We start from the raw sequence: 279,239 nt of genomic DNA, 5'->3' as shown, positions 1-279,239 counted from the left end.
GGTAATACCTATGCTGATCAATGTGCCTCTTGATAGGTAAAGTGTTTAACTGTTCTTCACAGTTTCAAATTACGTAATAACCATTATGCTGATGCACGCAACTGAAAACAGAGCTGTGCAAAATATTGCATTTTTTTACATCTCAAAGCTTTGTTTTTAAATATTGCAAAATGTCTTAACGAATTGAAAATTACATCCCCGCATCATCATTTTCAGGCTAAGCCAAACATGACAGCACGTTGCTGGCCTCTTGTTCACCGTTGCTGACAAGGGGGCTGCACCAGATGAGAAAAAGCCATCCTGCACAGACCTCCCATGCCAGTCGATTGTTCCATCAGAAGATTTGCATCATTCTGCAATTTCTCTATCTTAAGGACGTTTGATTTTCTTGAGTTTCAAGCTGTAAAATGTAGCAGTAGACATAGTTGAATGTAAAGGCAGCTTTAAAGGACCAGTTTGCAACTGCTGCCTGCATAACTCAGTAGCCATTTTATTGAAAGTAGGTGGCGGAAATGGTTTTATTGTACACGCAAAATCTCAACTGGAATAGACCCAGTTGAATGTGAAAGCAGTTTTAAATGACCAGTTTGCTACTGCTGCCGGCATACCTTAGTAGCCTTTTTATTGAAAGTAGGTGGCGGAAGAATGGGATTGTTGCAGACGCAAAATCTCAACTGGATATGTGCAAAAATGCTTAAGAAACACTAATATAATCATTTTGTTTTCATTTCAGCGAGAAGGCCGGCAGCAATAGTGCCTCTACAGTAAATTTCATTTCAGAGGAATACAATAAACAAACCGCCTTTCTTGAGACAGCAGCGTGATTACGATCCCTGCAAAAATGTGCAATGTGACGACAACAGCACTGCACTGAGAGATAGGCTTGCTGCATCTTGTCCAACACTGCACGCCCTGTGCTGCATGGGCGACAGCAAAAGCAAGGTAGTAAAAAAAGAAGGCGATATCTTGCTGCAGCTGAACGACGAGGGGGACTTGTGGAGGAATCATGCCACAGAAGTTGTTGCGGCTCACTTGAAATCTCTGCAGGCACCATCAAGGGATGAACGACAGCGCATATGCATGCAGACAATGGGGCAAGTCAGCAATAAGCGGTGGTTTATGGAAAGGACTGGCCGCTTGACGGCTTCATTGTTCAAAAGGATCTGTCGCTGCACTAAAGTGGAGAGCTTGTTGAAAACCCTGCTGTATCCCAGAGAAAGAGCAGTGTCTGAGGCAATGGTATACGGCCGTACACGCGAGGGCTCTGCAAGTAAGTCACATGAGTTGCTGATGCAAGCCAGAGGATTCAGCGTAAACGTTAGAGAGATTGGACTGCGCATTCATGAGGAGTACGGATTCCTGGTAGCTTCACCACACCGTATCATCATGGTTGATGGGCAAGAGGGCTTTCTTGAAGTGAAGTGCCCTTACACCAAGAAGGGGATGACTACCGGAACGGCATGCAGTGACCCAACACTCTGCTGCAAGATTGTGAATAGGGAAGTTTTCCTAGAAAGATCATGCACATTATTTTCACGTTCAGGACCAGATGGCTATTACCAGACACTAGTGGTGTGATTTCGTCATTTGGACTGAAAGCAAGCAACCAGACATGCCAGCACACATTCAAGTGCAGCGCATTACATTTGACGAGTCATTTTGGAAATGTGATATGCCGCCTGCTCTACTGTAATTTGCCCAGCGTGCATTCATGGCAGAGATGCTGACAAAGAGTTTTGGAAAGTTCTACACATGAGGACAGTACGTCTCCTATAAAGAATTCCAGCAGGGTTTTTATGTTTGCCAACTTGGAGATGCTGGCCTAACTGCAAAAATCAGAAAGCTGACGTGAGCAAAAGCTGGATTGAAAAAGGCAATGAGACACCACACAGAACGCTGCCATAGTGTAGCAGCAAAATGGTGGGAACTTTGAATGAAAATAAAGGAACTTAAGTTTTGGCTGCAATTTATTTTCAAGCTACCCAACTCAACTCAAATATTTTCCGCAGTGGTTATGGTGCGCCTTCATCTTTGATTAGTGGGTTCAGGAAATTGCTCAGGTAACAACAAACCTGCAAAACACGGTCCTCGATGTCAGTCATATAGTAATCGCGATTGGCCGATCTAATATCCAAAAGCTTTTCCCAAGTGCAATATCCCGTTCAACATGTACTCTCGCAGAGGCAATGCGCCGTGTGTCATGAACTGTGCTGCTGGTGGCATCTGTTTTTCATGCCATTCCCTAAATGGGGGTCGATAAATGGTCACTCCTCCTGGTATGTAGGGAAAGGTGAAGCCCTTATCTACCATTATGGTATCTCCTTCAACTAACTGATAAGCAACCCAGTGCTTTCAAGGATAGACATCAGATACAGAACCACCCCAAAGGTGGGATGCAAATGCCAAGTACCCATCAGGTGTGCACCCTACAAGCACTTTGTACGTATTGTAGTGTTTGTAGGGTGAACAAAATTCAGTGATGATGGTCGTTGGATTCGGACTTTTGTTGCATCCAGAATCAGGCATGTGTCCTCAAACCCTTGAAAGGACTTGGGCAGGGGCGTTTTGAGGGCCTCTCGGGTTGGCAGTGTGGTATGTGTTTTCAGCTCTCGTTGAAGTAGGTTCACCCATGCAATGAAAATGCGGCTGCGCTGGCGCTCGCACATGAGAAAATTGCGGGCAAGCTCTTTGCCAGACATTCCTCTTCTTAGGCGCACTACCATCATGAATAACTCATTGACCAGCTCCTATTCTTTTAGCTGGCCACGAAGGTCACGTTTGCCTTTTTTGCCAGTGCCCCAGTAGGACATATCATTGGAGCGGTTGCATAAATAACCAAATACGCTCTTGAAAACTTCAAAGCTAGGAGGTCCTGTATAATGCATAGAGTTACTTGGATCATGAAGTATTCTTACGGTCAGAAGCCTTGACTCGACGTTATCAAGCTTTTTCTCTAGCTTGAGGTTCTTTTTGTCAGGTCGAAGGACTATTTTTGTAGTTCAGCTGGTTCGCGCTCCATTTGTCTCATTCTGCCACAGCTGCGCTGTTGACAACTCATCATCATCATCATCAGCCTGACTATACCCACTGCAAGGCGAAGACCTCTCCCATATTTCTCCAGTTACCCGGTTTTGTGCTAGCTGCATCCAATTGACCCCTGCGAACTTCTTAACCTCATCCGCCCACCTAACTTTCTGCCGCCCCCTGCTATGCTTTCCTTCCCTTGGAATCCAGTGTGTTACCCTAAGCGACCATCGGTTATCCTCTCTTCGCACTACATGTCCTGCCCATGCCCATATCTTCTTCTTAATTTCCACTATAATGTCGGCAACTTGAGTTATTTCTCTGACCCACTCTGCACGCTTCCTATCTCTTAATGTCACCCCTACCAATTTTCGCTCCATAGCCCTGTGGGTGTCCTCAGCTTAAGTAGAACTCTCTTGGTTAGCCTCCACGTTTCAGCCCCTAGGTGAGTACAGGTAAGATGCAACTGTTTTATACTTTCCTCTTGGGCGATACCGGTAAGCTGCTAGACATAATCTGCAAGTGCTTGCCAAATGTGCTCCATCCCAGTCTTATACTTCTTGTTATTTCCTTTTCATGGCCCGGATCTGCGGTTACTAACTGTCCTGAGTAGATATATTCGCCTACTGCTTCCAGTACTTCGCTACCTAATGTACACTGCTGTTCCTTCCCGAGGCTGTTGAACATTACCTTAGTCTTCTGCATATTGATTTTCAAGACTACCTTTCTACTTTTTCTGTCTAGGTCATCAATCATTATTTGCAGTTTATCCCCCGAGTTGCTTAGCAAGACATTGTCATCAGCAAATCGCAGATTACTGAGGTATTCATCTACCCTTATCCCGAATTGCTCTCATTCCAGGTCTCTGAATACTTCCTCTAAGCAAGCTGTGAATAGTACTGGGGAGATTGTGTCTCCTAGCCTAACACCTTTCTTTATGAGAATTTTGTTACTTTCTTTATGCAGAACTATGGTTGCTGCGCAGCCACTATATATATCTTCCAGCACGTTCACGTACTGCTCGTCTACCTTCTGATTTCGTACTGCCTGCATCACCGCCGAGGTTTCTGCCGAATCAAACGCTTTTTCGTAATCAATGAATACTATGTATAAGGGCTGGTTACATTCCGAGAATTTTTCTATCACCTTATTGATGGTATAGATATGATTGATTGTAGAGTATCGTTTCCGAAAACCTGTTTGATCCTTTGCTTGATTGCAGTCTAAGATTGTCCTGATTCTATAGCGATTACCTTAGTAAATAGCTTATACGTAACAGGCAGTAAGCTGATTGGTCTGTAATTTTTAAGGTCCTTGGAGTCCCCTTTCTCATGAATGAGAATAATGTGTATGAATGAGGATAACAGCAACTGCACTCCTGCAGTTGCTGTTCCTTAGTGCCTGCAAGTAATGCGAAACGAAAAGAAAACCATTTATATTAGACGTGATATTTTCTAATGAGGTATGCAAATGCAGCATCTCAGGAGACCCTTCTGTGCTCTACACCTCCTGAAATTAGTGTTAGGTTCGGGCGCCCCCTGACAGTGTTGTTATTTTTTGGCTGCCTAATACCTGCCATCTTGAAGCAGGAAGCTTTCGATCATGTTTATATCAACGAGACTAAAGCAGCCTTTATGACTACTATTGTTTTTGTGGGAGAAATGTACTATGAAGAAACAGTCAGAAAAATTTTTCGTGGGTTCACTGCTTCGAAAGATGATGCATTATCGCTTAGAAAATATTCTGTCATGCCTTCGGTAAGCTATGTAATAAATTCAATAACAAAGCGCGTTATGCAAAAACAGTCACTGTATATATATAGACCTAAGAGGTGCAACACAAAAAGACTGTGAAGGCAGGATCAGAACTTGTGTGCCCCGATGAACTCATAATTTGTAGAAATCTCTAGCAGTTTCGGCTCTTCAGGTAGCAATACACCATCTTCTGACAGCACAGAAGAGATGTTAGCATTACCTGTAAATATAAAAAGATAACTGCTATGACAGTACCGCTCTATCAGGACCTACTAAAGGAGTGATTCATGAACTCATGTGTTCAGCATTCGCAAATCCGCTAGCGCTTGTTGCTCTTCAGGAGGTACTAAACCATCTGCAAACATAAAAAAAAATGATTATCATTTCGAAATACACAAAACACTGGTTTCAGGAGGTGTATACAAAATGATATAAAGAGTTGCTCTATATACACTATTCACTAGAAAACTACATGCCATACGCCTGACGAATCGTGTAGTTCTTTATATTTCAGTGCAAGTACAAAGCTACATGTATTTTTAAAATCTTGCTCTCAGCTGCCAAGCACTGCCACTAAATCCCCTGTTGGCTTTGGCAAGTATCAAGCTGTACTAATATTCTGTAAATATATGAATATTACTTCGCGAAGAGAAGCGGCATGGTTTGTGTGCATCCATCAGCAGATCTTCATGAGCCATGGCATTTTCTCTTGAGGAGCTTGCAGTGATGTCAGCATCCTCTGCCAACCAAACAGGGATTTCAGATAGTTAGTGCACAGCATTTATCTTCCTGTTTGCTTGCAACTATTGACAGACCTTGTCATTTACAGTAAAACATAACGAAATTCTCATTCACAAAAGTCTCATTAGGTGCATTTGCCCACCCCAGTTCTGGCACTCTCTACAACTCTAACCATCTTCTCTTACAACTCTGGTCACAGTCCACCTTTTGCTGAAAGAACAAAAAACTCAAAATGGTGATACAGGCAATCTGCACGGTTAGAAAGCTGAGCGCTTTCCCCGTGTCTGCACACGCGATTCAGAGAATGTGGAACGTCTCCCACGTGTCAATTGGCCAAGTGGTTTTTGTGCACATGTTGCAGCAGTGAGAAAAAGCATGCCATGTAGCCATCTGCGAGTTGATATTTGGTTTGGTTTGGTTTGTGAGGTTTAACGCCCCAAAGCAACTCAGGCTATGAGAGACGCCGTAGCCTGAGTTGCTTTGGGACGTTAAACCCTACAAACCAAACCAAACCTCAACTTGCAGATGGCTACATGGCATGCTTTTTATGACTGCTGCAACAGGTGCACAAAACCCACTGGGCCAATTAACACATGGCAGACGTTGAGGGGTGAAGAATGTTTTTCATATATACATATGTCTGATATTGATGCACCATAACCAAAGCCCACTCTGCTCTTGTTTGAAGCCAGTTGCAAATTCAGCTTTCTTAAGTCAAGCACAGCAAAGAAATAAAAAGGAATGACTGCTAGAACAAAGGGTTGAAAGTGCACCTCTATTCTTCGAATAGTTTAGTCTGTCATTTGAAGAAAGCTGACACTTCGCTGCCGTATAAAAATATAGCAGAGTGTTAAGATGCTGAATGAGTTCCCAGAGAACATTGCAGTAAACTAACCAGCGGAAGCATAACATGCATTTTAGAGCATTAGGCTACATATCCCTCAGTGATAATGTTATAGGTTTGATGGCACATACCCTGAAATTTTCCCTTGTGTCAGCAAAGCGGTTGCAAGCAGCTGTGTGGCAGCAAGTTCACCTGAAATGTTGTCCTAATTATGCAGCGGTTTTGCACAAACAGCCTTTGGAATGAAATTCTGGGATTCAGAGAAACGCAGGTAGCAAATGGTGAAGCATACATGGCCAGTGAAATCAAGAGTATTGAAAAATTGGGATGCTAAGTACCACGAAACCTGAAATGACTACATCTTAAATATGGTACTAATGGATGGCGGTGCCATGCTGAAGTGCTAGTACAACTCTGCAAACATAGCAAAGGTACATTCGCGAACTTTGAGATTTCCGACTCGCTGCCGAGAGCTAACAGTTTCTCGTTCACTTTACTATTGAAATTAACTACGACAGCTTTCCTTTTCGTTTTTTTTTTCGTGCTGTTACAGAATTTGCAAAAGTGCTTGCGGTAGCGCTGCGACGTCTCGTTCTTTGCTACACACAACCGAGATTCACACGAACGACCACCTTAATTGCCACGGCCGCTCAAGCGAGTGCACCGTTGCCGCACTCACAACATGCTGGAGCACATCCCGCGTGCTGACTTTCAGAACCCACGGGGAGTATTGTCGCAAGGAAAACACGGGTTTACCTTTCTGTCTTTTCAAAGAACGATTGTACCGATCCACAGCAGCTTAACCAGGTGTTCTCTTGTAATAGAATACATTAGGCGCGTAGTCGTGATGGCCCATAAAAGTTGACGGCCTCCCTGTAATTTTCCATCGATATTAGACGGCTCATCAGCTTATCGTACTTCCATGGACAAGTGCATGAGAACGCAACAAACAACACAAAGATGCTACATGAACGTAAGCCAATCCGTCCATATAGCTCACATTCTCTTCATTGCATTCTTTTGCGCTGGTTCATTAAAGTATAGAAAGCAAACTGTTGCGCAACAGCAACTATACTGCTTGATTAGAGCTTACCTGTGATAAAATGTGTGCTGCAGATTCGTGATTGGTCTTCTTCTTCTTCTTCTTCCTTGATATTTGGCACATACCCACGAAGGGGGATTGGCCAGGGTTCAGTGTGGACTGCCAAATGTCCTACACAAACTGAATTAGTGTAATAAAGTAATTGACAACTAAACAAAAACAAAAGGTTTTAGATCACAAAAGTTATTGAATGAAAAAATATGATGCAAAAATTTGTAGTTTTGTAAATTTGGAATGCAATTAGCAGGGGAATCTGTCCGTAGCTGTTATGTAGTTATGTAAGTACTGACAAATTTGAGGCAACGCAAATCCTTTCGCACTCGCACCGAAGGAGAGTAGAAGCGGGACCGATAACGTAAATCCCAAGCGTGCAATTGGACTTTCTAAATACACCCTCCTCTGATATGAAAACCTTCGGCAAGCGAGAAGGAAGTGATCGATATTTTCAATTTCACCGCAAGCCTCACAAAGGTTTGTGGGGATGATCCCGCATCTACATAAATAAAGATTTAAGCGAGGAATCCTGCATCTCAGAAGAGTCATCGTAACCTCACACTGCCGTGATTTGCATGCTCGAACTTTCCATGAGTATGTGAGATGCTGGTATTCGGCTGTAGATAGCAAAGAATCATTGCATGTAGCGGCTAGGTATTGATATCGTTGGAAACGGGACATTCCAAAAATGGTGATATTAGGAATGGTACAAGAAACAGATGCATCAAGAGCTGATTTAGCCAGGAAATCTGCAGTTTCGTTATGAAAAATACCGCTGTGTCCGGGGACCCAGATGAAGCGTATTTCTTTCACCCACCCCGGTATGAAATACTTTAGTGAGCGGATCAACTGAGCATCCCGTGCTGACTCCAGTGACAACAAAACAGAAAGAGAGTCTGATAGAAAAATTATTTTTGATTGACTGCAGGGAACTTTTAGTAGCGCTAGCCCAATTGCCATAAACCCTGCTAGAAATATCGGTGTGTAATCCGGGACACGCACCGAAAAACTCCAGGAAAGAGACTCCGAAAAAATTCCAATCGCAGCTTTGTGCGCAATCACAGACGCATCAGTGGCAATTACAGCGTGATCAGGGAACTTTTCAAGGTGTTCACATAGGAGACTGGATATTAAATTTGAGGGCAAGTGCTTCACATTAGATGGAAATATAGAATCATAATTTATATCCACAAAGGACGTTGAGCAACCAATAGGACATATAGAAGCAAGGTCCACACCAATGTTTGTTAAAATGCTCTGCGTATAAACAACCTGGGGCTTGCAGACCCTTGGCCACTGGTGAGTGAGAAAGAGGGCGGGGTTTGACACAAAAATAGGTATAGCCACACCAGGAGTAGTCTCAAATGATCGCAAGAATGATCTGACAGTTAGAAGGTGGAAACGGGAGTTAAGGTCCGGAATGCGGGCCTCCAAGTACAGAACAGTGGTAGAGACTGACTGTGGAAGCCCTAGGCAGAGGCGCAGCGCCCGTCTTTCTAAAAGCAGCAAAGGATGCAGCTTATATTTTGGACACCCAGAAAAAAGAATGCAGCCAAATTCCAGAATCGGTCTCACATAGGCTTTGTACAAAAGTAGAAGAGTATCTCGACGCATACCAAATTTCCTGTTACTTATCCGTGTCAGTCTACCAAGGGCACGTTCACCTTTCCGAGCATTAGACTTGATGTGAAGCCTCCAATCCATACTAGCATCATACGTAATGCCTAAATACCGCACAGATTCCACTTGAGGCATGACATCTGAGCGGTAGTTTAACGAAACATATAAGGGGGTTACGGTTTTAAAAACTAGCACACTACTTTTGGACACATTTAAAACCAATTTAATTTTGTCAAACCAGACCTCAAGTGCATTTAGGTAAGCCTGTAGTGAACGATATAGGTCATGAATATCTTTTGCCGAGGCGAAGAATGCTATGTCATCTGCATATACATATACAGTGACATCAGGATGAACCGGAATATCGCACATTAATATATTAAAAAGGAGTGGGGAGAGCACAGAACCCTGAGGCACCCCTCTTGACTGTGCATAGGTGTCTGAGGTTAATGTGCCATCAGTGCAAAAAAATTCTCGTCCTTTCAAAAATTCCCTGATCCACGCATAAATGTAGAACTGAGGACGTAATAATGACAACTTGTTTAGTAGAATGGAATGTTCAATGCTGTCATAGGCCTTAGCAATATCGAGCGTCACTAACGCTGATACCTCCTTGTTGTACATTGCAAGGCGAATCCTACTTTCTAAATCTACATGTGCAGACCATATTGAGCATCCATTGCGGAAGCCTATTTGGGAAGAACTCAAAGCATTAACCTCTGAGATATGCTTTGAGAGGCGGCCATGCACAATTCTTTCTATTAATTTTACTAGATTCGAAGTCAAAGCTATCGGCCGAATGTTTTCAACATGAAATCCTTTACCAGGGTCTTTCAAGAGCAATATAATTTTCGCCACTTTCCAGACGTGAGGCAGCCATGCAGATTCTAATGATTCATTAACCAGATCCAGGAGATCCTGAGTGAAATCATTTGCTAAAATTTTGACCATACCTACCGTAACCCCGTCCCAACCTGGAGCCGAGTTTCTCATGGAAGAAATCACAGATAGTAGTTCTGACCTATCAACCTCAACATACTCTGAGCAGGAAATGGGAGCGTGCAAGGGAACTCTGCACTGCTCCTGGAAACGTAATGCTAGTCCTTGCGCAATTTGTTCTAACTCATCCTTTGCCTCCTGTGGGGACAACACTACTGAACTTAATGACTGTGAAAGGTGCGAGTTTCTATTTCGTTCCATGAAACGATACAAAGCCTTCCTGTGCTTAGGGTTTGACAAATAATTATTTAAATTTTCGTTGTACTCGTCCTTTCCCTGCGCTATGGCTCTTTTGAATGACGCCGAACAAAATTTGTAGTTTATCCAGTTTACTGGGCTCTGGTTATAAGAGAGGCTTTTCCATGCTGCTTTTCTACGGCGGAAGGCTTTCTCACACGCGTCATTCCACCATGGGGATGGCGACTTATTGTTTACTGTAGACCGCACAGTGAACTGGGAATCTACAGTAGCATTCGCGATTGAGGAAAATACCTTTTGTGCTTTGTCGGTCCTACATGAACAAAGGTTTGATTTGAGGGAGGAGCGTAGCGAAGCTGCATATTTGGCGTTGTTTACTAGTTTACGGTCCAAAGTTCTATCTCGTGTTGTGGTCATCATGATGGTAAATGTTATTGGAAAGTGGTCGCTAGACGTACCACTATCTACTGTGGACCATCCTCCAATACCTATCCCACCTGCTGCCAGGGATAAATCGACGACAGATTGTGAATTTCCGCGCATGAAGGTTATAGCCTGAGAATTGCAGCAGCGCACAGCATTTGACGACATCCACGTCCATAACAGCTGTCCACATGCGTCGGAGTAGTTATCCCAAAGAGTATGGTGCGAGTTAAAATCACCTGCAATAACTACCCTATTAGAATTTGTAAGTAATCTGTCAAAATAGTCTGTGCTACGTACACCTGTGGGGCAGTAGACGTTAGCGACTGTGACAGGGCCACAATGCGGCAATGTGATATCTACAGCCAAAATCTCACACTCAGGATTCATTACTGTTTTGCTTATTTTTGCCCGGTGACATAATTTTGACGATATCAAAGTTAATAAACCACCGCCCCTACCGTTTACACGATCGGCGCGGAAAACATGATATTTCTTTAAGGTAAATGACTTTGCGGGGGAGAGCCAAGTTTCTTGCAAAAGCACTATGTCTGGTTTATGTGTTGAAAGGAGAAGATATAAATCTGGAAGTGAAGATATAATAGAGCGACAATTCCACTGCAGAACTTGTACACCTGCCATGATTACTTATCTAAAATTGAGGCCGCAATAGCCTCTTTTAACACATCGGTTTGCTGTGAAACTTTGGAAGGTCCTTTTTTAGTTTTGGTCTGAGAAATGGAGGACTTAGAGGGTGAGCTAGAGGCACGGCGCTTTTGAGTAGGCCATGCCATTTCAACATCATTAGAGCAAAAACTTTTGCGAGAAATGCCTACAGGGACACTGTCGATTGGGTGCACTTGAGCCAGCACTAGAGGAGAATCTGCATTTGAACTTTCAGTACAGGTTTGAGATGAAATAGATGCTGGAGTCAGCACAGGTTGAGGTGGGCAAAGTGACTGGCTACCAACAATACTAGACAAAGCTTCAGTAAAGCTGGTAAGCATACGGTCAACCACGACAGAAAGGGCTTTTTCAACCGTTTTCACAATTGCGGTAGACAACGTGGTCTCAAAGTCTGGAGTAGAAGGGCGCACACAGTTGGCATAAGTGTGCCTTTTCCGATCAAGAAGGGCATAAGCATCTGCTCGAGAGCAACGATTCTCTTGAATTAATTCTAGTAACGCTTGCTCCTGAGATCGTTTCTCACAACTGGGGTCATCAGCCGAGTGCTCGTTACTGCACAGACAACAGCTAGGTCTTGCAGCGGTACAGCTATTAGAAGAGTGTCCTTCCCCACACACCCTGCATCTTGTCGCAGACTTACACGCTCGTCCACTGTGTCCAAATCGCCAACAGTTGGTACATTGAAGGGGGCGAGGACGTAGCGGGTCAATGCGATAAATAATTGGCCAAATTTTTAACTCAGATGGACACATGAGACCGGCAAAGGTTGTTATAACTGACTCTGTAGCAACACGCACCCCGGCCACTATGCGAGAGCAGCGATACACTGAAAGAACACCAGCTCCTGCGTCCTGAAATTCCTCCAAAATTTCTTGAGCAGTAGATGCAGGATCCACTCCACGCACAATACCCTTAGTGCAAGCCAGCTGTTCAGGAATAAAAGCTTTTACAGGAATCGATGTAAAAGAACTGCAGCGTAGCAGATCTGACACACAATTAATGTTTGCAGATTTGCAAACTATACCTCTTCTCCCGAAAGGTCGCACCTCAGAGATGTCAAGGTAGTGATCCGTCAGAGTTTTGAGTTGCTGCTGAATAGCTTTCGGATTTTTCATTTTCAGCATTCCATCGCCTATCGGTATGAGTGCGACAGGAATCACATCGACGCCATTTTTTGCAAATGATTCCAGAGGCAAGCTTTCATTCGGCAGGCTGGCGAACCAATCTGCCGAGCCCCCTCCCGGGGTGGTGAAAGACATGCCTGTGCGCAAGGTAATGACACCTTTACATTACCAAATCCTATAAAGCTAGCCTGAACCCTGATCAAAACCCCCCTGAACGTGGAAAGGCCTCACCACGAAGAAGCTCAGGCACCGAACACCTTGAGGACTCCCAAGACAGACAGATCAGTCCGGAGCCGATTCACTAGCAGCTAAATAGCACGATCATCAAATAAAATGAATTCGAAAACAACAATTTCACGCAGTCGCTCGAACGATGGAGACTTCTTCTTCCGCCTCGTCGAGGTTCGTGGCCTCTCGCCTCGCGCTTCGCTTTCAACCATGGAAAATGGTCGTTCGGCTGCCAGGGTGAACCATCCGACTTCTCCTTTTTCACCACAGCTATCCAAGCATCTCACTTCTTGGGACACCATTTACCCGACGGAAATCTAAAAACGTTTACTTGTTCTTTGCCATAAAAATAATTTCTGTACTCATTTGCGACGCAGTGCACCGGCATTGTATCGAGGTGCGCTGAAAAATGAGCGAGCCCTTCCTCAAGACCGGCCGTGTCATGGGACGTCGTCTGCTTGCTCTCCAAACAGAACGGTGGCGTTTGTGTCGCATTTAATCTGCACATGCGCAAAATGATTTCTGCAAGTTGTCATTTGTTAGTGCTGTGAATCTTTCCTTTTATGGGTATAGCGTACAGAAGTAATAATTTTTGAAGCAGTCTGTCATATGTTTCGCGTTTTCTAGCATGAACTTGAATAACACATTGCGGGCTAGTTGGCTGATCATCACAAGGTAAAACAGCACAAAAACCACACAGGGAGCAGAAAGGTTCGCCTCACCTTTCTGCGTCCTGTGTGTGGGTTTTGCGCTGTCTTACCTTGTGTTGTCTAGCGTGCCGAAGCACTATTGCTAATGGGCTACGCCGTTGTGGAGTGGTCCACAATAATTTAGATCGCCGTATATTATTTGACGTGCGTTTCTTATTCCGTCTCCATCGAGAGAGAGACGGACATGTTCGGTCTTGAAGTGCAGGCGCTGCAGACGCTATTCGAACATTCCGCATTTGGCTCCGTAAACGAATCATTTAGAAACCGTGACGGGTAACGTAGAGATTGACTGTGCCATTCCCTTTCTTAATAACAGGTTTTAGCGCAAAATGATTGCACGACGGATTTCGACTATTTCTATTTCCGTCCGCCTGATCGAGTGTTGCTAGGAGATAGATTGAATCAACTTTAATTTCCAACAGACATGATGATTTATCCACCCCCGAAACGCAGGTCAGTGGCTGGGTGCCGAGATGCGCAGAAAGGTTTTCAGTGTTCCTGTACTATTTATATTTGCGCATAATTAAGCTCTGGCTCTGCATCGCATGATTATCAAGCATCTTGATACTCACGGCGTTATGGTAGTGTGAGCGTACAATCAGGCCCAAGAATCTGATTTGCTCGACTATTGATATCTCCGTACCAGCCACTTTAATTTTGATCTCCGGCGGTGCCTTGCACCATAAGTGTCTCTAATTGCATGTGAACAATTTTAATTTCTGAAGCGAGCATGCAAGTTTCTCTTGGTGGCGTAAACTATAACGTCGGTGGTGGTCCGGAGGAGGCTTTCGATGGCCGATTCGTTTCCCCAGTTGGTACAGAGGGTGATATCCAATCTCATACTAAATTTTAATCCCTCTTGCCAATTGCTCGCAGAGTTCCCTGATAGCGGCCTTGAAGAGTAAGGCACTGATCCGAAGCACTGATTCGAAGAGAAGCACTGATCCGTGGGGAGTACCCAAACCCCCTAGCTCAATTGTTTTCCCAGCCTGTGGAAAATCATGCAAGCAGTTCTGCCCATCAGGAAGTCTCTGATGTACCTATATGTCCTGGTGCCTACATTAATCGTGTTCAATGCTTCCAAGACCGCCTCACGCTTTGCCTTGTCAAAAGCTTTCGTGAGGTCTATCTCCAGAATGTCTTGCATCTTTAGATCTTGAATCGATTGTATGTTCCATTTAGACCATGACGTTCTGAGTACAAAAGTGAAGTCAGAATCCGACCATCTCGTGGGACCCCCGATCGCATTGCTCCGTGTAGCCCATCAGTCTGCTCTGAGCAATGTGTTTCATCAATTACCCCACACATGAATTTAGGGAAATTGCTCGTAAGGTTGTCAATTTAGGAGGCTACCCGGGTTTCGTTATTAAAATAATGCTTGCTGTCTTCCACTGCTGTGGGCGCTCGCCTTTTTCCACCATTCATCGCCTAGGTTCTTGAACATTTTGCTCAATTATGCTTTTATGATGACGACGTCCAGCGCCTCGTTAGGCTCTCCACCATAGTCGGGAAGGGGATTGTAGTAACACAGAAATTTGAGCTAGTTGGTTCATCTTCGATATTTTACAGGCGCTGCGACAGGGGACGAGGAACAAGAAGAGACGACAAGACAAGCGCTTCGTCTTGTCTTGTCGGCCAAGCGTTTGTCTTGTCGTCTCTTCTCGTTCCTTGTCCCCTGTCGCAGCGCCGGTAAAATATCGAATATATCGGGAAAGGGAGTTCGCGAGGAGGGTCCCTTATACATCTGGATTATTAAGGTGAAAGCCTTCTTAATTGACTCATGAGTGGCGTGATGATTGTGTGCCCATAAAGTGTCTAGCGTAGTGAATAGGAGGCGTACGATAAGAGCGTGAGCTCGAATTTTACAGACTTTAAACCTAGGTCCTCAATTCCAGTACATCATGTACATCCCAAAGAACCATTCGTTTAGTACAACCTGCACCTCTTTAATTTACGACCACTGATTCGTCCGCCACGGCTCCTGAAGGTCGCACTCCATCACGGTATCGAAGTCGTCTGTGCGAATATCTGGAGCAGGTTCCGATTCACCTCGGAAAACAGCTCTGTGCGCTACATGATGGCAGTTTATATAAGGCCACTCTGAATAGTGCGTCTCAAATGCATCGACCACAAGTGCCATCAATGGTGATTAGAAGTGGCGAAATGGCAACACACACACCATTTCCAGGTACAGTAAAGGCCGGTCGATAGTATAGTAGGCAATGCAGCGGGAGGGGCGAGGGACTTGGTCATGTGGCTTTTCAGACTCATGACGCTACACATGGCGGAAGTAGGTGTCGTCACCAAGAAATTATGTTAGTGTCATAACTATGATCACGTGACTTAGCTGCCACCTTTATTCTGCGAGTGACGCAACAACAGGAGAAGCCGGCAAACATTGACGATGGATCTGGACCATGAAAGGGAAAAAAGATTAGGATGGACTGCGTTTGGCAAGCATTTGCAAATTTTGACTAGCAGCTTACCGTTATTGCCCAAGAAGAAACCATACCAAAGTTGCATCTTACCTCTACTCAACCTATGGGATGAAACGTGGAGGCTAACAAAGAGGGTTCTACTTATGATGAGGACAACGCAGAGGGATATGGAACGAAAATTGATATGGGTAAAGCTACTGACATTCTAGTGGAAATCAAGAAGTAGTGGGCATGAGCAGGCCATGTAGTGCGAAGGGAGGATAACCGATGCTTGCTTAGTGTAACGAACTGGATTCCAAGGGAAGGAAAACGTAGTAGGGGTGACGCAGAGAGTTAGGTAGGCGGATGAGGTTAAGATGTTCGCAGTGGTCAAGTGGATGCAGCTAGCACAGAACCGGGCTAATTAGAGGAATGAGGCCTTTGCGCTGCAGTGGGTGTAGTCAGGCTGATGCTGCTGCTGATGATGATTTAAGTAGTTAGAGTTACAAGTTAAAATATGCCCCCACGAGGAATCGAACCACTATCCTCCCGAACACCATCCGAAGGCGTAAACCACTACTTCATGTCGGAGTCATGAGAAACACATCGTTTTTCGTATTGTCTAGCGAGCCTACCGCCTCCATGACAACGTAGGGTGCGCCACTGTGTGTCGGCGTAGGATATAAGGAGAGATACGCGCAAAAAGGACGCTTTCAACCTTGTCTCCAGTGGGAACTGTGGCCGGCTGCAGCCACATATCGACTAGCATCAACCAAGGTCGCACGCTATCTGCCGACAGCTCCTCAATGACCGAGCGGCGCAGCGAGCACGTACCATCGCCGAAGGGTGGGCGTGCTGACCTCGAATCAGTGCAAGTTAGGCACCAAAGAAGCGGTCTCCTGCCCAGTGTTATATGCAGAGGCCCCTCGCACCCGGTGTAATCGACCGATCCCACCGGCCGGTTTCGCGACGCCACCGCTGGCGTGGTGCATGCTGGTATATGTAGTCAACCGGTCGCTCAAGCCGCCCGGAAAGCCTGCGCACCGTGTTTCCGAACGACTTTTAGCTCCTGTGTGTCATGTCTGAACATCAAAGAACTGGGCGGTGTTCATGAAACAACAAAGAGCGTGTATTCCTGAACTTGGCAGGCTGCCAGCTGATTACATTATTGGGGTGAAGCGTTCGTGCCAGCGTCTTTTACAGCGAGCACGAACTTTCAGACAACCAAGAGCCGCACACAGCGCATACTCATGCAGCACGCGACAGCGTCGCGTATGTCTCAGTTCGCGCGCACACAACAGTGTGTATGCCGGATTGCCTACGGAAAATTCATCTTTCTCGTTCCTGGACACTATAGCAGCACATGGAGCATGTTACTTTAGTTTTATGTATTTAGGCGATAGCTTATACAGCTCGTTCGGCCGAAAAGCCGTCGGCGTTGTTGCAGTAGTAGAAGTAACAGTTGTCGGCACCGCTTGTCGGAAATAAGGGGACAGCGTAAAAAACCATGTCATGGTAATTTGTTTTTCTACTGATTGATAATTGGTTGGTGTATGATAGGCAAGGACAAGATAATGGAATCAATATGATTAATAGAATAAATAAGGAAAATAAAAAATTGTAAAATGGGTGGTTCAATAGTCTCAAAATGCTCAGAAGTAAAATCCAGTTTGATGAAGCTAAATTACAAAATTTAGTATTGTGTGCCACTTAATTAGTTGAAATAACTGACAAATGAAAATTGTGCGTCCTGTTCTCTGAATGAAAAGCCACTGCTTGTTGGTACAGTTTATGAAAATTTAGAATGTGAAACAAAATTGAAAACAAAAATTAAAAAATGGGAGCCTCAAAGGTGTCAAAATTGTCACAATGAAAAGCCAATGCTTGATCATGCTGATTAAGAAAATTTAGTGTGTAATTGATCAAATAATTTTTAACAATTGAAAAACCGATATATTGAAAAAACCTGGCTTCAAATGTATTAAAATTCTGAGACCAAAAAGGCAATGCTTGATTATTCTAAGAAAGTTAGTGTAATTTGTCAATTAGGTAATTAAAGTATTTCAAAAAGGAAGAATTAGAAAGTGGGGTTGTATGGTGTCAGAATGCTGGGAATAAAAAGCGAACGCGTGATGATGCTAATTAAGAAAAAATAATGTGCAATTGGTTAATTAGCTGAAATAATTGAAGAAAGCAAAAATCCTAAAAAGGGGGTTCAAAGGGGCCAAAATGCCCAGCATGAAAACTATGTGCTCGTGTTATTGGAGAAGGTGGTTCAAACGTGTCAAGATCAGTTTTATATCGTTAAATTCGCTTTTTCATTTCATAAAATCATATCAATTTTTATTTGACCACTTATACACTAATTTTTTCATTGTCATCATCAAACACTGATCTTCCATCACGTGTGCTGTATCCCTGTTTATAATTTTGCAGTTTTACCATTATTTTGAATAAATAATTGGTCAGTTTCACCCTCTAAATTTTCTTGATTAATTATCAACCATTCGCTTTTTGTTCTAGGCAATTTAGTCCCTTTGAGACCCGTATTTTTGCTTTTTCATTTTTTGTTTTGAATTTTTCAGCAATTACACACTGAATTTTTTATTGCATCACCAAGCATATGACTTTTCATTGTGGGTATTTTGACACCTTTGAAACACCTTTTCCAATTTCTTTATTTTTTTCAATTATTTCACTTTGTTAATTGATCAGTTACATAATCTAAATTCTCTATTAGCATCATTTGCATGGGCTTTTCATTCTGAGCAGTTTGACACCTTTGAACCACATTTATGCAATTCATTCATTTTTCTTTTCTTTCATTGATATATTAGTTACAATAATCTCTTTAACTAGCCTTCGCCTATCTAAGACCAATCAAGCATCAATCACCAGAATTACAAATTACCATGATATGACTTTTTGTACGCAGCCCTCGATTAATTCTAACGAGAGCTTCACAACTGAAAGAGGCTTTGTTAAGAAACAGATATAAGGGCCCTTAGAATGCTTGCTTTGCATGTAACAATCACTGCAATTTGTAAAATAATGGAGGAGGAGGAGGAGGAAGATGAGGAGGAAAGGCAGGGAGGTTAACCGGTAAAGGAACTGGTTTGCTACCCTGCACTGGGGGAGAGGGGTAGGTGGGTATAAAAGTTGTGGGTGAGAGAGGGATGGGTGATGGCAGTACAGTCACATCACAGTCATATCACGTAACAAAAGAATCATAGCCTTTTGATCAGTCCTGCGCTTTTCATAAAGCGGAGCAGTGCCTGGGAGGCCTTCGCCGCAGACGATCGCCCTGGCAAGGGACCTAGGATCTTATTTTCAGTTAGTGGGCGTCCATCTAGAGTATCCAGCGCACGGCATAGACACTGTCTTTCTTCGCTGTATATGGGGCACTCACAAAGAATGTGGCCTATAGTCTCGTCGCCCCCGCAGTTTGTACACGCAGGGCTATTTGCCATTCTTATCACAAAAGAATAAGAGTTTGTAAATGCTACACCAACCCACAGGCGGCACAGCAAAGTTTCTTCACATCGGAGTATGCCAGGTGGAAGCCGGAGCTTCAGGTCAGGATCCATGGATTTTAGGCGGCAGTTCGCAAACTCGTCAAAATTCTACAAGAAGAGCGTGTGTTCCCGCGCAAGTGCGCGAAGCCTGCCCGCTGCGTCTGTCCTGGAAAATGGAATCAACACACAATCGCCGTCTTGGTGTGCGGTTCGTGCGACCTCGTCCGCCCGGAGATTGCCCGCTATGCCGCTGTGTCCTGGAAGCCATTGGAAGATGATGTCATGTCCTCCACTTATGGCATAGTGATGAAGTTGTCGTATTGTAAAATAATGAAAATGAATTTTTTCCCGGCCGTGAGGTATGAGAAATATGCGTTGGGTTCCTGTGGAGGGGAGATTGCAATAGCGCAGTCACATGTGCTCGCGCTGACCAGCGGACAGCCAACTAAAACAAACATGGCGGTGGTGCGACTTCCGGAAAACCAGCGCATGCGCAGATCGGTCGGTGGAATCGGTCTATTGCCGCCATGGTGGAAGGAAAAAACTTAGGAGAGGCCCTGACGTCATTTTTTCTAAGCCGGCGCGGCCGCGCCGCGACCGGACGCTGCAACGTCGCTCCTCCCCCTTTACCCTCAACATTTTTCTTCCTCCGCGACGCTCACGTACCTAGGGCTCTTGGCAACGCTGTTGCTAGTGGCCCGAGTTTTCATAGCAACACCGTCAGCGTTGCTAATGGCCCGACTTGGCTAACCCTAAATGTTGACGTCACTTCAGCCACACGTTCTCCAATGCATTGGGAATGGCAAGACCCTCTCCTAAGTTGTTTCCTTCCTCCATGATTGCCGCGAACTGAGCTCCTATAGTCCGAGGCGGGGGCAGCTGCAGCGCCGCGACCACTATCGTCTTCGTGGCGCGTTGCGGCCCTCGTGCTGGTAGGACCTTCGCCTCGAATAAAAAACTTTCCTTCCCCTATGGAGGAGGGGTGGCTTGACGTCGGGTGGAAGATGATTGGTTAGATGGGCTATGTGTAACCCCAGGGCGGGGCACTTTCGGGTGCCAAGTTCTCTTCCCGTCTGACAACGTCAAGAAGAGTAGATAAATACTCAAAATGCGCCTAAAACTGTTCGGTCAAAGAAAGGAACACTGCAGTAGAATTAGCCCTGAAAGCTTCCGCCTTATCTCTTTTAACTGGCGTTGAGTGCCTCCTATGGTTTCTGTTCATGAAATAAGCACTGTTCCCTTCGAAAGCGTGCCCAGACTTTGCCAGTGTTATACAAGATTAACTCTTCTATTTTTTGAAGTCCAAACAAGTACCGAAGGATGTTCCCTGGTCCATTTCGTCCCAATTTTAGCCTAATTTTGTTTGCCAGAATTAAAGATATAATCTTCTATTTCCTTAAAATGTCTTGCAATCCTCTTTATGAGGTAGCTGGGCTATTGCTGCTTTTTGAGACGGTGGTCGATGCCTTCTTTAAGTCCCCTTCCCCTTCGAGCTTTTCTGTCGCCTTCCTATACGTTTGATTTGAGCGCCGTCTCCCATTTTTTGATGTTTCTGATGGGCTCAAGTTCCTAGCCCTCCTGAGATATCTAAATCGTTCCCTCTCAAGCACTGCTAGTTCGTGCAGTTTGTTGGTTTTAAGGTTTTCTTTAATAATGAGAGAGAGAGAACAACTTTTATTTTAAATGCCTGCAGAATCGGTTAGGCTCCCTCCAAGCAGGGAGGACAAGCTTTTACCGTGACGCGGCCACTACGTCAGTCTCGTGCGTTGTGCTCCTTGAGGTCTTGTTACGTCCCTCGCTACTTCCGCGGGTTCGAGAGGGCCGCCGCCCCCTTCTTGGGGGTGCTGCCCCCCTCTCCTCGGTTTCGCTCGGTCGCTGCCTCTCTAGAACTGCCGAGACCTGCTGGACGGCCTTGAGTTGTGTCTCTTGATCACAGCTCCTCGTTGCAGCCTCTAGCTGCGGCGGGATCGTCGTCTTCTCGCTGGCTTCGCGCGGATTTATGCTACAGTCCCAAAGGATGTGAGCCGCGGTGGCTCTCTCCTTCGCGCACAGTCTACACATGTCGCTCGCTTGCACACTCGGGCACATGTGCTTACCTAGCACCGGGGTGAGCAGGGACCCCGTCTGTAACTGTCTGTATAACACTGCCTCCTTCCGGGTAAGCCCCGGGTGAGGTGGCGGCATAGTGTGTCTGTTCAGTCTGTACCATTTCACTATTTCGTTGAAGGTGGTCATCTTGTCCTTGGCACTGCGCCGCGACCAAGACTCCGAGTCGGCCGTGCTTGCAGCCGCGCGGTTGGTTAGTACTCGCGCGGCCGAGTTGGCCGTCTCGTTGTGGTTCACGTTTCCGCGTTCCGACACGTCACTGCCCATGTGGGCCGGAAACCACTTGATCACCACAGGACTTTTGCGTCCGATGTCTTCGGCCTTGCGCAGTATGCGCGCGGCCTCACTACATACCCTACCCTTGGCGTAGTTCTTCACTGCCGTTCTAGAGTCACACAACACTGTAGTGCATCCGGGGTCGGAAACGGCCAAGGCGATGGCCACCTCCTCCGCCCGGTACGCTTCTCGAGTCCGGACGCTCACCGCGGTCTTCGTTGCACCCGTCGATGCTCCGACAACCACCGCCGCGTATGCGTTGGTGTTCCCTCGATACTCCGCCGCGTCCACGTAGGCGGCGCCTTCTTCTCTGGCGTGGAGGTCTACGAGAGCCCTGGCCCTCGCCAACCTCCGCTCCCTGTTGTGCTCGGGGTTCACGTTCTTCGGGATCGGGAAGACCCTGAGCTTTCTGTTGATGCTATCTGGTATAGGTACGTCTTTCTGCTGCTTGCCTTCCCTTCGGTTCGAGGCCAAGGTCCCGCAGTATCTGTCTTCCGGTTCTCGTTTCAGAGAGACGCTCGAGTTGCGCCGTTCTCTGTGCTTCGGCTATTTTGTCCAGCGTGTTGTGGACTCCCAGCGCCATGAATTTTTCGGTGCTCGTGCCCCCGAGGAGACCGAGTGCCGCCTTATACGCCTTGCGTATGGTGGCGTCTATCTTGTTACGTTCACTCGGCCTCCAGTTGTGGAAGGCGGCCACGTACGTTATGTGGCTAACTGCGAACGATTGAACGAGCCTAGTCAGGCTCTCCTCCTTCATCCCCGCTTTTCTGTTGGACACCCTCTTGATGAGTCTCATTGCCGCAGCCGCTTTGCCCGCGAGCTTGTTGACCGTTTCACCGTTGGCTCGGTTTCGCTGGATGAGCAGCCCGAGTACTCGAATCTTCTCGACCTCCGGTATTACTTGTCCTCCCGCCGTCTTTAATAATGAGACAGTTTATTGTGGCCGCTGCCAAAGTTTGCTTCCTAATTATGGCATTCTAGACCTTTTAGGTTTTTTTTTTCTTCAGAAATGTCAGATCCGGGGATGTACTCTTACTAACGCTGTTGCCCACTCACGTTGGACTCTCGGAGCCCGTGTACGTCCTGGGTCGTGCGTATATATACTCCCCCAGCAGCTGGCCGACGTTTAGGGATTGGTGCTGGTACACCATTCCTGGTGATGAGCATTAAAGTTCGCCACTAGCAACAGTAGCTGACTGCTTAAACTGTTGAGGAACTTGCGAAGCAGAGCTCGGAACCTCAGCGCCATTTCCGTTTTCCATTAGAATTTCAACAAACACCTCGATTTCTTTCGACTTTAGATCGTGTTAAATGACCACGCTATTTCATTTCACGAGCGTCGTGAGAGAGGATTCTTTTTCTTGCCACTATAAAATGCCTTTGCGGGTCCCTACACACTTCACTATGGTGATCCCTAATAGAGTCTCATCAAATAATGAAAGATACTGCTACGGAATCGGTCGCTTGTGCGGGAAGCCGCTGCTGTTCCGCTGTCAGATTTGATTTTCATTTGTACTCCTGAAGGTTTTGCATTGGAGTGACACACCTGCTTCATATTCTATTGCCACCCGTTTACAGCGGCTATTTCCCCTTTAGCATTCTTCGGCCTCTTTCTGTACTGCCTGAGGACACCCTTAATTTGGATGTTGATATGGTTCAGAAAATATTTCATATTGACTTCTACCATTACCGGATTCTACATGCTTTCTTCTAGAGCTTGAAAAAAGTCGTGTTTTGAATTTTGAGCTTCACTGGGGTCACTTGTCCATTGGGCTGCGGTGCGGGCAAGGAGTTATTTTTATTTCTTTAAGACTCACTCTAGCGTCTTTCTAATTAGTTGTTGCGGAGGAGGAATTGCCTGGCTCTGCAAAATTTTGCATTTGGGGTTGATTCGACTACTCCCCTTTATTTATCTACCAAATTTATTTCTTATAATTCTCGTTTCGTTTATTTTTATTAGTGCTTTCCTGGGAGACCTTGCCACTAAAGCTCACACCACTACGTTCCTTGCTTCTACTTCGTCTCTGTAGTTTGGTCGGGTCCCTTGAGCTCGAGAGCACTGTGGGCTGGTCCCTGGCACGGAAACCTGAGCGGCTGGTCCCTGGCACGGATACCTGAGCGGCTTCTGGTAGTAGCGGAGGTCTGCTTTGATTCGTTTCTAGCTTCGAGAAGCAGTCGTCACGGATATCGAACTCCTATCCTTCCTTCTTGAAATCGCATTGTTTACTCTATGTCTGCCCGGGCCCACTCCCTCGGCTGTGGACCGCTGAGTAGCTGTCTCCCCTTTCATTTCATAATTTCTAATCAAAACCTTTTGTTCGAATGTACCCGTTCATTTATATCGCCAATTCCGAAATTTTCTCAAACCGAGATACATTAGTGGTGCGAGAGGAGTCTGACTTTGGCTCCATCTTACTCAATGTCGACTCTATGTCCCCACCAGTCGTATCTGCTTGTTCAATCTCCTACGGCTACGTATTACTTTGTAGGGAGGGCGGGAGAGTTCGAGAAAGTTGCCGCCTCCTAGGGAGTGGCCGTTTCCGCGCAGCAGGCATTAGCTCGCACTTGTCACGTTACGTGTTCTGGAGGCCGCTAGCGCTGCAAATACATTTTGTCTGGTCCAGGCACACGTCATCACGATACCCGAAGCGGCCGTAGATGGCTGCACTTCGTATTTTACTGTACAGCTGGAACAAATGCCGCTCTAGGTTAATATGAATCCATTATGGCATTTCTTTCTCCTTGATGAGAAAGAAAATCGACTTGAAAACTTTGCTTGTCTTCAAATGCCTCAAATCTCGGGGTTGTCCTCGCGATCCAGGCGGTAAACTTTATTCGATAGAGTATTCGAGTGGAACTGCCTTTCCGCAGTGGAAACATAGGCGAATGTCACCACTTGTTCACCACATGAGGTGCTTCATGCTCGCGTACTGTAGCTTCCTCTCAGCACTCGTACTGATGACTAGAATGAAGGGCTGCTTCATATTTCGTATTATTATATCCTCCCTCCCTTCGCGTCGGTTGATCTCTGTCGACATGTTTATGGCGTCGGGGAGATATGCTGTACCTTATTTGGTAACACGAAGTAGGCCACCACTTGGAGAAGAATATTTGTCAGCACCATCTGATATTTGTGCCTTTTGACGCTCGTTTGACTTTGCCACCATTTTCTTGCCGACTCGCCTCCCGTGGGATCGCTGTTTCGCTGATTTCTGCCTTCTCGTCTTCACCCGAACTGATCTTCTTCATTCGCGCGCATACCATTTTCTCGCTACCAAATTTCCTCGGGTCTGATCTTTCTTCATTCCGAAATTTACATGGTTCACACCTTTCGCGTCACTACGAGCGGTAAGCAATCCTTCGGAAGGGCTGCCGCTAGCTCGGCCCGAGCCGTAGGCTTAGCGCAAATTAGGGTTAATTAGCTGCTGCATCGGACACAAAAAATTCCAAACTAGCAAAAATTACCATTTGCCAAGAAACATCTATCATCATGGACCTCTTGCGTTCCACAGTAGATTGAGCACAAAAACAAGGAAATCAAATTAGAAAGAGAGCCGGAAAAGGCCGAACTTCGCAGAGCCCATGCAAAGCGCATCTCGGTCCGTACTCTGTGTTCGCGTCGTTGTCGAAAGTGTCGCTATCTCCCTGAAATCGACTCATCTAATTGGGGAAGGAGGGGGAGGAGAAAAGGAGTGCGGAAGGCAGGGATGTTGGTTGGTTGGGAACTTTGGGATATTCACGGGGGGTGGGGGGGAACCGGACACGGGTTATGCCGGCCTAATGTCGCGGCGGCACTCTTGGTGTCCGGGGGATGGGGAAGTGGGATGTTGGGAGGGGTGGGGGGGGAGATCGCCTTGTCGTTTGGCCCGCACCAAGCAAACAGCCCGGTGAGCATCGGCAGGTCGGTGGTCCGGTGCGCAGCCTCCGGTGCAGCAGCGCTTGCGGAGGGTCCAGGCGAAGCCTGGTACTGCGCCTCTGCGAGGCACAGGAAGGACTGCTGGTGACAGCAGGACGCCACGGCGATTGGGGCAACCGCCGCAGCAGGAGGGGACCGCGATAGACTGCTGCCAAGGCAGCAGCGCGGCGGGTGGCGCTGAGGAGACCGTCAGTAGACAGCGCGCCGAGGCCCGCGAGCAGGGATCCCACGGGGAGCCGTCCCGGAGTATCCAGGTAGCAGCAGGAGGGGGTGCCAGGATTCACGAGAACACGTGGTCCATGGCGGCGAGGTGGAGCCGCCTCGGTGCACACAAGTGGTGCTGCGAGGACGGCGGGTGGCTTGCACGTGGCAAGCATGCTGGCTTGGCTGGAAGCGCGAGCGCAGCGAGGACTGCGGCATCACAAAGATGTCAGCAGGGAGTCACCGCGACGACGAAGTCGGGCGGCAACTGGGGAGGCCGCCGGGAACTGCTGCAGCAGCAGCAGCGCGGCGGGTAGGTCGCCGGATCCACAGCAACACGTGGTCCGTGGCGATGGGGGAGGCAGGGTTCTCCCGCCACGAGGGTGCAGCGAGAGTTAGCCAGGGTGCGTCCCAGATCCAAGGAGCTGCAGGAAGTCGCGGGCGGTTCTGCAGGCTGCTGTCCATAAAGTAGGGGGGGGGGGGGGCGCCGCCGCCGCAGCAAACGACGGCGGCCCCGAGGAAATCCTTTTTCGAGGAGTAGGGTGCCGCGGCCGCCGAAGCGGCCCGCCGAGCTAGGCCTCTAGGAGAGGTAGCGGGTGGCCGCTGACGCGGCCGACTGCTGGGAAGAACTCCTAGTAGAAGGAACTTGCCGGCGCTGGGGAGCGCGCGACGAGCGAGGACGTACGCCTGCCGCTACGGACGGTAGCGGGCGCAGGCGAAGGTGCTCGGCGGCAGCGCAGCTGGCGCGACGGAGTGAGGCGCGACGATATCGCGGGAGGCGAGCAGGGACACATCAGAAAGAATGACTTCCGGTTGGCTACCTTGCACTGGGGAAGGGGAATGGCGGAATAAATGGGGAGGGTAGAAGAGGAGAGGAGGTGAGAAAGTCACAATCTCTCAATCAGGCTAGTCTCTCCTAAAAAGCGAAAAGGTGCCTTGTAGGCTTTGAGCGCAGATAATTTTTGTGGCCATGGTCCCATCTTCCCTTCCATTAAGGGGTGAGCGTCCAGACGATCCAATGCACTACGCAGCGCATATCGTTCAGTTGAAAAATAGGGCAATCACAAAATAAATGCTCAATCATTTCATCAACGCCACATCGTTCACAAGCAGGGCTGTCAGCCATCCCGATCAGGAAGGCGTATTTGCGAAAGCAACGCCAAGTCATAGGCGCACAGCAGCGTTGTTTCACAACGTGTTGTGTGGTGGGGAATACGCAGGCGCCGTCTGGGGCTCAATGCCTTGAGGCGACGGTTGGAGAACTCTCCGGTGTTCCACGCTGAATGTGTCAGCTCCACGCTCGCTGCTTCGGCTCACGTTAATGGAACTTGGACTGGAAGTCCGTAGTTGTAAGCAGAATGGGCAGCGTCGTCCGCCCGGTTATTTCCTGCAATGCCACAGTGTCCTGACAACCACTGGTGGATGATGTCATGGCCTTAGGATACTGTGGCGTGGGCAGCGTGCGGATCTCTGCAATTAGTTGTTCCATTGAGCCGTGGCGTTATGCCCTTAATTGGGGAAAACGCCGGAACCACGAATGGTGGTAACCAAACTGACATCCGGTTTCCATGTTTCCATCAGTCATATGACTCCAGCTCAGGGAGATATAAACATTTTCAATAACGACGCAAACACGAAATGTGGACTTTGCTCTCTCCGGCTGCTTCGAATGCTCCCCCGTGACAACTGAGCATATTTATTCTATAAATGGATATATTGTGAAGCCACCATGACTACCATGAGTCATCATTATCAGCCATACTATACCCTCTGCAGGGGGAAGGACTCTCCCATCTTCCTCCATTTAACCCTGTTCTGTGCCAGCTGCATCCACTTGACCCTTGCGAATTTCTTAAACCATCGGCATACTGTATTTACACTACATGGCCTGGTCATGCCCATATTTCTTCTTGATTTGCATTAGAATTTCATTATTAGTAGATATTTCTCGGTCACACGCTGTACGCTTCCTGTATCTCAAAGCTACGCCTATAGCATTTTTCGTTCCATAGCCTTTTGCGTTATCCTGAAATTACACACAACCCTATTCGTTAGCCTCCTCGTTTCAACCATATAGTTGAGTGCAGGTAAAATTTACCTGTTGTATACTTTCCTCTTGAGGAATACCAGTAAGCTTCTAGTAATAACCTGCGAGTGCTTGCCAAATGCTCTCCATCTCAATCTTATTCTTCTAGCTATTTCCCTTTCATGGTACGGATTGGCGGTTAGCATCTGTCTTAGGTACACATATTCGCCTTCCACTTCCAGTGCTTAGCTGCTATTATTGTGAACTGCTGTTCTTTCCTAACCCCCCATATCGAACTAGCGAAAGATACAAACATAAGAAGAGATGTACACGGGACAGCAGAATCACAAGAAGAGAAATACACGGGACCAGCGCTGCCCCGTGTACTTCTTGTTTTTGCATCTTTCGCTGATTCAGTAGGTCACATTCACATCAACTAGACCAAATGGCTGTTGAGCATTAACTTGGTCCTCTGAATATTTATTTTCAGGTCTACCTTTCAGTTTTTGCTGTTTAGGGCATAAATATTTCTTTAAGTTCATAATTAGTAGGACAAAGTCATCAGCGAATCGAAAATTAATGGGGTATTTTCCACCAACCCTTGTCCCTAGCTTTTCTCATTCCAAGTCTTTGAATACTTCCTCTATAAGCAAGCCGGAAATAGTACTATGCAGATTGTGTATGCTTGCGTAAAACCTTTCTTTATGGGATTTTATTGATTGCATTATGCGAACTATGGTTGTTGTGCAGCCACTATAGACACCTTCCAGCACTCTTTCACATGGCTTGTCTACACCCAATGCCTGCATGAATGCCGAGGTATATACTAAGTCAAATGTTTTCTCCTAATTAATGAATGCTGTGTATAAAGGCTGGTTATTTTCTGCGCATGTTTCCGTCACCTGGTTGACAGAACAGATATGATTGATAGTGGAGTACCGTTTCCGAAAACCTACTTGATCTTTTGCTTGAGTGAAGGTTAAGGTTGTCCTGATTTTGTTTGCGGTTACCTTGGTAAATACCATACACGTAACCGATAGTAAGCTAATTGGTCTGTAATTGTTGAAGTCCGTAGCGTCCCCATTCTTACGAGTTAGGATAATGTCAGCGGTCATCCATGATTCCGGTACCATCGATGACACCAGGCATAGCGCAAACAGTGTGGCCATTTTTCCTAAAACGATCTCTCCCCCCCACCCCCTGTCGTTCAACAAATCAGCAGTTACCTGATCCTTTCCAGCTGCTTTCCCCTTTTTCGTAGTTCTTTATGCTCCTGGATACTTTATCTACTTTGTCTTGTAGGACAGTATAGAACTCCTCAGGTTCTTTGACTACCTTTTCCATATTAGTGATGTCATTGCCTGCCGATTGCATTAGGCCTTTATTGTCATACAGGGACTCACAAGGCGCACGTGAAGCCACCCGTTCCCCATTTGCCTCTGCAGACAAGATCGCCATATTTTAAACCGTTAAATTTTCTTAGCTCTTTGGTTCATTAGAGGCTAATGTTTATTGTACGAGGCATTCAGCCGCACGTACGGATGCAGTGAAATGATGTTCGCCCAGTTATTTATACCGAATACACCATTACTTAGATTGGCCTTCACGATTCCCAATCTTGCACAGCTGCACACAATTTCTCCGCTGGTTCCGCAACTCGTTCAGTTTTCTGGGTAAATCGACTGTGAATAGTACTCGCTTTCTTGAATTCCCATTTGCCGTTGACGAAATGAAAATTTTCCGTAACGTAGGTCGCCTTCCTGCAGTTGTCGGTCCATATATCAACGGTCATATAGGAATGACTTTCTTTAATTACTGATTTAACATCAGGGGTTACCGTCTAAATTAATGCGGAAGCTGCTTCAGAAACTTTCACGTCCCGCAATCGTGCGGTGCGGAAACATTTCCTTGCCGCGCATCGTACATTTATTTCATCTATGTTACTGCGGTATAACGCCTCAAGTGTGCTTCACTTTACAATAATGAATCAAAAGACTGAAAGCTGTCCTCTATATTTAAGAGCCGGAGCCCGACTAGGCCCCGGCCCGGCCCCGAGAAGCAGCTAATTTTTCCGGGCCCATGCAGTGCTCTATTCAATACGTGGAACCAAACCTCGGAAAGAACTTGAGATTTGGCCACGCCTGGGCTAAGGTCAGCGACATACGCCTGAGCCTCTAAATTGCTTTCGGTGTGGTTCCGCGAACATGTCACGCGCTGTCGTGACGCTGGGACTAATTTGACCCGTCCTTCACTTGGTAGCGTGCAGAGACTCCGGGTTGATGAAGGATTGAATCTTCGAAGTTGGTAAAATATATACAAGAAGGTTTAATGTCACTTTGAGAAAACTTATTTACATGAAAAAAGGGTATATCAGCAAAATGGCAAGCGTTAAGAGTTCATTGCGAGAAGCGTCTGGATGAGCCGTTTACCCAGGGCTCAGAGCGTCATTTCGTGCTCTGCAACGTCCTCAAATCCCCCTATGTCCAGCCCCTCTTTCCAGGGCACACCCCTCAGATATCGGCAACTAATCGATCACATCACTGCACTGGTGGTCTGATGCACTGACTGGTCCAGTATTGTTTCGTCGGGCGTGGTCACTTGTTGGCGAGTAGAGCTTGGGAACGGCGAGGGGGTAAATTTCGATTCTTCTGCAAAGATTCGCAATGTTGGTTCCGGCAAGTGGATTTCCTTCTCAGAAACCCAAGTGTACGTGCGCGCCACGAATACTGCTCCCAGCATTGTCTCTTTCCGGCAATTGCAACTCTTTCCTGCATTCCCGGGAAATCCTCTAATGGCCGTAATCCTCATGCTCCTTTCTTCTCCTGTACGTCAGCGGACGTGTCACTCCGATCGTCTCCTTTGGACAATAGGCATTCCTCACTTGACAATAGCGCCTTTCGACGGGAAGGGTGAACAGTTGAACAAAAACACTTCCGGCTATTTCTCAAAGGGCGACGTTTCTTTGTGTTTTTCTTGACGTTCCCTTGACAGGGCCAACTTGGCAGTTGCAGGGTCACGACAAAGCAAAGCATGCTCACACAAAAAGATTCATGGGAACAGGCTCACTTAGAGCCCTTGCACCAACAGCACATATCAATACCATGCCCACAGGCGCACAATAGTGTGCGCAAGCGTGGACCATGCACGGTGACAACAGCCTCCTCCCCCGCCAGAAGAGTCACGGAGGGCGGCAGTCGCAGCTGCTGCATGAAGAGACGACTTAATGACCTGCACATGAACGCTTGAAGCTCGCTGTCGCTTGTCGCGTTGTCTTGATTGACGTAGGCCAAATTGCTTGAGCTGTCTCTGAAACTCAACCACATGTCTAAGCAAGCGTTCGGCTCCCGTCTGAAGAGACCAGGTCAAAAGAAAACTGCCATCGTTGTCCGAGAAAAGCCCACACTCATGACGCTCAGGACCCACGTATGCCTAGAAAACCAAACGTTCTGCTTTACATAGTCACATATATACAAGCGCACGAAAAAAAAAAAAGGAACCTGAGTATCAATTTGGATACATGGTGAGGAGCACCTCGGACCGCTTAGAAACAGCGGCTAAGCGCGTCCGCATTCCCATTTAACTTCCCCTTTTTGTATCTTATTTCAAAATTTTACTGCTGTAAAATCAAGCTCCACCTCAGAAGGCGACTGCTCTTCGATGTCGCAGTTTGCAGCCAAGCCAGGAGACAATGGTCCGTTTCTGCGGTGAATTTGGCCCCTTCAAGATAGCACTGCAATTTTTGTATGGCCCATACAATGCAAGCGCACTCTTCTTTACGCCTACCGGGGATTTTCACTGCGTAGTTAGTGTTAGAAAGCTTTGGAACGACTTCAGCAGGTCCTTCCCATTGTACTTCGGGCTTATTCTGCCTTGAACCTCTCAGCAACATCACCTGGTCCCCGATACGAAACGTTCTTTGACGGGCTGATATAGTACACTCTGGAACGAGCCTGGGCTGACTTCATGCTGGCCTCAACGAGTTCCTTAGTGTTATGTAAGCGATTCAGGAGATTCAGAATAAATTCTACTACTGTTGGGTCTTCTCCGCACCCCTCCCAGGCTTCGCGCACCATTCGCAAAGGTGAGCGCAGTGACCTTCCGTACACCAACTCGGTTGGGCTAAATCCAGTGGATTCGTGCGGCACTGACCGCAAAGCCAAAAGTGCTGCAGGCAGGCAGGTATCCCATTCGCGCTTTTTTCATAGCACAGTCCCCCCAGGATGCGTTTGAGAACAGAATGCCATCTTTCTACGCTGTTGCTCTGCGGATGGTGGATCGAGCTGTGCACTAACTTAAGGCCGCATCGCTCGAGAAATGAGGTGGTGAGGACACTTGTGAAAACGCTGCCCTGATCACTTTGGACCTCGGAAGGGAATCCACCTCGTGCAAACACTGACAGCAGCGAATCCACTACACTCTCGGACGTCACCTCGCGCAGCGGAACAGCCTCTGGAAACTTTGTGGCTGGGCATAACATAGTGAGGATATAACGGTACCCTGACTCTGTCACAGGAAGTGGCCCAACTACATCTATTACTAACCGGTGAAACTGCTCGGTAATGATTGGTACTAACACCATCGGAGCTTTCCACTTATATTGCGCCTTTCCAACTCGCTGGCACGTGTCGCATGACCGTACAAAAATTTCCGTGTCCTTAAAACATCCAGGCCAATAGTATTCTTGCAACAGCCTCTGATTTGTTTTCCTTATTCCAAGGTGACATGACCACAAGCTGCCATGGGTAAGTCGCAGTAAGTCTTCGCGGTACTTTTGGGGAACGACTAATTGGTCCCGCTCTACTCCACGCTTATCCTTGAATAAGCGATACAGCACTCCATTTCTCATCTCCAAAGAAATATTCTTTGCTGTCTTAGTGGCGCGGTGGCGCTCCCTTATCTCCTGTAACTTGGAATCATTGGCTTGCTCCATAGCTAAGTCCTCTCGGGTTCCACTTAGAAGTCTCGTGAGGTTACTAGACACTGGCGGCAATAGATTACTCTCAAGAACGTCCTCATTCCGCGTCTAATCAAGCTAACTTTCAAGTTGACTTATCTGAGATGCCTCGCTCTCAAAGCTTTCTTACCCGCTATTTTCCGCATCGACCACTGTTTTAACTGCCGTTTCCTCCGCTGTGGAATTTTCTGGAATGAGCAGTGTAGTTAGTTCTCGCGCCTTTGAACGTGTTAAGGCTTGCACAACTCTGTCTCCGAAAAGGATGCCCCTCTTTCGCAGTAGCATGTCCGATTTGTTGGAAAACAAATACGGATAGCGCTTAGGAAGCTTTCCTGAAACGGCAGCCTCGGTTGTTAACTCGCCGAAAGGGCCCTCGATGACCACGTTCGCGATTGGCAAGCACGCACTCTGTTCCTGCACTACCTGGCGGATCCGTGCACACTGTCCTGTATAGCCGGAAGGCGACACATACGCCGGATGGACAAAATCCATCGTTGCGGCCGAATCGCGCAGTACCTTGCAAGGCTTCCCGTTGACTACTAGGTGATGCATGTAGGGTTCCAAAAGCTTCATGTTTTCATCGCAGTCACTGACATACGAGAAAGTAATCTTTTCTTTCCGGCAGTTGACGGCAATGTGACCCTGCTCATTACACCTAAAGCATGTGAGCCGCTTCCTAGCCTCAAGCTTGTTCTTTGTGTTCTGCGCGTTGGTCACTTCCCCCTTTTTCTCACTGCCGTCCTTTCTAGGGAGTTTGCCTGAAGAAGCCTTCCCTTCTTCGTTTGCAACTCTAGCTAAGTGCCTCTTCTGACGGTTATTCACACTCAACTTGGGATTGCGGGGCCTATCCACTGCTGGGTTGCTGAATTCTCGGCGCGAAGCGAACTCCTCAATAAGTTCGGTAGCTTCAGTTGCCGACTTAATGTCGCCTCGGTCCTGTAACCAATTTCCTTCTTTTTCTGGGTGGGCAGTTATAAAACTGCTCCAAAAGAATTCGCTCGACTACAGCGTCCCTATCACTGTAGGAATCAGTGCTCTTTAGCCATTCGCCCAAATAGACTCTTAAATTGTACAGGAATTCAGGGTAACTCTCGTCCCTAGACTTAGTAGCGTTCTGAAAACGTTGTCTGAACGCCTCGGCGCTAAGCCTATACTTTCTCAGAAGGTAAGCCTTGACCTTCTCGTAGTTGTCCGCGTCCTCCTTGCTTAGCCGCGCGACAACCTCCGCTGCCTCGCAGGGCAGAACCGTCAATATTCTCTGAGACCACGTGTCTCGCTCGAAGGACAGTTTTTCGCAGGTTCGCTCAAAGTTAGCCAGATACAGACCGATATCCCCTTATATCACATATGGCTGCATGTACTTTGACATCCTGAAATCTGCCTCCTTGTTGAGAAGAGGTACCGCTAGCTGGGGACAATTGCCCGACCTCTTGCTCAACTCTACTTCTAATTTCCGGAGCTCAATTTCTTGCTCCAGCCTTTTTGCTTCTCTCTCAATTTCACGCTCACGCCTCTTTTCCTCTTTTTCCCGCTCTTTCTGCTGTCTGAGCTGCTGCTCCTTTTTTTGTCCGATGAGTTTCCATGCTTCGCTGAGCTCCTCATCATCGGTTCCCAAATCAGTGATTGCCTTTAAAATCAAGGGTTTTCGTGCCAAACCACTTGTATCAATTCCCAATTCCTCACACAATAGCAACCGTTCCAGTTTCTGCAGCTTTTGTAGGTCCATGATCGCTCCGAGTGTCGGCTACTTCCAAAACAACTGTGCAAACTACCAAACCTAAAGGCGTTTCAACACTCTTTATCAGTTCTAAAATCTAACCCTGTTCTAGAACCTGGTCCACATCAGAAGAAAATCCAAGCACTCATCCACACATGCGAGCGATGTTCCGAGCTGCTCTCTTGTTGGCCGATTGTTGCTCCTGCTTGTTGCTTGAGACGCCACCTCCGATCACCTGATGTTGTGGCTTGTAGCTTCAGATGCGACCTCCGATCACCAGATGTTGTGGCTTGTAGATTCTGATCCACCTCCAATCACCAGATGTTGTGGCTTGTAGATTCAGATCCCAACGCTGGTCACCAGTTTTCGTGACGCTGGGACTAAGTCGACCCGGCCTTCACTTGGTAGCGTGCAGAGACTCCGGGTTGATGAAGGATTGAATCTTCGAAGTTGGTAAATATATACAAGCAGGTTTAATGGCACTTTGAGAGAACTTATTTACATGAAAAAAGGGTATATCAGCAAAATGGCAAGCGTTAAGAGTTCATAGCGAGAAGCGTCTGGATGAGCCGTTTACCCAGGGCTCAGAGCGTCATTTCGTGCTCTGCAACGTCCTCAAATCCCCCTATGTCCAGCCCCTCTTTCCAGGGCACACCCCTCAGATATCGGCAACTAATCGATCACATCACTGCACTGATGGTCTGATGCACTGACTGGTCCAGTATTGTTTCGTCGGGCGTGGTCACTTGTTGGCGGGTAGAGCTTGGGAACGGCGAGGAGGTAAATTTCGATTCTTCTGCAAAAATTCGCTATGTTGGTTCCGGCAGTGGATTTCCTTCTCAGAAATCGAAGTGTACGTGCGCGCCACGAATACTGCTCACAGCATTGTCCCTTTCCGGCAATTGCAACGCTTTCCTGCATTCCCGGGAAATACTCTAATGGCTGTAATCGTCATGCTCCTTTCTTCTCCTGTACGTCAGCGGACGTGTCACTCCGATGGTCTCCTTTGGACAATAGGCATTCCTCACTTGACAATAGCGCCTTTCGACGGGAAAGGTGAACAGTTGAACAAAAACACTTCCGGCTATTTCTCAAAGGGCGACGTTTCTTTGTGTTTTTCTTGACGTTCCCTTGACAGGGCCAACTTGGCAGTTGCAGGGTCGCGACAAAGCAGAGCATGCTCACACAAAAAGATTCATGGGAACAGGCTCACTTAGAGCCCTTGCACCAACAGCACATATCAATACCATGCCCACAGGCGCACAATAGTGCGCGCAAGCGCGGACCATGCACGGTCACAAAAGCGCACGGAATGAACAGATCTTCCAAAGTCGACACAACAGTGGGCTATCTAAATCACCCTTCCGAAGAATAATCGATGCATGTTGCTGATAATTTGTGCAATGCTCAGCATGAAGTCGATAGCGCAGCACACGTTAGAAAAGGGGACACGGAATAAAACTACGGGCCTCATCGCGAGGTCGTGCTCTGGTGAGCTGATGGCAATCAGCACTAAACGAAAAACTCCGCATATGAAGGAGACCTGCGCTATTGGCCAGTTTGAGAACGAGAAGCCCTTATTTATTTTCACCTCAACTCCCTTGTTGGTAACGGCGATCCACATGTTTGTGCGAGAAAAGGAAAGGGGTACCATCATCATTTAAATCTGCCACTTGACCAAATCCAAGCCTAGAAATGGGATTAGGGACAAGCTGTGCACTTTGTGTCTTGCATAAAACCGTTTAGAGCAGAATATGGCGGCTTTTATCAGCCTAAACTCTGCAACAGCGACTCACTGCGCTGCGAGCTTTCGGTACTGAAATGGTGAAAGTCTGACAATGTTAGTTCCGTAAAGGGATTGTGCACTATCGCTCACATGAGATTGAGTGAACAAAATTCAGTTATTATGCTTTGTATGGTGGCAACGCCCGCAAGACAAGGAACAACGCTCGTGAAAGCTTTCTGGGGTTGCGAATGTATTTGGCTCCTCAGAGTAGACGTCACGTCAGCCGGCACGGACGAGCTTTCCCTCTACGCTGTTCTCTTCTCTAGCACACGCGCAACACGCGGTAAATTTAAGCGCTTGTATTTATTCAATGATTACTCTAAGTGTCGTGCGTAATTTGAAACCCAACATGGCAGATGTTTTTTATTTATTTATTGGTACCCCAAACGTCCTTTAGAGCTGTTACATGTGATGGATAATCAGTTTGAAAGTTTAAAGTATTTTAACACCGCTTCAGTGTCCTTTTAAGGGTATAACTCGATAGTATTATTAGAGACCTTTAGTATAGCGTACACAGACACACGCAGAGGGATAGCGCAGGCCAAAAATATCGTGACGTGCACTGCGCATGCGCTATACGGTACCCGAGACCGAGCTCTTTCGAACGATCGGTCAGCATACGCCGATACTTGAGTTTATCGTGCCCTCCCCTCACGTAGGATGAGAGATCAGCGTTGACAAGATGGCGGCGTCCAGGCCGCCCGATTCAGAGTGAATTTGTCTTCGTTACCGCGTTTTTGGGCGCGCTGCCGCCTATAAATGGCACACGGGGTCTTCGCTTTGCCTCGTGTAACATTCAGCTCAAATATTTAGTGAATAATTTGATTTGTTTCTTATTTTGAACGGCGGCAGCGCAGTCCCTAAGCCTGACAAGTAGCGTTGCTTTGTTGGCATCGCAACGCCATGAAGCGGATCGCCTTGGCTTGACTGCTTACAAGTGTGTATCCGTAAAAATATGCTTGGCAGTACGGGGCTGAAAGGAGGCCGGTACTCACCATGCAGTACTATTCACAGCTTGCTCAGAGGAAGTATTCAGAGACTTGGAATGGGAGCAGTTAGGGATAAGGGTAGACGGAGAATACCTCAGTAATCTGCTATTTGCTGATGACATCGCCTTGTTAAGCAACTCGGGGGATGAACTGTAAATAATGATTGATGACCTAGACAGGAAAAGTAGAAAGATAGGCTTGAAAATCAATATGCAGAAGACTAAGGTAATTTTCAAGAGCCTCGGGAAGGAACAGCAGTTTACATTAGGTAGCGAAGTACTGGAAGTAGTAGGCGATTATGTCTACTTAAGACAGGTAGTAACCGCAGATCCGGACCATGAAAAGGAAATAACAAGAAGAATAAGATTGGGATGGAGCGCATTTGGCAAGCACTCACAGATTATGACTAGCAGCTAATCGGTATCGCTCAATAGGTAAGTATACAACAGTTGCATCTTATCTGTACTCACCTATTGGGCTGAAACGTGGAAGCTAATCAAGAAAGTTCTACTTAAGTTGAGGACACCCCAGAGGGCTAAGGAACGCAAAATGGTAGGGGTAACATTAAGAGATAGGGAGCGTGCAGAGTGGGTCAGAGAAATAACTCAAGTTACCGACATTCTAGCGGAAATTATTAAGAAGAAATGGGCATGGGCGGGACATGTAGTGCGAAGAGAGGATAACCGATGGTCGCTTAGGGTAGCAAACTGGATTCCAAGAGAAGGAAAGCGTAGCAGGGGGCGGCAGAAAGTTAGGTGGGCGGATGAGGTTAAGAAGTTCGCGGGGGTCAAGTGGATGCAGCTAGCACAGAACCGGGTTAAGTGGAGAAATATGGGAGAGGCCTTCGCCCTGCAGTGGGTATAGTCAGGCTGATGATGATGATGAGTCACCATGACGACAATACAAGGTAAAAGTATTCAGCATGGAAATACCAACGTTGGGAAGTACAACGAAACTGCCGCAGCACCGAAACTGGCTAAAATGCCGATGCGACTCGGATAGTTTTGGCTTGGGAATAAAAGAAAAAAAGCCTGAATGTGTTTTTAATTTTAAATCTAGATGTCGCCACTCTAGTCTGCGTTCGCGCTTTCGTACGGCCAAGTAAAAGCGCCGATGCAACACACGGAGTAGCGTCCCATAATTTGCTCGCGTTTATCGTACGAAAGCGTCCGTACAATATACTGAATGTCACTATTTATCCCCGTCTATGGCTCCTATTGCTGAACCTCCTTAACACACGTGCACGTTGTTACTCACTGACTCCTAAGTGTGTGTGTCTGTTACATCGCACATACGAATAAAGTATATGGTTGTATGTGAAAGTAACACCTTTGATATAAACCCCTGCTTTAACCATGCAACATGCGCGTGCAAAGCCCGACTCGGATTCACTTTTTCGGAGGCCTCTAATCCCTTCTCATCTCAAATAATAGCCCAACATTTCAGCTGGCGCTAACCAGACCATGACAAATGATCCCGTGATGTCACACACAGCACCATGCCCGGACATGTAACCTGCTCGTCATTTTTCGCTCACACCGGCAATGACGACAACGCCGAAGCCTGAGTTTCTAGAGAACAAGGCCACTGACATTACAGCTTTGAATATTAGTGTGCGTGTGATGGGTAATTTTAGGCTGGCTCAGGCTGCCCTGAAAGTAGTCACGTGGACCACGTAGGGAACATTCGGTCCATTCCAGGTTAAGACTTGTGTCGGTTTTGGATAGTATTACTGATGTGGACAACGCTACTTAAGCTGACGATAACAAAGAGGCCTATGGAACGAAAAATGTAGGTGTAGCGTTAAGATACAGGAAGCGCATAGAGTTGGTCAGAAAAATAACTCGAGTTATTGACATTATATTTCAAATAAAAAAGTGCGCATCGGCATGGCATGTAGTGCGTATACAGAGAGGACAACCAAGGGTCGCATAGGGTAACAAACTGGATTCCAAGGGAAGGGAAGTGTAGCAGGGTTTGGCAGAAAAATAGGTGGGCGGATGAGGTTAAGAAGGTCGCACGGGTCAAGTGGATGTAGCTATCACGGGCCAATTTAATGGTGGAATATGGTTGAAGGCCTTCATCCTGTAGTAGGTATAGTCCAGCTGATGATGATGATCATTATCACTGAGAGGAAACCAAATTACTGCCTTCAGGCGCTCCACTAATTTGTGCCAATTTGTATCAAGAGTTTCGAGGTGGACGGCCACTGACATCCCAAAATGCAGGACGGATATGGGCTGTTATGCTGAAACAGCCTACATCTGCGATATTTTAAACTAATCGCGGCATTTGTGGGCAACCCACTGGAGACCGACAACTGCTCTGTTGCAGAGCTCACTTTGGTGCCATCGGGGCTTAAGTGTATCGCTCAATGTGGACCAAAAGGGGCCCTGCTTTATAGCCGAATTCGTGCTACGTCCCTAAGCCAAAGGGAGTTTCTCCCTTGCGTTGTATTTTCAGGAATCGCGCTCCCGCTTTAAAATTCAACTGTGCCCTGCTATCATTCAGACTCCGACGACACCAATATACAAAATTCAGTTGATATCATAACCCCCAAATAAATGAATGCGCATGGTCACATACGTCCCATTTGAGTCTGTCCAGAAAGAGACACCACGAAATACAAACATTCCTCCTTTATTTGTCTGTACGGCGCACTTCGGCTTACTCTGGTTCGTCCTTTCCGTCAGCGACACGTTTCCACTCTTCGAGCTGGGGCAACGTGGCTGCGCTTCCACCGCACACGACGGTAACCAGAGGTCGGCGGTGGGAGGCCTCAAGGCGTCCTTCACTGTATAGCCTGGACACCAGGCCACTGTAGATAGCGGATAGGGCGGCGCCACATGAGGGTTCCACCAGCATCCGGTGGTCGTCTGCGGAATACCGGTTATTCCGGATACAAAGAACATCAAGAAAGTTGCATCGGCTTCAAGTCCTTCAGCTAGAACACCCGACTATTCCCGGAGTGAGATCACTTTTCTGAATCAAACAAACACATACATACATACATACATACATACATACATACATACATACATACATACATACATACATACATACATACATACATACATACATACATACATACATACATACATACATACACACACACATACATACATACATACATACATACATACATACATACATACATACATACATACATACATACATACATACATACATACATACATACATACATACATACATACATACATACATACATACATACATACATACATACATACGCCGTGGCGGTGCTCTAGTAGGGCGCTAGATTACTGTGTCCACTACGGCATCTCTGATATCCTGACACACACACACACACATACACAGATATATAAATCACATAATATGAAGAAGGCAATATCAACTAAAGAACTATATATATATATTTGTGTGTGTGTGTGTGTGTGTGTGTGCGTGCGTGCGTGTGTGTGTGTGTGTGTGTGTGTGTGTGTGTGTGTGTGTGTGTGTGTGTGTGTGTGTGTGTGTGTGTGTGTGTGTGTGTGTGTGTGTGTGTGTGTGTGTGTGTGTGTGTGTGTGTGTGTGTGTGTGTGTGTGTGTGTGTGTGTGTGTTGATATATTGTGTCGTCATAATGTCGCGTGTTGGTGACAAAGCCGAGGGCAGTAGATGCGGTGGTAAAGGTTCTGGGAGTGAACTAAAGAAGCTCTTATTGGGCTGACTTGGGCCAGCAAAAGAAGTAAGTGATTCGGCGATAGCAGCAAATGTGCTGACTGGTTGTTGCCACGAGCCCGCGCTTTTACGATCAACAGAAGCGCGGGATCCCCTTTACGGTTACCCGTCGTCCCTCTATCAGGTTTGAGAACATTTAAAAGTTAGGCCAGTCAACCCGTGAAGCACGTGTGTCGGTGTGTGATTGAGGAATAAGTTCAAGAAGTCGCTTTTTTCAGCTTGTAGTCCGAATTGCACTGCATAATAATCGAACGCACAAAAAGAAATGCCACGACACGATAGAGATAAAAGACAGCTCGGTAAAGGACAAGAGGGAAATTGGATAATGAACAAACACTGCGATAAAAGAAGACTATAAAGGTAACAAGCAAGAATCCAGATGTAGTAGGGAGGGACAAGAGTTACAGAGAAAACACAGTGTGAAATACTAAGCTATACCAAGGTTTAAACCACGATGAAAACTATTGAATTAGCGGACAGTCTGTGGCAAAAAGGAATTCTCAGGGCTTTCTTGCTTGATGAGGCATCGTAGTCACAGAGTTGATCGGTAGCGGCGGCCGTATAGGTTGAGGAGAAACGATGCGTTGATCACAGGCTCTGTGGAAAAAAACAAGACACTTTCCCAGAGCGAGCGACCACGAGAGTTGCTCGATAGACTACATCTCCCTGAAGCGCACTGCTAAGGGCTAAATAAGACTTGAAATTTTTCCAACCAACACTTTTATTTTATAAAACCCGACGTTTCGGAGCCGGCTCGGCTCCTTCTTCAGGGGTGCATGACGCGGGGCTGCGTGCAGCTATAAGTAAAGGAATGGTCGAGGGGGAGAAGAAGGTGGGGGGGGGGGGAATGGGGAGGGGGTGGAATGTGTGTGAAAGGAATGAGAAGGAAGGAGGGGGGTTTAGACGATTGAGGGTGCCGCAGGTGCAGGTGTGCTCGCTGGCGACTTTTTTCTTTTCTTCTGTGAAGTGGCCAGGAGAGAGCGAAGACCTTGCAAGTATACAGCAGGGAGGTTGCCTGTTGTCCGGTTGATGTTATTTGCTGTAGACTGTATGTGCCATGACTCGAGGAGGCGTCTTTTGCGGTAATTGGTCTCGGTCTCCAAGATGAACGTTTCTTCGAAATTTATTCTGTGGTCGGAATCTTCTGAATGTTCAGCTATGGGGTTGCGTTCTCTTGAAAAATTTCGTACATCGTTCTTGTGTTGCCGAATTCTTTCTTTTAGGTTTTTTGTTTCGCCAATGTAGCTAGCATCACAGTCGGCGCAGGGAATTTTGTAGACAATGCCTTGGGCTCTTTCTCTTGGTGGTCGATCTTTGGGGAAGGGTAGCAGGCTCCCCAAAGTGTTTGAAGGCTTGTGCGCCACTCAGAGAAAGAGCCCAAGGCATTGTCTACAAAATTCCCTGCGCCGACTGTGATGCTAGCTACATTGGCGAAACAAAAAACCTAAAAGAAAGAATTCGGCAACACAAGAACGATGTACGAAATTTTTCAAGAGAACGCAACCCCATAGCTGAACATTCAGAAGATTCCGACCACAGAATAAATTTCGAAGAAACGTTCATCTTGGAGACCGAGACCAATTACCGCAAAAGACGCCTCCTCGAGTCATGGCACATACAGTCTACCGCAAATAACATCAACCGGACAACAGGCAACCTCCCTGCTGTATACTTGCAAGGTCTTCGCTCTCTCCTGGCCACTTCACAGAAGAAAAGAAAAAAGTCGCCAGCGAGCACACCTGCACCTGCGGCACCCTCAATCGTCTAAACCCCCCTCCTTCCTTCTCATTCCTTTCACACACATTCCACCCCTCCCCATTCTCCCCCCCCCCCCCCCCACCTTCTTCTCCCCCTCGACCATTCCTTTACTTATAGCTGCACGCAGCCCCGCGTCATGCACCCCTGAAGAAGGAGCCGAGCCGGCTCCGAAACGTCGGGTTTTATAAAATAAAAGTGTTGGTTGGAGAAATTTCAAGTCTTATTTAGTTATCAACCCAACCAGACAGGCAAATCTGTCAAACTGCTAAGGGCGTACTGCGGTCTGCCTTTTTATACTTTTTGCTACTTCTGCTGCGGCCCATCGTCAAGGACGCGCGCTGGTCAGTCGCTGCCCTAGAGCGTCATGCCGAAGTATGCCCGGAGGAGCAGGGAGATCCCGTAACTTCCGCTCTATGTGTGAGTCAGCTTGTGACAGTCATCTTACAAAGAATGCCCGTTTCACTCGTCAGCGTTCAATTTAAAGGTAGCGAAGAAACATCTAGATAAAACCGCGAATGGTGACTAGCCTAAACTGGGGCATGGTAGGAACACAAGCGCGTGACTAGAATCTTTCTAGGTACATCTAGAAGTATATTCCACAACAAAGTAAATCGTAAAGACATGTCTCGCGTCAATGAACATGAACAAACAATGATAGATAATAGATTCATGCGCTACAATCACAGTGCATGGTAAGGCCCCATGTCGGCAGTTCAAACGCAACAAAGGGTGATTTGTATGGTTCGCGGAAATAAATAAATAAATATATATATATATATATATATATATATATATATATATATATATATATATATATATATATATATTCGCGGAAATAAATAAATAAATAAATAAATATATTTATTTATTTATTTCCGCGAACCATACAAATCTCCCTTTGTTGCTTTTGAACTGCCGACATGGGGCCTTACCACTGTGATTGTAAGGCTCCGAACATATATATATATGTATATGCTCTGAGCGCGGTGCCAGAACTTTCATCTCTTTCACCTGTACATACGCAGCATCGTCATCATTCACTGGTGTTCGCATGATCACGCGCAGCGTTCCACACTGTGGCTGGAATAAAGACGTTTGTTCGAGCGGTGGCTCACAAGTGGCGGCGGTGCCCTTATTATCCCAAACCTCTCGCTTTCGGCCTCTCTACTGTTCCCCCTGAAGCTCCATTCCGGCCTTCGCTTGCCCTCACACCCCTTCAGTATGAACGAGGGCAACGTAACTCGCCCGCTCCCGGCATCTGCCCCTGCAGTTGTGGCTACCCATACCTGGACAATCACCAGCCGCCAGCGCGATCCCCAGCTCTTTGCCGGCCTTCGCGGTGACGATGTACGACTGGCTTGATTATTACACCAGAGTGAGTTCCTTCAACCGCTGGGATGACTCCCACAAGCTACTGAACGTTGTATTCTCCTTGAATGACGTCACACAAACGTGGTTTCTCAATCACGAGGACCACATCCCTGATTGGCCAACATTGACCCAGCAGCTGCGGAAGATTTTCGGCACGTCATCTGGTCATTCTCAGCTGGCTAAGAGGAAGCTCGAAGCCCGTCGAAGCTCGGAGCAGCCTGGTGAGTCCTACACATCGAGGACGTTTTAGCCCTTTGACTCCGAGTCTATGCTGCTATGATGGAAGCTGAACGCGTTCGCCATATTTTAAGGGCATCGGAATCGCTGCATTCAACGCCTTGCTGGTTCAGAACCCCTCCATTGTGTCGGACATAACCACCACCTGCCAACGCCTGGACAAACTTCAGTCGTGCCACCTGCAGCAGGACAACATCAATGATGGCGTCCTTGTTGATGGCAAACTCCGCACCATTATATATGCGTGCCATTATAGAAGAGCTCGCCAATTGAGCAAGCTTAGTTCCTGGAAGCTCGAACCTCCCGCCAGCCACTTCAGATTTGCGCAGCGTCGTCAAGGACGAACTGGCCGCCTTTACCTGCGCCCTGGCACCAGCCACGTCGACTACCGCCTGCCGCTTCCCCACGTACGCTGAAATGGCTTCGAATCCGCCTGCCCCAGTCCATTCTCCTTGTCATGTGGCTCCACTAGCCCCATGCTTTCAACCGGCCCATTATCAAAAATCCTGGCGTCCTCCCCGTCCAGTCTGCAATTACTGTTGAATCCGCGGTCACATCTCCTGCGTCTGTCGCCGGCGCCAGCAAGACAAACAGCGTGGTTATGCCCCATTCGAGAATACCCACCTGCGCCAGCCTGAAGCTTCTACGATCCCATACTCCGATTCCTTCCGCCGTTTTCTTTCGCCGCAGGATTCCCCAGGATAATTTCTGACCCCCTCGTTCTACCCGACGCCGCTCTCCATCGCCTTTTTGCCGCCCGTCCTCACTTCGACCGCTCTTACAATCGTTCCTTTCTAGCGCGGAACACTAACAGAAGCAGTTTTTGGAGAAAAAGCTGCTTCACAATTGAACTCTGGAATCGCTCCCGGACACCCGTCTACATGCTGGAATCGGAGGAATATACGTTTAAGCCCTCCTCGATACGTTGAAGCCCTCACCTATACCCCGACCCTCATCCTAATCATTCCGTTCGGGAGGCTCATATCCTTCGGCAAATACATTTGAATACACTCATAACTCTTGTACGGCTATATCTCTACAAATTTCGTCGTGATCCATAATTCCCCAACTGCCCTTCCCCTTATGCCAACCTTTCACACTGCCTATTTTCATGTCCGGTTGCATTGCAATCGGGATTCTTTCCCACCTCCTCCCCTACTATTTGGACCTGAGTGGACTGGATTGGTGCTGAGGGGGAAGAAGAAAAGTGCCTGCTCGTCCAGCAGGCCGTCGATGTATTAGGCGCCTAAGGGTTGTGCCTCAATAAAGTATTTTGCTATTACTGCTACCTCATCGATACGGGTGCAGCTTATTCCATCATTATTAGCAACTTGTGTTATCGTCTCCGTAAAGTAATAACTCCGTACATCGGTCCTACTTCCCTTGGAGCCAACGGGACTGCCATCCTACCCATAGGGCAATGCACAGCCCGCGTTTTCCTCTATGACCAGCGGCATCATATTGAGTTTGTGGTGATTTCGTCATGCGTTCATGAACTAATTTTAGGCTGGGACTTTTTATCGTCGGCGTCTGCCTTTATCTCCTGCCGTGACCGCCTCATTCACATTACGGACACTGAATTCGAACAAGAATCTGTCTCCTCCCCACTACGTGTGTTCGCTGCCCTTGACTATGTTTTGAGCCCTGGTCGTGAACATCTTCATTGTTAACCAGGATGATGCGCTTGACGGCGATGCTTTAGTGATGCCAGCACCACGGTGGACCTCCGACAGCATAGCGCTTGACTCCTGCCTCACCTTTTTCAACTGCGGTTGCGCGGTGGTCGCGGCGATGAACACTCGTACCCAGCCTTTATTTTTACCGAAAGGAGGGACTACTGGCTTTGTTTTTGAAGAAGATCTTGTTCCCCTCGCCACGCTTTCCTGTGCTTCTCCATCATCTGATGTTCTACCTCAGCAACCTTCCTCGGCACTGACGGCAACCATCAGCACTAATCTAACTTCTGAACAGTCGGCTGCATTGCTCGCGATCTTTTTGAAACAAAAATACTCATTTGATGTATGTACGTCAAATGTAGGCCAAACACGTGTCACCTCCCACCATAGAGAGACTGAAGGATCAACCAACCATCGTTCGGCGGCGCCCATATCGCGTTTCTTCATCAGAACGCATAATCATTAAGGACCAAGTTGCCGCGAGCATATGCTCGCGCGAAACATCATCCGCCCATCGAGCAGCGCCTGGTCCTCTCCTGTTGTTCTCGTAAGAAAAAAAAGATGGTTCTGTGCGGTTTTGCGTGGATTACCGGGCCCTTAATATGATAACCCGCAAAGATGTTTACTCGCTACAACGTATTGATGATGCACAGGACTGCCTTCAGGGGGGAGAGTATTTTTCATGTCTTGACTTGCGCTCGGGATATTGACAAATTCCCATGCATGAATCCGACAAGGACAAGACTGCATTTCCTACTCCCGATGGTCTTTATGAATTTAATGTGATGCCTTTCTGTTTATGTAATGCTCCTGCCACCTACGAGCGAATGATCGACACAGTGCTTCAAGGAATGAAATGGAAGACGTGTTTGTGTTATCTAGAAGATATTATCATCTTTTCGTCGGACTTTGCCAAGAACTTGCACTGTCTCACAGAAGTTCTCACACGTCTGGTACGGGCCGGTCTCCAGAACAGCACTACCAAATGCCACTTCGCCAGCGAAACCCTCAAAGTCCTCGGCCATGTCGTTAGCAAGGCGGGTACACAGCTCAATCCCGACAAAATTGCAGCTGTGAATAATTTTCTTCAGCCCAAACGTCAGAAAGAACTGCGCAGCTTCCTCGGGTTGGCGTCGTACTTCCGTTTCATCCGAAGCTTTGCTTCTACTGCGGCCCCTTTACACAACCTCCTGAAGTCTGACGCGCTTTGCTTATGGTCCAATGAATGTGAACAGGTCTTCCAATCCCTCAAGAAAGCACTCCCACTCCTGTGCTTCGACATTTTGATGCGATAGCTCCCACTATTCTTCATACTGATGCCAGTGGACAAGGCATCGGCGGCGTTCTTTTGCAACGCAACACTGCGTCCGAAGAGCAGGTTGTGGCATACGCTAGCCGTTCTCTCACAGCAGCTGAGCGTAACTACAGCATTACGGAACAAGAACGTCTTGCCGTTGTTTGGTCTGTCCAAACATTTCGACCGTATTTGTACGGCTGCCGCTTCACAATCGTCACCGACCATCATGCGCTGTGTTGGCTGTCGTCGTTAAAGAACTTATCAGGTTGGCTCGGCCACTGGGTGCTATGTTTACAAGAGTTAACCTTTACCATCAGGTACAAATCCGGCAGAAAACACCTCGATGCTGACGCGCTCTCCCGTTGCCCGCTGTCCTCTACTCGAACCAACTCCCAATGCGGCCACTACACTCTGCCCCTCCCGTCAACCTTCCGGTGATCGTCTAGATGTTGCACCCATAGAGGCCTCTCGGGTGAACCTAAGCAGTAACTTCCCGGCATTGCAGTAGGCTGATCCTTACTGCAGCACAATTAACGCCCGCCTCCGCGGTCAATCACCGGCACCCAACAGTCGCCTGCGTCGTCAGCTTCACCTTTTCCGGGTTCAACACGGAATGTGGTATACCGCTCTGTATACCACACGACTGGTCACCGGTTGGTTCCCGTTGTTCCTCGCTCTCTCCATCATCGAGTGTTGGAGGTTTACCATGACGATGCCACTGCCGGTCATTTAGGACACCCCAAGATGTACGACCATATAAAAAGCCGCTACTTTTGGCCCGGGCTTTCTACCAGCGTCGCCAAATACATATCATCATGTGCGCCTTGCCATCATCGTAAGCGGTCAACATCTCTTCCTGCCGGCCATCTGCAACCTCTTCCTTGCCCATCCGTGCCTTTCGATTCTGTCGCCATTGACTTATTCGGCCCCCTACCTCTCACGGCAGCCGGTCATCGAGGGTTGTAACCGCCATTGACCATCTGACGCGCTACGCTGAAATAGCCCCTCTTTGCACCGGTGCCGCATCTAAAGTTTAGTTTTTGCTGCGAGCGATCGTCTTACGTCATGGGGCTCCCCGTATCTTGATTAGCGACCGTGGAAGGCATTTCTTTCCCAAGTCCTGGCAGAAGAATTCCACGCTGCAAACACCGTCCACAAGACATCTTCTAGTTATCCTCAGACCAATGGCCTCATCAAACGCTTTTACCGCACCTTGTCCGACATGATATCCATAGACACCACACCACAAATAGACACCACAGCGCTTGTGGTGTCTATTTCTATTCTTTTGTCTGTGTGTTTCGCGCTGTTTTATTGTTAAACCATGATATCCATGTACATAAGTCCTGACCATAAGAACTGGGACACCACTTTGCCTTTTGTTACCTATGCCTATAAGTCGGCAGTTCAACGCACCACAGGCTACAGCTCATGTTTCTTAGTTTATGCCCGTTAACTAGCAACTCTATTCGACACTACCTTCTCTGCTTCTGCCTCCCCATCTGCAACGTTGGCCGGCCAGGTTTCTACACGTATGGCCCCATTACCGGCAAATTCACCTCAACACTGAAGCCACCAAGCAAGAACGGAAGCACCGCTATGACCAGCACCACCGCACTGTCTCCTTCTCAACCGGTGATGAAGTGCTACTCTGGACGCCGATCCGCACGCCTGGGCTATGTGAGAAGTTCCTCTGTCGCTATATCGGTCCTTACACCGTGCTCCAGCAAACATCTCCCGTGAACTACCGCGTGTCCCATCGCATACCGTCGCCGATCGGTGGCAGCGCTCGGAAGAAGTTGTTCATGTTTCGCGCATGAAGCCGTACACCCGCCGACCCCGCCGACCCGCTTCCATCTAAACAGCGACCAGGGTGGCCGCTTCCTTGCCGGGGGGATTTGTGTGAGCGCAGGGCCAGAACTTTCACCTCTTTCACCTGTACATACGCAGCATCGTCATCATTCACCGGTGTACAAGATCATGCGCAGCGTTTTAGACTGTGGCTGGAATAATAAAGGCGTTTGTTCGAGCGATGGCTCACATAAATATATATATATATATATATATATATATATATATTGTTACTTAGCTGTATTCGCTGTTTGTGATGAGGATGAAGAAGCGCAACAGACTCCGAGAAGACGACGACGCTGAGTGTTGTGAAATCGGTGCCCTCATCAACGTTAGTTGTGCGGACAGCTTTGGGACTGTAAATCTTCCACGTAACATCTCTTGGTGGAGGTTAATCTATTCGATCCCCTGTCACAAGCTGGATCTCCGCAGCGGCCGCCACATCAGAACCACCACGATGACTACCGACGCCTCTACCTCTACAGCCGCCGCCCCTGCTGTTGTAATGGCCCACCCCCGTGACCCCGGAACCTTCTGCGGGACCGACGACGTCGACGTGGACGACTGGCTAGCCCTATGCGAGCGCGTGAGCAAGCACAACAGATGGGATGCCACACTCATGCTCGCGAATGTAATATTTTACTTGGCTGGGACCGCGCGGGTGTGGTTTGAAACCCACGAAGACGAGCTAACATCTTGGGATATTTGCAAACAAAAGCTGCACGACCTATTCAGAAAGCCTATTGGCCGCCACATTGCCGCCAAAAAAGCGCTCGCCTCTCGGGCCCAAACGTCTACGGAGTCATATCTCACTTACATCCAAGACGTCCTGTCTCTATGCCGCAAAGTCGACCAAGGCATGCCTGAGGAGGATAAAGTCGGCCATATAGTAAAAGGCATTGCCGACGATGCCTTCAACCTCCTGTTGTGCAGGGATTGCTCCACCGTGGACTCTGTGCTGCAGGTGTGCCGACGTTTCGAGCAGGCGAAACAGAGGCGCATATATCACCGTTTCGACCGGCTGCCGAACACGGCTGCTAGCTCCTCCTGTATCGATATCCCGACTCCTCGACCGCCTGCGAACGACAGCACTTTGACACGCATTGTCCGCCAAGAGCTTGAGGCAATGACTCCCGCGGCCTCGCTGTCGCATACACCCGACAACACCCTGGCTACCATATCACTTATTAAGGCCGTTGTTCGCCAAGAGGTTGCGAATATGGGCCTCCCTTCTACCAGCACCACCGACACCACGGATTCAGGACCTGCCCCTCCAGTAATTGCTGCCACCTCAACCAATGCCGGTTTCTCGCCCCAATATCGTTACCGCTACCCAAATGAATGGCGTACCCATGACAATCGCCCCATCTGTTTTACTTGTTCTCGCGTTGGCCACATTTCCCGCCACTGCCGTAGTCGCTGGCACACGCCATCTCGTCAGTACACCTACGTTGACCGCCGCGGAGACTATGCCCCTCGCTATTCCCCACCTCGCCCCGACCAGACCCTTGCTGACCCCGGTTCCACTGTCCGTCCTGCCAACCGTTCACCATCCCCGCAAGCACGACGTTCGCGTTCTCCTCATCCTCGCCGCAGTTCGCCAACGTCCTACTCTGGCCACTTACCGGAAAACTAGCCAATGCAGCTCCCGGAGGTGACGCTGCATTTATGACCCGGACTGAAAAGCCTCTGTTGACCCCTGCCCTACAAAATAACCGTATCGACGTCCTTGTGGATGGAGTTCCCGTTTCTGCTCTAATTGATACAGGCGCCCAACTGTCCGTTCTAAGCTCCTCATTTCGTCGTCGCCTCAAGAAAGTCCTTACGCCAGCCGTCTCGTCCACAGTTCGCGTCGCCAATGGCAGCCCTGCTGCCGTGGTTGGCATGTGTACGGCGCGAGTTACAATTGCTGACCGTCATGCCCCAGTGTTGTTCACCGTCCTACATGAATGCCCCCACGACGTTATCCTTGGCATTGATTTCTTAACAGCCCACTCTGCCCTTATCGACTGCTCTAGTGGCCTACTTCGCTTGGACCTCCCGCTCTGCTCTGAAGACCCCTCCTGCTCACCCCGACTTCGATCAGCACAGTTTAGCCGCCTTCCTCCAGAAACTGCCGTTTACATCCCTATGTCGCCATTCCCACCCGTCCCAGATGGCGACTATCTCGCTTGTCCAATTACTGATGTCATGCTGCAGCGGCACGTCACCCTTCCTCATCTAATTGTGCACATCTCCCAGAACCGCACCACTCTCCCAGTCCTCAACTTCAGCTTTTCAACTCAAGTTCTGCCCGAGGGAATTTCATTAGCTTCGCTGTCCCCGATGACCGATTGTGCCATTTCAGCTCTGTCTACAGATCATACAACTGCCGTCCCTGCCAACACCCCCTCGTCGTCCACATCGCGCCCTGATCCGCTTTACAGCATGATATCAGCTGATCTGCAACCTGAATTCGCCGCTGATTTACACAAGCTTTTGTTTACCTACAGTGACCTTTTTGACTTCGGCACCCGCCCATTGGGTCAAACGACAGTTGTAACCCACCGCATTGACACCGGGGACGCCAGTCCTATCCACAGGCGGCCCTATCGTGTTTCGCTTGCCGAGCGACGCGTCATTCAAACGGAGGTCGAAAAGATGTTAACGAACGACATAATCGAGCCTTCCAGTAGCCCCTGGGCATCCCCTGTCGTGCTGGTCAAGAAGAAGGATAACAGTTGGAGATTCTGCGTTGACTACCGTCATTTGAATAAGATAACCAAAAAAAGATGTATATCCTCTTCCGCGCTTCGACGACGCGCTTGATAGTTTGCACGGAGCCAGCTACTTTTCATCCATCGACCTTCGTTACGGCTACTGGCAGATTTCTGTCGACGAGAGAGACCGTGAAAAGACAGCGTTCATCACCCCTGACGGCCTCTATCAATTTAAAGTCATGCCTTTTGGCCTATGTAACGCCCCTGCAACTTTCGAACGGATGATGGACTCATTGCTGCGCGGCTTCAAGTGGACGACTTGTCTTTGTTACTTAGACGACGTCATTGTTTTCTCGTCCACTTTTGACAGCCACCTCTCTCGCCTTTCTACCATTCTCGAGCTATTCCGCCGCGCCGGCCTTCAACTCAACTCAAAGAAATGCAGTTTCGGCCATCGGGAAATCAAAGTGCTTGGTCACTTGGTTAATGCTTCCGGTGTTCAGCCTGACCCTGACAAGATACGTGCCGTCACAGATTTTCCCACTCCGCGTTCATCCAGCGATGTCCGAAGCTTTATTGGCCTATGTTCCTATTCCGACGATTCGTCCCGAACTTCGCAGTCCTTGCTCGTCCGCTCACCCAACTCCTCAAGAAAGACGTTTCATTCTATTGGGGGCCTGAACAAGTTGCAGCTTTCTCAAAGCTTATTGCTGCTCTTACTACTCCACCAGTCTTGGCCCACTTCAACCCTTTCGCCAATACTGAACTCCGTACCGACGCAAGTGGCCATGGAATAGGAGCTATTCTCGCTCAGCAACAACACGGCCGTACAAGGGTGATTGCGTATGCCAGCCGCCTCCTGTCAACGCCCGAACAAAATTATTCTATTACAGAGCGAGAGTGCCTGGCGCTTGTCTGGGCTATTACGAAATTCCGCCCTTATTTGTTTGGCCGCCATTTTACTGTGATAACAGACCATCATGCCTTGTGCTGGCTTTCCTCTCTCAAAGATCCTACTGGCCGTTTGGGGCGCTGGGCGCTACGATTACAAGAATACACCTTTTCCGTCGTCTACAAGTCCGGCCGGCTTCACCAAGATGCCGACTGTTTGTCACGTCATCCCGTCGACTCCCCTAGTCCTACAGACTCTGACGATGATGCATATGTCTTATCTGTCTCCGCCTTTGCCAACATTGCCAAGGAACAGCACCTAGATCCTTCTCTGCATTCCATTATCCTCCGTCTTACCTCCGACCGCCCTGACCCATCTCTCGCCTTATTTGTGCTCCACGAGAACACCCTATACCGACGTAATATGCGACCAGATGGCACAGACCTTTTGCTCGTCGTTCCACAACACCTGCGTTCCACCCTCCTTGAACAGTTCCATGATGCTCCCACGGCTGGCCACTTGGGTGTCTCTCGCACATACGACAGCCTGCGCCGACGTTTCTACTGGCCGGGGCTCTACCGCTCTGTCCAGCAGTACATTGCCGCGTGTGAACTGTGTCAGCGTTGGAAGAAGCCCACAATTTTGCCTTCAGGTCATATGCAGCCAATACCCAAACCAACTGACCCATTTTCCCGTATAGGCGTTGACCTCCTTGGCCCCTTTCCAGTTTCCACCTCGGGGAACAAATGGATCGCCGTCGCCACCGATTACGCTACTCGGTACGCTATTACCCGAGCCATCCCGACCAGCTGCGCCACAGACGTCGCTGACTTCCTTCTAGAAAACGTAATTCTTCATCATGGTGCTCCTCGCGAACTACTAACTGACCGTGGCCGCTGTTTCCTGTCGCGAGTGGTTGACGAAATTCTCCGTTCGTGCTCCGTCCGCCACAAATTCACCACCGCATATCACCCCCAGACCAACGGCCTCACGGAACGTCTAAACCGTACCCTCACAGACATGCTGGCCATGTATTTGTCTGACGACCATCGAGATTGGGACGTTCATCTCCCCTTTGTCACATTCGCCTACAATTCATCTGTCCATTCTACCGCTGGATACTCCCCATTTTATTTATTATTTGGCCGACACCCGTTACTACCCTTCGACACCTCTCTACCCGCGGCAGACGCCACCAGTACTTACACCAGTGATGCCGTCACCCGTGCTCATGATGCCCGCCGGTTAGCTCATGCCAGGCTCTCTGCATCCCAAGACTCTCAAAAGATCCGGTACGACAGCCGCCACCGTGATGTCCACTACACTCCTGGATCTCTCGTTTTGCTGTGGCTCCCATGCCGTCGAGTGGGCTTGTGTGAAAAACTTTTGCCGCGTTACACTGGCCCTTACCGTGTTTTGCGCCCCGTGACCGACGTCGCCTACGAAGTTGAATCTGTGGTTCCGAAGTCCACTTCCACAGCTCCAACCTCCGAAATAGTGCATGTGTCCCGTCTGAAGCCCTATCATCAACGTTCTATTTCGCTAACATAGACCGCACCGGGACTGTGCTTTTCCCGCGGGGGGGGGGGGGGGGGGGGTAGTGTTACTTAGCTGTATTCGCTGTTTGTGATGAGGATGAAGAAGCGCAACAGACTCCGAGAAGACGACGACGCTGAGTGTTGTGAAATCGGTGCCCTCATCAACGTTAGTTGTGCGGACAGCTTTGGGACTGTAAATCTTCCACGTAACAATATATATATATAGGATGATGCACTACAACGAAACATTCTGCTGTCATCACTGCTGAAGCAACGTGAGCTCCCATTCAAAGATTTAAAAATAAGCATTGGTGCATGCCGAAGCATGGTCTTGCACTCCCTTAGCTCAGTTTTTCATTTTTTTTAGCTTTGCTTTACCTCACCTTGCCTGCGATGTTTAAGTATTTCCTCATTTATCATGATTTATTTTGACCTTAAACGCCTCTGGTGAGCCACGAGGGGAAAGACTACACAACAAAAATTGGTAGAATACAATGTTTGTACAATAACGATTAGCTGGTGGCTCAAATTTGGTTAACCCTGGAGGGAACCGAAAGCTTCTGTAGAGGGCTACACTCATTGCCAAGCTTGGATTAAACACATTGTGTTTCGCCAAACGGAAAGCCTATTCTTCATTGGTCTCTGCGGCATGCCGGCTTTTCATGGCCTCTTTATGACGTGCCTTCGCATTCCGACGCGCTACTGTACCAGAGTGTTCGTCCTCCCCCATCTAAGAGGCCAGGATTCCTATTTATGCACGCTTCGCTCTTCTAGCATCCTCTGGTTCCACATGACACTGACGTCACCTCACATGGCCCTGACAAGGGCCACGGGGGTCACAAATATCACGCTGCACTCACCCGCGAATTGGAAGCAAGCCTGCACCGCCACCCGGTCCGACACAAGCTCCGAGATGAGCGGGTGCTCCCGTATGTAGTCGACGACACGCTGGCACACCTTCTTCGCTCCCAGCGTGATCGCCACACTGCGCAGAGCAGAACAGTTAACATATGGCAAACGAAAGGCTGTGTCCTACACGCACACGCATAAAGTACGCACACATAAAACACACACAAACACACACACACACACACACACACACACACACACACACACATAGACGTGTGCGCGCAAACGTATGCACAGACATGCATGCACGTACTCACCCCTCGACGATCAGGCTTAAATAGGGCAATACGCTCACTGAATAAATAGATCCGACGCAAGAGTTTCATACGTAGCCCTAATATGGATGCGCATGTCTACTGCGAATCATCGATTCTTGTTCGCGAGTGAGAGCAGCGCCATACTCTAAAAAGCAATGTAAGCGCAAAGGAGACTACCAAATTTCATTCGCAGATCCTAATCTTACTAATATGAATAGGTTTCCTGTCACCTCCTCGGGCAGTAGGCTGTGTACATATTGTGCTGTGTGATAAGTCATGTAAACAAGCGAGAACCCGGGTTCGAACCCGTACACCACAGCCTCGTATCGATGGAGACGAAACGCAAAGGCGCCCGTATGCTGTTAGATGTCAGTGCATGTTGATGATCGCCAGGTGATCGAAATCACTCCGAAGCCCTCGACTACGGCATCGCTTTCTCTCTATCTCTTTGCACTCCCACCCGCCTCCCTTATCAGAAGGTGCAGTTGAAGTGTCCATCGGGAAGCGTGACAGATGCTGCACCTTCCCTTTCGTACACATCTATATAGCATTTACAGTCGTGCCCTGTGCGGATGCCACAACTCCCAACGAATTTTCTAGCACACGCTTTCATACAGGGTTCCCATCAATATAAGATATGTCATGCTCGTGCGTGATCTTAGTAGGAAAAATTGGGCTATATTACTAAAAGATGAAGGCGAAGTGTTTCCTACCCTGGCCTCTCGAAAGGAGCATAGGTAGATGAAGAAGTAGAACAATTTCTCGGTGCTGGTTGCTGATATTTTTGATTTGTAGAATAAAGCTACGCTACGCGGTTCAGAGCCGAGTTCCGCGTGATTGTGCGCCGCCCATTATGCGCAAGCGCTAGAGCCGCGAAATTCGAAGCGACCAACCAGAAGTCTTATGCCCAATCACCATAAAATCGATACTTAAAAATAAGGTAATTAACCATGTCTTCCACCGCGGAATCGAACCTCCATTCCTTGCATCCACAGCCCAGCACTTTACCACTGCGTCACGCCCCCTTTTTTTTTCTTTATTGCCGACTTTGACATTTGAAAGTGAAATCAGAAATACAGTGCATAAAACGCGTAAGCCAGGCTTCGGCAAACACGGATTAAAATTCTCTCAGCGACACCAAAACATCAAGCAAGGTAATCCATTCTGGTGGATCAGGGAGTGCTCGGTAACACTCTCTTAGTGAAACGACACTTTCAGCAAAATGCTCGCGAACAGGACGCACGACAAGATCAGCATGTTCAAATTGCATCCTCGTTTTCCATATTGAGTGCAGGCCCAGAAGCGTAATCAAATCATACGATATATCATGTGATGTTTCTATCGGCAAGAACCTTATTTCATATGGATCGAGTGGTAACTGTTTCTTAAGCGTGCACTGTAAAACATCCCAGTGAAATATTGGGTCCCAGCAGTCAAGAAAAACATGTTCTATTGTTTCAGGTTTTTTGCATAAAAGACAATTGGTAGTCCAGGGTACGAAGATGCCTTTGCTATGAAGCCATGTCTTAACGGGTAGCGTGTTAGTGTGCAATTTAAAGAAAAAAGTTTGACTGAAGATATTACCGGCATTCTTTTAACTCTTTTAAGGACGTCTTGTCCGGGGCCTCCACGGTATGGCAAACGGTACAATGGCTGGGGAAGCATGATGTCAATGAGGTCTCTATAGAGTTTCTTTTTGGTGACATTGCACGGATATTCATGAGAGAAACGCACATTTAACAACCTATAAGCAAGCATCACTTCACGCAGATATCCAGTCACGGCACCGCACATATTTTGACATGACGACACCATGAACCCTGAAAGGAGTCTGCTGAGCCTGATTTGAATCACTGTATGGAGAAATGGATTCTTTTGGTTGCGTAGATAAATAAAGCGCGATACAACCTGGCGCATAAATAAATGCACAAGCCCTAGTCCTCCCTTCTTGGCAGGAAGGAAAAGATTGGTTCGACTTGTACTTTCCCATGTCGAAGCCCAAATGAGCACAGCAAAAACACAATGAATTTTTTGTACACTGATCCTCATAGCACCCAACACATTCATTGCATAACAGATCTTAGATACAAGGAAGAGATTGCAGATTGTGGCTCGGGAAAGCATCGACAGTTGCCTTCCTTGCCACGCGTCAGCCTTTTCTTTTGCAGACAACGCTTGGTTAGCCCAATATGGCTCTGGGTCGCGATAGGCATCAAGCGGTACACCAAGATAACGTTTTGGAACAGATGCCCAATTGAGCCGACAAAAATTGCCCGACGTGGCTTCCCAGTCTCCATGCCAAAAGCCATGACTCTTTTCCGAGTTTTCTGGGCCCCGGTGCACTCACAAAATTGTTGTACAACAGTTGTGGCATGCTGCATACTGTCTCTGTCGGAGCAAAAAATGGCGATATCATCGGCGTAAGCCAAGATTTTAACATGGGTCGCCTGCAGTCTATATCCTGTTATATGTTGGCTATTTGCAATGGCCAAACAGAGTGGCTCGAGGTAAACAGCAAGGGTGACAGCGGACATCCTTGCCTCACGGACGACAAAACTGGCAGGCTGCCAGTGAGTTCTCTGTTTACTATGACTCGCGTTGAGCAGTTCGTGTAGGCCATTCACACTCCCTCGGTTATAACAGTACCGACGTTCAAATGCTCCAAAACGCATAGCAGAACCTCGTGCGATACACGGTCGAACGCCTTCGCCCCGGACTGTGAAATGCTCTTCGTAATTCCCCTTGTCTACAGTGAGAAGGATAGCAGGATTCCGCGAATGGCAGATACTGCGCCTTTCTATTCCTGTAGACGAATTATAGAACACCGGTGAAATTTATTGCGTTCAATGAAATGCTGGTTGTGTTCGACAAGGGGTAAGCATGTGCCGTCACGACAAGAGGCTTTCCCAGAGAGGCCGGGAATACTGTATCTTCCCAGAACGAGAAGAACGCCTAGCGAAAAGACATCGCCAGGAAGCTCAACGATGTGCAATGGCCGCCGCTAAAGAACAGCAACAGCAGCCGGAGGAAAGTGAGGAAGAGGACGAGGAGGATGAAGAAAGGGATTCCAAGACTCGTCGGTGCACTGAACACAAGATAAAACTCAGTGAAAGTGCAAACTCAGCACCAAACGTAATAAACTTTACGCTACGTATACCCAGGCATGGCCGAGCTCAGCCACAGCCATTTTTTCTCGTTTTTATTGATTCTAATCAGTTTCCTTTTTTTGATGGCACAAATAAATCTTAAACCTAAGCATCACCTTCGACCAGCTTTTAGTGTACTACATTTGCTCAAATGTCTAATATCTTATTTCAGCAGCATCACATCTAAGAAACAGTATTCACCGCCTGGTCATGGCGAATCCCTATTGTGGGTATGCGCCATTTCTATGAGGGCAACAACTATGCGAGTTGCGGCACTCTTGTAAATATCCTGTAAACATATAAACCTTCACGCTATATCTCGCTGGAGGGGCGGTCGTTCAACCCGGCGTCAGCCTCCGCACAACAGAACTCAGCTGCGGCCGCCTAATTTCATACCTTACGATACCTCAGGATCCCATCCCGGCACCAACGGGGGCCTTGCAATCAGGCACAATCACCCACCCGCGCGATCCTGGATGCTTTACTAGTACGAACACTGCAGACGTTATACAATGGCTACGCAAGTACGAACATAATATCACATACAGTCGCTGGAGCCCCACACGCATGCTAGCCAATGTAGTTTTCTACCTTGACGGCATGGAGCTAGCCTCCTGCAAGTGGCAAGTTCGGATACTAAGAAATAGAAAATCTGCGAATTCTTTGGAAAGCCCTTTGGTCGAGAGCTTACTACAAAAAGAACCCTCGCGACCCCTGGCGAGACATCTACCAAATGTTACGTGGCCTGAAGTCAGGGTATGATGACCTTTGCCACAAATCAGATGACAACATGATGACAAGATGACAGAGTCCAGAAATCTGGTAAAGTTGGTCATGTCTTGATGGGAATAGCAGCGATGCATTCAATTATAAACCACAGCTCCGAGCAGGAGATCTGGTACTCTTCTGCTTTTAACATCAATCTGCTAACTAGGTTGCGTCGAGCACTGTCCTTGTGGCCTTTAAAGGTGTCTTTAAAGTGCGCAAAGACGACAACGACGTGGTCTTATACAAGATAAATCTGCCACTTCAAGCCAGCCAGAACAGTGTCTTTTACTCGCACAAACATGGCTGGTGCGGAGGAGAGGCGAAACGGCATTACCTTGAACTCGAAGGGACTGTGTAGTGTTATGAACGTGGTCATCTCGCAATCTCTTTCATCGAGCTCAATTTTTCCGTAGCCAATTTTAAGCCCATCGACGAGAGGTAGCTTGCTTTGAAGAGCTGGCCCAATGTGTCGTCGATGCGAGGGGGAGGATAAGCATCCTTCTGTGTTGTGTTGTTTAAGCTTTGGTAATCGATGCAGAAGCGAAATGTCCCTGCGCTAGTAAAAAATCCTGTTTACGCCGAATCGATTTTTACCGGTCTGTATTTTCTGATGTAAATCTCATACCGGTGTGCCCAGTACTCGATTAAGTTTAAAGAGGTTTGCACGAGATCGGTATAACGCTCGAAACGGACGGACCGGTTCAGCATGGAGTAGGTGGGTGGGTAGGTAGGTAGGTAGGTGGGTGGGTAGGTGGATAGATGGATGAATGGATGGATTGATTGATTGATGGATTGATTGATTGATGGATGGATTGATTGATGGATTGATTGATTGATTGATTGATTGATTGATGGATTGATGGATGGATGGATGGATGGATGGATGGATTGATGGATGGATGGATTGATGGATGGATTGATTGATTGGTTGATTGATTGATTGGCCTGCTACTATATAGCGGGAAAGGGGAAGGGGAGAAGAAAGAGGATCATATTTAAGAATAAATTAGCGCTAATACTAAGACTGGATCAGACGAAAACACACACGATGATTGATGCGCACCAAAATAGCTCTAATATCTTCTTTATAATGCAGTACCAACTAGCCCGACAACACGCACTCTTGAAAGAGGATCATTTTGGGTGACAATGTGTGAGAAGGCATGTGAAAAATATAGAGGCACGGTAGTTTGATTTACAAGCACAAATCGAGTCCGGTGGCGCAAAAATAACGGCAAAGAGCCCGCACTGCCTGGACACCCTTTCCTTATAAGCACCCAGCAGCAGTTCCTCTGACAGAAGCCTCTTGTTCAAATGCTTTAATGAAACGGCTAGAACATTTATTTCACGCGCACAAACTACACAAGCATGAAAACATGCAAGACGCCTTTTCTCTATATGTCGGGTATTCGTTGTTTTACAAATATTTCGAACATATGAACCCACTGAAGCGGACGCTATCAAATGCATATGAGCATCGCAAAGATGTTTCGTGCGAATCAGTAGCCGTGTGACGCCTTGTGCGCGTGCATGAGGCTGCGAACGCCGGTTAGTGAAATTTCCTGGAAACTGCTGACCGCCCTATGCCGGCGTCGAGTGGCTAAACTCTATGCATGCCCATAATTGGTATCGCGGCACGGAAATCAGACCATATATGGATATCCGCCGACTACTCCCTTGGGACGGGACCTGCTAAAGGGCGAAAGCCACGGCGGAGCTTAGAAAAGCAGCTGGCGGCCGCGGAAACCGGTAAACGCATGAAAAGGAGGCGCAACAATGAAGCGAAAGGGCTTATAAGAGGAGGCGAACTGGAAAGCGGAGAAGAAGCGCATGCAGCGGACGAGACGAGCAGGACAGAAGACTGGAACTGCGCCACGACCTGGGAACCAGAGGTCTAGCCGCCGCTCAAGTTCGGTCCCTATCATAACGCCTCCATGCCTGGTAGCTCATCCCACCGCCAGCTGAACGAAGGCAGCAGCGGCAGCATTTAGCATTCCACTACCTGGCCTTGACGAAAGCCCTGCTTTTTTTCGGAGCCCGTCTGGCACCAGGTCGACGCAGCGACGCAGACCAGTGACTGCGAGCCGTAAGCGAGGCTGAGCGAGCTGCTTTAATTAAATATGTTTAAACTATATTACGAGCCTGCGCCTCCAATCTCCTCAAGCCCAGTACAGACCCCGGGTCACTTTAAGCATCGCAAGTCATCACACTGGTGGGAGGAGTGGGGTCCACACTTAAATCATTAGGCAAAAGCTGGACTGTACCCCCAGCGAGAGGAGCTTGAGGCATTGACAATTTGTTAAAAACGGAATAAACCCGGTCGAGTGCACAGCCCTTTGGGGCAAGCGTATTTGCTTTAGCTAGCATGGTAGAGAAACCAAGTGGTGACGATAAGGGGCCGTCTATCAAAGAATGGTTCGATATGTTAGATGAAGTAGGTAACACGGGCGTTTTAACTGAAGAGCAACAGCTGGGCATGGCGAAAGGCTGAACGTCCGGAGCAGCACATGGTTTAGCCTGGAGAGATGAGGCAGTAAGGACCACGAGAACTTATACGGAATTTAATACGCTATCAATCAAGTATGCTGACAGAGATTCTACCAGTGTTAAGCTCCGGCGGTTTCTAGAAGCTAGACAGAAGCTGAGAGAATGCAAGCACGTTTGCTTGCCGTTTTCGCTTCCTTGGTAATGACACTCTAGCTTAAGAGCCAATATAGTGCTAAGCAAAAGCACGCCAATTAGCTGCTTCTTAGAATATAAAGTGCCAATTTCTAAACGGGCTGAGGGATTCAGTTCGCAGGTTCGTCCTGTCGACGGCGCCAGCTACTTTTGAAGGGCTGATGAGACAGCCGTAGACGAAGAGTGCATCAAGTTTTTGATCTTCACTGAGGAAAACGTGAAGTTGGTAACAGAGCCGAAAGGCGTAAGTGCAGACGCAAGCACAACCCTGCCAGCCGATAGGCTAGACCGACTGGAGGCGCTTCTCGCAGAAGGGTTAAGATCAAATTATAGAGGCGATTTCCAGAATCGTAAAATGCGGATTCGCTGATATGGTTTTCGCGGTTAGGGGCACGTAGCTGAACTCTCCCAGGATAAGCCGTGAGTTTGATAGGACCAATGAGCAGCAGCTTACGCTTACAGAGGCGGAATAAACACCTACTGTCTCAAAAAACGATTAGAGTTCCCCGCAGCAGAGTCGGTTGTGGGTCCGAGCCCTAATGGCTGTTTTCTTGTAAGCGTGTTCGGAGAGTCCTTCCCAATTGCCAAATTTGCGCTGAATCGCGTCACAGGGTTCGTGAGTGCAAAGCAAATATTATCATAAAAAAGCACAACCATTTAATAAGAATCGAAATAAAGCACAATGTTGTACATATTTGGATTTACCTGCCTTCTGAGCCAGCGAGCTGGTTATGTCGTGTGCAGCGCACGGAGCACGCATGTGCTTACGAGATTGCTAGCGTTCTTGGCTTTGAAGAAACACATCCTTCGGACTATATACTTATTCGTCCACTGCAAGATTTCCTTTCGGTAACGTCGTAATAATAAAACACAAATCCGTATATATATCGCATGTTACAGGCCGAAACGATGGTCAATGAGCGGGCCACTTTATTTCACAGTATTGATGATACTTTAGCAGTTTTTAAACATATGACAATATAATTACATAGCGGACTTACCTCGAGATACACTTCCTACGTTTTTGGTAACGTGGGATGCAGTCACAATCAATATTTACTTATCGCCGTCTGTCGTCTGCTCTACAGTGCAGACGTGAATAAAAAGTTCCCCGCGTATAATTAAGTATCCTGCATGGAAATACGCGTCAGGTTACTCAATCAGGACGGAATGCAGGTGGCATGTCGTGGTGCGCCTGCAGGGTCGCGTCAAGGTGCGTGCTCGTGCGAGAGAAAGCGCACGGCGCCCGCCGTGAAGGCAGCGAGCTGAGCCGGTGGCGTCCGTTGTGTGCTTTTCTGTCCGCGCGACAAAGCAGAGCGAGACGTTTGCACGTGCGCAGAAGCGAGAAAGCGAAAGGAGAAAACTTGCACGGGATGCCTAGGTGGTTGCGCTGCGTCTATCCCTAGGTTCTTTTTTTCTGCCAGAGATGGCGCTCCCTGTCAGGAGCAGCAGCGCCGCTCGACGGTGCTTTGGAAGCCTATTGGGGCCTCAATCCCCATGGGAGCGGCCCCCCAAGGACGAACGTCTTCAGGCATGTCAGGGGGGGGGGGGGGGGGGGTGCGGCGGAGGCGGGGGCTCCCTACTGAAAAATCCTGTATAAAATTGGTTTACTGTACAGGATCTGGGATACAGGATTGGGGGCTATTTCAGCAAATTCCTGTACTGCCCTGGAAAGTCCGGAATGAAACCGCGCGGAGCTCTGATACGGTAATGGCCTGTATGGTTGATTGCCCTCGTTTCCGGAAAGAAACGCGTCGCCAGGGTGGAAAAAGCATGCAACAGTATAAAATATAACGCCTACATTTAAAATAATATAAAAAATAAAAAAAGATAATTTAAAAAAATATTTAGTACCGAAAATGTGGAATCGAACCTCGGTTCTTATGCTTTTCAGACGGGCGCCTTAACCACTACTCTACGGCGGCTTTTTTTTTTTTTTTTTTTTTTCCTTTATTGCCGTGAAACACAAAACAAAAATACACATGATAAAACACGCCAACTACACTTGAGCTAACGCGTACGCGGCTAAAATCTTTTCAGGTTCACCAACTCATCAAATAGACATTGCCATTGTGGTGGATCCTGCTGCATCCTGAACGTTTCGCGTATATACACCGCACTTTCAATGAAGTTTTCACGCGCAGATCGTGTATTTATATCTGCGTGACGCACCTGCATTCGTGTTTTCCACAGACTATGGAGGCCAAGAAGCATAATTAAATCGTAAGGTGCATCATCGTTCTGCACTGGAAGGAATCTGATACCGTACGGAGTTAGGGGAAGTTCCTTTTTAATTGTCCTTTGGAGGACGTCCCATAGAAAGACAGCATCCCAACACTGTAAGAAGACGTGTTCAATTGTCTCCGGTTTTTTGCACAACAGGCAATTTGTTGTCCATGGGACGAAGATACCTTTTTCATTCAGCCAGGTTTTAACAGGGAGCGTATTAGAGTGAAGTTTGAATAGGAACGTTTTAGCAGATGGCCTCACGGGCATCTTCTTCACTCTTTTCAAAACGTCCTGCCCTGGGCCTCCACAGTGTAATGCCCGGTAAAAAGGCACCGGCAGCATCACGTCAATGAGATCTTTATACAGTTTTTTTCTGGGAACATTGAAAAGGTAATCAAAAGAAAACCGCACTTCCAGCAACTTGCACGAAAAAACAACCTCGCGCAGGTAGCCAGTCACAGTACCAGGCATGCTTTCACATGACACAATCCATTCAGGGAGCAGCCTCTGCAATCGCACTTGCATCACAGTTCTCAGAAAGGTATCTTTTTGATCACGCAGGAATATAAATCTCGAAACCACTTGACGCAAGAACAAATGGGCAAGGCCAAGCCCGCCCCTTTTAACAGAAATAAACAATTTCGTCCGGGCGGTTTTTTCCCATGTGGATGCCCAAATAAAAACAGCAAAAACGCGGTGCATTTTCTGAATTGAGGTCCGTGAGACACACAACACATTCATGAGGTACCACAGCCTCGAAATAAGAAAAACATTGCAAATAGAAGCGCGCGAAAACATTGAGAGTTGCCTTCCTTGCCACGCATCCGCTTTTTCTTTCGCTCTGGATGTTTCTTCCATCCAGTGCACGTTGGGATCTCGATAATCTAAAGGCACGCCTAGATATCGCGTTGGGAGAACAGACCATCGCAGCTTACAGAAGAAATCAGGTGTCACGTCCCAATCACCGTGCCAAAACCCAGAGCTTTTCTCCCAATTGATCTTACATCCGGTTTGATCACAAAATGTTTGGACGACACCCGTAACTTCACAGATGCTCTTTCTAGTTGCACAAAACACTGCTATGTCATCAGCATATGCTAGCATCTTCACGTGTGCTGATTGCAGCTCGAACCCTAAAATGCGATCGCTATCAATGATAGCCAAGCAAAGTGGCTCTAAATACAGTGCAAAAAGCAGGGGTGAGAGCGGGCAGCCCTGCCTTACCGATGAACGTACTGCGATGCTGTCAGTCAGTTCACCATTCACTATAATACGGGTCGTGCAATTCGCATAAGCCATTTTAACACCCTCCACTATGACTTTTCCAAGGTTAGAATGCTCCAAAATGGAAAAAAGAATTTCGTGAGAAACACGGTCAAAGGCTTTCGCCAAATCTAATTGCATCATGGCTATCTGACCACCGAGTGCATCAACACATTCTAGTACGGTTCTTGCGACATGTATATTCGTGGCAATGGATCGACCCTTGATGCCGCACGTTTGATGAGACCCAACCAGTTTTTTTATTACGCTTTGCAGTCTTTTTGCTAAAACCTTCATATACACCTTGTAGTCAACATTGGTGAGGCTAATCGGTCGATATGACCCCACCAACAGTCGTTTCTCTGGATCATCTGTCTTGGGTATTAGCACAATGTGCGATGTAGCGAAAGACAATGGAACAGTATTACGTTCATAAGCTTCAGTGATTACATCCAGCATAAACTGAGCCGCATACTGCTGAAAGGTTTTAAAGAAGGCAGCGCTTAGACCATCCGGCCCAGGTGCTTTCCCAGGTGTCAGGTCATCTATTGCAGATTCTATCTCCTGCAACGTTATCGGTGTTTCTAGGCGCGCTTTACTTTCGTCATCCAGTGCAGGCATCAGTCTTAGGAAATCTGTTTGAAAGCCGCCTACAGTCTCAAGCTTAGCGCTAAGCAGTTCTTCGAAGTGCTCTGCTACCGCACGCTGAATATCTTTAGCATCTTCAGTGATATGGCCGGCATACCTTATACTCCTTATTTCTTTCTGGCAGGCGTATCTTTTTTCGTCTGCTAGGGCTCGTTTTGTCGGCACTTCTCCAGCCCAAAGTTTTTCAGCCCTTGCACGTATGACAGCCGCTGTGTATCTTTCGCTGTCGATTTTTTCCAGCTCACTTTTAATCTCTCGTATTTTACTGGCGAAATGCCCTGGCACAGTACTTTCCATGCTCAAAAAAAACTGAAGTTGTTCATTCAGTTCTTTTTCTTTTTCTTTCTCTTTATGCCGGACCTTACTGCTCTTTTCTATGGCTTTCAATTTCACCCACTCTTTGAAGCTGTCCCATTCCGCTGCAAAACTTACTGGTCGCATAGCCAGACGATCTTCAAACTGGGTCTTAACTTCCGTAAGGAACTCTTCATCGGCGAGAAGTTTGGCATTCAGTTTCCATAGGTACCAGTTAAAGCGCGATTTCTTTCCTGCCCTACCGAACACTGCACTCACGAGACAATGATCGCTGAAAGACACAGGTTTCACCTCATATGCAGTACATAGGGCAACAAGATCAACCGAGGCATACACCCTGTCCAATCTAGCATGGCTATCTCGCTGAAAGTGCGTGAACTCTGGTTGGTTTCCAGTGGAGAACACACTACCAACATCCTCAAGGCCGTATTCATGCACAAGTGCATTCAACAGCTCGGAGCTTCTGTCTCTTCGAGGTTTACACTTCGCCGCTCGGTCCACAGCTGCGCACACACAGTTGTAATCGCCAAGTACAAGCAAGATTTTGTCGACCTTCAACCACAATTCAATAGACTCAAAAAACGATTCACGTTCGCATTCTGAATTGGGAGCATACACACACATAACACGCCAGCATAAATTACAGTAGGTAAAATCAGTAACCAAAAGCCGACCACTTGGACAGGCAAAAACGAACTCTACACTTACTCCCAGCGTGTTACGTATAAATAAAAGGCATCCACCCGACACACCAAAAGAATGGCATACACACACATAAAAGTTTGTTTGAAAAGAAGCCACCATACGGTCAGTGCTTTCTTGGCTCTCAATCTTTGACTCTTGCACAGCTGCTATATCTATATCATTATCCACAAGGAGGCGACTGAGCTGGCATTGTCGCCTTCTCGCTCCCAGCCCTCTGACATTCAAAGTAGCTACGTGTAACGCCGAATTAAGCTTGAGGGTCATGTGTTAGAAAGAGCCGCCCGTACCCGCATGATGCCTACCTTCATGGTTGCATGGCCTCCGCTTCTGAAGAAGAGCTGCATATGTGTGCACGTATTGTCCTCCCAGCAGAACGTCGGGCTGCATTCAAACGAAGTCCAAGCACCGTTTTTCATTTTTTTTTTTTCCACACACGCCCCGCTTGGTTGCAGAATGTTCCTGACGCTGGTCGGTAGGCAGCCGACCCACAAATCGTTCAGGACACCACAAAACCTACGGAGGCGGTTTCCCCGCCTGCCGCGTGTCGGTAGAGAAGTTCGGCTTCGGTCTCAAAGTCGATCTTCGGATGCCCGCAGTTTTCGGCGGCGGCTCACCACAAACGCCGCCTGGCAGCTGAGTCTCCTCGAAGCTTTCCTCGTGTGGACGTTTTGAGGCAATTAAGGCCGCTGTCTCCGGCCCAACTTCCATGGCATCAGTGCAAGGAGGCTCAGTACTCAGATGCTCCTCAGCGTCAGAAAACTTGATTACGTCCTCTGACGCTTCCTTTGAAGCGCTTTCGTGGTCCTGTTGGTCCTGCGATGGAACGTGCGAGACGTGCCGAGTTTCGTTCTTTTCACTTGAGACCGTCACCTTATGCTTAGTTAAAACCGTCATGGAAGGCGCGTCCTGTTTCGTTGACTGTCCTCGAATGTCGGCTGCCTCCTCCGCATCCACCTCATCCATTATCAACTCGGACGTGTCCTCGCTGGTCCCAGGTCCGGCAATGCTTGCGTAGGTACGTGCACACTGGCTGTCTTCATGACCGAACCGTCGACAGGTTCCGCAGCGAGGAACCCGGCACTCCTTGCGGATGTGACCCGTGCTCCGACAGCGTAGACACAAGGGAGGTCTGCTTGGCACAACAACGAGCGCCAGCTCACCGCTAACGTTCAACTGATGTGGCAGGTCATCCAGCTTCACGCCAGCTTTCAACTTAAGCGTGACAAGTCTAGTAGTTGAGCCTTTTTCTACCATACCTTTCACACGCCAGCGCTCCCTTATAACTTCCAACACCTTTCCATACGGCGTAAAGGCAGCACGCACATCCTCGTCTGGCACGTTGTGTAAAAGCCAGTGAAGTTTCAGTCGCACGTCCTGGTTGGCCGGGTCAATTACCAAGCAGCGACTGTTTTTCACACACAACTCACCGACACTAACAAGCTTGGTCACCGCTTCAGGATCCTTGAGAGTGACAGCCCAGACGTGGCTCATCCGATACGCCCCCATCGCAACAACATCGGGGATCAGCGAATGCTGTGCCAACGCGTCGCGGAAATCTTCCACCCGGTAAGGGCGGGCCCTGATATCGGCGTGCAAAAAAACCGTATTCAAAACAAACCGACCTGTTGGCAGTGCAGGCAAAACAACTTGATAAGTACCATCCTGTTCAGCAGTCCTGTTACCGCGGCCTGACATGGCCGCTGAAGCCGCTCCTGAGGAGCCCTGCATCCTGCGTCCGTTCACTGGCGTGGCCGGAAGCAGAATCCCTACTCTACGGCGGCTTATGGTTACTGTGGTTATTATACAATATATGTAGCTACTTTTGCTCTTTCGTACTTGTATATTTTCCTTGGCAGTAGAATTTGTGGCCGTAATTCACCGATCGCCCTTTAAACACGCTGAATATCTTTTCAGGCTATCCCGAGGGTTCACAAATGTGGCGTATCTTTATAATGCGTCGCTTTATTGAAAGCAAACCTCGAGATATCATAATTTAGTAGTGCTGATGTGTTTTTCATCGTCTGCGAACTCTTGTAAGTTTTCCTACTAAGAGATATCCGGTGCACTAATACTTGTAATACTGGGCGTTTTAGCTTCACGTGCTACCAGCGGAGCATCGATGCCAATGAATACACTTCCGACTGAGCGGTTTCAATATGTAAACATTCGAGAACGCGTCGCGCGGTGTGCGGCTATCTGCGCATCTTTCGATGGTCAGCGATGTTTATTTTTTCTCGAACAGTTTTTTGTCATCGCTAGCGAAACGATACGTTCATGCTTCTACTTTCGTGTTGTAGGCGGCAGATCTTCAGTCACAGATATGAAGACGCACCGCAAGATCGTACGAGCTGCAGCGACTGTTGTAACCGCAAAAGCGACGCGACTCGCGTATATGCTTGCTAGCGCACACTTCAACGGCTTCGCATTTTCGAGCTATTTGGGAAACGAAGTGCGCTCTTTATATACAGAACAGTTGTATAACATGTTTGGTATCATCCTTATTTAGTGCGCTGGCGTGTCTGGCATGGTCATTCTGGTTGAGCTTCGTCGATCGGCCCGGCTTCTGTTCAGAAGCGGAATAGTCTGCCCGGTATCAGTTCCAGAAATGACGCGTTCGTCCGGTTTCTGGTTAATTGATACAGGCTGAATAATACATAACACTACTACATTTGAAAAAGAAAAAAAAGAAAAGAAAAAAGAAAAAGAAACAAAAAGAAAATAGAAAAGGAAAAAAAAATTACATGTGATTCCAACTTCGGTCTTTTAGGACGGCAAGCACGCACTTTAACTACTACACCACGGCAGGACACGTTGATGGTGGTTATATATCTACTTATGTAGTCGAGATTGCTCTTTTGTAGTTTGTATTTTGTAGGTTGTGGTCGTAATTGAACGATCGCCCTTTAAACACGCTGCATCTTTTTCCTGGCTATCACGAAGGGTTATCTGTGTCCCGCATCTTTACAATGTATCGCTTTCTTGCAGACAAACCTCCGAATGCCACAATTTACTAGTGCTTATGTGTTTTGTCATTGTCTTCGAACGCATGCAATTTTTGCTACATATAGATATATGCGGTGCACCAACACTTGTAATACTGCTTGTTTTAGCTTCACCTGCTGCCAGCGGAGCCGCGACGTCAATGAATTTACTTCTGACCAAGTGTTTTGCATGCGTAAACACTCGAGGAAGCGACTCCCGATGTCCGGCCGACCTGTGCATATTTCGATGGTCAGCGATGTTTCATTTATTCTCCAGTGTATTTTATCCGAGCTAACGAAACGCTACGTTCTTGCTTGCACTTTCGCTTTGAAGGTGGCAGATCTTCAGTCGCAGATTATGAAGATGCACCGCAAGATCGTACAAGCTGCAGCGACTTGCACACGCAAAAACAAAACGCGATGCATGTATGTACTTGCTAGCGCACACATCCACGGCTTCATATCTTCAGGGTATGTACGAAACAACGCGTACTCCACATATACAGAAAAGTTTTAACATATATTATATGTATGGTTTCATGCTTATTTAGCGTGAAGGCATATTCCGACGTGGTCATCCTGGCTGAGCTTCACGATCCGCCCGAGTTGTACTGAGAAGCGGAAATACTCTGTCCCGTATCAGTTTCACTCATATCGGATTTGTCCGGTTTCTGTTAAACCGGACATGACCTGTCCTGTATATGAGCTCAATACAGGACTGGTCCGCCCTGCTTCATATCCATACCGGACTGGGATGTCGTGTATAAGATGCATACGAGAATGGTCTGCCCTGTATTTACTCGATACCGGACTGGATCGTCCGGATTGAAATTCATACCGGACATGACCTGTCCGATATAAACCCGTTTAAGCTTCTTAGAGGACTGGTCACACCGGTATCAAATTTATACGGGATAATGCAGGACCGGTTCAAACCCGTTTGTCGCGATACGGGATTTTTCACTAGGGCTGGCTTGGGCATGTCTTGTCTGATTACGTTATCGGAACGGTGTATATGACAGCAGGCGTTTACGGTTTCCTTGAAGAAGTGACTCGCAGTGACAAAACTGGCAGTTTTTCTTCAATGAATTCCCTAGCAATGTTAAGTGACAAACGTTGTAAAGAGGCTTATGAGACGCCCTTGTTTTCGAAGCCTGTGTACAGGACATTCTACTGTAGATGTTCAGGTAGTAATGTTTTGAAGAGGGTTAAAAAGATGTAGGTCCCACAAGAAACAAAAATGTCTTTGTAAAACTACCCACTGAAATTTTATAAAGTGTTTCCAAGAAACAAAAGTCGCTTTTTCCTACCAGAGGCGTCCAACTTCCTCATTTGTAACCAACCGAAAACAAAAGATCATGCTTTTTGCACTCTTGGGAAGGGTTCGACAATAGACTATTGAACAAAGGCTACAAAAGACTATTGAACAATTGAAGCCGGTTTCCATAGATAATCAAATGCGAAGTAGGTGCGTAGCACTGCTTATCCCTGCTATGTATTTCACGCATTTTACACTTTGTTATGCTTCGTTTTGCATGAGCACGCTCGGCACGTTTCCTCATTATTTGTGGTTCTAGGTTCTTGCACCGTTTATCTGATATAACAGAACCAGTGAGTCGCGTTCCTGCTGTCTTCGTAACCGTTGTACTTCAGCACGCCGAGCAAGGCAAACCTGCGCTGCAGTGCCAGAAGGCCCGGCTTCATCCATTGCGACACGAAGCAAACGCGCGGTGCAGTCGCGTCCTCAGCTTTCTTTACACCATGTTCATTGATTCTTATCACAAATGAGTGAAAATAGGCACGACGTATTGCATCGCTCTTCGAAATGCACAGCTGTGCGCCTTAAGGGTCTGGGGTGGGATCAAATAAACAGAGAAAGAGAAATTTGAGGAGGATGTAAGGAATGATCAAAACAGGTGCTTTAGATTTTCTGCATCAACACATTCCAAGTAGTGAAAGAAGGTCTCCAGGATGAAGAAAGGCAATCAAAAAGCAGGGAAATGCGCTTGAAGGCGAGTGCCAGTTAAGGCGAGGAGGTAACCATAAGCTGCTTCACGACGTTCCGAGCGGCTCGGAGCTGAAGTCCAGGGAGCTCAGCGCGTGCACGCCTGCTGTCCATGAAGGCTGAGCAGTGACTGGTACGAAGGGAGAGATGCTGAAGTTGAGGACGCGCGAGCGACACACGACTGCTCACTCGAAAGTAACACTGGTTTGTACAACATTGCCCGGTGAAGGCTGCCACGTCCGCAACTGTGACACGCCCCACTCTCTCACTGGTTGGATCTGTGCGGCCGCTCCACCCCCTCCCTGTTAATTCGCGTAATGTAGGTTTCGCCACTTTTTCTTTCCCTCCAAGTTCACGGCGAGACGGACAGAGAGAGAGATCAGCTTCTGCTGCAGCTGCGCGGCTGCTCCACCTCCTCAATGCCGAGCTGCGTGCGCCACTTCAAGTTCACTCAGAGAGAGAAAGAGTGAGCGGCTTCAGACAGACATCGGCGAAATCCGTGATTGCGGCTAGAAGTGCTACGCACTAAAAGAGTTCCTGCTCACCACGCATGGGATTAAATTTTTGCATACAGATAATAAAAATGGTTGTCCTTTTGGTTTAGTTACACTTTTGGGCCGATTGCATATGGCGCTCTGGAATGGTCGGGTACCATTGTGATATAACTAAAAGTTAAGTCATGCTTTTGAACAGGAGGCAAAAGAAAATTTATGGTTCCTTCATGAATTATCTAATCTTACCAGGAACACATTCTTATGTCACAAGATGCACAGAACAGTGGAAGGTGGTCACTCCGCGAGCTAATTATTCTACGCAAAAAATATGAAAAACATTGCCAACACTTTAAATTATTTTCAAAATTCAGGTCTTGATTTTCATACATGTCATGTACGAGTATTATGTGAACATTTTATTCATTATGCTTTCTTAAATAGCTAAGCAGTAATTTTCAGGTGATTTGTCTCTCTAAATGATTTTATTTTTGCGTATATTTGCGCATTAAAAGCTGAACATTTCGATAGATTTGCCTGTCTGGTTGGGTTGATAACTTTGGGGAGCCTGCTGCCCTTCCCCAAAGATCGACCACCAAGAGAAAGAGCCCAAGTCATTGTCTACCAAATTCCCTGCGCCGACTGTGATGCTAGCTACATTGGCGAAACAAAAAACCTAAAAGAAAGAATTCGGCAACACAAGAACGATGTACGAAATTTTTCAAGAGAACGCAACCCCGTAGCTGAACATTCAGAAGATTCCGACCACAGAATAAATTTCGAAGAAACGTTCATCCTGGAGACCGAGACCAATTACCGCAAAATACGCCTCCTCGAGTCATGGCACATACAGTCGACCGCAAATAACATCAACCGGACAATAGGCAACCTCCATGCTGTATACTTGCAAGGTCTTCGCTCTCTCCTGGCCACCTCACAGAAGAAAAGAAAAAAGTCGCCAGCGAGCACACCTGCACCTGCGGCACCCTCACTCGTCTAAACCCCCCTCCTTCCTTCTCATTCCTTTCACACACATCTCACCCCCTCCCCATTCTCCCCCCCCCCCCAACTTCTTCTCCCCCTCGACCATTCCTTTACTTATAGCTGCACGCAGCCCCGCGTCATGCACCCCTGAAGAAGGAGCCGAGCCGGCTCCGAAACGTCGGGTTTTATAAAATAAAAGTGTTGGTTGGAGAAATTTCAAGTTTTATTTATTTGCGCATTAAGTGCTAACTATGTCTGCTTCCTTTTCTATCGCTGCTTGCCTTTTAAAAGAGGCAGCGGGCTCTGTCAAGTCGCTGGCTTCTAAAGCGGCTTTTACCCGTAGTCCCCTCCACCAGTGATGGAAATAAATTTATAATAATAATAATAATCATAATAATAATAATAATTATTATTATTATTATTATTATTATTATTATTATTATTATTATTATTATTATTATTATTATTATTAATATTATTATTATTATTATTATTATTATTATTATTATTATTATTATTATTATTATTATTATTATTATTATTATTATTATTATTATTATTATTATTATTATTAATATTATTATATGACTGCGCGGCCTGTACGCATATAATTTCGATAAAGTATTGACAAGTTTATTGAGGTATTTGTTAAAAAATGGAAAAGTAAAAATGGAAAGAAAAGACTTCGGGCACAATTTTAATATGACCAATACAAAGGTTATATTCAGAAAATAACTGGGTTACAAATACACGTTTCCTTCGTTACGCACTTTCTCTCATTTCCTTTCAAGCATCCGCTGCCGTTGACGACGCAATGCGCAATCTCTCTCACATTTCATCAAGCGTCCACTCTCATTGACGACGCATTGCGCACTGCTATTCGGAGTCCCATACGCATTCCCCTCGCACAAAACATAGGACGCTGTATTAGATGCCCACTAGACACATTCACAACGAAAATATCCCAGACAAAAGGAACGTAAACACGGACGGCATGGCGCCGACTCAATGACGGCACGCTGCAGGCGCGGGTTGTCGGGTTATATGCTGCGCGATGCAGTCCAAGACGGTGCAATGACGATGCTGAAAGGAATGTCCGTCTTGTGCGTCTTCGCCGAGAAGAAAACATCCAAGTTGGCTTCTGTAGCTGCCTTCACCCTCGAAGGACCATTGTTTTTGAACGTCGAACCTGGCAGTACGAGATTTCGGGATTTTTGAAGAAGCATCTAAATATGTTGAAAGTTAAGGGCCCATTTTTGATTCCGAGTTCTTCTAAGGTGCTAGAATTTTAAATGGACAGAAATCCGGGTAGATGCTCTGCAATGAGCATTGATGTGGAGGATTTGTATTATTATTTGCCACAGGACGGACCTCTAAGGTGTGTGCAAGACTGCATCACTGTTGATAATGATGAATTGGCTTTTATTAATGCGTGTGGTATATCGGTTGCTAGTGTCTTGGAGCTGTTATCCTTTTACCTTAGTTCCACTTTCGTCTGTTGGCAAGGCAGTATATGCATCCAGAAGTCAGGGGTATGAATTGGGTCGCAGGTCGCTCCTGTGCTCAGCGACACTTTTCTGTCCAAAGTTGACACCGCATTGAAGCCAGGTTTGGATGCCTTCGGTATAGTAGCGGTTCGCTACGTTGATGACTACCTTATTTTTTTGGATAAGGATGGTTTTGATAGTTTGGCGCAAGATGTGTTACGAATGTTCAAAGAGCAAGGTCACGGCCGGTCTTTTAGGTATGAGTTTTCTAAAGATCAACATATACAGTTTCTGGAGTTGGACCTGTGCTTTGAAGACAATAACGTGTGTTGGAACTACAGCACCAGGTCAGGGAAGCCTCTGCTTAGCTTTGAATCGGACCACTCGAGGTTGGTAAAGGATGGGTTGGCGGTCGCATGCATCAAGTCCGCATTACGTAAATCTTGGCATCACCATGTTGAAGATGCATTTTCACAACAAATTTCGAAGTTGTTGGCGGCAGGCTTTCAAACTGTTCATCTTGCTCCTCTGTCAGAACGTGTTTTAACACGTTGGAGGAAGTGCAAAACGGGGCACGTTGATGTTGGTGTGGCGACGCGGCGAAAGAAGGTGGCTGCCATACCTTACCTCCATGGCGTTTCGCACCGACTCAAGAAACTAGAGGTACGACGTTGACGTTGTATTTACAGCGAGAAACAAGATAGGAGGCTTGTGAGCCAGAGCTAGAAAGGGGCTCGACAATGTAGCTCGTGATAGTTTTCGTTGGGCAGTGTCACATAAGAAAAGGTTCACCACCTGCAGAAAGAATGTGATTTATCGCATTCCGCTCAATTGTGGCCGGTGCTACTACTGGCAGACAGGCAGATGTCTAAATGTGCGCCTCACGGAGCACTCTAATTCTCTGGGAGGGAAGGCGAGTTCTAATCTGGCGCTACATGTGCAATCCCGAGAGTGTAAGTCGGAGCATGACCCGTCCCTTTGTGCGCCTGGTTTCAGTAATACAGGTGTAGTTTACAGCAATGGTAAACAACTCTGTCGAGAGTTGGTTGAAGCATATTACATTACTGAGGCTAAGGACAAGTGTGTGGTTAAGACATCGGTTAGCCTTCATTGTAAGGTATTCGCTCTTTTAGAAAAGTCGCTAGTTAGGCCTGGACTTTGATTTGGCTTTGAATTTTCTTTTTCATCTTAATTTCCTGCCATTCCATCGGTTGAGTTGTGCGCGTGCTTTTCGGAAGGAGTCTTCGTTGTTTTCTTCCTTTCAATAAACATTCACTTGGTAGTCCAGCTTTGTCCTGTCCTCTTCTTCCTGTGTCTCGTCATTTGGCTGGTTAAATATGAACCCTTACCAACTTGCCCAGTCGGAACCATGGTTGGACCCAAGGTAGTCAGGTCCACGAATAACGGCCAGACACGCTAGAGGAGATATAGAAGCATTAGAAATCTGGCGCTACATATCCTGCCATGTAAAGCGAAGAGAAGATAACCGATGGTCGCTTAGGGTAACAAATTGGATTCCAAGGTAAGGAAAGCGTAGCAGGGGGCGGCAGAAAGTTAGGTGGGCGGATGAGGTTAAGAAGTGCAGCTAGAGCAGAACCGGGTTAAGGGGAGAATAATGGGAGAGGCTTCCGCCTTGCAGTGGTTATAGTCAGGCTGCTGCTGATGATGATGAAATCTGGCAATCGAACTGCCGTGGCTTCCGTAGGAAGCAGTGTGATTTAAAATATTATAGGCAAAGGGTTCTCGTCAAGCCATTTATTATAGCGCTGCAGGAAACTGGCTGCTCTCCTAGCCTTTCAGGGCATGTTGCGCATTCGAGTCAGACAGAGGGGAAAGCGGGAACCCTGGTAGAAAAAACGGGGACGGCGATTCAACACCCGGCGTTCAACACAGATATGGAGCATGTGCTAATCGAGGTCATACCGGTCAAGAGAGCTAAGGAGAACATAGTCGTCCCTAATGTGTACAGCCCGCCAAGGCAAAGGAAGCTAACTGAGCTACTATTCAAAGACGCAAGAAAGGTAGCCAGGGATAACGGTCTGGTCGTGTTAGGAGACTTCAACGCAAACACAAGAGCTGGGGATATGTAGGAGAAACCACGAAGGGCAAGAACCTGGCACAAGCTTCTGCACAAGCGGACATGGATCTCGTAACGGATTTTACGAAACCGACTAAACTGGGCGACAGGGTCAGCAAGGATACATGCCCAGACCTCGCTTTTATAAAGAATATAAAGGATGTTTCTTGAGAAAACCCGAACCAGAGCCCTGGCAGTGATCACTTCATTCTTGTGATATCGTTGTCCACTGCGAGAGTCAGAATAAAGTTAATAGTGAAAATAACTGGCTGGAATGCGTTTAAAGAACATTGCGACAAGGAACCAGTTCAATCTATTGGGGAATGGAGCAAGGGACTCCGCAAGGCGTACGAAAGAGTCACAGAGGCGTGAAAAGGACGAACGCAGTCCCTGAAATTTATAACCATCTACTACACTTATGGGAAGCTCGTAGGAGTATGACTAAGAGTTGGAAGAGACCGAAGGGCAACAGCAAGCTCCAACTGAAGCTTTCCGAGGTCACCGCTGAGGCAGAGCAGTATGCGCAAGAGCTCCCTAAACAAAACTGGAGACAATTGTGCGACCCTCAAAGGAACTCTAGGGACGGCCAAGACTTGTGCGTTGCTTAGCAATCTCATCGACCTGGCCAAGTCTAAAGGCCCGTTCACACTTGCGACTAGCAGCGGTCGCGCGACCGTTTTGGTCGAAAAGCGACAGTCGCAAATGGTCGCATCGGTCGAAAAGCGACTGCCGCGGGCCGATCGGGCACTACTCGAATTTTCAGTCGCGCGACTACTAGTCGCAAACCATTTCACCAATCAGCGAGGTCCCGGAGTACTCGATCGAGCACCTTTTCAATGCAATTAATGAATACCCCTACCTTTTCAACAAACGGCACCCGGAATTCAAATGCAGGGAGATAGGATATGGCCTGGGAGGAGATTGGAAAGTCCGGTAAGTACCATGAACTTTTGAGAAATGGGTTTTTCACGCAGCTGCAACATTTTATATTGACAACACGGTGATTGACATCGTCTATTCGTCGTCGGCGTTCTCCTAGAAACACGAGAGCGCAGCATGCGTACCGGCTCTCCTGAAAAAGCCGAAGTGTCTGGCAGGCGGCAGCTACCGACGTTCACTGTCATCGCCCAGCAGCTCTCCTACTTCCAACTCGTTCGGAACGAGAACAGAACGAGAAGGCGACTGTCGCAAGTGTGAACATCACATCACCGAATCGCACACAAATATCTGAGGGACAACGAGGAGTTGCTAGACGATCTGAAACGGTAAGGGGGGAGGTGCACATCCCCGCTGCACAGAAGTGTATCGAGGAATTGAAAATGAGATACTCGACCGCCCAATCACGAATTACAAGGCGTACGCGGCGCTAGAATGGCTGTCAAGAAGTTGGCGGCGGGAGCAAACCCGACACGCCATTATACGAAATCTTGGGGGGGGGCAACAGATTGGGAGCAGATTGGGTCATTCAAACACAAAATTTTTAAATGACCACTGGGAGGCAAAGATATTGCAGGAGAAGTGGCGGCATGCAGAAATCATCACCATTCCCAAGCCAGGCAAGAAGCCATGTTTGGAGAATCTGAGGCCTATCTCACTTACCTCATGCCTAGGGAAAATGTATGAAAGGATCGTTATGATCAGACTTCAGAACTATTTGGAAGGGAAAATCTCATGGCACATACAATATTTGGTTTCCGGTTCGACAATGTTAGTCATGATGTTAGTCAGACCATACTATCCGGTCTGAGCAATCAACATTGCGGGCGAAAAATTCTTGGACGTGCCAAGGCGTTCCTTACGGATAGGACCACGACTATAGGGATCGGCGACTTGCCATCGGACAAGATCAGGATGCCTAACAAGGGTACGCCTCAAGGATATTGTGTAATCTCGCCCCTTCTCTTCAACGTCGCTATGGTTAGTTTGGCGGAAAACGTAAACGCTATAGACGGAATTCGGCACGCAATGTACACCGATGACATAACGATTTGGACGACGGAGGGCTCGCTAGGTCTCAAGGAGGAGAGGCTACACGCAGCCGCCGACTGTGTCGACAGCTACGCAAGGGCTAGGGGTCTTTCGTGTTCGCCCGAAAAATCTTAAATTCTCGTAATATATAAGCCGCCATACGACAGTAAAATTCACCTCACCGTTATGCAAGCTGGTGCTCGCACACCAGAAGTGCATGTCCTTAGATTGTTGGGATTGCGGATTCAGTCCTATCAGAGGTCGGACCGCGTGATCCCATTGCTACTGAATCTGCGGCCCAGATAGCGACGATGATTAGGCGAGTGACGTATAGAAGAAAGGAGATGAAGGAGGAAGAGAGGCTCAATTTAGAGTGGCCGCTTCTCGCAAACAGAGCCACGTACAGTCTTCCCTATCAACGTCTGAGCTAGACGGAGAAAGAGCAAGTGAAAGCGATCCTCAGGAAGGCGAAAAGACAGCGCTGGGGTGGCCAATACAAACCGCAAACGAGAATGGAATGGCCCTTGGCTTAACAAACGCATACGAAGAGCATCGGGTCTCCGAAAATGAGGCTATAAGGCACTACGGCGGCATGTCCTTTTCTCCGAAGACTGGGCTAACGTTGCCGCATACTGGAGATTGAACGGACGATAGACATACCAGACGCAATCCGGTCTATGTTTGTAGTAGCGTCAATTCCCGAAAAAAGGCAGCCTTTTCTTCATGAGGGTAGGCATAGGGCCAGGGAAGAAGCCTTAGCGAAGACCTATCAGAAGAGGAACTCTGTCTATATAGATGCGGCGATGTACTCAAACGAAAGAGATGCGGTGGTGACGGTGATAGATTTAAAGCTAAAAGAGAAAATGAGCGCCTCGCTACGGAACTGCGCCATGTTTGATGCTGTGGAGGCCGCTATTGCTCAAGCGGTCGCTGAGGGCAATAGGTCCAGGTGTTCACTGGTAGTTGTGACCGATTCGTAAGCCGCTTGCCGAAGATTCACCAACGGCAGGATTGGAAAAAACGCGGCCACCATCTTGAAGGCTGGCGGGATAAGCGACGCAGCATAACTCGTACTTTGGGCTCTGGGCCACGTCGGTATTGCCAGGAACATCAAGGCCGATCTATAGCTTGAGGTTATGCAAACGGAGGGGCGTCAGAGGCCGAAGTGACCGAGGCAGGGACTCGTACCAACGCAGACATTTTGGTGCCCTAACGGGGACCAGAAGACGGTATCCTCCGCCCCGCATGGGAGCAGTTGGTGTCTTGGCGGCATCTACAAACAAATTGTTATCCATGCCTGTCTTTATACAGGAAGATACATCATACCATATACAGGGACACATTTCCCTGGTGTGGACAGAAACTGACAATTTATCATGGGCCTGCCAGAAAATTAATGCAGTGCCTATAATTACAACGCCACGTCGGAAGAGTGGAAGGCTGCTCTGCGCTCTTCAGTTTGGACTCGAAGGACCAGCTTTGGCTGACTGAACGGGCCAGCCGGGCAGCAAAGGCCGCAGGAGTCCTGGATTGAGGACCCACCCACGGGAGCTCAACACTATTTTTTGTTGCGAAAGAAATAGTGCTCGCAGTTTGAGCCGTCAGCGTGGCCCGGCGGTGACCACCATTGGCCTTTGACCTTTAGACGACCCCCGAAGACGACACGTAGACCAAAGCTGGCAGGAGCTGCCAACTTGGGTCTCTCATTTCGCAAGGGACGGTTATGTCAGAATCAACCTGCCAGGACCCTGGCATTTCGTTACCCGTCTAGGCCTAAGGCACATTCATACGGCTTGGTTAAAGCGGGGCTCTATATGTGGGCTGAGGAAGAAGTAGAAGAATTAGAAGAATGTTTGGTCACCCGCAGCTATTGCTTTCGCTCAATATTGGGTTCAGCAGCGTTGAACTCTTATAATTTTTTTCGTTATATAAAGTTTGCTCTCTCTCTCTCCAGGAGGAGGGAAGAGGGCCAGCTTGCCCATGCATATTAAGATCTGTAAGGGCTTCGAAGAAGGGTGTATCTAGATTGCGGAGTGCCTTGTTAGTGATGCGATCCGCCCCTGGGAATGATGTAATGCGGAACGTCAATGGTGCCCTATGTAACCTCGCCCAGGGAGATGTTCGCATCAAGATCGGGATTGGAAATTCCGGAGTAAGCATGGAGAGGTGTAGAGGGTCGGTGTATAGGGAGCGATCTAAGAAGGCCTTCAGGAATTCAGTATCGGTGAGCGGGGACTAGTGGAGGAGATGGGGGATATCCTTGCTCTGGGAATCTTTGCTGTGTGTATGGCGAAGCGGTATCCTCCGAAGCGACCAGGTGTCGCGAGGGCCCGCCTTCCGGTCCCAGGTCTGGCCCCATTGTTGTCGAAGAAGATAGGAAAAGTGCTCCTCCATTACCGACGCCAGCTAGGCCAAACATATACGCAGGCGGCGACTCTCTTTTCCGGTCTGCCAGCGGCGGTTGAGAGCATGATAGGCTTCCAAAACGTGTGTGCTGCTGCAGGAAGTGTGGATGTGGCAGTGTGGACATCCGCCGAACGGGTCTCGGTAGAGGCAGACAAGTCGGTGTTAGGAGCAAAGGAGGAAGTACAGAGACGAGTGGAGCAGAAGCGGTCCCAGTCAACAACATGAGTCAGATGAATAGGGTGGGAGCAAGGGAGGAGGGTGGGAAATTGGTGCACAGGATGTAGTGATCGCTACTGAAGGAGATCCCTTCATTAGTCTAGATTGGATTGGAAACATTAGTGGCGGGAGAAAAGTCGAGGTTGGTACGATGTTGAAAACTCGATCCAATCCTGGTCGGGTGAGCGAAGTCTGTAGCTACTAAGAGATACTTGTTCTGGAAAAAGTCAACAGTGAGTGGCAATTGCGAGTGTTTTGCGTGTAACACCAGCTCGTATCCCTAGTGAAAAATTCCGTATTGCGACAAACGGGTTTGAGCCGCTCCTGCATTATCCCGTATAAATTTCATACCGGTGTGATCAGTAGTGTATGAAGCTTAAACGGGTTTATATCGGACAGATCATGTCCAGTATGAATCTCAGTGCGGATGGTCCAGTCCGGTATAGAGTTAATACAGGGCAGACCATTTCCAGTATGCATCTTATACATGACATCCCAGTACTGTATAGATATGAAATTAGGGGGGACCAGTCCTGTATTGATCTCATAGACAGGGCGGGTCCTGTCCGGTTTAACAGAAGTCGGACAAATCCGATATGAATGAAACTGATACGGGACGGAGTATTTCCGCTTCTCAACACAATTCGGGCAGAGCGTGGAGCTCAACCAGGATGACCACGTCGGAACATGCCTTCGCGCTAAATAAGCATGAAACCATATTTATTATACGTTACAACTTTTCTGTATATGTGGAGTACGCGCTGTTTCGCAAATACCTAGAAGATATGAAGCCGTGGATGTGTGCGCCAGCAAGTACATACACGCATTGCGTTTTGCTTTTGCGTTTGCAGCAGTCGCTGCAGCTTGTACGATCTCGCGGTGCATCTTCATATCTGCGACTGAAGATTTGCCACCTTCAACGCGAAAGTGCAAGCAAGAACGTAGCGTTTCGTTAGCGAGGATAAAACACGCTCGAGAATAAATGAATCACATCGCTGACCATCGAAATATGCACAGGTCAGCCGGACATCGGCAGTCGCTTCCTCGAGTGTTTACGTATGCAAAACTTAATCAGAAGTAAATTCATTGACGTCGTGGCTCCGCTGGCAGCAGGTGATGCTAAGACAAGCAGTATTACAAGTGTTGGTGCACCGCATATATCTATATGTAGCAAAAATTGCATGCGTTCGAAGACGATGACAAAACACATCAGCACTAGTAAATTGTGACATTCTCAGGTTTGTCTGCAAGAAAGCAATACACAAACTAAAAAAGAGCAATGTCGACTATCGAAGTTCGAATCACATGTACCTTTTTTTTCTTTTCCTTTTTTTCGTTTCTTTTTCTTTATTTTTCTTTTTCAAATGCAGTGGTGTTATTTTATAGCTCTGCATACTTTTTCCAGCCTGGCGTCCAGTTTTTTTCTGAAAAAAGGCCCACGGACCATACAGGAATTTCCGGAATGAGAGCTCCGCGCGGTTTTATTTCGTTTCAGCCTGTATCAATTAATAAAAAACCGGACGAACGCTTCATTTCTGGAACTGATACCGGGCAGAGTATTCCGCTTCTGAGCAGAAGCCGGGCCGATCGACGAAGCTCAACCAGAATGACCATGCCGGACACGCCAGCGCACAAAATAAGCATGATACCAAACATATTGTTACGGGGTAGTTCAGCTTGTAGCAGAGGGCGGACACCGAAGACAAGGCTTTCAAACAGATGTTCTCTGTAGGCACCAGCCGAAGCTGTTGAACGTCGTCTTCTCTCAACCTCACGAGAGTCTTCTTCTTCTTTCCTTATGCGTATGCACCGCCTAATGTGACACTACCCCGCCGGCTGAAAAGCACCGTCCCGGTGCGTACTGCGTCCAAACCAGGGTCCATGTAGTACGATTTTAGGCGTACAACATGGACTGTCTCGGTGCGTGGTGTAGAGGCATGGCGGACGGGATGCAAGAGCGCAATTTCGTATGTCACTGGTGTCACTTGTCGTAAAATACGGTAGGGTCCTGTATACCGGGGCAAAAGTTTTTCCGAAAGGCCAACGCGGCGAGCTGGAGTCCAAAGCAGCACGAGAGAGCCGCAAGAATACTCGGTGTTGCGATGACAGGAATCATAGCGACGTTTCTGGGAGTGCTGAGAGGCTGCGAGTCGGTTGCGAGCAACAACACGGGCAGCATCAGCTCGGGCTATGGCGTCGCGAGCATATGAGCTGGCAGTGGTGACAGACGGGAGCAGGCTGTCAAAAGGAAGCAGAGGTTCACGGCCGTATAGAAGGTAGAAGGGGGAGTAGCAGGTAGTGTCGTGACGCGACGAATTGTAAGCGAATGTCACAAATGGCAGCGTTATGTCCCAGTCACGCTGGTCATCAGAAACGTACATAGACAACATGTCAGTCAGTGTCCGGTTAAGGCATTCGGTAAGCCCGTTCGTTTGTGGATAGCAGGCAGTCGTGAAAGAATGACGAACGTTGCACAGCCGTAAGATCTCGTCGACTATACGAACCAGAAAGCAACGGCCCCGGTCGGTGAGCAGTTGGCGGGGAGCTCCATGGACGAGTATAACGTCGTTGAGGATGAAAGCAACGACATCAGTTGCACAACTGGTTGGTATTGCTCGTGTGACCGCGTAGCGTGTGGTGTAATCAGTGGCCACGGCAATCCATTTGTTTCCCGATGCGGACAGTGGTAAAGGCCCTAGAAGATCCAGACCCACTCGAGAAAATGGGTCTATGGCGTTGACAGCGGTCACAAGCAGCTACGTAGCGGCGGACTGCGCGATATAGGCCTGGCCAAAAGAACCGACGACGCACACTGTCGTATGTGCGAGAGACGCCTAGATGACCCGCTGTAGGAACGTCGTGAATCTGTTGAAGGACGGCTGAGCGTAGGTGCTGAGGGACTACTAGCAGAAGGTCGGGGCCATCAGGTCGCATGTTGTGCCGGTATAAGGTACCGTCGTGGAGCACAAACAAACAAACGGAAGGGTCATGGCGATCGGCGCTGAGGCGACTGATAATTTCGCGAAGCTGAGGGTCCTGGCATTGCTCATGGCGAATGTTGGAGAAATCAGAAATAGAGAGCACGCAAGCGTCATTGTCACATTCAGGTTGGCTTGGCGGGTCGACTGGATGACGGGACAGGCAATCGGCGTCTCGATGCAACTGGCCAGACTTATAAACTACTGAAAAATTGTAGTCCTGAAGGCGCAAGGCCCAACGTCCAAGGCGGCCAGTAGGGTCTTTGAGTGTAGAAAGCCAACACAGTGCGTGGTCGTGAGTGACTACTGTGAATGGCCGCCCATACAAGTAAGGACGGAACTTTGTAATCGCCCAAACTAGGGCTAAGCACTCACGTTCAGTGATGGAATAATTTTGTTCGGCCGCAGAGAGGAGTCGGCTGGCATAGGCGATGACGCGAGGTAACCCGAGCTGACGCTGTGCGAGAACGGCACCAATTCCATGACCACTTGCGTCAGTGCGTACTTCTGTGGGCGCTGACGAATTGAAGTGAGCCAACACTGGCGGGCCGGTGAGGTGGGCAATAAGAGCGACGAAGGCGGCCGATTGTTCGTGGCGCCAGGTAAAGAAGACCTCTTTTTTCAGAAGCTGCGTGAGCGGACGGGCTATTTCTGCGAAGTTTGGTACAAATCGCCGGAAATATGAGCAAAGTCCGAGGAAGCTACGCACGTCGCTGGTAGATTTCGGTTTAGGGAAATCCCTTACAGCGCGAATTTTGTCGGGGTCCGGTTGGATGCCACGAGTGTTGACTAAATGTCCTAGGACCTTGAGTTCCCGGCGACCAAAGGTACACTTCTTGGAGTTCAACTGAAGGCCAGCTCGTCGGAAGACGCCAAGAATAGCCGAAACACGATGGAGGTGGCCTTCAAAGGTTGATGAAAATACTATGACGTCATCGAGGTAGCACAGACATGTGGTCCATTTGAGCCCGCGTAATAGGGAGTCCATCATACGCTCGAATGTCGCAGGGGCATTACATAAGCCGAAAGGCATCACCTTGAATTGGTAGAGGCCATCCGGGGTGACAAAAGCCGTCTTTTCACGATATCTTTCGTCAACAGAGATCTGCCAATATCCAGAACGGAGATCGATGGAGGAGAAGTAGTTAACACCATGCAGGCAGTCGAGAGCGTCATCGATCCTTGGAAGAGGGTACACGTCTTTCTTTGTTATCTTGTTTAAGTGTCGATAACCAACGCAAAACCTCCAGCTGTTGTCTTTCTTTTTGACGAGTACTACCGGAGACGCCCAGGGGCTGCTCGACGGCTCAATAATGTTGCTTGCCAACATTTTCTCTACTTCTTCCTGAATGATCCTGCGTTCGGAAAGAGCAACTCTGTAAGGCCGTCGATGAATAGGTCGGGCATCTCCAGTATCAATACGATGTGTGACGACGGACGTTTGGCCCAGGGATCCGTGACCGAAATCAAAAATGTCGCTGTATGACCACAAAAGGCCGGCAAGGGCGCTGGCATATTCGGGACGCAGTTCAGAGGCAACCATGGCTGAGATGCGGTCCTTCGGACTATGTGATGGGACAGGTTGTGCAGGTACGTCGGCATGACGGTCGGACAGCACTGCAGAAATAGTAAAGCTGGACAAAGGCGAAAGCTCGGCAAGGAAAATGCCCTCCGGGAGAACTTGTGAAGACATGCTGAAGTTGAGTACGGCAATGTAGGTGAGGTTATTCTCGACGTGTACAATGTTATGAGGTAGGACGATCTCGCGCTGTAGAGTGACGTCGGTGATGGGGTTGACAACGTAGTCGCCGTCAGGAAGGGAGGGAAAAGGTGACATGGGCACGTATACTGTCGCCTTGGGAGGCAGGCGAATAAATGTACTGGAGCGGAGGCGAAGCTGGGATTGGTCAGCACTGGGGTCATGAACACAATAGGGCAGGGCTAGGCGCAGAAGTCCGGAGGAACAGTCAATAAGAGCGGAATGGGCTGTTAAAAAGTCTAGGCCTAAAATCACGTCTTGAGGATAAGTAGTAAGGACGGCGAAGAGCACAGGGACGTGGTGGCCGGCGATGCTAACGCGTGCAGTGCACATTCCGATGATGGCAGCAGTGTTTCCATCAGCAACAGGAACTGTAGAGGTGTTAGCGGGCGTAAGAACTTTTTTGAGGCACTGGCGGAACGACGAACTAAGAACTGAAATATGGGCTCCAGTGTCAATGAGAGCGGGCACAGGGACTCGATCTACGAGGACATTGGTCAGGTTGCGGCGTGGTGCGATGGTCGAAACACAGTTGGCTGTCCGGGTTGGTAACGCAGCGTCACGTTCGGGCGCGGCGTTCCCTAGTTTCCCGAGTAGGTGCCTTGGTACGTTGGGGACAAGCTGCGGCGACGAGTAGGTGATCGGGAATGATGGGCTTGAGGCGATGGAGAACGGCTAGGACGACGGTCTTGCTCTGTGTTCTCAGTACGAAGATGTGCTGGGGTGACAGAAACGCGTTGTGGTGCATAATAGTTATGGCGGACAGGGCTGTAATAGGGTTGAGAGGGGGAGCCGGACGGCTGCGGCAATAGCGGGACGTATGGCCAGCTCGACAGCAGACGAAGCAAATAGGCCTATCGTCAGATGCGCGCCACTCCGCAGGATTGCGGGTAGTGTAGCGCGGTGTGTAGGGCGGGGTTGTGGCAGCAGCAGCAACCACTGGGATTGGCTGTGGTTCAGGGGGTGGTAGGGCAGGATTTGAAGCGTTGCCTGTGCAGGAGGTGACGTATGTGTAACAGGAGTCAAGGCCTCGATTTCTCTGCGGACGATGGTAGTGAGGTTATTCTGACTTGAAGGCTGCTGTAACGCGGGTAAGTCGTCACTTGAGGATGTAGTCGCCGTGTTGGGAAGGCGCTGAAACCGATGGACGATGCGGCGCTGCTTCGCCTGTTCGAAACGGCGACAGACTTGCAGGACTGAGTCCACCGTAGAGCAGTCTTTGCAGAGAAGTATATTGAATGCGTCATCAGCGATACCCTTAAGTATATGGCCCACTTTATCATCTTCGGTCGTAGAGGTATTCATAGAGGTACTTTCGACACAATGCGAGAACGTCCTGTATGTAGGCCAGGTATGACTCGGTTGACGATTGAGCCCGAGTAGCCAGGTCTTTTTTGGCTGCCAGAGCTCGCCAAATTGGTTTGCCGAATAAGTCCTGCAGTTTTTGTTTGCAGATGTCCCACGTAGGCATCTCCTGTTCGTGATTGGTAAACCAGGTCTTCGCCATTCCCGCCAGTTAGAAGATGATATTTGCAAGCATTATGCTAGCATCCCAGCGGTTATTCTTGCTGCACCTTTCATATCCGTCGAGCCAATCTTCAACGTGCTTGTTGTCTTCGCCATTAAAGATAGGCGGATGAGGGATTTTGGTTAAAACCATGGGGGCAGCTGGAGTTTCCGTAGCGGGTGATGCGTCCTGGGATGCCATGCTTACTGTGGTAGTCGGTGGGGTGAGCTCAGGGAGATGACGTCCACTGCGTAAATCCAGGTTTTTGGCGCGAAAGTACGAGGAGCTGTGGCAAGGAGAATCGAAAGTACCTCCACCAAGGTGTTACGGGGTAGTTCAGCTTGTAGCAGAGGGCGGGCACCGAAGGCAAGGCTTTCAAACAGATGTTCTCTGTAGGCACCAGCCGAACCTGTTGAACGTCGTCTTCTCTCAACCTCACGAGAGTCTTCTTCTTCTTTCCTTATGCGCATGCACCGCCTAATGTGACAATATTATACAACTATTCGGTATATAAAGAGCACGCTTCGTTTCCCAAATACCTCGAAAATACGAAGCCGTCAAAGTGTGCGCTAGCAAGCATACACGAGAGTCGCGTCGCTTTTGCGTGTACCACAGTCGCTGCAGCTCGTACGACCTTGCGTTGCGTCTTCATAGCTACGACTGAAGATCTGCCGCCTTCAACGCGAAAGTGGAACCACGAACGTATCGTTTCCCTAGCGATTCTGAAAAACAGTTCGAAAAAAAAAAACATCGCTGACCATCGAAAGATGCGCCGATAGCCGCACACCGGGCGACGCGTTCTCGAATGTTTACATAATGAAACCGCTCAGTCGGAAGTTAATTCAATGACATCGATGCTCCGCTGGTAGCACGTGAAGCTAAAACACCCACTATTGCAAGTATTAGTGCACCGGATATCTCTGTATGTAGGAAAACGTTCAAGCGTTCGTAGACGCTGAAAAACACATCAGCACTAGTACATTATGATATCTGGAGGTTTGCCTTCAATAAAGCGACGCATTATAAAGATACGGCACATTTGTGAACCCTCGTGACAGCCTGGAAAATATACTGAATAATAACGACTGTAACCATTGCCGCGGAAAGAAAGCTAGGCCCATGGCGGCCGAGACACATAGCCATGTTCACGAGAGCTTATTTATGCAACACGGTGGTTTACCCGGCGCTACTATGCTCAGCCAGAGTGACCACAATCGACAGGGGCTCCGTGGGCAGGCTACACAGATCATGGGCAGTCTTCTTTGGCGCTCTACGGCAGAGCCCATGCGCCCAAGCAATCTCTTCTGGAGCATGGAGAACCATAAACCATGGGGCATGGAAAACCATAGAACTTAAACTTGTAGTCCAAAGGCTCATATTCTTTCGAAACTAAAAGGATAATTTTCTTCGCGCGGCCACTCAGTATCTAGGCTCGGCGCACTTAGCCCCTTGGTTGGCCACAACTAAGCCAATAGGTCACGGCATGAGAGCCACAGCCTTCTACAAAGAGGTAGCGCAGTCCCTGGCGCTGCTGCAAGGGCTTTTTTCTTGGGAGTACCAGCTCGCAGCAAAACCGAGAAAGCTTTACTGGGACTTGCTGGCACAATTTCTGCAACCTCCAGTATATCGGCAACCACCCATAAGGGTGGCCAAGACTGATCTCCTCAAGCGAGTCAGGAGGCTGCTCGTTCCAACAGGTTCCAGGGATTTCTTCTTCCGTTTCCACACCGGAGTTTTGCCCGTGAAAGCCCGTCAGGAAAAGCGGGGTTTCTTCCTAGCATGGGGCGCAAACTGTCTCCTGTGTGGCCGGCGGGAGACCGCTCAACAAGTCTTTATGGAATTCAACACGGCGCACATCTTCTGGGACGAAGTGCGGGGATTTTTCGCCATGGAGTTGGAAGTCACATGGCCAGGGCTCTTGTGTCTCGGCGCACCTTGTGATCGTCCAGAGCTTCGAGAAATTGTGATAGTGCTTGCGTTGCATGCCCTCTGGCGTGCGCGCGTGGATGTGGTGGAGTGTGTGCGTTGGCCGAAACCAGCGTGGCGGCACCTAGTGGACAAAACATAGTGGACAGGGGGCGCACTAGAGTCCTCTGGCTCCGACGAAAGCCTGCAGGAGGAACTACAGCAAGGCTTCAGCGCTGTGATGGTCTTCAAGATACGCCAGTACGAACGGTTTTGGTGCCGCTGATGCTTTACGCAGCATTGCCGAAGTGGGGTTTTTTTTCCTTTCCTCTAGTGTTCCCCCTTTGTCTTTCAGTGGCGCATTTCAGGCTTATATGTTAAACTTTTTCTGACCCTTTCTTACCAGACCCCCCGTTATAATTCTCTATTGTGTATTAATCTCGCCTCACGTTTCTAATGGCCGACGTCAGTATGAAAAGCAATCAAGGCACTCGGATATTGGTTGAGTTGCAGCCTTGTACATATAAATGTAAATAAAGGTTTTTTGTCACTGAAAAATAAAACCGCCGTAGAGTAGTGGTTAAGGTGCCTGTCTGAAGACCATGAGGACCGAGGTTCGGTTCCACATATGGCTGTAAAAGTTTTTTTTGTTTTTATTTTATTTATTATTTTAAATGTAGTCGTGTTATTTTATATTGTTGCAAGCTTTTTCCACCCTGGCGACGCGTTTCTTTCCGGAAACGAGGGCCATCAACCATACAGGGCATTCCGGTATCAGAGCGCCGTGCGGTTTCATTCTGGACGTTCCAGGCAGTACAGGAATTTCCTGAAATAGCGCACATTCCTAAATCCCAGATCCTGTACAGTAAACCTGTATACAATTTCCTGTACGAATTTTATACAGGATTTTTCAGTAGGGATGGTGGGCATTAAAGTCTCGTACAACGACAAGGGCATGGCGGCCAGCGCAGAAGAGCGCTTTACAAAGGACGAGAAGGAGAGGGGCTGAAGGGGATTTGGAGAGCTGTACACACTGAAACCACATAACCTTACCTCAGTGCAACAACGGGGAAGGACTGCGAGGAGGATTTGGGCACAGTCCGAAGCGTCAAGCCGGCGCAGCCCTGCAGCAAGGTTGCAGTGGACTAGGGTAGCAACATTTGGATGGGTAAGCAGAATGTTCATTTGGGCAAGTTGGTAGACGTTCATAATTTAAAACAGCGCTAGCATTGATAGACAAGAACGAAAAAGCCACGGGACGAGCGCTCGTCTCGTGTCTTTCTCGTTCTTGTCTATCAATGCTAGCGCTGTTTTACAATTTGGATGGGTCTCAGAGGGATGAAATGAGGTATCATCACGCAACATAGCGGGTGTTAAGGGATTCTGGAGTGCTAGAATGGAAAGCAGAGTGTCGGAAAGGATGTTCTGGAGGTGGAGCTGCAGGGTGCATAATTTCCCGCGGAACCCCCTAGCAAACTTATAATATTGCTGCCAGTGTGAAGAAGCGAAGGAAGAGAAGCAGAAGACGACGAAGTTCCCGTTTCGCGATCGCACCGTTTTTCCCTTGACTTCGCCAATACCGGGCTCTCTGCGCTGCTGGCTTTGTGGCCTTCACATTACTTTTTGCAACGTGACATCTGTTGGAGAGGTGCGGGGTAGATCATTCATGTACCGGACACCCCTTTCAAGCCGCCAATGCAGCCATGGACGCACTCCCAGGATAGAAACGCCTGTTCACCAGGGCGACCGGCGACTACGCGACCTATCTCCCGAATTCGGTCCGCTTCCTGATCTACGGTCCACAAATGCACAGACTATCACTATGAGCACACAAGATTCCTGCCAATGTCCTGCTTCACCAGCGAGACCCCCTCGTTTTCATGGTCTTCCCCATGAATACGCCGAGGACTGGCAGGACCAGTTCGACCGGGTGGCCACCTTTAATGCCTGGGAGGCGAAAGTGAAGATGCGCCATGTCTACTTTGCCCTGGAGGACTCGGCGAGGACCTGGTACGTCAATCATGAATCTCACCTGCAAACATGGGGCACATTCAAAGAAGAATTTCTTCAGGCGTTTATAAGCACATTTCGTAAAGAAAAGGCTGATAATCTTCTACTTCAGAATCTCATCCAGCATCCGAACAAAAGCGTGATGGTGTACGCGGAGGAAATTAAGCTCTTGTTCCGCCGCGCAGAACCGAACATGTCAGAAGAGCGGAATGTGCGATTATTGATGAGAAGTGCGAAAGGACAGCTCTTCACCGGCCTCGTTCGCAGTCCGCCAGTGACCGTAGATGCTTTTGTCACGGAAGGCACTTCCATCGAGAGAGCGCTTGACATGCGGGCAAGGAAGTACGAGCGCAAGACAGTGTCGATGCTGTCCACATGTGCTCAGAGGTCCACCGCGTCATCAGAAGACTCACTGCGTGAGACCATTCGAGCCATTGTGCGCGAAGAACTGGCGAAACTCTTTCCTACGCCGGCGCAGCCGCAAGTTACATCGATCACCGATGTTGTTCAAGAAGAAGTTCAACAAGCTTTGGGTGCTGCGCCGCTTCTTGCAAGCCCTCCACAACCACCTACAATGAGTTACGCCACCGTCGCAAGCCGTTTTCTGCCGCCTGCAATACCCCGTTGCGAAGCGCCAGCGCCTACGCCCAAATGCCACTTCCACCTTCCCAGCCGACGTTCCTCCAGCGAACCAGGCATCGCCCAACTGACATCTGCGAACCGCGGACTACCGGACGCTGTGCTACCATTGTGGCGACGCTGGGCATGTCTGGCGTCGTTGCCCGTACAAAGAGATGGGTCTTCACGGGTTCCCCTTCGGTGCTCGCTGTCCGCAGCCGGGAGAGCGCCCACGGGAAATTTCCGACTACCTTTCTAACCCACACTCAGTTCAGCGCCATCGATCACCTTCGCCCCGCCGCTACGATTCCTCCGAGCCGCGGGTACAGTCTAGAAATCCCCGTAGGGAAAGCTAGACTCAGCAGCCTCTGGAGGTGTGGCTGCTCGACGACGAAATGTACAAGACTCTCCAACAACGCAAACCACTTCGTCGACCCCGAACAGCTCAGAGACATCGATGACGATTACCGAGCCGCCCAAGTTAACGGCAAGCCGACAACCCGACCAATTACACGGCCGGACTCCTTCTCTACTAAACCGCACCTCTTCGACGCACCGGAGCAGAGACCGAACACCTCGACATTACCGCAGCGAGACGTCACCGCCAGCCGATTTAAACCTTTCAGTTGATGTCATTGCCGTGACCGCTTTGGTGGATACTGGGGCCGATTATTCCATACTGAGTGGATCATTCGCGGCGGCACTCATGAAGGTTACGACAGCTTGGGACGGCCCTCAGATACGTACCGCTGGATGACATTTGATTACACCTAACGAAACGTGCACAGCGCGAGTCACAGTTCAAGGGCGAACCTTCCCGGCAAAGTTTGTTGTGCTAGCGGATTCCTCCAGAGACGTTATACTCGGTACGGACTTCCTGGCAGAAAACGGCACCATCGTCGACCTGCAGTCTTAGTCGGTTCAGTTTTCGACAGAGAATGCCCTCGAAGTTAACTGTGTTCTGCCGGCGCCGCTCCACATTCTCCACGAGCACGTAGCTGTTCCTCCCCGCTCCAGTGTAATGGTGACCGTCGGTGCGCACACCCTCCGGGGAGTGGAAGGTGTCGTCGAGAGTAAACCGCCTGTGCTTCTCCACCGCGGCGTTGCTGTTACTCGGGCTGTTGTCATCCTCGAAGATGGCAAAGTCGACTTCATCATCACCATCATCAGCCTGACTATACCCACTGCAGGGCGAAGGCCTCGCCCATTTTTCTCCAATTAACTCCTACGCTTTCCTTCCCTTGGAATCCAGTTTGTTACCCTAAGCGACCATCAGTTATCCTCTCTTCGCACTACGTGCCCCGCCCATGCCCATTTCTTCTACCGCCCCCTCCTACGCTTTCCTTCCCTTCGAATCCAGTTTGTTACCCTCAGCGACCATCAGTTATCCTCTCTTCGCACTACGTGCCCCGCCCATGCCCATTTCTTCTTCTTGATTTCCACTAGAATGTCGGTAACTTTTGTTATTCCTCTGACCCAGTCTACACCCTTCCTTTCATTTATCATTTATCATTTATCATTTCATAGCCCTCTGCGTTGTGCTCAACTTAAGTAGAACCCTCTTTGTTAGCCTCCATGTTTCAGACCCATAGGTGAGTACAGGTAAGATGCAACTGTTGTATACTTTCCTATTGAGCGATACCGATAAGCTGCTACTCATAATCTGCGAGTGCTTGCCAAATGCGCTCCTTGCAAATCTTATTCTTCTTGTTATTTCCTTTTCATGGCCCGGATTTGTGGTTACTACCTGTCCTAAGTAGACATATTCGCCTACTACTTCCAGTACTTCGCTACCTAATATAAACTGCTGTTCCTTCCCGAGGCTGTTGAACATTACCTTAGTATTCTGCATATTGATTTTCAAGCCTACCTTTCTACTTTTCCTGTCTAGGTCATCAATCATTATTTGCAGTTAATCCCCCGAGTTGCTTAGCAAGCCAATGCCATCAGCAAATCGCAGATTACGGAGGTATTCTCCATCTACCCTTATCACGAATTGCTCTCATTCCAGGTCTCTGTATACTTCCTTTAAGCAAGCTGGGAATAGTTCTGGGGAGATCGTGTCTCCTTGACTAACGCCTTTCTTTATGGAAATTTTGTTACTTAATTTACTTACTTTCTTTACTTACTTGCTTACTAAGTCGACTTCTCACCAATTTCACTAACGAACACAGATATCTCAATAAGGGAACAACGGTCGCTTATATTGATGCTATCGCTGAAATTAGGCGCGTGCACAGTTTAACCTGTGATTCTCGACCGGAACAAGAAGTTGCCGACCGAAAGTACGACCTCATTCCGGCACTACCACAGACGGAGCATGATATCCTGAGGTACCTTCTCAATCGCTACAGAACTGTGCATCGCTGCCGCGCGTCGGTCGTATGCACCTTGTAAAACATCGTATTATTACGGACGATACAGTACAACCACTCCGACAGTCACGCTATAGTGTCTCGTCTAAAGAATGTGCCGCAGTTACCACTCAAGTTAAGGAAATGCTTGATAACGACGCCATTCGACCATCTCAGAGCCCCTGAGCGGCACCTGTCGTCCTTGTCAAGAATAAAGACGGCCCACTACGGTTCTGTGTTGACCACCGACAATTGAACAAGATAACTAATAAGAATGTTTACCCCCTGCCCAGAATCGATGGCACTTTAGATCGTTTATGCAACACCAAGTATTTCCCTTCCATGGACCAAAATCTGGGTACTGGCAAATCGAGGTAGACGAGAGGAACCGCGAGAAGACTGCATTTATCACTCCAGACGGGCTGTACGAGTTTCAGGTTATATCATCCGGCCTTTGCTCTGCGCTAGCGACTTTTGAAAGGCTTGTGGGCAGCACCCTCGTGGATCTGAAATAGCAGACTTGTCTTCTATACCTGGACGATGCGATCATCTTCGCCCCACGTTTTTCAGAGCACGTTCGTCGCCTTGAGGCGGTACTGCAAGCTATAGAGTCCTGCGGCCTTACATTAAAGGCAGAAAAATGTTATTTTGCCTACGAAGAATTGAAATTCATAGACCACGTCGTCAACAAGGAAGGGGTCCTTCCTGATCTCCGAGAAAACTGTTGTCATCGCAAATTTCCCACCGCCACGAGACCAGAAGGTACTTCGGCGCTTCCTCGGGTTATGTGCGTACTACCGTCGCTTTGTGCCAAATTTCTTCAAAATCGCCGCGCCCCTTACGTATCTCACCAAAGCAGAGGTACAGTTCCAATGGGAAACACCGCAGCAGCAGGCATTTCAGGACCTTCAACGCCGCCTTCAGTCACCGCCAGGTCTGGCGCACTTTGATGAGCACGCTGATACGGAGGTACATACCGATGCGAGTAATTTTGGTTTGGGCTCTATTCTAGTTCATGTCCAGAAGGGTCAACAACGTGTACTGGAGTACGCAAGTCGTTCCTTGTCGAAGACTGAGGGCAATTATTCTGTCATTGAAAAAGAGTGTCTCGTCATCGTGTGGGCAATTATGAAGTTAAGACCATACCTGTGCGGGAGACCTTTCAAAGTAGGGACGGATCATCAAGCACTTTCCTGGCTAGCCAGTACCAAGAATCCGTCAGGGCGCCTTGCGCGATGAAGTCTCCGTCTACAAGAATATGACATCTTGAAGCCTACAAGAATATCACCTGAAGAATATGACGCCTTCTTGCACGGTGATAATATTGAGTTTGAAATTTCCTTTTTTCTTCTCATTGTTGATGGTACTGTCTCCTTCCTTCGCCGAATGAGTGGCTCAAATGCGACACACTACATTAAAAAAACTCGTTTAATTACAATGTGTTAAGCAGATGAAGAGTACAGCACAATCAAACAGAAAGCAGAAGAGGAACACTGAGTTTGGATGGTTCGTTGTCCCAAGCAAGCGTACGTTAGAACTTTCGTGTTCTCCCTTGCTCGGGCCGCAATTCCCGGGCAATACCCCACAAGTCGCAGTTCGCGCAGTCGTTCTTTTCCGCAAAACCATTCTTGGTGACCCATTGCCACCGTGCACACAGTTTCGCAGAATCCAATGTAGCCGGGAAGAGTTTGCCGAAACGTCTGATCTCGGCCGTTACGCCACTGACAAGATTCTCGCGGAGGCTCACGAGATTTCCGACAGTCAGTTACAAACACACACACACACACAGGTACGCACGCACGTACGTACGCAAACAAGAATGTACAGACACCCACCGGTCGCCCGACGGGGTACGCCGATGGCGTTCAGAGCCTCGCGCACTGACAGGCCAAACACAGAGCAGCCGAGCGCTTATCAATGCGCGATACCCCCACTTGTCAAGAAAGATCTAACACAGACAACGCGCACAGGCATCAACACTTTCCACCGGACAGACATCCTCTCAAGCAAAAATCTAGTTGGGCGGGTGACGAATGTGCGAGCTCCACAGCCGCCGGAGCACCACACCGTAACCAAAACCAAGAATATTATCCCCATTTGGTGCGGCCGCCGCTCCTCCCACCCGCCTCGAAGGACGGTTCCTCGAAACGGGAAGAAAAACACCCTCAAAAAATTGAAAACCCTAGCAAGCACGCACAGATGACATTACACCCCTACAGTTCCACTGCGAGAGATTAAGGTGCGGGGCTGTCTGGCTACGATGGATGGCAAGGTTCTTGGAAGCGGTCTAGGTGGGTCCCGGGAAGCGTGGGATGGGGAGCGAATGATGAGCAAGGGTGACCTCAGTCGCACTCTGGTGGGACTCTAGGGCAACAACCTTGTTGCCTTGGGCGGTGAGGTGGGATTCAATGGCGGCAACGCGGGTGTCGACGCTGCAGACGCGCTCCTATAGTTGAGCGAAACGGGCCATGATGCAGTGCTCAAACGGTTCGAAGAAGGAGGCCATATAGAGGACGACGTCAGTCTCTTACTCGAGAACATCAGGAAAAATTGCAAGTTACTGTCTTCAATTTTGCCTATCTAAAATTGAACATAATGTTTAGCCTACAGTCCTAAACACTTGCAAGATCGTAAAAACGCATATAAAGCCTCGACTTGACCAAACCTTGCAAAAGTTCCTACTTGGCCTAGGGTGCACCGTGACAGAGTACCGGGGGGGGGGGGGGCTGCAGGCTGGAGAGGAGGTGCACGATGACGCAGTTGAAGGTGCCGTGTTCACCGACTGCTCAGAAGACACCGGCGGAGGCGGTGGCTGTAGAGATGCGGGAGCTGGGGAAGGAAGAATAAGAGCCGGGGAGGACAGATTTGAAGCGCGTCCTGCAGCCTACGCGATGTTTCCTGAATTTAGAGTTGCTGTGCCGCGACAGGGGCCTCGAAGGCCATGATATCGATGTTCGGACTCTAGCACTGCGATTTTTAGTTTACCGGATATATGGTTTTGGTGGAACTGGTGGCGGGAGTGGAGGAAGCCTCCGACTTGGGCAGAGGCGGAAAGGAGATAGAGCGGTGATGGCTGGCGGACAGTGCACCACGGGAAGAGGACCGGCGATAGGGGTGGGAAAGCCGGGAACTCTCGAGGATGGGCCAGGTGGGAGGCGCTGGTGCTGAAAGCTACTGCTTGGAGGTAGCCTATAGAGATGACGCGCCGTTACGGTTATCGGAGGCTGTATGGGTGCGAACCTGTGATGCTGGCGTCCTTGAACAGAATGCAGCAGTGGACAAAAAGGGCGGGGTGCTCTACTGCGATGTGGGCCTAACCGCAGGGGTGGTAACGGTTAGACTTGGGCTTTGTGCGTACGTTCGCGCTGCGGTTAGGGGCCCACCAGCTCGTGCAGGTCTCGGTTTTCGGGCGGAACGGGGTGGCAGCGGTAGATCCCGCAGTTGAATAGAATGGAGGAGGGGGGGAGTGGTTGTCACGTGTAAGTGAAAACCGCCCCTTAAAGAAAGCAAACCAGGATCCATACCGAACAGAACTAATAAACTGTCGACACGCGCCTGGGTTTGCCCGCACAACACACCGAAAAGATGCCGGGTGTCATTAGCCGCTCAACCCCAAATCGGTCTCTCCTTTCTCGACGACCCTACCTCTCCTATCTGCATGGGAACAGTGTCTGTAGAGACACTACACCAGACCCTACTTTCGCACATCGTCTCCCTCACGTGTCTTTGTGTAATGCACCAGAGAATCTAGGGAGTGATCAATTCATCATCGACATTCTTCAAAACATTCAGCTGCCCTGTAGGCCTCTCAGAGGTTCCACTTTCACGAAGTGGGATCCTTTCCGAATGTGTACAGCAGCTCGCACATACGCCCCCATCAATGACATCGCCGAATGGTCCAAACAACTCTAAACTATATCCTATGAGTGCCTTTTCCCCGACGAGATGACTGCTCAAGGGACACGGTTGACTCCCGTTTCCTACATTTGCGGAAGGCTAAAGGTGGCCTTGAACGACGCTGGAAACAGCCCCGTTGGAACCGGACATTTAGACGCCGCCTGACCCGCCTTAAAAGGGAGATTGAGGCGCATGCAGCGGCTCTTTCACGACAGTACTGGGAATCGCTATGCAGCAAATTAGATGGAAATATGAGACTATCTCAGACTTGGAACCTCTTTAGGAACTTAATAGGCTCTACTAAGGCTAAGGCTACCCAAAGAGTGAACCTCATAAACTAATACAAACTTGCGATACACCTCCACTGGAACGTTTCCAACAACTACGAGATCACTACTTCCCCAATATCCTTCAGTAAAACGCCCCAACTAATCAGGACTCCTAACGACTTCCTCAACCAAACCATCACAGTATCAGAGGTGCAGGCTGAGCTCCAGAGGCTTAACACATCTTCAGCCACCGGTACAGATGGAGTACATAATAAGGCACTCCGGAATGTGGATGCCCAATCTATTCCCGCCTTTATCGAATACTATAACGAGTGATGACAAAATAGTACCCTCCCGCCGCAATCAAAAGAGGTTAAAGTTGTCTTTATACCGAAACCTGGGAAACCGCTGCTAATTACAAACTTCAGTCCCATCTCTCTCGCCTCTTCGGTCGGCAAACTAATCGAGCATGTACTCGAGACTAGAATTTGTCAATATCTACAAGGCGAAAATCTCAGGACCTCCTGCATGTTTGGATTTCGTCCTGAACCGTCTGCACAGAATGCCTTCTTACAGCTAAACATCAAATTCTCGGCTATCAAACCTATGACACCAAATCTATCGTAGGTGTAGACCCTACTAAGACACTTGATAGAGTTACACATTCAGCAATCCTTCAGAGCCTTATAACCCTGGAAGTCGGCGCCAGGCTGTAAAATTACATCCGAGATTTGCTCAGCCAGGGCACAGCCACCCTTACCTTTGGCGACCACTGCCTTTCAGGGATCATGCTATGTGCACGGGGTGCGCCTCGGGCAGCCGTCCTCTCCCCTATACTATTCAACATAGCCCTTCAACTACCAGAAAATTTGGCTCAAATCCCCGACATTCATTTCAGCATCTATCCCTACGACATCATTGTCTGGGCTAACCATGGCAGCGATGCCGAAGTAGAGGAACACTTGCACCTGCCACTAACCACCATCGACACATATGTACGAGAACGTGGCCTAACGTCATCATCATCAGCCTGACCATACCCACTGCAGGGCGAAGGCCTCTCCCATATTTCTCCAATTAGCCCGATTCTGTGCTAACTGCATCCACTTCGCCCCTGCGAACATCTTAACCTCATCCGCCCACCTACCTTTCTGCAGCCTCCTGCTATGCTTTCCTTCCCTTGGAATCCAGTTTGTTACCCTAAGCGACTATCGGTTACCCTCTCTTCACACTACAGGTTCGGCCCATCCCCATTTCGTCTTCTTGATTTCCACTAGAATGTCAGTAGCTTGAGTTATTTCTTTCACCCACTCTGCACGCTTCCTATCTCTTAATATTATCCTAACCATTTTTCGTTCCTTAGTCCTCTGCGTTGTTCTCAACATAAGTAGAATCCTCTCTGTTAGCCTCCACGTTTTAGACCCATAGGTGAATACAGGTAAAATGCAACCGTTGTATATTTTCCTTTTGAGCGATACCGGTAAGCTGCTAGTTATAATCTGCGAGTGCTTGCTGATTGCGCTCCATCCCAATCTTATTCTTTTTATTTCCTTTTCATGGTACGAATCTGCGGTGAGTACCTGCCCTAAGTAGCCATATTCGCCTAATATTTCCAGTGCTTCGCTACCTAACGTAAACTGCTGTTCCTTCCCAATGCTGTTGAACATTACCTTAGTCTTCTGCATATTGATTTTCAAGCCTATCTTTCTACTTTTACTGTCTAGGTCATCAATCATTATTTGCAGTCCATCCCCCGAGTACCTCAGCAAGACAATTTCATCAGCAAATCGCAAATTACTGAAGTATTCTCCATCTACCCTTAACCCTAACTGCTCCCATTTCAAGTCTCTGAATACTTCCTCTAAGCAAGCTGTGAATAGTACTGGGGAGATCGTGTCTCCTTGCCTAACACCTTTCTTTCTGGTAATTTTGCTACTTTCTTTATGCAGAACTACGGTTGCTGTGCAGCCACTACATGGCGATGAGAACAAGGTAATGAACGCTGAATGTCTCTGTTCCACGCACTGCACTCAGTTTCATCCTCTTCTTTTTTGGTTCCGAGAGGCACGCGGCATCCCCCCCCCCTCTTCGAAAGCGGCGACTCGACACTGGTAGTGTCTTCAAGCCACTGACACACAGGAAAGCAGGGAACACAAAGTTGCTCACGCGCAAAAGGTCACTGCCTCTTAGAATACGGTTTCATCCGCACTACATGAACAGTTCCAGCACTTTAGCGCCGCACCGTATTGAGGGTCGTTGATCCCGAGGAACAACTTCGTAGGTCACGTTACTAAGACGTCGAATGACCTCATATGGTTCAAAGAAACGGCGAAGTAGCTTCTTGGAGAGTCCCCGACGGCGCACTGGTGTCCACACCCATACAAGATCGCTAGGCTGGTAGACAACGTCTCAGTGTGGTAGGTTGTACCGACTGGCATCGCGGTGTTGTTGATGTTGAATACGGCACCGTGCGAGTTGGCGTACTTCTGCCCACTCTAGAAATATGTCGACGTCTGCATAGGCGTTGGTGGCATCGTCTCCGTGACTTATGGGTGACACATCATCCAACATTGTGGTGACGGCACGAACGTAGACTAGCTGGAATAGCGCAAGACGGGTCGTCTCCTGTTCAGCCGTATTGTATGCAAAAGTTGAATACGGAAGGACTTCATCCCACGTGCGATGTTCAACGCCAACATACATAGAAATCATGTCTGCAAGTGTTCAGGTGTTCAGTCAGTCCGTTTGTTTGCGGATTGACTTGTGCGGGTAAGACTGAAAAGAGCCTGCATTAGGCCGTAAAGGCTGTATCGCGGTCAGATATATTAAAGGCTGTATCGCGGTCAGATATATTAACCGATGGGACACTGCGACGCAGTACGATGGTCTTGAGAAAAAACTGGGCTACTTCAGAGCAGTTGCACGGGAAAGTGCCTGTGTGTCGGCACATCGCGTCAAGTAGTCCGTCGCCACTACTATAACGATAACGGGAAGAGGTAACGACACCGGACCCGTATTGTGGGACGTCTGGGGGATCCGTATGCGCCGATAGGTACTCCTAGATTTCGGGTAGTTGTTCACCACCCCGAGGACATCGTGCATGCGGATGGAAGCCCCGAAGTTCGGCGCGGTGGTACGGACAGTGCCTCAACATGTGACCGGCCTCACTACAGCGGTAAAAAACGGGCCGCTGGCCAGGGGCACGCCAGACGTCAGTCTTTCGAAACCATGCCTCGGCTAGAAGAGGAGGACGGCGCGGGCTTGGATCAAGAGTAGAGGTGTCAACTGTGGCTCTGGGAGAGTCGTGCCCACTATGGTGCTGGTTTGGTTGAGGCACAGTGGTGTTCGCTCTTGGAGAATCACAGAGGGTATGCTGCTGAAGCACGGACGAGTACGTTGGCACACTCGGTGGCGGTGGCTGCACACCAGGCACAGACGGTTCCGGGACGGCTTGCCTAACTTCTTCGCGAACGACCTCCGCGAGTGATGGAAGCCTCGACGACGACGTTAGACCCTGTAGCTGAATGTGTCTCAGCTCTTCTCTGACCACAGATCGAATAAGCTCCCTTAAGGCATCATCAGAACCGTTGAAGCCGGAACCATACACGGCCGGTGACATGACGGACACGTTACGGTTATAGTGCTCAACCCTATGTCGAAGTGTTCGTTCTATCGTGATGGCCTCCGTAAGAAACTCTGATGTCGTGCCAGGTGGATTGCGCACAAGCCCAGCGAATAGTTCACCCTCGCATTAGGTGGCGCACTTTCTTCTGCTCTGACATACTCGGATCAGCACGCCTAAAAATGCGGATCCCGTCCACGTAGTAACTTTCAATACTTTCGTTAGGGGCTTGGCAGCGAGATTGCAGCGCCTATTCCGCACTCTCTCTTCGATCATTGGCGGTGTAGGTCGCCAACAGCTGGCCACGAAAGAGGTCCCATGATGGTAGTGTCGTTTCATGGTTCACGAACCACGTCCCCGTTGACTCTTCGAGAGCATATGTACACATTAGGAAGCTTCCTTTGCTCACCCCAGCCATTGTAATTGGCGACCCGTTCAAATTGGTCCAGCCAGTCTTCCGCGTCCTCATAAAGATCGCCATGGAAGGACGGTGGCGTTCGAGACAGGAGGACGACAAACTGAGGTGAACACTCTCTGTTAGCTACAATGTTCGTGTTGGATCTATGCATGCAAAAAAGAGGCCGGAACTCAGGCGACTGATCTCGAAGGCGGCGGCTGAAACTGCGATGAACCGGTGTCAAATTCGTGGTGGCTCTCGGTTGCCCTTGAGGGGTGGAACTCAGCAAAAAGTAAAATTGCACCCCCCACCTCCACCACGAAATGTAACGAGTACAAGGCAGCGAACACTGAACGGATCGGCTCCACACACTACACTCAGTTTCGTCCTCTTCTTCGGTTCCGAGAGGCACGCGGCAATGTATATATTCCACACCTAACGCGCTCACCTTCAAAGTCATAACTCTTTCTCTACCGCCCCAAGTATTACGATTCAGGCAGTCCACCTATTTCCCTCAAGCTAGATACTCATTCAATCCCACAAGTATCAATTCAATGCAATATAATAGGGCGAAAGCCTTTAATACCTCAATGGTGTTGGCAGAAGGTTGTCGACAGAATTTTGTCAGCAGAGGTGTCACGCTTTCGAGAGCGAAAGTAAAAATAAATTAGTAAACTTTTCTCCACCGATAATCGAACCTCCATCCCTTGGAACTTCAGCCGAGCGCTTTACCAACTGCGCCACGCCCCGGATCGTGACACGCTGTTCATAATTCCCCTTGTCTATCATGAGGATGATAACGGGATTCCGCGAGTGACAGATACTGCCCTTTTCCTTTCCTGTAAAGGAAATATAGAACACCAGTGAACTTTGCTGAATTCAATGAAATGCTGGTTGTGTTCAACAAGGGGCGCGCGATGTACCATCACGACATGTCATGACGTCACCAGGTGATTCACGAATACACGAAGCTCCGCCGGGCATCCGATAGGCGTCCGTGCGGCGCCTTTCATTTGCCGCTTCCTCGAACGCCACACCACACGGCAAACAGAAGCTAACCCAGATGTCTGGATGGTATTAGTCAGCGGGCATCAGGGGTATCTTAAATTGATTTCCAGTATAGAAAAAGCGCAGCATATGTCAATTCTCGGCGAAGACATGTACCACGCTGTAAAGGAAGGGAGTATCGTCGGAGCCAAAGAACAGAGGGAGATAGAGGTGCCGTAGTAGAGAGCTACAATCCATCGTGCTCTAAAGACTTTCGTCTCATTGCACTTTAGGGTTCCAAAGGGCCCTCTATAATTTCATCAACACAGTGAAGATGTTGCGTACGCCGACAAAAAGCCGGAAAAATGGCTTGAAAGAGGTCGACGCACCCACAAAGATTTGACAGCAGTATGCACAAACAATTCATAGTATTAGTTACATAATGGAGTAACAGTCTCTACATTAGAATAATAGCAGCTAGGTGCTTTAGAGGAGAAAGCTGCGGCATTAATGAGCTTTCCGAAAATTCGTGTGCTGGGTCTAGTTTTCACTCCCATGTCCTTCCATTTATCCACAAACTTGCTTATGAAACTTTCATTCGCACTAAACCTGAATATGCCTCCCTCATTAGGAATCCACCCCAGTCATACGTAATTAATGTAATACAATAAGTAAAGAGTGGCGCCGCCAGATTTATTGCTTCATGCTATGATTGTAGAACCAGTGTTTCTGGCATAAAAACGTTGCTTGACATACCGCCACTTTCTTTGCGCCGTACAATTGTCAAATTCTGCCTTTACACAAGGTATATCACAGTTTTCGTCACTTGCACTGCACACTTCTACTCCCTCTCAATAAAACATCGTGTTTTCACTTCTTCACACCTGTTCCCTGATATATTTTAAATGTTCCTATTGTTTGCGATTTCATTTTTTCTTGCTGTCCTTCTTATGTAATGCCCCGCCAAGGAGTCAATAAAGAAAATAAATGATGATTATGATGCGCAAGGAGAAGTCACAAAAGATTCTCCATACACAAAGTCAACAGACCAACCAGCTGATTCGCCGCATAGCCAACCACCGGGCTGGCTTACGCGAGTGAAACACACTTTGCCTCACCCAGGATTACATTAAAAGCCGCGCCAAATATGCACTCCCATACCTACCCCTCAAACAAAACGAGAGAGACCGGATGAACGCGCTTCTTCGAAGTTTCACGAAAACGGCTCTATGACTTCCCTCCAGCACATCTACCGCCCGACTCCTCAAACTCGGTGTACACAACACTTTCTAGGAACTTAGGGAGGCTACATTAACGGCATTAATTTCCCGCTAATAGAATTCGGAGCTGGCCGCACTATATTGTTACGAGCCATTAAATTGTTTATTTCTTCTTTTTCAACAGCTGCAGGCATGCGGTCTTATTATATATCTAGCGCGCGAATCAGTTCTCTATTTTTTGTTTGTTCATGCTCGTTCTCGCGAGACGCGGCTTTATCATTTCCTTTGCTGCGGCATATGTTTCGAGATATATCTCGAAGAATCCTAGCCACGCGCTTGTATTTCTACAGTGTTCCTGGTTATGCTATTCCCTGTCTGCGGTTTTATCCAGAAGTTTCTATGCTGCTTTTAAATTGAGCCCTGAGGAATGAAACGGCCATTCTTTGTTCGACGACCGCCGAGCACGATTGGTGCTATCACCGACGCCGAATCGCTGAGTTATTTTGCGGGCGCAAGTCAGCCCAATAAAGAGTTTGTTCAGTTCACTCCCAGACTTTTCATTCATGACATCGGCCTTGTCACTACCACGTGACATCTGTTGGAGGTGCAGAATCCCTGTCAACGTGAATATGTCGCTGCAGACGGAACCAGCAGGGCAGGTACAGCCTCTAGTTTTCATCCAGCCCCGTGCGCTCCGCCAGCTTCAAAGGACGACCGGATGAGGACGCCGAAGACTGGATTGACATTTTCGAGCATGTGAGATTGTTCAACGCTTGGGACGGCACAGCAAAGTTCAGACAAGTGTACTTAGTTTTTCAGGAACCCGTCCAAATTTGGTTTGAGAATTGAGAGGCTCTTTTGTAGGATTGAGCCACTATTAGGACAGAGCTGTTGCATAGGTTTACAAGTACCATCTGAAAATAAAGAGCCCAGTCATTCCTTCAATCAAGAATCCAGCTCCCGAATGACTCAGTTCTCGCTTATGTAGAGGCAATGGAGCGCTTATTTCGCGGCGCAGACCCTGAAATGACCGAGGAAGAGAAAGTGCATTATTTAATCCAAGGTGTCAAAGAATCGCTTTTCACGTGCCTCGGCAGAAACCCATCCCAAACTGTAGCTGAATTCGAGTGAGAAGCATCCTCAATAGAGCGAGCCCTAGATGTCCGAACTCCACAGTAAAACCGGCCTCTTCAAACGTTTTCTGCAAACTGCGACGCCACAGCTACATATGAGGGTAACCTCCGAGAGATTATCCGTGAGCTCGTTCGAGAAGAGCCGCGCCGATTCCTCCTATCAGCAACACAGCCGCAGGTTTGCGTCGCTCACGGAAGTCATCCGTGAGGAAGTCCAACAGGTACTGGACATTCCTGAAGCGACGGCTCAGAAGGCTTCAGTGCAAGAAGCAGCAGTGATGAACTATGCTACTTGACCTTGCAAGCCCTCGCGGCTATCGTCCTGTTCCCGAAAGCCGCAACTTGGACCTCACCCGCCAAGCCTACGAACGACTTCCAAGCCCCAGGAAGTTCGACGCTTGGAGTACAGCAAACAACCGCCCACTCTGCTGCCACTGCGGTGAGGCCGGCCAGATTCTACGCCACTGCTCATAAAGACGCATCGGCCTCCGATGATTTGCAGTCGACACCCCCGATTCCGACCCGGTGAAAAACAGCAAGAAATCGAGGACTATTTGCGCAGCGGTGAGTTTGCGCCACCAAGCCTGTCGGTTGAAGTCCCCATCGGCGTACAGGGCCCGCTTTGCATCGATAGGCCGCAGCTGCGATAACATTGTACGAGGCATGTGTCCAGGCCCCCGTGCGGGCAACTAAAGGTAGCGACCTTTCGAGGTGAGGTTGCTATACGGCGAACTAACGAAGATCCTCAGCCGCCGACGACGAGTAACAACGACGCCGCTATCACGCCGACACTACTTATGAAGACTCCGTCGACGTGCCCAGGCTTCAAAGTGACACCGCCGCTATGCACGACGTCAACATGCACGATGACGCGACCAGACGCCAAGCTGACACCACCGCCCAGAGAAGTGACGACGGTGTGCACCAGCCGTGACCTGAACGCAAGACGAAGCAAAGATCAATTGGCCTTGGTGACCCTGGCCCAGGACATTCTTAACGCTTAATGTAATGCGTTAAATAAAGTTGTTTCCTCCTCCTCCTCCTCGAACACAGAATCCAACATGCGATATGAGGATGCAAAGGAGTTACTTCGAAGTTGCTGTCGACGGTCGCACGGTTACCGCCTTAGTGGACGCCGGAGGTAACTATTCTGTTATTAGTAGAGCGTTCGCCGCTGAGCTCAAGAAAGTGACAACCACTTGGGATGGCCCGATAATCCGCACCGCTGGTGGTAATTTTATTATGCCGTACAGGCGATGCATCGCAAGAGTGGCGTATATGGGTGCACTTATCCTACGAGCATCGTGGTCATACAGAACTGCTCGGGAGATGTCATTTTAGGTATGGATTTTCTCAATGAGCACCGGGCGATCGTCGACCTTTCGCTCAAAACGTATCGACGCATCATATCACTCTGAACGCCCTCGACGAAGGCTTGCCCATGCCGCCCCGATCAAGCGTCGTCCCCTGTGTGGGCAACGTAGACATCTAAACCTCTGAAGGCGTCATCGAAGGAAACATCTAGTTGCTCTTGGAACACGGACTGGGAATCGCAAGAGGCGTCGCCCATTTCCGTCATGGACAATCTCAAATGCTGGTGACGAACTTCACCGAAGAATACCGGAACCTGAACAAGGGCACAACGATCGTTTTCTCGACGAATTAGCGGACGTCCAAGAAGCATTCAACCTCCCCGACCAGCCCGCAGACGATTCATCCAACCGAGGAGATCAGTTCAGGTTCGGCGTAAACCCAGCACTACCCCGAAGAGCGCAAGACCAGATTAAAGCTCTTCTCGAAAGCAACAGCGAATGCATTTCGTCCGGGTCGAAGGTGCGGCAAACTCCATTGGCAAAGTACCGCATTATCGTGGACAAACATGCCTGACTTCTGCGCCAAAGCCCATACCTCGTATTGCCGCGAGAACGCCAAGCCATTTGCGAGCAAGTCGATGAAATTCTTCGTGACGACGTCATCCAGCTATCAAACAGCCCCTGGGGGGCACCACTCGTTCCGGCGAAGAAGAAAGATGGAACACGTGTTTCTGCGTCGATTATCACCGCTTGAACAGCATAACAAAGAAGGATGTTTACTCTCATCCTCGCATCGACGAGACACTGTACCGGCTCTGCAAAGCAAGGTACTTCTTTTCGATGGACTTAAGGAGCGGCAACTAGCAAAATGAGGTCGACGAAAGAGATCACGAGGATACCACGTTCATCACACCAGACGGCCTCTTCGAGTACAAGGTAATGCCACTCGGCCTCTGCTCCGCACCCGCGACATTCCTGTGATTAATGGACACTGTACTTCCTAGCTTGAAGTGGCATTTTGGTCAGGTGTAATTAGACGACGTCATTTCGACCTTTGAAGACAACCTGAAAAGGCTTCACACAGTGCTCGACGTAATCAAGTCATCAGGGCTTATACTGAAAGCAGTGCCACTTAGTTTACGGGGTGCTGTTGATTCTACGCCACATCATAAGCAAGAATGGTGTTCGTCCAGACCCATACAAAATAGCTGCGATCACGCAAATTCCCCAGCCAGGTGATAAGAAAGCTGTACGCAGATTGCTCGATTACCGATAGTTCGTCAAGAAGTTTCCGTCCGCGCCCCGCCGAATCTCGGACGCTGCTTAAAAAGACAGACGTGTCATTTGAGTCGAAAATACCGCAATCAGAAGCATTAGAACATAAGCGTCGCTTACAGTGCCACCTAATACAGAAGCATACTTACGTAAAGAGCGGACATTGGAGCCTTTTCACGGCCGAGCAAGTAAGGGTCTGACCACCCGCGAGGCGGCGTAGCGATGTTCGCTGCCACTCCACCTCAAAGGTAAATAGCTTATGATACGTACACCGGCTTGCATCAAAGCGTATGCTTTCCTTTTTCTTTCCATATAAACGTTGATGCTGCGCCGGTCATGTGCCGCCGGTTACGCTCACATCACCGTGCTTTTCAATACGTCACCTCGTTTGGCCGGTAACCTGTTTCCTTTTCTCTGCAGAAATAATTTTGTTGTTTTTTGAGCTAAGAACGGTTTTAGCAAGTCATTTGTTGCGCAACGTGAACGTATTTTGCACGTGTAACATAGAATAGCAGTTGTGACGCACTTTTCGTGTGCAGTTACTGTATATTTTTGGTTCGTGTTTCTCTGAAGTATATGGGCATTCCTTCGACTGCGTAATTTTTGAAGACAGCTTTAGGACAGAGTATTTTCGGTGGCTGTGTGTTGCGCATTTGAGATCGTTTTGTGAATGGTGCTTACTTCGCTGTATTTGCACAATGCATGTGCTTTTGCCGCTTCGTAAGCACCATTTTTGCATGCCGAATTCCTTGTTATGGCTAAAGCATTCTCGTTGGGGTCTAAAAAGCGCTGCTGCCTGTTCGTGGCCTGCATTTTGACGACATCTACTGCTATTAGTCGTTAACAGTAGACACCCTGTAATACCTTTGCCATACGGGCAGAGGGCAATTTTGTGCGCGATCATGAGTATAAGCTTAGTATTGGGTTACTATTATGAATTCAGTGTGGTGTGTTTAAATTTCTCAACAGCCTAATGATCAAGGCTGATTTATAGAATTTTGGCGTGGGCTGTGCTGCATTGTTTCCTCCTTACTTGTGTCTACCAGTTCACAACCCCGTTTCTGTTGTTCTCACAGGTGATGTTGCAGAGGAAAAACACACAGCTGGCATGCGAAATTTTTTCATCGTGACAATGTTCCGCGTGCATCACCATACCGTCAATCTTGTTGCTCTTTGTATTATAATGTATTTTATAAAATGTGATCCAGTATTCTTTCTGCGCCATTCAATATGGAAACAAGAAAATTAACTTTTTTTGTATGGAACCACTGCCTCTTTGTGTGCCACTGAGAAAAGCGGCTCGATAACGGCAAAAAATTACAATAACAACAGCTCTGATCGTATTATTCTAACCTGCATGAATTAACTAAGTCACGCGCGCTTATATTCTGCGCGAACCTTGTCGGCATTTCTTGTAAAGAGGTTGCGACCCGCGACTTTATTACGTCCGTATGCATGGCATCGTTAAAGCACTTGCACGCAACTTTAGACGATGTAGTTGAATATTTTACCAGCCACAGGTAAGTCTAAATTCAAAGCATGTCTATCGAAACCGTAACCGAAACAAAGCAAATCATGTGCCGAAAATCTCGGAGGACGAAATTGGCGGTCTGACCAGCCGCTCGGGGCGCTGACGCTGCTCGGCCGCAGGGCCCTATGAAAGTGTCCGCTCTTTACATAAGTATGTTTCTCTATGCCTACCTGTCCTCGGCATTTTTATCAAAACGCAGTCTGAAATTCATACCGACGCAAGCAGCGTGGGTCTAGGCGCCGTCTTCGTTCAGAGGAATGCCGGATTAGAAAATATTATCGCTTATGCTAGCAAGTCCCTCTCAAAAGCCGGAACCAATGACTCGACGACTAATAGGAATGCCTCGCGATCATCTGGGCTATGTCGAAGTTCCGTCCGTACGTATACTGTCGGCCATTCAAGGTAGTAAGCGATCATCATGCGCTCTGCTGGCTCGCCAATTTGAAACACCTTTCAGACCTCGCACAATCGTACTTACGCCTCAAAGAAGTTGACATCACAGAGGTCTACAAGCCCGGATGCAAACATTCTGACGCCAACTGCTTGTCCCTGGCCCCTGTGTACGCCCCTCAAAAGGCGACGACAACACCTTCTTGGAACCAGTACGCGCCAGCAGTTCCCCTGCACTGCAGTGTTCGGACTCTGAGTTGAAAGATCTAGCGGACTACTTAGAAGAAACGATGCTTCCCCCTCCGAGTGTGTTCAGGCATCAGTTGTCGCCCTCCCTCCGCGCTGCACAACGATGTTCTAGTGAAGAGCTTCGCATCCAACAAGACTTCCTTGGCGTACCATACGAACTACGAAAGGAAAGTCTGCAGGCTTTCCGCGATGAGCTGACAGCAGGGCACCTCGGGATGGCGCGCACATTACATGGGATCCAAGAGTCGTATTACTAGCCGCGGTTACCTGCCGACGTTGCCCATTATGTACAAGCGTTCCGTGACTCCCAGCGATGCAAGACGCCCCCGATCAGACCAGCTGGGCTACTAAATCACATACCGCCCCCAACCAAACCGTTTCAACAAATTGAGATGGATCTGCTCGGCCCCTTTACGACTTTATTTGCGGGTAATAAGCGGGTCATCATAGACCTTACCCGCTACGCCGAGGCTGAAACCCTGCCCAACGGTACCGCAGCAGATGTTGCTAAATTTTCGTCGAACGGATTCTCCTGCGACACGGCGCTCCTGAGGTGTACATCACGGACAGAGGAACTGCATTTACGGCTGAACACACGCAGGCCATCTTGCACTACAGCCAAACGAGCAACCGTAGGACAACTGCCTATCATCCCCTGACCAACGAACTTACGGAGTGCCTCAACAAAATAATCGCAGGCATGATCGCATGTACGTGGACGCCGAACACAAACCCTGAGACGCCATCTTGCCGTACGTGATCTTCGCGTATAACACGCAAGGAGACAACCAGAGCGACCCTGTTCAAGGTTGTCTACGGCAGAGAGCCCACGTCGACGCTCGACGCAATGCTGCTGTACGTAACCAACGAGGACAACTTTGACGTCGCCGCCTACATGCAGCATGGAGAGGTAGCCCAACAACATGCACGGCTGCGTATTAAAGGCCAACAGTGCCCCGACAACCGATGATACAACTTAGCGACGATGCCACGTAGAATACAAGCCTGGACACCAAGTCTGGGTATGGACGCCAATTCGCCATCGCTGAATAAGTGAAAAGTTCTTGCGTCGATGCTTTGGGCCATACAATATCCTGCGCCGCGTCGAACTCGAAAATGAAGTCATTCCCGACGACACGACAGCATCACAAAGACGGCGCATACGCCCATAAATCATACATGTTGTTCGTCTGAAGGCATATTACGCGCGTTAAAGAATCCATGGTGTTTACACTTTGAAAATGTTTGTGTTTAAGTTGTTTTATGTATTTTAAAACATTGAGGTGCTGTGTTTTACACAACCACTGAAATGCTTGTTCTTCTTCGACAGCTGCAGGCATGCTCTCTTATGACTGTGAATCTAGCGCGCGAATCCCTTCTGTAATCTTTGTTTGCTCATGCTCATGCTCATGCTCGCAAGACGCGGCTTTATGATTTCCTTTCTTGCGGCATATAATTCGAGATGTATCTGGAAACGACTGCCGCTACGCGCTTGTATTTCTACAATGTTCCCAGTTATACTAGTCACTATCCGCGGATTTACCTACGTGTTTTTACGCCTTGTTTATATTGAGCGCTGACGAATGAAACGGGCATTCACTGTTTGACGACCGCCGAGCCCGATTGTTGCCATCACCATCACCGAATCTCTTAGTTATTTTGCGGGTGCAAGTTAGCTCAATAAAGAGTTTCTTCCATGTACTCCCAGATTTTCATTTGTGTCATCGGTCATCATCATCAAAATTAAGCATAATAGTAACACACCCTGTTGACTGGGTCCCTCTTTCTCCTAACCTCCGCTCTAACCTCATCATATCTCCCATCCCTATGAACATGCACCCTGAGCGAGACCAGGGCCGAAGGGTACCAGGTCTCGCGCCCTTCACAGAAGGTATAGCGAAGACCAAGAGGTGGTCTACGTGGATGTAGCGGTATATACTTCAGACTCCCGTATTTTCCTGGCTGTGCCGACAATCAAACAAAGCTGCTTACTTCCAGCTCAATAATCACCAATTCCACCACAGAGGCAGACGAGGCAGCCATCGCGCTGGCTCTCATCTCTACATCTATCGATTCCAAATCTCCCATTCTAATTTACGCCAACGACTATATATCCAGCACCGCCGCTCGTTTATCACGCTTCTGGCAGCCCCGGTGCCCCTAAGCCTCATCTGGGCGGCAGCACATGCTGGTCTCCCTGACAACGGGGAGGTTAATTCCCTGGCCCGAGGTCTTGCATTTCTGGCTGGAGGTATGGAGCCCCCTCTACAGGCCCGGGAGCGCCTGCTCTGCTTCCGTGATACTGTCTCGAACGAGCGGGACATACGAAGAGAATATACACCCCCAGCCCCATCTCTCACCAGAGCGAGGCCGCACAGTGGCGAAGCTTGCCGAGTTGGACTGCTCCATACTCTGCACGTCTACATGCCCAATGCACAGACCAGTTTTCCTCATCACGCAGACTTTGCGGTCAACCAGGATACTTCCTGCACATCTTTCTTACATGCCCCAGCATTCCTCATACCCCATCATCGAACTCGCAGAATCTTACTGGGAGTCTCTTATGAAGAGCACTTCAAATGATGACGAGCGCAGATCATCTCCAGGCTATAAGATAAGATAAGATACTGTTTATTTCATGTTTTTCCAAAACATAGGGAGATGAAAGAAAAAGCTGCTGGACAGCAGTTTGACAAGCTTTCACCCCCTTATTCACAGACAGCAGAAGAGCGCACAAAAGACGTGTCCACATAGGTCATCCGTACAGAAATCAGTTCAGTCGTTCAGTCGTGTCCGACTCTTCGTGACCCTATGGACCATGTCACGCCACGCTTTCCGGTCTCTCACTATCTTCCTAACATCACATAACTACATCTGCAGCGCCTCGAGGATGCCATCTAACCATCGCGTTCGCTGCCTACCCCTTCTCCGGCGACCCTCAACCTTTCCCAACATCAAATCTTTCTCCAGCGACTCCTCTCTTCTCATCAGATGACCAAAGTAGCTGAGCTTTAACTTTAAAATTTGACCCTCCAATGAGCAGTCGGGGTTTATGGTCGACAATATCGACTGATTTGATCTTCTGGCAGTCCAAGGAACTCTCAAGAGTCTTCGCCAGCACCACAATTCAAACGCGTCAATTCTTCGGCGGTCAGCCTTTTTCACAGTCCAACTCTCGCATCCATACATCACAACTGGAAAGACCATAGCACGAGTTATACGGATCTTGGTTGGCAGACTAATATCTCTGCTCTTTACTAGGCGGTCAAGGCTAACCATTGCTCTCTTCCCCAGAAGCAGGCGTCTCCTAATTTCATGGCTGCAGTCGATGAAGTCGTGAGCTCTGCTGTGTAGGGCCACCCAAGATAGACAGGTCATGGCAGAGAGTTCTGACAAAATGTGATTCACTGGAGAAGGTAATGGCAACCCACTCCTGTATTTCCTGCCAAGAAAACCCTATGGCCAGTCACAATACCATTAAATAGCATAGCGTGACATGGTCCATAGGGTCACGAAGAGTCGGACACGACTGAACGACTGCACTGAGTCTCCTTCCGAGGTAATCTTGGAGCCCAAGAACAGAAAATTAGTCACAGCTTCCACTTCTTGTCGATTGATGCTCCAGGACTTGATAGGGATAGAAATACACAGTGATGAATCTATGAGGAGGATTGCTCTCCAAGGTCTTTCGTTTGCCTTGTAAGTGTCTCTCCCGTGTTGTAAGGGAGCACCCAAGTGCCATGCCTGGGGCTTCGCTCCCACTATTTGTACGTGGCAAAAATGTTTGTACCACCACCACCAACCATCAGTGGAGACGGAGCTAGGCAAAGTGCTCGAAAGCAATAACCATCGAGACGGCGGAAGCAGAAACTAGACGCCGTGGCTCCGCAGTTTCGGGGACCACGAGCTGCCGCATGAAGTTATATGGGCGCCATGCACCTCTAGGCGTGGAGGACGTTACAGGGGCGACGCCTGATCCGCGCGGCTGCCACGGGGGTAGACACGACGAAAACAGGGGCTTTGGAGCTGGTGCGGGAAACACGCAAGAGGTTGCCCGCCTGGGCTGGCGCATCGCGACCTGTGCTTCGGATCGTCGAGTCGCCCCTTCGGATACGCATCGGAGGCCCTAGCGAGAACTTCAGGTGACATCGTTCATCAGCTTCGTTAAGACAAGTACCAATGGGAACAGTCTCCATTTTCAATTATTATTTACAGTTAAGAACTCTAAAAACTTTAATGAAAACCCTTTTCGTCATTTGCGTAAAGCCCAACTGCATGTGGAATTACAGTGCGTGTGCATGATTATGCTTACAGTGTAATGACCGTGCAAATTTATTGTTTTGTTTATTCTGACAATAAACATAGGTTTTTATAATGTACACCTCTCTGGATTTCGCGACTAATCTTCTAGATATGTAGATGACAGTGGTGGTGCCGACAAAGGTGATGAGTTTTGACTTGCAGCGCTACATGTGGCACGCATCGGCGATGGCGTAGGGGGTGTTAATTTTGTAGATTGCAGGTCTTCAATTATTTTGCCCTTTGTTTGATAGTGAATGAAATTGTATATTATGCCATGGAGGGTGTTGTCCGTGCGCCGATGTAGGCACGCAGGGAGTAAGAAATGGCACCCATGCGGAGTTCTGAAATCCGCACCTAGAGGCAACCCCGCGGCTCAGGCGGGGTGCTGACAGTTAAAGGGTTGTTACACGAATTGATCCGTACACGGGCGGCGGCACGGGCAGCGGCATAGTAGGTGTAGTCAAAGGTGCATAGAGTCCGGAGCAGCACTCCGTTAGTGGTCGTGCGGAGGTCAAGGCCCCCTTCTGGTCTAAAAATGGTTTTGAAGCCTTCTGCTGGGAGACGAGGCAGAGGATCGTGGCGGCGGAGAGTGGCGACAGAGGAAATGGTGGTTGACGGTGGAGTGTCGGAAATGAATGGCGTCGAGGCAGGCGATTGTGACACACTGAGCTGGTGGGCCGCAGCTGCACGAATTCCCTTCCCTGCCCGGACACAGTACGAGCCTACTTCAAGCTCGGCAGGGGTGATTGAAACGCCTTCAACTTTGTAGGCCATGTAGGCGGTTTCAAAGTTTGCGAACGGCAGCGGTAGTCGCGGCGACAAATTCAGGTGTGACGCAAAAAACGAAGCCCCGTGCTGCACAGGAGCTCGTTGTCGAGCGCCGGGGGCTAAGTTGAGCGCATCGGTCGAATGGCAAAGCACAAAATGTAGTCCAGAAAGGCCTCAAGTGGACGGAATTGAGCTCCGAAGCTGACCATCGGATCATCTGAGCATCAACGATTGCGTTGGTGAAGATTCGTGGAAAGAGTTTGAGGAGATCCTGTAAAACAGGTCAAAAATCGTGAAGCCCATGAAGAGCCCCTCTATTCAGCTCCGCGTCGTAGATGACGCTTCGCGAAACTAAAACGCGTCCATATGCTGTGCGATGGCAATGCACGTTAAAGCTCCCCAGGTGGTCTATTTTACTCCTCAGCCCTCCACTACGGCATTCCTTTCTTTCCGATTTCATTCCGACCTTTCACCTTTTCCTTACAACGCGGGTCAGGTATCCACAGAAAGTGTGACAGATACTACACCTTTCCTTTCCTCACTACTAATTATTACATTCACTTCCGGTTAGCATGTCATCACATCCATTGGCCGTCTACATTAGTCGTATGGCTGATGTCGAAGTATGCTTGAGTTTGCTTTTACATTTCTAGCTCTAATTACTTAATTAATCATCCTACCGACATAACGGTTTGACAACACCCGCATATCATCCTCTATCGATCACAACCATTCTAGCTCTTCCGACAACGACACAACAGCTGCGAACACGTTGCCCACATAGCCTAGTAAAGCTTTCGCTTTAAAAGGTTATCCCTAGCGCAGGTGGCCTCCTCCTGAGTATGCCAGGCAGCCGAGTGAAGCCCTGAGTGCTTCCGCACTTGAGCCCGCTTAGAAATGTGGCGGTAGCGCACCTGGTGATGTCGGCGATGGTGACCGGCCGCCCGGAGTGCCAGGCTGCTCTGAAACTCGCCGCGCCGCGGGTCTCCATGGCAAGAACGGGAACGTGCCTCCAACCGACGGTGTGCATGCCCTCTAGTATGCCACACAAGAGGCCCCCTCCACCGACGCATGTCACCACGGCGCTGGGAGACCCAAAGCCTTCCTGACGGAGATCCTCGGCAACTTCTTCAATCATGGACGCATGACCAGACCTGCAGGGCAGCGATGTTGGTACACCTCAGTTTCCAGTACGCGGTCAGTGCATACATACAGGTTGTCCACGCTAACTTGAGCCGAGCTTAAAAATTAAATTTGTTCATTACAGTTTAAACCGTAGTATAATTTTAAACCTTCTGCATACAGTTACCAGCCACTTGTGCACCGCAGGCAAATTTTGGGTTTGCAAAAAATTAAGTTACGAACTGGTTTAAGCAATAAATGTCAGTTCTAACGTTTTGTAGATTGACATTTCAGAAACCGTCATTCTTTTCTTGCGATGAGACAAACCCCACGTATCGAAATACAAAAAAATCACATGACGAGAGCATTTCTACACCGCAATTATGCTGCATCAATCGTGGTTTGATTGAACGAAGTCACTTGCAGCCGGGGATGCAAACACACACACACACGCACCTGTATATATTATTCACGTATATCGTTTTTCTCTTGTGTGTCATCGCATTTACATGTACGCCCTAACGGAATCATTCGAGTTTGTGTCCCCGACACACGCATAATATATATAAATAACTGAAAATGGTCATGGCGAAAACCTCTTTAATACTGATGTTTCGGTCGGGGTCCGGCCTTCATCGGAGTGAACAAATCTAAAGTGGGAAAAAGACTTTTAAGCCAGTATCTATCAAAAAATATGACTAGTAACAGAGCAAAGAACACACTTGGCTTTTTTACACAATCAGAAATGATAATAAAAACAAGACTACATCAAGAAATATGATTTGTAACAGAAGCAAAAACACACTTGCCTGTTTAGATACAATCATTAATAATAATGAAAGGTACAAAAGAAAAACTCGAAAGATGGCAAGTGCGAACACACATGTCAAAAACCAATTAGTCAGCGTGGAAAAAAGGACAGTGCACCAGGTCTTTCGTTTAAACCTGTGAGATAGTGTCGAATTTATATATTGAATGTGACTCACGGGTTTCTCTGTCATGATGCGTCCTAAAACCTGACTGCAAAATGGTTATTATTTTGTCGAATGAGTGGCCGGGAATGGTGACGTGTTTGGAAAGCGGAAGGTTGGGGAGAGATGTGATAAAGTTATATTCCCTGATCCGCCCAGGGTAGTCTACAGGCGATCACAAAATGCACGTGGCATGCTGACTTCTAAACTTTCACACATCTCGGAAGGCTGCCGCCCGTGTAATAAGCCTAGGCGTAAAATATGTGCACAGGTGACCACTTCAGTGGTTCAATTTCCCTTTATAGATCTGCTTGTAGCTTACGGGGGTCTCGGTTCTGGCAGTCTTGAAGCCATAGGTAGTGTAAGAGGGTTCTAGCACAGCTTTCGCCCTCGCTCTTGATCACGTTCTACGTGACGCTGGCGGTAACAAAGGACGTTACACGTCCACCGCCTTGTCTGAGGGTGGCGCTGGTGAACACTCTCAAGGTTCGTATACAGACAAGATAAATACCCAAGAAAGTAGCAGGGGGGACAGCGGCCGATATAGCAAAGTTGAAAGAGCACCGGACACGTTATTCGGAGGTCGTGGGTTCGGTTCCCACTATCGGCACGTTATTTTTTCTTCGACTTTTAATTATCTTTCCACTAAACAGATTACATTACTAATCTCTGTGATATTCCAAGAAAACATAAAAAAAGACATAAAGTACGATCTCTAACGCTTTCCTTGGCCTCGCCGACTGTTGGCTTTTTTCCTTAATGTATTATAACGAGCACCCTCATTTACCCATAAAGAAAGGTGTTAGGCAAGGAGACACAATCCCCCCAGTACTATTCACAGCATGTTTAGAGGAAGTATTCAGAGACTTGGAATGGGAGCAGTTAGGGATAAGGGTAGATGGAGAATACCTCAGTAATCTGCGATTTGCTGATAACATTGCCTTGCTAAGCAACTCGGGGGATAAACTGCAAATAATGATTGATGAGCTAGACAGGAAAAGTAGAAAGGTAGGCTTGAAAATCAATATGCAAAAGACTAAGGTAATGTTCAACAGCCTCGGGAAGGAACAGCAGTTTACATTAGGTAGCGAAATACTGGAAGTAGTCGGCGAATATGTCTACTTAGGACAGGTAGTAACCGCAGATCCGGACCATGAAAAGGAAATAACAAGAAGAATAAGATTGGGATGGAGCGCATTTGGCAAGCACTCGCAGATTATGACTAGTAGCTTACCGGTATCGCTCAAGAGGAAAGTATACAACAGTTGCATCTTGCCTGTACTCACCTATGGGGCTGAAACGTGGAGGCTAACCAAGAGAGTTCTACTTAAGTTGAGGACAACCCAGAGGGCAATGGAACGAAAAATGGTAGGGGTAACATTAAGAGATAGAAATCGTGCAGATTGGGTCAGAGAAATAACTCAAGTTACTGACATTCTAGTAGAGATTAAGAAGAAGAAATGGGCATGGGCAGGACATGTAGTGCGAAGAGAGGATAACCAATGGTAGCTGAGGGCAACAAACTGGATTCCAAGGGAAGGAAAGCGTAGCAGGGGGCGGCAGAAAGTTAGGTGGGCGGATGAGATTAAGAAGTTCGCAGGGGTCAAGTGGATGCAGCTAGCACAGAACCGGGTTAAGTGGAGAAATATGGGAGAGGCCTTCGCCGTGCAGTGGGTATAATCAGGCTGATGATGATGATGATGACTTTTGACCTGTGTATTCGCATTTCACATCTTTTGAGTTTTTCCTTTGTACCTTTTATTATTATTACTGATTGTATCTAAACAGCAAAGTGTGTTTTGTGCTCTTTTACAAATCATTTTTCTCAATGAATTCTGGTTTTTATTATCATTTCTGATTGTACAAAAAAAGCCAAGTGTGTTCTGTGCTCCGTTACTAGTCATAATGCTTGACAGATACTGGCTTAAAAGCCATTTTAAAACTTCAGATTTGTTCACTCCGACGGAGGCCGGACCCCCGCCGAAACGGTAGTATTAAAGTTTTTTTCGCCGTGACCATCTTCAGCTATTTGCTTACCCCGGATTCAACGCCTTTTCACTTCGGATACATATATACATCGCGGACGAGCTGCGGCAAGGCTCCTCCTTGCGTATTAGTGGTCCCACCTCAGACCATACACTTCAACTATTTGTTCTTCGCAATAACATCCTGTACCGTCGCAACCTTCGCCCTGATGGACCTCCGCTCCTGCTCGCCGTTTCCCAGTGTCTCATCAGGACAGAGGAGCTGAGACACTGGGGAACGACGAACATGACCTACCCACCGCGGGTCACTTCTGTGTCTCACGAGCGTACGATCGGGTCCGACGCGGCTTCTTTTGGTCCGGTCTATATCGCAGTGTCCCCTTCATGAATCACTGCCTTGTCGTGGCGAAGGGGCTTACGAAACTTGCTGAAGTCGTGAGCTCTGATGTGTAGGGCCACCCGAGATAGACAGGTCCGGGCAGAGAGTTCTGACAAAATGTGATTCACTGGAGAAGGGGATGGCAACCTACTCCAGTATTTCCTGCGAAGAAAACCCTGTGACTAGTCACAATAGCATTAATGATATGGCACCGGAAGATGAGCCCCCCAGGTTGGAAGGCGTCCCATATGTTACTGGGGATGAACAAAGGGCGATTCCTAGTAGCTCCAGGACGAACGAAGCGGCTGGGCTAAAGTCAAAAGGAAGTTCAGTTGTGAATGTGTCGGGAAGCGACCGAAAAGTCCGATGTTGCAAGGAGATATATCACATAGCAACATGGAATGTAAGATCTATGACGCAAGGTAAACTGGATGTCGTCAAGCGAGAAATGGACAGATTGAACATTGATATCTTGGGGATCAGCGAGCTCAAGTGGACCGGAATAGAAGAATTTAATTCCGGCGACCATTGTGTTTTTTCTTGTGGGCACGAATCCAGGAGAAGGAACGGGGTCGCTCTCATAGTAAACAGAAGAATGAGCAAAGCAGTGCTAGGGTACAACCCCAAAAACGACCGAATGATTTCACTTCGGATCAAGGTCACCCTTTCAACATAACAGTCATCCAAGTCTATGCTCCAACCACTACTGCTAAAGAAGCTGACGTTGAGAGATTTTATGCTGACGTGCAATGCCTTTTTTGATCCCACTCCATCATCAGACATCCTTGTTCTCTTAGGAGACTCGAATGCTAAGTTGGGGAGTGAAGAAATATCCGGAATTACAGGCAAGTTCGGTCTTGGTGAGCCAAATGAATCTGGGCAGAGGCTAGTAGAGTTTTGTCAAGAAAACAACATGACCATAGAGAATACCCATTTTCAACAGCACAAGTGGCGCCTGTACACATGGACTTCACCGGACGGTCTGTACAGGAATCAGATTTATTATATTCTTTGCCAGCAGAGATGGAGAATCGCTATACAAGCAGTAAAAACAAGGCCTGGGGCCGATTGTGGCACCGATCATCAGCTTCTTGATGCCAAATTTAAGCTTCGATTGAGGAAAACGCAGAAATCTCGAAAGCCTTTCAGGTATGATCTGGATCAAATTCCATCAGAATATGCTGTGGAAGTTAGGAATCGGTTTCAAGAATTAGATCTAGAAGACAGAGAGCATGAAGAGATTTGGGCTGATTTAGGATTTATTTATAGGAAGAGAAAGGCGCGGTAACTGTCTCACTTGTTTTTCTGTGGACACCACAACTGCTCCGTAAGGGAAGGGAGGAAGGTGGGAGTGAAAGTGTAAAGAGAGAAAGAGGAGCTCTAGTGGAAGGCTACGGAGTAATTTCGACCGCCTGGGAATCTTTAACGCGCGCTGACATCGCACAGCACACGAACGGCTCTTCGTTTCACCTCCATCGATTGGATTGGATTGGAAAACATTTATTTCGTCAGATTGCAGATGCAGACGGTCCGCTCTAGATGGCCTCCAGTCCATGGCTGGCGGCGACCTTAGTGGCCCACTCGGTGGCCAAGGCTTGAGTGCCCGGGTCCGAGCTGACTAGAACGGCCTCCCATCGCTCAAGAGAAGGAATTTGTACTAAGTCTTCCGGTGGAGGTTCTTCTTTACATTGCCATAGTATGTGATCATACGACCTGCACGTGGGGTTAAAGTCATCCGGGTAGATTTTTGCTAATAAGTAAAGGCTAAGAAAGGATGTCGTCTGCAGTCTCCTCCAAGTCTCCTGTGCCTTATCCAACGTTTTTTCAGGTGGTGCAAATTCGTGCCGTTTCAATCTGTAATGACCTGTGATATCGTGAAAAGATGCCAGCCCCTGCTTGGAGTAACCCATGGATACGCAGGACCCACTGACTCGGTTGACGAAACCTGGAGCCATGTTGTGGGTCGCCTCATTTCCTGGATTCCCCGAGTGAGCCGGCACCCATATCACTTTAATTTCTCTATATGGTCGCCTGGTCAGTTTCAGTATTTTCTGCGCTGCAGTTGAGATTCTGCCCCCGCAAAGCTACGAACCGCAAATATATAATCGGAGAAGATTGTATCTGCGTCGGTGCTAGCATGGCTAGTGCCACAGCTGCCTCTTCCGCGGTTTCCAAAGATTTTGTCACTACCGACCCTGATGCCTGCAGCCGCCCGTGCACGTCCACCACCGCCAGTGCGAACGCTCCTCTTGTTGCGTAATCTGCCGCGTCAACATAGACAGCTCCTTCGCTCGTTGCGTATTTTTCGTGTAGAGCTATTGTCTTAGCTTTCCTCCTTCCTTCGTGGTAAGAAGGGTGCATATTTTTGGTAGTGGTTTGATCTCAATTGCTTGAAGGAGTTTGGGTAGCTGTGTTTTCGTGTCCTCGGGTGGAAGTTCCACGCCTATACCTAGGAGCTCCATTATGGCTCTGCCTGCCTTAGTGCTCTTAAGCCGTTCTTTTTGCATTGTGAGGTGAGTCTTCTTGAGCTCCTCTAGTGCTTTGTATGCTTATTGTCTCGGCTTTGCCTTTCTTCGCAGCATCTAGTTTTAGGTATGGTAGCGCATACACCATCCTGTTCAGAACAAATGCCTGCACTATCCTACAGAGGTCGTTTTCTTTGACTCCTCTCCTACGGTTGGCAATTCTTCTGATTAGCCTTATTGACATGTTAACTGATGTTTTCAGCTTTTGCAGGGTTTCTTTGTTTTTCCTGTTAGCTTGTAGATACAGCCCTAAGATCTTTATTGACTGCACCTCCTTGATTTGAAGTCCCCCCCGCACACGTTAAGCGGGGTTGGGGGCGCTTGGCTCCTGGAACCGGGACCCCTGGGTTTGGGTCTGATGACCAGTAGCTCTGATTTTCGGTGTGAGCATGATAGGCCTGAATGACCTGCGAGCTCTGCGATAGTGTCTACCGTGCGTTGCAACGTTTCCTCTATCTGACCGTCATTCCCGTTGGTGGTCCAGAGTGGGATGTCATCTGCGTAGAATGTATGTCTCAGCCCAGGAATGGCTTCCAGTCGGGCTGGAAGCTTTATGAGGGAGAGATTGAAGAGAAATGGTGACAGTAATGATCCTTGCGGCGTCCCTCTACCCCCTAGCCGAAAAGGTAATGACTCTATTTCGCCTATTTTAATTATCGCGGACCTATGGCTTAGAAATGAGCGAATGTATCGGAAGGTTTTTTCTCCTGGGTTAATGTCTGAGAGGTTCTCGAGAATGGCTTCGTGTGCCACGTTATCGAAGGCCTTGGTGAGGTCTAGCCCTAGCACTGCTTTGGTGCCCGTGCATTTCCCAGTGTCTATGACGTCTGCTTGGAGCTGAATCATGACATCCTCTGTAGCTAAATTAGCTCTGAAGCCTAGCATAGTTGTTGGCAAGATCTCTCTGTCCTCTGCGTACTCCTGCAGTCTGTTTAGGATCACATGCTCCATGAGCTTGCCTCTCAGGAAGTGAGCGATATTGGGCGCAAATTGGCAATATCTAGTTTCTTGCCTGGTTTGGGAATAAAAGTAATCATTGCATGCCTCCAGGCTTGAGGGATTTCACCATCGTTCTAGTACTTATTCATGGGCCCCGTGATTGCCTCTACTAATTTTGTGTCTAAATTCCCTAATGCTTTGTTTGTGACCCCGTCCGGACCTGCCGCGGACGTGGTGCGGAGCGGTCCCATGGCGAAGCGAACCTCTGCCTCCGTTATTTCTGAATCTAGCTCTGGATTTGGGAGTCCTCGGCAGTCTGGCAGTTGAGCCCAAAAGGCCTTGCTGAGATATCGATCCTGTAGTTCTGGCAAGAACTCTTCCGTGGTGCCCTCGAGGGAGATGTGGACAGATGTTAGTGATATGATGCAAGAAGTTGCTACTAAGGTAGTTCCAAAGCAAAAGAAATACAAGAAAGCAAACTGGTTATCTGAAGAGGCTTTGCAAATAGCTGAGGAAAGGAGGATGGCAAAAGTTATGGGGGAAAGAGAAAGATACAAATGCGGATTTTCAGAAAATAGCTAGAAGAGATAAGAATGCTTCCCTGAACATACAGTGCCAAATGGTTGAGGACAACAGCCAATTGAGGAACACAAGAGCTCTGTATAAGACAATCAAAGATATCAAAGGAAGCTTCTGTGCTAAGATGGGCGTGATAAAGGACAAACGAGGCAGGGAACTCACTGAAGCCTCAGAGATAAAGAAGAGATGTTAGGAATACACAGAAGAACTGTACAAGAAGGACCCGGATGTGCAAACCCAACATAACATGGTTGTGATTACTGATCTCGAGCCGGGCATCCTGAAGAATGAAGTTGAATGGGCCTTAGCCAGCCTTGCTAGCGGAATTGATGGCATTCCTGCTGAGTTGCTTCAAAACCTCAACCATGACGGCGCTGTTACCGTTATGTATGCATTATGTCAGTAAATGTGGGCAACCCTGCAGTGGCCACAGGATTGGAGGAAGTCAGTTTACATCCCCATTCGAAAGAAAGGTAATGCCAAAGATTCTTCCAACTACCGCACGATCGCGCTTATTTCGCATGCTAGGTAGGTGATATTGTAACCCCTCCAAGGTAGGCTGCAGCAGTATGCGGATCGGGAGCTTCCGGACGTGCAAGCTGGGTTTCGCGAGGGCGGAGGAACTAGAGACCAGATTGCCAACCTTCGCTGGATCATGGAAAAAGCAGAGAGTTCCAGAAACCCATCTACTTCTACTTTATTGATTATGCGAAAGCGTTTGACTGCGTAGATCACGGATTATTGTGGCAAGCTCTTCAAGAAATGGGAGTTACAATTCACCTCATCTGTCTCCTCAGGAACCTGTATGAAGGGCAAGAGGCCACAGTCATAACTGGGCATGGTCTTAATGATTGGTTTCCGACTGAGAAAGGAGTGAGACAAGGCTGCATACTGTCGCCCTGCCTATTAACCTTATATGCTGAGTGCATCATGAGGAAGGCCGGTCTGGACGAGTCTTCAGCTGGAGTGAAGATTGCTGGGAAACGTATCAACAACCTCAGATATGCGAACGATACCATTTTAATGGCAGAAAGTGAAGTGGAACTCAAGAGACTTCTGATGCGCGTACAAAAAGAGAGTGAGGAGTTTAGACTTAAACCTAACATAAAAAAGATACAGATCGTGGCGTCTTGCCCTATCAAGTCCTGGAGCATCAAGGGACAAGAAGTGGAAGCTTAGACAGATTTTCTCTTCTTGGACTCCAATATTACCTCAAAGGGGACTGCAGCCATGAAATTAAGAGACGCCTGCTTCTGAGAAAAAGAGCTATGGCTAGCCTTGACCGCCTAGTAAAGAGCAGAGACATTACACTGCCAACCAAGATCCGTCTAACTCGTGCTATGGTCTTTCCAGTTGTGATGTATGGATGCGAGAGTTGGACTGAGAATAAGGCTGACCGCCGATAAAATGACGCGTTTGAATTTTGGTTCTGGCGGAGACTCTTGAGAGTTCCTTGGACGGCCAGAAGATCAGATCAGTCGATATTGTCGACCAGAAACCCTGACTGCTCATTTAAGGGTCAAAGTCTAAAGTTAAAGCTCAGCTACTTTGGTCATCCGATGAGAAGAGAAGAGCCGCTGGAGAAAAATTTGATGTTGAGAAAGGTTGAGGGTCACCGGAGAAGAGGTAGGCAGCGAACGCGATGGTTAGATGGCTTCCTCGAGGCGCTGCAGATGAAGTTATGTGATGTTAGGAAGATAGTGAGAGACCGGAAAGCGTGGCGTGATATGGTCCATAGGGTAACGAAGAGTCCCACACGACTGAACTGAACTGAAATTGTAGTGTTCGCCGCTACGTTGCCAGCTGCGACCTCTGTCAACGAAGAAAGCGCCCATCCACATTGTCTGCCGGTCTTTTGCAGCCGAACGACGTGCCCCTCGAACCCTTCCATCGTGTCGGACTAGACTTCCTCGAACCTTTTCCGACGTCCAGCTCTGGCAACCGCTGGATTGCTGTTGTGACTGACTACGCCACCCGATATGCTATCACGCGTGCATTGCTAACCAGTTGTGCCACCGATGCCGCCGATTTCCTGCTTCAAAATGTCATCCTTCACCACCGTGCTCCACGCCAAGTGGTGATGGACCGCGGCCACTACTTTTTGTCCCGGGTAGTTGACGACATACTCTGTTCCTATTCACTCAACATAAGCTCACTACAGCGTACCATCCTCAAACGAAAGGGCTTATCAGTGGCCCCTCACTGACATGCTATCTATGTACGTCGCACCCGACCATCGTAATTGGGACATTGCCTTGTCCTATGTAGCATTTGCGTACAATTCGTCGCGGCATGACAACACATGCTATTCGCCTTTCTATCTTCTATTTGGTCGACATCCTGCATTGCCATTGGATACACTGCTGCCGCCATCTTTGGAGTCGACCGCGGGATACGCACGTGACGCCATCACCCAAGCAACTATGGTCCGCGACCGTCTCACCGCCTCCCAGACCTACCAGAAGTCTTTACGACCGCCGGCATCGACTAGTACACTATGCCCCAGAATCGCTCGTTCTCATTTGGTCTGCTTCTTGGCGTGTCGGTCTTTCTTAGAAGCTCCTTCGCCAATACAACGGCCCTTATCGTGTGCTCCGTCAGGTGACCGACGTGATATATGAGTTTGCCCCTCTTTATTCTCCGACACCAGCTACCCGCCCTGCCACCGACGTTGTTCACGTAGTTCAAGCCGTACCATGCACCTGATCCGCCTTCTACTTAGCACCGGGACGGTGCTTTCGCCGCCGGGAGTGTTATAAAGGGACGATGATGACAAAGTTCTGTGCTGGCATGTGGAAGGTGGAGAACGAAGTGTGTGTGATTCGTGCTGGGCGCCGCTGGCATGAAGTTTTTCGTCTGGGCAGTTACCCCTTTGTAAATATCTGTAAATGCATCCGTGTGTCTATGTTATATATATACTATCATTTCATCTATATATATATTGTAGCAGTACTGAGGAAGATGAAGATGATAGCAGACGATGACAAGGAGAAAGATGCAGGAGAAAATATGTCCTGCTTGGTCGTGCCGGACGTGCAGCCGTTGGCCAGCTGCGCTCCCTGCCTTCTCGACCTGTTCAGCGCACCGACGGCACAACCCTGTCTTAACAAATTGGTGGTCAAGTTTCTAGGTACGCCTATCCTTATAGAAGGTTTGCGCCTGAATATTGAGAAATACGAAACGGAGAAAGCCCGAGAGAGTGGGGATCGAGGAGCAGTGTGAGAGCCACATTAGAATTTCAACCTCTATAGAACGGCTAGCATTGGCTGTTGTGGCTTTCTTCCACATTATGTGGTGCCGAAATCCGGGAGGCTATCATGAGCTCCACCATCGATCCTTCCGAGAGCTTACCAGGAGCAACGCATCGACTCTTCAGGAAAGCTACCGGGAGCTCTGCCAGCGAACCTCCAAGAGAAGAGGCACTGCCTTCTGACGCCATCCCCCTTTCTGACTCCAGATTTAGCGCATCAAAGCCAAGCGTGCCGCCCAGCATGCTTTATATGCCCGGCTGCGGAATGAGGTTGCTCAATTCATTGAATCCGGAGCTGTCACTGTGCTCGCTTTCAGGGAGTTCCAGGAGCGCCTCAGAGTATGTAAACGATTGCCTGCGATTCCTCAACGAACAGCTAGAGGTATTCCTTTCTGACTAGGAGGTGGGAAATTTTGCATTCGTTTTACAGTACGAAAACTCAGTCACAGAAACGTTCACTGTGCTCCATCACAACATCGATTATTTAAAAGCGCCACGTACTGTTGTGCGTACCACTAGTCATATTATGCACACTGCTAGTGAGATCCCGACGGCAGACAGTCACCTACTGCTATGGGTGCTGCTGAATGACCACGCCGAGTTGGGCCTCGGCAGCCAAAGCTCGACTTCCTGCCGTTTGACGGCAACGTGTCCTATTGTCCAGCTTTTTTCGGACATGTACCATCATGGCATCCATACTAATGCAGACCGGAGAAACATAGAGCGCTTTCATTACTTGAAAAGCCTGTTCAGTGGAATGGAGGCACAAGCAATCGAGGGCATTCAAGCGTCAGAAATCCGCTTCGGAAATCAAGATTATTACTTGGCGGTACTTGGCCAATCTCCGGAGACTTAAGCCCGCCAAATCTCCTGCCGATGTCGTTACATTACGTAACCTTCTAGACTACGTCAGCATCAACATCAGAGGTTTGCATGCGCTCGGTGTGCCTGAGTTATCTTACTCTCTTGTATCTTGTCTTGTCTCTAACTAGGAAACACGACGCAGTTGTGTTTGATTATACACTTTTGGCGGGTCAGATTTCTCGTGTGGCCCATGTACGATACCTTGGTGTTGTTGTTGATTCAAGGTTTATTTTAGATTGCATGTAAATTCAATTGTGTTACGCGCATTGAGACATATTGGTCTTATCTCTAGACTAGCAAAAAACTTTCAACGGCACGAATGCTCTATACTGTGCTCTTGTGAGACCGCGTCTTGAATTCCCGTCAGTAGCCGGGAATAACGTATGTGCCACCTATTGCACAAAAATTGAAAATGTCCAGCATAAGTTTATACGCATCTTTTATGATAGATATATTGGACGCCGTCGTTTCTATGACTACGATTCTCTCTTAGCAGACCTCACTCTGTGTACTCTTGTTGACAGGCGACTCATACGTCACATGCAGTTTCTGCAAAACATTGTGCGCGGTTTCATTAACTGTGGGACCTTACTGACGTCACTGAATCTTCGTGTGCCGCATGCAAAGGCCGCAAAATGTTTTGGTACATTTTATCCAGATTTGCACGCCAACTGTTCAATGACTAGTATAAAAATCTTGTATAACAAATCGCTTATTGACACGGACATATTTACCTAATTGTTGTTTTCATGCATGGTTTTAAATGTTTTTAAGTGGTCATTCTGATGTATTTGACCTAGTGTGCGCTCCTTTAGGCCACTTGCCTGTTGAGGCACACTCAAATAAACATGATCTATCTATTAATCTATCTCCCATGCTGATAGAGTCTTGTAAACGTAATTCCGAGTGAAGTCGTGATAGGCTACTACAAGCGGCGAAGCAACCAACCAAATCGCACTGAACAGCAGTCGGCAGAAGCGGAGCGGCAGCGGTTGCTGGAGCATGTACACACCGAAGTGCAAGCTCAAGTGCAAGTGCAAGTACAAGCTGGATCCATTGGGCGATCGAACAGTTGAGAAACGGGTCATGCCTCACCGGTGGTGACCACACGCAGTGGTAACGATGAAGCACGCGGCTGGCATCGGAGCGCTTTGCCTTCGTCCTATGCGCTACACATCGCCAGGTCTGGAAAAACGGCGAGTGCTTCTTTTGCCGTTCGACGTCGCACGCAGCGCAATGTTGCACTTTCGACATGACTCTACCGGAGCGGAGAAGCCTCTTAGCCAGATCCGGCTGTTGTTTTAGATGCACGAATTCAGTTCATCGGTCGAAAGTAACATTCGTTGTTTGCAGTGCGAAGGGAGGCATTTGACTTCAATCTACAATTATACTGATTCTTCACGGAAAACAGCTACCCCCGCAAAAAGGCGTCAACTTGCATCGCGCGGCTGATGATGTAACAAGTTACGTGCAGACACAAGTACTGTTGAAAACGTTTAAAGAATGGTTCATCCCTGAGAGCTAGTCCATGCTTGGTTTGGCTTGGTAAAACTTTATTTCCCACAGTAGGGGTCCTGGAGGACACTCGGCTAGGCGCCAGGTGTAGAGGGCAGCTCCCACGTCGACACAGAGAGCCCGAAGCTCTCCGCCGCCATGCGGGCCTCCTGGACAGCCCGAAGATGATCATGTAGTGAAGCACTTTTTAACACTTTGTCCCGACGTTCCTTGTTCTTGGCGTAAGCGTCGCTGGATGCACAAGCACACAGCATATGGTTTAAGTCTACGCGGTCACTGCACCGTTCACACACATGTTGTCCGTCGTAGTCTGGGTCGATGTGCTTCATGCGCGAGGGGTTGGGGTAAGAGTTCGTTTGGAGCAAGCGTAACGTGACTTATTGGCTGAGGGTTAATTTCTTATCCGGGAGGAGAAATGCTCGTCTGCCTAGATAAAAGTGCTTAGTGAGCTTGCTGTAAGTGAATAATTGATCTCTGTACTCGACATGTGGAGTAGAAGGGGAAACCGGAGGGACGGGGTCGATGAGTCCTCGCGCCGCCTCGTGTGCGACCTCATTGAGATTCCGCAGGGCGCCCCTTAAGCTGCCCATGTGTGCCGGGAACCATACGATGGAGTGATCGGTTATGTTACTTCCGCCTAAGATCCGTAGCGTCGTCTTGTCTATCCCGCCCTTGGCGAAAGCTCGAGTGGCTGCTCTAGAGTCGCTGTATACAGTTGTGAAGTTCGAGTCTTTTAGAGCTACTGCTATCGCTGCTTGTTCAGCTACCTCTGGCTTCTTGTTGTAAAGTGTGAGTTGCGCGTACGCCCGTGTCCGTCGACTACTGCTACCGAGTAGGCATGCTTTCCCGGTATGTAAGCTGCATCCACGAAAGCTGTCTGGTCGAGAAACTGTGCCGCGTCCGCAGCGAGGGCTTTGGCGCGGGCGAGCCTTCTTCCTTGATTGTGGATCGGGTGTATGTTTCTTGGGAAGGGGGTCACTGATTGCTTCTCGCACGACTTTAGGTAACTGCAGGACGCTGTCCCTTTCTGCTATGGTGTTCAGGCCGAGCTTAACGAGAATCTCTCTGCCCGCTTTGGTGTTTAATAGGCGTGCAATCTGTGCTGTGTGCTGTGCCTCGATGATTTCGGCAAGGGTATTGTGCACTCCTAGCTGTAAGAGTATTTCAGTGGAGGCATTATCGGGGAGCCCCAACGCTGTCTTGAAAGCTCGGCGTATGTGTACCTCAAGCCTTCTCTGATGTTCCTTTTTCCAGTTGAGCATTGCAGCCACGTATGTGATGTGCAGAGTACAAAAGCATGGACCCTTTGAATAGCGTTGTCCTCGCTCAGTCCCCTGTGCCTATTCATGATGCGCCGAAACATCCGGATCGCGTTTGCAATCTTGATCGTGATGCTGTCAAGCATCGCCCAGTTGCACCCGTTGCTTTGGATGATAATTCGTAGAATTCGTATTATATCGACCGTAGGTATACGATTTCCATCCCTGTCGTGTAACTCTATGCGTGGTGTCGACGCCAGTCGTTGGACAGGCGCCCTGGTCTTGGGGGGTGGTAGATGAGTAGCTCGTATTTTCGAGAAGAGTAGCGAAGTCCCATTGGGGCAAGATGGGCCTCGGTAACCGTGATGACTTCTTGCATGCGCGCTTCCAATTCCGCATCGCTGCCACCGGTGCTCCAGATGGTAACATCGTCTGTGTATATGGTGTGCTCCACATCAGCAATTTCACCCAGTGCGCGAGAAAGCTTTGTCATCGCCAATTTAAATAAGAATGGCGAAAGTACTGAGCCTTGTACATCAGAGGCATTCTTGATAACGGTATTCAACGAACTTTCATTAGAACCAACGTGTCACGGAAATCAGGACTACGCCCCGTGAGGATTATCGATTTGGCCATCAAAGCGTTCGGGATAGCTACGGAAGCACAGCCTCGCAAGCTCAGTTAGGTGCGTCTACATGTGCGAAGCCAATATGGCATCAAACACAAAATCGAGGCCGTAGAAGTTGCGTTTATTTATGATGCACTGGCTGAAGTTCCTAGTGCACACGTGTTTGTTAAGAAGTTGGTTGGTGTGAAGAAATATCTGCTGATGCAATGGGTTTTCCTGGAATGTGACTGCAATAAGACCGATTTGCTTATCGGGGCAAACCACTTTCTATATTCGTTTTAAACGAACTCTGTTCCCATGACCAGGCAAATAACCTCGCAGCCTTTAATACAAGGCTTGGCTGGGTGTTGCAAGGTCCTGTTTCATGTCATGGAGGCATTTTATCTCAAGTAGGGACACTCTGCGTGCTTCTAACGAGCTCTATCGATGCAGAATTTTCGAATACATTGCAGCGTTTTTGGGAGCTGAACAGCATAGGCATATGTGACCCTTCAACGAGCGCTTGCAGTCTAGTTTTAGGACGTTTACCCGAGAACATACAGCTGAGAAACATGAGGTATGAGAGTCATTCAGGAGCACTTCAGGAGCACAAAATAACGCGTGTGCCCTTTGGGACGACAGCAAGATCATTTTATTTGGGCGCAACATTACAGCTCCATTTACAACACGTGGGAGCCTTTTTACAAAGTACAGCTGCTATCCTCTCCACTTGCTTTTACGTTGAAGTCCTCTTCATCGGTGGTTGAAGTTCCAAAGAAGCCTTTCAGGTATACGAAGAGGCAAACAGGATCCTCCGCGGTGCTTGCATGACGCTGCAAAAGTGGGCTACGAATGATCCGGCACAACAAGAACATATCGTAAAGTTGCGCCACCTGATTCACCTTCTGGACCCACGAAGGGGATCGGCCTCTTCTGGAACACCGCTTCTGACCGGCTTCATCTAATTACCGACCCAGTGCTACAACTGCTAACTCGCAAAGAAAACACGAAGCCTTACTTTTTGCAGACTTCAGGATGCCTTTTAAATCCGCTGGGGTAATTTCCACATTCCGCGTCAAGAGGAAGCTCGACGTGATGACTGTACTGAGCGTCACCAGGGAGCCAGTTTTTCAGCTAAATTGGTTCAACATTTCGAGAAGAGCTATTCGAATAACAGCACGGATATCGCGCTACATCACTAATTAACGTTCGCCGATCACTCGTCGTACCGATCCCCTTAATACGAAAGTTCTGCAAGAGGGCGAGATTGTCAGGTGCAACCAAGTTCAGAAAGATGCTTTTGCTATGGAGCTCATTCTCCAGGTCACGAACGGAAAACATCTTGACCTATCCACGAAGATCTTCAGCTTTTTATTGATGGCGCCGTTGTGCTCAGGATGAGGAGCCGGCTGCAGAATATTGCAGTGCCGTACTTCGAAGTAACGCCTGTATTGATCCCTGGTGAAGACCCGTCCACACGCCTTGTGGTGTTGCATATACATCCCAGTGTTCTTAATGATGATGTAGGCGACAAACTAACCGAGCAGCGAGGTAGGATCTGGATCACACGAGATCGTCAGTGTGTTAAATGTGTTCTGGCAAAATATGCGGTTCGTGTGCGTTTTCTGCTAAAAGTAGCTACTGCTCCGACAGCATCTCTCCCATACTAAAAGTCTCAGAATGCTCCATCTTTCGAAATCGCAGGTATGGATTCTGCTGGTCGGTCAAAAGGCCATCTAGGGGCGTAGCAAAGCTTCAAACTTCTACTAGACAGCACCATGTGAAAGACTACGGTACTAGTGATAGCTTATTGCCAAGAGAGCTGCCTGGTGGCGAGGGGAAAGATTGATCAGAATCGTAAAGATATGTCGGCGGAAAACGACTGGAAAAGCATATTTTGTTATGCAGCAGCTGGGAACATTACTATCTAAAACTGAAGCTGTTATTATTTCAAGACCAATCACCCTCATTTACTCCAGTTCTAGTAAGCCGTGACATTTCTTGTTGAGATATCGTTCTTGTCTAAGTTAGAAAGTAGCGGTGAAATGCAGTAGATGTTCAAAATCTGTTGCTGGACAATGCGCAAAAGCTGTTTGGTGGAATTGTATTATCTTGCAATGTATAATGGGTAAGGATGGGATAGTGGGCTCGCACCGAATTCGCTTACAGCAATGATGGGAGGTAGTTAGGCCTATTGAACATCCTTATCTATTAGCGGTAGTCCCCTCGGGGCACGAAGCGTATTCAAGATTTGCGTCTGAAGCTTGAGAAAGACGAAAAGGAGGAAGTGCGAGAGCATGGGGCTCGAAGAGCCGTGTGAGCGCCATGTTGGGATTTCGACTTCAGTAAAGAACGGCTAGCTTCTTTTCTTCTGCTACAACCCTCACGACGCATCCTCAACCGCTGGAGCCTCGTCGGAGCCGTCAGCTCGCTGGCCTCCCTCTCGTTTTATTAAGAATGCAGCAGACTTCCGAGCACTCCCGTGCAACAACGCGGGACCTTCTTTCCCCGTCTGGCGATGTGCCACCGACCGCCACGAATGCAACGCTACCATTTCGAGAGCCTCGTTCCTTTGCCGGTCAAGCAGGGAAAGATGTTCCTTACCGGCTCATTCATTATGAATTGGTGAACCGCTATAAACACTGGGATTAGGTGACTGAGCTCGCATATGTTCATGACGGAGACCGTCTTGATGTGGTATGAGAATGACGAGGACGCTGACGACTTGGGAGAGTTTTTATGAAGCCGTCATGGAATATTTTGGAGACCCTGCTCTGAAGAATAAACTGGCCGAGCAGACACTTGCCTAGGCAGGAGGGGAAACACCGCGCGACCAAGGCCTGACCAGAGTTAAAAACAGTGCTCTTACCATCAGTGCAGAGACACTCGCTCTTACTCCAATTGTACATCGCGCCGGACAGATACATCGTCCTGGAACCACCATATAGATACCAGCTTACATGCCCCTTTTCGATCGATCTTTTCCCGTGTGCAACCGGGGTGGTGTCGCGAATCACATTTCCCGCTACTCAATTGGCGGTAGAATCCTCCCACCGCATCGACATAACGCGCCGTCCAGTCCTACACCGACACTTACTGGCTACATCATACTACCCAGAGGAGCCGTTTCCAAAGCGAAGGATTAAGAAGCCATTCTCCCGCGTCCAACCGTAGTGGGACACCACCTCCGTTTCGTGCGCGACATTCCCCGTCACCACGGCGCCGATTTCTGCACCCTTCCAAGAAACTAGCTAGAGCGGCCGATAGACGTGAGGTTGCTAGACATTGTGCACTGCTACCTAGAATTCCTCCGTCTCTGTACATGTTAAAGAACAAGGTCTTGTGGTTGTTGGCGCTTTGTCTACAATGACGTTAGTAGACACTGGCGCTACCGTTACGGTCATGAGTTTAGCTTTTAAGAAACAAAATTTGAAGAAAAAGATTTGAAGAACAAAATGATATTTATTTGGTACAAAACTGTTAATTTTTATGGAGTTAGTGGAGATCTTCTGTATCCGGTTGGGGTGTGCAGCGTTAAAGTTTATTCGGGGGGGGGGGGGGGGCAGCATTTCCAGCGTTGTTTGCAGTCCTGCCCCGGTAATTTTTGGAATTGACGCCCTGCGTATGTGTGGTGCCACAGTTGATTGTCTGACGGGAGCGCTGTTAGTGGTTCTTTTCCTCGTAAACTTTTGGAAGAGTCTTTCAAATTATGAAGTTTTGTGTGCGTGCGTGCGTGTGTGTGTGTGTGCGTGTGTGTGCGTGTGTGTGTGCGCGTGTGTGTGTGTGTGTGTGCGTGTGTGTGTGTGTGTGTGTGTGTGTGTGTGTGTGTGTGTGTGTGTGTGTGTGTGTGTGTGTGTGTGTGTGTGTGTGTGTGTGTGTGTGTGTGTGTGTGTGTGTGTGTGTGTGTGTGTGTGTGTGTGTGTGTGTGTGTGTGTGTGTGTGTGTGTGTGTGCGTGTGCGTGTGTGTGTGTGTAATGAGCCGTCGTACCGCCACATTCTGCAGGGTAAGTCCAGGTGTCCTGCTAGCGTGCTATTAACGACTACTTTGAGAATACTGCGACGCCTCTTCATTTACAGTGCGCAGAAAATGTGGTGCCGCATTGTTTGGTTTGCGTGAAAGAGGGCCGCACCAAACTTGTTGGCCGCACCGGAACAGCTTGTTTTTCCAAGCAGGATTGAAACAAGCCTCATGTAGCGCAGCTATTCCGAATTATGTAAGTCTCGTTACTCCTTCTGCCGAAAACCTCGCTTCTCACTCGCCCGCTGAGCGGAAGCTTGTTCCGATGATCAGCGAATCGTTGAACGCCTCTTGTCCCAGCATGCCTTTGTTGTCGATTTCACACAGTCCGACGGCTCGCAACATTTTTCTCTGTCTCGCGCACGCCATAGGATTGAAACAATTGAAACAAAAGTTTGAGAAACACTTATCACCAACCACTTTGGCGCAGTGGTTACGGCGCTCGACTATTGTTCCCAAGGATGCGGGATCGAAACCCGGCCTCGGCAGCCGCTTTTCGATGGCGGCTAAAAGCAAGATGCCCGTATGCTGTGCGATGTCAGTGCACGTTTAAAAATCCCAGGTGGTCGAAATTTCCGGAGTCCTCCACTACGGCGTCTCTCATAGCCTGAGTCGCTTTGGGACGTTAAACCCCACAAACCAAACCAAACAAACCTCAAACTTTTGATTGAAGTAGCCAACCCGGCGGAGTTCCGCCGAATATGTTCTCGTTGTAGATACAGGATTGACACGGGATCTTCAGATCCGGTCCCTCAAAAGCCGTACCGCGTGTCTCCATCAGAGCGTAAGGTCATCACCGAGCAAGTCCAAGACATGCTGAACAGGGGCGTAATTCAGAGGTCCTGCAGACTTTGGGCTGCTGCCTTGATATTGGATATTGGTATGGAATATAGAGATTCTGCATATACTACTGTCACCTTAACTCCAGAACAAAAAATGTTGTGTATCCTCTCCCGCTCATCGATGAGGCCATAGATTGGCTTTTCTCCGTGTATTATTTCTCTTCCGTTGATTTCCGATTGCGGCATTGGCAGATTCCGATGAAGCCTGTTGACAAGGAAAAAACTGCATTTGTTACGCCGTGCGGCCTATATTTCATTTTAATGTGATGCTTTCCGGACTCTGTAATGCGCCGGCCTGATTTGAAATATTTATCGACACAATACTTTGTGGCGTCAAGTGGGAAATGTGCATGTGCTATTTTGACGATGTTATTTTTGGCCGGACTTTTACTTAACATAACATGCGACTCGCTACTGTTTTAGATTGCTTGCAGAATGCTGGGCTTGTACTGAATTCTAAAATGTGCCGCTTTGGCGAACGTCAAGCACTGGTATTCGAACATATCGTCGACCACAAAGTAGTTCGGCCCGATCCACAGAAGACTACAGCAGTTGCTGCATTCCAACTACCATACTCAAAAAGAGCTCCGCTGTTTCTTCGGGTGCTGTACGTGTTCTTACTTTCGACGATTCAACCCGAATTTTCCCGACGTCACCTACCCTCTGACGCCCCTTCTCATAAAGGATATCCCTTTCGACTGGATCTGAGACTGTGACGCGTCTTTCCACCAGCTCAGGTTTCTACTTACGTCACATCACATACTACGGAACTTCAACCCCTCTGCTCTGACGGAAGTCCACACTGATGCAAGTGGGATTGCTGTCGGTGCTGAGATTGTGCAACGTTTGGAAAGCTCCGCACATGTATTTGCGTATGCTAGCCGTTCCCTCAGCAAACCTGAGCGTAACTACACTGTTACGGAACAGGAGTGCCTCGCGGTTGTTTTCACCATTCCACGATTTCGGTGCTACCTATATGGATGCCATTTCATTGTTGTGACAAGCCATCATGGCCTGTGTTGGCACGTCGACCTTCGTGATCAATCTGGTCGTCTGGCACGCTGGGCCCTTCGTCTGCTGGAGTAGGACTTCACTGTGTCCTACAAGAGTGGCCGCAAGCACCCTGATGCAGACTGTATTTTGCCTCTCCCCTTACCTACGACCGAATGTGACTCTGCCAACTTCGATCCCCACATCACCTCCATAGTGCCCGTGTTTCCCAACGCCTCCGCTATTCGGATTGCTCAAGTGGCCGACATAAGCCTCCAGCCACTGCTTGCAGCGACGTGCGATTCCACAGTTTGCCCTTTTTGTCTTTGTGATGGCCTTCTATTAACATGAATCTTTTTGTGTGAGCGTGCTTTGCTTTGTCGGGACCCTACAACCGCCAAGTTAGGCCTGTCAAGGGAACGTGAAGAAAAATACAAAGAAATGTCGTCCTGTGAGAAATAGCCGGAAGTGCTTTTGTTCAACTGTTCACCCTTCCCGTCGAGAGGTGCTATTGTCAAGTGAAGAATGCCTATTGTCCAAAGGAGACGATCGGAGTGACACGTCCGCTGACGTACAGGAGAAGAAAGGAGCATGATGATTACGGCCATTAGAGGATTTCCCGTGAATGTAGGAAAGAGTTGCAATTGCCGGAAAGGGACAATGCTGGGAGCAGTATTCGTAGCGCGCACGTACACTTGGGTTTCTGAGAAGGAAATCCACTTGCCCGAACCAACATAGCGGATCTTTGCAGAAGAATCGAAATTTACCTCCTCGCCGTTCCCAAGCTCTACCCGACAACAAGTGACCACACCCGACGAAACAATACTGGACCAGTCAGCGCATCAGACCATCAGTGCAGTGAGGTGTTCGATTGGTTGCCGATATCTGAGGGGTGTGCCTTGGAACTGATTGGTCAGCATCTTCAGAGAGGGGCTGGACATAGGGGATTTAAGGACGTTGCAGAGCACAAAATGACGCTCTGATCCCTGGGTAAACGGCTCATCCAGACGCTTCTCGCTATGAACTCTTAACGCTTGGCATTTTGCTGATATACCCTTTTTTCATATAAATAAGTTATCTCAAAGTGTCATTAAACCTGCTTGTATATATTTTACCAACTTCGAAGATTCAATCCTTCCTCAACCCGGAGTCTCTGTACGCTACCAAGTGAAGGCCGGGTCGACTTAGTCCCAGCGTCACGACAATATATACAAGTATAAATTGTTCATAAAGTTTCTTGTTTGCATACATACATACATATATAGGTTCTTCTAACCAGCAATGTCCACCTGGTTGTGGTGCCTTTTTTTCCTCACGCTTGGCGCTCCCATCTTTTAGTGAGAGCAAGAAAAATAATTTTCTCACCATCTCCAGCACACACGTTCCCCCACCTGTTTTTTTTTTTTTTCAAGGTGTTTCCGCGGTTGCCTGTATTGTGCATTGTATACAGATGACTCCCGGCGGCCGGTGTCTCTGGTGGATGACCCTTTGGGCCTAGCGTGCTCTCCGCACCTGTGTGTGTATGTGTGTGTTGTGCGTGTCCAGCTGGTTCACCTGTATATGCCCATATTCTATTTGTATTACCTCTTAACTCTATAAGACGAACAAGAATCATGTACCCTCAGTCTTGAGAAAGGCAGGGCCCCTGCAGAAACGTCGACTCCAAATAAACTTGGAAACAGTATGAAGCAATTTTTCGCTTGTATGTAACCTCTAGCAACCAAGTACGTCTATTTACTTATGCTATATATATATAGTCACGCCCGTAACGGGACCACGGAGACCATCTGAGGAGTTTGCACGCCAGTGACGCAGGCACCACAATCCATGATGATGGTGATGATGACGACGATGTCCTGAGACAAGCTGGCACATACCCACAATCCATGATCCAACGGGGCGCGCACACTTCGATCTCCACTTCTTCCTTTTCCTCGCCCTGCTCGAGTCTTCTTTATCTCCGAAACACTTCCCCCGTCGCAAACGAAGCTGCTGGGCTAGTCAGTCGTTAGGGCGATGTTGACAAAGTTTCAGCGGGGCGACGTGGGTTACTTCGGTGCGTGCCGAACGGCGGCCACTTTTGGTGAGGCGCAAGATCCGATAAGTAAGGTCACTAATTTTCTCCAAAATCATCTAGGAACCGATATAGCGCGCGAGAATTTTCTGGCTTAAACGACGCTTCCGTCATCATCATCATCATCATCATCAGCCTGATTATACCCACTGCAGGGCGAAGGCCTCTCCCATATCTCTCCACTTAACCCGGTTCTGTGCTAGCTGCATCCACTTGACCCCTGCGAACTTCTTAATCTCATCCGCCCACCTAACTTTCTGCCGCCCCCTGCTACGCTTTCCTTCCCTTGGAATCCAGTTTGTTACCCTCAGCGACCATCGGTTATCCTCTCTTCGCACTACATGTCCTGCCCATGTCCATTTCTTCTTCTTAATTTCCACTAGAATGTCGTTAACTTGAGTTATTTCTCTGACCCACTCTGCACGCTTTCTATCTCTTAATGTTACCCCTACCATTTTTCGCTCCATAGCCCTCTGGGTTGTCCTCAACTTAAGTAGAACTCTCTTGGTTAGCCTCCACGTTTCAGCCCCATAGGTGAGTACAGGCAAGATGCAACTGTTGTATACTTTCCTCTTGAGCGATACCGGTAAGCTGCTAGTCATAATCTGCGAGTGCTTGCCAAATGCGCTCCATCCCAATCTTATTCTTCTTGTTATTTCCTTTTCATGGTCCGGATCTGCGGTTACTACCTGTCCTAAGTAGATATATTCGCCTACTACTTCCAGTATTTCGCTACCTAATGTAAACTCCTGTTCCTTCCCGAGGCTGTTGAACATTACCTTAGTCTTCTGCATATTGATTTTCAAGCCTACCTTTCTACTTTTCCTGTCTAGGTCATCAATCATTATTTGCAGTTCATCTCCCGAGTTGCTTAGCAAGGCAATGTCATCAGCAAATCGCAGATTACTGAGGTATTCTCCATCTAGCCTTATCCCTAACTGCTCCCATTCCAAGTCTCTGAATACTTCCTCTAAACAAGCTGTGAATAGTACTGGGGAGATTGTGTCTCCTTGCCTAACACCTTTCTTTATGGGAATTTTGTTACTTTCTTTATGCAGAACTATGGTTGCTGTGCAGCCACTATATATATCTTCCAGCACTTTCACGTACGGCTCGTCTACCCCCTGATTTCGCAATGCCTGCATCACCGCCGAGGTTTCAACTGAGTCAAATGCTTTTTCGTAATCAATGAATGCTATGTATAAGGGCTGGTTATATTCTGAGCATTTTTCTATCACCTGATTGATGGTATGGATATGATCGATAGTAGAGTACCGTTTCCGAAACCCTGCTTGATCCTTTGCTTGATTGCAGTCTAAGGTTGTCCTGATTCTATTAGCGATTACCTTAGTAAATACCTTATACGTAACAGACAGTAAGCTGATTGGTCTGTAATTTTTAAGGTCCTTAGAGTCCCCTTTCTTGTGAATGAGGATAATGTTTGCATTCTTCCATGCTTCCGGTACCGTCGATGACACCAGGCACTGCGTATACAGGGTGGCCAGTTTTTCTAGCACGATATCCCCCCCGTCCTTCAGCAAATCTGTAGTTATCTGATCCTCTCCAGCTGATTTCCCCCTTTTCATAGTTTCTAGTGCTTTCTTGACCTCATCCTTCGTCACTGGTGGAACGTCTGACTGTTTTTCCCTACCGCCAATCTCATTACGGTCCTGACTACTTTGGCTGCTGTAGAGATCTGTATAGAATTCCTCGGCTACTTTGACTATCTTGTCCATATTAGTGATGACGTTGCCCGCCTTGTCCCTTATCGCATACATCTGGTTTTTGCCTATGCCCAATTTCTTCTTTACCGCTTTAAGGCTTCCCCCGTTCTTTACAGCATGCTCAATTTTCTCCATGTTATACTTCCTTATATCGGCCACCTTGCGCTTATTGATTAGCTTTGATATCTCGGCCAATTCGATCTGGTCTGTTGGATTGGAAGCTTTCATACTCTGCCGTTTCTTAATCAAATCTTTCGTCTCCTTAGACAGCTTACCGGTATCCTCTCTAACTATCCTACCGCCTACTTCTACCGCGCACTCAGTAATGATATCTCTGAAATTATTGTTCCTTGCCTCTAGGGTAATGTCGCCATCCTCAGTTAGAGCTGAATACCTATTCTGTAGGGAGATCCTGAACTCTTCTGCCCTCCCCCTCACCGCTAATTCGTTGATGGGTTTCTTTCTTACTAATCTATTTCGTTCCTTCTTCAGATTTAGGCTAATTCGGGACCTCACCATCCTGTGGTCACTACATCGAACTTTCCCGATTACCTCTACATCCTGCACAATGGCGGGGGTTGAACACATTATGAAGTCGATTTCATTTTTAGTCTCTCCGTTAGGACTTTTCCATGTCCATTTTCGGTTCTTCCGTTTGCTAAAGAAGGTATTCATGATTCGTAAGTTATTGCGCTCTGCAAACTCAACTAGTAACTCCCCCCTGCTATTCCTAGAACCAATGCCATAGTCACCTACTGCCTTGCCTCCTGCCTGTTTTTTCCCTACCTTGGCCAAGGACGCTTCCGTGTTGGACGCCAAAGTGAGACCTACTCACCAGGGAGATAGGCGACGAGGCGATGATGGTAGCCGTAATGGTTTTTCAAACGCTGTTGTGAGGCGAGAGTTCTGAGGCGTGCTATCCGTCGAGTTTCTTCAGCCCGGCAGAGGATCTCAGAAATACCAGGATCGGAGTATGTGAAGAATGGGAGGATGCTGTCGAGGATGTATCGAGGAAAGTGGGCATAAAGAAGAAAAAAACCGACAGTAACGTGTTGTTCTCTGATGAGCTGTATTGCACGCGTAAGTTATAAATGGCAGCACAGAGGCCCAATTCTTATGATCGGCGGCGATGTAAATGGAAAGCGTGTTGGTTATCGTCCAGTTTGTTCGCTCGGTCAGTCTATTTGTTTGAGTATGGTAAGGAGCAAAGATTCGGAAATACGTTGTGCAGAATCGAAGGAGTTCTTCCAGAACATCTGCGGTGAACTCGGGCCTCGGTCCCTGATCATCACTCGTGGGCGTCCATGGCGAAATATAACGAAGTGCAACACGAAGAGGAAGACCTGGTGCTCTGTAGCCCATGGAAGAGCTGCCGTTCACAATATCGCGTGTGATAATCAGCGCAACAACGATCCAGCAGGTGGTGTGATGAAACGTGAAAAAAGGCCCAACAGGTCTAACTCGACATGCTCATAAGGAGATCTGGGCGACTTCACAGGATGTAGGAGACGAGGAATAGACCCAATTGAACGTTTGTGACTCGCACACTTGGCCCAGTAGCCACATACGTCTTGGTGGTTTCCCTCATCCGCGGCCAACAGAAACGTTCTTTGGTGCGATGGAGTGTCCTCGCAGATCACAGGCGTCCCGATGTGGGATCGTCATGCATAGCGCAAAAAACAGAGGATCGCAAGCTTTCAGGTACCACCAGAAGGTAGTGGAGGACAGTGGCACAATAGTCCTTGTACAAAAGCCCTCTACGTACACAAAAAGGACGGGAAGCTGTTGAGTCCTGTGCAGCGGTAACAAACGGCTTAAGATTCTAGTCCTGTCTCTGCTCAGTGCGGAACGTACGGGCATCAGGTAACAGAGCTAATATCGCGGCAATTTAGTCGTCAACGTTGTCGGCGTCGCATTCTGTTGTCACAAGCGGCAAACGTCAGAGGCAGTCCAAATCAGTGTGCCGGCGCCCGCTCTTGTATAAGCAACCTGCAGTGGTCAGGCGGCGCCGAGAAATCTGACGCGGCCGGCGCAGTCGGGTTGCGTTCGTGTTGTACGGCGGGAAGCATCTCGGCTCTCATTTTCTGCGGTTTTAAGGCAATAGAATGTCTTCAGAGCTACTTCCGAAAACCGATACTGGCGAAAGGACACCGCCTGTTCCGGAATGGTGATGTTTAGAACGTGAACCGTGTCGACGTCACCGCGAAGTGCGCGCTGCTCGCAACGAAACACCCGCGCGCACAACTTTGAATTTCGCATGAGTAGACTGAGACTTTCTTTGTAATAAAATTCATTGTCTCAGGGCATCAGTCGGATATATGATGATGGATTACGGAATGATTAAATGAATGAAAAATGTCGTAAACGTAGCTTTTCATTTACCTATTGCGAATTCACACCTCATACCCAAACATTGAAAGTGCAGAGAGAACCTGAGAAAAGATTGATCGCCGTTACTTATTTTTTATTCTTACTGTTTGATTCCAGCAGCATAATAATTTCCTCGCGGTTTCGCTTTACAGTTTAATACCATGACGAAGACTTTTGTTCGTGGTGCACAATTCAACAGTGCTGCGGAGGTTACAGGAGGTATGGTGTGGTACCCGCTACGGATGTTGTGGCGATTGCAAGCACTGTGTGGTTGTAGCGTGCGTCATCAACGAAACCTGGCGTTTAGTCTCGGAGGCCCAGGTCTCCGTCCCATAGGCCTGCGTGCCGGGGGCGGAAGTAGGGGGCCTCCTACTTCGTTTGAAAGCTAAAGCTCTTAACAACAACTGGCATGCATTTTGTACCTCCGTAAGTACCCCAAGCTTGTCTCAGGGAATCAGTCGGATATATGAGGATGGATTAGGAAATGATTAAATGAATGAAAAATGTCGTAAACGTAGCGTTTCATTTACCTATTGCGAATTCACACCTCATACCCAAACATTGAAAGTGCCGAGAGAACCTGAGAAAAGATTGATCCCCGTTACTTATTTTTTATTCTTGCTGTCCGGCACCTGAGCATAGCTGGCCTTTCAGCAACCAATCCTGCCTCATACGTCACTTGGACGCAGGGACCTCATCATCGCTCACTTCTGGACTTCATAAAATCAGCCAACCTTTTTCCATTCATTTAATCATTTATTCATCCTTGATCTCATAACCTACTGATGCACTGAGGCAATAAATATCGACAAAAAAAAAGTACCCCAAGCTTGGGGTAGGCCAGTGGGAAATGCTGGCACTCAACGGCAAAGCCTCCGTAAATGAGGTCGTTAGAGTTAGGATTTTTTACTGTTGCTACTAATGATGGAACGGTCCATCGTCTGGGCAAGAAACTCTTGAGCAGCTTGAGCAGTCGGCGCAAGAAATTTTTGGCGCGGAACGATAGAATGAAGTTATATGCTCCGCGTACACAGTATCACGGGCCGCCACACTCTGTCACTTCTTTTTCAGCGCCTTAAGAACGCAAATGAAGCGCCTCTCTACCACCAAGACAGGCCGCAGTATACTGACGTCCCTGGGTTACAATCCCCGAGCTCCCAGTCGGCAATCGTGCAAGATCAGTGATGGGGAATGGGCCCACATCCACGTGGACACCATCCCGAAAAACATGCACCCCGAGTACAACCAAGAACGGCGGCAGGCGCGGGCCAAAGCCCTTGTCGAGCAACACGCCCAGGACCCGCACGCCCGTTTCGTGGACGCTGCGGGATACAAGCGAGAAGGATTCATGGCAGTGGCCGTTACGGCGGCTACCGGCATCAAGACAACGGCAGCGAGCGTGCGGTTCACGGACGCCACAGACGCCGAGGAGATTGCCATCGCTCTGCCGATCTCGGAGGCAGAGTGTCGCGCCCTGCTCAGCGTCTCGAGGAACGCTATGCGCAACTTTGCCAAGGGGCGAGTGTGCGCGCCGGCGGCTGCCATCATCAGTAAGCTCCAGCTTCAAAACCGCGGCAACACTATCCGCATCAAAGTGGTTCCCGGCGCACGCGGGAGATTGTGTGTCCTCACGGAATCACAACGAGACGGCCCATTCGGCGGCGCGAGCGCTTACCTTCCGCGCCCCCGAGAGGGACCGCTCCGAATGGTGGTTCGAAACAAAAGACCGAATGACCAGTTACGAGGAAGTGACTAAATTTTACCGCCTAGCTCGACGGACAATGCCGCCGCCTCCCCCGGCACTTAGTCGGGAGGAAGAGGTCATCCTAAGGCAAATGCAAACCGGGACACTCCTAGCCGCGGCAGTGCTACACGTCCTCCACCCAGACATCTACACGAGTGATATGTGCAGTGTATGTCAAGTGGGTCCGGCGGGCCAATTGCCCATCATGTGGGACTGTGCCAGGTTCCCGACCGAAGCTGCATCAAGGACATACCCACCAGAGCTTCAAAGTGCTGTGCAGAATACAGAAAAGGACATTCAACTATGGGCCGTCCAGCAGGCCCGGGGTGCGTTTGAAAAGCACAAGCCTCACAACCCGCCACAAACGGGCCAAATGAGGTAGTGCAGAGAAGGGCTTAACCCAGCCAGCGTCATGACGCTTTAACCCGTCGGTTGCCGGCTCCCTAGTAAGGTTATACATACATACATACATACATACATACATACATACATACATACATACATACATACATACATACATACATACATACATACATACATACATACATACATACATACATACATACATACATACATGCATGCATGCATGCATGCATGCATGCATGCATGCATGCATGCATGCATACATACATACATACATACATACATACATACATACATACATACATACATACATACATACATACATACATACATACATACATACATACATACATACATACATACATACATACATACATACATACATACATACATACATACATACATACATACATACATACATACATACATACATACATACATACAGTACTCACGGATTGAAATAGGACACTCGGAGCGCGTGGCCGTCGCTGCATGCAGCGCCGCCCGGGGATGCTCATGGAACCAAGGTGCTGCATTGTGGTATAGCTCGAGGGGGAGAACATCTAAGAAGCAGAACTGCTCCTTCCGGTCGCCAATAAGCCGGCCTGTTTACCACACTGCCTTGCATTCAGCGACGGCCACGCGCTCCGAATGTCCTATTTCAATCCGTGAGTACTGTACATAAAAGAACTAATTTACAGATAAATAGGCTTTTTCAAATCTGTAATTTGAAATTTTGAACATATTTTGGCTTTGTGGTTCCGAATAGACACCACATTAGAAATCCGGTTCACATATCCACGAGCATTCTTTATTTCGCCTCCGATGAAACGCGGCTGGAATTCGATGCTACGGCTGCGCGACTTTGTTTCTTTCCTGAACGTTACGTCCTTTAAAAGGGTAATGCCACTCAATCTTGCACAACATATATACCAGTACACGTCAGATTTTACAGCGCGGAGCGCGTACTGAGGAGAGTGCCCCATATAGCGTGCGACTCCCCGAGTCAGTTTATACTGTTTCCTCCGCTCAACGGGCAATCGTCTTATTTCAGCTCCGTGGCGTCTGTACGCCATTACACTCTCACAGCCACTATCCACTTCGCTCATCATTCTCCACAGGTTCTCCCAGCAAGCGGTGCGCTTAGGTTTCCTTCGCGATTGTGGCAGTCTTTCCGCCGCCCCTGCGCTTATTTTTATTCTGGTTCACATCCGTAGTCGAAGCATCGCACGAGACCATTAGTCACTAAATGAGTAAGTTACACTCACTGCGATAACAAAACGCGAACGCAGAAGGAACACAGCGACCGCAACATGCTTCACCGCCGCCTCAGTATTAGCCCTTGTCGGCCGCCAGGTGGCGCCACATGTCTCAGAAAACTCCATTGCAGGTTGCCTATAATGACATTGTTACAAACGGTCGCCCACCGCGTAACGGCCAGAAGGATCGCAGAGGTTGATCAGCCAACACAGATAATGATGGTCAGTAACCACTGTGAAGAGACGCCTATACAAATTGCAGCGGAAGTGCTTAACAGCGAAGACTGCGGCGAGGCATTCTTGGTCAGTAATTGTGCAATTGCGCTCAGGTTTACCTAAGGAGCGACTGGCGTAAGCGATAACATGTTCCTTGTCGTTATAACGCTGGATCAACACAGCACCAATGCCAATACCAGTGGCATCAGTGTGATCTTCCGTGGGGGCAGAAGGGTTCAAATGCTGTAGAATCGGATACGATGGTAGTAGAAACGTAAGTTGGCGGAACGAAGAGGCGCAATCGGATGACCACTTATAGGCAGCGTCATTACGGCGAAGTCACGTGAGCGAGCATGCGATGTCTGCAAAACGGGGAATAAACCGGCGAAAATATGAGCAAAGTACCAAGAAACTTCCAAGCTCCTTTATATTTTGAGGTGTTTGAAATGATGCCACGGCTGAGGTCTTCTGTGGGTCAGGTCTGCCGCCTTCACGATCAACGAGGTGCATAAGAACCAAAGTCTGTGTGACCGAAGCGGCACTTTTCTGCATTCAGTATCAGACCAGCGTTTTGCAGGCAGTCCAGTACAAGTGCAGGCCGTTCAGTGTGCTAATGGAATGTCCAGCCGAAACTGACTTCCCATTTTAAGCCATGTAGGATAACATCCATAAATCTCTCGAAAGTTGCCGGAGCATTGCACAACCCGAAAGGCATTACATAAAATTCGAATAGGCCGTCGGATGTAAACAAGCCGGTCTTCTTTTTGTCCGGGGGTGCATAAGTATCTGCCAGTATCCCGACCGCAGATCGACAGATGAAAAGTATAAGGCGGAGTGCAGGCAATATTCCGCGTCATCGATCCGGGGAACAGGATAAGCGTTTTCCTTATTTACAGCATTCAGGCGGTGATAGTCTACGCAAAAGCGCAAGGTACCATCTTTCTTCTTGAATAAAATAAGAGGAGCAGCCAAACGACTGCATGACTCTTGAATAATCCAGCATATCCCAAACCTGTTCACTGACGATTACCCATTTCGTCGGCGACGCTTATACGGATTTTGTCGAACTGGGTGTGAGTAGCCTGTGTCAATGCGATGGCGAATACGTGTCAGGAGAATGCACCTTGAACCACTTGCATGCGAAAAGAAGATCGACGAGTACTTATGCAGTAAAGTCTAGGGTGTCGAATCGGAAGTTTTCCACTTTGGTTCGGGTTCACGTCTTTCAAGTTCGAGTTCGGTTTCGGCTCCGGAGACACATTCCGGTCTAGTTCGAACCGGTTCGGCCCTGCCCGAACCGGTACAAACGAGTTCAGAAAACAACAAAAAACCTTCGGGTGTATTTTCTGCTTCACTTTTCTAATACAGGGTAGTTTTGCCTGTTTCAGTATAGAAAAAATGTTAGAGGGTACTTCGAACCACTAAAGTGTGATGAGATGAGGGAGGCGGGGGTGTGAAGGGTGGTTGTTCTTGGCGCTACGTGGCTGGGACGAATGTTTATTTGTTGCATGCTGTCATTGAACCCGCCACCGCTTAGTTGGTGGACGACGGCTGTTGCGGCGCGCCTCTTTCTCTCCTTTTTATTTTTCTTTTAGAGCGCAGCTCTGGCGCCCAACCCTGTGTTTCGCGTCGTCGTTGGCGTCGGCCTCGTAACCAGCTCCGCCCCCTTTCATTCCCTCAGTTCGAGCCGGCGTTTCGGCAACCGGAGCCTGGGGGTAGGGGCACACTCAGCGGCCTACGATGGGGGCAGGAGCGCGCGCAGCAACAGGAGAACACGAGGAAAGGATGAGGGGGGGGGGGGGGGGGCGTCCCTGGAGGCAGCACTAGCAACGACTGACTGATGCCGCTGACACCACTAACGCCACCATGCAGAAAGGGGAGGGGTGCCCCCTCCTCTTGCGTGGCGGCGAGGTTCCTCTTCGATTGCCGAAACGCCGGCAACTATCAGCGGATCACGGTGCGTGCATCCCGTTCTCACTGGCTTCACTCGCTAGCGGCGTCAGCGGCACCAGTTAATCGCTGCTATCTCTTCGTCGCGCAACGTTCCTGTGGGCCCACGCGCTGCCTCTCGCACCCTCCCGATAACTCAATCGCTCTCTTCATTTCTGCGACCACAAAGCTTCTTTCATGACAGCCAAAAATTGTAAGTGGAGTGTGAGAAATTCAAAGAAGTTGTCTGTAATTCTACATACGTGTATTGCTCGCAATATTTGCCTCAATCTATCAGTTGAGTTTCTCGTTTAGGGGGCCAGGTGACAAATCACTTGATGATATCGATGTTCTTGATAACTTAAAGATTCAGACTCGCAACAATCACGTTACTTGATGGCACGACACAAAGATTAACTATTTTTTTACATATTACTAAAACAAGATTGCACAAGCAAGAGAGAACTATTTACATGACTGACCCGTTGGTCGGACGCAATCAGCCCTCGTTTAACCCAGAGCGCTTACTTTTAAGCCGTCTGACTCCGCCCTTGGCGGGGACACCAACCAATAAGCAATCAGGCAATCTTTCCCACCAATCAAAGACTAGAGAGAGGATATTAACTAAACAAGCACTTGGCAAAAGAGAAGTCCGAACCAAACATACGAACGGCACTGACGTCTCCACATTCCGAACCTGTGCTTTCCCTTGTTTTCTTTCGCACACGTGCATGTGGGACCAACGTATGCTTCGTGAGCAACAGCTGAAGTTCTTTATAAAAAAATACAGAAAGCCGTCACTGAGGTGTCAAACGCCACGTTTAAACTCCCGATCGAGTAAGCGCTTCTTCTGAGCACATGTGGCTCAATGACCCACTGCGCCTCATCGCGCACTGGTCAGCCACCGCACACGCAGAGGGAAAGACGCGCGCGTAGCAATACGAGAATACATATAAAAGAAAACGTCCACTGGTCCCCAATATGACATTCAACACTGTACACTGCACAAAGCTGCGCGCTGGAGTGACAGCTATGGTAGGAAGGCAAGACGAAAAAGAAATGAGTGCTCTGCAGCGGCGTGTGACGCCGGCACAAATATACTTGCCATCGCGCCTCCGTCGTGCGTCCGCGGTTCCATCAAATTGGTAGTCGCCGTGACCGAGGACAGGTGCACATCTTGAAGTATCTATCTCGGTTCGTGCGCTCTGTACGCGAAACCAACCGAATGGCGAGAAAGTTCACCAAACTTCACACCTCCCAACCAAGAATGTCACACAGACACTTACTGTCAGTGTGAGATATCAGTCCAGCCAAACCATTTCTAGCCTCACTGCGCGCACACACAGAATTGGTTCGTTTCGCGCACACAAGGTTAGGAGAGCAGTCAGCACATTTCAGAACCCGCCATGTCCATTCTCTGTATGCCAACTGTCAGGCTAGCCCCTAACCTTCCCTTTCCACGGTGACTGCCGCAGGGAGCTAGTCAGGCACTACCGCACAGTCATCACAGCCAATACACATACTGATGAACCAAAAAAATCTAACTTCACATAATTCGTTTGCAGCTTCCAGCACAGCAAACGCGCAAACAAACAAAAACAATCTCCTAAGGCGGCTGTTAGTCGCATTCCCGACGAGCGAGATGCACAGCCAGTCACCCTCCAGCCATGCAAACAACCAACACATCAACTGCACATTAATGGGCGCTAAACGGGTTGGGTAACTGAATGGCTTGTGGTCTGTCGCGATCTTCACACTAGCCCCGAATGTTCCCGTATCGAATTTCCCAGGTGCCCACATGACTGCAAAACCTCCCTCTGTGTTTGGAGACATTGTGGTTTGAGCTGGCGCGAATTCTTTGCTGGATAATGTAATCGAATTCAGTTCTTTAACTGGCTGAGCAAACATAATCCTACCGCTACCCCCGGGGCTGCTGTTGTGAGTGGAAGCACCCCTTTACTGTGCGCGCGCATCTCCAGCAACCAAGTACACTTCTCTCCTCCCTAAACGCTTCCTTAGCCTTGGTATGGTCAGGCTTTTCTTGCTTTGTGTTGGGAAGCAGTGCAATGTTCTGGAAGCTAACTTCGCAGCACTCGGAGAAAGCCTCTGATGTACCACTCATTCCCTAAAAAAACTCGAGCTTTTATTGCTGTGTTAACGCTTCTTCAGAGCTTTGAAGGTTTAAAGGTGGACGCTGCATTCCGCGTGATGGGATCTTATAGGTCTCAAGAAGATAGAGTTGTATAATTTTCACGTGCACTTCCCGACTTAGCGATTCTGGCAACACTAGCTGCTTGTACAACCTGCCATCAACATTTCCTTTATGAAAATGTAGCTCGTCATCTGTAATACTTCCACGACTACCGTCTTTCGCCTGCTTCCCCCCTTGTAACGAGACATGGCCCCGCTGCTCAACCTTAAATTCCTCTCTAATTACGTAGTTTCTGAGACTACTTTTCCAGCAAGAGCTCGGAACCCTACTGGCTCCGCATTCTCATTTCTCTAAAACTCAAATGCTGCCTCTGTTTTGTCCTTGTCCAACACTTGCGTAGAGCATACCTCTTGTTGAAAGACGGCCCTCTTTTCCGCCTCTGCCACCTGCTGCTTCTCGACATTTTGAAGCAGCAAATGAGTTTCGGGTGTGAGCAACGTACCTACACCTTCGCCTAACTCTGCGGTTACCGCACATACTATTGGCACATGCTGATTGACTGTTTCTGCTACTTGTACTAAAGACATCGGTACATAGTCCGCGTCCACGATCTCTCCAAAACCACTTCTCTGTTCTATTTTACCAGAACAGTCACCTCGGAACGATACAGGTCCAGCCTCCGTCCTCAACACTGCAATCTCAGCCCCTCAGTCTACACACGCCTCTGCCAGATTATCGCAGATTTGCCCCCTTATGCAGGTAAAGGAGTCAGACTTGACCAATTTATCGGGCTGACCCCTCCTCGGTAGTTCGGAGTCCAGCTTATCAGGGACGAGTATTTCAGCTCGATCTGCAAGATTGCTCGCGTCCTGCTTGGAATTCGCTGCCTCTTGTATTTGCTGTGAACTTGGGCAGTGAATGGAGATGTGCCCGTACTTCTCGCAGCGAAAGCACTTCACCCCTGCATATCTATTTTTACTTCCAACATTGGGAATTTGGATTAACGTCTGCTTGTCTGGTTCCTCTCCTCCTTGCTGAGGTGGTTCAGAACATTCTAAAGCACGAATTTGCATTTGCGCAAGTTTGACCTTCTCTAGCTCAATTCGGAACTTTAGCTTCTCAATTTCAAATAGTTGAGCCTTATACCTCTTTTCTGCCAACAACGCTCACGTCATATTTTCTTGTGCCTGCTCTGTCGCTGACACTGGCTCTGCTGACGCAGGTTGCACGATAGGCTCTAGATTATTCCCTGCGGCATCCATCTCTGTATCAGTCATTGCATCTACCTATAGCGTACAATTACCACACAGACATGGCGAATTCGGAGAAAGCAAAAAGGCATCCGACCTTTTTCGATGCTCCGTCGACCGCACTGCTGTCAAACTCGGCGTGATGACAGCGGGCTCGTGAGAAGGTAGATGCCCACGAGTTGCTCCTGGCCCCTCAGCAGCTCAGTGCCTTGGACGTTGCTTCTCTTGGTCACCTAGTTCTTGTAACTTTCAATGTGGACGCCTGGTTTCTTTCAGCAGCTTGCTGTCTCGAACCCTCGATGGCTTGTTGCGAGGATCTTTCAGCTCCTCGCTGACCTGGGCCTCCGACGTCCTCTCGAACTCGACCGGCAATCTTGAAGCTCCTCGATGTCAGTTCCTCGACGCAGCTTCAAGTTTTCTACTTTAGGACGAACTACCCTGTACCTTGTCCCACGACCTGTTCTTCTCACCTTCCGAAGAGACCGGGGCAGTGACTCGTACCTACGCAGACATTTTCGTGCACTACCGCGGGGCCAGAAGACGGTATCCTCCGCCCCACAAGTTGTTAAACAGGGAGCAGTCATTGTGTTGGCGGCAGCTACAAACAAATTCTTATCCATGCCTGTCTTTATACAGCAAGATACATCCGACCGTATACAGGGACACGTGTCCCTGGTGTGGACAGAAACCGACAATTTACCACATCACATGGGCCTGCATGAAAGTAGATTCAGTGCCGATAATTCACAACGCCACGCCGGAGCAGTGGGAGGCTGCGCTGTCCAGTTAGCAGTCGAAAGACCAGCTTTGGCTGATTGAACGGGCCAGCAGGGCAACAAAGGCCGTGGGAGTCCTGGACTGAGGACCCAACCACGGGAGCTCTAGATTATTTTTCTTTTTTTTTGCATTATACAAAGTTCTCTCTCTCTCTCTCTCTCTCTCACCTTCCGTCAAATGCTTCGAGTAGAAAGACGTTGCGATCCTGTCACGACTGCGCCAGTTGCGTTTCCAATTTAGATGGCCAGGTGAGGAAACACTTGAAGATATCGATGTTCATTATAAATTGGAGATTCAGACTCGCAATGGTCACGTTACTTGATGACACGACAGAAAGATTAACTATTTATTTACACATAAATAAAGCAAGAAAACACAAGCAAGGAGAAAACTATTTACATGACTGACCCGTTGGTCGGACGCAATCAGCCCTCGTTTAACCCAGAGCGCTTACTTTTAAGCCGTCTGACTCCGCCCTTGGCGGGGACACCAACCAATAAGCAATCAGGCAATCTTTCCCACCAATCAAAGACTAGAGAGAGGATATTAACTAAACAAGCACTTGGCAAAAGAGAAGTCCGAACCAAACATACGAACGGCACTGACGTCTCCACATTCCGAACCTGTGCTTTCCCTTGTTTTCTTTCGCACACGTGCATGTGGGACCAACGTATGCTTCGTGAGCAACAGCTGAAGTTCTTTATAAAAAAATACAGAAAGCCGTCACTGAGGTGTCAAACGCCACGTTTAAACTCCCGATCGAGTAAGCGCTTCTTCTGAGCACATGTGGCTCAATGACCCACTGCGCCTCATCGCGCACTGGTCAGCCACCGCACACCTGCTACCCCACAAAGGCTGTATGCACATGCGCAGAGGGAAAGACGCGCACGTAGCAATACGAGAATACATATAAAAGAAAACGTCCACTGGTCCCCAATATGACATTCAACACTGTACACTGCACAAAGCTGCGCGCTGGAGTGACAGCTATGGTAGGAAGGCAAGACGAAAAAGAAATGAGTGCTCTGCAGCGGCGTGTGACGCCGGCACAAATATAGCTGCCATCGCGCCTCCGTCGTGCGTCCGCGGAAGTATCTATCTCGGTTCGTACGCTCTGTACGCGAAAACAAACCGAATGGCGCGAAAGTTCACCGAACTTCACATTATCGAAAAGATAAAACAGCTGATGAGCTGCGCCCAAATTTCGCATTAGGAAGTATTATAATCGTGGGAATTTTCCCCTCTACTTTCTCTCTTCTGTCCGCACGGTGCCGCGGAGGTGCCCCGCAGCGGTGGTGCAGTGGTAAGACGTCCGACTACTGAGCCGATGAACCGGGGTTCGATCCCGACCGCGGCGGCTGCGTTTCGATGGAGGCGAAACGAAGTGCCGTCCGTGTGCTGTGCGATGTCAGCGCACGTTAAAGATCCCCAGGTGGTCGAAATTACTCTGCACCCCTCCACTACGGCTCCTCTTTCTCTCTATTCACGTTCACTCCCACCTTTCTCCCTTCCCTTATGGCACCGTTCAGATGTCCAGAGAGATGTGTGTTACAGATAGTGCGCCTTTCCCTTCCTATGAATCAATTATTTTAATTATGCAGCGGAGGTGGCTCAGCTACAGAACTAGTAGCAGGCCCGTGGATTTTCTTATCCTTCCTCCTACTGTCACAACAACAACAACAAAGCCATTATAGTGTGCTAGATCGCAGTCCTCCACTACGGCATCTCTATCTCTCTCTCTTCTTTCACTCCTACCTTCCTCCCTTCCTTTACGGCGGGGTACATGTATCCGCGGAGAATTGTGACAGATACTGCGGCTTTTTTGTCCTGCAAATCAATTTGAAATGCCGCCGATTCCTGCTGTACTAACTCCTCCTACACATCTGGGTCTGCTTCTGTTTGCTCTGTAGAGCGGCGTTAAAGGAAGTGTCAAATTAAAGCCGCCGCACGGACGCCTGGATCGGATGCCCGGCGGGGTCACCTTTGCTTATGCGCAATCGCCTAGTCACGTCATGAGAAGTCATGTCGGCACATGCCGCGCCCATTGTTGTACACAACCAGCATTCCATTGAACACATCAAAGGTCACCGGCGTTCTATAATTCGTTCACAGGAAATTAAAGGCGCAGTATCTGTCCCTCACGCAATCCCGCTATCCCAGCAGTGGACCAGGGGAATTATGACAACGTTTCACGATCCGGGGCGTGACTCTTGGTAAAGCGCTCGGTTAGGGATTTAAGGAATGGAGGTTCGATTCCCGGGGGGAGAGAGGTTCATTTATTTACTTTTCCCTATCTCCCTCGAAAATGTGACACCCTCTGCCGACAACGATCAGGCATTAAAGGCTTTCGCTTTAATAAACACTAAACATTCATGTCTCACGTTTTGTCGTCAGATCTGACAGGCTGATGCGAACAAAATGTTTAAAATGAGTGGCTGAGAATTAGAGCAGGATGGGAGAAAAATTATGATTATTTTCATTGGCACATAGCCAACTAAAGCTGTCACGCGCCGAAGGTAAATGATAATAATGGTCATCGCTGCTCTTTTCAGGTACAAAATATTTCACATGAATTTTATTCTCCTATTACAAGTGCAAAAATGTTTCGTCCGGCTGCCAGAAAATGACTTTGAAATCCTATCAAGGTCGGACCAAGCGCACACCCCAAGATTACCTATGTATATACTATGTGTGACTATATATATATATATATATATATATATATATATATATATATATATATATCGCCCAGCACGCGGACCCCTTGCATTTCGCATTTCCATGTAGGTGAGAGGGAAAGGTGCTCGCGATTTCCGGTGTCCAGCCCGAAGGCCTGAAGATGAGACCCAATGCGTCCTTCCTCCTCGGAACCCTACAGGGAACAAGGTTTTCGTCGTACAACCCCCGTGTACCACCGTTGCGGCATTGAGGGGCACACAGCTCTATACTGCCGCAGCCGCCCACCCACCCGTTACGATCGGCCCTTCCAACATGCTCCGCCACGCAACCGTTTCTACGACCCTCCTTGGCAATGCCCCCATCTTGGTATAAATATCCCCAGACCGATGGACCGCGCAGCCGCTCTCCTGCTTCCGACCGGCGTTTCTCACCACCACCACCTGCCTCTTCTGCGCGCCGCTCTCCGTCACCACGGCTACGGAGGCCGCTGGAGACTGTGCGCTGCCTGTAGAAATTCCTCAATCTGTTGTTATGTTAAAGAACGCGGTCTATATGCTTGTGTATGGTGTGGCGACAACGGCTTTAGGGGATACCGGGGGAACCATTTCAATAAGGAGTTTATCGTTTCAGAAGCGGTTAGGACGCAAGGTTATGTTTTTTGGGGACAGAAATGTGAATTTTCATGGCGCGGGGGGTCAGGTGTTGCGTCCCCTGGGAATGTGCAGTGCTTCGGTGTCTCCGGGTGGAACTGTATTCGCAGAGGAGTTTGCAGTGCTTCCGTGATGCACGCATATCATAATTCTAGGTATTGACTTTATTAGATTTTAGGATCTGTGGCGCTACGGTCGACTGCCGCTCTGGGGAATTCCCGGTTGATGGTTCCCTTCCTTCTGGACTTTTAGACGAGCCACACGTGCGTGAGGATGTGTTCTGCTAACAGAGGATATCAATGTGCCAGCCTTTTCTATGTTGTGTGTCCCAGTTTTGAGCCCCAGTCGTGCCTCCGACACCTTCGACGCTACGGTGGCACCGCTTCATTCTAACTGTGTAAAGAAATACATTCCGGTTCCTCATTGCCTACTGTCGGTGGTCAAGGGCTGCTCATGGCTGAGGGACATCAATTCTTTTTCGCAACCTGTAGTTTTACCTGTGAATATAAAGATGGCGACGTGCAGCCAAGACGACGCTCCGTCGGTGGCTTTGGTTACTGATTCACCTGGCGAAGTTGCTGCCGCTGAAGCCTCTGACTTACAACTGCATCGGATGATCAGCCTCTATGTAGGCAGTGAACAGCGTGACGCTTTGGAGGCCTTACTGGTCAAGTATTCTTCCATCTTTGATTTTTCAGAGCCCATCGGTTCACGGTGCATTCCCACGACACACACCCGGCATCGCATTGGCACAGGCTACTCACATCCAATTCGACAGAAACCGTACCGAGTATCGCCAACAGAACGCCAGGTCATCATTGAGCAGGTTCGGGATATGCTGTAAAAGGTTGTTATTCAAGAGTCATGCAGTCCCTGGGCCGCCCTGTAATTCTGATGAATATGAAAGGTGGTACATGGTGCGTTTGCGTCGACTATCAGCGCCTGAATGCTGCAACAAAGAAAGACGTGTATCCCCTTCCCCGGATCGACGACGCCATAGATTGTCTGTTCTCTGCATCATACTTTTCATCCGTCGAACTGCGATCGGGATATTGGCAGATCCCTATGTACCCCGACGACAAGGAGAAAACAGCTTTTATCATACCCGATGGCCTGTTTGAATTTAGTGTAATGCATTTCAGGCTCTGCAATGCTCCTGCAGGTTTCGAGAGATTCATGGACGAGATCCTACGTGAGCTAAAGTGTAAAATACGTATGTGCTACACCGATTATGTCATTTTTGGCCGGACATTCAATTAGCAGCCCTATGAACGCCTCGCTCTCGTGCTGGACTGCTTCAAAACGCCGGTCTAGTACTTAATTCGAAGAAGTGTCGCTTCGGTGAGCGTCAGACTTTGGTACTAGGACACCTTGTCGATCGTGAAGGCGTCAGACTTGACGCTTCAAAGACCGCGGTCGTTGCATCGTTTCCAACACCTCAGAATGTGAAGGAACTTCGAAGTTTCCTAGGGTTATGCTCGTACTTTCGTCGCTTCATTCTCCGTTTTACTGACATCGTTAACCCGCTCACGTGCCACAAAGACGCTCCCTTCGAGTGAACATCAGAGTGTGACTTCTTTTCGCCAGCTCAAGTTTTTACTAACATCACATCCGATTCTCCGACTTTTCAACCTTTCTACTCCAACGGAACTGCACACGGACGCCAGTGGTGTTGGCATTGTTGCTGTGCTGATTCAGCGTTACGGCGACAAGGAACATGTTATTGCTTACGCCAGTCGTTTCTTAAGCAAACCTGAACGCAATTACACAATTACTGAACAGGAATGCCTCGCTTTAGTTTTCGTCGTTCAGCGGTTTCGCGACCCAATTTCCAGTGGTTACTGATCATCATTCCCAGTGCTGGCTGATAAACCTCCGTGACCCATCTGGCCGTCTTGCAGGTGGGCAATCCGTTTACAAGAGTTCGATTATACAGTTTCGTATAAGAGTGGATGCCGGAACGCTGACGCGGAGTGTCTCTCACGTTTGCCGCTTCCCACGACGGAATGGGACGCCGACAATTTTGTTCATTACATTGCTGCGGTTTTACCTTCATTCCCCGATACCCGTACATTCCGCACTGAACAGAGGAAGGACGAGAATCTCCAATTATTCTTTACTGCTGCAGGGGACACTACAGCTTCTAGTCCCTATTGTATACGGGATGGTCTTTTGCACAAAAAGGACTATTCTGCCACTCGTCTCCGCTACCTTCTGGTGGTGCCCGTCAGCCTACGCTCCTCTGTTTTGCGCGTTATACGCGACGACCCCACTTCGGGACACCTGGGATCTGCGGGGACACTCTATCGCACCCAAGAACATTTCTACTGGCCGCAGATGCGTGAAACCACTGAGAAGTGAGTGGCTAGCTGTGTTCAGTGTGCGAGTCACAAACGCCCCACCGGCGCTCTTCCTGGTCTCCTTCATCCTGTGACGCCTCCAAGATCCCCTTTTGAGAAGGTTGGGGTAGTTCTCTTGGGACCCTTTTCCAAGTCTCATTCTTGCAACCGCTGGATCGTCATCTGCACTGATTACCCCACTCGTTACTGTGGGACGGCAGCTCTTCCATCGGCTACTGCACGCCAAGTCTCCCTCTTCCTGCTGCACTCTGTTATACTGCGCCATGTGCCTCCCCGAGTGTTGATCAGCGACCCAGGTCGTCAGTTCACCGCTGATGTTGTCGAAGAACTCCTGTGTTTGTGCCAAACGCATTTCCGACATTCTACCACTTATCCACAAACAAATGGGTTGACTAAGCGAACTAACCGCACACTCACCAAAATGCTTTCAATGTAGGTCGCCTCCGACCACAAGTACTGAAACTCTGTGCTACCATTTATCACATACACATATAATACAATACCGTAGCAGTCTGGGCGTGTTGGTTATTCATGATGGAAAAATGCAGCGCAGAGAAGGACGAGGACAAAATGAAGACACATAGGACACAGCAAGTCAGCGCTCGTGTGCCCTATGCGTCTTCATTTTGTCCTCGTCCTTCTCTGCGCTGTATTTTTCCAACATATAATACAGGCCAACATGAAACAACAAGTTACAGTCTATTCTTTCTCCTCTATGCCCGGTCTCCTCGATGCACCCTCGCCACCATTTTCCCGTTCTCCACATACGATGATCCTGGGATTGCTGATATCCTCTGCCGGGCTGAAGAAGCCCGCCAGGTAGCCCGCCTGAGCACTCTCGCCTCACAAAAGCGTTCGAAATTCCGCTATGACGACCACCATCGCCACGTCACCTACCTCGCTGGCGAGATGGTCTGTTTTAGAGATGGTCTGGCTTTGGCGTCCACTAAGGAAGCCTGGCTTGTGTCAGAAACTTCTCGCGCACTCTATCGGCCCCGATGTTATCATCGAGAAAATTAGAGTGACCTCACCTATCGCATTGCGCGCCTCGCCAAAAGTGGCCGACGTTCTTCAAGTACTGAGCTTGCTCACGTCGCGCGTCTGAAACCCTGTAATCATTGTGCTGATGATTGATTCGGCCGAAGGGCTTCGCCTGTGACGAGGGAAGTGTTACGGACTTGGTCTCAAGCAGAGCACGGAGGAGGGAAGAAGAAGAGGAAGAAGAAGTATGCGCGCCCGTTCGACCTTTGTCTTGTGCCATCTGTGTTGCTTCCCGCTGGCGTGTGTACCTGGCGTACTGAACCGGCTAGAACGTCTCGGTCGCGAGGCTAACGGCGTAACAGCACCCATCTGTTGTGGACCGAAAGACGCTTACAAAAGTCCCCTCCATCACGTATTGGAAGTTTATTTCAGGCAGACGAGATACAAGTGTACAGGTTTGTGTAAGAGGCTGACAAAAAGGCACGGATGCCTGACGAGTGTCCGCCTCTCAATACACGAAACATCTCAGCATACAGCGATTAAAAAATGAAGAAACAAAATGTGCACATGAAAACGGTTGCAGGCACTGAGTGAAGTCATATAAAAAAAACTATAAACAGGCAGCGATACAAAATGTAACTCAAAGGTGAGAAACAGGAACTAAAAAGCAAAAAATGTACCAAGTCAAGTCCTTTCTCCAATAACTTAAGTAAACATTCAACTTCTTTTTGAAAACCATTATGGACGATGATTCATTTACAATTGTCATGATGGCTGGGTGACGATTTAACAAATCTGGTATAACAAAGGATTGGGCTTGCATGCCGTAATTTGTGCGTATTTTACCTTTGTTTTAAGCTGTGCACCTTGTGTTGTAGTTGTGTTCTTTCGGCAGGTACGTTTGAAAAAATTCAGTGTCATTACGTTTGACTGCACGGAATATGGCAATTGCTGTTTTTCTGTTTACAAGGTTTCCTATAGTTAGTACGTTGTTTTTCTTGAAAAACTGGGCACAACGAGTCCTGTAAGGTGCGTTCTCTATAATGCGTACTATTCGTTTCTTTAATGTATATAGCCTATCTAAGTTGGTTTTCGTGGTAGTTCTCCAAACGGGTAGACAGTATTCAAGACGTGAATGCACTAGACAATACAGCTGCTTTTTTAGTTGTTAACGTAGCAGGTTGATCTCACAATACTGGTTTTTATGCTGTCCATATAATTTCGCAGTTCAAGTTTTCTTCAAACAAAATGCCAAGAAAATTATGAGAAATCGAGCGCTGAATGGTTTCATCATTACATTTTAGCGCTATGTTTGCATCTATACGCTTACCACGAGGGCGAAAAACAATGCACTTCGTTCTTTTTTTGTTAATGTTAAGTTCTAATCTATTTATTCTTTGCCATTCAAAAAGGTTCTTTGGCCAGATATTCGCTTCGCGCTAAAAGTTAGATAAGTTTGCACCAGAACAAAATACATTAGTGGCATCAGTATATAGTATGAAGACTGCTGTTAGGGGCATGTTAATAATGTCATTTATATACAAAAAAAAGGAAGCGGACCGAAAGGGGACCCTTGTGGGACACCATATTTTATCTCACCAAGTGCGGATCTCGATTTAAGTATTTCTGTGCACTGTAGTCAATTATTAAAATAGCTTTTCACTAGGTTAGGAGCAGTTTCCCTTACGTCATACTCACTTAACTCTAGAAATAAGATTTGTTTGATACAGTCGAACGCCGTTTTAAAGTCAAGGAGTATTTCTATTGTAAACAGTTTATTCTCAAACTTATCGACTATTTTTCTTTATTGTGTAGTAGTGCTGTTTCCCTACTTTGTTGTTTTCGAAATCCGTACTGTTTATCGGTTATAATATTATTTACATTGCAGAAACTGAGTACACGTTAATTAACCATCTGTTCGACTATTTTGAAAAAACTGGCAAGATCGAAATTGGATTGAAGTTGTTAATGTCATTCCTCTCACCCCCTTTAAGTATCACGGACACTTTCGCGATTTTTATTTTTGTCTGGAGAGATACCATTTGATAATATCAGATTGTAGATGTATAAAGGGGGTTTACTAATGTACGCGGCGACCGTTCTGACAGGCTGGGCTTTTACACCGTCGATACCATAAGCTGCCGAGTTATTTAACTTGAGCAGAGGGTCACATCTTTCTGTCTCATTGGTAGGTGGGAAAAATAAAGACGTGCTTATACGTGTGCAGATATACGATCTGTAGGCGGGTGTCCAAAGCGAAGATCCCCATTTCAGGAAATGTGGATTAAACTTATTCGCGAGTGAAACTCCGCCATCGCTTATCTCAGAAACAGGGCTTTCTTTTTTATGAGGAAGCAGTTCATCTAGAGTTTTCCAGGCCTTCTTACGGCCATTAGGAATATTACTGAATTTGTTCTCATAATAACTTTTGCGTGCTAATTTTATATCCCGGGTCAGTCTGTTTCTTACCTTTTCAGTTTTATTAAGTACTCCGGATTCCTTGTCTTTATAAAAGCAACAAAAAGCCGTTCTCGCTATTTTATTCTTTTTAATAGCTGGTTGTCAATCCATGGTTTCCTGAATTTCTTATTGCATTTTTTTCTCTATAGGTAAACGCCTCCCTTGTAGCTGGAGTCATTATTGTATTTGTGGAGAACCGGATTAATTTTCTCACTCCTGCGGCCGTGACGCGATGTGATCACCGCCTTGTTGCTCATCATGGTTGCCTGCATAGGCGGGCTATATTTTATTAAGTTATTTATTTGAAATATCTTAGGTGCCCTTGCAGGCATTATATAGGGGGGGGATTCATGAAATAACCACAAATAATTTACATTACAAGCAAACAAAATCATCATTATGGTCATCGCTATCATCATCAGCAGCAGCCTGACTATACCCACTGGAGGGCGAAGGCCTCTACCATAGCAGAAATAGGTGCACAAAAAAACGTTAAACGTTTATACAGGCGACAGGAGCAGGTTTTCGGAGACTTAAAAATATATATATATTAAAATGCAAATGTAACAAATCAGGTAAATACAGCACTTCCAAAAAAAGATGAAAATATCACAGTCGGAAGTTGTTGCGGAACATAGAACACAGAAGTGTTTCAGGGCATGTAATGGAGCACGTAACATAGACGATAAATTGAAGAGCTAGAAAGGTAAAATGCACATCAGATTTGGCTAGTGAATTCAAGTGTGGTATAAGAGCTGCTTGAAAAGATGATGCTTTGGGAATAATGGCGATACCAGAAGGAACTGAGCTCCACTCATTAATAGACAGGAACAAAGGTGAGTACATGAATCCTTCTGTTCGCGTTAAAATAAGTTTAATCATGTGGGTATGATCTACACGAGCGGAGATGTGCGACACCGGAAAGATATGTGAGCATGCGAATGGCGTGCTGCTGTGATAAAGAGAATGAAAAAGAGATGACTGAATTTTCTGCACATGACTAGAGGCGGGAGATTCAGTGATGTTTTCATCGCTAACGCTTCGATGCCGAAAGTACTGTGAAAGAATGAATCGCACTGCTTTGTTTTGGAGCTATTTTAACATGTTAATAAGATAGGCTTGATAAAGATTCCAAATGACTGACGCATATTCTAATGCGGGTCTGACTAGTGAGTTAAAGGCCTTTAATCGTACGTGCCTTTAAAGGGTGCAGCGGTGGCGCAGCAGAAGAACATCCGCCTCACATGCAAGAGGACGGGGCTCAAATCGCGGTGCCGCGCAATTCTCCACCGGATTAAAAAAACAAAATCCGCGTGTCGATGGAATTGCATAAACAGGTTTGGAGTGCGACCTCATGCCGGTGAACACCTCCGGCAATGCATTCCCTCACCAGGACAGGAGTTGGCCACCCTGATACAGTAATTGGCCACAACCTCTCATGATACGTTCCATAAAACTCCGGCCCTCAGTCACCAGCGGCTGCGGAACAAAAGACCATGGCGGCAGTCAGACCTGTGACGCAGCAGGGGGTGATAAGAATGCCTGGCTCCGCTGGACAGGCCGTCAATGGAAACTGACCCTGGCAAAGTTTATCGCTAGAACCCTAGCTAATGAAGCTAGTTTAGAAGGGCTGCTATTGGAACTGGAGGGTATGAAATGGGATGTCATATAGGGCTTAGTGAGGTTAGGAGGCCGAATGAGGCATATACTGTGCTGAAGGATGAGCATGCACTGTGTTATCAAGGTTTACCGGAGAGGCGACAACTAGGAGTAGGTTTCCTTGTCAATAAGTATGCAGCGGGTAATATAGATGAATTCTATAGTATTATTGTGAGTGTGGCAGGCATCGTAATTAGGCTTAATAAGCGGTATAAACTGAAGGTTGTACAGGCCTATGCACCTACATGTAGTTATGATGACCAGGCAGTTGAAAGCTTCTACGAAGATGTAGAATCGGCAATGCGAAAAGTAAAGACGCAGTATACTGTAGTAATGGGAGACTTCAACGCCAAGGTAGGGAAAAAGCAGGCAGGAGACCAGGCAGTAGGTGACTATGCTATTGGTTCTAGGAACAGCACGGGGTAGTTACTAATTGAGTTTGCAGAGCGCAATAACTTAAGAATCATGAATACCTTCTTCAGCAAACGGAAGAACCGGAAATTGACATGGAAAAGTCCTAAAGGGGAGAACAAAAAATGAAATTGACTTCTTACTGTGTTCAACCCTCGCCATTATGCAAGATGTAGAGGTAATCGGGAAAGTGCGATGCAGTGACCACAGGATGGTGAAGTCCCTAACGAGCCTAAATCTGAAGGAGGAACGCAACAGATTAGTAAGAAAGAAACCCATCAATGAATTAGCGGTGAGGGCGAGGGCAGAAGGGTTCAAGACCTCGCTACAGAATAGATATTCAGCTCTAACCGAGGATGGCGACATTACCCTAGAAGCAATAAACAATAATTTCAGAGATATCATTACTGAGTGCGCTGTAGAAGTAGGCGGTAGGATAGTTAGAGAGGATACTGGTAAGCGGTCTAAGGAGAAAAAATATTTGATTAAGAAACGCCAGAGTATGAAAGATTCCAGTGGAACAGACCAGATCGCATTGGCCGAGATATCAAAGCTAATCAATAAGCGCAAGGTAGTCGATAAAAGGAAGTATAACATGGAGAATATTGAGCATGCTGTAAAGAACGGTGGAAACCTTAAAGCGGTAAAGAAGAAATTGAACATAGGCAAAAACCAGATGTATGCAATAAGGGACAAGGCGGGCAACGTCATTACGAATGTGGACAAGGTAGTCAAAGCAGCCGAGGAGTTCTATACAGATCTCTACAGAAGCCAAAGTAGTCAGGACCGTAGTGAGATTGGCGGTATAGGGAAAAACAGTCAGACGTTCCACCACTGACGAAGGATGAGGTCAAGAAAGCATTAGAAACTATGAAAATTGGGAAAGCAGCTGGAGAGGATCCAATAACTATAGCTTTGTTGAAGGGGGAGGGGAGGGGGGATATCGGGCTAGAAAATCTGGCTACCCTGTATACGCAATGCCTGGTGTCATCGACGGCACCGGAACCATGGAGGAATGCAAACATTATCCTCATTCATAAGAAAAGGGACTCTAAGGACCTTAAAAAACAGACCAATCAGCTTACTGTCTGTTACGTATAAGGTATTTACGAAGGTAATCGCTAATAGGATCAGGACAACCTTAGACTGCAATCAAGCAAAAGATCAAGCAGGTTTTCGGAAACGGTACTGTACTATCGATCATATTCATACCATCAATCAGGTAAATTAAAAATTCTCGGAATATAACCAGCCCTTATACGTAGCATTCATTGATTACGAAAAAGCATTTGACTCAGTTGAAACCTCGGCGGTGATGCAGGCATTGCGAAATCAAGGGGTAGACAGGCCGTACGTGAAAATTCTGGAAGATATATATAGTGGCTGCACAGCAACCATAGTTCAGCATAAAGAAAGTAACAAAATTCCCGTAAGGAAAGGTGTTAGGCAAGGAGACACAATCTCCCCAGTACTATTCACAGCTTGCTTAGAGGAAGTATTCAGAGACTTGGAATGGGAGCAGTTAGGGATAAGGGTAATCTCAGTAATCTGCGATTTGCTGATGATATCGCCTTGCTAAGCAACTCGGTGGAAGAACTGCAAATAATGATTGATGACCTGGAGAGGAAACGTAGAAAGGTAGGCTTGAAAATCAATATGCTGAAGACTAAGGTAAGGTTCAACAGCCTTGGGAAGGAACAGCAGTTTACATTAGGTAGCGAAGTATTGGAAGTAGTAGGCGAATATGTCTACTTAGGACAGGTAGTAACCGCAGATCCGGACCATGAAAAGGAAAAAAACAAGAAGAATAATATTGGGATGGAGCGCATTTGGCAAGCACTCGCAGATTATGACTAGCAGCTTACCGGTATCGCTCAAGAGGAAAGTATACAACAGTTGCATCTTACCTGTACTCACCTATGGGGCTGAAACGTGGAGGCTAACCAAGAGGGTTCTACTTAAGTTGAGGACAACCCAGAGGGCTATGGAACTAAAAATGGCAGGGACAACTTCAAGAGATAGGAAGCGTGCAGAGTGGATCAGAGAAGTAACTCAAGTTACCGACATTCTAATGGAAATTAAGAAGAAGAAATGGGAATGGGCAGGACATGTATTGCGAAGAGAGGATAACTGATGGTCGCTTAGGCTAACAAACTGGATTCCAAGGGAAGGAAAGAGTAGCAGGTGGCGGCAGAAAGTTAGATGGGCGGATGATTTGAAGAAGTTAGCAGGGGTCAAGTAGATGCAGCTAGCAGAGAACGGGGTAAATGGAGAAATATGGGAGAGGCCTTCGTCCTGCAGTGGGTATAGTCAGTATGATGATGATGATGATGATAAATCGTGTGCTCTTGTCAGCGAGATGCAGTCGATGCTTGAGAAGACCAAGTTTTTAAAACATTTGGAAGTGATGTAGTCTATATGTGTGTTCCAGCATAAAATCGAGTTAAAGTGCACGCCGAGGTATTTCGCCGATGCAGAAGTTTTAATGAGAGAGTTGTTAATTGTGTAGGCATTTGGACTCGAATAAGCAGCAGAAGTAAATTTAAGATGTTTAGTTTTATCGGTGTTAATTATCATTTGCCACCTGCCGCACCAAAGAGTCCGCTCATCAAGGCCAGCTTGTAGAGCGATGATATCAGCAGGGTTAGATATTTTTCTGTAAATTACACAGTCATCTGCAAATAATCTTATTGTAGATATAATGTTAGGCGTAATGGCATTAGTATAAATTAAGAAGAGCAAAAGACTGAGCACCGAACCCTGAGGCAAACCGGAAGCAACTCTTGAACAATTTAAAAAACAATTACGTGTTTTCACTTATTGAAATCAGTTAGTCAGAAACGCTTCAATCTACTGTGTAGCATCTTGACCAAGTTACAGATTACGTATTTTTATCATTAAGCGATTGTGGAGGACGCGATGAAAAGCTTTGGCGAAATCAATAAATATGGAGTCATTGTACAGAGATGAATTAAATTCCTAATGATGGTCTGTTACTAACTCAAATACCTGTGTCTGGCACGATAAATGTTTCCAAAAAAAACAGGCCGATTGATATGAAGCAAGTTATTTTGGTTAAGATGAGCCATAATGTGAGAATGTGTTCGAGAATTGTGCAACATCGCGATGTCAGCGACATAGGCCTGTAGTTATTTGCAACGGCTCTGTCTGCAGATTTAAAAGGCGGGATGACGTAAGCAGACCGCCAGTCTTGTGGCACACATGTTGTAACGAGAGATTGCTGAAAAATTGGAGAAGTAAAGCCGAGTGGTTATTTTTAAGAGTTTTGCGGTGATGCTGAGGGGTAAGCGTTCTATTGCGCAAAGCACGCCTTGTCCTGTTACGAGAATGGGTGAAAATGGGAACCCAATGTTGGCTTTGGGAAGCAGCGAGTGACAATGAAGTGGCAGTTCGTCCGTGAAATCTTCTGTGAAGTGGTTGTTGAAATTTTCTGCTCATTTTTATAGGTAGGGTATTGCCGCATGCATCAAAAAGAACAGGAGCTGCACCGATGCTTTTCGGACTAACCGTGTTCCAAAACTTCGGATCAGTTCTTATCAAACTAGGAAGTGAGCAATTAAAATATTTGTTTTTGGGTTCATAATTTTTTTTCAGCTATCTTTAAAATTTCCTTGTAATTTTTCCAGTCTGTGGACTCCTTAGTTCGAGTTTCTTTTCTAAATGCTCTCTTTTTCCTGCTATTGCCCTTTTGACATTTCTGGTGAACCGAAGATCGTTAGTACGCATAAGTATCACACTTTTCGGCACGAAGCGTTCTTCAATTCGAGCGAGCTGGTCGCGGAAAAACTGCCAATTTTCATCAGACGCGCGATTCTGGAAATTGGCTTGAAAATCTGCAGTGAAAGTTGCAAAATTCTATTGATGTTCGGACGTCTGCTCGCACGTATAACCTTTTTGATTTCGATTTGTCAGCCCGCCAAAGTGAAAGAAAGTGTGTACAGCTTTAAGGTCGCTTATTTCTTCCAAAACATGAACGTCTGAGAGCTCGGGTGGTTGGTCAGGATCAGATCTAGAATATAATTACCACGAGTGGGCTCATGAACGCTGGTTATATTGAAGAAGATGAAGGAAAAAAATGCTCTCTTCGCGATTATTCTCGGAATCAACGGATAGCACTGTCCGGTTTATGGCCGGAAAGATAAAGTCGCTGGCTAGAAAATGTTAGGGTGTTTTATGAGCACCTACTCAATGGCGTCATTCCATCATCATCATCATCATCATCAGACTATACCCACTGCAGGGCGAAGGCCTCTCTCATATTTCTCCACTTAACCCGTTTCTGTGCTAGCTGCATCCACTGGACGCCTGCGAACTTTTTAACCTCGTCCGCCCACTTACCTTTCTGCCACCCCCTGCTACGCTTTCCTTCCCATGGAATCCGTCAGGCGTCGTTTAACAGTTCGACATATTCCTGGTTGGCTTTAGGGTGGTCTATAACATGCGCCGAAACTGCAAAACGTGCTACCAACTTGAGCGGAAACCCAAATCATTTCTATTGAAGAGTCGATAGCAATGAGAGACGCGTGGAAATCTTCCTTAATCGCGATCAATACTCCTCAGCCTCGACGAGAGCCAGCCTTATCTTTCCTAAAAAGAACAAACGATGAAGAAAATGAAACGTCATGGTTTGCGATGTCTTCCGTGAGCCAAGTTTCTGTTCCTACTGTGATGTCAGTTGAGCAAGAATGCATGCTAACGTCGAGAGCGTCTACTTTGTTTCACTTTGTATGGATTGGTTTTCCTTGTAGACTGTCATGTCTCGAGGGGCGTACGCCATGAAGAAAATTTAGTAATGCTGACACTTGCTGAGTCATATCGGTAAATTCCGCTCTTCATGTGAAGCTTGTTAAATCTGACCGAGTAGCGCGCTCATTTAGCCCAAAATTCTATTTAGCGAAATCGCGCAGCTTTTTTCGCGCATGAAGAATTCTTCGGGAATAGTCTTCGTCCAGCCAAACCTTTCGCGACTTCAGATCTTTAAGTTTGTGTGCGTATTGAACACCTTCAAGTTTCGATTTAAAATTTAAAAATTTAACAATAATGGACCGAGGTTGATCAGTCCGAGGCTGGCCAAGGCGATGAGCCCGTTCAATGTTCCCAAACGGCACCTCAAGGCGCTCGGTAAAGACATCCTTGACTGTATTTTCTGTGTCTGCATAGATTTCTTGTTCCCCCTCATCAAATCCTTTTATAATCAAATTGTTCCTTCTCTTTCTGTTGGTCATGTCGTCAACATATATCAGTTCATTGTTTGTTTTGTTCATCTCTCGAATTGGACACAGTGTCAAAGTTTCCCTTCATGTCATGCACACTTGATATGTTCTTCTCGATTTCAGCAACATTTTTAACTAGAAAAAGTGCCGCTTTGGAGAGCGCCAAGCGCTGGTGCTAGGACACCTTGTGAATGGTGATGGTGTAATGCCGGGTCCCCAGAAAACCGCCGCTGTTGAGTATTTTAAACCCTCGCAGACATTGAAGGAGTTGCGCAGTTTTCTAGGGTTGTGTTCGTATTTTAGACGCTTTATAAATCTCTTTGCTGACGTTGCTTACCCATTGACGTGCCTTCTCCACAAAAACTCTACTTTTGACTGGACACCAGACTGCGACGCGTCATTCCATCAACTGAAGTTTCTTTTAATATCGAAGCCCATCCTACGTCACTTCGATCCTACTGCAATGACAGAAGTACACACGGACGCTAGTGGAATCGGTCTCGGTGCAGTCCTTGTCCAACGGCACGATGAACGAGAGCATGTTATCGCGTACGCAAGTCGTACCCTGAGCAAGCCGGAGCGAAACTACACAGTCAGCGAACAGGAATGCCTGGCTGTAGTTTTCGCTGTGCAGCGTTTCCGTTCATATTTGTACGGACGTTCGTTTACTGTCGTAACTGACCATCATTCACTATGTTGGCTGCGGAACCTTCGAGACCCATGTGGTCGCCTCGCACGCTGGGCCCTCCAGTTACAGGAATATGATTTTGCCGTGGTGTACAAAAGCGGGAGGCGTCATGCAGACGCAGGTTGTCTTTATGGGATGTCAATGGCCACGACTGGAAATGAAAACGACGATTTCGACAATTATATATCGACCCTCAAGCCAGCGTTCCCCGACACGAATGATTTCAAAACGGAACAGCAAAATGATAGCAGTCTGCAGCCTCACTTTGCCCAAGCCAGCGTACCTACAAGCCGTTTTTGTGTGCATGATGGCCTCCTATGGAAAAAGAGTTATTCGCCTGTCGGCCAGCGATACCTATACTCATAGTTCCCAAGACGTTGTGCACGGACGTATTGCGTGTTATGCATAATGATCCAACTTCTGGGCATTTGGGATCGGTTCGAACACTCAACCGTGCTCAAGAAAGATTTTACTGGCCCAGAATGCGCTCGACGATTGAACAATACGTTGCCAGTTGCAAGCAATGTCAACACCACAAACGTCCAACTGCAACTCCATCTGGCTTGCTGCACCCTGTGAAGACCCCGACAGCTCCGTTCGATCAAGTAGGCATTGACCTCGTAGGTCCGTGTCCGAAGTCCGTGGTGGAAATCGATGGATTGTAATCTGCGTGGACTCTCTCACACGTTACTGTGAAACCACCGCTCTTCCACCTGCTACGGCGCAGCAGGTGTCGCTTTCATTGCTGCACTCAGTCATCTTACGACACGGGCGGCCACGAATTGTCATTACTGATCGTGGCCGACAATTCACTGCTGATGTTGTTGAAGAGCTCATGCGTTTATGCGCCGTAACTTTCCGACACTCGACGCCATACCATCCCCAGACAAATGGCTTGACTGAGCGCGTCAACAGAACGCTTATCAACGTGCTAGCCATGTATGTGGACGCAGGGCATAAGAACTGGGACACCATACTACCCTTCATCACGTATGCGTTTAATACCGCCACGCATGAGACGACTGGGTACAGTCCATATTTCCTGCTCTATGCCAGACCGCCATGCTACTACCTGGATACTATCCTGCCCTTCACAAGCCGTGAAGACCCCTGCCTGGCTGAGACCCTCTGTCTCGCCCACGGTGTAAGAATCTTACACCGTGGTATCGCCGAAGAAGCTCGGAGAATCGCCCGATTACGGTCTGGTGCTTCACAAGAACGTTCTAAAGTGCGATACGATGCCAGTCACCGGCGGGTCACGTACTCTGTAGGTGATTTAGTCTGGCTATGGCATCCAATCCGGCGACGTAGCCTACATAAAAAAAACTCTTGGCCCACTATGACGGCCCATATGTGGTTGTAAAACGCATTAGTGATTTAACTTATGCAATAGCCCGCCTGACAGCATCGGGTCGCCGGTCTGCCAAAACCGAACTATGTCATGTTACCCGCTTGAAGTCGTGTCAGCCTCGCACGACTCATGAACACGCCCAGAGGGCTTCGTCTGAGTAGGGGGGAAATGTCACGCTACTGACGACGATGAAGGATTGTGATGGTGTGGCAGAAGAGGAGGAAGAAGCGTTGGTTTCTGGGCGCTAGTAGGCTTCATCTTGTTCCGCTACATCAGCACTGTAAATAAACACCCCTCGTAACAATATTATATTTTGTGCTCAATGAATGCTGCCAGCTTTTTTATTATCCGGCACACAGGACCGAAGGAACGGCTCATTGTCGAGGGGTTGTTGACGTCATCCGGGTTCAATGACAAAGGAGGATGTACTTTAGTTAACAAAATGCTCTCTGGTTTCTGGCTTTTGTATATAGTACGGTAAGCGCTACTGTAGCTAGTGAATACAGTCCTGTGCCTGGGCGCTGAAACTTCTGATCTCAAAACTTTAAAACACTCGAACGTTTGCTTGTTCTGGGCACCTCTTCAAATGCGTAGAGCAGGCTCTGTACTTATTCAATTTTGAGAGAACTGCAGATGTCTCCGATACCTTGCAGGCAGTCTTATTCTCTTTCCATAAGACACGCTTCAAGCTGAACTTGTAATCTCTAGAGGGCAGATTCTGCAGCAGTTTGTAGATGTACTTACTCGCCGCCGGCAATCCTACGAAGCCTCTTCGTTGTGGTGACCAAATGCTGTTTTTCTCTGCACGTTTCCTCACAGGTCAACGTAATGTGATATCGATGGCCTCACGCTGCAGTTCAGCGGTTGCACAATTACTGCCTTTCCCTGTATTTTATTTATATCCTAGGGTCTAGTCGAAGGCTCCGTCGGTCCACTTGACCTCGTCCCTCTTCCTACTTTTCAAAGTATTTGTCCAGAACTCCCTCGTCACTGCGCAACCTGCAGACCATGTAGTTTAGTCATTAGCTACGTTTTCTCTCAGTAGTGCACTTCCAGCTTTCAGTGTCACTTTCTAGCCAGTCTTAGGTATTCACATCAATGATGATGAGTAATGTGATGAAACGCATTATTTTTTTTCGACACAACAGTTTTACAGGCCGAAACGGCAGCACACCAAATCTTGTGAACTTATAGCTGTGCGGATTTGCGTTCCGCCCCGCTCAACGTTTAGAGCGGAACCCCACCGAAGCATTGCGCATAAACACAGTTTTAGCCCAGCGGTTGCTCGCCTACTTGAGCGTAAGGTATCGGTCGTGCCACCTATCGGTCAGAGGTGGAGTTCTGCAAGAAAAGTTACCAATTCAATACTGCATATTTTGTAGCAGACCGGCAACTGTCGACGAGCTTGCCGGTTCGTTCCATCATAAGGCGCTGATCAAGCGAACAGTCGACGCTCGCTTGATACCGTTAAAATATTGGCTGGGTGTACTTGGCAGCGCGAGGCAGCGGTGTTCCTGCAGAAGTGCCTGTTTCACATAGACGTTAAAGAGCCGTTTAGGCATGAACCAGTTTGGTCGATATGGCATTTGCCATATGACAAGGGTACCGAATAGAGCACTCCTACGTTACAATCAATAGATTTATTCTGATGTCTTATCGTGCATTTGGTGCTATCAAGTCTAATCGGACAGCTAATCCTGCACAGTCTGCCAAATTTTACAGGGGCCGAGAAGACGACTCTCACGTCGCAGCGAGAACCTATCTTTTTGAGATTGTGAGATATCTTATGAATGTCTGGTATAACAACCATTTTTCCCGTCGTCTTCCTTCTGCTTTCCTTTCTGGATCGGCGGCTCGTTCTTTAACGCCCATTCTTGCCTTCTTTTCGCGGTTCATGCTTTTAGTGACTGCTACAGCAACCTGTTTTGAATAGCCCGCCTCTTCCAACCGCAACACATGCAAGCTGAAGCTTTCTAGCAATGATAGCACGATTTTCTAAGTTCTTTCGAGAGACATGATTGCGGCATACGCATTTTCACAAGCTTCGAGTGTGCGGATGAAAAAGGCAACAGAGGCTTGTTAGCTCTTGGTTCGTATAACCAACAGCCGTGGTACCGCTTAAAGACAATCTTGACATCCAAACACTTTACGTCCTCCACCCATACAACTACACGAGTGATGTGTGCAGTGTATGTCAAGTGGGTCCGGCGGACCAATGGCACATCATGTGGGACTGTGCCAGGTTCCCGACCGAAGCTGCATTAAGGACATACCCGCCGGACTTCAAAGTGCTGTGCAGAATACAGACAAGGACATTCAACTATGGGCCGTCCAGCAGGCCCTGGGTGCGCTCGAAAAGCACAAGCCTCACAACCCACCACAAACTGGCCAAATGAGGTAGTGCAGAGTGGGGCTTAACCCCGGGTAGACGCTTGGCCAGCGTCACGATGCTTTAACCCGTCGTTTCCCGGCTCCCTAGTAAAGTTATACATACATACATACATACATACATACATACATACATACATACATACATACATACATACATACATACATACATACATACATACATACATACATACATACATACATACATACATACATACATACATACATACATACATACATACATACATACATACATACATACATACATACATACATACATACATACATACACACATACATGCACACACACACACATACATGCACACACACACACATACACACACACACACATACATACACACACACATACATACACACACACATACATGCACATACATACATACATACATACATACATACATACATACATACATACATACATACATACATACATACATACATACATACATACATACATACATACATACATACATACATACATACATACATACATACATACATACATACATACATACATACATACATACATACATACATACATACGCTGTTGTTTTCAGGCAGCTCGTGAGCGATTTGCAGCGGCTCCAAACATCTTTTAAAACTTTTCAAAATAATCTCTATCTGGGCGCCAGTATGCTTTCGAGAACTGTCAACGATTACTAAAAATCATCTACAAAACGAAAACCTGTTTCAACACCAAGGTCATCCAAGTCGGCAGAAACCACCCTGTCACAATGAGCTTAAAATATGTCGCTTAAAATAGGAGCTATACACGAGCCGATGCAAATACGCTGGTTTTTCTTGTTTATTTTTTTTTCCAGGTAAACACCGTTGTCAAAAGCTACAAAAGTGGAGTTAGGTACAGTGTCAAAATTTACAAAAAAAAAAAGTAGTCGAGATAATACCCGAAGAATTCTGCAATGCAGTGACACCATAGCTATCGATTCATGCTTCCACACAGGTCAGCATGCAATTTCTCATGCGGCAGTGAATAATAAGGATTTTTGATATCGACTGATAAACCATGTAACTACATTCCGTCGTTAGCCTCAAGGAAATCTTTCATCTTTCATCCGAATCTTTCATCTTTCATCCGAAACGGGTCGTCAACTACTAATCACTTCAAATGTTCTTGCACCCCGCTGGGGTATCGCAGTAGTGACGGCGTTCGACTACTGTTCCCAAGGATGCGGGATCGAATCACCGCCTCGGTGGCCGCTCTTCGATGTAGGCGAAAAGCACGGCACCTGTGTGCTGTGCGATATCAGTGCACATCAAAGAACCCCAGATGGTCGATATTTCTGGAGTCTCCGTTATGGCCTCTCTCATAGCCTGAGTCGCTTTGGGACGTTTAACCCCATAAACGAAACCAAACCAAATTTTCTTGCAATACAATGCAACATATTTTGCTGAGTTCCAGTTTCTGAAACTATCACACGTAACGGGCATCCTACTTTGTGTGTCTCGTAAGTTGAAGTTTGCACCTTTGTGTGTCCTCTTTCTTGACCTCGTGTGTTGTGTGCGCAAAAGGTTCCATTAGCTACCAGAAGAGCATTCTGCCATTCCAGTCGGCCAACTCATAGATAGTCAAGTGCGGGATAGCGAAAACCTGCATGAAATCAGCTTTCATGCATACGTAAACCTCAAACCAGCTTTGATGCGCAGATCACTAGCCCTACTACTGCAGACTTCCGGACAAAGACCCTTTCAAGCGTAGCAGAGTTAATACTATCAGAAAGCAGGATTCAGAAGGTGGTACGCGATTCAAATAAAAAGAACATGACATGTATAAAGTACGTCCTTAAAGTTTCGCACAGCATAAAAAAGATCGTGAGCAAAGCTGGCTTAAGGCTTCTTTTTTCCGTCAGGATTAAGTTAGGAGGGTGGTGCAAGAAAGTCAAACAAGCAAACAGAAAGGAGGCATGTGAAAATAAGCACCGAAAGAAATTTGTCAGCTGTTTTTGCGGTGTTGTGTACGAGAGTCCCGGTCCTGCGGCCGACTTTACATCGGGGAAACTGGACTGTGCGTGAATGAGCGACTACGTGAGCACAAGACATATAAAACCGATCACGCCGAAATAACATAGTAATCCATTTCACCGATTACAAGGACTTTGAAGGGTTTATAAACCATACGACAATCATCACCAAATATAAAGACCTAACCTCACACCTCATTTCAGAGACATTTCACATTCACAAATTTGGTGACACATGTATTAGCCAACCGTCGGTGGCTCTATTCCCACGAGCGCTTACCTATCTCAGTCCGGGACGGTTATGATAGCTCCCGGGTGTATCTCGGGACCATGATTATGCCTCGATTTTTCTTTCCGTGCGTTGGCTATCTGCTTCATATTGCTCCTTGTGTCGATAACCATTTGAGTGTTAATCAGCGCAAGTGTCTGTCTCGCCTTTCCACTCATCCTGCGTGTTAGCGCAGTTTTTTCACTTCGTTCATTACTTTTGTGACCCCTTCCGGTTTAAAAAGATACTAAAATCTGGTGAATACTTGGATAAAAATATATCACTTAAAATGGGGGAAACTCAAAACCTTATACATATTCCTCTAGTTTGTAAGTAGTGCTGGCGGTTAAATATTCTTTGAAGTAAAATTCTAAATGTGTTAGAATATTGTCAACAGACAAACCAGCTGATTTCTGGAAAGGGACGACGCCACTTTTGTCAGTGCAGTGTTTCAGTGACGCGAACAGCTCTTGGTAGGGCATCGAATAAAACAAATCATCCACGTCCAACCAGAACGCAAAGCCAATTTTGGGGTTGGTTTCCAGAAAATCCACAATTTTCCTAGAATTCCTTATAAGAAAATTGATGAAGGAGCACTGAACAAGGATGGGGGGGGGGGGGGGGCAGCCTCAATTCGCAGGTCGAAAGAAATGGTTATTAATGGCGAGAATGCTCAAACATCTCTGTAGGAACCGACTAACAAGCAACTACCATGTTCTATTTTCACTTTCAATAGTTCCAAACGGTGCATCTGTTTTATGCGTCTTGGCACTAAAAACACTTTCAAAGCATTGCCTGCACAACTGGTGATCTGCGTGGACAGCTTTTCGTTTCCAACGTCTGTGCAAAAGCTGGTCACTTTCTTTTTTGCTAATGTGGAACGGCTTTCAGCTCAGGGTAAAGTTTTTTGTACATTGTGCTTTTCGCGGGAAACTCATTCCGGTAAAACGAAAAACCCTCCATTTTGTCGGCCTGAAGAAGAGAGAGCCCATTCTCTTGAAAGTAAGCAATCAATTTTTGCAAAGACGTGCCAAGATGTCTATTATTATTAAAAACAGCAGTTTTCAAAACCGAGTCCACACCGTCGAGCAAGCATCTTTAGCGTTGTTCCGTTGGCGCTTTCTTTGCTATGCGGCGGATGACTGCTGTCAGGTCTTGAACTGGAACAGATGGTGGAAGCCCGTACTTGGGTCCTTTGTTGTGCAGGCCGCTTATGCTCTGAGGCAATTATACCCCACTTATCACCGTGAGGTTTGCATTGGCTTGCACGTTCCTCTTTGTAGACTCCGGAACCTGAAGGGCGCACTTTAAGTAGAAGCTCCACCAGATCTCTGTCACATGAACCGTGAACCACTTGAACTAGCACAACTTGTAATTGAAAAACGTGGTGTCGTCCCTTTTCAGAATTCAGCTGGTTGTGTGTTGACAATATTCTAACGCCTCTACTTACAATCTAGAGTAGTATGTATTGGGCCTTGCGTTGCCCCCCTTTTAAGAGACATATTTTTAGCCAGTATTGACCAGATCTTAGCATCTGTTTATAAACCCGGCGAGGTCACAAAAGTGTACCGATATATTGACGATTTGTTTTATCTTCTTGGACAAGCAGAGCCCTTTACACTACTGCGCTATTGTTGACAGGATTTTAGACGCTATTAAACAGCATGGAAAGGGACTGGCCTTCCGTTGCGAAGTTCCAAATGAGAATATTCTTCAGGTTTTAGATCTCGTATTAAGTTTGGTAGGGATCATTGCGTGTTGGCGCTACGCCCCACGTATGCAAAAACGAACGTTACCATATGATTCCGCACACTTTAAATAATTAAATGAATCAGTGTGAACTTGTGCCTCGAATCTGCACTAGATACAACTTGCGAACATGAAATCCAGGCAACGTTTTACGGCGAATTGGCAACAATTTTAGACTCGAGCTACCCTTAGTCGATCGTGACGGCTGTTGCCAAGACCCTCCTGAAAAACGTAAAAAAGAGCGCTAGGACCACGAAGACGAGAGAAGTTGAGCGCACCTTGCGTCCAAATGTTACCCCCTACCATGCACACAGTCGCGCAAAAGTTGAAGTAAGTTGCGAAAAGGTTTGGCATGTCACTGGTTTCTTCGACTCTGGAAAAGCTCGACCAGCTATGCCCTCGTATCTTCGGTAAGGAGTCCACTGAAGTTGGATGCCGGAAAAAGCATACCAAGCCCATGTACAGTGCCAGTCAGGAGTGTTTGACGAGATTCCGCTGTCATGCGGAAAAGCCTATGTCGGCCAATATGGCACATGTGTCAACAATTAGTTAAGCGAGCATGAAAGAAAGTTATAGAACTAACTTGGTTAAAAAGTACAGGTCATGCCAGGGGTGTTTTCCGCATTTTGATGGTGGAAAGACTCTGGCAAAAGGAAAGACCAAACTGCACGTGAACTGCTGGAAGGTTACCACGTAAAGAAAAAAGGCGATTATTGCGTAATGATTAATTCAATACACTTATTCAAAGCAGAATTTGACCTTTTCTCTGTCCCACGTTAAGATGTGTCACACAGTGAGAAAATGTTTTTAGGTTGACGCTGGCATGCGTCCTTCCTTTCTTTCCTTCTTTCCTTTGCACGCGTCCACAGCGGAACTTTAATATTTCGCTTGCGTTGGCAATCAGTTGTGAGTGTAGCGATTTTCCGTGTCGTGTGTGTTTGTTTTCCTTGGTGGTCGTCTTTCTCCGCGTGGCAGTAATGTGGAAGCAGTGGCACTCAATTCAAGCTCTAAGCGGTGTTGTGCCGCGTCGCGTGAATTCTGTTGCTTCGAACCTTGGTCCGTACAAATGGCCAGTCGTTGTAAAACTGCGTTGTCGTTAATTTTAAGGGCGACGGAGCGAAATAAAGTGCATATGACACGTAGCTGTGTGTAGGAAGTTCAACATTGCCTCCGTTGGCCCTAATGTCGCCACTACCAGACGTCGCTCATGCACCGGACTTCCTGCGTTCAGAGACAGGAAAGAGCGCCCATTTACGGCAACGAAAATTTCACGAGTGTAGTGATAGTGCTTGCAGCTTACCAAACGACCGGGTCATCGAAGGGATGGCAGTAGAAACCTCCTGGGAACGAGAAAGTATGAAAAAAAAAATGAGCTTTCCTCGAGGCAGATGTCAATCACGGAACGTCTGTGAAAACTGCGTTTTAGTAAACCATGAACTCTGAACCTTGGTAGTACAGAAATTAAGCATTACGCGCTCGCTGGGAGTATGCACACGTGAGCAATAGTCGTTTCACAACATTGAAGCCAACGTTTCAAGTTTATTGTGGTTTGGTTGCTTCATAGGAAGAACGAGTACTGCAAGTATATTCTTGTTTTGGCCAAACGGCCAACTACTTTGAAAGTACATTATTCCTTTTTTATATGCTACGTCGCCCCTTTTATGTCTCCCGTTTACGGCGTGCCAAGCAAACGGGTGGAAAACCATTAGGCTTATATCATCCAAACCTTGCAGTCCGCAGTGGTGTCCTATAGCATGCCTCTGCGTGTCTGCTGGGGATCAATCGTGGCCGAGGGGGCTACGTTTCTCAACGGGAGCTACAAAAAATTAAAGAACACTACAGAATCGGCATTTAAGTAATGCGAAAGCACGGATTCCGCTTTTGGTTGCTTCTGGTGCTTCTAGTGGCCTAATTCACTTGTTTACCCATTTTAGTCTTGGGTACTTTCGAATTACGCGCCAATCCCTTCCTATGCCCTTTTTCGGCTCTACGTCTGGTTGCGTGACGTCACATCCTCTACATCACATCAGTTCACTTCTTGTTTACCAACTTTAGTCTTTAATACATTCAAATTGGGCGCCGATCCCTTCCTGCGCTCTTTTTTGGTTCTACTCCCAGTTTCGTGACGCCACATCCTGGACGCCGCATTAATTCACTTCTTGTTGACCAATTTTAGTCTCGTACTTTCACATTGCGCGCCAATCCCTTCCTATGGCCTTTTTAGGCTTGACTTCAGGTTTTGTGACGTCACATCCTTGACGTCACCTTATTTAATTAACAATTTAGTATTTGATACATCTTAACGTCCCCCTAATTGACTGACTTAAGTAACTATTTTAGTATTTGATACATTTAAATGTGGCGCCAAGCCATTGGCTAATGAGACCATTTTCGCATTTAGTTTTAGATTTTTGGCCTCTAATTCAGTACCTAAATAGCTTATAGGCCTAATTATTTTTTCGAAAACATCATTAAGTTACCCTCTATTGATTGACACAACTCATTAACCTCTACCACTTCTCAATTACAACTGCTGCGGACACGATTTTCCGGATGCGGTCTGGGTACGCGGCCTGCGGACGTGATCTGCGCACTTGGTCTGCGGACAGAAATCTGTAAACATAGCGAAGTCATGCTTTCGCATTAAAAAGCAAATGCACAGGCGATTGTGCGGTGTGATGCGACGAATCGACTTTGACAGCATTGGCTGTGCATCTCGTTTTCGCATTCGTCGCTTTCCTAGTGCTTCTTCGAATTTAATTTCTCCTTCGTTACCTCCCGCCAGTTCTGCGCATGAGGTTACTGAGGGTGCTTGGAAGTTAAGTTGGGAAGGTGGATACGGGGTCAGTGGAGGATCGTAGGTACGAGACGCAGTTGTGCCATTGAGTCTTTTTAAATGTACCCACCGCAAGGTGTGCCACGAGGAGCACCTTTCTGGCCAGGAGGGTGCCATAGTCCTCTCCAATTTAATAGGCGCGCCATGAGAGGGGGTGGTGGCAGCGGAAGCTGACCTCCAGCTGGCCAAAGCCGTGATCATATCCTCAAATGTAGTGCTTTTCATTATGCGAAGAAGGTGTCCAGACGCCTTCACTCTCCCGGTCGCCCTGCCACTTCCACCACCGCGCTGTCCCCAAACGTTCCAGTGCCCCGGAAATAAAGCGCAGCATGGGCCTGTCGAAAAAGTGCTCTCCTTCGTCCGGGCTGCTGATGAGAAGAACACCAACAGTATCAAGTTGATCATTCGAGTAACACACGCACCCACGCTATACACATTCGCATCCGCTTGCAGGGTGCGCCGCGAAAAGAAATTTTGTAAGTTAAAGTGCTCCGTTTTGTTTTGCACAGAAGGGAAGGGGAAATGAGGAGACCATTCTGGTACATAAAGAAGAGAACCGAGCGGTCAGCAGCGAGGACAAGGAAAGCGTGGGGTATATCTGTGTTTCTTTAATTGAGATCGACCTCAATTACTAATCTAATCAGTTTAGGTTGAAAGATAATTTTAAATACAAAGCAGAAAGAAAAACAACACACCGATGGTGGGAAGCAACCCCACGACCTCCGGGTATTATGTCCGGTACTCTTACCAACTGAGCTACATCGACGGCTTTCCAACCTTCTACCTTCTCAGGTATCAATATTGCCTGTAAACGAACCTTGAGACTGTTCACCAGCGCCACACTGATTCATAGCGGCACAATTTTGGGAACACTAGTATATACTTAACAGCCCAGCGACCAATATGGCGATGCCCAGGAAGCCCTTCTTGGAAGTGTCCATACGAAGTGTCCACACCGCTCCGATTGGTATAGCGCCCCGACGTGGTATTAGTGGTTAGGGCACGCTACTGCTCTTTCTAAAGCCCGGTTCACACTGCAGGAACACTTGGTCGACTTTGTCTGACAACAACGTGTTCGCGTAATGTTAGCCCTGTCCCAGAACTTCAACACGAACTGTCCGGAAGTACAACTTTGTCGCACAGCTACACGGAACGGGAACTTCGGCAGGAATCCTTGGCGAACTCCTTGTCAAGCCGAAAAAACCACTTCCGAAACGCTCCTCTGCTGCCTCTCTAGCGTAGCCAAGGGTAAATCCGGCTCACAAAAGAGGAGGGGAGCCGTACACGCCGGCCAAACCACGGTTGGAGCCAATTAAGGCACCCCGCCCGACTGCTTGCAAGACGCCGTACTGCGGCACACGACAAAGCGATGAAGGGGAGTTTTTTTTTTTTTCAAGTGCTGCTTGCGAGCCGGAAAATCAATAAAAAACGATCAATCAGGGTTTCTGCATGCGGGGGTGGTGTGTCGTCACCGGGAATTTCGCTCGGCCAGCGAACCAGGAAAACATTGCTGGCGAACGCTGTTTGCGATTAGCTTTAGTTGCCCAAGTCTGTCTTACTGAGGTAACACCTCCGCAAACTGCTTTGTTTCCCAGCTGCTTGGGCAGTGGGATAAGCTTTTTGGAAACAAGTGTCTTGGTAAACATGTCTCTGGCTTGACGGGCGGACGTGTTTTGTACATACCACAGTGTGAACTGGGTTTAAGGATGCGGGATCAAATCCCGGCCGCGGCGGCCTCTTTTCGATGCAGGCGAAAAGCAAGGCGCCCGCGTGCTGTGCGATTTTAGAGGACATTAAAGAACCAAGGCAGTCAAAATTTCCGGAGCCCTCCACTATGGCCTCACAAACCAAGACAAACCGACTGGTATAGCACTTGAGATCCTGTAATTTATAATTACTATTCCTTTGCTTGGTCTATTCAGACGAAATCGGAAGTGCGCGTAAGCACTTTAACGTCCTGCCAGGAGACATCAATTCTCGAAGAAATAAAATATAGCAATCATCTATTATTTGGCTCTAATTCAATAGCAATGCTGTCATTTATATTTTATTTTCATGGCCACTTCGCAGTTAATTCCTAAAGTGAAAAGTAGCTGAGGCAATGAAACCTCTTGATCTGATGTACTAATTCATTTAGCTCGAGCCTGTACCAGACATTTTGGATGAAAAAAAAAAACAGCGCAAGAGGACGGACAAAGAAACAGGAAGCATATATTTGTCATCGGTGTCAAAACAGCTTCTTCGTTCACCTCAGGTGCGTGGCAAGGTATACGCACCATGTTCTAGCACGAAGCTCCGGGCCTCCCTGTCTGCTTCGTCCCAGACGGAGCCCGAGATAACCACGTTGGCTTCCTCTCGCCTGAGAGCCTCCACGACTGACGGGCTGGTGCGTTCCGTCACGTATACCCTCGCCGTAATACCAAGCTTCCTGGCACTGAATGCCACTGCTAGTCCTGCGTTGCCACCTGATGACGTCACAACCGTGTCGTATCCGGCATGGACTGCCTGCGATGTGTTTTAATGCGGTAGCATTAGAGCCCAGGCAGCAGAAATTTCCGATATCCGAAAGATGCTGTGAGTTTCCTGATTCGTCAAGAGGTTCATTACGTCACAGGGTGAGTAGCGTTTCTGGGCTCTGATTGCTCGCCGTCATGAGACTATTTGACATGGCTAAATGGCCTTCCGGCACGTGGCGGTCGGCGGGTGACGGGGTGCGAGCGCTACTTAAATTGGTCGACGGGGTGTACTAAGTCACAGGGAAGCCGGGCTGCAGGGCGAGAAACCTGCCGCAGCTATGGTGCGCTGCCCCACTCCACTCTTACGGGTGACTTAAGGTTCTTTATATTGCAGTGCTTAGAGGCCTAGCGATTTTCGCTAGTCTAAAATGGCCTCATTTAGTTATAACTTAAACTGACGTACTTCATGATTTGACAAGCCGTACTATACATACCAAGCCAAGAGGCAACCGTCGAATAAAGATACTTCGCGGATCACTTGATGGTCGAATGCAGCCTTTCGTTCTCTCCCCTTCTATTAGCAAAACGATCAATCTGTTGGAATGCGCAACCGCCGCGTTTTAAACCGCATACCTGTATATTCTGTTGATTGCGGTTGTCAGGGCAATAACGTTTACTATATTGGTCTTTCAAGCGCGCGCGATTTGTAGCGAATTGAATCCATCAGGTTCGTCGTAGCTGGAGTCTTTTCGTTTTAAGAAGCAGTCGAGAACATGGTTATTCATTGTCCCTGAATAAAAAATAGACTGGTAATGTTCGATATGTGCATCGAAAGCAGTTTAACGCTTACTTAATACTTCACGCAAACTTTTAGCACCCTAATCGGCAGGTAGGTCTGGTACACTACGTCTTCTTGAACATTCAGCCACTGGCGCAACGCTGGAAAATCGTTAGCTCTGCCTGTTTCATAAAATATATTACAACTTTCCTTAACTTCATGGCAATTACTACTTATTATTATCATTAGTTTTTCGCCTGATTCCAGCCATCTTTCAACGCACATCCATCCTCGATTGCTGCCCTCATTTCTTTTTTCTCTACCCTACATCTCTAAACTACTGAAAAAAATAAAGAAATGAATTCAAGAATATAACAAAAATAGCACATTGTTTCCGCCAAAATAAAGATCATTCTCGAGAAATATGTCACGTTCTAGCGCATCTCGTAAACATTATATTTCAAACAGGTTAGTCCGAAGAGTTTAATCGAGAAAAAGTGAGTTCTTGTTTTTAAAACTGGTGACACGAGTGATTTCCAACTACCACCCAGTAATTATATAGCCATTCTTTAGCAAATTAACTGAGATACTAATAGGCATCCGCCTTACGGCGTACCTTCAGAAATTGTATTTACTACCTCTTGTCTGTTCGGTTTCATACATGATTATTAAACGTACACTAGCATTAATGTCATTTGCGCATGTTTTAAGTTTTGTTCTCACTAGGTACATTTCGTACGTGCTTTTTCACGGGCTCAGCTAACGTTTTTGATACAGTTAACCATGATATCTACTTTCTAAATCTTAATGTTCTAGCTGCGTAGAAGCTATCAGAGCGATAGCTTCTACGCAGCTATCGCTCTGATAGAGTTCATGGGTTAAATTTGCGAACACTTTATCTGATCTAAGAATTATTAATTACGGTGTTCTACAAGATCCAATACTTGGTTCCTTGCTTTTCCTTATATATAATAATGACTTACCATGCAGCCTTAGCTGCTCTAACTGCATTCTCAATGCGGATCATACATTTCCATATGAAATGACTTCATCAATCTAGCAAGAAATCTTTACAATGTATTAACTACCGTCTGAGAAAATCCTTTAAAAATAACTGGTAAAACCAACTTATGATTTTTCGCTCTCGCAATATGCAGCTTATATCCACACCTTTCTTTTGTCTAAACACTCACGTTTTCTATCATTCAAACTCAGTCATCCCCTTTCAAGGTATTCGTACTGACGCGCATTTAAAATTTCATCAACCGGCTAAGTTTCTTGAATCCAAAATAGCTTTTCGTATACGCGTAATAATAAAACCTCTGCATTACTTTCAGCCTGAAATGATCCGCCCAATTTATACACGCGTACTTCACGCATTGCTTACCACCATGGGCAACTACACTTCACGCCTATTTCCTGTCTTCATCATCTACAGAACAAAGCTGTGCGCCTTATTGCATTCAGCCTGTCAAGAGCTCCTGTCACACATTTGTAGTATAGCCAAGGCATTCACAACTGAACCATAAATTAGGAACGTTCAGTTTTCGGGCCGGCACTAATGATACCATTCTCGATACTCTGACGTAGTGTGTCTAGGTGAGATCAGTTAAAGTCAAATATCAAAGGTGAAGGTCAAATTCAAATATCAAGGTCATGGGTGAACATTTATGTTACTGTGATAGCACTTGATCTTCAAGATCAAGGCTTGATCTTGAGGTTGGCTCAAGCGCAAATGTCCGGCGCGACACGAAACTCTCATTTTACGTTGAGTAGAGCTACCGCTTCTTAAGGTGCAAGACCCATTGCAAAGCGGGGTAAAAAGAAATTGCTACTGACTGCCCAACCTTAACTACACCTAATTTCACCCTTTTTAGTGGAGGCGAAAGTAAGGCACCAGAGTGGTGTGCGATGTCAGTGTACGTTAAAGAACCTTAGGTGGTCGGAATTTTCGGAGTACTCCACGCCTCTCGTAGACTACGTCACTTCGGGAAGTTAAACCCTATTAAAAATTAACAGGTAAGTATGAAGCCGATAATGTTATTGAGTATTAAGTGAGACACGTTCAGCGATAAGCAAAACGAACACTTGGCTCCAGGCCGTAGTTACCGCAAGGCACTGAAGCACGGATTGCTTTCGTTTTGCTTGTGAACCATCGTTATCATCATTGTCATCATCATCATCCACAGGAAAGAGGCCTCTCCCATATTCCTGCATACACCTTTGTCCAATGCCAGTTGCCGCCAGTTCATCCCCACAAACCTGTAAACTCATTGAGCCCAGCTACATTTCGGCCACCATTAGCTACGTTTACCCACTCTTATTCCCTACAAGTTCCCTACGCTTTACGCGATTTGCTCGTGCCTACGTATCCTAATTGACTACACCAGGATATATATAATTCGCGGCTGTTCCCTGACCAACTTTGGTTTTATCCAATCTCTTAACCTTACACTTACGATTTTCCGTTCCATACCACTCTACATCGACCTCGCCTAAAGTATAACCATTTACCTAAAATTGACGCAGAATTTATGCTTCAGTTCAGACGCACAGATTATGCTCGAGTCTTCCACCGGTGTCAAGGGCACGAGGTAGTTATAGTTGCTAAATTGTCTGCTCGAGTGCATCAGTTAAAATTAAGAGATATTATCCGGTTTGACGTTTGCTAACCCTGATCGCATCCTACGTCGTTGACCAACAGTTGCATTGCGGTCGTGACTGGCTCCATCACGAGATAGAGCGAAAGCAAGGCTCTTAATTGAGTTACGGCCACAAAAAATTTAAACAAATTACGCATTCGTTTCGCAAAAGACTCTCCTAAGTGCTATGCCCAGCTCATGCAGGCTTTCACGCCGCTGCGTCGGAACTTTGCTAAAATAAGAAGTTAATAACGGACCAGCGGAGACTCATGTGCGGCCATGATGTTCGGAAAGTATATAGCCTCCGCAATAGAGAGGCTGCTGCCACGGATAAGGCCACGAAGACCAAAGACGATACGTCTTGCCAAGCCGCTACTCATTGAAAAACTGGGGCTACTTGATACTAGACATCGATCAAAGCGATCAAATCTCCACACAGCCATAGCTTCATCTAATGGCTTGTCATTTACGTGCTTACACTTAATGACACCAACAATAAAGTGCCATGTTGACTTAAAATTAACGGAAACTTCAACCATACAATGAATCAATACCAACTTGCCCAGTTTTTTCTCTCGTTCAATTCATTTCTTATACAACGGGCTCTTTTCAAAGTGTAAACAGTATTTCTTCCAATCCGGCTCTTCTAACCTCTTTGTATGCGTTGTGCGTTTGCCGTGCGTGGTCCGCGCCTTGGTATGCAAGGTTGTCTCTCTGTCCGCCGGACTTCCAGGCAGCATGCGGGTGGCTGCTGCCATCTACGAGTCATTCGAAAAGGTTTTGCCACCTCCTGCGCTCCGAAGTGTGGCGTCAAGCTAGGTTCTACAACGATCTTTTGAGAGCATACTGTGCTTCAACGGACAGGCCTGGGAAACTAGACGGTTCCTACAAGGAATGGTGCAGACTTGTCGAACAGGCAGTTGAGTTTTTGTGGATTTCGGTGCTTCTGACGCTTCCCAGAAGGAAGAAGGTTTATGCTGAAGAAGGCAAGGTTCCCTTCCTCGGCTCGTCCACTGTTCAGGAGTGCCACCGCAATGTTCTGCAGTTAGTACAGAAGCATTGCTTTGAACCGACCTTTAGCTCTGCTGAAAAACTTGCTATGTCCAGCTCTGTGTCGCGCCTCGCATTCGGAGGGCAGTGTACCACAGTGCCTTAAGGATTGTTTTCGGACTGTATCCAAACCACAAGGGAGGCCAAAAGTCCCCGACTGTTCTCGGGATGTATCGAAACAAGGTAGGCGGCCAGTGCCCGATCGTGTGCGTCCTTTGGTGTCATATTTTCCGAGGAATGGATTGGGGTCCATGGTTTCGGACAAGGAGGGTTTTTCGTGGTCTTGCCGAAAGGCTTGTTCCTTGAGAGGTCGGAGAAAGCAATTGGCAAATGTTTCAACCAGCTGCCCGTTAAACCTTCAGCTGTGAAAAAGAAGGCACTCGAGTTAGATGGGGATCTCAAAATTGTTCGTTTGGTATCAGGTGTTAAAGCGGCACAGGCAAGTCAGCTTAGCGTGTTTTTCGCAGCAAAAACACACAAACCGAGCATCCCTTCCGGGTTATTGTTTCAGAAGCCCGGCACTACCTGGCAGCATGTAGTGTCGGGCTACCTACAGAACTACCTGAAGTCGTTGGTTATAGCTGATCTCTTCCTTGTTCCTAGTTCAGGCACAGTGGTTCAGTTCCTGAAACGCAACGAACTTGATTGTGCCTCAGCGTTCAGTAGTGAGGCTGAAGATCTTTTCTATTCACTGCCACACGTGTGACGCTGGAAATATGTCAAGGATTGTATCACGCTAAACAACGATGAGAATGCCTTTATCTCCCGCTGCGGAATTTCGGTCAACAGTTTCCTTGAACTGCTGGCTTTTTACCTCACGTCAACATTTAATGGATGGAACAATAAGGCGTACATTCAAAAATCTGGTATCTGTATCGGGCCAAGGCTTTCCCCCGTATTGAGCGATGTTTTTCAGTGTGCGGTTGATAGGTGGCTAGAGCATAATTTATAAGGAATGGTCACGAACGTATATCGGTACGTTGACGATTTTCTTGTTTTTGTCGACTGTTGTGACCCCAACCGTGTTATGATCAATGTTTTGAATGCTTTCAAAGAAAGGGGCGGGGGTTTCAACTTCACTTGCGAAGCCTCTCCTAACGGAAGAATCCAATTTTTGGATCTGTTTTTTTTTTTTTTTGAAGGTCAACATGTGTGCTGGTCTTTTTCACCCAGGTCTTGTAGGCCACTGTTAAATTTTTCATCAAGTCATTGGAAATTGATTAAGAACAGCATTGCTTCTAATGCATTGAGTTCGGGTGTTACCAAGTCATGTCATCGAACTAACGAAGCTTTTGCGGATCAGGTGACCAGGCTGAGAAACGTATGGTTTCCTGACTCAGTGTTGGCAGCGGCAGCGCAGGGAATCCTGAAGCAACTGAAGCTAAGCCTAATGACCATAAGGACACAAAAAGAAAGAGGGCAGAAAAAGGAAAGGCTCGCCGTCATCCCGTATTTTCACGGTGTTTCCCACGGCCTCAAGAAGCTGGCTCGCCGTTACGACGTAAACATGGTGTTTTCGTCTAGAAATAAACTAGGTAGAATATGTGCTGCTTTCGAACGGAGAGACACTACGCGGGTGAAGATGAATAAGTATGGTGTGAAGCACTCTGATCCGTGGGTGGAGTGTGCCTGCGGAGTGGTTTACATCATTGCGTTGTCCTGCGGCCTGCACTATACGGGTCAGACGGGGCGCTGTATTAATGTGCGCCTTCATGAGCATGCCAGGTCACTCGAACGTGGGTCAGGTGCATACTTATCCAAGCATGTTAAGGGTGATGATTGCACACCTTTGTTTCATGAATCAGGCGTTATCTGGAAACATAAAGACAAGACAGCCAGAGGAATTGGGCAGGAATTTAAAATAAAAGAGCCATCCGACAAATGTGTAAATGCGCCGTCGTTATTGCTGTTTGATGCTGAATTTGACTATCTCAAACATTTGATACGGTGATACGGTTTGACACCAGATCACTTTTGGCATGCGCCTTGTAACCATGGATCGGATTGCGGATGTGATACCTTTTTGTTTTTGTTTTTTCATTGTGTATTTTTTGTTTTTGCTTTACATGTATTGCATATCCCAATAAATTTTGACAGTTGGTAGTGAGCACTTGGTCTGTCTTTCTCCGTATCTGTCCTCATCCCTGTGGTGCCACAATAAGATGAATCCATACCAACTTGCCCAGTTTTCTAGACGAGGACAAGCTCTCGGGCTAGTTGGTTTTCCATAGTTTTTGCAGCGCGTAGCCGGACAAGGACAAAGACGTATAGACGCACAAGCGCTGAACTGCAACTTTATTTTGGCGCTGAACGGCAAAATAAAGTTTCAGTTTAGCGCCTGTGCGTCTTACCTGTCCTACGTCTTTGTCGTTGTCCGGCTGCGCGATGCAAAAACTACCAGTTTAATACTCTCATACAAATCTCCCTGCGTTCAAGCGAGTGACGTCTGAGCAGCATGAAACATGAACTGCTCACGTGTTGGCACAGCCTACTGAGCCCCCGCAGCTTGAAGGAGCCTGTGTGCTGTGTGTTCTCCAGCTTCAGGTAGACGGGCACCTCCGGCAGGTGGCGCCGCTGCAGCAGCAGACTCTCCACCAGCGGCGTCCGGCAGAACAGGCGCCGCTGGAACGGCGCCGGCGCTTCGCCATCGCTGGCTTGCGGGTTCATCGCACCTGCATCAATGAAAGGTCTTAGTACAAAATCAGCGGCAGGTTTTACACTCTATACATGTTGAAAGTAAGCGTGTGCAGCGAAGTTTTCGTCCATAATTTGTACTAGCGGACCAGTTTCTCTACTCGTGTGCGCTGATTTTGTACACGAGTAGAGCATGTGCAAAGCATGTAAAGCTACGTGCTTTGCAGACTAAGGGCCACTAAATGCATTAGTGTAACATTTCAGAAAGTTAGGTTCTGATGCAGTTTTAAGCTCAGCTATACTCGCGACATCAGGCCAAAACAAAATAGGACGCCGCTTTCCATGCCATCCTTCTTAATACTCTCCCTCAGCACTCTACCACGTCGTCAACAAGGAGCATGTTGCCATCATGCAAAAAGAGCCACTCATTTGATACGATGAGAAATTACAATATGTTAACGTAACAGCTCGCGCAGACAGTGAACCAACCCAAAGGTACAAAAATGTACTTTTCTTACATATGTTCTTCAAAACCAGTGCATGCTGCACAAAAGACCGAAACATGAATGAGCATCAAGAAGCAGTAAATAAGCGTAAATCAATTGGCAAGAAGTTAGAAAGATGAAGGTGAAAGATGAGTACAAATGAAATGAAAAATTAGAACCACCGAACCAAATGTTGGAATAGCTATGTTGGAAAGCCTAAAATATCAGCAAGAGTAGTTTTGTGAAATGATATATGGTGACAATGCCAACATTCATGTTGGTCTGAAACGAACTTTGCAAAGCGTTTTCAAGCATCAGGCAGACCTTTAAATAACTGTGCCTCCATAAGATTGAAGACGCCATAATTGTTCAGGTGGACAGACTGGAGAAAAACGCGCATCAGAACGCCTTGCTAGCATCAGTAGCGGAAAAGGCACTGAAAACAGTAACTACAGTTAGGGCTGCAGTGCAGAAGATAGAGAAGCAACGCCCCATTCTTATAGCATATATACAAAGGGATGCATGAAATGCCACACTTCCATAATCTAACAGATTCGAGAACCTTGTGGCTAAATTATATCGGACAATCCGGAAACCGTATTAATAATATGATGAGCTGGTGAATTAACCCTCCACAGATTGCGAGCTGATTTTACACCAAGGGCACCTAGCTGCGCTGTGCACTCCGCACGGTATCCACCGCACTTTGGTGGCACAAGCATATGCTTCTGCCACCAATCACGCATGCAGAAGAAAACATTGGAAGAGAGTGACGCAAGCAATTTTCGATGCATATGCACAGAAATGTGTTAGCTAGTTTCCGTAAAATTTATGAAAGCTGAAATAGATTCTACCAAGGATGGATAGTGGTACGATGGCAGTGTATCATGCATGATAACCCCATGACCATGACAAAGCATAGTTATGTTGCTTAGCTATAAAATTTTGTTTGCGGCCTGTGCTGCCTTATTTGTGTGCATATTTTTAGAGAAAAGCACAAAGCCACCAAATTTATCTGCCTGCAAGAGACAAAGTTCGCTATCATTAAAGAATTTCACCACTCAAAGGGTCTTTAGGGCAGTTAGGCTCAGTCCGCATAACATTCTTAGCAAGACGGTCCCTTCCCACTACCACTCTTGATCCTCAACACTCTCGATCCTGTCAAAGTGTATTTTCCACCACACGCCTGCGTGGGGCCATCAAATCGTGGGAAGGAACACATGGCCAGAGACCAAAGCTTGGGGCCTATATCAAGAAGGCTAGAAACGTTAGATAAAATAGAATGAAGGGACCATCCATAACCGTTAGTCTTCCTTTGTATGCCTTGTTTGCACTAAAAAAGTGTACCTCGCTTTATATATGTCTGACATCCAGAGATGATATGAAGATAAGGAGCTTCTTTACTGTTTTACTTAACACTCAGTGTTCTATGTTACATAACAAATACCAAGACGTGCATCAAAAATTTGGTGTCTGCAATCCTCTGAGATGCAGTACTGTTCACTAGTGCAGTACTGTTAACTCTTTACTGCATGCAACTTGAGAAGCTTGTTAATCGTAGCTGGGCAGCTCAAGAATGAATGGTGAAATGCATTTTCGTCAACAGTGGTCTGGCGGAAGCGGCCCCGTTAGCTCCCGCTTTCAGCAATACAAAAAGCTTGACACGTGGAATTTCGCAGGTTTCGCTGCTAAACAAAGCATTGAATCAAGTTCCGGTGCTCAGTGAACGTTTAATGTTATTGCGAAAGACAGGGCTGGTTGGTTTTGAAACCAGGCGAACACTGTTTCTAAGAGCCAGAATATAGCAGAAGAAATGCGTAACAAAAATGTCTTGCCTGACCACTTTTATTTTGGGCTCGCTGGAATGCTTGTGAAGCATCGATGTTTAAAGGTTCCAAATCAGTGTTAACAATAATTCCATCCTGGTAAACTATATTAGCGTTGGGCATTGCGAACGCGGCATGAAATGAAAAAAACACAAACACCCTAATTATTACCCATTTGGCGCTCTTTCCAAGCATTACAGCTTTCGTACAAGTTCTTAACCAGTTAAACACTGCTATATATAGATCCATAGGCGCAACGAAATAAGCCCAGTTTAGTGAGGGTGTGTTTCCCGTTTGTCGGTCAGAGAGCAGCGCTGAAGTTTCCGGCACTAGCAGTAGCAGCACGAGACACGGTTCGGTCAGCGGAACGTTCAGGTTTGATAAAAATATGCAGCGGGGTTATGAACAAACCGACTACTGCGACTTTTCCGGAACAAGTGTTCGCTCTCTTCCATAATTACAGTGCATGCGGGTGCCGCAAGTGGAATATAATAGTGATTGCGAGTCGAAATTATGAACCGCACCATGAGGGCTCGTCATTCAGTAGTCCTCTGGCCTCCTAGAAGCATTGCGGATAGAGAAAGCCGGCGCCTGACGTAGTTTAGAATTCCTTCGTTTTCGACGCGACTCAAGCGGTTCTTGCGAGCAATACTGCGGGGCATTGTGTAAACACCTCGACGACGGCAGACAAGAGCGACACCTGAATCAGCAGTGTAAGCCTTTCATCTTTCCAGTTCTCTTGCTACATCCACAATAACAAATAGGCAGATTTCGCGAAAGGGTAGATATCTGACTTCAGTCTACTCACGCGTTACGTCTAGAAAGGTCTGTGCCGAACTCGAAGGCGTTGGTATTGTCAACGGCTCACAGTGTCAACCTTCCGGCAAGCTGGACGCTGCGGCATAAGGAAAGCAGCCGGCACTCTCATCGACGGCTTGGCTGGCACGTGATAAGCGCTTCCTGGTTTATCTGTTTGATAAAAAAGATCATATTCCTCGCCTGCGCCTTATCGGGCACCGCTTGTGCCCAGAGTACTGCAGTTCCGTGCACTAGAGCGTGTTGTTTTCCAAGGAGGTTAGACGGGCACAATACGCGCTCACGGCTAAGAGCGGAATATTTCGTTGCGTTCTGCGGCACTTATCTAGAAATTATTTATATTGTAATTTAACAGAGTATAGTGTGGGGCCAGTTGATCAGACATAGTTAAGCGAAAAACGTAGCGTTAAGACAGGACTAGAGATCAGCCATCTTAGTTGACGTTATACGAAATGACTTGTGAGGTGCAAACTCAGCATTTTCAGGGGACATTGAGGAACTTTTTTACTCGTTGCCACACGAAGAACTGTTCATAGCAGTGAGGGAGTGTATTGAAGAGACGGGACCGGTTTCGTTTCAGAATTTGTGTAGTGTCAACACTGGTTCCTTTCTAGAACTCCTGGTAGTGTACCTGAATTTCATGATTATTAGCTACGGAGAGCATTGCTATGTTCAGAAACGTGGGATTTTCATTGGCTCAAATGTTGCCCCTGTGTTGTGTGAAATTTTCCTTCCTAAGTTTGGGCGTCTGCTTCACTCCGATAAGAGCGATGACCGTGTTGTGAGTATTTTTAGATATGTCGATGATTTCCTTGTTGTACTTAAGCTTTCTCCTGTTTATGATCTGGATGTTGTTGCAGACTCGATCTTAACTAGATTCAAAGGTATCATGAATTCATTGAACTTTTCCATTGAACTGCCGGCTGATGCTTCCATTCAGTTTTTAGATATTCACCTGTATTTTAATCCTGTGGTGATATTTATATTTTACAGACTCGGTAGAGTCCTCTTACGCGAGCATTGTCTTTTCGTTCATTGAGTGGGTATCGGGTTCATATCGTGCAAAAGTGTCGAGGGCACGCATTGCTCCTGCGTACGTACACGAAATAAACGACAGCTACAGGATGCACGGATCAAGCCGCTAACGCTCAAGGTCTTGTTTATAATATTGGCTAGCAGATATCAGCACCGCGGAGTCTTGAATTACGACGTCGTTGAAGCGAAAGCATTCGGCGACTCGAGCATGAGCAACGCGCCGAGTGGAAAACGAGCCGCTGGCTTTGCGCTCGAACGCTCTTTGCTGTCCGGAGAAGACTTCTTTCTTTCTTTTCTTGCGTGGTGCTTTCTAATGTCATTTCCCCTTTAAATTGTTTCAGGTTTTGCTGCAATGGGCTTATGAAGAGATTGCTTGTTTCTTACGCGGATGTGACCAGGGAAAAAGTGATCAGTAGCGGAAACGCTGAGGTAGCAACACCCCGACGACGACTTGATGCCACGGTGTGGCTTAAAGCTCCCATCCTCTACTCGACCATAGAAAGTTGAGACAGTATACCACTGCGTCCAAACCGTCTACTCAGTGGGGGATGAAATTTTAGCGCAAGAGCACCCACACGCTCACCCCACCACCGACCAAGAATCTTGTCCGATCTTGTTTGTGACATCGCTCTGATTGGCTAAGCTATTTCTTGAGGTCTCAGCCACGTGGCCTCGTGCATGTAATTCAAGGCACGCTGCAGTCGCCAGGTGGCGCTACTGGAGCGCAGTGTTCAGCGCCGCCAACTCCGGCACAGCAGCGTAATTTGGGGTGGCCGGCGCGGTCTGGTCTCATTCGCGTAGTACGGTAGCCAGCAGGTCGGTCGTCGATTTCTACATTTTAAGGCCACCAAATGTCTTGAGAGCTGCTCCCTACCGCCGATACTGGCGAAAGGACGCCGCCTGTTCGAGAATGGTGTCGTTTAGAACGTTAAACATGCCGGCCTCACCGCGAATGCTACTCGAAAGAGAACACGTGTGCACAACATCGAGTTTTGCGTGAAGAAACGGAGCGTTTCATTTACCTATTATGTGAACACCTCATGTTCGAACATTGAACGTGTAAAACGAAGCTGAAAAGATATTGGCCAAGAGATTTATCTCCTGCTTGCTTGCTGCAGTATTATACTTTCCTCGCGGCATCGCTTTATTCCTTGATACCACGCCAAACATTTTTGTTCGTCACGCGAAGCTTCCGAGTATGGGGCCGCGGAGGTTATAGGAATGCGAGTGCAGTAGCCAGTACGGGCGCCTTGGCGATTCCAAGCACTGTGTGGCTGGAGCCTGCTTCACCAACAAAAACGAGCACGCGTCTTGTACCTCCGTCCGCAGGCGAGTACGTAAGCTGACACTCAATGACGAAGCGTTGATAAGTGAAGTCGTCAGAAGTATAATTTTTGGTCCGTGCTGTTAATGATGGAACACTCTTTCGCCTGGAACAATGAACACTTGAGCATTTTGAACAGTCGGCGCACTGAGTCTGCTTCTATATGATGTGTGGTGCGACGTTCGAGAAAGCGCCAAATGAATGGAGCCGCATGGGCGCATGGACCGAAAGCCTGGCGGTGTCAACCTCGTATCTTCATTATTTTTATTTATTTATTTGGGATACCCTCATGGACCAATGGGCTTTATTGAGGGGAGTGGAATAATAGGTTAAACACATCACAGGAAGTGGTTGGTTGGTTGGTTGGTTGGCTGGCTGGCTGGCTGGCTGGCTGGCTGGCTGGCTGGCTGGCTGGCTGGCTGGCTGGCTGGCTGGCTGGCGTGCTGGCTGGCTGGCTGGTTGGTTGGCTGGTTGGTTGGTTGGTTGGTTGGTTGGTTGGTTGGTTGGTTGGTTGGTTGGTCGGTCGGTCGGTCGGTCGGTCGGTCGGTCGGTCGGTCGGTCGGTCGGTCGGTCGGTCGGTCGGTCGGTCGGTCGGTCGGTCGGTCGGTCGGTCGGTCGGTCGGTCGGTCGGTCGGTCGGTCGGTCGGTCGGTCGGTCGGTCGGTTGGCTGGTTGGCTGGCTGGTTGGTTGGTTGGTTGGTCGGTTGGTCGGTTGGTCGGTTGGTCGGTTGGTCGGTTGGTCGGTTGGTCGGTTGGTCGGTTGGTCGGTTGGTTGGTCGGTTGGTTGGTTGGTCGGTTGGTTGGTTGGTCGGTTGGTCGGTTGGTCGGTTGGTTGGTTGGTTGGTTGGTTGGTTGGTTGGTTGGTTGGTTGGTTGGTTGGTTGGTTGGTTGGTTGGTTGGTTGGTTGGTTGGTTGGTTGGTTGGTTGGTTGGTTGGTTGGTTGGTTGGTTGGTTGGTTGGTTGGTTGGTTGGTTGGTTGGTTGGTTGGTTGGTTGGTTGGTTGGTTGGTTGGTTGGTTGGTTGGTTGGTTGGTTGGTTGGTTGGTTGGTTGGTTGGTTGGTTGGTTGGTTGGTTGGTTGGTTGGTTGGTTGGTTGGTTGGTTGGTTGGTTGGTTGGTTGGTTGGTTGGTTGGTTGGTTGGTTGGTTGGTTGGTTGGTTGGTTGGTTGGTTGGTTGGTTGGTTGGTTGGTTGGTTGGTTGGTTGGTTGGTTGGTTGGTTGGTTGGTTGGTTGGTTGGTTGGTTGGTTGGTTGGTTGGTTGGTTGGTTGGTTGGTTGGTTGGTTGGTTGGTTGGTTGGTTGGTTGGTTGGTTGGTTGGTTGGTTGGTTGGTTGGTTGGTTGGTTGGTTGGTTGGTTGGTTGGTTGGTTGGTTGGTTGGTTGGTTGGTTGGTTGGTTGGTTGGTTGGTTGGTTGGTTGGTTGGTTGGTTGGTTGGTTGGTTGGTTGGTTGGTTGGTTGGTTGGTTGGTTGGTTGGTTGGTTGGTTGGTTGGTTGGTTGGTTGGTTGGTTGGTTGGTTGGTTGGTTGGTTGGTTGGTTGGTTGGTTGGTTGGTTGGTTGGTTGGTTGGTTGGTTGGTTGGTTGGTTGGTTGGTTGGTTGGTTGGTTGGTTGGTTGGTTGGTTGGTTGGTTGGTTGGTTGGTTGGTTGGTTGGTTGGTTGGTTGGTTGGTTGGTTGGTTGGTTGGTTGGTTGGTTGGTTGGTTGGTTGGTTGGTTGGTTGGTTGGTTGGTTGGTTGGTTGGTTGGTTGGTTGGTTGGTTGGTTGGTTGGTTGGTTGGTTGGTTGGTTGGTTGGTTGGTTGGTTGGTTGGTTGGTTGGTTGGTTGGTTGGTTGGTTGGTTGGTTGGTTGGTTGGTTGGTTGGTTGGTTGGTTGTTTAACGTCCCAAAGCAACTCAGGCTACGAGAGACGCCGTAGTGGAGGACTCCGGAAATTTCGACCACCTGGGGTTCTTTAACGTGCACTGACATCGCACAGCACACGGGCGCCTTGCTTTTCGCCTCCATCGAAAAGCTGCCGCCGAGGCCGGGATTCGATCCCGCGTCCTTGGGAACAGTAATCGAGCGCCGTAAACACTGCGCCACCCCGGCGGGTCACAGGAAGTGGGATTACGAGAAGCCGTATGCCATACTACATTGTATTGTGGTAATCCCACTTCTCGTAATCCCACAGGAAGTGGGATTACGAGAAGTGGGGTTACCACAATACAATGTAGTATGGCATACGGCTCAGGAATTTTTCATCTGGATTGCAAAAAAAATAGCTGTGGTTTAGACTGTGGTTAAACCTGGAGTTACGCGAAAGCAATCTGCATGGCTACGCTCGGGCTCGGCTTGAAAGTAAAGCCATGTCTTATGCGCATAGTAGTTTACTGTATGGTTTCAGCTTTATTTATGCATAGGGGAATCACCTTATGATCACCCCTTGCCTCTCGTCGTTGACCATTCTCATTCGGATATAGACTTCTAGTAGCATAACATCGTCTCTACGTCGAACGCCGGGGCACACCGCCGTCACAACGTTCGAACGAGCCTTCTGTCCTAGCAATTCGTAGTTGTCGTTCGCCTCTAGCAACTACCGGGTTATCTATATTCTCCGTCTGTTACTTCGTCGTTTTCTTCTTTCTTCTTCTTCTCCTTCTTTTTCTTCTTCGTTCACTTCTTCATTATGTCCTTCTTTTCCTTCTTCTTTTTCTTTTCCTCCTTCTTTCATGGTAAAACGGTGCCACGTCGACGGCTTGAAAATCTACTAAAGTGTAGCTGCATTGAAGAAAAACAAGCAAACATCACCATAAAAATGACAGAGAATACTCATGTAGCACCAAGACAGTAAGAAGGCTATTCACGCGCACGAATTGTAATTTTCTAAATGTGTTTGAAATCATCGGGGAGTGTTAGATCTGCAGGTAAACGATTCCACTCGTAAGGTTTAGTTAGAACGAAATCATTTTGGCGAGAAGCGTGAATGTAATCTAACTCTCTTCGAGAATTTAATTCCATGCGATAGTATAAAACATACATGCAAAACAAAAGAGAACTCGGCGGACAACCCTGAGGAACCGAACGTTGAACACTAATAGAAGCCCGCATATAGTTTACTATTAACCTGGTAGTGCTCTTGCCTTACGTTGGAGCCGACCATCTCTAATAAACAAACTAACCTTAGCGTAATCCAAGATAAAGAAATCTGTTCTTGTGTAAAGCAATCAATAGCTTTTTCCAAGTTGGGCTGAATACTGCGACCCGAGCACATGTTACATCACAACACTCAAACACTCTCCTAGCCTTGTGAATGTTTTTAACAAATGCGCGACACTTAATATCGCGCGTTTGATGAGCCCCGAATATATCGTGTATTAATGTCTGCAACCTTGATATAAGCAACTTCATGTAAATTTTGTAAGCAACGTTTGTTAGCGGTATAAGCCTGTACAATTACACCCTTCCGAGTTTGTCATCGGCTTTTCGGTATAAGCACACAATGCATATGATGCTGGCAACGCATGCAGACCAAGCTTCTTCGCGTGATGTAGACTGCCCTTGTCGCCGCTGCCATGAAATCGGCGCACATTTTTACATTCTTATTGAGTTAGCGCAGCGCGAAGAAAGCGCGCGCGTCGCGTCGCGTAGAGGGATACAGAATATTGGAGAAACGTTGCCTCTTCCGCGCGAGGAGAGATCGTAGCCTTGCGCGCATCGGCGTCACCCCCTCCTCATCACTTGACGTTGACATCCGACCGGAGAAGCAAACGGATTTCTCCTGAAGTTTCGGCCGAAGCTGACCAATGAAGACACGCGTCTCGGCGGGAGGAAGGGAGGATACTTGCAGAGGGAAAGTTGTTGCAGATTCGTGCAGGAATCTGCAAAGGGAATGTGGAGAAAGAAGATGTCTTCGGACTAGGGTGTGCGGAAGAGACTGAGCGCCATATCGTGGTATTGAAATCCTGGACAGCCGGAGATTAAACACAGTGTAGAGTCGGCTTGATATTTGCCCGGATTTTTCGATAAACGTTGCATGTGTGTGCCGGCCTGCCTTGGTGCGATATAAGACAGCCGCGGCGTGCCCTATTTATTGAGGTTGCGTCGCTTCGTATAGCCAGCCAGTCAGTGTTAGAGCCGCTGTTGCAGTGAGTGTTATAGTGCTACTGCTCGGCTTCTGGAGTCAGTCCGCCGTTCGGCAAGCCCACAGACATGCAGAAATCTTGATTATACGTAGGAATTCTGGGAGCGCAGGCCCCTGGTTCCCCGCACAACCCCACTGAAACTCTAGTGATTATGTCCCTCAGGCTCAGAATACTGGCAGCCCGGCCAGTGGCGATGGCCGGCACGGCCGGGTCTTCCGAGCGCAGCAGGGTTTGCCAGTCCACCCAGGCCTTCAAGTGTTCCATGCCCCGCGGGGAGGGTCCGCCGGGCAGAGGGAGAGGATATAGAGAGAAGAGGCAAATAATCCTGGTCAAAGGATACAGGCAGAAGTGGAGAATGAGGGATGGTAAGAAGGATGGGGAAGGACGGTAGGATGGTGAAGGAAAAGTATGTTTGCATTCTGCGCCATAATGTTGCGTGTTTACTTTCTAGGGAGGGGTGAAGTGGGGTGTAGAGCTGGCGCGAGGCTCTGTAGGCCTGCGTCCACTCTCTGAACGAGTGCGTGCGCTCCTTTGTAAATCCCAGATTAGAGGCAACCTGAGCTCGGTTTAAAGAACATCGAGCTAAAAGGTTGGCAGCCTAGTTTCTGAGATTCCCAAAGTGCGTAGGCACCCATATCAGCTCCACATGGCGGGGCGGAGGTGCAGCGAACGAGCCCACTCAGGGACGAAGACTCGGTCTCGTGCAAAATTTAGAATCGCTGTTTTTACACCGAATAAAACGTACTGGGCTTCCGCGAAGGTTATTGCTATTGCAAAGGCGGCTTCCTCTGCAGATTCTGGGGAGGTGTCTGTGGGAAGAGGTCATGCGGTTAGAGGTGATGAGGAGGAATCGACCACGGCGGTGGTCATTTCACACCTGTGCATGCAGCGTCCACCCATACGGCGTCCGACTCACCGCAATAATATCGGTGGAGTGCCTTTGCACAGGCTCTACGGCGCAGATGATGGTAGGATGGATGCAAATTTTTGGGGAGCGGATTGATAAGCAGTTCTCGGTGGATGTGTAATGGAATGGAGAGAAGAGTAGGGCCCGGTATCCTGATTCCAAGGGAGTCCAGGATATACGGTACAGTGGATCTTTGCGTGAGTCTGATCTATTGGGCCTGTCGTTTGCCTCCACGAGCTCCCTAATCGTGTTGTGTAGACCCAGGCCTAGCAATATGTCTGTGGCTGTGTTAAAGGGAAGGTGAAGTGCGACCTTGTATGCCTTGCGGATCAAGGCATCCAAAGCGTTTATGGTGTGTTTGGATAGTTGAAGGTACGGAGTAGTGTAAAGCGCACTGCTTAGGACGAAGGCATGGATGAGGCGAGAAACGTCGCGCTCCTTCATGCCCCTATGGTGGCCAGAAACTCTGCGGATGAGATGCGATATTGCGCCTGCAAACTACCTGACTTTATGGTGGTGTTTTTATCATTTGTCTGGATGTGTAGGCCAAATACGCGGAGGGTTTCAACCTCCGCTACTGGGATCCTATTCAGTTCAATAGTAATAGGGGAGCTGACGAAGTGCCGGTTCTTAGGGCGGGTAAGCAGCAGTTCCGACTTATCTGGGAAGCAGGATAGTCCGATATTAAGTGCGTAATTTTCGGTCTGGGTGGCTGCTTCCTGTGAGGTGTCTTCTATACAGCCATCACTACCGGGAGTGGTCCACAGCGTGATGTCATCGGCGTAGAGGGTGTGTTTCAGATGGGGGATATCTGTCAGTTTTCGAGCGCGGGGGATTAGGGTGGTGCTAAACGGAAAGGCGGAGAGGACAGGCCTTTGCGGAGTACCGTCACTCTGAAGCGTTTAGGAGAAGGAATAAAGAGGACCGAAGTGTATCTCAGCATGCGGTCAGTGAGTAATGCTTGAATGTTGGTGTACGTGCGCTTACCTACATTCGAAGTGAATAGGGCAGTCATGACCGTCCGATGTTCTATGCGATCAAATGTTTTGGAGAAATCCAAAGCTAAAATGCCTTGGTGAGACCAGAAAAACGTTGACCAAAAATGTCGTGGGTGAGTTTCGGCATGGTGTCCTGTGCGGAAAGATGGGGTTGGAATCCCACCATGCTGTGCAGATATATATGGTTGTCTGCCATGTGTGTTGTAAGTCTCGCTAACACAACATGTTCAAAGAGCTTTCCGAGGCATGAGGTTAGCGAAATCGGGCGAAGGTTTTTGAGTGTAAGTGGTGTGTTAGGTTTGGGTATAAATATAACCTTCGCGTGACGCCAGGACTGCGGGAGGACAGCCTCCCTCCAGCACTGGTTAAAGTATGCCGCAATTAAGGTGATCGACTGGACTTCCAGATTACGGAGAACAGAACAGGTGCGGAGTTCGTTCGGAGACTAAGGGCTGCTCTAACATTCGTCTCCGTAAACTCGGTGTCCAGTGTAGAATTGGGCTGTACTGTATACCGGGGTAGGGGTGTGGGGGCTCCCGGAGAGCTGTATGTGTCTCTGAACTGTGTCTAGGAGAGCGTCGGGATCTTCAATATATTCATATATAAGGCGTGCCACGTGGTGCTGTGTTGTTGACATAGTGCGTGTATAGGGTCAATGAGAGGTCGGATAGCGTGTTTGGCGGATAGTTTGCCGGCGGTGCTCTCACATACTTGACCCCAATTGGTTCGGCATAGGGCCTCAGAATATGGTTCTATTTGGGTCTGAAGCGCTAGCCGCTTTGTAAGTCGTCTGTTGTGTTTATTGTTTTTTGCAGCGTCTCAGGATGTTATGATAAGACTTCCAGCGGTGGGCTAGGCGTGAATCAAGGGTAAGGGTTTCGGTGGTAGTTTCTATGTGTCGCGTGTTGTGGTGGACGTCGTCCATAAGTGATTGCACCCTAGCGTCGACGTCTTTGATGGTAGTGTCGGAATGGGTGGTTCTGGAAGCGCGAAAGGCATCCCAGTTAGTGAGTTTGTGTGTTGTGTAAGTGTGACGGGCAGATTTGTACGGGGCAGATATTTGCATAATGTAATGATCACTGCCGCGTAGTGTTCTGTTCCAGGTAAAACCGCGTAGATAACGACTCAGCTTCAGGTCTGAACTAGTGTCCATGCGGAGACTTGCCAATCCTTGGGGGAGTATAGAACGCGTTGTGCACAGTGAGTTGGAGGTTTTGCAGTAGCAGCAAGAACCTTCGACCTCGACGCGTGGTTTTTGTTTATCCCCAGTCATTATGCTGAATTGAAATCTCCACCGGTTAGCAGCGGATGGTTCACTGCTAGCTGATGCAGCTAGCTTCAAACACTTCAATCAAGCATTTCAACGAGGCCGTCGGCTTGGATGGTGGGTGGTATATGTTTGCTATAAAGATTGATGAGAGAGTATGTGTGTGATGTATAGGTTTTGTGATCACGAATGTCGCCTCCGACTTGATGTGGTGAGTTTTGCAAGTGATGTTGCGATGGATGGGTGTAGACGCTCCGGTTAAGAGTTGCCTGGTGCGCAATCTCTTGTAGAAGAAATATGTTAGGGGTGGGGGCAGGGAGAAGTTAAGTTGCAGAGGTGCGCGCTTGCCCCGGAAGCCGCGGAAATTCCAACTTAAAATGGGGAGGAAATTATTGGTCCACCCCGCCATATTGGAGTGTAGGAGGATGGAGGAGGGGCGGGAGGGAGGTGTCTACTGGCATGTGTTCTTCGGGGGAAAACGTCGGCTCCTATTGCAGAGAGAGGGTGTGGGGAGTGTTAGGGATAAGGAGTTGGGTGAAGATATTTTTTCATTACTTCGACCATTTTGTCAAGCATTGCGTTTATGCGCTGCTCTAGCTTTTCGGTAAGGGCAGCGTCAAGATGACTGAATTTAGCCTAGATGTGGGCATCTAGTTCTTTTAGTTTATGGTATAATTTGACTTCTATTGAGGCAAATCTAGCCTCTACCTCTGGGGACGTGAGAGTGGTTGTGGAATGTAGGTTGTTTCTTTTTAGGGTGGATCTTAAGGGAGACGAGGTAGGGTCAATGAGGGGTGGGTCGGATTGAAAGCTGGGGAGAGGGTGCTTAGGAGGGAGAAAATGCGGCTTACCTCGTCCCACAAGGCCCGCAGTTCCCAGTCTTTGGGATCTTCTTGCCAGGGCTGGACTGGCGGGAGATGTCGGGTGGCGTTGCCGGAAACGCGGTCGGCCCAGCCCGTTTGCGAGTTCTTGCAGCTCTCCTGCCGGCGTCTGGAAGTTGATCTAGAAGTTGTGGAGCTGCGTACCAGCTGACTTTGCGTTCCGGCTGATTGCTGCGGGACCGCCGCGGCGTCGACGGTGGATGAGAGATCGTGTTCCGGGGAAATGTTAGTTTAAGACACCGTACTTTGCAGTTCCAGTCCTAATCATATGCGGGCTTCCACAAAGAGTGTAGCAAGCGCAGTGATCGGTGAGGGAGCGGTGATCGTCTACAGGACAGCCACATTGTGACTGTCCGGAGGTTGGTCTGCGACAGTGCCAGGTGAACAATTTGGCGTTTATTTGCTTTGATTATCTCTTATAACTGTGTATCATTTTGGTGCCTTTGTGTTTTTGACAGCATCTGTAAGTTGCATGCTTTGCATTGCCTTTCTGGAACATCTTGTCTGTGCATTCTAATTAGTGTCATTTCCTCTATGTCATCTCTTGCTGTGTACAAAGTTTGTTTTGCTTGTTAATTCTGACTCCGATCCTTACTCTGGCTTGAACCGGCGAAAGCTGAGAACCAAGTGGCCACGCCCTTCTGTCTCTACAGATAGCTGACTTCCAGATGAGCCTGCCGCGCAAGTCGAAGGCATCTCCTTTGAGACAAGACACAGCTGTCCTCACACACACTAAGGGTGTCTGGGAGTGTGCGCACCAATAGTGGCGCATCATTAGTAACCTATAATTATTAACGGGCGACAGCGGCGTGCTTTGCCAACAAAAGGGTGGCCCTATGCCTAAGAGTGGACCGGCGGGCCTGCATCGTTTTAGATGGCGGCTTCTCAATGCTGCAGCGCAAGCCTTGTTTCATTCAGCGCCAATTTCGGTGTGATGAGGCTTGATTGTAGCGAGGATGATGGCCATGCGCATCGCTTTCGTCCTGATGGTCCTCCCTGCTGGTCTGCCCGACTGTCTTAGCGGCTGGAAGACCGCTGACATGCATGCCTTGATCTGACCTGTATGGTAGCCGATGAATCGTCAGGCTCAGGCTTGCGACCCACGTTGCTTGGGATAGTGTCTCGCCGCTGGAGGCTTCCAAGTGTTCGCGGTCACTGCCAACCCTCTCGCATGGTCCTTTGCGCCACGTCCCTTGCTTTGACAGCTTCCACGAAGAAGGCCGTATTCTCGATTTTCCCCAGCCCCATAGCCCTTGCATATATACAGACGCACTCGCCGTGACTGCCTGCATTTTGAGAACGTTAGCACTTACTTGTGTAACATGACCAGTGTCGCGGCTGCGCAGGCAGTGCATAGGCCACCCAGAAGCCGTAACAAGGGCCACCTCCCCGGCGATTCGCAGTTGGTGAGGCAGGTCTGCCGCCATCACACTAGTGCGATCGTGGTTGTTGAGCCGTTTTCGTGCCATTGACAGTCTACCACTCTCGTGTCACTTCAGTGGCCTTCCCAAACGCAGCGAATATCGTCGCCGTCATCGTCTGAAGCACCACAAAGCACCCAGTGAAGCTGAAGCTTTCCTCTTTCCTTCTTGTCTTCCGGTTCGAAGACAAGCGTCCTTTCACTTCCAGCTGCTTTAGGGTCATAAGCCGCTTGGCTGCTTATTGACCACTTTTGAAGGTGACTGCCGAGACGTGGTTTATGCGCTAAACACCTAATGCCATAACTTCTGGGAGCATATTTCGTTGGACCAGGTCGTCACGAAATTTGACTCCGAAGGGCCTTACAAGCGCATCAACTCGTGAAGAAAAGTACATTTAATACAACACGCCCAGTCGGCAAATGCGACAACGTAATCGTATACTCAGTATCTTCATATCCATCCGACTTGCTACAGCGGCCGGCAAGAACCGCTGTCACCGCTGCACTAGAACACTTGCAGCACAATTGAAACCTGCGTCACTTGGTACATTGTCTTTAAGAATAACAAAGCAGACAAAGGACGAGAACGAAGAAAAACGGGGCATACACGGCCGCTGGACAAACAACTGTGCTTTATTGGGAAAAGCACATTTCCAAAGAGAACTAACAAGGCATGCGCAGCTCGACGACCAGCACACAGCACAAAAGCACAAAAACAGCAACGCTTCCGAGATAGCCAAAGCACTAGAGCCGGTGAAATAAGAAACTTATTTCTTTCTGCATCAACGAGATGGATTCAGTGCTAATACAGTTGTCACCTTGCATACTTAAATGATAAGCTTCAAGAATTTCGTGCTCTGCCTTATCCTTGCCTCTACCAAGAAAAGCGACATTATAAAACAACTGATAGCAACCTCATTTTCGGCAATGGCGAGAAACGTTTGCTCCGTTATTGGGTGACAGAGCGTTGGGGCGCTCTCGCACTCTATGATTGATACACCGGCCTGTTTGGCCGATGTAAACTTTTTCACATGCCATCGGAGTCTTACAGATGACCCGTGTGGCACAAGGAACATAGCAATTATCATGTTGCGTCGAACACATAAGGCGCCTAGTTCTACCATGTGCAACACGTGAACAAAAGCTTGAAAGTTTGCAGCAAGCAGAGAAAACAACCTTGACGCCTTGCCTCGCAGCAACCTTTTTGATGTTATGGGAAATCACATGCACATAAGGCATCACCTCAAGTTTCTTCCGCTTAGCTTCAGTATGCTTGGGCGCATTTTCATGTCCCCTCCTAATTCTTTGCCGCAACGTTTCTGCCACAGCATTCAGAAGTACGTTTGAGAAACCTGTGGCCAGTAACCGCTCATCCTGGTTGTCAAAGATTTCTTCATGTGGTGGTGGCAACTCTTCTGCAGAGCACTGCTAAAAGAACTCGTAACAATACCTCTCTTGACAATTCTTGAGTGAGCGGAAGAGTGCGGAAACAACACTTTCTTACTTTTTGGTAAAAAACACCACCGAACATGGGCATCGTCAATAAAGCACGGTTGTTAGTCTAGTTGCCATGTGTTCCCCGTTTTTCTTCGTCCTCATTCTTTGGCTGGTTTATTATTGGTAGAGCCCAAAATCTTGCGCCGCGCAAAAACAGGGTTTAAAGCTCCACCATTTCACGTGGTGGCACCCAGATGGCTTCACAAGTCGGGTTAAACCCGTGGCCTCTGCCGTCAAGCTCTCCGTTGCACCGGAGCTGATCACAAAGGTCACGGCTAAACCTTCATCTTTTGACGAGGCGGCTCCTAGATGGCGCTACATGTACAGCTGAAGCAGCAGCGCACCAGGCCCATAGCCACAGAGAGTGTGTATCAGGCAAATATTCTGCGAAATAGAAATGAAGACCGAGTTAAAAGAAGTTAGGCGGAAATGTCCTGCGCTTGGCACTATAATCGGTTTAGCAGAGACAACCCATGCCACTTTTTCCTCTATCATGGTAGCCTCCAGGAGCCGTAACCCTGGGTTATTTTAATCCGTCAGCTGGTTCCGGTACTCTGTATATTCATTTCAAATACCTTACTGGCCCATTAGGCATTGTGTAAGGGGGGCAGAAACATCTATATAGTGCTATATACACATAAAATGTAAGGAAACGGGCAAAAATACAAACCATGGTAATTATTATATGAACAAACAAAATAGTACAGAAGAGCACATGAAACAACGTGGAAAAAATTATATCACTAAGAAAAAGAAATGCGCGACATAGATTAAAGCACAACGGTACATACACAGATTAAGCACAATAAAAAGCTGCGGCACACATTGCCCCGTATAGCGCTTAAAACAAATATAAATGCTAAGGGTAAAAAACCGAAAGAGTTCATAGGCAAACACAAGTAAATAAAGCCCATCAAGGCATTTAACATGACATTTAACACGTAGTAATTTCATTAATGTCATAACTATTGAGACCCCTTGCCTGTACAAACTATTCGTTGACCGTCTCTGGCTGCCGATGTTTAATGAAAGAAAACGAGACGAGAAATAAGGAGAAGGAGACAAACTCGCCTTGTTTTCGTTAGGAACCGAGCAAGCAGTTCACAAGAAATTAATGCGACAAAGGAGGCTAGTCGGTATTGTTTGTATGTTACTCGGATTCGATGAGAAGCAACAGTCTCGCTTTGTCTTAGTTTCCACTTGGAGCATTGAAGCAACATGGCAGTCCCACAAGCCACCAGAGCGCTCTCGCGGGAGTAGGAAAGGAATTGCGTTATGTAAATATGCCGCTATTTTCCGTGGGAACGGGATCCTGAGGCGCAGAGAAGAACAGCGGAGTGGGCGCACCTTTGTCACCGCTACCTCGAATGCGCTGGCAAAGCACCAAACACTTTAGCGAATGCAAGCAGTAAAAAAGAAGAATAAATAAAAGAATATTCAACAGCGGTTGTCTTATAAGAATCAATTCACCATAATATGAAACGGCAACAACTGAGCGAGAAACATCCAGACGCACGTTATGATTAAGAGCCATAATTATTTCAATGATTTTCAAGGTCTAGTCTCAGAGAACTCCGGAGGTATTTGCTACAGTCCAGGCCTTGCCCACCATACCTGTATGGTGCGGTGCTAGCTCAACAATATAGCCACCCTCTCCTCGAGTGAAGCCGTAGACTGAAAATAAACGATGTTCGATAAGGAGATGCATACAAGCTAAGCTAATGTGCTACAATTTTTTCAATATCTTTATATGGCGCCCAACATCCTGCAACATATGGTGTAAGCAGAGGGAGACCCAGCTGTCCAGCCCCGGTCTGGATGACCAGCGTAGTCTGGTCGACCGGAGTAAGGAGATGGCTGGGGTCCAAGGCTTCCTGTATCAAGGAGTCTGCTCACTTGGGGCGAACATTTCACGCCGGCTATGAATGAAATATTATATTTTTCTCTGTGTACCTTTTCTCTCTTTACCTGCCAACATAACACTCTGGAAGGGTGCCACGGCGGAAAGCTGTTAGAACAGCTTCACAATGCCGATAACCCTTTCACTTGGGACATGGTGGCACAACTCTCTCAAGGCGCAAGAAACCAGAAACAACCACGTACTAAAACAGCTGTTATCAAGTTACAGAATGCAAACAGCTACACGAAAACAGAATAGCATAAAATTGCTTACAGAAAAGTCGCAAGAATGCGCAGTTTTACACATAACTATTTGACCATGGCAGTGGTTTAGCTTCGGTTAAACCTAGGGAAAAGCGATAGCTGAAGCGGCCATCTGGGCTGCTCGTTGCCCACGCCTGTGGCATTGTCGCGGTGGCGTTCCGCAAGACGCTACGCACGTTGTTCTGGCGCTCCCATCGCTTTTGTGGCTTTAGTCCCTTCTCGTCTCCTCCGAAAACATTCAGTGCGCGAGGTAATGTCCTCCGGACTGCAAAATGCAGCCGACCGACGATCGTAACGAGCCCCGCGCTGCTCAGCTGCTCTTGTACTGTTTCTTAATGAAGCGCAAAGTTTGCGCTCTAGAGAAATTATCTGTTTGCCCCCCGTCTGATTATTATTTGCTGTAGGAACGGTAGTATGGTTCTCTTCGCTTTCGTCGTAGTCGACCACAATAGGCTGCAGTGCAGTTTATGTGGGACAGAAAGAGTGCATTGTCTATTTGATTAACCTTTTGTATGTAAGAAATCGTGCCCCTATTACAGCTGATAGTTTGTTGCAAATATCGGTGACCTGCTGATCCCTACTGAGTTACTCAGAAAACACCAAAATCTTGAACTGACTTATGGACTGAATATCCTGTTAAGCGTAACCTAGCCGCTCTGTTAAGTTGACAGTTTTATTCTTAACACGAAACAGTCTTGCTTTGCTTTTTCCTGCATTAATCATCAGTAAGAGTTGGATGAACCAACTGTGTAGCTTATGAAGTAAGGGATTACGTTTTGAGATTAGGTCACAAGCTTCAGAATCTGAGAGAATTATAGTGTTATCATCTGCTTTATTATGAACTTGGCATTGTTATCAATTTTTATAATGTCATATGTATGTGAAACAGTGGGGCACCCTGAGGGACGCACTTGACAGGGTAATGAGCTCTCTACTGAAAGTGCCACGCATGACATGATGGAGGAAGACCTAGAAGGCTGCTTTCATGAGCGGATACGTGTGAAAAGCTGCCGCCGTCAAAACGGTCATCCATGGGAAAGCGAAGAGTCTTAGATCCCTTTATTCCATTCACCGGCGAGACCGAAACAACGATTCAAATTTGGTCCGTGAATTGAAACAACAAATGCATGCAAAGGAGGCTGATGCATGGGCGCCTCTCAAGGAACACTTGACTATTGGTGCACTCTGCTAGCACTAAGACCGCACTCTATCAGTAGTGGTCGTGCGTCTAGCTGTGTTGCATACATACATACATTATGTGTACGTACGTATGTATGTATGTATGTATGTATGTATGTATGTATGTATGTATGTATGTATGTATGTATGTATGTATGTATGTATGTATGTATGTATGTATGTATGTATGTATGTATGTATGTATGTATGTATGTATGTATGTATGTATGTATGTATGTATGTATGTATACGGTTGTATACATACATAACCCAATCTATCAGTTTGTCGGGCTGTCTCCAGGATCGCGCAGCAGCGACGCTATTACTAAACGCTCACTTCTGGCAGTTACTGTGTTATATCGTACATCAGAGGCTTCCGATGTGAGTCATGGAGTCCGGCAGGAATTTCCCTTATCTCCTGCCCTCCATGCGCTCGCGTTCGAACTTCTACAAAGTCTCTCTCGGGATAGTAGGATTTCTCGATTTCCCTTGCCACCAGGTTCTCCGCCAGCTTCCGTTGATTTATTTATTCGAGTACCTACATATCGCCCTGGTGGGAATTACAGTAGGGGGGACGAGGCAAAAAAACTGGAAACACTTGTCAGCGCCGAAGTTCTAAAGTGAAAACAGTACAGGCATCAAATACATCGTCCTGATGGGCATTGCAGAAGTGTGGAATGATAGAAACCCAATTCAAAGCATCAGATTAATAACAAATACAAGAAGCAAACACGGGCAATCAATAATTGCTCCAAAGTAATAAATAAACACACGCAACAAACACGGGTAATCAATCAGTGGACACGAAAGGGAGAAAATGGAGAAAGCTACGCGTAATGACTAAGTGCATCGACAAACTTTGCACGATCAGCAGTTTCAACAATGTTAGGACGCAGCCGGTTCCCTTTACTAATAGTGTACGGAAAAAACGACTTCTTATAAACATGTACGGGCAAAACTTTCTTTAATCTTTAGGATGTGATCTCGCCGCTCAGATACATAACTCGGTGTCTGTAAATATCTGCTTTTAACTAATGGTGTTTCGTCCCTCAAGAATAAAAGGCGAAATCGTTCACGGCGCAGGGAAAGTTCCTCCCAGTTAATATTACGTTTTATATCGGAGATGCTGCTGGGAAATTGGTTACAACTAGTTACAAAGCGGGCGGAACGATTCTGAATGGCTTCTATACTATTGATGAGAGGCTGTGTGTGAGGGTCCAACACAATACAGGCACATTCAAGAATAGGCCGGACATTGGTAACAAAGTGTTTCCCTAACGTTCTGTGGGGCCTGTTTGAAGTTTCTTTTAATACAGTTTACAATGTCGCCCGCCTTCTGGGTTATACATTGAACGTGACGATTCCATGTTAAGTCTGAATAAAATGTGACCCCTAGGTGCATAGCTTCGTTAACGGGCTGACCATCAATGAAATAATTTGAGTGCATGAAGTTACGCTTTCTGGGGAAACGTTTAGAGACATAAGTTAGTTTTCACACCAGTGGGATATTCTATAAAGGTCGGACTGGTCTGAATCATTTTTAATTTCCCTGTATAAAACACAATCATCAGCGTAGAGCCTGATTTTTGACGTTATTCCAGTACCAATTACATTAACGTAAATTAAAAAAGGAGGCCCTAATACAGAGCCCTTTGGTAACCCGGATGTCTCAGAAGCGGTTGCAGATTCAGCTCCATTTACGATTACTTTCTGCGAAAGGTCAGTTAGGTAATTTTGCAGCCAGAAAAGAATATGCCGAGGTAAACCGAGAGCGGATAGTTTGTCAAAGAGAAGAGCGTGACAAACTTTGTCGAATACTTTCTGAAAATCAAGGAAAATGCAGTCAGTTTGGAAACCATTATCGAATGAGCTAAATATCTCTTCGGAAAATTCAATTAGTTGTGTGACACATGACCTCCCTGATCTAAACCCATGCTGATAATCTACAAAGAAATTGTTATTATCAAGATGGGAACAAATGTTAGTGTAAATTATGTGTTCAAGTGTCTTACAGGAAACGCTAGTTAAAGAAATTGGTCTGTAATTTGAGACGCAGTCCTTCAGTCCTTTCTATGAATTGGAATTACATTCCCTATTTTCCACTCATGGGGGAGTTCAATTGTCGCCAAAGATTTTGTGAACAATATGGATAAATAATACGATATGATGTCTGCACAAGATTTAAGAACAAAGTTAGGTATTCCATCAGGGCCAGGAGCACAATTGGGTTTTAGCTTTCGCAGAAGATTAAAAATACCAGACCTAACGCCACAGTTTTGGATTACTTGCGATTTTCGGTCCAAGTGAAACAAAGAACTCTTTTTTGCTATTTTGATTTTAGACTTTATTTCCGCACTCAACTGCTCAAGTCTCAGAAAAGCAGGAGAGTTAGCCTGGTCTCTATTGGTTCTAAACATACGATTTCTTTTGTTAATAAGAGTCTTTATTTCTTTCGTGAACCATGGCTTAGATTTTCTGCGTTTTGCGGAAAGTATTTGGTAAGGTATATAAGTATCAATTAGGCTCAGAACTATATCTTTTAAGTCGGACCACAATTCATCTACATTTCGGCTAGCGCTAATCTGAACAAAGCTGTCGAGTTCACATTGTAGGGCAAGGATAAAACTATCATAATCTCCTCTATCAAAGTTCTAGACTTTTCGAGGCCGTGGCACAGGAATGATAGGTTTTGGACTTACAACGCGGCTACTACAACGTCATGATCGCCTATTCCAGGCACAACCGAGAGAGATTCGAGCAATGAAGGGGAGTTTGAAAACAAGAGATCAAGAATAGAATTTGTCCCGCTTTGTCGTCTGGTCGGAGTTGCCAAAAATTTAAAAAGAGCATTTGTTGAGATAAGATCATTAAAGGCGTAGGACAAAGCCGAGTGGGAGGAGCGTACTGGTAATTTATTCTGCCACTGAGCATCAGGCATGCTAAAGTCTCCTCCCATCAGGAAATAATGAGTTGTGACTTTCAACAAAACATTCGAAAGGGCATTGAGGGAATGGAAGTCGTTATTCGGCGGGCGATAAAAAGCGTCGATAGTAAGGAATTCATGATTTTCAAGCACCAGTTTACACCACACCGATTCACATTTGATATCACCAGTAGTGACCGCAAAGCTTGCTATATTTTGCCTTACAAGCAAGAACACGCCTCCTCCGTGTGTGTTTCTATCTTTACGGTAAGATACATATTCAGAAGGAAACGCTTCAGCGCTGGAAATGGTTTCATCTAACCATAATTCGCAGCCGATAACAACATCCGTGTTCGAAGAAGATATTAAAGCAGCTAGTTCATCACTTTTATTCTTTACACTTCGACAATTGATAAGCGTGACACTGACGCCTGCCTGATGAGAGGAAAAATGGGGGTTAGAGTTGGTACGAGCATCACATACAGGTTGACGCGGTTGACATTGATTGCATGCTACTTTTTTGTAGAATCACAGTATCTGAGCTAGCATCATAGACATAACTTCTACTATCAATGGCATGTGTGTTGTGTCGCAATTTATAAGATAAATCTTGCTCACTTGCAGAATCAAGCAGCTTTTTGCGGGCAAGACGAAGAGGGCGTGAAAGGTCTTCGCGAACATAAAAGTCAGTTTCTTTAAGCTTGTAACACAAACCAAGAACAGCATCCTTGTCTTTAAATATGGCAAAACGCACAATAATGGGGCGACTTTTGGCCTCTCGGAAAGAGCCAACCCTGTGAGCACGATCTATGTTAACTGGGTCGATTGAGATACTAAGTTTAGTAGCACAAAGTGAGACAACAGCCTCTTCTGATTCTTTCCACCTCTCAGATACGTTATCTTTGAAACCAAAAAAGAGAAGATCGTTCCTTCGAAGTCTCTTTTCGCCATCATTAAGAGTAACCTTCAAGGTCGCTATTTCGGTAGACGGGACTTGCGTAGTGTCGCCAGTTGAATTCACATTAACACATTGCTCTAGTACTTTGACTCTTTCCAAAAGGCCTTTGATTTCTTCGTCAGTAGAACTTTGTCTATTGCGTATTTCCGCAAGGTCCGATAGAATCTGCAACTGGCCCGACTCAATTCTACATATGTCTTGTAGAACCACTGAAAGATCTAGAGTGTCTGCGTACAGGCATCACATGCAACTGGAGGTCCAGGATTTAACTCGACATCACCTGATAAGCAAATGAGCAATTTGGAAAGGTAAACATTGCACACAAGCAGCGCAGAGTACTGAGCGAAGTAGACTAACCATTTTTTAACATGAAAGAGCTCAATGGGGCACGACACTGCGAAAACGCAAGGATTTGACGTCTTAATGCAAAGAGAATTCTGACGGTAACTAACCTGTACGAAAAGCACAAGTAAGCGCATGGTGCGACGAGCAGTGTCGTGTCCCAATGGAAATGCCGGTGGTGGGTGTTTAAATACGTCGGCTGCAGTTTTAGGTTGGCAGACGTGAATTCCGCTGTACTCCAACTTTGGCATGAGTACTGGGCTTTTTCGGGGGGCGGAGATGCGTGCAGTGCCAGGCTTGCATGGTCCAGCAGATAAGGCGATGAAGGGCAGTCGATGAAATCACCCGCATGTCGTCAACAGGTAGCGAAGATTACCTGTACGAAAAGCACAAGTAAGCGCATGGTGCGACGAGCAGTGTCGTGTCCCCGACACGATCTTTGCTTATGCAGACGATCTCACCATCAGCGCCCCGGAAGAGGCGTCTCCCCGTTCTGGACATCATGGGTGTAGTTTGCAGGGCGAGTGGGGCTAAGGTTATTAAGTTAAAGTGTGCCACCCTCTATTTTTGTTGTGCACAATCCAGTCTTCATGCCATATGCCTTTGCGGTCTCCCTGTGAAGGCTGAAGTCCGCCTCCTTGGTTTTTATTTCAGTTTGTAGCGTCTGTCATGCAAAAGTTGGCTTATAGCTCTAGAAAAAAAAATCGATTCTAGAGCGAAAGATTATGAGAAGCTTTTGTGCCCGCTCACAGCTTGGGCCATTATCACGCGGTCTCTCCTGTACTCGGTTCTGGCCTATGTCACCGACATAACACCTTTGGCGGTTAGGGCGAAGCTCTGCTTAGAGCGGATCCTTTAGCAATGAAAATTCGGACAAAGTAAAAAGGCCTGTGGTGAAGCTGCTTAGGGTTAGGGGAGGCCTCGGCATCCCCGACCTCAGTATCGTAGTCTCATTCTTGCACGTCTGGTGGACCCAAGTGGCGATGAGCTCAGTCAGACATGGCTCTAACACGAAGCCTGAGTTCCTATTTTCTGAGACTCGATTCTGCCTCTTCGCCCAGAGCACATGCTCTCATTGTATGCCACGGTCGGGGTCTCCGGCCATCGCCCTTTTAGACCACGCCGCCATCTGCCTTGAGCGCATTTCCGTAAGGCACAGGCTGACATCGATGTGGTTTTGGTTCCGCTCAAAAACCCGTTTGAGCTCCTTACTCTGTGGGCCTCAGCCCTCACTCAGGGGGGTTCGTGAGCCGCCACCCATGCGACAAACGACCGGCAACAACGTGAACAAAAGAAACCGCTTTAATTTGAGCAGTCAAAAATAAACTCTATGATGAAAGGCATGGTGAAACGCATGGTGAAAGAAAACAATCTTGCCAGTTGCTGCACAGCACCGTACAAGGAAGCGAGCATCGATAACACGCCACACAACCAGGTGGAAACACAAGAGCCAAACCGCATGTGGCGAAGCCGGAAAGCGCCTGCGCTGCCGGACAAAAACACGACGCTTCGAAAACGCACACACTCACGTAGAGCTCCCGGCTAACGCCGCTGCCCGGGCCGTCCCGCGGGAAAAAAGCCCCCAGCGGCTGTTTGCTCGTCGCTTATCTAGACGCTCGGCGAGTCACGTGCAACGTTACGCGTCAGAGTCCAGGCTGCCTGACATGCGCAGTAGCGTCGGCGCCGGCCGAGTGCGGCCGGCTGCGTTGTTGCATTGATATGCTCCAAAACAGAGGGGCCGAGGGCCCCACAACTCCAAGTCTTCTTCCTCACCTCCGCCAGTATGATGTTGTTATTGTTAGGCCCAGCTTGCGGTACATCAAGGTGGACGCTTTGGAAGCAAGCAGAGCGTCCTTCATGTATCGCCTTAACAGGGGCGCCCGCGCCCCTCCCCATTAAAGCTTCGGAATTTACACTAACCAGCTTGCAAACAACTTATCTGTTCTGTGGCGGTAGAGGACTGCATATGTTCTCGCAGTGCCTTCTTCGTCAAGCACTTTCTGTTATGTAGGTAACCTCTTCCCGCTTCTGGGCATACCATACCAGATTGTGCACTACCTGAATCCATTTCCAGGTGAAGCCGTTGGCCAGTTTGTCCCCTTGCTCGTAGGTTTCACGTACCAAGTATGGCTGATGTGTTCTGCTGTCGCGTACTGCGGCAAGGGTTCCGGACCTCCATGAAGTAAATGTAAAGATACGAAAAGAGGTCTGGTTCCACCTTCAGCAGAAATGTCGCAATCTCAGAGAGCAGAGATTCAAGAAAGCTTTGGTATCGGCCGTCTGTGGTTAATTCGGTTACTGATGGAACACGTTCAATCTCGATATGATTACATTGCAGGGAACGGTCGTCCTTAGTTGTACCTGTTGTGCTCATAAAGGTTTAACGCCTCGCTAGCGTATTGCCAAAATGGGGCGCCAGGCCGTATTCGCTTTCGATGCAACCCAATCCTCCGGTGGCATCGCGCGATGGCCCCATCGTCCGGGTAGGGCCCTCACTTCGAACAAAAAAGCTCCTCCAGCTCCTCATTGACCCTGTGAAGTAAGGGTGCAGGCCGCCGGAGTTGTACAGATTATGATGGGTCGATTATTTATGCACTACTACGGGGCATGGCACCTGCGGGTGTCAAGTCCCTTTCCCAAGTGAGAGCGGAAACGCTCGTGTTTGTTGGAGAAGCATTATAAGTTTCTCTTCAGCCGCTTGCCGGTGCTGTTGACGTTCTTCTGCCAAATAAACAAAAACAAAAAAACACTACGCGCTAACACCGGTGCAGTGTTAGCACGTTCAATCGCCCCTTCTTTTTTTCTTTCAGGGGATGCACATGACCCTCCGCGAGTGCCTGCTGACGCACTTGGAAGGCCGTGACCCCGATGCAAGCCTGAGAGTGTCGCCGGCGGCCGTGGAGGAACTCTGCTCATGGACCAACATGTCCGCGCTGACCAGTGTGCGCTCAGACGAGGACGTAGACAAGGTAAAGCGCCTACTGGGCAGCTCCCGCAGACACGGGTGCGTCCCGGCCTTAGGAACTGGAGATATTTAGTACAGAGGAAATGTACCAACGAAGACTAATACTGGTTTACTTAATTACTGGCAGGGGTGGAGCAATGTGCATTCACTATGCATGCGCAACCGTCCTCTCAATAGCTGTACGTCTATGGTAGTATGTCATCGTTATTCTACTGCTCTCTACTTTCAGCATACCAGAAATACTAGCATTCTACCCTGAAGAAGGACGGTCCACTGTCCGAAACTTGTTAGAATAAAATAGATAATCTCGAAAGCTGTGTGACATCCTGTTTGAATATATATATATATATATATATATACAAACAGAAGATTAACACAATAAATGTAGACATCTCTGAAAAACAAAGTTATAGGGTTACAACATAAAAAGAACAACGAGGTACATGTGTAACTTAGGAATACGGCATAGGTAAAAAGATAAAAAAGTATAAAAAATATAATAAGCAACACAGTATATAATGAACATAAACAAATAATCATACAAGAAGTTTTAATACTAGGCAAGAAAGAAGGTTTGCGGCGCGGATTTAAAATTTTCTTCAGGTATACTTGTTAGGGATGCAGACAGGTTATTCCAGTAATGCATGTCCGGAGAAGAAACGAGTTAGAATAGGCAACTGTGCTTGAGTGCGGAATATTTACTTTTTGACTGTGGTTACGGCGAAATAAAATGTAGGATGGTGGTTGAACCCATAAGGTGCGCAAAGTTGAGTTATGGTAGTATATTGTATGAAAAAGTGAGAGGCGAGATAGTTTTTTTCGAGTCAATAAGAGCGGGAGATGTAAGTATGCTTTCATACTAGTAACGCTGGCTGTCCTTTGATAGTTGTTTAAGATGAACCGGGCTGAGCGATTTTGTACTGCTTCAACGGAGTTTATGAGGGTTGTTTGACCCAAACAGATGAGGCGTATTCCAGTTGTGGACGAATGTATGTTGTATACATTATTAATTTTAATGCTGATGGTTCAAGGGAGAACTTACGACGAATGTATCCGAGAGTACGATTGACTTTAGCGATGATGGAATTGACATGCGATTTCCAAGATAGATCGCGCAAGTAACGATTACACCAAGGTAACGGTATGACTTTACAGATTCTAATGGCACGTTATTAAGCATATACCGGCCTGCCAGACGCCTATTGCGGACGCGCTTTTGCACCGACTGGCCGCGCCGTTCCAATATCGCGTGAGCAGGCGGCGTTTAATAGTACGCCTACATTATGCTAAAAGCGTCTACTACGTACTGTATGCAAGGGGATAGCGCTTTGTTGACCATCGCACGGGGTTATCAGTAAGTAGCCTGGCTTATCGCAACCAAAATATCGTAGAACCTAATGCAACTATTAAAATTCAAGTACAGAGGCCGATAGCCTTACCCATACACCGCGCCCTAATCATCCTCTTCCTCCCGCATGACTCGTTAGTGTTGCCTTAGCTGTTTGACCAGCTGCCTCCAAACTGTTGAAGTTCAACGCAATTTTGAAGAGGTGTCTTGAATCCGGCGGATTGTCTCGCAATGATGTTGAAATCCTTCGGTCCCAAGAAGTTGCCGGACAGTTGACAAAGGCAATGTCCGACTTATTGCACGAAGGAGGATGCTCGAGAGAAGCGATCATTGAAAACTGTACCTATAATTTCTAACGCTAGACCCTTATCAAGTATTGAAGTTTAGCAGTTCTCGTCTATAAACTAACGGGATAGAATCTGGTGACATATTTAATAGGGCTTAGTGATATTTCAAAGACAGATGAGCATATACAGCGCTAAAGGGCGGGTACCTAACCTTGGCTCATTGCATCAAAAACTCAGGTAAATTATGAAATCGAGTGATGGTTCGAAACGACACACTATCATGTCTAATACTCACGCCTTATGATACAACACTCATGTCGAAGCTGTTCGAAGAGGAACAAAAGCCTCCGTCATTCAGCATTTTCTATGTTTACATTTTTAAAAGGACCAGCGTTATTTCCTGTTCAATGCGGTTAACGACTCGGCGAGTTGGCAACGGTAAGGCAAATCCTAATCTGGCACTACATGTGCAATCCCAGGAGCGTAAATCTGAGGATGAGCCGTCTTTTTGCATGCCTGATTTCAGTAACACAGGTGTAGTTTACAGCAATGGTATAGGATTCTGTCGAGAGCTAGTTGAGGCGTTTTACATCGCTAAGGCTGATGACAGGTGTGTGGTTGAGGCATCGGTTAGCCTTCATTGTAAAGAATTCGCTCTGTTAGAAAAATCGATAGTTATGCCATGATTCTGAATTTTCTTCTCCTTTTCCTGCCATTTCACCGTTTGGGTTGTGCGCGCGCATTTCAGAACGAGTCTTCGTTGTCTTCTTTCCTTCAATAAATATTCAGTTGTTAGTCCAGCCTTGTCTTGTTCTCTTCTTTCCTGTGTCTCGTCTTTTGGCTGGTTTAAAATTATCCTGTTCAATAGTTTGCCCTGCACGCTGAAAACTAGCTATCCCAAATTTTGGAGCATAGTAAATCCTTCCACTAGGACTTTTCATTGTATTAGGGCATCTTGGACCAGTAAGTTTCCAACAGCGAGTACGCACCGTTATTCAACGACAAGAACCTTTTCCAATGATCCCGATTCTCATATTCCTGAATTATGAGAGACGCCGTAGTGGAGGACTCCGGAAATTTCGAACCCCAGGTGGTCGAAATTTCCGGAGTCCTCCACTACGGCGTCTCTCATAGCCTGAGTTGCTTTGGGACGTTAAACCCACAAACCAACCAACCAACCAACCATATTCCTGAATTAGTCACAACTACGTGATAATATGTTAAAGTATTGTAGACGCAGTTACTGTTGCAAAACTGTTCGAAAAACTTGCATGTTTTACGTATACTGGTTACCACTACGTCAAGGAGAAATTCTTGACGAATACCTATTGTTATGATTGGGGTCCACGACTGCTCCACCGGTTGGCGACAAGAACCAAGCGGGTGTTGGCAAGCGGCCGCTATCAAATGCGCCCACGCTGCGACGGCAAAGGGCGTTCCATCTACCGGTGCTGCGGAGTCAGTTACCTCGCCGGGTCGGGAAAGGAGAAAGAGTGACCCAGTCATTCATAATTACCCATCACGTACTGTGGCGGGGTGACCACGAGGAAGTCTTCCTTTCTTTCGGCGAAAGCATATGCACGCAGATTTTCTCTAAACTGGAATTGATGCGACATTACGAGAATTAAGCAACGGGAAAAATTGACCTTTGCCACTGAAGACTCCCCGAACTGCATGAACCTGGTGATGAATCTCTGCCGCCGGCTGAAGATTGCCATCGCCACCTAAAGAACTGCACCTCGCCATCAAGGGAATAGCTGTAAGTAGGTTCTAGTCACTTTTCCGACTGGGAAGGTGCCTCGATCTGGTGACCGCGTTTCCCACCGACGGGGCTGCTTGACATAAACTTTATGTCCCCAGTTCCCTAAGTGGGACAAGGAGTAAGTAAGAGGTGGAGGACTATCCAACAGCAGCTCTGTTCTTCTCTTTAACTTGTACATACATCACTATGTATAAGGCATACATAAACGCCTTTCTCCGCCTCTCCTGCTTGGCTTCGCCTCCTCGATGTCTCGCCTCCTCATGGCCAGTCGTCGGTGAAGCGTAGCATCCCGAACTGTGATCGCAATCCCTTTATTTAATTTCAATCCGTGTCTCAAAGAACAAGCGTGGCTCAAAAGCAGACGCAGACACGCCAGATGAGTCGAGGAGCTAGAAGCATATTTGTTTATTTCTAGCTTCCTTTCCAGCTTCCATCACGGTGCGCAGAACGGTGTGCGCACAAATCGAGATGACGCCACCCCCCCCCCCCATTCTACAGCAAAGACCAAAAACAAGAAAACAAAAAGCGCCAGATTACAAACAAATGCAAGCCCTGCGCAGCAAGGCTCAAGAAATTGGAAGTATGTTAAAAGGCAACATGTCTGACAGGTTCAGCCTCAGAAGGCGCTTGTTTTACAGATACGACAGCATGCTTAGACAGATGTTTCGTCGCGGATTAAGACACAACGTTGCGGCTTGTTTGCTAAGCGGCCATAACGGGTGACGTTAGTTCCAGGCGTTCTGCTATTTGTTGATGCAGCTGGAGCGGAAGTAGAAGTAGACGCTGATGGAGAGTTGAATGTCCCGTCCCGGAAGTTTCCCCGGCCACTCTCCTGGCTTTACAGCGTAAAGTTTTCCTGGAACGAAAGGAATTTCATATGAGGAGTTGTAGCCCACATCTGGCTTTCCTCTATGCAAGACCAATAGATGTCGGTTCATCTCCAGTTCCAGTCCAGTGTCTGTCCCGACGGTGTAAGACCGTGGCCGAGAAGCCTCTATTAAAACAGTAGCGCTGGTCTAACTGTCCTTCACCCACACTTGCAACTGTTAGCATAGAAAGTGAACTAACTAACCCAGCAGTTTGCACTCCTGAATCTTGCAACTGTTTAGGCTGTCTAGCCGCATGTTTGCTCTCAAAGTTTCGCCACTGACTTCCTCACTTATCCTGACCAATATTTTTAGATTTCTTGGTTTTGAAGGCCTCGGCCGGTAAGAAAGGACCGGTAAAGTTGTGTGCAGATGTATGTTCGTCACTAGTTTGGCTGGGCTTTTGCACAAGGGACCAGGAGTGTCCCTGTGGGCCAACAGCGGCAAGTATAAATCTTCAGACATTTTAGTAGTTTTAATGGTTTTAACTGTACGTTGCGCTGCATCACTGGATTTCGGATACGTAGGGCTACACGTAACGTGTGTGAACTCTGATGCTTTTGTAAATTCCTTGAATCCTTCTGATGAAAAGCGGCTGACATTATCAGTCACCAATGTTTCCAGCATGCAACGCCTGGCGAAAAACTTTTCACTTCAATTTTAACTGCGCTAGAATTAGATAGCTTTAAAAAGCCAACCTCTGGAAAGCATGAAAAATAGTCCATAACCACAAGATAATGCCTCCGGTTGACATGTAACAGGTGAAATCCTAGTTTCTTCCAGGGAAAAGAAAGAGAATCCGAAGTTATCATTGGATCTCTTCTTTGTACTTTCAGTTCAGCTTACCCTAAGTTATTATTCATCGCAGCAGCCAACTTCAAACTGACCCTTAATCACCATACAAATTAGCGAGCTTAAATTCAATATCTTATCCCTTGGTAACCTTCATGGAACGCTGCCAACACTTCACCTCTAATCTCCTGAGGAATGACTTGGAGGTGACGATACATTAGCACACTGTCACATTCTGTAAGGTGTGCTCGATGCGACCAAAATTGCATCAACCAAATGTTACCATTCGCGAAGCACGGCCAACCATAAAGGAAGTAGAACAAAACCTGCTTGTAGGTAGCAGCGCCTTGTTCCGCCTGTCCCACCTCTCAGATGAGCTGATGACGCAACATTCCTAACGATGCCTTAAAGAAAACTTGAAATATCATGTTGGTCATCATCAGCCGGACTATATCTACTGTGATAAAATTTCGGTTAGGCCTAGTAGGTTCATGAATCTTCCGAGGTAACTGGTGAGCTCAAGAGGAAAGTATACAACAGTTGCATCTTACCTGTACTCACCTATGGGGATGAAAAGTGGAGGCTAACCAAGAGTGTTCTACTTAAGTTGAGGACAATGTAGAGGGCTATAGAAAGAAAAATGGTAGGGATAAAGTTAAGAGATACGAAACGTGCAGGGTGGGTCAGAGAAATAACTCAAGTCATTGACATTTTAGCGGACATCAAGAAGAAGAAATGGGCATGGGCAGGACATGTAGCGCGAAGAAAGGATAATTCATGGTCACTTAGGGCAACAAAGTGGATTCCAAGGGAAGGAAAGCGTAGCAGGGGCGGCAGAAAATTAGGTGGGCGGATGAGGTTAAGAAGTTCGCAGGGGTCAAGTGGATGCAGTTAGCACAGGACCGGGTTATTTGGAGGAACATGGGAGAGGCCTTCGCCCTGCAGTGGGTATAGTCAGGCTGAGGATGATGATGATCATGATGACGAACTGGTGAGCGCAAACAGTAGAATAATGCCTGCCCTCGTCTGTTCTTTGTGGATCGTCTACTGTTGACGCTGACAAGGCACCTTAGGAATACCCACTGCAGGGGGAAGGCCTCTCCCGTATTCCTCCAATTAACCCACTCCTGTGCCAGCTGCATCCACTTAACGCTGGCGAACGTCTTAACCTCTTATGTCCATCTGACTTTCTGCCGCCCCATGCTACGCTTCGCTTCGGTAGGTATCTAATTTGTTACTCTTTTCGACCATAAATTATCCTCTCTTCGCACAACGTGCACTGCCCATGCCCATTCTTATTGATTTCCATGATGATGTCACTAACTCGAGTTTGTTCGCTGACCCAATGTGCATGCTCACTCTGTTCTGATACTCTCCATTTTGTTATTGAAACCTCATGACACGACAACTGACTACGCACTTGACTGACGCCTTTACAAGGTGCTCGAGAAAGTGCATTAGCATTGACAAACTCTTTTCCAGGGACATACGTAACAGTAAAGTAAAACCTCATAATTCTCGTACGCATTGAAGGACGATTCAACTGATAATCAATCAATCAATATATCAATCAAATTTTATTTTAATGTCCGCGGCAACCACCGTACGGTCTTGGTACTTCAGCTCAAATTAGTATAAAAGAAAATACAAACGGAAGCTCTACGCACACACACACACATACACAGTTAGAAAATAAACAAATAACACATGAAATTGAATTTAATAAAATAAATCACGCAGAGAATGAAATTAATGAGGAACATGTCGTGAACAAAGTCCCAAAAAAGCATCCAAAAGAGAGAGAGAACACAATACAGTCAAATGCAATAGAGTAGTGGAATCATTGAAAGTGCTACAAAAGATAAGATACGAATACATAGTTTTAAGATTCAAATATCAATAAAACCAGGTAAAACCCATTTACACAACACATGCATTATAAAACAGGAGGAAATGTACAAGTGAGGTGAATACAAAAGGCTTGAAAGAAAAACTAAAATGTTATATGAACGAGTGTTCAAAATTAGGTGTATGAGCTTCCAATAAAAACGAAGAGAGCGACTTTCCAAACATATCAACGTGAGAACAAAAAGAATTAAGTAACCTTTGCATTGTGTCCAGAGAGGAGTGAGAATTTAGAAGCGGAGAAACTTGAAATCTTCTGAATTCCCTGATGCCCTTCCGCAGAACTCGCAATAGGATGTACTCAAGGATCTCATGGCTCAGCTGTGGAGATCGTACAAGAAACTATCATCATCCCTTACACGACGGCAATTAAGAGAAGAAAGATGCGGCCAGTTAATACATGTGGAGCAAGAGCTGGAAGTTATTTTTGCAGTAAAAAAGATGCTGAACTATGCATAAAATATTTGTCGCACCCTGTCGATCCTGTCACAGTTCCATTTGCAAAATCGAAACCACAGATGCATACTCCAGAAGTGACAAGCATACAAAGAAGCACAGCTTCAAGAAGGAAAGTAGGGCACGGAACTCTCGAAAGCCTGCAGTGTGCGCACAGCAAGCAGTCCTTGCGATCAGTATATAGAGGAAAGCTACAGGAAAATACACCGAGGTCATTAATTTCATTAACCCTGAACAACACACCGAACAGAATAAGGTAAAGAAGGCTTTATATTTTATGAGTAAATGAGACAACCATAGTTTTGGAAAAATTGAGAGGAAGCCCATTCTTCGCGCCCCAATTAGAGAAAGCATCGATGTGTGCGATTGCAATGAAAAGCAATCTTGAAAAGAATGTATTACCTTCAACATGTTTATATCATTGGCCTAAAGGAGAAATGAGAACTTTTTGTCCATGGAGGAAACATAATTGATAAAAGCAAAAAGAAGTCGGCCTTATACTGAGCCTTGAGGAACACCACATGTGTTGCAGTGTAAAGGAAGTGGGTATATTGGGAGTGTGAATCGTATGCGGCGAGAACTGGCACGATCGGGAGAGGTTGCAGTGGCACAGTTTGCGATGACGTCTGAGTCAAGGTGGGCGGGTTTAAGGCGATCAACGGAGATCGCATCCTCCCGGCCGCTGATGCGCATAGAAATTACTTAGGAGCACGCCGAAGAACCTGGTACGGACCATCGTACGGTGGCCGTAAGGGTGGGCGTATAGCATCGTGGCGAACAAAGACACATGTGCACCGCTGCAGGGCGGACGGGGAGGGGGGGTAAGGGGGGACTTGGATACGACGGGAATGCTGGCGCTGGCGTAGCGGTATGACATTGCTCACAGTGCTACGTAGTCGGCCGGTGTAATCTGTAACGTCAGCAGGCGTGGGTGGCGAGGGCTCGAAGAACTCGCCAGGGACACGGAGAGTAGTGCCAAAGGTCAGCTCTGCTGCACAGGTAGAAGAGTCACTGCGAAGGGCAGTGCGGAGACCAAGCAGGACGAAGGTTAGGCGTTCAATCCATGGTGCAGGGAAAGCGGACGCCATAAGTGAAGCTTTCAACTGGCGGTGAAAACTTCAATGATATCATTCGAAACAAGGTGGTAAGAGGTCGGCTTAATGTGGCTGAGCCGAGGAGCAGAGATAGGTTATCAAATAGCGCTGAGTCAAACTGACGACAGCGATCAGTCGTAATGGTGGAAGGGACACCGTAGCGGCTTATCCAGAGTGTGATGAGCGCTCTTGTGATCGACTCCGCCGTTATGTCCAGAAGGGGCATCGCTTGAGGCCACCTCGTGAACCTGTCAGTGCAGTTGAACAGGTAGCGGTGCTCCAGGAAGAGGACCTACAATGTCGACGTGCAGATGGCTGAAGCGGGCGTCCGGGGACGGGAAGCATCCAAGAGGAGTCCTTGCTTTGCTGGCAGCTGAGGCACGTGCGCGACGAGCGGCGAACGTCGACGTTGATGCCAGACCAGACAACGAGCCGTGACGAGGCGCTGAGTTGCGCGGATGCCAGGCTGGGCCAACGAATTGAGGGCATCAAAAACGGTTCGGCGGTGTGATGGAGGCACGAAAGGGGCGAGGTGGACCGATCGACGTATCACAGACCAGAGGAACGGCGCAGTCTGGGAGCAAGACGTCCTCCATTACCAGAGAGGTGTCGCGCGTGCGAAGCCATTGCAGCTCCGCATTGGCTCGATGAGCAACAGCCATAGCCGTGAAGTCGATGATTGGCCGTCCGTCACATTGAGTTGCTTACGCTCTTAACTAGAAGGGCTAGAGGGAAAGCTGAGGGCGCTGCACTTCAGCCACCATGGGCGCGCTGAGAATCATGGGCCGGTCTCCTAATTGGTGCGGGACAGTCAGTTTTTCTTGGGTGCACAGAGTGGCGTTACTATTATTTGTCTTTTTCATCATCATCATAATCATCTCGAGATGCGTACATAGACCGCAAAGCCATAGTAGCCAAGGCGCAAAAGCAGACGACGCCAATAAAAAGTTTCTGTTCCCCGAAATGCAACTAAAATCTTTCTAAAGTGATGCGCAACCATAAATATTTCCAAAACGGTTTTTTTCTTTTCAAAATGTGCCTTGAAATGAAATGAAGCGTGCCGAATAAGTGCGAGATATTGGTATCCGTGCTGCTCAAAGCTAACCAATAGGTGAAATGCATATATGATAACTTTTATACTTACCATGTTGTTTCTCTCTCTTTTTGCAATTTATAGTCAAAATATAGAATGTTAGGACATTGTTTACGGTAGAATAACGTTTATCTTTGCACTAGTTTTGGCCAAATGCTGTAGTTCTGCACTCGGTAGTTATCCGGCCCATGATGCTTTGGACACCCATGGGAGCTTAACTGGTCGTCAGGAAACTCCATGTAAACTCCCATAGATGGCGGCACAGCTTTCCCTCTAGGTAAGAGTAAGAAACTCTATGGCCCATTGCCCATCACATTGACTTCACCACGAGAAAGAGCATCGGCAACCATGTTCGACTTGCCGCTGACGTGACGAATGTCGCAGGTAAACTCGGAAATGTAGGCGAGCTGCCTGATTTACCGTGGAGCGTAGGAGGAACTGCTGGATACCAGCGCAGACGTCAGAGTTTTGTGGTCAGTCAACATATGAAATGTGCGTCCTTCGAGAAAATGGCGGAAGTGCTTAACGGCTGAAGGTGCTGTAGCGGCGCTCAGAGGGCGCAAGCGTCTTGGAAAAGAAGGCGATTGGCTGCCGAACACCCGCAACTAACTGTTGCAAGACCGCGCCGAGAGCAGTGTCCGATGCATCAAGCATGACGGATGTGGTCACATCACATTTGGGATTGACGAGAAGCGTGGCACCGGTGATTGCAGCTTTGACGCCGCTGAATGCGCTTTCAGTGGTATCGCTCCAAGCCGCAAGAGCTGTCGGCTTTTTGTGGCACGAGAGAAGGTTGTGAAGAGGCAGCAGTGTTGCAGTGCAGCGAGGAGTGAAGCGCCGATAATAGTTGGCGAGGCCAAGGCAGCCTCCCAGTGGTAGTGGCCCGGAGCAACTGAGTGATGGCTGTGACAGTGGCCGGTAACGGGCGGATGCAATGGGCGTTCATGCGATGGCCGAGAAAGTCCAACTCCACAATGTCAAATTCGCATCTAGGTCTATTGACCACAAGACAAAAGCGGGTGAGCCTGGCGAGGAATTGACGCAGATGGAGCTTGTGGGCCTCTGCCGTAGTCCTGAAGAAGAGAATATCATCAAGATAGGCCAAGCAGCGCATCAAACCATGTAGGACTTGGTCAACAAAGCGCTGAAAACTATGGGTCGCATTACGAAGACCGAAAGGCATCCTTAGATATTCAAACATGCCAAAAGGTGTAATAATAGCGGTCTTCGGGATATCCGAGGGCTCTACAGGAATCTGGTGATATGCCTTCACGGGATCAACCTTGCTGAAGATTGTGCAGCCATGAAGGGCCGATGTAAAATCCTGGATATGTGGAATCGGGTAGAAGTCAGGAGACTGTGGCCTTGTGGAGAGCCCAGTAATCGCCGCACGGGCGCCAGTCGCCGTTCTTTTTGGGTGCCATGTGGAGGGGCTATGCCCAAGGACTGGAGGAGAGACGGATGAAGCCAAGCTCCAGCATATGCTCGAATTCTTTTTTATCGACAGCGAGGCGACCCGGTTCGAGATGGCAAGAACGAGCAAACACTGGAGGCCCAGTCGTCGCAATATGATGAGTTACGCTGTGCGCAAGCGGTGCTTGAGGAGACTGGGGTCAGAAAACGTCCGAAAGCTCTGCATGTGCGCTCTGGACCAAGGGTCGGGAGCTGTGTTGTGCGCCTGGAGGAGCCGGAGTGATGGATCGCGGCAAGAGATGCCTTGGACGACTAGGCTTGTTTCGGAATCCAGTATACGCCTTAGCCGCATGTCAACCAGAAGCCTGTAGTGCCATAGAAAATTGGCTCCGATGATTGGCGAGCACACGTCCGCGATTACAAATAGCCAGCGAAAGTTAAGGCGGAGGCCGATGTCGAGAGTCCCCGACTTCTAGCCGTATTTCCGTATGGTCGATCCGTTGACTGCAATCAGAGGTGGAAAGTCTCAAGGATGGCGTCACTGAGTTAACGTAGGCGGAAGAAACTTTCGTTATACGGTGACTGAAATGGCAGAGGCGACTGGATCGTGGGCCGAGAACACCGGTCGCCTTCAGTGTTCGGCCGGACCGTTTCCCGCAAAGGAGCAGGGCTGGAGACATTGGTGTGCGCGAGAGTCGTAGCGGCGGTGGTACCAGCAAAAGGTCCTGGAGGACGGAGGACGGTTATCAATAGTACTGGGGCTGTTACGGCGAGGTGGAGATGAGGAACGCGGCCGGCGAGCGTGCAGGGCTGCAACTTCAACTGTAAGCCATGCTACTTGCCAAGTGAGCTCCTCCCCAGCATCGGTGAGGCAGGCATAGCAATCAGCAGCAGCTGCGCGGGGCAGCTGAGGAGCAAGAGGGCGATAAATTGTTTCAACGGAGGGAAAACCGGCGTCCATGACCTTATCTGCCAACGCAGCGACGATTTCCAATGTCTGAGATGAGGGCACGCTTAGGATAATACGCGCCTGCGGTGGTAGGCGCTGCAGGAAGAGTTCCACAGGAGTGCGCTGTCGTGTGTAGCAGCACAGTCTCCAGTCATGCGACGCAACAGCTTGGTTGGCTTGTAATCTCCGAGCTCTTCTGAGGTAAGGAGCTGCTGCAGACGACGCGAATCCGTTTCAGACGTTCGCTAGATGAGCGTCACCCGAAGGCGATTATAAGGGCGATCGGCAGGCGGAGAGCGCAGGACGGCGCGAACAGTCGCAGCAGTAGCAGGCCTGAGCGCGCCAATGACGTGGTCGAACATGGTCACCTGCGAAGTGACGCGGTGCCGGCGGAACAAGGCCTTGATGGTGAAGAACCAAAGTTCCGAGTCCGATGACTAAAAGTCAGAGAGCTTGAGAGCGAAGACCGCGGACTCATATGGAAGCGCCATATGAGACGACGGAGTCGGTACTGGTATCCGTGGCCATGGCTTACACGAGGGAAGGTAGGTGGGGTTCGAGCACCGGGCGCTGGTGGGCCTAGCGAAGTGGCTGATGCAAGCGCAGGGCAGGAGCAGAGAGCGAAGACGTGAAGTCCAGGTCACCAAAATTGTGGGGAACTGCAGACACACTCGTTGTCGGGTATCCACAAATATATTTGGCAGCCCCCACTGAGCCCGGCGGGAACGGGACAGCGAACCGCCGGCATTCAGTCCTGCTGCCACGAAGAAAGAACTGCGCGTGCTTGGCAGACGCGCTGAGGCTGTCGTCTTTTGCACCGAGACCACGATGGCATGCCACAATTCTGACAAAGCAGGCGCTATCAGGGAGATAGCTGCACAGAAGGACCACGATTCTGACTTCGATTCCAGACAGCAGAAGCTTTGGGCGCCCGCCTCGACTGCGGGAGGTGGCCAGTTCGAAACCCACCGCCGGACACCCACTGATAAAATGGGTACAAGCGTCCCCCGGCCCGGCGCCCGGCTCTCTCAGGGGTGTGCGTTTGGAAGAGGCTCTGCTAACCCTGCTGTGCTCCTTAGAGGGCTTATAGTTTCGAACAACTAATGACCTGCAAAGGTCGGGTTCTCACAGGGCTAAAAGGAAAACAAACTGGGTGCGAATGAGTGAATTACAATGTCTGAAGCATTGCTCAAATCACACTTCACCGCTTTAACCTGACCTTTCTTGTGGGCTGTAGCAGAGTTATACATATCATAAACGCGACTAGATTAGTTCTAGTACAACGACCCGATAAGAAGCTATACTGATTGGGTAAGAGTGCACGTTTACGATGAAAGGAAAGTGCATTGTGCAAGGCTAATTAAAAATTTTAGAGGTTACATACAGGGAAATTGGAAACATAGGTTTTTGTTTTCCAATTCGAAGAAAGAGTAACGCGTGCTATTTTCCACACGCGGGAAAGGCAACGTTATCCGTTTTTTAATAAATATTGCGGTTAAAGCGGGTACGAAGAGGGCTGTTGTCGGCTGAGCCAAGAACTCTCTGCCCAGGAAAGAAAGTGGCGCAAACCATCTCCGGGCCCCTGCCTCGAACTCTACTGGGAACTCTGCTCCACAGTGGACCACTCTTGGGCCAGACAGGGAGCGGTAAAAGGGACGGTGTTAGCTATACCGCCACGGTAACTGACCCTTCCGCACTGCGTATTTGTATGCCCTTCGAGCGACATGTAATGCAACGTAGGGACATACGCATGTTCCGTTTTTTTTTTAAACGACTCCACCGACTACTGTAAAACTCACAAGTGGGATTGAAATTGGCTATCTTCAGCGAGTGGGTTTAAAGAGTATCGACCACGAAATGCCACGATGATGCTGCGTTCAAAGACAACGAATGGAGGACTCGAGAACGAGGTGGTACCACGACCGGCTTACTCGATGAGAGACGACAGCTCACAAACTAAACCGAGACGCAGTCCAACGTCGAAAGAGAATCCAGAAAAGCTTCAACGGCCAGCGGCCACGGCATGGACTGCCCCAAACAAAGCAGTGCCCGGTCTTAGTGCCTTCGACTTTCAGGCTCTGATACAGGCTGCGATCTAAAGAGCGGTACAAGACGCATTTCAGGGAGCAGCCTAGCTAACGCATTTAGACCAATCGTTACTACATCACTCGTCGACAGGTGTTTCGGGGATGGAGAGGAGCCACGCCGAGCGCACAACTGGTTCCGAAATTCGACCCATCTTGACATCGTCAGTCAACGATTGAGACGTGGCTCAACAAAATGTACAATCTAGCTATGGCCGGCGGTTGGAGCGACCAACAGACCACTTGCTTTGCCCTCACGAAGCTCCAGGGCATCGCAAACACATGGTATTATGGTCTCGCAGATGCCCAACGAACTTGTTCCGGTTGGAAAACTGCAGTAAATAGGACGTTTCCTTCGGCATCCAATTTTAAATTCACATTCCGGGACATGGAATTACTAAACCAGCATCACGAATTCGTTGAACCTTACTTCTAGGACAAGCTGGCCAAAGCAAATCTGAAGCGGCTTGGCTGCCTGACCCAACCCTACAGCATTGTCATGAAACCAGATGCCAGGCCCATCGTCCAACCACCACGGCGGTTCCCCCTGTCTCTGCGAGAGCCTGTGCAGGTGGAGCTGCGAAGAAGGTATCTCATCATCGTGAAGGAGGACGGTCCCACAGATTTGGTAAGCCCCTTGTGTTTGGTTAAGAATAAAGATGGCAAACTTAGTGTTTGCATGACCCCAGGAAGATAAACGAGGGCATAAAAAGATAGCATTACCAGCTCCCACAGAGCGAGGACGTAGAATGTGAACTGGACGAGGCTACCTACTTCAGCTGTTAGGTGTTAATTCTGGTTTTCACCAGATAACCCTAGACGAGAAGACATGTAAAATTTGCCCCTTTTCTATCACCCTCGGAAGGTACCTCTATCTCAGCATGCCATTCGGTATCTCAACAGCGTCTGAAGTTTTTCAGAAGCAAATGAGTGGATTATTCGAGAGCTTCCCTGTGTACACGAATATATTGACGGTAGTTTAGTGCATGTGGGGGGGGGGGACAAGGAGAAAAGAGCATGATGAAAGACTAGTAGCTGTGATGAACGTGGCTGAAAAAGGTATACAACGTGTCGTGTGCCAGTCTTCGTCGTTATAGCCACTGACAGGCATCGCGTGCTGGCGCGCTCGAGGACGAAGAGGTTGGTCGCTGTCTTCCTGGTTCGCTATGCCTGGCATTCTGCTGCATGTTCATCCTGAGCAGCTGAATCCATCTGGGGCGCCTGAATAAGCACATCCCTACAAGTGGTGCAAGTGCTGCTGGGTACGTTTCCATCGACCTTGGAACTAAGAAGCCACATATTGCCCACTGCATCCGCCATGCTGGATGAGACCACCTCGACATCACCGCCAGTCCCAACCACGGTCCTGTGTTCTGGCGTTCTACGACCGCGTGACCTATGCCTCCTCAGTGGCATGGCCGACTAGGACGTCAACGCTTGGTTGTCGGCATATGAGCGTGTCAGTAGCTACAACAAATGGGACGACACTATCAAGTTAAATAACGTCATGTCCTCTCTGACATGACGTGGCGAACCATTTCTTTCGAAACCATGAGGCAGACGTACATCCCATCTTGGTCTGAATTTAAGAATTTTGCGGAAGTGTTCGGCTGTCCTGCAGTTCGCAACCTCCGGGCAGAATAACGCTTGCGTGAGGGAGCTCAGCATGCTGAAGAGACCTTCACCGGTTATACTAAAACTATCTGTCACCTGTGCAACGTGCCAATTCCACTAATCTCCGAAGCGGATAAAATCAGAAACGTCCTGAAAGGCATTTCTGAAGACGCGTGTCATGCTCTGGGTGAAAACTTCTGCCACCGTCATTGACGTGTTCAAACTTTGCCAGAGCTACGACAAGCTCCGTAAGCAGCACGCTTAAAACCGGCGGTCCGGTTTTTACGACAACACCATCTCTGCACTAGCCCTGGGCGGTTCTACTCCATCAGAAAGCCGTCCTTCAATTCAACAAATCAAAGCCTTCGTTTGTTAGGAGGTCGCCTGCCAGCTGTCCCTGCCCCCGCAATGAAAGGATAATGGCAGCCTTGCTCCTGAAGTGCCTCTGTCTTTGGCGCCTACCATATGACGTATCATACAAGACCACATCGTTGATGTCCTGCCGCCCAGCCCCGTGCTGCTGCAAGTAACGGCACCATTGAGTTACGCCCAAGTCGCGGCCAGGCCGATAATGTCACTCCGCATCTGGTTCCTACCAGCCGGCCCCTTCCTTTCATCCTCTTGCTTTGGTTGAGCCTGCATTCCATGTCCCTGTTCCAAGGGCACGTCTTGCCCTACGAGCCCTTGGCGAACCGCGGTAAACAGGCCATTCTGCTACTCTTGCGGGCTTCCGGACCATGTCGCACGATTTTGCCGCTAACGCCTTCCACCTGCTCGCCCTGACCTCCGGAACTACTCCTGCGATACCGAGCAGCCCTCGCCGCGAAATCCGCCTGGCTCCGACTTTGTATCTCGCGACTATCACACGTATACAACTCGTCGCTCATCTTCCCCTCGTCGCCGTTCACCACCTCCGCCTCTACGGCTTTCTACCGGCGCTGTTGAGGGAAACTAACAGTTTCCGTTCCCGGGGCAAGAATTGCGCTTGGTTCGAACTCTTCAAGTCTTCCGTGTTCTCCCGCTAAAGTAATACCAGTGCTTATCGACGGCGACACAATACTCACTCATATCGACACTTGCGCTGCCGTATCCGCCATTAGTGAATCTCTTTGCTGTCGACTTCGCCAGATCACTACCGCGTTTTCCGACTTTTCGCTTCGCGCCGTCTCATCACAGCGCATTCATTCCTCAGCGGCGTACACGGCCCGTATTGTCATCGAAAACATTTTATACTGTACTGTTTCACTGCTCACACAACATCATCCTGGGCTACGATTCACTTTCCACTCATCACGCCGTTATTGACTGCGCCGGCGCGGAAGTTGCATTTTTCCCACTTTATGAAAACCCCCTGTGTGACTTCCCTGCCCAGCCTGCAAAACACCTTGCCGCCAGAGACACAGACATTCCTCTATTTTCTGCTGCCCTCGTTCCCCTCTCCTGTGAAAGCGTATACTCTTCGACTGTCTTCTTCAAGCCTTCCGACGACGCTTCGCGCCAGCCCTGCCTCCTGTTTCCATTTGCTGTTCTGAAGTTTGAAGATTACCTTAGTGCAATGTACGTCTCGAATTCATTTTCTCGCTCGTCCGTCCAGCTACGCGGCGAGTGTCTCGGCCGTATTGACGAACTTGATCCCGCTGTTGTAAATACTCTACCTGACATGCCTATTTCATTCGACGTTAATGTTCTCAGCCCTTGCCATAGAGTTCCTTGCCCTAACTAGAGGGAAAGCTGAGGGCGCTGCACTTCAGCCACCATGGGCGCGCTAAGAATCATGGGCCGGTGGGCTACTTGTTGCGGGACAGTCGGTTTTTCTCGAGTACGTGGAGTGGCGTTACTGCAATGTTTTTTTTCGTTATCATCATCATCTGAAGGTGCGTACATAGACCGCGAAAGCCATAGTAGCGAAGGCGCAAAAGCAGACGTCGCCAATAAATGGTTTCTGTTTCCCGAAATGCCACTAAAAACTTCCTTAAGTGATTGCACAACCATAAATATTTTCATAACGTTTTTTTTATTTCAAAGTTTGCCTATTAAGTGCGAAATTTTGGTATTTGTGCTGCTCAAAACTAAGCCAATAGGAGGAAGAGCCATCGCTTATATTGGATAAATCTCGCACTGGCATTCTGTTTCTCTCTCTTTTTGTAATTTTTAGTCACAATATTCAATCTTAGGACATTATGTACGGTAGACCAACGTTTATCTTTGCATTAGTTTTGGCCAAAAGTTGTAGTTCTGCACTCGGTAGCTCTCCGGCCCATGATGCTTTGAGCGCCCATGGTGGCTGAATTGACTGTCTGGTAACTCCATGTAAACGCCCATAGACGACAGCACAGCTTTCCCTCTAGGTAAGAGTAAGAAACTCTATGGCCCTTGCGATATAGCGGCCGCTTCGAAACTGCACAGCGTCTTTCAACAAGCCATTGCCGCAGATCTGCCCCCCCCCCCCCCCCCCCCGTGCAACGTGCTCAATTCGCTGACCTCCTACAAAGCTTCACTTCTTCCTTCGACCTTCCTCACACTGCTCTGGGTCGCACGTCTGTCGTTACGCACACAATCGACACCTGTACAAACACATCTTTACGCCAGCGTCCTTATCGCGTGTCAGCCTCTGAGCGCCAAGTAATTGCTGATAACGTGGACGATGTACTCCGCCGAGAGTCATACAGCCATATAACAGTCCATGGGCCTGTACAGTTGTTTTGGTCACTAAGCAATATGCTTTCATCCGGTTTTGCGTCAATTACCATAGGCTAAACAAGATCACGCGCAACGGCGTCTGTTCATTGCCATAAATCGATGACATGCTTGACAGTTTGCAGAGAACCGAGTATTTCTCCTCTTTGAATTTGTGCTCCGGCTACCAGCAGGTGCCTATGGCTGACGCTTACCGGTCGAAAGCTGCCTTTATAACACCGGATGGCTTATACGAGTTCAACGTTATGCCGTTTGGCCTTTGCAATGCACCGACTACTTTCGAACGCCTGAAGGACACTCTTCTCCGTATACTCAAGCAGCAGACCTATCTTTGTTGTCTGGATGACATCGTAGCTTTTTCTACAGAATTTTCTTCTCGCCTTCTCCGCCTGAAGCATGTCCTCACGTGTCTCACCGATGCAGGGCTTCAGTTGAATTTGAAAAAGTGCCACTTTGCCATCAGGAAACTCAATTTAGGCCACGTAGTTTCTAAGGATGGCCTTCTCCCCGACCCCACCAAACATCGTACAGTTGCAGTTTCCGAAGCCAACCTCCCTGAAGCAGCTCCGCAGCTTTATCGGCCTCTGTTGCTATTTTCGACGTCTTTTAAATTTCGCCTCTATTATCGCCTCTCTGACCCATCTACTTGCCGGCAGCTCCGACCTCACCGCCTGTACGCCAGCCTGCGATAACGCATGCGAAACTTTACGCCGCCTTTTGGTTTCGCCTCCCAATCTCCGGCACTTTGATCCTACCACGCATTAGGAGATTCACACTGACCCCAGCGGTATAGCGCTTGGTGCCGTCCTCACGCAGCTAAAACCTGGTTTAGCGAGCATGTCGTTGCATACGCCAGCCGAACCTTCACGAAAGCGGAGTCTGACTATTCTGTAACAGAAAGAGAATGTTTGGTCATTATTTGAGCCATAGAAACATTTTAACCCTTATGTACATGGCCTACTATTTTGTGTGGAGCCCGATCACCACGCTTTGCGCTGGCTGGCTTCTATGAATGATCCATCCGGCCGCCTTGCTCGCTAGGCTCTCCGTTTCCAGGAGTATGGCGTACATGTCATTTATCGATCAGGTCTGAAGCATACGGATGCCGAGCCTCTTTCCCGCTCGTCATTGCCTAGCGCTTCCTGGTGTGAGCACATCTGCACTTACGATTTGTCGCTTGCTATTGTCGACATGGCCACCGAACAGCGGAATGACCGGTGGGTCAGTGCACTTTTGGACTTTCTTTCAAGACCTACTCCTAGTCATTCATCCAGAGCACTCGTCCGCCAAGCCCACCACTTCTCCACTCGTGACGGTCTTTTCTATCACCTCAAGTATTTGCTCGACGGAAGAAAATGGCTCCTAGTCATCCCACGTCATCTCCACGCCGAAATTCGTGCTGCTTTCCATGCTGGCCCAGTGTGCCCACGTGGCGTATTGAAAACCTACACGAGCATCCGTCTACGATTTTATTGGCGTGGAATGTACCGCTTTGTGCGGAATTTCCTGCGCCCTTGCCAATCTTGTCAACGCCGTAAACCACTTCAGAAGTCCTCTGCTCCACTCTGTCCTGCCCGTTCGTTTGACCGCGTTGGCATAGACCTCTATGGCCCGCTTCCTACTACTCCCGCTGGCAACCGCTGGATTATCGTAGCAGTATATCCTCTTACTCGCTACACTGAAACATCACCGTTACCATCTGCATACGTGCAATACGTCACTTTATTTCTTTTCAAGAACCTGATTCTTCGTCTGGGACCCTCAAAGAACTACTCAGCGACAACAGACGCGTTTTCTTGTCCGACTATCTTTAGGCCCTGATGAAAGAATGTCGCATTATTCGCCGCACCGCTACTTTTTACCACCCTCAGATGAATGGCCTGACAGAACGCTTCAACCGTAATCTTAGTGACATGCTGGCCATGTATGTAAACGACGCTCATTCCAAGTGGGATCAGACTCTTCCCTTCATAACCTGCTGGTCGTTGACTTCGTGGTTTGCTACACCTGGCGCTCTGCTGCAAGTTCATCCCAAGACGTTGGATCCATCTGGGTCGCCTGAATAAACACACCCCTACAATGCAGAAATATGCAAGTTTAGCGTCACTGAAGTGCACTTGCTAGATGACATCATTACAAAACAGGCATCTTGCTCACCCAAAGCTCCTCAAAAGTTTGGTTGAAATGTCTGTGCCGAAAAGCAAACATGAAGTCCAACGCAAGCACGGTGCGCTGAACTATTTGGCAAGTACATGCCACGCCTGTCTGAAAGAACGACCACTGAGAGCGTTTGCCAAATATTGCTTATTAATTCCAGTGGACTTAAAACCACATGCGAGAGCGGGAACGTTTATCACAGACTCTAAGCACCACACCTGAGCTAGCAATTTTGGATCCCCGAAAGCAATCTAAGACAACCTGCAATGCATCGAAAGTGTGTGCAGCCCTTTTGCAGTATGACAACAGTCTGTGGCAACCAGTGGCATACGCATCCCATGTGCTGGCTCAAGCTGAACAACCATATGCGCAGATTGAAAAGGAGGCGTTCAGCATTTCCCTTGGCTGTTTTAAATTTTAACAGGTCGTTTATGGGCAGAAAATGTTATCGAGACGGATCATAAACCTTTGCTGTCCATAGCTGCAAAAGAAATATGCGACATGCCGCCTCGTCTCCAAGATTGTTTTAGAACTGCTCAAGTACGACTTCGTATTGCAGTACGTTCCTGGCTAGCATCTCAAATCGGCAGACATGCTGTCACAATCATCTCCACTCCAGCAAGGCGACCCTTCTGGTGCCCTGGGTGACGTGGTTCGTGGTACGCACAGTAGCTAGCGGTCTTAGGCTGCATGGGCACGGAAGCAACCCTCCAAAAGCTGGAAGATGAAACCTCCGGGAAGTCATCAACAGGTTGTCAACCGGTGAGATACTACAGAGGGAACTAAACCCTTTTCATCTGAGCATTCCGTGATGAATGGTGTACTGCTGAAAGATACGAAAGGGGTCATATCAAAAAGCATGCGCCATGAAATTCAAGCAAGAATTCATTTGGGGCATCTGGGGCTGCGGAAATGCAAAGAAAGGGCACGTCGCATGGTTTTTTACCTGGTCTGAACTGTGACATCACTGTACTGATCTAGACTTGCCCCACCTGTCGAAAATAAACTTTTCTTACAAACAGCCGCAAGAACCTTTGCTCATGGACCCTGTCCCTGAGTGTGCATGGTATCGTGTTGGTGGGGATATTTTTTTCTTTTGGTGGAATATCAGACATTTTGCATATGATGGACTCTAACTTCCCAGAAGTAGAAACACTTCGGGACACCACAGCACGGAGTGCACTTGTAGCATTCAGGTACGGCGTACCGCTTGAGGTGTGCACAGACAACGGGCCACAATTTGCAAGCCACGAGTGCACTGTATTCGCCAGAAATATGACTTCGTTCACGTCACATAAAATCCTCACTATTGAGCACCCCAACGGATTGACAGAGAGGGGCGTACAGGTTGAAAAGCGAATCGTGAGAAACGTGAATACGCAGGGGATGACTTTTGGCTAGGGCTTCTGGCTTACCGCTGTACACCCTCGGGGAAAGACCGATCGCCAGGAGAACTTCTTCAGGCTCGGCGTCTCAGAAGTGGCCTTCCAGATGTTGGTACGACAACGAAAACTTATGTATGGAAGCACCAGCAGAAAAGTGGCGGTAAGCTCTTACCATCTTTGAATATAGAATCAATTGCGGGCTCGAGGACTAGACATGGTCAAATAAAGCAACTGTCGTTGCCACTGCGGCTCCTAGGTCCTGCGTGTTACAACCGGAAGATCATCGGGTGTTTCGACGCAACAGAAGGTATCATCTTCAACTCGCGAAGAATATGCACCGGACACCAGGGACAAAGATGAGTGTGCTCCGTTCGATCGCGATCTAGTGGACTGGAGCGCTCCTGCTTCAAACAGTTCTGCTGCTCAATCGGAGCTACGATCTACCTGCTCACCCCAGTAACAGTCTGCCGCCGGCAACGCAGCACTCTTAAATACAGTGGGTCATACATGACTATCTGATCCTAGGCCGGCACCTGTCCCAAGACGGCCAACATGTACAGTCAAGTCATCGCAAAGACTACATTACTTCATTACGATTCATCCCCTCAAAGGATGTATCGACATGCGCTGTACTACCTTACTATCGCAGCGCAGCCTACAGCGCCGCCTACAGTGCTGCCCAAGGCTTGTATAAAAAAGGGCTGCAGATAGACCCTTTTGGTTCTCGTTCAGCCACTATGTTGTCGCTTCAGTCTCTGGGTAGCTTGGTTCTTGTTAAGCCACTATGTAGTCGCTTCTGTCTCTCGGTAGCTTCACGTCACGATACAGTGGTTGGTAATAACAGTGATTGGTCAGTCAAACGAGTAAGGTAGAAATTTCCCAATGAACCAAAGGAGAACCAAGCACTCCCGTTTCGTAATACAGCAGTTCTGCGCCTCTGAAGAAAGGAGGCGGCTGGCGTACGCAATTACGCAATGTCCGCTTTGTCGCTGCGCTAAAATGGCGCCACTCCCGTGGCCACTAGCGTCGGTACAAAGTTCGCTCCGGGCAAACTGTTTGAAATGTGCGAGGACAGAAGCTGTTAAGAACAGCGATGAGGCTGGAGAAGGCGTTAACCTGTTATGCTCTCCAAGACAAAGGAATGCCTTCTTTCGGCAGATTGGTGAGAGGACAGTTGACGTCAGGACGAACCAGAGAAAATAAGTGCAGAATCCTAAAAACCTGCTGATATCACGAGCGAACGTGGAGATGGAAAAGCACTGAAAGCGCGAACTTTGTCTGTTCTCGGGCTGGACATCGGTGGCATTCACCAAATCGCCAAGCGCTTTAGGTTCGTGGCGAGCAAAACTATTTCTGCGAGTTTAGTTAGAGACCGGTACTGTGCGAAAATGCCAAGATGGACGAGAGGCGACGAAGGTGGCTGTCAAATAAGAGCGAGAAGCAATCACGTCATCCAAGTATAGTAAACAAGTTGGCCACTTGAAGCCGCGGAGTGAGGAGTGCGTCATCCTTCCAAACGTAGCAGGGGCGTTACAATGTTCTAAAGGCACAATAAAGTCGTATATGTGTAAAACCCATCGAGTGTGACGAAAGCAGTCTTCTCGCGGTCTTTTTCGTCAACAGACTTGCCAGTAGCCTCTACGGAAGTCGATGGAGGAAAAGTAGCGGGCTACATAAAGCGATCCAAGGTATCGTCTACTGGCGGAGCTGATAAACATCCTTCTTTGTGATCTTGTTCAGACGTCGATAGTCGACGTAAAAGCGCCAACTTTTGTCGTTCTTTTTACTGAGCACCACAGGAGATGTCCAGGGGCTGTTCGAAGGTTCAGCCATCACGAAAGTTTGCCGGTAGTTTGAGCAAGCAAAACATCGCTGTATTACTCACCGATTCGACCGATTGCAAAACATAGCTGCTACATCCTTGTGCGAAGATAGTCCAACAATGCAGCAGCCATCTGAACCCTCCAACTTGATCAGGATTGTTCGCCGAGAGATGGAAGCTATGACATCCGTTACGTTCGCCCCTTAGCCAGCAGATCCTACTATAGCCTTAATCCAATCTGTCGTTCACCAGGAGTTCGTACATGTCGGCCTCAACGCGAACGTGGGCTTCAACTTTGGCCAGCCCTTCCCACAGCCCACGTTCCAAACTAACGTTCCAGTCGTAGCTGCTGTGGCTTCTACCACGCTCTTTTTGACGCGATACCGCTACCGCTGCCGCAACCCAAACGAATGGCGAACCTCGGATGACCGACCCATCTCCTTCAACTGCTCACTTGTCGGCCACATTTCTCGCCATTGTTGCAGCCGTTGGGTTCCGCCACCTCGACCTCGCTGCTATTCTGATCGCAGCTCAGACTATGGTCCACACCCAAACTACATCCGTGATACCCGCTCTCGTGACTTTAACTCGCCAACCCCGCGCATTTCCAGCCGCTCACCGTCACCTCACATCTGGCGGTCTCGCTCGCCCCAATCTCGCCGTGTCTAATCTCCTCACTTCTGTGACTATCATCCGGAAAACTAACCAATGCAGCTCCCGGAGGTGGCGCTACGTTGACGACCCGGCCCGAAAATCCTCTGCTGACCCACGCTCATCGCCGCAACCTTCTAGACATGGATGTAGATGGCGCCCCTGTTATTGCCCTCATTGACACAGTGGCCCAAATTTAAGTCCTCAGCTCATCCTTTCGCCGCCATCTAAAAAAGGTTGTCACACCCGCTGCTTCACCCGCCGTTCGTGTCGCCGATGGAACTGTCGCTCTTCCGTCGTGGAACTGTGCTGTGCTCGCGTGAGTATTTCCGGTCGCATTACTCCTGTTTCTTCACTATAATCGACCGCTGGCCTCGCGACGTGATACTCGGCATCGACGTTTAAACGGCCCAATCAGCCCTGATTGATTGCTCAACTGGGATTATTCGATTAAACCTGCCCTTCTGCTCCGAAAACACCGATGTCAAGCCCCGCCTCCGATCCGCCGAATTTGGTCGTCCGCCGCCCGAAGCTGCTATTTATATTCCGCTGGCCTCTTTTCCCGCAGTTCCTGACGGCACGTACGTCACCTGCCCAATTACCGATGTTGTTCTCCGTCGCAACGTCATAATCCCCATAACGTCATGACTGTCACTACCAACCGCAACTGTCTTCCTGTCCTTAATTTCAGCTGCTCGACGCAAGTTTTACCCCATGGCATCACACTCGCTACTCTGTTTCCTTTGGCAGTCTGCGAAGTTGCTGCCGTAACGCCTCAGCATCTATCGAAGCAGCATATATCGACATCTACCCCTTCGAACCTCTTTTCACGTATGCTAGCCGAGGATCTGCCAGACCCAAGAGCCATTCCATCCCTAGGATGTCACAGCTAAGGCTCATCTTAAGTTTGTCACCACCACCAGATGACCAGCCCAGTGCTCTTTCCAACCTTATGTTGTCGCACACTGATATATTTCATTTCGGGGACCGCCCATTGGGCCAAACATCTGTTGTGACCCATCGCATCAATGCGGGCGGCGCCAGCCCCATCCACAGGTCTTATAGTGTCTCTCTTACTGAGCGACATATTATACAGAAAGAAGTTGACAAGATGCTGGCGCAAAACATTGCTGAGCTTTCCTGTAGTCCTTGCCCCGCCGGGGTGGTGCAGTGGTAAGACGCCCGACTACTGTCCTGAGTTCCCGGGTTCAACCCGACCACGGCGGCTGCGCTTCGATGGAGGCGAAACGAAGTGGCGTCCGTGTGCTGTGCGATGTCAACGTACGTTAAAGATCCCCAGGTGGTCGACCTCCGTAGCCCTCCACTACGGCTCACCTTTCTCTCTTTCCACTTTCACTCCCACCTTCATCCCCTCCCTTACGGCGCGGTTCAGGTGTCCACATAGCAAGTGTGACAGGTACTGCGCCTTTCCCTTCCTGTGAACGAATTATTATTAATACTTCCTGTAGTCCCTGGGCGTCCCCTGTCGTATTAGACAAAAAGAAAGACCAAAGTTGGAGATTTTGTGTCGGCTATCGCCACCTTAATCAAGTAACAAAAAAGATGTTTATCCTGTCACATGTAAGAGGCCAAATACAGAGGCTTTTTGGGAAAACAAAGATGGTGGCGAAAAGGATTACGGGGACAAACGAAGGATTACGAAGATGAAGAAGTAGTCGGTGGCATGGCAGCGCTGATTGGTAACAGAAGACGATGAAGACTACCATAAGGCTGACGTGTATCAACGCGGAGGTTATAAAAAGCCACGATATGGAGACGCAAGGGGGTGGAGGCCAGAGAAGCGGAGGCTCCGGGAGGTGAGGGACACCTGCTGCTGTACCGGTGTCCTCATTTTCTACGGCACTGCATCGTAGACTCCCTGCTGTTCTCGAAGTGGTTCCGGGGATTGAGCGACTACGCAGCCATGCCTTCTACGTCCAGAGGGCACCTCCATAGCTCGTAACCATCCACCTGCTTCGCCCAGGAGGTTCATCTCAACGCCGCCGCGAACGCCAACGTTGCTTCAGCCCAAGCTTCAACGGCAGGTGGTTCGTTGCGGCCAACAAGACCAGCTCATTGCAAGCAGAGCACCACCTCGACGGTGACGTCATTGACTGGACCCACGAAACGCGTAGCCCGCTTTGAACTGTAAGCTCGAAAATGGAACGTTGTCTCTTAGTGTGAACCATCGCGTCTATCATTAGTTTTTGCAGGCTGTGTTCAGTTCAGTTCAGTCGCACAGTCGTGTCCGACTCCTCGTGACACTATGGACCATATCACGCCACGCTTTCTGGTCTTTGACTACCTTCCTAACATCACATAACTTCATCTGCAGCGCCTCGAGAATACTATCTAACCATCGCGTTCGCTACCTACCTCTTCTTCGGTGACCCTCAACATTTCCCAACATCAAATCCACCCCTCCGGGGTGGCGCAGTGGTTACGGCGCTCGGCTACTGTTCCCAAGGACGCGGGATCGAATCCCGGCCTCGGCGGCAGCTTTTCGATGGAGGCGAAAAGCAAGGCGCCCGTCTGCTGTGCGATGTCAGTGCACGTTAAAGAACCCCAGGTGGTCGAAATTTCCGGAGTCCTCCACTACGGCGTCTCTCATAGCCTGAGTTGCTTTGGGACGTTAAACCCCACAAACCAACCAACCAACCAACCAACCAACATCAAATCCTTCTCCAGCGACTCCTCTTTTCTCATCAGATGACCAAAGTAGCTGATTTTTAACTTTAGAATTTGACCCTCCAATGAGTAGTCAGGGTTTATGGTCGACAATATCGACTGATTTGATCTTCTGGCTGTCCAAGGAACTCTCAAGAGTCTCCGCCAGCACCACAATTCAAACGTGAGAATTTTTCGGCTGTCAGCCTTCTTCACAGTCCAACTCTCGCATCCATACATCACAACTGGAAAGACCATAGCTCAAATTATACGGCTCTTGGTTGGCAGTGTAATGTCTCTGCTCTTTACTAGGCGGTCAAGGCTAGTCATGGATCTTTTTCCCAGAAGCAGGCGTCTCCTGATTTCATGGCTGCAGTCTCCTTCCGGGGTAATCTTGGAGCCCAAGAAGAAAAAATCAGTCACAGCTTCCACTTTTTGTCCTTTGATTCTCCAGGACTTGATAGGGCAAGACGCCATGAACTTTGTCTTTTTAATGTTCAATTTAAGCCCAAACTTCTCACTCTCTTCTTGTACACGCATCAGAAGTCTCTTGAGTTCCACTTCACTTGCTGCCATTAAAGTGGTATCACCCGCATATCTAAGGTTGTTGATAAGTGTTCCAGCAATCTTCACTCGTGCTGAAGACTCGTCCAGACCGGCGTTCCTCATGATGCACTCAGCATATAGGTTAAATAAGCAGGGCGACAGTATGCAGCCTTGTCTCGCTCCTTTCTCAATCGGAAACCAATCAGTAAGACCATGCCCAGTTCTGACTGCGGCCTCTTGCCCTTCATACATGTTCCAGAGGAGACAGATGAGGTGAATTGAAACTCCCATCTCTTGGAGAGCTTGCCACAATCTGCTGTGATCTGTGCAGTCAAACGCTTTGGTATAATCAATAAAGCAGAAGTAGATGGGTGTCTGGAATTCTCTTGCTTTTTTCATGATCCAGCGAAGGTTGGCAATCTGGTCCTTAGTTCCTCTGCCCTTGCGAAACCCAGCCTGCACGTCCGGAAGCTTCCGATCCACATACTGCTGCAGCCTATCTTGGAGGATTTTCAACATCACCTTGCCAGCATGCGAAATAAGCGCGATCGTGCGGTAGTTGGAACAATCTTTGACACTGCCTTTCTTTGGAATGGGGATGACAACTGACCTCCTCCAATCCTGTGGCCACTGCAGGGTTATCCAAATTTGCTGACATAATGTATACAAAACATTAACAGCGTCGTCATGTTTGAGGTTTTGAAGCAACTCAGCTGGAATGCCAACAATTCCGCTAGCTTTGTTCTTAGCAAGGCTGGCTAAGGCCCATTCAAATTCACTCTTCAGAATGCCCGTCTCGAGATCAGTAATCACAACCGTCTTATGTTGGGTTTGTACATCCAGATCCTTCTTGTACAGTCCTTCTGTGTATTCCTGCCACCTCTTCTTTACCTCTGAGGCTTCAGTAAGGTCCCTGCCTTATTTGTCCTTTATCACGCCCAGCTAAGCACAGAAGCTTCCTTTGATATCTTATTGTCTTATACAGAGCTCGTGTGTTCCTCAATTGGCTGTTGTCTTCAACTGCTTGGCACTCTATGTTCAAGAAGGCATTCTTATCTCTTCTTGCTATTTTCAGAAAATCCGCATTGAGAACCTTGTATCTTTCTTTTTCCCCCATAACGTTTGCCATCCTCCTTTCCTCAGCTATTTGCAAAGCCTCTTGAGATATCCAGTTTGCTTTCTTGCGTTTCTTTTGATTTGGAACTACCTTAGTAGCTAGCAACTTCTTGTATTATATCGCGAACATGAGTCCACATCTCTTCAGGCTCTCTGTCTTCTAGATCTAATTCTTGAAATCGATTCCTCAATTCCACAGCATATTCTGATGGAATTTGATCCAGATCATACCTAAAAGGCCTTCTAGTTTTCTGCGTTTTCCTCAATTGCAGCTTAAATTTCGCAACAAGAAGCTGATGATCGGTGTCACAATCGGCCCCAGGCCTTGTTTGTACTGCTGCTATAGCGCTTCTCCATCTCTGCCGGCAAAGAATATAATCAATCTGATTCCTGTACAGCCCGTCCGGTGGTGGTGGTGGTAAGAACATTTATTACCTATACAAGGGCCTGGAGGTATGTTCCGATCAGCCTATATGGGACCGGTCCTTACAAGCACTAGGTGGAGGTCCCTAGTTTGGGACCCCAGTGGCGGTTGCCGCCGCCCGGGCGCGCCCGACTAAGGCTTGTTGGTCCTGTAAGTCGTGGCAGCCGAGCTTGATCGCCTCCCAGTCCTCCCGGGTTGGGTTGGGGATGGGGGGAACAGCCGGATTAGAGGGGCAGGCCCACACCATGTGATAGATGTCAGAAGACACCGCTCCACAGTGTGGGCAGCTGCCACTGAAGGAGGGGTCAAAATATTTTTGTGCTGCTGGGCACAGCAATGTATTGGTGAAAAGGCGGAGAAGGAGCCACTCATCCGCCTTTTTGAGGCCTTTACATGGGCTGGGGTAAAGGCGATGACAATTCTGATAGTACATCGTGATATCTTTGAAGGTGTAGGCTGGATTAAAATCGGGTTCCTGATCGGGAGGGGAGAAGAAAACAGCCCGGTGAGAGAGCGCGCGGGCGGCTGCGTCTGCTGCCTCGTTTCCTGCCAAACCCTGATGAGCAGGGACCCATATAAGGTAACGGGGTCCGTATCCCGTATGCAATTTGAGTAGATTTGATAGGCTAGTAAGGGAGTCCAGCCTTGTCTGACGTTCCGACAGGCTCCTCGCGAGTCGGTAATTATGTATTTTGAATCTGAGTGTGAGTTCGCGAGACTAATCGCCACCTCTTGTGCGTGTGTTGTACTGCGGGCTCTGAAGGTGAGACCGTTAACCGTTTTGCTGTTGTGAACTACAGCGGCCGTGTACCATCCCCCATGATGAGGGCCGGAGGCGTCCACGTAGTATACACCTGTTTTGTTGCCATAATGTCAGGCTAGGGCTTCCGCTCGTGCCAGGCGCCGACCATTGTGATCTTCGTGTGGCATATTGCCTGGAAGAGGTCGCACACAGAAGGCGCGTTTCCACAGTTCTGGGATTCGAAACTTGTCTTCCATGAGAGTGGTGTGTTCGATACGGAGTCGAGTAAGAAGGCGGCGACCAGACTCCGTTTGCGATAAACGCGTGTACTGATTTGTAAGGTGCGCCTCCCGGAGCTCCCGGAAAGTATTCACCACCCCAAGGGTCATAAGACGGCTGTTTGAAGTAGTGATGGGGAGGACTAGGGCACGCTTAATAATTTTGCGATGGATGACCTCAAGGGCATTCTCCTCTTGTTTGCGTATGTGGAGATAAGGTGTCGAATAGAGAATCCGACTGGTCACGAAGGCGTTTGCCAGCCGCAAGGCATGTTTACTTCATAACCCCCCGCGTTTGTTTGAAACCCGGCGGACCATGCGGCCCACCTGGTCCCCCACCTTACTGAGTTTGGCCAATGTTGTGTCTGACCGTCTTTGTTTGTGAATGTAAAGTCCGAGTACCCGTATCTCGTCAGCTTCGTGTATGGGACCACTGTCTAAAGAAAGAGCGATTTGAGTTGTGCACTTTGGCGAGGGGCGGAGGTGCACAAATTCCGATTGAAGTCCATGTGTACAGGCGCTTCTTGTGATGTTGAAAAGGAGTATTCGCTATGGTCAGGTTGTTTTCTTGACAAAACTCTACTAGGTAGTGTTAGTTCTTGTTAATTTTATTTGCATGTAGCGTTTGTGTGTGTGTGTGTGTGTGTGTGTGTGTGTGTGTGTGTGTGTGTGTGTGTGTGTGTGTGTGTGTGTGTGTGTGTGTGTGTGTGTGTGTGTGTGTGTGTGTGTGTGTGTGTGTGTGTGTGTGTGTGTGTGTGTGTGTGTGTGTGTGTGTGTGTGTGTGTGTGTGTGTGTGTGTGTGTGTGTGTGTGTGTGTGTGCGTGCGTGCGTGCGTGCGTGCGTGTGTGTGTGTGTGTGTGTGTGTGTGTGTGTGTGTGTGTGTGTGTGTGTGTGTGTGTGTGTGTGTGTGTGTGTGTGTGTGTGTGTGTGTGTGTGTGTGTGTGTGTGTGTGTGTGTGTGTGTGTGTGTGTGTGTGTGTGTGTGTGTGGTAAATGTGCGTCTGTGTGGGTACGGCTGGCTTTTAGTTCATGCTTTCGGTCTGAGCGTTCTCCGGAGATCCGTGACAAAGAAATAAGTGGCGAGCCTGTCAGGATTCATTTTCTTGTTTGTTTTCTATTTGTCTCGGATCTTTCGGATTTTTTGACGGCAGACAGTATGTACGTGGCGAAGAGATTAGAGGTGGCTCTCAAGTTAGGGCTAAGCAAAGAGTAGGCGATGGGTCTCTGTGAGCAAGAAGTGAAACAGCTAAGAGATGAAAGAGCACAGGCACGTGAAGATGCGCGTGAAGCCGCGGAGAGAGAGCATGAAGCCGCGGAACAAAAGCGTGACGCGGCGCGTGAAGCCACGGAGCGAGAGCGTGAAACAGCGCGTGAAGTCGCCGTAGAAGAAGCATAAATAGGAGCGAAAGAAGTGAAGGAATCGGAGGAACGTGAAATAAGACGATTTGAAGGAGAGAAGGAGTTTTTGCGGTGGAAATAGCAGCAGTTGATAGGAGAACGTTAGGGGAGTACTGATGACGATCGAGCTCCGAGGTAGGAATAGGAGCGGCTAGATCGACGAGAGTTTGTCCGAGGAAGCCGATGGCTCCTTTGATGACAAAAGAAATGACGTGGACGCATATCTGCAGCGATTTGAGCGGATAGCTATAGGACAAGGTTGGGAGCGCTGTGAATGGGCAACAGCGTTGAGTATTTGTTCAGTCGGGGAAGCGCTGAATGTGTTTAGTAGAATGCCTGCGTGGGACTCCATGGATTACGATTAAGTCAAGCAGGCACTTCTCCAAAGATTCAGGCTAACAGCAGAGGGTTTTCGCGAGAGATTCCGCACCATGAAACCTGAGGATTCTGTAACAGCTAAACAGTTTTCTTGTCGGCTAGCCAATTATTTCGACAGTTGGCTTGAGATGTCGAACACAGAAAATAGTTTTGACGGTGTGCGTGACACACTGGTGACAAAGGTAGTTCCTAGTATGCTGCACTCCAAACCTAGCGGTCATTAGAAGACGTTGCCGAGAATGCACACCGATGTCTAGAAGCTCAAGGTCTCAGAAATATGAGTAAAGGGAAGGAAGAAAATCATAATGTTTGTAAATTAAATTCAGGAAAACCAAGACTCTCTGGCGGGACGATTAAGGCGCCAATCAGATGTTTCCTCTGTAACAGGGTGGGACACCGTACAGCTGACTGTAGATCTAGTAGTGCGGCCCTGAGTACGCAGGTCGTGTGTCGAGGTTGGATGGATGGAAACAACTTTATTTAATAAACAAAAGGCTTCCAGGGTGGTTCCCTACTAGTCCAGGAGTCCACGGGCTTTTGCTTCACGTAGAGCCCGATCTACCAGCCATTTCTGACCGGCGGGTTGAGCTGTCCGCAAAGCAGCCTCCCAGGAAGAAAAGGTGGGATGGGGGATGGGGGGAACTGCCTGGGGGGAAGGACATTCCCACAGGTAGTGGAAAAGTGAGGATTTGGGCTCGCCACAGGTGTCGCAGTGAGGGGGCAAGCCAGGGTGAAGGCATGAGAGACGGTATGGGGGAATGAAACAATCCGTTTCAATTGTCGCCATGTAGCACTGGATAAGGGTGACAAGGTGGTGTGGAGTGGTGGCAGTGTCATGCGGTTGTGTTTGTAGAATGTGGTGATTTGGTGGTATGTAGAAAGGACCGATGCGGCCTCCTCCGCGGAGTTGGGTGCCTGATCATCCGGGGCCTGGGTAGAGAGTTCTCGAGCCAGCGCATGAACGCGCTCATTATCGGGGATCGAGGCATGCCCTGGGATCCACGTTAGACTAACCGTTAGGCCGAGAGAGGTGGCGATGGCAAGAATATGATGCGCGGCCGCTGTCGCCACGCCGTTTAGGTAGTGGCGGTATGCCGCCTGAGAAGGTTGCAACGGGAGAGGGCATACTGTGGAAGAATGCCAAAATGGAACGCAGGACAGCGTTGCATGTATTGTTGATTTAAAGAAAGAACTTATCACACCAGCCATAGTTCCGCAGCTGAAAAAGGAGTAAACGCCACTGGACATTGAAGTGGAGAGTGGGACGCCCATGTGGAGAACAGCAATGCCAGTGGTGGTTGGACAAATAGAGGACCGTCATATATTGGTTCTTAGAGACAATGGAGCGAATACAATTTTGGTTCGGAGGAGCCAAGTGACGGATGAAGACCTAACAGGTGGACAGCACGGTTAGGCACCTGCCGGAAACCAGGGTTCTAGTGTCACCTCCTAATATACCGGAGAACTATTGCCAAAGTGCGTACAGCAACCAATCCACGATCTCATCTTGGGAAACATTCAGGGTGCAAGAAGCGTCCATGGCCCTGATCCTGAGTGAGTGGAGAATGATCGATGTTAGGAAGCACCAAAACGAGGAACGGCGCACGACTGGCCAGAAAGTGGATGGTGCAGTCAGTTTCTCGTCGGCAGTAGAGACACGAGTGCAAGAGACAGCCAGAGCGACGCAGCGTCCGCTCTCTACTCCCGTTGCGATTTGTCTGAAAGTAACACCGGCCGAAATGGCAATTAAGCAAGGAGAAGATTCGAGCTTGCAAGCTTGCTTTGAGAAAGTACGAGAAATGCAGAAAAGGAGACGGAGTCGTACCTCATTTCAGTTTCAATTGGTAGACAATGTTCTTCACTGGAAATGCACATTTAGCTCAGGAAGGCAGGTCCAACAGCTTGTGTTACCGAAAGAGTTGCGAGAGACGGTTTTACGCTTAGGACATGCCACCATCATGGAGACAGCAGGGGGTTCAGAAGACGGTGCCCAGAATCACCGAGGAGTTATTTTGACCAGGCGTCCAAAACGACGTTAAACGCTTTGTTAGGTCGTGCGACGTTTGCCAATGCACAATCCCAATAGTACGGTACCATTGGGCAAGATGCGAACTATCGGTCTACCGTTTCAAAGAGCGACTATTGACATTGTGGGACCAATCTCTCCAAGATTAAAGGCGACAGATATGTGTTTACCTTGGTCGACATGGCTGCTCGTTATCCTGACACCGTTCCATTGAAAGCCATCGACAGTGTCCTAATTGCTGAAGGTCTTTTGGAGATCTTCGTTCGGTATGAGATTCCCAAAGAGATTTTAAGTGATCGCGGATCAAACTTCACGTCGAACCTGATGAAAGAGCTTAATCGCCTTCTATCTGTAAGGCATTTACTAACAACGCCATAACCTCCCATGTGTAATGGTCTAGTAGAGCGATTAAATTGGACGCTCAAAAATATGAGTAAGAAAATGTGCCAGGATAGACCAACCGATCGGGATAGATACCTTCCAGCTCTCTTATTTGCTTAGCGCGAAGTACCGCAAGCAATTCTTGGGGTCTCTCCCTTCGAGATGTTGTATGGGAGAACCGTTAGGGGTCCCTGGACAATACTTAAGGAGCTGTGGGCAAATAAAGAGATTGCAGCGGAGCTCCAGACGACATGCACATATGTGCTTGAATTGAGAGACAAGCTGGAGGATGGCATATCAAGGTCTCGCGAGCGCGCGAGAACGCTATAAGGGCTACTAAGACAGGAAAGCCACCAATATGAATCCCAATCCAGACGACAGGGTTCTAATCCTGCTGCCCACAAACAAGTTATTGATGCAATGGAAAGGGCCCTACCTAGTGACACAGAAGAAAGACGATATGGATTATGAACTATTAATAAATAACACCAAAAAGGTATTTCGTGCAGATTGTTGACGAAATACAAAGAGTTCCAGCACAAAGAGGAGACAAGGTCGCTTGCTCTGTAGTGGCAGGAAAACCAGATGATGTTGCCGAGATGCCCTTTTACAATTTGAAGAAAAGTGTAGGATGAGAAAAGGTATTAGTAAACCCCGATTTGAATCAAGACAAAAAAAATCAAAGATAAGGCCTCTACTACAAAATAAGGGAGATATTTTTTCGGATGTACCGGGCAAGAATGACGTCATATGCTGCAAATCAGAACTTTTTACGGACCGACCAATAAATGTGAAGCAATACCCACTACCAGTAGTGGTACAGGAATCAATTGAAAAGGATGTGCGGGAAATGGTGGATTTGGGTATAATCGAGAGGTCACCGCCTGCATACAATGCCCCTCTCGTGGTCGTCTAAAAACCTGATGGCACCAACAGATTGTGCTTAAACTTTCGTCGGCTTAATAACATCTTGGTACCCGATGCTGAACCTATTCTAAGAGCAGACGTTGTGTTCGCTAAGGTAGCCAAAAAACGTCTTTTTCTAAACCGGATTTAGCTAAACGGTATTGGCAAATGCCAATGGAGGAATCATCAAAGGAGAAAACAGCCTTTTCGTGTGCAGCGGGATTATTTCAGTTTAAGTTCATGCCCTTTGGATTCAAGACTGCATTGGCCATTTTCACGAAATAGATGAGGAATGTTTTGGATGGGTTCGAAAATGTGGAACATTATATCGATAATATCCTGGTGGCGACCGATATATGGTAAGAACATGTTAGCTAGAGAGGCTCTTTGACATACTTAAGCAAGCCAGGCTGACAGCAAAACCAACAAAATGTAAGATAAGCTTTGAAGCTATCTCGTATCTCGGACACAAGCTAGGCTGGGTCACATCACCACGAAAGACGATATATTGGGGAAAATACAGGCAGTCCAGGCACCCAGTAGTAAGAAAGAAGTAAAGTCTTTTCGTGGTTTAACTGGGTACGACAGGGAGTTTAATTGTTGCCGATTATGCTCACATAGCCTGTCCGCTTGTAGAGCTCACTAGGAAGGGTGTCAGTAAAAAGCTGAATTGGACAGCTGAACACGAAAACGCCTTCGTGACAGTTTATATTCGAATCTTACTGTCCCGTGTTCAATTCTATTTCTTTATTAAATTATTCTGTATTTCTAGCCTGTGTTTTAAGTACTACGCACTTGTTGCGCCTGGAATGGTTGTGTATTTTATGTATATTTCTATATTACTATAATCAATGTCAGTTATTTGTTGTTTTCTTCTATCTACCGTTCTTTTTTTTTTTTGATGTGCTCAACAATTCTTTCACTGTGTATATAGGTGATGCTACTCATTGATTGCTCTCTTTCCATGATACTTTTCGTCTCAGTTTCATTTCATGTGTTATTTATTTCTTCTTTTGTGTTCTCTCTGTGTGTGTAAACATGTTTGTGCATTTTCATTTTTGTTTCTTCTTTATTTTGTTAGTACTGCAGCACGAAGACCTCATGGTTGTGCCTGCGCACATTAAATAAAGATTGATTGATTGATTGATTGATTGATTGATTGATTGATTGATTGATTGATTGATTGATTGATTGATTGATTGATTGATTGATTGATTGATTATCAAGATGGCGCCCAGAATGAACGCATGTGCGCTGTGCTCTCGCCCGTTATTTGGCTAGTAGCAGTGCCGACTGTGCAAAGCATGTTCACACAAAGTGCGTCACTTTGAAGTCCGGCTCTCGGCCGGCCTCCCCGACCTTCTCTAGACGCCCTGAGGGGCATGACTGCGTTTGCGTGGCGCTAGCGTTCCTTTCTCCATCATCTTTCTTCCCCTCCCCCTTCTCCAACTATCTGCACATCGGCAGTGGCGGTGTCGACACCATCGGCAGTCAATCGGCCAGTGCACTTCCCCTTCATCTTCATAACAACCACTACCACCACAACCACCGGCCGTTCGTGTGCAATTTGTGTGCGGCGTCGTCTGACAGTGCTAGGCTTGGCGACGGTGGTGCGCCGGCAGCTACGTTCCTTTCTCCCATCGCCCCGCTCCTGTCCAGCCACCCGACCGGCTTTCCCCCTTCAACCGCGACCGGCGAACATGGCGGTGAGTTTTCCTCGCTACGGGCTCTCCTCCTCGACGCGCTTGAGGGAATCTCTTTTCTGAGCGATGAGGTTGCCCAGCTACGGGAGGAGAACGAGAACCTTCGTGGGGAGAACTCGCGGGTATTCGTACAAGCCGAGGTCATTGCCTCTCTACGTCCCGATGTTCGCGGCCTACGCCAGGAGCTTGTGCGGTGCGCGGCTTTGCAGTGTGAGCGTCCTCACGTCGAACGTCCTCTCGTCGTTTTCGTGGGCATTCCTACCCGTGATGAGCAGCCGTCTGTGGACGACTCCGCCGCTCTTCATCGAGGGATGACTCCCGGTGATATTACCTGTGCATCTTCTGGCTCTGCTCCTCCCCGTGTGGTTATCCCACCTAGTGTGATGAAGAAGTATCGAAGTCCAGCCATCACTGGCGCAGCAAGCTCATCCATCCTGAACGTTGCCAATTACCGAAAGAAGCGTCCAAAGGCTATTTTCGTCTCGAAGCTCAGTCCCGAAACAACACCGGTAGACCTTCAGTTCAGTTCAGTCGTTCAGTCGTGTCCGACTCTTCGTGACCCCATGGATCATGTCACGCCACGCTTTCCGGTCTCTCACTATCTTCCTAACATCACATAACTTCATCTGCAGCGCCTCGAGGATGTCATCTAACCATCGTGTTCGCTGCCTACACCTTCTTCGGCGACCCTCAACCTTTCCCAACATCAAATCTTTCTCCAGCGACTCCTCTCTTCTCATCAGATGACCAAAGTAGCTGAGCTTTAACTTTAGAATTTGACCCTCCAATGAGTAGTCAGGGTTTATAGTCGACAATATCGACTGATTTTATCTTCTGGCAGTCCAAGGAACTCTCAAGAGCCTCCGCCAGCACCACAATTCAAACGCTTCAATTCTTCGGCGGTCAGCCTTCTTCACAGTCTAACTCTCGCATCCATACATCACAACTGGAAAGACCATAGCACGAGTTATACGGATCTTGGTTGGCAGATTAATTTATCTGCTCTTTACTAGGCGGTCAAGGCTAAACATGGCTCTGTTTCCCAGATCAATCAAGGGGATATGAGGGTGCTCGTTATAATACATGAAGGAAAGAAGCCAACAGTCGGCGAGGCCAAGGAAAGCGTTGGGGATGGTACTTTAGGTCTTTTTTATGTTTACTTGGCTAATCACAGAAATTAGTTATGTAATCTGTTTAGGGGAAAGATAATTAGACACAAAGTAGAAGAAAAAACAACGTGCCGATGGTGGGATCCGAACCCACGACCTCCGAATAACGCGTCCGGTGCTCTTCCAACTGAGCTACATCGGCCGCTGTCCCCCCCGCTACTTTCTTGGGTATTTATGTTGTCTGTATACGAACCTTGAGAGTGTTCACCAGCGCCACCCTCAGCCATAGCGGCGGACGTGGGACGTCCTTTGTTACCGCCAGCGTCACGTAGAACGTGATCAAGAGCGAGGGCGAAAGCTGTGCTAGAGCCCTCTTACCCTACCTGTGGCTTCAAGACTGCCAGAACCGAGACCCCCGTAAGCTACAAGCAGATCAATCAAGTGGAGATGAGGGTGCTCGTTATAATACATGAAGGAAAGAAGCCAACAGTCGGCGAGGCCAAGGAAAGCGTTGGGGATGGTACTTTAGGTCTTTTTTATGTTTACTTGGCTAATCACAGAAATTAATTATGTAATCTGTTTAGGGGAAAGATAATTAGACACAAAGTAGAAGAAAAAACAACGTTCCGATGGTGGGATCCGAACCCACGACCTCCGAATAACGCGTCCAGAAGCAGGCGTCTCCTCATTTCATGGCTGCAGTCTCCTTCCGGGGTAATCTTGGAGCCCAAGAAAAGATTTCATTATAAGTTAAATGAATAGACACAAACTAGCCCAACAAGAAGTTCTCTTAAACCAAGAAGAAAAAATCTGCCACAGCTTTCACTGCTTGTCCCTTGATGCTCCGGGACTTGATAGGGCAAGACGCCATGATCTTTGTCTTTTTAATGTTCAGTTTAAGCGCAAACTTCTCACTCTCTTCTTGTACGCGCATCAGAAGTCTCTTGAGTTAAACTTCACTTTCTGCCATTACAGTAGACCTTACCAACCATCTAAAGTCAATATAAAATACCCCCATTTCCTGCCGGCAGCTGAAAAGAAGGCACGACTCCTACTCGTCCTGCTATATTGAAGTTGATGAAGAATCCTAGAGTAAGCTTGTCGAGCCTTCGATGTGGCCCATGGGCTGCATTTACAAGGACTTTCGTGAGAAGCTTCACGACGACATACTGCATTCCTTCGAAGTGACGCTAAATTTCAGTGGCCCCTAATTTGCACATCTGTTATCAAAACGCCCGAGGTCTTCGGACTAAGGGATTTGAATTCTTTTCTAGCGTTTTGGCCAGTTGTTACACCGCTGTTGTAGTTACCGAAACCTGGATGTCAAGTGATATCCCTTCCAGTGATTTCATTCCTATTCATTATTCTGTTTTTAGAAGCGGCCGCCCTGAAACAGGACCCAAACGAAAAAGGAGGGGGAGTGCTCATTGCTATTTACAGTTCTCTGCAGTGTGTTCGATGTTCCGATCTCGAAACTGTTGAAGAATGCGCATGTCTTGAGCTCACTTTAGGTCGACATGAAATACTTTTATTTCCAGCTTTCCACATTCCCCTTAGTCTTCCTCCTCCAGACTATTATGATGTTCTGCTCTCAATCGAACATGTTATAACTCGTCATAGCAAACACAAACTTCTCATTTTAGGCGATTTTAATACTCCAGGTATCAACGGGAACTCATTTACTTCTTCTCTCAATAATCATTATATATTAACTAAATGTAGCATGCTACTTGATTTTGTAGCCTTTAACTCTTTGCAGCAACACAATTTAATTGAAAGCCGCTGTGGTAATATTCTCAATATCTGTCTATCGAATTTAGATAGTGTTTTAGTCTCGAGTTCCGACATACCGCTTACTCGCTGTGACAAAATTCACCCTCCACTTTTTGTGACTACTTCTGTCTCTGCCTCACCCTCTCCTAATTCAGATCGGGCGGGAAGTTCGCCCCCTTTTGCGCATGCACGTGGTGACTATGTCGGCCTTCAATTTCTTCTCTTTTGTCGACTGGTCCCTTTTAAGTGACATTAGTGATGCCGACGGACAAGTCAGTCGCTTCACTGAAATAGTTGTTAATGGTATGCATCAGTACATACCTCTGCATACTCCTACGCGTAGGAATTTTCCTTTCTGGTTTTCCAGAGAACTGAGAACGGCGTTAAAACTCAAGGAACGCGCCCATCGTAAAGAGAAACGTCCCGGGTTTGGCAGTTGGACAGATGCGTTTCACCGCTTTCTTTTTGCAAACGCTTATACAAGCGGGACTACGACTCTTATCGTGAGTCTTTAGAGAGGAGTGCCACAGATCGTCCTAGTCAGTTCTGGCGGTACGTTCGCAAGCGTTCCACTAAATCGGATGCCAGTATCAACTTAGCTGACTGTCAAGGGTCGGAAATTCGGGATCTTGCCGACAGTTTTCCCCAACATTTTTCCTCCGGATACAAACCTCCACACTGCGATTCCGTATGCCTCCCATCTGGTGCACCATCTAATTCATTTCTCTTTGACGGGAAGTTAATAACTGCGAGTCTTAAGCGTCTGAGACCATCTTTGTCTCCTGGACCTGATGGCATTTCAGCCGCCATAATAAAAGCCTTCAGTTATATCTTTGTACCAGTACTGACTGCCATATTTAATAACTGTTTAAAAAATGCTGCCTTTCCTCGCGTGTGGAAAATGGCACGCGTGTTTCCTGTCTTCAAGTCTGGAAACAAATCTGATGTTTCCAATTATCGTCCGATTTCTCTTCTATGTGCAACCTCTAAGCTCTTCGAATTAGCTTTGCACAACGTACTTTCCTTCCATCTCAAACATATCATAGTACCGAATCAACATGGCTTCATGTCGGGTCGCTCGACTTTAACCAACCTAGTCACGATTATGACGTATGCCTCTGCAGCAGTTCTTCAGAGGGGTCAGGTTGACACTGTGTACTGTGATTTAAGCAAAGCTTTCGACGTTGTCATTCACTCATTACTACTTGAAAAGCTTCTACTCTCTGGTGTCGAAGTCTCAATCGCAGCCCTTCTACGTAACTACCTCCTTGATCGCTCCTGCTTTGTCAGTGTCAATGGACAGACTTCGTTCGTTTATCCTGCAACCAGTGGAGTCCCTCAAGGTTCTGTATTAGGCCCGCTTCTCTTCTCCGTTTTTATTAATGATGTTCTTCTCTTCTCTTCTTTATGCTGATAATATAAAAATATTCAAGGTCACACATTCTTTTAAAGATTGCTAGTTGTTGTAATCGGAGATATCTGCTTTTTCTGATTGGTGTGCGAAGAATCGACTTACCCTCAATTCTTCCAAAACTAGGGTTGTCTCATTTACTCGTAAAACGCACAGCTTTCTCTACCATTATCTTGTGAATTCTGTGCTGTTGAACAGGGTTGATGAAATTAATGACCTTGGTGTGCTTTTGACCGCACCCTCAGCTTCTCCTCTCATACTAAACGCATTGCTCAGCGGGCTAATGCGGACACTCGGATTCGTCTGCAGACTTTCAAGAGAGCTCCGTACTCCACTTCCATTCCTAGAGCTGTACCTGTCCATATGCTTGCCGTTTTTGGAGTACGCGTCGGTTGTTTGGGATGGCACTTGTAAATCGAACTGGAGCAAGGTCTACAGAGTACAGCAAAACTTTTACGGATATCCGTAAAAGTACCCCGCACTTGTTGCGCCTGGAATGGCTGTTTATTTTATGTATATTTCTATTACTATAATCAATGTCAGTTATTTGTTCTCTATTTATTGTTGTAGTTTTTTTCATGATGTGCTCTACGATTCTCTGACTGTGTGTATAAGACATGCTACTCACTGATTTCTTTCTTTCCGTGACACTTTCCGTCTCAGTTTCATTTCGTGTGTTATCTGTTTCTTCGTTTGTGTTCTATCTGTGTGTGTAAACCTTTTGTGTGCATTTTCATTTTTTTCTGCTGCAGCATGAAGGCCACGTGGTTGTTCCTGCGCACATAAAATAAAGATTGATTACTATTATTATTTCGACGTTGTTACTCACTCATTACTTCTTGAAAAACTTCTACTCTCTAGCGTCGAAGTCTCACTTGTAGCCCTCCTACGCAGCTATCTCCTTAATCGCTTCTGCTTTGTCAGTGTCAACGTACAGACCTCTTTCGTTTACCCTGCAACCAGTGGAGTTCCTCAGGGTTCTGTACTAGGCCCGCTTCTCTTCTCCGTTTCTATTAACGATGTTTCCTCGGTGATCAAGAACTCCTCGTTTCTTCTTTATGCTGATGATATAAAAATATTCAAGGTATACATTCTTTTCAATATTGCTTGTTGTTGCAATCGGACATATCTGCTTTTTCTGACTGGTGTGCGAAGAATCGACTTACCCTCATTTCTTCCGAAACTATGGTTGTCTCCTTTACTCGTAAAACACATAGCTTTCTCTACCATTATTCTGTGAATTCTGTGCAGTTGGACAGGGTTGATGAAATTAATGACCTTGGTGTACTTTTTGACCGCACCGTCAGCTCCTCCTCTCATACTAAACGCATTGCTCAGCGAGCTATGCGCACACTCGGATTCGTTTGCTGACTTTCGAGAGAGTTCCGTACTCCAGTTCCTTTCTTAAAACTACCTGTTCATATGCTTGCCGATCTTGGAGTACGCGTCGGTTGTTTGGTATGGCACTTGCAAATCGAACTTGGACAAGGTTGACAGAGTACAAAAACAATATTTACGGGCATTTCATTATCGCTTTCCTTGCGCAACTTCCTCCTCTCACTCCACCAGGAGCGCCCAACTGAATCTTCCTTCTCTTCACTGCCGTCGTATCAGAGTTGATCTCATTTTTCTGTACAAACTCGTTCATGGCCACATTATGTGCCCTCAGCTCTTAGAGTACGTCCTACTGCGCGTTCCGTGAAAGAGCATGAGGGAATTTCAGACAATTTCAGGTTTCTCCGTCTCTTCATTCCCATTCCCCTCTAGTCGGGATGCAGTGGTTATTTAACTCTTTTTTGTCCTCACCTTGACATCTTCCAAACCTCGCTCTGTTCAATTATTTTGGATGTTCGTAGCGTTGTATTCTAAATAGTACTTTATCACATATATCTCCCACTTTCTAGCCTAAAATATTGTATTTACTTCACTTTTTGCTTTTTCTCCTGTTCAATGCTGTCTGTATCTTCAACTGCATTTTATCCGTTTCTTACTTGTATTTCAACTTTAAACTTTATATTCGAATCTTACTGTCCCGTGTTCAATTCTATTTCTATATTGTATTATTCTGTATAACTAGCCTGTGTTTTAAGTACCACGCACTTGTTGCGCCTGGAATGGTTGTTTATTTTATGTATATTTCTATTCTACTATAATCAATGTCAGTTATTTGTTGTTGTTTTTTTCTCTCTGTATCTACCGTTCTTTTATTTTTCTTTCGTGATGTGCTCAACAATTCTCTCATTGTGTATATAAGGGATGCTACTCATTGATTGCTTTCTTTCCGTGATACTTTTCGTCTCAGTTTCATTTCATGTGTTAGTTATTTCTTCTTTTGTGTTCTCTCTGTGTGTGTAAACATGTTTGTGCATTTTCATTTTTGTTTCTTTTTTAATTTGTGATGCAGCACGAAGACCAAATGGTTGTTCCTGCGCACATTAAATAAACACTGATTATTATTATTATTATTCTTCGAGAGTTGTCCTGCACGCCGGTCATCCCTGGTTTACGTTGGTGCGCGTGAGAGCTGTGCGCTGCTAGCTATCTCCCAACGGAAAGGTTGCCTGCTCCGCCCCTGCTCGTCCTTTTCGTCAATACTAGCTGGCTTCATTCAGCAGGGCGCTTGCACAAGTTGGCAGCGGCAGCTGTGGCTGCGGTGGGACTTCGGTAACTGCAACTGCTTCCGTCCGGTGAGCGCACCCACCGCCTAACGAACGCTGATACCCATGTGTTTTTAAGAGGTAGTGTTCTTCGGTTCCTTTGTTAATTTCTTTTTTCATGCCGCCGACTGCTGAGTGTTATTTCTGAACTTTGATGCGTTGATATGGATAATAGCGAGGAGTGTATTGTCTGTCAGAATACATTGCCGGATGACGGACGTTTTATGAGATGCATGGACTGTAAAGAACCGTATCATTTGGGACAGAACTGCTCAGGTATCGCTCCAAACACGTTCAGTACGATGGGCACGCAAAAAAGAGACGTTTGGGTGTGCAAAACCTGCCGTACTAGCAAAAAACGCAGTGGCTCAAATTCGCAGCAGGTGACACAATCAGCGGACAGCTCTGACGTACTTGCAGCACTTATGACAGAGATTAAAGACATTAAACGAAATGTCGAATGCATGCCAGAGCTTCATGCAAAAGTTGATTCTTTGCTTCTGCTAAAAGCAGAATTCACTATGGTTTGTACAACGGTTCATGATGTGGAAGAATCGGTAAGCTTCCTTTCTGCCAAGTATGACGCAGTGGCCGAACAACTTAAAGCTGATAAGGAAGAAGCCTCGGCTCGTAATGAAGAAATATGCCAGCTGCAGGAAAAGGTGCTCGCTCAGGAATCTTCGATTCAGCGACTGCAGAAAGGGCTTAACGACTCCGAGCAGCATAGCAGGAACGCTAACATGGAAATTCATGGCTTGGAAATGGAGAGAGGTGAAAATCTGATTAAGTTCCTTAACGAGCTGGCCGAGAAACTTGAACTGGAAAAGCCTGGTAATGGGGAAGTGGTGGCTGTCCACCGTCTTCCAAGCAAGAAATCATCGCCTCCTATCTTGGTGCGATTCTCTTCTGTTGCTGTTCGAGAACGCTGGTTCGCAGCGAGGGGCAAGCTCCAGAGCCTTGCTGATCCGGAATCATCGGACCAGCTATACTTCAATGAAAATTTGACAGAGGGCAACAGGAGGTTGTTTTGGCTAGCAAGGACTAAAGGAAAGAAAGAACACTACAAATTTGTTTCAGTTAGAGGCGGCAAAATCTTCGCAAATAAAGACGAAACCGCAGCTCTCATTCGAGTTAATTGTGACTCCGATATCGATAAGATAAAATGAATCACGGATCCTTCACAAATCCACTAGAGTTTACAGACTTTGCTGCTTTTAGGGCAAACCTTGGCCGAAATACAGGTAAGGAATTCAAGTTGGTTAACTTCAATATTCGTAGTCTTCGCAAGGATTGGGAACAATTCAAGATGTTGGCAGAGGAATTGGTTGGTTTTGTCGACATATTTGTTGTCACCGAGATAAATTCACCGGAATCCTGTTTACATTTGTTCACCGTGAATGGTTATCGTGCTAGTTTTGCCACACACGCAGTGCGCCGTGGTAGAGGCATTGCTGTCTTTGTGAACCAAAAGTACGATGTTTCTGTTGTCGACATCTCGTTTGCACATGCGGAATGTTTAGCCTTAACGATAGATCTATTGCATGCGTCCCTTACATTATTAGCTGTGTATAGACCACCATGTGCTAGCATAACACGATTTGTCATTGAACTCGAAGAGACCCTTCTGAAACACAAAGCAGATGACTTGTTCTGCGTGGCAGGGGACCTGAACATTGACATTTTATGCCCAAATAAGTTTCCTGTTTCTGATTACCTGTCGTCTCTTTCGGCATTTGGAATAGAAAACATGATCAATGCCCCTACGCGTGAAGATCTCATGAACGGTCGACTGGTGAGGTCTTGCCTTGATCACATCGCTGTTCGAGCACTGCATCACACCTTGTCCGCATGTATTATTTCACAGCGGTTAGCAGATCATTATTTCACTGCCTGTCGTTTTTTGCCGATATATAAGCTGCCTGAAACCACTGCATCAAGTAGCAGGGATGCTAATATGCTAATTGTCACAATTACAGATGAAAGAAGATTGAACAAGCTAATAGGGTCCTTTCGCTCGGCACTCTTAACTGAAGGTGAACCGGTGGAGTTAGTTTACACAAAGCTGTGAAATAAACTTGACCAGCTGAAAGAAACGTGTACTCGGAAATTAGTGCGTAAGAAAAGGAGGAATCACAACTGGTTAAACTCTGAAATCATGCGGGCAATCGCAAATCGAGATTGGCTTTGGAAACGCTCTAAACGTGCTCCTAATAACAATGACCTTCGTTCTGAATACAGAACCGCCAGGAACAGGGTTGGAGCACTTATTCGATCCGCACGACGGCAGTACTTTCAGCAGCAGTTCCAACGATCCTATAAAAATCCTGCAAAAATGTGGTCTCTGATTAAACACTTTCGGGGAAACGATGGGAACCTGTCTTGTTCGGACGTTTTGGTAGACGAACCTGTGTCGAAAGGTGACGATTTCAATAAGTATTTTGCGCTAGCGGCCGAAATGGCAGCAACACGGCAAAGCTTTAAATGTACACTAAAAAATTCTTCATCAGCTTCCGCATATCTTCCAAAGCTATCAAAGGAGGTTCTTGCCAGGCTAGTGTTTAGCTTCCGACAAAACAAGCCCGCCGGAATAGATGGTATATCGGCCGCACTGATACAGCGGAATTTTCACGCTCTCTCGGACATGCTGCTTTTCTTGAATAACGGGTTTTTGGAAAACGCTGTAATACCTGAAGATTTGAAAACTGCTATCGTAAAACCGCTGTTCAAGGGAGGACAAACGAATGCTATCGAGAACTACAGACCGATTTCTATCCTGCCGATTTTATCACAGATACTAGAGAAATTCCTATTTGAATGTATGACTTCCTTCTTAGACAAATTCGATGCCATTTCAAACAGTCAGTATGGGTTCATTAAGGTAAGAGGTACTACATTATTGCTTGAGGAATTTGCTGATGAGTTGTACGCTGCTTTCGATGAAAACACGTTTAGCTGTACTCTTTTCCTAGACGTTAAGAAAGCCTTTGATACGGGTAATCATACTATTTTATTAGAAAAACTGTACCTTCCGGGCTTTCGAGATCCTTTTTATGCTGTTGTAACGAATTTCTTATGCGGACGTTCTCAAGTGGTCAGAATTAACAGCAAAATGAAGCACAGTGGAAAGCTCCCTGTAAAAGGGGGTGTACCACAGGGATCCATCCTATCTCCATTGCTCTTTAATATATTTACAAATAATCTGAGCTCTGTAACATCCAAGTGCTTGATTTTTCAGTACGCTGACGACACAGTTCTGCTCACGAAGCATATAAACTACGAGACGGCAGTGAATGTGTTGCAGGAAAACATTAATTATGTCATGAAATGGTTTCCCGATAATGGAATCTCGGTGAACATAAACAAAACGAAAATGATATGTTTCAGGAATCCTTTAAAGACACTACTTATAGATAGACAAGTATTCTTGCATGATCATGATTCCCTCCCCTGTTGTTGCAAGCCAATAGAATATGTTAACTCGATCAAATATCTCGGTGTTGTTTTTGACAGCAGCTTATCTTGGCATGACCACTTGGCATATCTAGTTACTCTTCAATATGAAGTCTTTGGCGCCGATGCAGTAAAAAAAGCTATAATTCATGCACTCGCGTACAGTGTTCTCAGATACGGCGTAACTACATTTGGGCCATGTCCTTCACGCTGGCATTGCCGTATTGATAGTATATTAAAAAACATGTTGAAGAGCGTTGCGTACAATTGTCACATACCATCCGGCACGGACGTCTTTCAGTTCCTAGGCCTTCCGTCATTTCATTCTCTTTTTGTGCAGACAGTTGTTCACCGGCATTTTTGGAATTCTGACTTTTTAATTAATAATACTCCTGACCGGAAGTTAAGGAAAACATTTCGTTATTATATACCACGGAGTGTAACTAGATACGGGAAAGCAAGGCGCTGTGCTTATGTTCCTGAAATCTTTAATGAGTTACCGGATGAAATTCTTGCGGTAACTTCGATGCGTAGCCTAAAGATGCATCTGAAAGCCCTTTGTTGATATTTGCAGTCTTTTGTCAGAGTGAAGTTATGCTTAAAAATATATTCATTTACTTTTATATTGACGTCTACTCTGGGTTTAGAGTTGAATTTCTCAATACTCATGCTGTTAACCTGTTTTTACACCTTTTTTTTTTTTTGCTCTCGCTTGGGTGTAACGAGAAGCGTTGCTATATCTACTGCCTTTTTTGTAGTCTTGGCCGTAACTGCCGGGCCCAGTCCCTCAAGCCTCTTGTTGGCTTATGACGGGCCTGAACCATATTGTATTATCTACAAAGTGGCAATAAACATTATTATTATTATTATTATTATTAATATTATTATTATTATTATTATTATTATTATTATTATTATTATTATTATTATTATTATTATTATTATTATTATTATTATTATTATTATTATTATTATTATTATTATTATTATTATTATGCTGGGTTAAATTTCCACGGATGCGCACTGCGCCCCACGGCTTAAGCATTCACACGATGACATGCACTACTCGGTTGGCTGATCAACTTTGCTGACTAATCTTTGCTTCACTGAGCTGTTCGACTTTCACGGCAAATATTAATGGAACGGGGACACTACGAAGTGTGCATATTGCGAGACGTGAAGCCTCCGCATTCAACCCAACGGTGTATTCGCTAGACAGTATGCTAAGACCCAAAATTAACGAGCACTGCAGAATCTGCATTGGAGTAATGCGAAAGCACGGATGCTGCTGTTGGTTGCTTCTGGTTGCTGCTAGTTGCTTAATTTACTTCTTGTGTAACAATTTTAGTCTTCAGTACTTTCAAACTGCGCGCCAATCCCTTTCTATGCCCTTTTTCGGCTCTAATTCCGGGTGCGTGACGTCACATTTCTGACGTCACAATTCATTTCTTGTTTACTTATTTTAGTCTTCGGTACGGTATCCTCGAGGCGCTGCAGACGAAGTTATGTGATGTTATGAAGGTAGTGAGAGACCGGAAAGCGTGGCGTGATATGATCCATAGGGTCAAAGGAGTCGCACACGACGGAACAACTGAACTGACTTTCCAATTGCGCGCCAATCCCTTCCTATGCCCTTTTTCGGCTCTACTTCCGGTTGCGTGACGTGACATACTTGGCCACCCTTATTGAAGTTCAACTTCATTTCCTTTCTTCCACAGACAAGTCGGGAATAAAAGCTTTGGTGACAGCTTTACTAAAGGTCCCGACTCCTAAGGCAACTTTTACATCATTTCGTACCATCATTGGTAGTTCATACAGCGCTACACTTACGCTAAGCGCGAGCACACTTGCAAGGAACAGCACAAAAAGGAAAACCATATTGTTAATTGGAAACGCGGGACCAAAGTGATGTGCTCACTGACGAAGACGACGACCGAGGAACGCGGGCACGACAAAGCGTTGAGAAAGAGGACGACGCGGACAGAGTGGACACTGCACGGCTACTGAAGTCTCAGCGTCGAGTTCAGCCCACCGCAGGGCTGGTACATTAAGTAAATCCCCGTAACATCTTGGTGGAGGTCGCGGGTTCGACACAATCTGACGCTGGATCTCCGCAGTGGCCGTCACCTCGGAACCGTCACGATGACAACCGACGCGGCTCTATCTACCTCCGCAACTCCAACTGTCGTCGTAGCCCACCCCCGTGACCCTGGCCCAGTCTGCGGTACAGATGAGGTCGATGTCGAGGACTAGCTTTCGCTTTATGAGCGTGTTAGCCAGCACAACAGGTGGGACGCCACGCTGATGCTGGCCAATGTCATCTTCTACCTTACTGGCACGGCACGCGTTTGGTTCGAAACGCATGAAGCAGAAATACCCTCCTGGGATATTTGCAAACAAAAACTCCGTGACCTGTTCGGAAAACCGTTTGGCCGTCAACTCGCCGCCAAGAGGGACCTCGCCAAACGTGCCCAGACATCTACCGAGCCTTATATTACGTATGTACAAGACGTTCTGGCCCTCTGCCGAAAAGTTGATAAATACATGCCAGAACCTGATAAGCTGGGGCACATCCTCAAAGGCATAGCCGACGATGCCTTCAATCTTCTACTCTGTCGGGACTGTGCTACGGTTGACTCCGTTTTGCAGGTTTGTCGACATTTCGAGCAGGCCAAACACAGACGCATTGCACATCGCTTCGATCGGCTCCCCAACACTGCCCCTACCTCCACGTGCGAGGATCTGCCGACCCTAAGGCAACCTTCCAACACTGAAAATGTGACACGCATCGTGCGTCGTGAACTGGAAGCGCTCGTTCCTGCTGCATCCAACCCGCCCTCCTCGGACAGCAACCTAGCGACGATATCCCTCATTCAAGCCGTCGTTCGTCAAGAGGTTGCCAACTTGGGCGTCCCCTATAGCCACACCATGGAACACCACAGTTCGAGCCCCGTCCCTCCCATGGTCGCCACCGCTACACCCCACAACACCTACGCGCCACGCTACTGATACCGCAATCCTGATGAGTGGCGCACCCCTGACGACAGGCCGATCTGTTTCACGTGCTCGCGTATTGGCCACATCGCTCGCCACTGCCGCAGCCGCTGGACATCCCCACCTCGACGTTTTCCTTACGTTGACCGCTACTCCAATTACGGTCACCCCCGTTTCACGCCTCGTTATGAGCCGCCCCGCACCGATACTACTCCCCTCCTCTTGTGTCCAGTCGGTCTCCTTCCCCGCCAGCCCGCCGTTCCCGTTCACCTCTTCCTAGCCGCAGTTCCTCGCCGTCCTCTGCCGGCCGCTTCACGGGAAACTAGCCAATACAGCTCCCGGAGGTGACGCTGCATTGGTACCCCGACCTGCAAATACTCTACTGCCCATTTCTTGGCCCTGTAACCTCCTATCCCTGTTCGTGGATGGTGTTCCCGTCTCTGCCCTCATTGACACTAGTGCCCAAGCCTCGATCATGAGCTCATCGTTTTGCCGCCGCCTCAAGAAAGTACAGACCCCCGCCGCTTCGCCCAACGTTCGTGTTGCCGATGGCAGTACTGCTGCCGTCACTGGGCAGTGCACTGCCCGAGTCACCCATGCCGGTCATATCATCCTTGTTTTGTTCACCGTCCTCAACCAGTGCCCTCACAATGTGATCCTCGGTCTTGACTTTTTAACGGCCCACTCTGCCCTTATCGACTGCTCCAGCGGCCTTCTTCGTGTGGACCTACCTGTCTGCTCAGACATCCTCCATCTCCGCCTTTGCTCCACCGAGTTCGCTCGCCTGCCCCCTCACTCTTCTGTTTACCTACCTCTGTCACCTTTCCCGCCTGTGCCTGACGGTGACTATCTTGCTTGCCCTATCACCGAGGTCTTTCGTGACCGCAACGTCGTTGTTCCTCATCTCATCGTACGCGTTACACAGAACAGCACCTACCTTCCTATCCTGAACTTCAGTCTGTCACCTCAAGTTCTCCCCGAAGGAATATCCCTTGCTACCTTGTCCCCTCTCACAGACTGCACCATTTGTGCACTCACTCCTGGCCCACACTCAAGCGTCCTTCCAACACTCGTACTCTCCACCACAATTACCGACCCTATTTCCGCAATGATTGCCTCTGACCTCAGCCCCGAACACGCTCAGGACCTGCACAACCTTTTGTTATCCTTCTCCGACATTTTTTACTTTGTTGCCGGATCTCTGGGCCAAACATCAGTTGTGACTCACCGCATTGACACCGGCGACGCAAAGCCTGTACATCGGAGGCCTTATCGTGTGTCCCTTTCTGAGCGCCAAGTCATCCAGCAGGAGGTCGACAAGATGTTGGGCAACGATATCATCGAACCTTCGAGCAGCCCCTGGGCATCTCCTGTCGTGCTCGTTAGAAAGAAAGACAACAGTTGGCGCTTTTGTGTCGACTATCGACATCTGAACAAGATTACAAGGAAAGGTGTTTACCCGCTGCCGCGAATAGACGATGCCTTGGACTGTTTACATGGAGCCCGCTACTTTTCCTCCATCGACCTTCGAAGCGGCTACTGGCAGATCTCTGTTGACGAACAAGACCGCGAGAAGACAGCTTTTGTCCCACCCGATGGACTTTACCAATTTAAGGTTATGCCTTTTGGACTTTGCAAAACCCCTGCTACGTTTGAACGAATGATGGACTCCTTACTCCGCGGCTTCAAATGGACCACTTGTCTAAGTTACTTGGATGACGCGATGTCTTCTCGCCCTCGTTCGAAAGCCATCTTCGTCGCCTCTCTTCCATCTTGGCACTTTTCCGCCGTGCCGGACTTCAACTGAACTCAAAGAAGTGCAGTTTTGGTCGCCGCGAACTTAAAGTGCTTGGCCATTTGGTGAATTCCACCGGCGTGCAACCCGATCCCAACAAAATTCGCGCTGTCAGTGCGTTTCCATGTCCCCGTTCACCCCGTGATGTCCGCAGCTTCATAGGACTGTGTTCTTATTTTCGCCGGTTCGTCCCAAACTTTGCCGCTGCTGCTCGTCCTCTCACCAATCTGCTGAAGAAAGGCGTTCCTTTCTCATGGGGACCAGAGCAGGCTAACGCATTCTCCACCCTCATCGCTATTCTCACCAATCCTCCTGTGTTGGCCCATTTCAACCCGTCTGCCCCAACGGAACTTCGCACCGACGCGAGTGGCCACGGGATTGGTGCCATTCTTTCACAGCGACTACGCGGCCAACATTGCGTTATTGCCTACGCCAGTCGTCTCCTGTCATCGGTAGAACAGCACTATTCTATTACTGAACGGGAGTGCCTGGCTCTCGTTTGGGCCGTTGGAAAATTCAGACCCCACTTGTTTGGCTGACCCTTCACTGTAATTACCGATCACCACGCCATATGTTGGCTTTCTTCCATCAAGGATCCTGCTGGCCGCCTCGGCCGCTGGGCACTGCGTTTGCAGGAGTATACCTTTTCCGTTGTATACAAATCCGGTCGGCTTCACCAGGATGCAGACTGTCTGTCCCGTTATCCCGTCGATCCCCCTTCCTCTACTGACCATGAGTCGGACCCCTGTGTCTACTCAATATCGGACTTTTCCTACATAGCCGACGAACAGTGGTTGGACCCAACCCTCAGTTCTCTTATCGACCGCCTCCGCACACACAGTCGTGACTCTTCCCTCGCCCTGTTCTTCCTTCATGGGAATACGCTATACCGCCGCAACATGCGACCTGATGGCGCTGAGCACTTGCTGGTCGTTCCCCAACACCTACGCTCTGCCGTTCTCGAACAAATTCACGACGCCCCTACAGCTGGTCATCTTGGCCTCTCACGCACATACGACCGCGTGCGCCGGCGTTTCTTCTGGCCTGGACTCTACCGCTCTGTCCAACGTTATGTAACCGCTTGCGACCTCTGTCAACGCCGGAAGAAACCCCCTGTGCTACCACCTGGACACCTGCAGCCGATTGCTGTCCCGAATGAGCCATTTTCTCGTGTTGGCCTTGACCTCCTAGGGCCCTTCCCCGAGTCCTTGTCAGGAAACAAATGGATCGCTGTGGCCACCGATTATGTCACGCGGTACGTGATCACTCGCGCCATTACAACCAGCTGCGCCACAGACGTTGCTGACTTCCTTTTGTACGACGTCATACTACACCATGGTGCTCCCCGTCAACTACTTACCGACCGTGGCCGCTGTTTCCTTTCCCGAGTTGTTGCGGAAATACTTCGTTCTTGCTCCGTTCGGCACAAGTTCACCACTGCGTATCACCCTCAGACGAACGGCCTTACGGAGCGTCTTAACCGCACACTCACCGACATGCTCGCAATGTATCCGACAGTCATCGCGACTGGGATATTAGTCTGCCATTTGTCACCTTTGCATATAACTCTTCGCGTCATGACACTGCTGGGTACTCTCCATTCTATCTTCTCTTTGGAAGAGACCCCTTACTACCCTTCGACACTTTGCTTCCCGCCGCTGGCCCCGTCACAACCTATGCCCGCGATACCATCGCCCGAGCCGACGCTGCTCGCCAGATTGCTCGTCACAATCTCACCATCTCTCAATAAGCTCAAAAACGCCGCTACGACGCTCACCATCGCGATGTGCACTATCCTCCCGGATCTCTGGTGTTGCTCTGGCTTCCGTGCCGTCGTGTGGGGTTGTGTCAAAAACTTCTGCCCCACTACACAGGTCCTTACCGTGTATTACGCCCAGTGACCGACGTGACCTATGAGATTTCACCGCTCCACCCAAAGTTACCGACTGCTACACCCACTTCCGAAATCGTACATGTCGCCCGCCTAAAGCCATATTACTCCCCCTCCACATCGCACGCCTAATACGCACCGGGACGTTGCCTTTTGCCGAGGGGGGTAGTGTTACCTGGAAACGCGGGACCAAAGTGATGCGCTCGCTGACGAAGACGACGACCGAGGAACACGGGCACGAAAAAGCGTTGAGAAAGAGGACGACGCTGACAGAGTGGACACTGCACGGCTACTGAAGTCTCAGCGTCGAGTTCAGCCCATCGCAGTGCTGTTACATTAAGTGCATCCCCGTAACAATATCTAGAGAACGCAACTAGAATATGCACAGTACAGGTCTCACAGAACAACCAACAAGAAATTTATGTCTGCTTCCTTCACATGCGGAAATTATCACGGCAGTAATCACGGATTTTGTTTTTTGAATTGCTGGTAATATAAAAATTATCATGGCTTAATTTGTTTAACAAGACGGGGAAGTTTTAACTGAAAGACTGGTTTATAGAGTAAGTTCTTGGTGTTGGTGTGATCCAAGTTTCTCTGTCTCTCGTGTTACAGCAGCTGTTGTTTTCTTTGAGTTGTCCAAATACAGTGAATGGGCTATCACGTTACTGTGAATGATATTTATAGCATAACATGAACCTGTAAAAGTATAATGCAAAGATCGGAAGGATGTCGTGCTTTATAAATATATGTCTTGTAGGGAAAAGATATGGCACGTTCGCTATAGAGCAGATAACTTTTTTCTGCAGTAAATTCAATCTATGTAGATTTGTTACCCCTGTTGTTTTTCAAAGCAAGCTACAATATTGAATACGAGTTCGTACTAACGCATTGTAGAGCAACATCTTTACCCTTACTGGGAAAATATGTCTAAAGCTCGAAAGTATACCTAGAGCTGAGGAAACTCTCTAACAAATGTGTTCTATGTGCGCATTCGAGATAACAAGCTCTTTTGATGGCTTTTTAAGACTATTTTGAGAGGGGTAGATAATTTCCTTCCCTTCGAAAGGTATAACAGAATTTGTGTTTTTGTAGGATTTATGCGCAGAGAGTTTGCATCTGCCCACAAGTGCAGTTAAGTGCATCACTTGTTTTGCGTCTAACGTCGGCTTCAGAAGTTCCTGTTACAAAGGTTGCATCATCCGCAAATGACACAACCTGAACATCACTCGCACTGTGGATGATATCATTTATATAAACTAAAAACAGTAACGGCCCCAGAATGCTTTCTTGGGGCACTCCGGATGTTATATGGAGGGTAGAAGAGGCTGCTGTGTTTATATCTTTATATTGTGTTCTGTGAGATAATTAAGATTGTAATAAAGTTAAAGCTAAGCTCCGGACACCGTACCATTGTAACTTAAAAAGTAGAAGTGCTGTTTCCGTAGATCTTTTTTTCCTAAATCGATGCTGAAAATCTAGAAATAAGTGGTACTTATCAAAATAAGAAGTTACTCTTTTATGTATTATTTTCTCAGTACCATTAGAAAACACAGGTAATATGGAAATAGGTCGGTAGTTTGTGAATAGGTTCTCATCACCTTTTTTAAAAATTGGTATTACTCGAGGAATTTGCATTTCTGAAGGAAACACCCCAGTGGAGAGAATCAAATTATAAATATGGATAATAATTGGGCACAGTATATCAAGAACATATTTCATGGGTAATAACTGAAATGCATTAACATCCTGCGATTTCCTATTCTTCATGCTATTTATAAGAAGAAAACCTCAGTAGGTACAGTCGGGGCCAAAGACAGTGATTTTATGTTATCATTTCCTCGCATGTACTGAGCGTAGTTTCTAGCAATGCTCCCATCTTTCGTTTGCTGAATAAAAAAATCATTGAAAGCGTCTGCTAATGGAACACCGGAGAGCTCTTTTTCACCATGCCAAACGTGAGCGTACGAGTAGCAGGGCGCACCAAGGAGTCCAACTTGCGCCAAGCTGCATCTGGCCGCAGCGTACTTTCATCATGGAGCACATCTATTAAGTATGAATCCTTCGCTTTCCTCACCGCATACGTAAGTTTAATCCGGTATGTCTTAAATTCCGTGAGTATATTAAATCTTTAGTCGGTATAAATTTGGCGTATAACGCATTTTTATGCTTAATCATTTTCAGATGTTATCTCTTTAACCAAGGTTTGCGTGCTTTCCTTGGCCTTTTTTTACCTTTACTACTGAAAAATACTGGTTGTATATTCTCTTAAATATACTTAAAAAATTCCAATATGCTGTGTTACTCTCACGGCATTCATATACAGCATCCCATGTTTGGTTTTCAACTTCGTGATGAAATGATTAAAGACGCCAAGAAGTAATAACCTGCCTATATATGGGTTTTGGTTCATTCCACTTTAAGGGAAATGACATTCTGACACATGCGTAAGCACCCCATCTGTTAACATTCATCCCCGTGAAATCTTATATCTTGACGAAACTGGTTAAAGTGAAATGTTTTTTTAACTGCGAACATGCGCACTTGGCTGACAGGGCATTTTTGTGTATATCCCTGTTCTTTCAATAAATCATACAGTTTACAGCGCTGTTTTCGTCTACTCGCTTATCCTATGTTTGGTGCGCTGTGTGTATTTAAAAAATGAAACGTCATTTTGACGTCCTCATATTGTGTTTATGCATGACGTATTTCCTGCCACACAACATCAGATTTCAGGAGGCAACTCTCGACAGTGGGCAGTTTATTTCACCCCATTTATAACACAAGCGTAAGTTCTTTCCTCTCTACCTTCGGTATTGCTGCACAATTAGTTATATATGCATACCATTCAGGCATCATGAATAGCACTGCTAAAAATTCGTTTTCACGCTCACGTCATTTTTACGTCACCGCAAAAAACCATTTCGACAAACCGCAATTTCGCGCCACACATTTGAAACACGTGACGTTTTTGACAACCAATCAGAAAGGCAGCATGGCTCCGAACGGCGACCATGTGTATCGAAAATAGGGGCCCCAATATACGATCGCCATGTGCCGGCCAGTGAGCACACGAAATAATGGAAGCGTTCACGCATATAATTCTGTTGGTTCTTCCGTCACTTGTGGTTTCCTAGAAAGAACTGGATTTTTTCTGGATTGGTAAAGCGAAGATGTGCACCCAACGTTTCGCCCTCTGTGCACACAGTTTCTATATTAGAAACGTCAGTGCCAGCCCGCGCCTTGTAATCCAAGTTTTGTCTTTTTTTGTAGTTTATTTGTATTTTTTCTGATGCTTAAGGTTTTTGTTTCCTGGCATAAAGATGTTAACGTCAGCCGCCCGTTCTATATAATTTTCGTTCTGTACATATATGCTACGCAGTTGCGAATCGGGTATTCAGTTCTAGCAGACGACGAAAATCTGTCAGCCATATCTTAACGCATGTACCTTACCTACCCAGTAAAATATTGGAAAGGCGGTCCTTGTTCGCAAGTTGGGCAGCTAAAACATTTCCAGGAACTTTCCTAGTCGCTCAAGCCGTCAGTTACACGAAGTTACCTGAGAAGATAATCTTGAATGCTTTGAAGCTATCTTTCCAACGCCGACACAGCATGAACCCCGTAACTAGCACTCACGTTACACGCAGCTAAATGTGTCTTTCATCGATAAGCTGGAAATGCTCTGGGTCGATCATGATTTGCTTATTCAATATAGTGAATTTTTTATCAGACCTTTAAGCAAGAATTGTGCTGAATTACCTGCATTTACCCTAAGCAGATATTGGAAGTAACCACGGCGCCTTCATGAAACCCTAGCATCCAGGTTTTATTTTTTTTTTTCGTTACACGCAGTCTTTCCACTATTGCACAGCACCTAGTACCTCGCTGCTTGAGCAACAAAATTGTGAATACCCTCAGGTAATCGCAGACGAGAGCCAATCTGTCAATCGCATTTGGAGATCCGTGCAAGTTAACAAGTCTATAAATCAGTCGACACAACGTTTACGGAAATTCGCTCGAAATATGTGCTTGAGGAGTGTGCTTACATTCGCCGGTCTGTCATTCTTAGCAGAGACCAACCGTTGGCTTTCTCGTCTTCGCCAGGTGGTGCCGTACAAGGCCGGGTCGACGTTCTACTGCGCCTTGGCGAACCTGAAGATCACCCCGCGCGAGTACCTCGAGGCCTACGAGGTATGCCATCACCAAACGATCACCGGAGCACATATTAACAAACTGGGAAGCACAGCAAGTGCTCAACACCTCCGGCGTGTTCATCCTGCGTAAACTGTCCTGCTTTTAGAAGCGGCCAGTTCAAGCGGAAGGTGTCTTTGGCGTCCACAGTTTTTCTAGCCTGTATCGTCCGCAGACAAATTTGTCGACTTTGCCATGCAGCAGGGCTTCTGAAACTTGGTACCGCGGGCTGCTTTCGCCAGTTCCTGACTATGCCCCACCATTTTTTTCGAAGGTCTTACTTCTTGCTGCGCCTGCGGGCCTGGCACTGTGCCTGGTTCGTTGTAAGCCAATTCATAGGGCTTTCTAGCATTCTTATTCCTGAGAAACGTTGCTGTTGTGACTAGTATTAATACTAATAATAATAATGTTATAATAATAATCTTTATTCAGTATATTCAAAACAACATACAGAAGCGGAAACGCCGAAGCCACAAGTGGGCTTGTGCGGCGACAACCGGCAGCCGCGGCAATGTGCGCATTACATCAGAGCTCTATCCGAGGCAAAAAAAGAACAAGGAGGAGGAGGAGGAAGAAAATTTTATTTAGCCCTATATTACTTGGCGGTTTTTCGGACGTCTTCAGAGATATCTTCTTGTTGAATCCAGAAGAGTCTCCTCCGTCGACCTCGTCCACCTCTGCACAATGGTCGGTTGCCCTCAGTCCAGGGCTCCGCTGGCTACCGCCGCCCGCTGGGCTTGCTGTAGCAGACCATGCTCGTATTGGTAACGCTCGCTGAACAGCAGAATCTCCCATTGCTCCGCACTCGAGTTGCGAATTTTGAGGACCACATCTATGTTTTGACAGGCCCATGTGATGTGATATAGTGTTGGGTTTTCATAGCACCACGGACATCTGTCCGCGTATATGGTAGGGTACATTTTGTTTAGAATGTGTAGTTGGGTATGAACCCGTCTGTAGTTTTCTCCATATGACTGCTTCCTCTCTGGTGAGAGAACTGTGCGGTGGGGGATATCGCTTTGATCTTCCTCTATAGTTTTCTAGTATGGCCGAGTATGCCTTGGGTGCTGGCAAAAGTTCAGCGGACTCGTCGTATGCTCGGCTAACCTGTCGGCCTCTTGGTTCCCTGCCACCCCCATGTGCCCCGGTACCCACATAATTTTGTGTCTGGTCTTGTTTTATTCGTGGTTTTGAATTCTGTCGTTCGCTTCGAGGAATATACGGAGCGCGTGACGACCAACCCTACCATTCATGAAATTTTGACAGGCTGTTTGAGAGTCCGTGAGTATCGTTAGCGACCGCCCAGTTCTATAGTCCTCCGCCACCGCTAGAGCAACTGCTACTTCCTCGGCCTCTGCTACTGTGCAGTGTCGGATAGAGGCACTGGTCACTTCTTGTAAAGATGAATCGACCACCGTGGCCATTGCAATTCTCTTGCGTCCTCCTCTCGAGGACGCGTCTGCATACACGGCCGTGTCTTGAGGAGCGTATGTTTTTTTTTTAATAGAATCGGCCCTTGCTTCTCTTCTACCTTGGTGGAGGTTAGGGGCCATGTTTCTCGGGATTGGAGCTACATTGAGGGACTTACAAAGTTCGTCGGGGATCGTTTCCGTCCTCGCTATTTCTCGCATATGCTCACAGTATCCGAGTCTCTGTAAGAGCGCTCTTCCAGTCGTTGTCTGTAGCAGCCTGCGTTTTTGCAACTGAAGCTGCGCCTCGCGTAGTTCTTCGAATGTGTTTTGCAATCCAACCGCCACGAGCCTTTCAGTAGACGTGTTGCGCGGTAATCGGAGCGCCGTCTTATACGCTTTGCGTACCAGGGCATCTGCTTGTTGTATTTCACTCTTGTTAAAGCACTGGTAGGGCAGGCTGTACATAATTCGGCTCACTACCAGGTTCTTAACTAGTTTTAGTGTGTCCTCTTCGCGCATGCCATTCCGCCGGTTGGTGATACGGGTGATCATGCATGTCACTAGTAGCGTTGTTGTTTTGAGCATGGTAAAAGTGTGACTATACTGCGTTGATTCGATTGAACCCACATACCTAATATTCTTATTGTTGTCTTTTCCGGGTGGGCATTCCTTCCAGGTAGATGTTGAGCTTTAGGTCCTCACTGGTTGGGATGGTCCGGTTTTGTTTGCCTCTCCACACTCGAAGCAGTTCCGATTTCTCGGTCGAGCATGCGAGTCCTCTTTCTCCGAGATATTTCTGTACACAGGAGGCCGCTTCCTGTAGTTTTTCTTCCTTCTCCCCGAGGGAACCGGTGTTCGTCCAAACTGTTATGTCGTCTGCATACATGGCGTGCCTGATGCCTTCGATCTTCTCTAGTTTCCGTGCTAGACCTATCATAGCTATATTGAAGAGGATAGGTGAGATGACTAATCGTTGGGGTGTTCCTTTGTTTGGCACGTGAATTTTGTTCGATCGAAGGTCTGCCATGCCGATGGTGGCAGTTCTGTCTGACAGGAAGGCTTTGACGTACCCGTGGATTCGGCGTCCGCACTCCAGGTCGTCTAGGACTCTAAGGATCTCTTCGTGACTGACGTTATCAAATGCTCCATTGA

General features: G+C 47.8%; 3 protein-coding genes and 1 pseudogene across 3 annotated transcripts; 1 reads left to right on the top strand and 3 right to left on the bottom strand.

The window, feature by feature from the left end:
* Positions 1 to 2,012: 2,012 nt before the first annotated feature.
* Positions 2,013 to 2,726, bottom strand: LOC146209950 (uncharacterized; annotated as a pseudogene).
* Positions 2,727 to 39,989: 37,263 nt separating this feature from the next.
* LOC146209948 (serine dehydratase-like) lies at positions 39,990 to 194,594 on the bottom strand. The gene is made up of 7 exons (XM_084605433.1): positions 194,485 to 194,594; positions 191,207 to 191,403; positions 184,082 to 184,310; positions 180,270 to 180,309; positions 117,303 to 117,542; positions 55,231 to 55,355; positions 39,990 to 40,227 (listed from the first exon to the last, which is right to left on the bottom strand). Exons 2-7 carry the CDS (start codon positions 191,396 to 191,398, stop codon positions 40,019 to 40,021), a joined length of 1,035 nt encoding a protein of 344 aa, XP_084461559.1. The 5' UTR covers positions 191,399 to 191,403; positions 194,485 to 194,594; the 3' UTR covers positions 39,990 to 40,018.
* On the bottom strand, positions 67,582 to 68,937 carry LOC146209949 (uncharacterized). The gene has a single exon (XM_084587474.1). It carries the CDS (start codon positions 68,793 to 68,795, stop codon positions 67,803 to 67,805), a length of 993 nt encoding a protein of 330 aa, XP_084443600.1. The 5' UTR covers positions 68,796 to 68,937; the 3' UTR covers positions 67,582 to 67,802.
* A 23,719-nt stretch (positions 194,595 to 218,313) lies between the features above and the next one.
* On the top strand, positions 218,314 to 276,768 carry LOC146209947 (uncharacterized). Its single transcript, XM_084581518.1, has 2 exons — positions 218,314 to 218,469; positions 276,589 to 276,768. The coding sequence occupies exons 1-2, from the start codon at positions 218,314 to 218,316 to the stop codon at positions 276,766 to 276,768; spliced, it is 336 nt and encodes a 111-aa protein (XP_084437644.1).
* The last annotated feature ends 2,471 nt before the right edge of the window (positions 276,769 to 279,239 follow it).

Source organism: Amblyomma maculatum, chromosome 1, assembly GCF_055883805.1.
Source record: "Amblyomma maculatum isolate TAMU_Amacu chromosome 1, ASM5588380v1, whole genome shotgun sequence".
In the NCBI taxonomy this organism is placed as follows: Eukaryota; Metazoa; Arthropoda; class Arachnida; order Ixodida; family Ixodidae; genus Amblyomma; species Amblyomma maculatum.
Note: the sequence above shows the minus strand (reverse complement) of the source record. Positions and strands in the feature narration are given on the sequence as shown.

Bases quoted from the DNA above. Each gene is read 5' to 3' on its own strand.
- LOC146209949 (XM_084587474.1), bottom strand. From the start codon at position 68,795: ATGGGGGCGTATCGGATGAGCCACGTCTGGGCTGTCACTCTCAAGGAT.
- LOC146209948 (XM_084605433.1), bottom strand. From the start codon at position 191,398: ATGAACCCGCAAGCCAGCGATGGCGAAGCGCCGGCGCCGTTCCAGCGG. The intron at 180,310-184,081 runs GTGCGTATACCT...TCTCGTTCCCAG, and splicing joins GAGCTTCGTGCTAGAACATG to GAGGTTTCTACTGCCATCCC. The intron at 40,228-55,230 runs GTGAGTGCAGCG...GGTATTCCGCAG, and splicing joins GGCTTGCTTCCAATTCGCGG to ACGACCACCGGATGCTGGTG.
- LOC146209947 (XM_084581518.1), top strand. From the start codon at position 218,314: ATGCACATGACCCTCCGCGAGTGCCTGCTGACGCACTTGGAAGGCCGT. The intron at 218,470-276,588 runs GTAAAGCGCCTA...CGTCTTCGCCAG, and splicing joins CAGACGAGGACGTAGACAAG to GTGGTGCCGTACAAGGCCGG.